This window comes from Marmota monax, unplaced genomic scaffold, assembly GCF_021218885.2.
Source record: "Marmota monax isolate L192 unplaced genomic scaffold, Marmota_monax_Labrador192_F-V1.1 WCK01_AAM20220418_F8-fsc00008, whole genome shotgun sequence".
Classification (NCBI taxonomy): domain Eukaryota; kingdom Metazoa; phylum Chordata; class Mammalia; order Rodentia; family Sciuridae; genus Marmota; species Marmota monax.
The window spans coordinates 26,290,160-26,576,142 of record NW_026694432.1 but is presented as its reverse complement, the minus strand read 5'-3'; the positions used below and the strand labels follow the sequence as shown (position 1 = coordinate 26,576,142).

General features: G+C 47.4%; 6 protein-coding genes and 1 pseudogene across 23 annotated transcripts in view; 3 read left to right on the top strand and 4 right to left on the bottom strand.

Moving 5' to 3' along the window:
• Positions 1-82,808: 82,808 nt before the first annotated feature.
• Ubr4 (ubiquitin protein ligase E3 component n-recognin 4) lies at positions 82,809-209,986 on the bottom strand. 11 transcript variants are annotated; one of them, XM_058571102.1, is made up of 108 exons: positions 209,796-209,986; positions 202,391-202,488; positions 201,120-201,223; positions 200,224-200,353; positions 199,978-200,117; positions 198,487-198,589; positions 198,214-198,355; positions 197,760-197,884; positions 194,861-194,985; positions 193,777-193,836; positions 193,495-193,685; positions 190,980-191,079; positions 190,700-190,837; positions 189,900-190,017; positions 188,830-189,017; positions 187,531-187,690; positions 187,330-187,415; positions 180,192-180,361; positions 178,626-178,908; positions 177,919-178,054; positions 176,826-176,905; positions 175,949-176,077; positions 174,993-175,175; positions 174,728-174,850; positions 174,411-174,640; positions 172,555-172,676; positions 171,513-171,610; positions 170,630-170,787; positions 169,534-169,743; positions 168,518-168,619; positions 167,970-168,070; positions 167,526-167,724; positions 166,979-167,167; positions 166,419-166,482; positions 165,265-165,456; positions 164,704-164,774; positions 164,309-164,456; positions 163,661-163,888; positions 162,645-162,815; positions 161,532-161,714; positions 160,566-160,724; positions 160,075-160,227; positions 159,422-159,649; positions 158,947-159,104; positions 157,810-157,981; positions 157,387-157,588; positions 156,005-156,168; positions 155,356-155,572; positions 154,337-154,553; positions 153,556-153,588; positions 152,360-152,423; positions 151,820-151,954; positions 150,574-150,748; positions 149,803-149,886; positions 149,573-149,713; positions 148,559-148,680; positions 147,858-147,969; positions 145,769-145,899; positions 145,475-145,652; positions 144,927-145,031; positions 143,236-143,373; positions 142,249-142,423; positions 134,900-134,996; positions 134,068-134,175; positions 133,501-133,617; positions 132,340-132,549; positions 130,924-131,073; positions 128,924-129,151; positions 128,217-128,295; positions 127,577-127,822; positions 126,765-126,933; positions 126,110-126,254; positions 125,286-125,371; positions 123,829-123,916; positions 123,375-123,568; positions 121,342-121,581; positions 120,752-120,890; positions 119,812-119,937; positions 119,585-119,713; positions 118,274-118,617; positions 116,630-116,720; positions 116,258-116,342; positions 115,958-116,085; positions 114,236-114,365; positions 113,963-114,120; positions 113,175-113,284; positions 112,569-112,710; positions 111,840-111,921; positions 111,413-111,586; positions 109,268-109,389; positions 107,911-108,108; positions 106,949-107,029; positions 104,607-104,694; positions 103,952-104,079; positions 102,952-103,059; positions 102,342-102,461; positions 101,461-101,651; positions 100,851-101,024; positions 100,286-100,385; positions 96,585-96,803; positions 95,722-95,835; positions 94,286-94,428; positions 93,549-93,704; positions 91,940-92,134; positions 89,127-89,351; positions 85,303-85,393; positions 84,532-84,694; positions 82,809-83,184 (listed from the first exon to the last, which is right to left on the bottom strand). In XM_058571102.1, the coding sequence occupies exons 1-108, from the start codon at positions 209,969-209,971 to the stop codon at positions 83,120-83,122; spliced, it is 15,693 nt and encodes a 5,230-aa protein (XP_058427085.1). In that variant the 5' UTR covers positions 209,972-209,986; the 3' UTR covers positions 82,809-83,119. The 11 variants fall into 11 exon arrangements, with proteins under 11 accessions (XP_058427085.1, XP_058427088.1, XP_058427087.1 ...); XM_058571105.1 differs by having other exon boundaries at positions 93,549-93,674; XM_058571104.1 differs by having other exon boundaries at positions 143,236-143,367.
• On the top strand, positions 137,326-138,491 carry LOC124075309 (activator of 90 kDa heat shock protein ATPase homolog 1-like; annotated as a pseudogene).
• An 8,048-nt stretch (positions 209,987-218,034) lies between the features above and the next one.
• On the bottom strand, positions 218,035-244,895 carry Emc1 (ER membrane protein complex subunit 1). Of its 3 annotated transcripts, none has more exons than XM_046469095.2 (23): positions 244,753-244,895; positions 242,232-242,356; positions 241,266-241,331; positions 240,990-241,083; positions 239,695-239,823; positions 238,393-238,519; positions 237,665-237,814; positions 237,172-237,339; positions 236,689-236,760; positions 236,266-236,328; positions 235,517-235,639; positions 234,721-234,817; positions 233,873-233,995; positions 232,111-232,310; positions 231,807-231,956; positions 230,838-230,999; positions 230,337-230,456; positions 227,330-227,467; positions 223,416-223,589; positions 222,375-222,585; positions 221,018-221,102; positions 219,846-219,975; positions 218,035-219,690 (listed from the first exon to the last, which is right to left on the bottom strand). In XM_046469095.2, exons 1-23 carry the CDS (start codon positions 244,845-244,847, stop codon positions 219,511-219,513), a joined length of 2,982 nt encoding a protein of 993 aa, XP_046325051.1. In that variant the 5' UTR covers positions 244,848-244,895; the 3' UTR covers positions 218,035-219,510. The 3 variants fall into 3 exon arrangements, with proteins under 3 accessions (XP_046325051.1, XP_046325052.1, XP_058427094.1); XM_046469096.2 differs by having other exon boundaries at positions 236,266-236,325; XM_058571111.1 differs by lacking the exon at positions 236,266-236,328.
• Positions 244,896-245,002: 107 nt separating this feature from the next.
• Mrto4 (MRT4 homolog, ribosome maturation factor) lies at positions 245,003-251,537 on the top strand. 2 transcript variants are annotated; one of them, XM_046469099.2, is made up of 8 exons: positions 245,003-245,157; positions 246,897-246,955; positions 248,137-248,240; positions 248,751-248,832; positions 249,100-249,167; positions 249,413-249,564; positions 249,880-249,956; positions 250,070-251,537. In XM_046469099.2, the coding sequence occupies exons 1-8, from the start codon at positions 245,130-245,132 to the stop codon at positions 250,217-250,219; spliced, it is 720 nt and encodes a 239-aa protein (XP_046325055.1). In that variant the 5' UTR covers positions 245,003-245,129; the 3' UTR covers positions 250,220-251,537. The 2 variants fall into 2 exon arrangements, with proteins under 2 accessions (XP_046325055.1, XP_046325056.1); XM_046469100.2 differs by lacking the exon at positions 245,003-245,157 and having other exon boundaries at positions 246,905-246,955; positions 248,115-248,240.
• Positions 251,538-252,044: 507 nt separating this feature from the next.
• Akr7a3 (aldo-keto reductase family 7 member A3) lies at positions 252,045-261,665 on the bottom strand. The gene is made up of 7 exons (XM_046469098.1): positions 261,362-261,665; positions 257,712-257,899; positions 257,439-257,543; positions 256,756-256,852; positions 256,420-256,519; positions 253,561-253,690; positions 252,045-252,450 (listed from the first exon to the last, which is right to left on the bottom strand). Exons 1-7 carry the CDS (start codon positions 261,573-261,575, stop codon positions 252,289-252,291), a joined length of 996 nt encoding a protein of 331 aa, XP_046325054.1. The 5' UTR covers positions 261,576-261,665; the 3' UTR covers positions 252,045-252,288.
• A 10,169-nt stretch (positions 261,666-271,834) lies between these two features.
• Positions 271,835-279,419, bottom strand: LOC124110033 (aflatoxin B1 aldehyde reductase member 2). 3 transcript variants are annotated; one of them, XM_046469086.1, is made up of 8 exons: positions 278,747-279,419; positions 276,405-276,592; positions 276,141-276,245; positions 274,403-274,499; positions 274,061-274,160; positions 273,367-273,496; positions 272,388-272,567; positions 271,835-272,274 (listed from the first exon to the last, which is right to left on the bottom strand). In XM_046469086.1, exons 1-7 carry the CDS (start codon positions 279,402-279,404, stop codon positions 272,406-272,408), a joined length of 1,440 nt encoding a protein of 479 aa, XP_046325042.1. In that variant the 5' UTR covers positions 279,405-279,419; the 3' UTR covers positions 271,835-272,274; positions 272,388-272,405. The 3 variants fall into 3 exon arrangements, with proteins under 3 accessions (XP_046325042.1, XP_046325043.1, XP_046325041.1); XM_046469087.1 differs by having other exon boundaries at positions 271,835-272,194; XM_046469085.1 differs by having other exon boundaries at positions 271,835-272,567.
• Positions 279,190-285,983, top strand: part of Slc66a1 (solute carrier family 66 member 1) — a 15,196-nt gene continuing 8,402 nt past the window's right edge. For all 3 annotated transcript variants that reach the window (XR_009224377.1, XM_058571100.1, XM_058571099.1), the window contains exons 1-3: positions 279,190-279,324; positions 279,708-279,816; positions 282,683-282,925. Coding sequence is in view for 2 of the 3 variants with exons in the window: in XM_058571100.1 (XP_058427083.1) it covers positions 282,762-282,925 (164 nt within the window). In the remaining variant the exon portion in view is untranslated. The remainder of the gene's footprint in view (positions 279,325-279,707; positions 279,817-282,682; positions 282,926-285,983) is intronic.

Genomic DNA, 285,983 nt, shown 5'->3' with positions numbered 1-285,983 from the left:
GGACCAGCATGTCAATTTCCCTGGGACCAAGGTTGTCTCCCTTGAAGCTGGACTTCTACTGCCAAAACCCAGAAGGTCCTGAGCAAACCAGAACGAGTTAGTTCCTTACTTCCAGTCCATATATATCTGGAGACTTCTGAGGCTACAAGTCCTGGCTCTCAATGTCAGCAATGCTCAATAAATGATAACTATTATCATCACAGTCTTCTCACCTTTTTTTTCTTCCCTAAGCAAACGAGGAAAGTCCATAACTGTGTAAAGAAGCAGGGGATAAAAGCACGTCCTCAGTCCCATGCCAAGTAGCCCTCTCTGGTGCCACAGAGAATGCATGGCTCCCCCCTCCTCCCCACCCCCAGGCTGCAGTTTCTAGAACATTCCTGTCAGGTTTCTTCATGAGAAATGAAAGCGAGCAGTAAAACATGATGGTACAGAGGAAGGGAGTGGCCACAAATCCTCACGATGCTGCAGGTGAACAAGCAAATTCTTAAGATGTCCCATCTCTCCTCCCCAGAAAAACAATAATGACAGCAGCAGCCAAAAAAAAAAAAAAAGTTCTTGGCACAAAAGGTGACTCTTGCTCATCCGGGCATCAGCCGCAGTTCACTGGCCTGTCCTCCCTGGCAGCCCCAGGCTTACAAGCGGCTTAAGCTGCCTCTTGGTTCGACAGTTTTCCTAGGTGAGTTGGCCTTCATCAGAAAGGGTGTGGATTTCACCCACATCAGGCGCCAGAGTGTCCCACTGGCCACCCTGACGGTGCTGACCAGGGTCAGCTGCCTTCAGGGAGAACTGTGCTTCCAGCACCTTCTCCAGGGCTCCCCAAGGCCAGCCTGGGTGGCTCCGGATATTCTACAGTAGTGTGATTAGAAGCAAGGGGTCCAGAGTTGGGCTCCATCAATTATTAACCGTGTGACCTTGGGCAAGCTATTCAACCTCTGTGCCTCTGTTTCCCCTTCTGTGAAATGGGATGCTCACGGTTCACAGGGTGGCTGTGAGCCTGAACAAGTCCACACACGTGAAGCGCTAGCTATCATGAGCCAAACGCCTTGAACCCCGAGTGTGCACCAGGCCCGGTTGGGGACAGGGCTTTGAGCTCCAAGTGACAGGCAATCAGAGGTTTGCAACCTGCGCACCCCCAGGGGGGCCGCAGGAGGGAGGGGCCCTGCTCTCTGGCCACTTCCCGGATTCCCATAGAACAGGTATCTGTTAAGCATGTCCTTTACCCCAGCCTTCTCCCTAAAACCTCATTTGTTCCAGAACTTCTTACAGACGGGGAAATGGCTCACAGGGGAGAAGGGTCCACGGTCCCGGCACAACTAAGCTTTGAACCCAGTGCTGACCTCCCAGTCAGTCCTTTCCTTTCAACTGTAGCCCCTTCCCTGACACCCAAAGGGGGACTGTGGAGTGAGCTGTCGAAGTGACTTCTGGCGGGTGGTGGAAACCTCAGTGTGAGTAGAAACCTCCAAATGAGTGGCAAGAGGCACAGAGAGCGCGAGGGACAGGGACATGGTCCAATGAGGCAGAGACAAGCTGAGGAATGTCACCTGCATTCTTGCCTCGGAGCCTCTCCGTGCTCTGACTCCTCCAGGACACGCCCCGCCCCGTGCTGGCTGGCTGGCTCTCACTGATCCGAGCATTTCTTCTGGGCTGTTTTGCTGTGGCTCCGGATAGAGGCACAGCCACGTTCAGTGGGTGCACAGCTCAGGGACCCCCCAAGGTTCTCAGCAGGTTGCTTCCCACACCCTGGGAGGCTCCCCCGGCTCCTTTCAGTTGCCACCTTCCAAAGGTGTGCAGGTTCTTCCCACCCTGGTCCCTTTCTATCCTGTAGTGTGGCCCTGGCTTCTGTCGCTCAGTGCTGTGTGGGTGAGTTCCACCAGGTAGCTGTGTGCAGGACGTATCTCCCTGTGTCGTGTCATGGCTCATGGTGTGGAACACAGCACGACTGATTTATTCCATTCTGCTGCCGGTGGACATTCGGGTGCTTGCCCAGTTCGGGACCGGGAGGGTGAACGTAAGCACCTGCTCCTCTCAGGCTGGGTTCTAGAGATGCTGTGTCAGCGGGGGCCAGCGGGTTGGGCATTACCAGATACCGCCCAGCAGTTTTCCAAGTGGGTGATCGGGTTGTGCACCAAGGTGTTGAAGTGTTCTGCTGTGTGTGGCCTAGCTGATCTTCAGCACTGAGCGTCCCTGGATTTTAGACGAGGAAAGCCACTTCCTCCTAGCTTTCCCCAGTACAGCCTTCCTCTCTCGGTGGCGGAGCCAGCACACCCAGCGCAGGCTGCCCTCCTCTTCCAAACTCTTCCCAGTGTACTCAGAAGTCCCACCTGGAGGACCGCGTCCTTCTCTTGGATGTGCCTAATTCATTTGAAGCCCGATGTTCAACAAGACGGCACTTTCCTGGGTGTGAGGTGCTGGGTCTCTCAGAGCCTCAGTTTCCCCATCTATAAACGACACCTCTGCCTCCTGGGGCTGTGGAGAGAGTTCGGTGACGTGCTACCTATGAAGTCCTTGGAAGGATGCCTGGTAGAGGGTCAGTACTAGATCAGGGTGGCTCTCTGAGGTCCCTCCAAAGCCCACAGCCCTCCCTCCTCAGGGGGGATGGCCTCCCCTGCCTCGTTTTTATCATTATCTGAAAGCTTTGGAAAGTGCCAGGTGGCCTCTCTGCCCAAGAGATGGACCCTTGACCTCAGGAACAAAATGAGCTGAGCCTCTTCCCTCTGGCGCAGGGCGGAGGCGCCTTCATCCTCACCTTGGCCCCGGATCGAGGGTGGCGGAGCACTTAGCTCACAGGGACCACCGCCCCACAGGACCACCTCATCCTCTCCTCACCCATCTGAAAGACCTCACTCTACAGGTGGAGGCACTGAGGCTGGGAGGGGAGGCCAGGGGCACCGAGGACCTGGAGATGAGAGGTGCAAGCCCTTGAGCAGGTCCTGGGTGGCTGTGGTGCCCCCGCCTGCCCCGGCTGGAGGAGGATGCTGAAGCTGAGCCCGGGACAGGGGTGGGTGGGTGGTTGCCAGGGTGGCCCCGGGAGTTCCAGAAACCACTGGGCGGGAGGGCCTCCCCTCCAGCTTCCGGTCTGCCAATGGTTTTCTTGGGTCAGGGAAAGCCTTCTGAAGAAAGCAGGGCAGGTCCTCCGGCCTCACGGTTCAATTGCTGCTGCAACCAAGGTCCCAGCAACAGGGACACCTCCCGGGAGGTGACTGCAAGAGAAGAGTGAGTCACAGGCGCTCTTCCTAGAGGACCGCCCCTTCCAGGATGGGGAGGGCAGGAATGTGCCTGAGCTCATCCAGGGCTCCCTAATTGTCCTCAGCGCGACTTGGAAGTTACTCACCACTCAGAGCCGCCTGGGTCATGTTTCATAACCACGGTGGACTCAGAGGCTTCTTGGTCTACACCTGCCCTGCACCTGGTCAGCCCAACTCGAAACAGATTACGGGAATCATTAATGTCCAGCGACAGGTGATTGACTAAATAAATCTTGGCGTAAGCTGAACTCCTCAGGGCAGGCCACAGGACAGAGCACGTCTGTGTTTATTGGCTTAGAAAGAGAAACTGCTTATGGCTGAAGCAAAGAGTATAGAACATCAATGGGGACTGGTGTCGCTGGGTGGCAGAGCACGTGTCCAGCATGCAGGGGGCCCTGGGTCCCACCCCAGCACCACGACCAAACCAAACAGAAAAGAACAGATTGACCCATTTTATAAAGTGTATTTTTTGCTGGGCGCGATGGTGCGCGCCTGTAATCCCAGTAACTCGGGAGGCTGAGGCAGGAGGATCGAAAGTTCAAGGCCAGCCTCAGCAACTTAGCAAGGCCCTAAGCCACTTAGTGAGACCCTGTTAAAATACTGAAAGGGCTGGGATGTAGCTCAGTGTCAACTACCTACCCTCGGGTTCAGTCCCTGGTACCAAAGGAAAAAAAAAAGAAAGTTGTTTGTCTTATAAATATGAGATTAGGTGTGCATATACATAGAAAAATCTAGAAGGATATCCCAAAGGCCAGCAGATGACTTTTACTTTTTGAAACCCCTTTATGTGTTTTCTGAATCAATAACAATAATGGAAAATGAGAACGCTATTTCTATTTCAAGAAAACACACACCACTGGCTATGAATGTGTCAAAGACACGGGATCGAGTGGGAGGTAGAGAGACGGCTTGTGGCCCTTGACTTCAAGAAGGTTCCAGACCCAGGCCCATAAATATCGAGGACAGTTTACACCTGGTAAGTGGACTGACAGAGGCACCAGGCAAGGTGTCAGGAGAGCACGGAACAGAGGTGGCTTTGGGGACAAGGGAGCACATGGGAGTTGAACACCCACCCTGGGCCCCAGGCTGAACACCTTCTCTCTTCTGAGGCTCATGACAGTCCTTGAGGAGCATGAAGGCCACCACAGTGCTCTGGAGGGAAGCCACTCACACCGCCACAACCTACCCAGGGCCATGACACAGCCACAGTGGACAGGGCACTGTGCTGTCTCTCCTGCCCCCACCATTCCCACCATCTGTGGGGAGTGTGGGGGACAAAGCAACTTTGTCCTCAAAGGTCATGTGACCTTGATTCACAGGCAGAATCTCAACAGCAGGAGAGTCCCCGGAAGGCAGTCTCCCCCTCCCCAGACCCCCCCGCCCCGTGATCCCCCTGTACATATCTACATCTCAGGTCAGTGTGAGGTGGAAATAGGAGCCGAGGGTATGGCAGGCAGATGTGGCAGAGGTCATCATGAGTGAAACCGTGCCAGCCCCCAGAGAGCGCTGGGGGACATAAAGCCACAGAGGGTCTGGGGGAGGGCTACCTGAGTTCGCATCCCTTCTCTGTCGCTTACCAGCTGAGTGACCTTGGACAAGCTGCTTGACCTCTCTGGGCTTCTGTTTCTTCCTCTGTAAGAGGAGGGTGATGATAAAAGCCCTGATCTCCTTCCTTTGCCTGGGGAGAATGAATAAGGGTTCAGATCGGCGCCCGGCGTGCATTGTTTTGTACTCAAAGATGTCGAAGTCGCCGGCGCCCACTCCTTGCTCCCCGGCCTGTGAAGGCCCCTTTGTGTGAACGCGTCCCTAGGAGGAGTCAGAGCAGCATCTGTCGGTTGACGTCTTGGTGAGAGGGAGCTGATGGCAATGGCTTCACAGGTGTCAATGGGGGTGGAGACTCGGGGTCAGAGGAGAGTGTTGAGAGGACAGGGGGCCTCTGACAGCGTCCAGCCGCAACAGCTCAAGATCAGGCAGAAAACGGGATTAATCAGAGCGCCTTTGCCGCGGGTCGCTGGGGTCGACCAGTACCAACAGGTCAGCAGTACCATGCCCAGGCGAAGGCTCATCTCATGGCAGTGCTGTGGGGACACGCTCATGTCACCATTTTACAGATGAGGAGACTGAGGCCCAGGCAGCCCAGGTGACTTGCAGACATCTCACAGCCCATCTGTGGTAGGACCAGGACCGCGACACGGCTGCACGGGCCCGAAGGCTCCTCTCCTCCAACCCTCGGTCCCCTGGGATGCCACTACTTGCCACAGTGGATGGAACGCACCCCCTTCACCCTGGCACCCAAAGCCGAATGGTCCCGCCTCCTGTGCCATGAAGGTGACATCGGATGGAACCCACGGGGGGGCCTTCTGGCCTCTGGGGAAACCCCTGGGGTGGTCTGAGGGCCAGAGTGAGTCTGGCCAGGAACCAGGAGCTCCCCCTCGGGGCTCCCCTCCTGGGGGTCCCCCTCCTCAGGGAAGGTCAAGGGCTCCTGCCCACGGGCAGGATGGGGACACGTGCTGGGGGGAGCCTCAGGGGAGGTGCAGCCTGTGCTCTGTGACCTGGTCACCTGCCAGGAGTCCAGACTCGCCTCCCTGTGCTCAGCCCTGCCCGGGGTCTTCCGAGGAAGCGGGCCCCACTGATGTGACCCCACTCCCGGCCTCAGCCTCCCCCCTGAAAACCAGGAAAGTTGGCCAGACAGACTCCAAGGGCCCTTCCAGTCCCCCAGAACCCAGGGGTTCTGCCAAACAGCGCTCTCCCTTCTTAAAAGGGAAGGAGAGAAAGACGTGGCCCCTGCTGTTAAGGAATTCACATGGGGAGGCTGGGGCTGTAAGAAGACAGCTCTGGGAGGGGGACCATGGGAGAGGCCACTTCCCACCCACTGGGACAGCTCTCATCAGAAAAAAAGGCAGACCACAAGAGTTGGTGAGGTCAGGGACAAACGGAACCCCTGAAACGGAATGTCAAATGGCACAGTCTCTGGGGAAAGCAGTTGGGCTGTTCCTCAGAAAGGTGAACAGAATCCTTGGCTGTTCTGCTCCCAGGCGTTTACCCAGGAATTGAAAATAGGGACATGGGCAGATACTTGCAGATACTGTGTTCACAGTAGTCAAGAGGCGGCAGCAGCCCAGGTGTCCATCGAAAGATGAATGGATGCTGCATAGTATTTAGCCCTGAAAAGGACGAAATTCTGACATGTGCTGCAACATGGATGTGCCCAGAGACAGGAGGCTTAGAGAACGAGCCAGACACAAGGATGATAGGTGCGAAGGATGAATAGGTGCATTTCCATTCCTCAAGGTGCCCGGGACAGGCTCATTCACAGAACAGAATGAGAACAGGCTAATCACAGCTGGGAGGCTGGGGACTGGGAGCTACTGTTTATTGGGTACAGAGTCTCAGGCTGGGATGATGAGAAAGTTCTGGAAACAGTGTGATGTTTGCACAATACTGTAGAAGTGCTGAATGCCCCAGGAGTGTTCACTTAAAAGGTAGTCAAAGCCGGGCTTGGTGGGGCCCTTCTGTAGTCCCAGCGGCTCGGGAGGCTGAGGCAGGAGGACTGGGAGTTCAAAGCCAGCCTCAGCAACTTAGCGAGGCCCTAAGCAACGCAACGAGACCCCGTTTCTAAATAAAATGCACAAAGGGCTGGGAAGTGGCTCAGTGGGTAAGCGCCTCTGGGTCCAATCCCTGGTACCAAACAAAAAACCAAAAGTTGAAATGGTGAATTTGATGTGGGCTCACTTCACCACGATGGCAAAGGTCTTAGTGTCATCTGAGAATCCTGGGTAGCCGAGTGGACGAGGTGCACAACCTCACAGTACGTTCCCTGGCAAAAGACACACGGCCCCCAAGCAGTGTCTTTGCGGAGAGGGAACCGGGTCGTGCTGAAGCCCACTCCCCTGAGGCCTGCCCTGCCCGACCCTGGGGCAGGCTCGGGTGTGGACAGCTTGCACGACTTTACCACCTGCCATCTGCTGGTCCCACTGTCCAGAGGGAGGGACCGGGCATGCCCACCCGTGATGCCCAGGACAGGTCCAGAGTCCTCCAGGAGGCGGAAGGTGTTGAGAGGTCGGAGTGGGTGTGCTGGGCTGGGAGGGCCACAGGCGCAGCATGCGCTGTCTGTCCCGTAAACCAAAGTCCTGGGAAATCTGAAAGTCAGGGCGAGGCCCATGGACTGCTGAAACCTAGGGCGGCTTCCTGGAAGAGGTGGCCTTGAACTGGGTCTAGACGGAGGTGGAGGTAGGATGCTTCTTGGGGATGCCGGCTTTTCAGCAACCCCTCCACTTGGGCTGGATGCAGCAAGGACTCATTTATGGAGCTTCTACCCAGCACTGAGCTCATGCAATCCTAACAGTGTCCCTGTGATGTGGCTGTGATTATGCTGAGGTTATAGTTAGAGAAACTGAGGCTCATAAGCCTGACTCCCTTGCCCAGGGCGGGGGCATGATGGTTGAAACCCAGGGCTTATCTGACTCCCAAACCTGTGCTGCTCCCTGAACATCCGAGCCAGGCCCACTCCTCACAAGACCCTGCCACTTCAAGACCCAGTACAGTCCAGTTTTCCACCTTACTTGCTGTGTTACCTCAGAAAATGTACTCACATTCTCTGATCCTGGGTTCTCTGTAAAGTGGAAGAACATAGGAGACCTTACTTGAAAGGATTTCTCTAGATTAAATGAGAAAGTTCATCTAAAGTGCTCCAAGCAGCTCCTGCATGTCACACACACCCAACAATCGATAGCCACCTGTTACTGTTATCATCATCATCATCATCATCATTATTGTTATTATTGTGACTACTATGGCTTCTACTAGTAGGACAAAGAGCCTTCAGAGGCAGGGCAGACCACACATCTATGAACACCCCCGGGGAGGGGTGGGGTCTGTGGCAAGTCAGAGTGTGCACGTCCCTGCTTAGAGACAGTCTGTGGTTTAATTAAAAATAAATGTTTGGTCTTGGTCCCCACTCCCTGGTTCTTGGCACAGAGCATCGACAGCCCTTGGAATCTACTCTCTTTTGCACACTAATGAGATAACTTATGGGGGTCCTTAGATAGCTTCAGAAAGGGGCTGGTTGACAGAAAGACCAGTCACAGTTACAGCTGGACCTCCTGGCCCCGTCCCCACTTCTGGGGGGAAGGACTGGACCATCACCAATGGTCGATGACCTGATCAGCCATGAGCACACAACTGATCCCCGGTGACCCCCCTAAGCATGGCGTTTAGAGAGCTTCCGGGCTGGTGAACGAACGGTGGGGGTGTCCTAAAGCTCTGCGCCCCACCCCCATACCTTGCCCATTTGGCCCTGTTCTGCCCTCCATGGTGGACCCATAAAGCAGGTGCAGTGTTTTCCTAAGATCTCTGAGTCATTCTGGTGAATTATTAAACCCAAGGAGGCGGTCATGGGAAACCCCAATTTATAGCCCATCAGTCAGGAACAGGGGGAACCTCGTGGCCATGGACTGGTCTGCAGGGAGGGCCACCTCTGGGGACCTTCCTGGGGGACTCTGGTAGCTGACGTCAGAACTGAATGGAATTGTGAAATGGTTGGTGTGGAATCGCAGACTGGGTGTGGAATTCTGACCCATAATTTGGCGTCCAAAGAATAGACAACCCCTGGTCACCCTGCAAGCTAAGAGCAGGACGGTGGGCTAGGACCCGAGGAGGCACAGGGAGCTTGGGGACCTGTCACATCCGCCCTGTTGGGGTCTGACCGTGGTCCCCTCTGTCGGCTGCGACAGCTAGCTGAGCCAGTTACCTACGTTACCTGAGGAGGGACTGTGCGCGTTTCTGTCTCTGCGAGGACTTCACAGTGTGCAATAAACCCCCAGAGCTGGCTCTGTTTGTTTATGTCCCAGTCAAATCAACCCACTTAGGATCGGATGTGGCCCCAGCCCACGAAGATGGAGGACACTGACACGTGCCACAGGGCAGCAGCGGGAGTGGGGGTGGCACGGCAGACGCCCAGCAGGTCAGAGCAGGACCCAGGGCCAGGCTCAGCCCCTCCCCGGGGTAAAGCACCATCACCCCGCTTTTCAGTTGAGGCCTCTGGGCCCAGATACCAGAAAGCAGCCTCCCCCTTGGGGCCTCACAGTCCCGACAGCCTGACTCGCCTCTCGATGCCCCGAGCAAGCCGGGCAGCTGGGGCACACACAGCTGTCCCTTTGCTCTTTTCCAAGGTCCCAGCGGCTCTGCGCATCCTTACTCACCTCTGGTTTTAATTGTTAATTTAGTGATGCTTTGAAGACGAGCTCCAGGTGACGTCTCCTCATTACGACGACGAGTCTTGTTAACGACCCTGATGAGGATCCCAGGAGGCTCTGCCAGGGCCGTCAGCTCGTCGATGGCAATCTCTGGGCGCTTGGCGAGCTGACTCGCGCCCACGGGTGGCCAGACACGGCGGGCTTCACGGCAGATCGCAGCTCTAGGTTAGAGACCCACCAGTGGGTTCTGGTGACACGGCGGATGCCAGATGGACACCGGGCCCCTGAGAAGGTCACGTCCACGCTGCTGAGCACCCGTGATCCGGGATGCAAGGAAAGAACCTTGCTCTTCTTTTCATCTGTCCTTGACGCCTGTCTGTCCCTTGACCATAGAGACAACAGCCCTGGCTCAGACCCTCCCTGGGCCTGCGGAGAAGTTGATCATACACTCACCCCCACACAGCTTGAGCCACACCCGCACAAAGGGTCTTCCCCGGCAAGAGGTCCATCTACAGAGAGTAACAGCCAACCCCGGCCCACGGGACAAGTCCGGCCTGCTGCCTGGTTTTGTGCTATTTTGGAATTCAGAATGATTTTTGCACTTCTAAATGACAAAGGGAAAAAAATCAAAAGAAGCATCACATTTTGTGATACAGGACAAATACATGAAATTTACATCTTCGTACCTGTAAATGAAATTTACTTGGCACATGTCATTGTCTTATCTGTCCTGCATTTGTGCTATCGGCAGAGTCGACTGGTCACAACAGAGACGGATGGCTGCAAGGCCTGCAATATTTATTATTTAACTCTCCATAGGAAGCCTTGGCCGACAGCGCCTCAGGAGGCTGAGGTAGGAGGATCGCGAGTTCAAAGCCAACCTCAGCAACTTAGCAAGACCCTGTCTCTTATAAATAAAATATAAAAACAGGTTGGGGATACACAGCACTCAGTAGTTGAGTGCCCCTGGGATCAATCCCTGGTACCAAAAATAAATAGATAGATAGATAGATAGGTAGGTAGATAGATAACAGAACTTGGCCAACTCCTGTAGGAGGTGCTGGCTGATGTGGGAAAGATATTGGTGACGGTACCAGAGTGAACGAATGAATCCCTCATTGAAACACTGGGAGATTGTTTTCATTGGTTTCCACCCAGTTTACAGAGGAGGAGGAAATGGAGGTTCAGAGAGGTTTAGTGATTTCCCCAAGGTCACATAGCTTGTCATCATCGAGCTAGGATTTGAACCCAGGTCAGGTTCTGAAGAGACAGGTTTGCACCAACTGAAAACAACATGGGTTTGCTCATCTTTCTTCCCAGGGCTCCTCTGCAAGCTGTCTGCAGATCCCAGGCTGACCCCATTCCTGAGAGCATGTTCGGAGGGTGGGTGGGACTGGACATGTGGCTCTTTGGAAACCAGAGGCTGGCAGACCCTCACCTCTCTACCTCTAGAGTTCTATGATTTCCAGAGAATTCCCAGAGGAAGGCGTCTGCAGTCCCCTGTACCCTCCCCAGCGTGAGGGCCCAGGTCACAGCTGGGGCCATCCTGCCAGGGCCTGGGAGTGCCCACTTGCTCCCCTGTCCTTCCTGCCTGCTGCCCCGTCCTGGGTGACCTCCTTCCCAGTGGCCTCTCTCCCAGCCCTCCATGCAGCGGCTTTCTCCTGACCTCAGGGCTTGGCTCTGCTTCCTGGCTGCTCTGTCCCCGTCCCTTCTCTACAGGACAGTGACTCCGTGACTAGCCTCCGGGTGACCCCCTGTTGGCCTGACCCAGCTCTCCTGCCAAAGTCAGGGGTTACGGTCTCAAGGGACATTGTCTCAGCACCTGACTGGTGTCCAGTGCTGGGGACACACAGGGACAGGACACGGTCTGTGCCTGATGAGCCCTGGGCCTGGAGGAGGAGGCAGAAGGGGGGGGCAGGGAACCGCTCGTGGCTCTGGGCTGCTGGGGTGTGGAGGGTGGAACTGGACCCCAGAGAGCCGGGGTCTCAGGCACTTTGAGAACTTGGAGCAGAGGAAATACAGGAGGATTTAATAAGCAGGGAAGGGCTGCTCAACTCCATGGTTTAGCAAGCTACAACCCGGCCGTCAGCCTCCCGGCCTCCACTGGGCCTCTGCGCTGCCAGGCAACCGCACTGCATTCCCCAGCCACTCCTGTCCCTGCCTCGGGGCCTGTTCACACCTTCCCTCTCCCACAGATTGGGACCCCTCCCTCCTCCTCCTCAGTTAATGACCTTCCTCCCTATTTACTGAGGAAGCAGAAGCAGCCAGAGGGGAGTGCACACCCTCCACTTCCTCCTCCCAACCTGGGTGATTCTGTACAGTGCTGTCCCCATCGCTGTGTGTGGACCCTCTGCTCCTACCCAAGGCAGGGCCACCCTCTGGGGACGGGACCCTTCCTGCTAGGGCAGGCGCTGCTCCATCAGCTGGCCCTGCCGGCAGCCGGTCTCACCGGCAGACAAATCTCTAACCTACCTTACGAGTTTTGTTTTTTTCTTTTTTTCTGACCCTACTTTCCCCTCCAGCTCCTGCTCAGTTTCTGATGACTTTCACAGTAGAATTTCACGAAAGAGTCGTGAATTTTTCTGAAGTCACATTCAATTTCAAGAATTCAATCAATCAATCAAACTGAACATGGAACAAGAAACTATAAAATGACCATGAAGATTTAAAATCAACTGAATAGAATGTCTACTAATGAAAAAATATATATATAAACTGAAATTTAAATATCAATGGCTAGAACCGCTGGTGGCACACACCTGTAGTCCCAGCAACTCGGGGAGGCTGAGGCAGGAGGATCGGGAGTTCAAAGCCAGCCTCAGCAACAGTGAGGCGCTAAGCAACTCAGTGAGACCCTGTCTCTAAATGAAATACAACATAGGGCTGGGGATGGGGCTCAGTGGTCGAGTGCCCCTGAGTTCAATCCCCTGTAACCCTCCCCCCTTACAAAAAAATTCAATGGCTAGATTAAAAAGCAGATTGTATAGGGATGAAAAGATAATCAGGAGAAAGCACGATAGATCTGGAGAAACTGTACAGAACGTGACACAGAGAGATAAAATTATAGACTGAAAAAAAGATTGCAGCCGTAGAAAACAGAGTGGGAAGTGTACCGTGTGCCTCGGTGGCTCTGTAAGGAAATTCAAGGAGGAAATGGGTGTGGTGGGCTGAGAATGCCCCCTCAAAAAAACAAAACAAAAAAACGCTCATGACTTAATTCCTGGAACCTGTGAGTGTTACCTTATATGGCAAAGGGAGGGACAGTCTCTGCAGATGCAATTAAGTCATGGCTCATAGGATGGGAGATTAGCGTGGATTATCTGGGTGGCTCTAAATGCAATCGTATGAATTCTTTAGCAGAGAAAGGAGACGGAGGAAGATTTGATAATGTGAAGAGGAGAAGTCTATGTGAAGATGGCAGAGACACATTTGAAAATGCTGCCACAGGTCAAGGAATGTGGTCAACCACCCAAGCTAAGAGCCAAGGCATGGACTCTCCCCTAGGGTCTTCAGAGGGAGCACAGCCTCCGGATACCTGGGTTTCAGCCCAATGATGCTGGTTGAGGACTTCTGGATGAAAGAATAAATTCTGTGCTTTAAGCTTTAAGTCTGTGGAAATTTATTACATAGCCACAGGAAGCCGATGGAGAAGAAGGGGAGCAATAATCAAAGAGATGATGACTAAGCACTTTTCAGAAGTGATGAAAGACATGAATTATCAGATTCAAGACGCACAGTAAATCACGAGCAAGCTGAACGCTTAAATCCACATCTCCAGATACGTACGTCCTGTGGGAGAGCGTGACCGAGGGCAAGTAGAGCAAATCAACAGATCACCAGCAAGGAAAGAAGGAGTGGTCGACACTGTAGCCAGAGGACAGTGGAACAATATTTTCAAAGGACAAAGGGAAAAGAACCATCTAGAATTGTGTACCCTGAAAAACTATCTTTAACCAACAGGGACAGAAGTCTCAAGTCAAAATTGAGTGGCTCACCACCAACAAACTTTCACCCATTATAAGATACACCTGAGGAGGAAGGAAATGATCCCAAATGTAACGTCTCCAAGGCAAGACAGAACAAAGGGAGGTAAAATGAACACTAACTACATAGAATATAATGTCCTCACAAATTAATTTATCATTCACTGCAGTTCCAAATAAAATCCCCAAGAGGTGTTCAAGTCACCTGACCATCTGTTCTATGTAAGGAAGAGCAAAGAGCCGACACATTCCCAAAGGAGCTAAGTGCGATCTAGAGTGAATCCATACACACCCAAGGAATCCATCCTACCCAAGGCGAGGCCACCCTCTGGGGACGGGACCCTTTGATGACAACAGAAAGTGTCATCAAAACTGGTTTTAAAGCATTAGCAATTTAGATAGTGTGGTCACGGCTCAGAGGCAGATACACAGGCAAGAGGACCAGCCTGGAGAGTCCAGGAGAGACTCAAGCATAAGTGGAAATATAATCTGCAGAGGATATAGTTTTGCAGAAGAATGTAGAAGATGAGCTACTCAATAAACAGCTGGTGCAGGCTTAGTGCTTATCCATATGGAAAAAAAACTGAAATTGGAGATACATGTATAATCAATGTCAGGTGTATTAAAAACCTAAATGTGCAAAGCAATATGTTTAGAAGAAAATACAGGAAACCACGCGTATGACCTCAGGAAAGGGAGGCATTTCTTTAAAAAGACACAAAAAGCACAAACCATAAAGGAAAATCTCCATAAACTCCACTGGGCTCAAAATAAGAACTTCTATTCACAAAGACACGCCAAAGATCAGAAAACGACACTTGGATGCATGTGATTTGGGTTCGGGAGAGCCGAAGGGCTCCTACAGAATCAATAAGAAAGAAGAAACTCTACAAAAAGGGGCTGGGAGCCGCCAAGTGTTCAGGGACCAGGAAAGAAGCGCTGCCAGTGAAGGTGGGGAAAATGCCCAGCTCATTAAGAACGAGGGCAGGACAAGGGCAGCGCTTCCCTCGTGTGTCAACTGACACCCACCAGGTCGGCACTCGCTGCAGCCTGATAACCCGCGAGCGCGAGCGGTTGGCGGGGCCGTGGAACAATGGGGCTCTCATGCGCTTCCTGGGGGAGCTGAAGTTCACGGAACCCCTTTGGGAAGCTCTGTCAACCCAGTTCAGATGCACCGACCTTCCCACCGGGCGTTTCTGTTCCCACGTCACCCCCCGGGAGACCCTTGCCCCCAGAGATGGAGTGAATATGGGTGGCAGTCCTCTCAGGTCTGTCCAGAGGAGAACGGGGTCGGTCACCTGTTGTTTATCCGTCCACTACGGGAAGCGGTGACAGAGCAAAGGAAGGAATGACAGCTCGGCTCAGCCTTGCAGGGAGCTCACCAGGCGGAGCAAAAGCAGTCAGCCTAGGAAGCCGGCAGGACAAAGTTCCAAAGCATCCAGAACTAGACGCAGACTGCCTCCATCGGGAGGGAACAGGGCAAAGGAGTAGACAGGGGAGCCAGGGGGCTCCTGCCTCTGGACGGGGGCAGGAGAAAAGCTTGAACTTGAACTCAGCGTTTAACGTGGATGAAATGTCCTAGTGTTAGAAGGGAAATGCTAGTCCTCCACACGGACCTGTAGTCTGGGACGCACGAGGATGGTGTGGACCACAGGTACCAAAGAGATTGGAGAGAGGAGACCTACGCAGAGGCTGTCACTCTCTGGGGTCTTTGGGCATTAAGTGAAATCCTGGGTGGAAAGGGCTTCGGACAGTGTCCTCCCTGGAGGCGTGTTGCCCTTATTGGGATGACATGGGCTTGGCAGGGGGTGATGGCAGTGGGTTTAGGGAGAAGGAATGGATTTTCAAGATCTTTGCAGCTTAGACTGATGGGGTGGGGATGAGAGGGTCCACCGTGATCTCATTCCATTGTGTTAATTAGTGCTCTTAGTATTCCCAGAAAACCAAGCAAGGACTCCAAGAGGAGGATCCATCAGAGGGAGCTGGTTTCTGATCCATGCTTGGGTTGGGTGTTACATGTACTGAACTGGAAAATGAGAGAGAGAGACAGTTACACAAAGTGCATGGAAATTATGGAGACTCCAGGGTCCTGGAGGGGCTGTCCCCAGATTTCCCCTGGCCACCACGTGCAGACTCCACAGGCCCTGAGTGGGGCAGCTGCAGCCCCAGGCAACTCCAGAGTGTGTGCTGGTCACACAGCCACGTTCTGTCATATGACTCTCCTTGCCTCCTAAAAATGCCTTGTCTTGGTGTGGGAGACACACACAGCCTCCTAAGGTGGAGCACTGGGGCAAAGTCTTTGGAGACTCACCCAGGGGCCTTGGCAGTCCCAGCCAAAGATCAAAGGTGACCTCAACACTGATTCTACAGCTTGTCTTGTCCTTGGAACCTCAAATCCAGTTCTGGAAGGCACTTCAGAAGGTCCCTGGCAGCCCTGCCTCTGAGACCAATGTGGACAGACTTTTATCTCTTCCTTCTCCCAAAGTCTCCCATGAGGGAGATGCCACGGATTCCCTTGGGAACATTTTCTCCACTGTGCAATCCCCGACTGGGTCCTGACACCCTGCATGTGGCCCAGCAGCCTCCCTGCCCATCTCAGATGACCAGGAGCCCAGGGTAAGGACCAGAATGAGGGCTGGCAAGGACCCTCCCCCTTGGAGCACTGAGGCTTCCATCTCCAAAGCAAATGCCAATGTCTGCCTCCATCACCTCCACCCCTGACATCCTCAACTGCCACCTGGACCTTGCAGTTGTCCATGAGTCCCCATGTCCCCTCTCTTCCCTCCATCCTTCAGACCATTCTCTACCTGACAGCCAGAGAACTATTTCCTGAACGTAACTCAGATCCCGTCCTCTCATGCTCCCCGAGCTTCCTGCTGGACTGGGAATTCCGACCCCTCCTGCTCTCCAGCTCCGTCTGCCTGGCTCGGCCCCTAGGACTCCGTCCAGGCCCCTGGGAACCAGAAGTTCCTCTGAAAAACCTTGAGGGAGAAGGGGTTTATGGGAACATGCTACTCTGTGGAGTCCACCGCCAGCCTCCCATCTGAGAGAGGCCAGGGTGCCGCAAACGTTTTCAAGTCGCTTCAGCCCCTCGTGGAGTCCTCATAGAAGTCTCCTGAATGAGCTAGGGGACAACTGTATGCACCGACAGGGCTGTGCAATAAGAAAAACCAGACACAAGCCAGGCGTCAGCCTCAGGAGATTTGAATCTATGCTGGTAAATTCAAGCAGCGTGGTACTGTGAGTAAGAAAACCCGCTTGGGAGCAAGAATGACACAGAGATGGTCACAAAAACCTGGAAACAAGCAGGTCACAGATTCGCATATTTAATATACTCGTGGTTTTATTTTTTAAGCATACAAGATTTGGAAATACACGCAGGAAAACCTTAGTAACGAATATCTTTACGGCTTAGTATTGTGGCTTTTTTTTCCCCCTCCTTCATTTTGAGCAGCTGCATTTTCAAAGAATTTACAATGAAAAGAAGTATGTAGGTATATCTGAGGAAAATACATGTGGAATGAAAGCGTGTACTAAGTGAAGAGCTCTAACTTTCCCGGGTGTGTGTATGGGCTGGGGGTCAAACCCAGGGCCTCACCCAGGCTCAACAAGCCAGCACGGGGCCACGCCCCCAGCCCTTTATCCTTTTTATTACACCCGTAACACACCAAGACAGACTCCCAGTGAAACAGTCAAACAGAACACACCAGGCCACCATCGTCCTTGACCACCACCTCCGCCGTCCTCCAAGTGCCTGACCCTCCCAGGGCTGACCACGCTATCCCCTGCAGCCCTTTTTTTGTTCCTCTTGCTGGGGTATATGTGTCCATTTAGGAGTAGGCAACAGTCTGTAGGGGATTCCTAATTTTTACAGAATTGGTATTGTGATGTACGTACTGTCCTGGTGGGTGACTGGCCTTTTCTCTTATCCACAGACCTAGGAAATCTTTTCCGGGTGTGAAGTGAGACCTCTCTCAATCATTTTAACTGCTTCTAGGACCCACGGTATGGAGGGATCACAGTTTGTCCAACTCATCCCCAGTGGATGGATATTTAGGTTGTTTGTTTTCAGGGTCTGATGCAGTAAAAATCCTGGCCCATGCCTGTATACCTCCAGTGCATACTCATTGCTCCATGGCAGAGTCTGAGAGGTACAGTCTATGGACATGCACATTTCAACTTTAAATAGATTAACCCCAAGTCCTCTCCCAAGATGAGATTTTCCTATTGATTTCACCACTAACAGTATTGAAGATAGCTGGTTCTCTAATTCCTTGCCAACTCATGACTTCATCAATCTTTTAAATTTGTGTGTGTGCATGCGTGTGTGATCAATAATAAGGAAGAAAATGGGCTTTTCAAAGCCCTCCTTCCTACCCCCTCCACTGTGTGATGCCCGACTGGGTCCTGACACCCTCCATGTGGCCCAGCAGCCTCCCTGCCCATCTCAGATGACCAGGAGCCCAGGGTAAGGATCAGCACCTGGGGATTGAGCCCCGTGAGGGCTGCCAAGGACCCTCCCCCTTGGAGCACTGAGACTTCCATCTCCAAAGCAAATGCCAATGTCTGCCTCCATCACCTCCACCCCTGACATCCTCAACTGCCACCTGGACCTTGCAGTTGTCCCTGAGTCCCCATGTCCCCTCTCGTCCCTCCATCCTTCAGACCATTCTCCACCCGACAGCCAGAGAACTATTCCCTGAACGTAACTTGGATCCCGTCCTCTCATGCTCAAGGTCCTCCCCGAGCTTCCTGCTGGACTGGGAATTCCGACCCCTCCTGCTCTCCAGCTCCATCTGCCTGGCTCGGCCCCTAGGACTCCGTCCAGGCCCCTGGGTCCCTTCCTATGGCACACAGATCCGCAGCTCCTCCTGCCTCAGGTCCTCGCCCACAGTATGGCCTCCGTCAGGGTCCCCGGCCCCTCCTTCCCTGCTGGTCCCTGCACAGTGTTCAGGGCTTGGCTTAAACACCGTGCAATCTAAAAGGAGCCTCCTCTTCTGTCTGATTTCCCATCCTTTGCCTTCACGGCACTTGCCAGAACCAAAACTTAGAAGCTAATCTGTGTGTTGCTTTGAGTTCCTCTTCCCACTGGAGTGGGCAATGACAACAGGGCTTTGTCATTGTCCTTCTTTGTATCTCCAGCACCCAGCACCATGCCCAGCACACCCTAGGTGCTCAGTAAGTACTGAAGAATGAATGGGTGAGTGAGTGAGTGAATGGGACATCTCCAAGAAGAGGGAGGAGAGACAGCCCGGGAACCAGGGACAATAGAGAGGGATGAGCAGGGGTGTCCAGGGAGCAAGGGAGTCCTTCACCATGGAGAGATGGGTCTGGGGAACCTCAGCCAGGAAGGAGTCCTGGGGCAGTGGTGACCTGGAGATTGCTGAGATGAGCATCCAAAGTCACCTTAGCTACTTGCTATTCTCTCTGTGACCCCAAGTCTCAGAAAAAGCCTGTGCTGCTCATGTGAGTGATACCACGAGGAGTTAATGTAAAATGGGGCTGCTCGGGGGTCCCGAGGGGAAGGGAGCAGGGAACAACAGCAGGACACAGAGGTGACCCAGAGGAGTCCCAGCACCCGAGAGCCCTGGTGACATGTGCTAGGTGGAGACACCAGGAGTCCCCTTGGCGGCTACTCACTGAAGGCAAGGGTGACCCCACCCGATAGGAGGAAACTGGTGATTCTATTTTTCTACCAGGTTTGCCATCTTCAGAAGAAATGAGTGTTAGGAAAAAACAATCAGAGAACTCACAAAGATGAAGTGGCTTATTTCTCTAAGGAGGAAGGGTGGGGGTGCATGGGGGGAGCCTGGGCTCTGGACTTGGATACATTTTGGGTCCTCCTGCACACCTTCGTGTCCTCATATGCAAAGTGGCCTTCAACCACCTTTCACATCCAGATGTTGAGAGAGAACAGGAGAAAATTCTGGAAAGCCCTGGGCACAAGTTGGCATGCTTATAGTCTCCTTACAGCAGGTGGAGAAGGGGGAAGACAGGCCGCACAAACAGTGGGGACCTGTGTGTCTGCACAAGGTGTGTTCAGTGGCAGCCCTTGGCTGAATACTCTCCCCTGCCACCATCTTGAAATTCTTAACATTTGAACAAAGGAGTCCATGTTTTCTTTCTACCAATTAAATTATATAGTTGGTCATGTATGTGTGTGTGTGTGTGTGTATGTGTGTGTGAGAAAGAGAGAAGGCTGTTGCTGCTCCAATGGGATGCTAACAAACGACAAGAGCCCCGCCAGTCCCCACCCCGCCTGCAATCCTGAACCAACCCTACACACCAACAAGCCGAGACTTCACCCAACAATAGCCCCTCTCAGCTCCAGACATCAACAACAAAACAACCCCTCCTAGCCTTTAGGCTGTTACCCAAACACCCTCACACCCACACGCCGAGGCCAGACACCGGCAGCACTAGGTGTGGGCTCCCACAGATTTTCCCAAGGTCCCGTCCAGCTCTTGGGAGGCTCAATTGCTAGGAGGCAGTGGTGGTGGTTTCCTACACTGGGCACGTGATCTGCTGGCTCAGTAGCACTCTGTGCAGGGCCCTCACCACCCTGTGCGTGCCCTAGGTGATGTGTGTACCTGGGCCAGAGGTGAGCCTCTTGAGGACAGGAGCTGGATTGCCTTCACCTCCATGTCCCCAAAGTGAGGTACCATGTCAAGAACACAGTAGATGCTCAATAAATGCTTGCTGAAGTCTTTTTATGCACTCCGTCCACAGATATTTGTGACCCATGGTACAGACTGCTCATTGAGAAGACTAATATTAAACCAAGTCATGATAAAAATCTTACAATCTGAGGAAGCATTTAAGCTCAGCAAGATTTGGACTCTCACCACGTCAGGCCAAGCCTCCAACAGGCCAGGATTCGTGGTGCTGGGAAGAGGAACAAGGACAAGGAGATACTCGGACTCTACCTCCAACACTGCTGCTTCTAGGGCTGGCGTCTCCCCCTGCTAAAAACAGGGCAGGGGGTACAGTGCAGGGGAATGGCCCTGATGGAGCCAAGGGACCTTCCTCCTGCCTGCTCAGCGACCCTGGGCAGCCACTCCCCTCTCTAGACCTCACTGCCAGGGGTGAGGTGAACATGTGGGGTCAGAGTTGTGCCATTAATGTGGAAGTGTCTCACTTCAAATGTGGCTATTGGGATGGAACCGAATTTGGAATCTTATTTGCTTTTAATTAATTTAAATTTAAAATCAGAGACACAGGCCAGTCATTGGAGTGTTGGAATTTGTTTTCGTGGTGCTGGGCTGGCACCTGGGCCTCACCCAGGCGAGGCAAGTGCCCTGCCACGGGGCTGCGTCCACAGCCTTCACACTGTGAGCCTATTGTTTTCCATTGTGAAGTTTATAAAACTGAACCTAGATCAAGAGTGCCTAGGAAAATCCAGCACTAGGACTGAAATGTGCTCTAGTAGGAAATACAGATTGTGAAGACTATGAAAAAGAATGGATACTTTCCATATCAGTACTTTTTATACTGGTTGCATATGGAGGTAACAATTTTCATCTAATGGGTTAAATAAGTTACATCATTACAATAAATTTCTCCTTTTTTTTTCCTAGTGTGAGAATTAAAAATTTAAAGTTACATATAAGCTCTCCTTCTATTTCCATTGGACAGCACTGGATTAGAAAACCTGTCTACGCACTTCCTTTTTTTAGATTCTGATATCGTCCAGCTCTGCAGGCACGTCATTCTGTAGGTCTGACTGCCTAACATCGGACCTCACCCACTTTTTTTGCCTCTGCACCTTGATTTTCCAGAGGAAAATTACCTTGGAGAGAACCTGCACCCTAGCTACAGGGACGCACCCAGGCCCGGCACGGGCCTGACCAATCAGAGCAGAGTATGCTCCTTTGACCACTACGATTGGTTCGGGCATGACACCTGACCACCAGGCACAACCAATGGGAAAGTTTGGAACTGAGTGGGGCTTTCTGCTGGGGTTAGGGAGTCGGATGAAGCCCTAGGCCTGCAGGTGACCGGGTGACCTTCTCCTCCCGGTCCAGAGCTGCTGCTGACCAGGAGCCAGCGCAGGGACAGGAGGACCAAGAGTGAGGAGGGTCCAAGTCTAGCATCTGAGCCAAGATCTCCCCCTAGACTTCTGTTACCTGTGGAGGAAGACGAAATCCATTTCCCTGAAGCCAGTTTGACCTGGAATCGTGTCCCCTGAATCCCGAATAACCCTTGGACCCTTGGTTACCCCCATAACCTCCGCTCAAGGTGCATGTTCCAAAACCTCCTGCTGGGCACCCTTAGGTTGGTCTAGCCGGCCGCCCCCTCCCTGGCCCTCTGCCCTGACGCCCACCCTGCGGGCCCCAGCCTCTCCCCACGCAGCCGCCCTGCTCTCACGGCCCGTCATTGGGCACAGCCGCGGTGACACAAGCCGGCCCCAGCATCTCCTCTTGGGCTTTTCCACAGGCTGCTCCCCTCCCCACCCCCAACTGGCCCCCACCCCATAGCCTTTGCAGACTGCCATCTTTCAAGCCTCAACTGTCCTTGTCCAGGCCTCCAAGGACCCCTATGTCGCCAGCTTGGGCAGTCACTCTGGTGCCCGTCTCTTGTGCCCAACTCCTTGATGGCATTCGACACAGTCGACCAGTCCTAACTTCTTGAGATCTTTCTCTTTCTCTTGGCTTCCATCCCCCTCCTCCTACCTCTGGCCATTCCTTCTGTTCTTGGGTCTATTCTTTCCTGTGTCCCTTCCACACATACTAACCAAGGGCCTACTATGTGCTGAGCCTTATCCTGCACAGAGAGTCAACAGAACAAAACAGCCGCCCTTGTGGAGGTACATTTGAGGGCAGATCTTGATGGATTCTTTAGGGCTGCTCAGCCTCTAACGTCGGCCTTTACTACGACTAATTCTGATTTAGGGCTTTAAATTCCATCCACCTATTGATGAGCCCCATTCAGGGCGCTGGCCCTGGCCCTGGCCCTGGCTCAGCCCCCTGAACTCCAGATTCCCCACTCCAGCTGCCTGCAACTATTTGGCTATCTACAGGCTATCGACGTCCTAGAAACAGAAATGCTAGCTCTCCTGCTCCCAGCCTAAACCTGTTTCTCCACCTGTCATTTTCCATCTCAGACGACGGCACCCAGTCCACCCAGTGGCTCAGGCCAAAAACCTGGAGTCATCCTGATTCCTATCTTTTCTTCTCACCCCACTTCCAATCATCAGCACATCTGTCAACTCTCTCTCTAAAATGTGCCCTGGAACTACTCACTTTTCCCTCCTACCCCCAGTCCAGGTCACCTGCCTGCCTCCCTGGGCCACTGGAATGACCTCTGACATGGCTTGGCCACTTACACCCCTGCCCATGGCCCCTGTCTATTTCTCATGCCATGGCCAGAGGGATCTCTTAAAAATGCAAATCAGTGTCGGTGTCTCCTGAAAACCCTCCAGTAAACAGCGTGGGAGAAGATAGCTGCACATTTGTAGAAGACAATGGATTAGTAACTCGAATATATAAACGACTCCCTCAAGTCAATTAGAGGAAGACGGCTTGTGGGAAAGGAGCAGGAGGTGTGAAGAGACAGCTCTCAAGAGAAAAAATCCCAAAAGCCAATAAATACGAAATTACATGTTCAGCCTCCCTAGTCATCAGGGAAACGCAAATTAAACCGAGTTACCATTTTATGCCCAAAACATTGTCAAAATTTTAAAAGGCTGACAAGATCAACGGTTGGCAAGGACATAAAGAAACAGGAACTTTCAGAGGCTGCCAGTGGGAACATCAGTGGGTGTAACGACTTCGGGGAACCAAGGGGCAGCTTCTCGGAACGTTGAAATCGTGCGTGTCCTGCCACCTCCCCGCCCCCCATCTCAAAGCAAGCTGTAATGTGAGAGAGCAGGATGCGTTCGCCTGTAATTTGTCCAGTACCTGGGTCCAAAAAATGCTGGCAACACAGGACATGGTGGAGAGTCAGTCATGCCCCTCCTGACCGCGGGGCTGGGTGGGCACTGAGGCTGCCCTCCGGGGGCATCCCACTGCGTATCCACAGCAGGGGAGAGAACAGAATCAAAATGCAAAGCATGGTTTCTGCTGAATGCGAGTCCCTTTTACCCCCTCATAAAATAGAAAAATCGTTAAGTCAGACACTGTGAGGGGAAAACCATCTATGTTCAAAGGAAATAGCCGGGCACAGTGGCACACGTGTGTAATCCCAGCAGCTTAGGAGGCTGAGGCAGGAGGATCATGAGTTCAAAGCCAGCTTCAGCAACTTAGCGAGGCTCTAAGCAGCTCAATGAGACCCTGTCTCTAAATAAAGTATGAAAAAGGGCTGGGGATGTGGCTCCGCGATTAAGTAAGTGCCCCTGGGTTCAATCTCCGGTACCAAAAACAAAGTAAATACAAAAACAAAATAAAACAAAAAAAGGAACTAATTTATACCTACATCTGTCAAACATTTTCACATGAAAAGAAGGAGGCGGTAGAAAAATGATGCACATGCTACTTTCATTGTGCAAACTTAATATTCTAACCTTAAAAAGGAAAATGGTTTCCATGACCATCTGGGTCAAATCACAACGTCTTGCCCTTGGCCACAGGGCTGGTGCGATCTGGCCCTTGCCCTTGACTCCATCTCTGTCGCAGACCCCTCACCACGCTCCAGCCTGGCTGGCCACCTGCCTTTCCATTAAGAATCTCTGCTTGGCTCAGTCTGATCTGCCCCAGAGCCTCCCCTGGCCTGCAGGTGTTCTTGGCTGGTTTATTTCTTTATCTTCTCCCCCTGGGCTGTGTATGGCCCGGGAAAGGAGGAAGCTTATCTTTCTGTTCAGTGGTCTGCCTCCCAAGGGATGGCATGAGTAGGTGCTCACTAAGTGTTTGTTGGATGAATAGGTGGACTTCCTCCAGGAAGTCTTCCGTGAACTCCTAGGCTAAGAAACATTCCCGGGCTCTGCATTCCTCCAGCCTCCCTGCTCAGCCTTCTCAGCCACATTCCTGCTGTGACTCAGGAACATTCACTCTGGGGTTCTGGAATGGACATCAGGGGCGTTCCTAAGCATCTTGAAATTCTATGCAAAACGTCACATGCACGCGCTCATTACATTTCTGGGCAAAGCTTCCCAGTCTTCACTAAAGGGGTCTGTGACACGGGCACAAAAGTGTTTTTATGCTGCTCTCTTTCAGGTGGGCTATAATTGGCCAGATCCTCCAGCCTGTGGGTGGCCTGGGGACTAGGAGGTGCCAAGTCCACCACCCTTCCCCCAGATCTAGTGCAGGCCTGGTGTGTAACAGGTGGCTCTCCATGAGACCTTGACTACGGGAATGAAGAGTGACGGAAGGAATGAATGCGTTCAGAGGCCGCGGACCGGACCCGCGTTCGCTCTCAGGAGCCTGAGACATCAGAAACTGGGGCAGACAGGAAGTAGGAGGCGGACCTCAGAGCAAGGATGCCTGGGAGCTACACTCCTGGGACTGGCAGGTGCTTGGACAGGGCTCTCCTCTTGCTCACCCTGAGACCAGCTCTGGGGACCCGCCAGAGTTTCCATTCCCGGCCCAGTGACTGCTGTGGCTACAGGGACAAGCTGCCACCCTCCTCCTTGGCTTCCTCCTTCTCCTCCATCTTGCCCCAGAGGGAAGGCTGCAGGTGTGGCCCCCTCCTGCCTCCGGAGGCTTTGGTAGCAAGGGTGTTGCAGCCGAGATCAGTGCCATCACCAAGTGGGGCAGCCCCATGGAAACCCCACAACAAGACACCAAAACAGAAACCAGGCCCTCTGGGAAACCCGAGGGGCAAGGAGGGTACCTTCTTCACCAGGGCCTTAGGAATCTAGAAATTCCGGTGGGGCCAACTGGGCCACGGGTGCGGGACACCAGGCCTCATTCCATATAAAGACATCCCAAGCTCCAGGATGAGTCCCTGTTTACCATGTGGCCAGCCTTTGTCCAAGGCCACAGCATCCTGTCACCCACTCCAAGGGAGGAGGGGATCTTCACTGAGAGAGCCATGGTCCCCAACCCTCCTTCTCACTCTCCAAATATACACATTTAGGTATTCACAAGTCCTAGATAGATTACACTACCATGCTCATTATACAATCTAGATTAACATACAAAGGAGACATTTTGAAAGGGGAAGGTTTTTAAGTATATATGCAAATAAGAGAAGCTATTCTTGCCCCGCCCCCCACAGGAGCACCACCTCCCAAAGTTCAGGAATGAAGCCCAAGCAGGCTGGGCCCTCAGTAGCACCAGGAATATCTTATACTATTGGCTTCCATTTATTGAAGCCTGCCAAGTGTCAGGCCTTGGGCCAAACAATTGCAGGTTTGGTTGTTGTTCTGTCTAGTTTAGCTTTTCTTTTTTTAGATAGGGTCTCTTTCGGTTGCCAGGCTGGCCTCCAGTTCCTGGGCTCAAGTGAGCCTCGGCCTCAGCCTCCCAAGTAGTTGGGACTATAGACACACACCTCTGCACCCAGCTGATGATCTACATTAAAAAAAAATTTTAATTCTCCTAGAATCTCAGTTCCATTTGACAAGGCAGGAAACTGAGGCAGGAAAGGCCCCATGACCTGCTCAAGGCCCCTCTGCCAACCAGAGGCAGAACTAAGATTCAAACACAGGTCACCTGCTACCTGTGACCTTAACCTCCAACATAATGCCACTACATATGGCACCTGTACTCCATCGCACAAGGCTATCCTGGATTGCTGTCACTTGTCACAGCAACCTTCGAAAGGGATCACCATTACTTTTCCCATTTGACAGATAAGCAGAGACTCAGAGACTAAATAATCTGCCAAGGCCACTCAGCAAGGAAGAGGTGATGGCAGAGACTCATGCCCGTGGACTCCAGCATGCTCCTAACCCAAGCCTGAGCTGTTTTTCCTGAGTCAGGTGCAGTAAATCCTTCACTCGGTTGAATTCCTAAGACAAAAACCAGCACCTAAAACAATGATTGGCAAATATTCTGAGCTTGGATGATGGATGGATGGATGGATGGATGGATGGGTGGATGGATGGATGGGTGGATGGACGAGCAAACTAACAGGTACAGAAATGAATGGATGGGTGAATTTTTCTGATTATATCTTTCCTCTCGGTGTCCCACCAGGCAAGACAGACCCTGGAGCCCATTAAACCTTCTCCCAGGTCTGGAGGAGCTCTGTGGGGCAGTGCCAGGTGCACTCTTGCCACAGGTGTGCCTGGAGGATCGGTTCCACCGGCCTCACCGTAAGAGCCAGCCTGCATCTGCACACCCTCTTCGCCTTCTTGAGGGCTTTTCTCCACAGCCATGCCAAGTAGTAATGACTGCTTGCCCATAGAAAGGTTGAAGCGCCATAGCAGAGAGGGGTAGTTTGTTGTCCAAGGTCACACAGGAAATAGCTGGCAGAGTGGTGGGTCTCACCTTCTGTCTCACGTTTCCTTCAGCCTATCCCTGTGAATTAGCACCCGACCTTAAGCAGTCACAGTGTCTAGATGGGATTGCTGGGGGCTTGCCCCAAATCCACAGGCCAACAGGTCAGGAAGAAGCATCCTAGCCCTTATTCCAATGGATCCCAGTCACCCGACCAGGCCCAGAGAACTTCGGGGAGCTGCATGGCATGTCCCAAATGGGGTCGGCCCAGGAACCAGGCAGAAGCCAGGGCATCAACCAAGGTTGGAAAAGCAGGAACAAGCCCAGAGAAATTGGCGCCAGGAGCTTGTGGGGCAGAATTGGCAGAGGCCTAGCCCTGACCTCCTGCTCACCCTCCTGGTGGGGCTCAGTATCAGTGGGAAGCCAGATGCCAGGTAGTGGGCCAGGAGGGCAGAACCTCCCTAGAATGGGCACAGGGCTGCTGCGGTACCCTAGCCCCCTGCTAGCCGGCCCAGCCTGGCCCACCCGCCAGACTACCAAGGCTCTCTCAGCTAGGCAGACAGTCTACCCCTCCAGGCCGGGGAGGCCAGCTGCCAGTCCCTGGCTCTCTGTCTCTCTGTGGCTCCTGTAAGTGACTCACTGGAAGGAACAGCCCAGGAGCAGGGCAGGAGGAGCAGGTCTGGTCCTCAGAGCAGAAGGAAGCCGGGGGCGTTTCCTGCTGTGGATGGGGATGGAGGCCGCGGGTGCTCCAGGGTCAGACACCACACAACAGGCCACAGCATCCCACAGGCCGTGCCAACAGAACCACAGAGTGTCAGGGGCATGGCACCGTGGACTATCTGAGTCACTGTGAGCCACAGAAAGCCAGTGTCCCAGAACCGTGGGTTATTTAAATCTTAGAATCACCCGTCCAAGGAAACGGGCTTCCAGGACCCCATCCCCAGGATCCTCACTACAGGGGGAAAGAGCCCTGGGCACCGTCCTGAGGCTTCGTTTTGCAGTTGGGGAAACTAAGTCAGGTGATCAAGGTCACAAAGGTCGGGCTAGTGCCCAGCCCTTGCCACCCCCCAACCTCACTCCACTTCTAGAGAAGAGCAGTGACCTGAGCTCCTGGGTCCTCATCCAGGGACCTGCCCCCCTGAAGGATCATCTGATGCCATCAGGGAAGCATGGACAAGTCCCTCCATTGTGTGGAGGTCTGAAGCTTTGCAAGCTCCAGTGTCAGGGTGACGTGTGTGGCAAGTCTGGGCAGGCCTGGATCCTTTAAGCCAAGTCCCCGTCCCCTGCCCAATACGGGAGAACCCTTGTGATCTCACCTGGAGCTGCCTAAGGTGACCGCACAGGGGAGAGCTGGGCCTCCTGGGCTATAGCCCGGGATACCATCACCTCATCAGGGTCACTTCAGGTCACTGCCAGGACCCACAAAGAAACCCAGCCTCATTTTCCAAGGGCCTATCACATGCTGGGCTCAGAGGGGTAGCTAAGAAGGGAGAGACCCTGTGCCCACCTCTAAGTCCCATAGGCATGTAATCATTTCAAGTCGAAGGACACGTGTATGAGAAAAGAGTAGCGTTTAAACTGAACCTTAAAGAGCATTTCTGTATATCAGTTCCTGATTCCTGCCCTTTCCTGTGTTGGATTAATCAGGGCTGGACTCACCTCCCCACACTAACCACCCAGAGAAATGAACAAAACATAAAACAACTGTTTCCAATCATTGCCAAAGAGGGGCGGCCAGGTGTGATCCCTAAAAGAAGATAAACAAGTGGGGAGCCCTGGGATGGCCAGACCATAGTTCAGGGACAGGCATCCCAAGTGAAATATTGTCATCTTGCTGAATTGAGGATTCGGAGCTTGGAGTTCAGGGCTGCAGCGAAAATTCTGGAAAGGAGGGATTTTCTGCCTGGCTGTGGCTGTGGCTGTGGGCTGGTCACACCTGCGCAGGACAGAACGACGGAAAGGCAAAGAACAACTGGAAAGATGCAAGCTCAACAACTTCTGGAACTCGCCCAGGACAGGAGATATTTGAGTTGCAACTGTTCAGAGTCAGAGTGTGAGAACGCGTTGAAAATCCAATCAATGGAGACTCGACAGAGGTCGTGCCTTAGCAGAAACAGAGCTACTCCTAGAGTGAGGGCGAGTCCAGGTTAGCCACAGCAGAGTCTGAAACCAGGTTCAAATAGACCAAGATGGTGTGCAAGCAACCTATAGCCCATTAGAACCAAGCCAGACATTCTTTAAAGGAAAACAAGAAAGTAGAGACTCAACAATGTCACATCCATGATGTCTAGCACCCCCACCCCTGAGAAATCACCACGTGTGCCCAAAGCAGGGAATTGTGACCCAGTGCAAGATGAATCTGTCAACAAAAGCAGACCCAGAAATAAGAAAGATGATGGGGGCTGGGGCTGGGGCTCAGCGGTAGAGCGCGTGCCTGGTACCTGTGAGGCCCTGGGTTGGATCCTCAGCACCACATACAGATGAATAAATAAAACAATGGTATTGAGTCCAACTACAACTAAAAAATATTTTAAAAAGAAAGAAAGAAAGATGATGGAACTAGCTTACAAAGATGTTTAAACAGTTATCATAATAATGCTGAAGTATTTAAAGGACAAGATCAGCATAGTGAAGAGAAAAATTTGAAATGGCATCAAATGGTTAACACATGTGTAACTGAACTTCAGGAAGGAGGGGGAGAGAGAGAGAGATGGGTGTGGGGGTGGGGAGGGGAACCAGAGAAAGAATCAGAAAATGTATTTGAACAGATAATGGCTAGAAGTGTTCTAACTCTGATAAGAGCCCACAGATCTGAGAATTCAACAAACCACAAGAGGATAAACATGGAAATCCCACATCAGGGGCTGGGCTGTGGCTCAGCGGTAGAGCGCTTGCCTAGCACGTGGGAGACCCTGGGTTGAATCCTCGGCACCACGTAAAACAATAAATAAATCAAATAAAGATATCGGGTCCAATTACAATTAAAATGTTTAAAAAAAAGGAAAATAAAATGCCACATCAAGGTATATAACATTTAAATTGCTAAAATCACTGACAACAACAAATTAAAAGAAAAAAGAAAAAAAGTCATGTCCCATAGAGATAACGATGATAAGAATCTAGAGACTTCTCATCCGAAACTATGCAGACCAGAAGACAATGGGACCTCTGGAATGTGCAGGAATATACCCAGCAACAAGAGCCATGCTATGAAAGAGAAATAAAAATCTCTCCAGACAAACAAAAGCTGAGGGAATTTGTCACCCGCAGACCTGCCCTATGAGAAACAGGGAGGGAAGTTCTTAAAGTGAAAGAAAAATGATACTGGGTGGAACTCAAAGTGTACACAAAGGACTAGCAGGTGACGGGGTGGGAACATGTGAGTTTATGTAAACGTTTGCCCTTTGTTTTTCCATTCTTTAAAATGATAACTATTTAAAACCAAACCAAGGACAGTGTATGGTGGCCTTTGTAAGGTATCCAGAAACCAAGTGCGTTACTGCAGGCACACACAGGGCACCTTGGGGAAAGGAGGCACAAGCTACGTGTTTTAAAGGTTTGGTAGAATCCAGTGGTGAAGCCGTCCTCTCCTGGGCTCTGCTGTACTGGGGAGGCTGATCCAATCTCATTGCTTGTCGGGAAACTGTTCCGATTTTCCGCGTCTTCATGGTAGGTTATGTGTGTCCAGCAATTTCTCCATTTCTTCCAGGTTCCCCAGTTTGTTGGTGTAGAGTCGTTCACAACAGTCAGCGTCTGTGCCCTCTGTGGTAGTGGCTTGGCCCTCTGTGGTGTGAACTAAGCTACGCTGGAGCTGCTCCTCAGGATTCCTCTCCTCCTATTTGGAGTTGGTACAGAGATGCTCTGCTCTTAGCTTTTTAGTTTTTTAAAAAAAATGTTCGCAGAGAGCTGGCGCAGGGAGGCCAGGTGCCGTGGCAGCTTCTGCCCACACAGTCACTTCACTGTCGGGTCACCTTGCTGTCACCAGGCGACAGCTGGGCCCCTGGCTCCTCTAGCTACTGCTGAATTGTCCTGTGGTTGCTGTGACCCAGGCCCAGGTGCGTGAAAGTCCCCAGCTTCTCCTCTAAGTCATTCCCATCACTGAAGGTGGGTGGGAGGAGATGAGGGATGACACCTGAGTTCTAGATTGTTCCTGCTCTCCCCGCTCCTGTCCCAACTTTAAATCCATCTCCCCCTCCCAGCTGCTTCCCTGACCTATCAGTACCAGCACCAGACACGAGAAAAGAGCCTTGAACAGAGAGTTTAGCCAACTCCACAGAATTATGTAAGGACAAACTCCTATAACAAAGCCCTCATTTCCTAGCACACTCAGTTGTTCTGTTTCTCTGACTGAGCCTTGACTAACAAACATGCAAAGAGGCATAAAGTGATGTGAACACTAAGTGGTGATTTAAAGGTTTATGTTATTAACCCTAAAGCAACTACTAATAAAACTTTAAGAGTCAAAATAAAATGGACTATTTCTTTCTTTTTTAAAAAATTTTTGCAGTTGTAGATAGATAGAATGCCTTTATTTTATTTGTTTATTTGTATGTGGTGCTGAGGATCGTACCAGTGCTCATGCAACCTAGGCAAGCGCTCTACCACTGAGCTACGGCCCCAGCCCCTGGACCAATTCTCTAATGAATCCAAAAGAAGTCAGTCGAAGGGAAGTTAAGGAACAAGGAGGTTATGGGACAAACAGAAAGCCAAGCAAATATCAAGATGGAAGGTTTAAAACTGTGCACATCAGCAATCACATTTAAGGTAAGTTATCTAACAGTCCCATTCAAAGGTCGAGACTGTCAGAGTGGATTTAAAACCAAGACCCAATTGCACGCTGTCTACAAGAAACCTACTTTAAACCTAAAGATCCGGATGGAAAACCAAAAATAGACACTAGGGAAACATCAATCACAAAACAAGTTGGAGTGTCTGTATTAATATCAGACACAGTGGACACCAGAACAAGGTCATTATGAGAGGTCCATGAGGACATTTATCAGTGAGCAAGGGATCAACCAAGCAAGAGGATGCAACACCCCTAGATGTGCTCACACCTCGCAGCAGAGCTTCAAAATACTTGAAGCAAAACGCGACACACCTAAAAGGAGAAAGGAGCAAATCCGTCATTAGATCTGGAAATTTCCACACTCGCGGAGCTGAGGGAACGGGTGAGCAGAAAGTCAGCGAGGATGGAGAGACTGGAGCGCTGTCACTCGTCTTGAACCTGCTGACGTTTACAGAACACCCCGCCCACCAACAGGGTGCACACTGTCTTTAAGGGCACAGGGGACATTCACCAAGACACACAGAGGCGAGGCCTTGAAACTGTACCTTTAAGAGGACTGAAATAGCCACGTGATTCAGGAGAAAAAGAAAAAGAAGGGGCACACAAGTTCCCATAGCTGAATGTCAAAAAAGAATCTTCTTTGTCCTGCGCACGCATCACATTTTTGATGGTGACAGGCCGCTGTGGGGCCTGGAAGCCTGACTCTTTACAGTCCAGGCCAAGATTCGGTCAGGAAGGACTCCGGGCCACAGGGAAGGTCCTGAAGGTCTGGGGACTCTTCAAAGGAGGCAGTGGCCATAAAAGTTTGAGTCGCCCTGTTCACAGCCAGTTCCCCAACTCCTGGGATGAATCCCACTGCTCCAACTACTCCTGGTGTCCCCGAGGCACGTCCCTGTGCCCAGCACCAGGCCAGCTGTGTTCCCGGCACTCCCACCCCCCCTGCTCAAAAGTGTGGATCCTCTAGAAAGATCCATCTGAGGTAATGCTGACCCGCCCCCCGCCCCGGGACTTGGGCCTCTTGGGTCAGTTGGTCAGCCAGACCTGAGGATCTTTCTCTCCAATCACTCGCTCAGATCTTTCTGTCCTTCCCACTGCCACCGCCAAGTCCACCCCCACCTCCTTGACTCCCGATGCCTCCCGCCCCTCTCTGCCTGGGCTGCTCACGAAGCCTCAACTTTGTTATGTTCCATGTCTTAAAAAATCAAATGATAATGAAGCCAGAATTAGACAGGCAGTCGGTGTAGACAGGTAAATGGAGTCAGGGCGGATCCAGGAGGCCAATCTTGAGTGAGTCTGGGAAGTTGGAGACTGTGCCCTGAGGGATCTTATCAAGAACCTGCCCCTGGTCCAACCTGTTCCAAGGTGACCTGTCACAGGAATCTCCCCTCCCCACAGGGAGCCCTAAGGTCGTTAAAGTGTCCTGTCCACTCCACCCTGCCCTTCCCCCTTCAGCCCACCTGTGTCCCACCTTTTGGCCACCCCACTGGGCATTCCGGGGCAGTCACTATGCAGGAAGGAGATAAGGCAGGAGAACAAAGGAATCCTAGGATATATAAAAAGGCAGAACCCCTCGCCTCTTGGGATACCAGGACACCAGCTATGGCCCCTTCTCCCTCGCGGGAGGAGTCTCTGTTACCCATTTTTAAATAAACCCTGCTTCATATGCCTGCCTCGGGTGCTTCTCTAATGTTATACTTCAACATGTGGGGAAGCAGGACTCGTCACCGAGAACCGGCGGTATCAAGAACACATATTTAATACAGGTAAGCAAACCCAAAACAAATTAATCAATAAGAAGTACCAAAAAAAAAATCCTTAATTGCCTATTGGCCCAATGTCACCCAGAGATAACCAAGCTTAACATTTTGGACAGAGAGCCTTTCTTCTTTTTTGTGTTGGGGATTGAACCCAGCAACAGCAACCACTGAGCCACATCCCCAGTCCTTCTTCAATTTTTTTATTTAGAGGCAGGGTCTCACTAAGTTGCTCAGGGCCTCTCTAAGTGGCTGAGGCTGGCCTAGAACTTGTGATCCTCCTGCCTCAGCCTCCTGAGCAACTGGGATCTTGGGTGTTGCCACAGCGCTGGCTGCTTCTTACCCCTTTTCTAAACATTCCTTTAGATCTTTTACCAACTGGGATTGTACACAAACTACTAGGGTGACCCAGTTCAACTAGGACGGTCCTGGGGTTTGCACTGAAGATCCTAAATCTCAGAAAACTACTGGTTCTGGACAAATTGGGAGAGCTGGTCACCCTGCGACTCCCTGCTTCTTAGATGAGCACCTTTTGATGTTGATAATGTTTTCTGTCTTCGTTTTAATCAAATGCAGGGAGGCCGGAGCGTATAGATGTCCAGGAGGCCTTTGAAGCACCCCAAGGCTTAAAGCATAGAGCTCTAAAGTGGGGGCACCAGAGTCCAATCCAGGGGATGCAGAAGAAGAGCCACTGGCTCGGGGTCTCTCTCTCTACCTAGTCTCCACCTCACAGTTCAGGTGCTCCAGTTTTTGAGTCTTGCCCGTGCGCGGAATATTTGTGTGGTGGTACATGTGTTTGATTTAGTGATGAGTGAGTCCCCATGTGACGACGTTTTCTTGTTTATTTCCAGCACGATCCTGCAAGTTGGAAACGCTGGGGCAGCTGCTGGCGCCTCACCCCCTCAGCAGGCCCAGAGGGTCCACCACTGTCCACACTTTGCTCCTCCCCCACCCCCACCTGCCCAGCCCCGCCAGCCATGCCAAGCCATGCCAGCCATCCCCGCCCCCATCCCCTGCACAAGCGCTAGCCGCTCCTGTCGTCCACCTCCTCACCTCCTAGCCAATGAGACCCAGGTCAAGTGCCACCTCTGCCAGGAAATCTTCCCGGTAGAGGGCCCCTCTCAGTCGGGGCTGGGTGCCCTTCTCGGGGTTTCCATAGCGTCCTGGGTTTACCTGCACCAAACATTGACCACATGACTTTATAATTGCCTGTTTAGCCCTCTGTGACCTCCCCAAGGTCAGGGACTGCCCTTCAGGTCGGAATCCCTGGTTCCTGCCCAGCCCGGTGCCTGCCCCGTAGCCACAGTCATCTCTTAGTGGCAACAGAATAAACAAACAATAACAAACACACACATAGCCCTTCCTCCGTGCCAGGCCCTCTCCCGAGCACTTTACCCACATTGGCTCGTTTAACATGAGGGACAGCCCCACCGGGCAGGGGTTTTTGGTGACTGCACTTTTGGCCTGGGAGTCTGAACTCTCCATAGCCACGCCTCTCGGTGAGAGAGTGAACAAATAAATGAATGAACAGGTGACGCAGGGAATGAAGACCCCGATGAGTGCACAGAGAAGCCGGGGAGCAAGAAACGAGCCCCAGCAGCCTGGCATCTGAGGCGCCCCGTCTGCTTCACAGGCATCAACCAATTGCTCCATCTTGGAGATGCCCTGGTCATTGTCCATCTGATGACATTCTTCACGTTTTTCTTGGTGCCTGGGAAGGTGCCAGAAGCTAAGTCTCTCCTCACTCCACACCCCTTTACCCACCAAGTCTTTCCGTCCCCAGCAATTCCTCCATCCCACCTTCCAGGGTAATGGGCATCAGACTGTAGGATCACGGAGTGTCAGAGCTGGGAGGTACGCTTACAGGTTGTGCTCTCCAACCTTCCATTTTGTAGATGGGAAAGCTGAAGCCCAGAAAGGCATAGCACCTTGTCCAAGGTCATACAGCAAATCAAGGGCAGAGTCAGGAATGGACCCACCCACCCTCTCCCTTTACTAACTGTGTCTATTCCCTGTGTGCCCCTGGTCTATCAAAGGGCATTTTGGGTAAAAGCACAATGGATGGTTTTAATAATTTCTCAATCATAGACACTACCCTAATCTGCTTTTGTGTTGATTTGTAAAGGTCCTGGGAATAGGGAGGTGAGAAATTCGAGGTCAAAACTCTGCAATTCCCTCCAGGCAGAAGAACAAGCAACCAAGACCATCCCGAGGTCTGGGCATGTGCCATGGGCTGGTGCTTCCTCCCATTACCCCCTGACACCTGGCCTGATGCTAACGAGCCTCGTTGCAGACATGAGCACACTGAGGCTCACGAAACCAGGGTGACAGCTCATCCCAATGTTCCTGGGACCATCCCAGCTTTCAGACCAAAGTCAGGAACGCCCTCCATCACAGGCAAACCACAGGGCCCTGGAAGGATTTGATCCCCAGAGCTGCCCCCCCCCACCCCCCTGCCACCCCCCCTCCCTGCCTCCGTGCCCCGCCCCTCTCTGGATAAGCAGGTACAACTGAGCCCGAGAAGCAGGGTGGCTGGGAGCTGCAGAAGGGTCCCCAGGGACAGCTCCAGAGCCAGGTTAGTCGGGGCCATTGCTGCAGAGCTGTCTGGGAGGTTGAAGGCCACCAGTGTCCCATCAAGGAGGACAAACAGGGCTTTGTTCTCTTCTCCCCTCTCTCCCAGGAGACGGTTGACTGCAGCAGCCCTGTTATCGGCCAGGTCTCTGGTTTCTTGCCAGGAGTGACAAGGAGTTTAAAGTCTGTGACTCTGACCAAACCAGTCTCCTTGGGACCCTTGCCCAGAGCCTGGTGGGGCAGGGGAGTGTGTTGACCTAGAGGCCCCTGGAGCCCAGACCTGAGGCCAGCGGGTCTCCCCTGCTGGGGGGGCTTTGTGGTAGCGGGGCACCCTGGGGCCAGACTCCCTACTGTGGCCTCAGTTAACCCTCCCCTGCCCAGAGCACTGGAGCCAGGGTCAGCACCTGCACACTACAGGGGAAGACTCTAAGACCCCGAGGGGGGACATCCCTGGTGAGGTCCACAGCATCCAGGTGACAGAGGGTGTCAAAGGCAGAGCCGTCACCCCCAACTCTCCCTACCACCCAAGCCTGGCACATTCCTCTGCAGGAGGTTGTGACTTGATGACACAGAGGTGGACATCTGTGTGGCTCCTGCTTCCCACACCACACCTGCCTGAACACCTCTTGCCCTCCTGCATCCAGCCCGCACCTCCTGCTCCTGGGCACCTGGCGTGAGGGCCCCGGTCAGCCAGCTTCCCCTGAGCCCAGGAGGGACAGGGACGCTGCCTTAGAACGGGGGCAGCTGTTCTTGGGCAACCACGGTTCTTACAGTGGTGTCCCCAGCACTAGGGCTCCAAGAGGACAGGGACCGACCGCCCATCCCCGGCACTGAGGTATCAGTTGACTGAAGAAGTAGATTATTTTGCCAGTAGAGAACCTTCAGCCCAATCATGTGGCCCAGGGGGACCTCTGTTCCACGCCTGCCCCTTGCCCATCTGTCACCTCACGATTCTCAGCGGGATCCCTGATCCACAGTTTAGTGTCACCAAGAGCCTGTTGGAAATGCAGAAACTGAGGTGCCACTGAGGCCCCAGCACTTAGCTGGAGCTTAGAAACTCAGATGTCATGATGCGCCATCCTGTCCTGCTACACACCCGAGATGCCGCAGGGGCTGCAGATGTGCTGGGTGCGGGGAGAGCGCCCTCCAGGCGGGACAGCCAGGGAAGGTATAGGAGGGTGCGGACCGGGAGCCCCCCACCCAAGAGTGTCTGGCATTAGCAGTGATATTCCACATGGTGGCAGGAGGAGGGAATGTCACCACTAAGAGCTGGGTATCTGAGACTTGCAAAGCCCTTGACCTACTTTATCCCAATTAATCTTCCCAACCGGCTTCTGAACCCGGGGTTGTGCTTTCTCACTTCACAGATGCAAACAGGAGGCACAAAGCCAGGCGTGGGGGCCGCACCTGTAGCCCAGCTCCTGGGGAATGGGGAGGGGACGGGGCTTGGGAGTTTGAGGCCAGTTTGGGCAACAGAGCAAGATAGCAAGAGCATAGGGAGAGAGAGAGGGAGAGGGGAGAGAGAGAGAGAGAGGGAGGAGGGGGGAGAGGGGGGGAGAAAGAGGGAAGGAAGGAGAAGAGATGGAGAGGGACCGGGATGGGGCGAGAGTGGAGGAGGGAGAGAAAGAAGAAAGGAGGGAGGAGAGGGGGAGGGGAGGAAGGAAATGGTGGGGGTGGGCTTGCCGAGTCCACAGCTAGGAGAGCACAGAAAGGAGTGGGGCCTGGCTCTCTGAGCCTGCCGCCTGCCGTGCCCCTGGCCCTGTCGCTGGACCTCAGCTGATGACAGACACCCTTGCACAGCAGAGCTCCCGGGCTCCTGGGCTGCTCCACAGACACCTGTCATCTCAACCACCTGAGAGCCGTGGCCTTGGGCCACACTTCCTCTCCCTCGGTGACCTTCAGTTTAACCATTACCAGTTCCAAGCTCTCCCTGGGTGATGTCACCCCCCAACCATTTCCCTCCCCGGCTGGGAATCCGGAGATGCTCAGCCCCTTCCTGCGTTCCTAAGACTCCCGGGCTGTCCTTGCAGACCCTGGGGACGGGATGTCTGTGGCAGGCCGAGGGGACAGGCAAAGGCATCTCACGGTGCTGATGGGTGCAGCCGAGCGGGTCAGAGCCTCCTCCTGGGCTGTCCCTGTCCCTTCCAGCTGTAAGACTTCTGCAGGTTGCCTCACCTCCCGAGCTCCGCTTCTCCCTCTCTGCACTGGGGGGGGAGGGGGGGAGGTGACAATCCCACGTCCCAGGGGCCGAGCAGCAGTTGGGGCCCGGTCTCTGCAGCTCTCACTGTCCCGAATCCAAACGCTCCTGGGGAGCCAGCCGGCACGAGGGGCAGCCTGCAGGTGTCCATCAGCGCATGTAGGGCACTCGTGGAGCAGGGGTCACTTGGAAGAGGAGGGAGAATGGGATGGGGCCATGGGTGCAGGGTGCTCCTTGAGGAGGTAGCCCCTGGAGGGCAGGCAGTGGGACCCCCACAGACGAAGCTCTCCCCCACTGGTTTTTTTCTTTGTTTTGGGTACCAGGAATTAAGCCGGGGCACTTAACTCTGAGCCACATGCCCAGTCCTTTCTTATATCTTATTTAGAGACAGGATCTCCCTGAGTTGCTTAGGGCCTCACTAAGTTGCCGAGGCTGGCTTTGAACTCACGATCCTCCTGCCTCGGCCTCCTGAGCCACTGGGATTACAGGCATGTGCCACCGTGCCTGGCCCTCTGCCCCACTTCTGCAGGGAGCCCACATCATGGCCAGGGTGGCAGGGAGTTTGGGGAAACAGCCTCTTGGCTTACTTCACATTCTCGCAAAGGATGAAGGATGCTGGCCACCACGGCCAGGCCCCTTCAGCGACTTTGTGACAGAAGGAAGAGGTCAGACAAGAGAAGGGCAGCACAGATGGAGAGGGGCTGGGCTCGTGAGCATGGGGACAGAGACACGCTGACCCCTGCCCTGTGACGGCTGGTGCCCAGCTAGTGGCCAGACCCACAGACACTCAGGTGGGCGCTGTCCAAGCGTCCGTGTTCTGCCCACGGCTGGTGATGGCTGGAGATGCCAGGGAAGGCCCCGCCAGCAGCTGCAGAGCCCAGCGTCCAGCCGGGGCTCACCCACTTCCCCTGTCCAGGACCTGGACCCAGGGTGAAAGGCAGGCCAGGGACCCCAGGGAGTCCTTATAAAGCGAGCCCTCCCGGAGAGCCGCCGCCTGCTTGCTCACTGCGCAGGAATTTTCTTTTCAAGTCTTTTAGGCAGAGCTTTCCACCGCGAGGAGGTGGAGTCATCGCTGGTGAGGGTTCTGCCTGTTGCTTCATTTCCTCCCAATTCTTTGCTTCTGTTTAACCTGCCGACCTCCAGGGAGCTGGCGGCCAGGTCACTGGTGGAGTCAGAGGCCTGGGTCAAACGGGCCCCACCCCTCCCTAGCCCAGGACCTTGACCCCTGCGTGTCCTATCACGCCTCAGCTTTTCTGTTTGCAAACTGAAGTCACTGCTTCCCAAAGGCCCTGCACTCTCACCCTGGTGACAAATGCAGGCCCTGCACTCTCACCCTGGTGACAAAGGCTGCAGGGAGCTCTGTGTGTGTGGAGGAGCAGGCTGGCTCGCGGGAATGGTAGCAGGGAAATGCACACACACATGTGCACATGTATGCACACGAGCTCATAACACACACTCATCCAACACACACACACACACACACACACGATTCCGACTTGTCGCCCCTGAAAAGTGCACATTCTAGAGCAGAAGACAGACATGAGTCCAGTGACCCCTGACTGGAGAGTAAATAGAGCCAGGAAAGGTGCTGGGCTATCAGGTGCCGTGCTCGCCTGTAATGAGGCCTTGGTCAGTCCTGGGTGGGCAGGAGCGGGACAGGGCACACGTCCCAAAGGAGCAAGGTCCACGTGGGAGAGGGTGAGATGACCAAGCGCTGCCCAGGCAGGGAAAAGCAGAAGGCAAAGCCAGTGCGGAACTGTGGCTTGTCCAGGCCAAGGCCAAGGTCCACCTGCCCAGAGCACAGGCCCAGGAGTGAAGGGGACATGGCCACAGGGGGCTGCGGGTGCAGGGAGGGGGTGAGCGCTGGGCTAGCAGCCCCCGGGCAGTTTCAGGCCCTGGGGTGCCAGGGCAGCCGCAGTGCCCCAGTGTGATCGAGGGCTTTGTAGGGAACTTTATGAGATGTCAGTGGATTAAACTTACTTTGGGTCTAGATGAGACGTGACCACATACCCAGTTCTGGTGTGGACAAAAGGGAGCAAGTCCCCCCAAACTGATAACTGAAAATATTCTATTAATTTTATTTTTTTTTTCTGTGTTCTGAAAAATGACCACGATTTGGTTTTAGTGATTTGAGAAACGTCAGCCACTGCACAGAGCAGCAGTTTCCTGCAGGAGGCCCGTCTGGGAGGCGCTAACTCAGCACTTGCCTTCCCAGACACGTCCAAAGGGCCACCAGGTGGTAGCTGGTGGGTCAGGGGGCGGGGCGGAGCAGTGGCAGCTCTGGAGAATAAATAACACGGAGACAGTTCCCATCCTTTCATCCCAGGAGCGGAGGAGACGTGGGTCCAGGATCCAGGCTATACTGGACTTATTAAGGATATGCAGAGGGTGGCCTCCCCCAGGAAGTCCTTGGCCACTGGTCATCTGCTGTCCTGACCCAGTGGTAAACGCAGAATGCAGAGGCATCTCACCTGCCTCGTTGGCCCAGTCGCCATTGGCACAGGGAGGCCACATTTTGATGGAAAACGCAAACAGAAAGAAAAAAGAAGGGAAGAGAGGGTGATTGGTGCTTGCAACAGGAGCCCCTGTTGCTAAGCTGTGCAGTTTCTCTGGGTAGGTCAGCTTCCAGGAATATTCAGAGTCAGCGCCTTCTCTACAGTCCCAGAGGGTTTAGGGGAGGGGGTTTGGACAACGCAGGTCTCTACAAAAACTTGGACTGCGAGGCCACGAGTGGAAATGTTTTCCTAGCCTCCAGCTAGTTCCTGCAGTGAGCGGAGCACCCAGAATCCTCCCTCTGGGCACAGAGGGAGGGAGAGAGGGAGGGAGGGAAGGAGAGAAGGGAAGTCGCAAAGCATCTCCGAGCACCTGCTCTGCGCCCAGCCCTGCGTTCACCAGAAAACAGCGTTCATCCAGGTGTCAGAGATACTAGATCATAACCAAAAAGATGATCAAAGGCTTCACCACCAAGGGCTCCAAATGCAGCGAAGCCATTGGCAGCGGGAGGAGGCTCTAGCCCACGACGCACAGTGGACCCTCGGGGACCGACACGGGGCAGGCATCTGGCCTCCTGAGACAGGGCCTGACTTCCAATCCCCAACTCTGCGGCCTTCTCTTTCAGGAAAGTTCCCTCTCTGCTTGAGCCTCAATTCTCTAGACGTGTGTGTGCAGAGCTCTGTGCATATTGATGAGATGGTGGCACCTCTCTCAGGGGGGAGATTCCCTGGGCTGGGGACAGCGGGGAAGGTTTCTCAGGTGTGGTTGGCATGAGTCTTTAGTAGCCAGGGCAGGAATGCCCAGGTGAAGGCGTGGGGCAGGGATATGCTGAGCACCCACATTTGGTGCTCTGTACACAGGCAGGCCTGGGTGGCCTCTGGTGACAGCGGTGAAGGGGGCCACTCCACGCTCCGTAACCATCTGCCTCCGTTGACTCAAACTTCCGCCAAGCCTGGGGTTAGAGAAAGGTTACAGGAAATGGAAGCCTCCACTTCACTGAAAACCCATGAAGAAATCGACTTGCCATCAGGGACGGGGTAGTGGAAGCTGAGACAAGGCTTTCCCGGAACTGCAGATCCTGGCCGAGGAGCAGAGGGAGATGGGAGCGAGGAGAGCGCTGTGTCCACAAAATGCAAAAAAAAAAAAAAAAAAAAAGCAAACACGGAGCCTGCTCTGGGGCCCGTTGTCCTTGGCTGTGCTTAGAATCACTGAAATCTACCGCAAGGCAGTCATCATCTGGAAGCTTCCCCAGAGCCCTTCCTGTCTAAGATGGGAAGACAGTTGACCCAGCTACGGGGAGACTCAAAGTTCACACCTTTTGACCCAACCCTCTCCCCATCATAGGCTTCTTTCCTAAAAACGTCATCTATGCCTTTGACAAAGAGCTCGCCAGGAGGACCTTCACGGAGAGCTGCGCACATCAGGGGGAATCAAAGCCCACAGCAGAACAGACAGAATCCATCAGAGATGCCCCTAATTCTTCTGGCTTGGGAGGCTTTCTAATCAAGACCTGGTGAAATCTTGGTGATTAAAAAAAAAACCAAAATTCAGCAAGAGTAAAAGTATCTGTCCTATGACTCTGAATCTGCAGCTCCCAACCACAGCTGTGCACAGAGCTTATTTTATCCCACACTGTGTTTTGTTCAGTTGCTTCCCCGTCTCTGCCCTGGACTGAAAGCTCTTAAAGGGCCACAACCATGAATTCGTCACCCCACTGAAAGAAAGCACATTAGTCCAATTTTTTTGTTTGTTACTATAACGAAATAACCTGAGGCTGGGAACTTACGAAGGAAAAGGGTTCCTTAGCTCACTGTTTTGGAAGTGAAAGTCCAAGATCTGGCAGTTCTACTAGTTTGGCTTCTGGTGACATCATGGCGGGAACAGGTGTGAGAGGGGCAGAATGCGTGGCAAAACAGGAAGGCGGAGAGGCGGGCTTTCACCTTTCCTAACAACCCCCTGACAAGAACCAATTCAGGGGCCCCAGGGGAGCTCCTGTGACCGTGACCCCCACAATGACCTAGGACTTCACACTAGGCAATGACAGCAGAAAGAACAGGAGATGAGCAGATGATTGGAGAATCTAAGCAACTAATTTAAAAATAATGACAGCAGCTCCCCTTCGTTGGTGGGCAGCAGGAGCCTCGTCCTGAGCCGAATCTTCACACCCCGTGGCTGAGCCCTTGCTCTATGATGCTGAGCCACGCCGGGGATCGAAGGCCATCGCCAAGGTGATCCCAGGGACACACAGCAGCAGCATCACCTGGGAACATGCTAGAGACACAGCTCCCTGGGAGCCTTCAGATGCAAGTCAGAGCCCCGGGGGGCGGGGGGGCGGCAGTCTCTGTGTCCCCAAGGTCCTCTGATTAGGGTGGGCTGCCACCAGGTGTCCTGAGGGCAGCTTTGGAGTTGAGTTCCATCCTCCCCCAGGCCACCAGAACAAGCCCACAGTGCCACAAGGTCCCCTTAGCTGACCTGCTCAGTGAGGGACAAACACTCAAGGAGGCAAGAAGGGAAGGGTGGTGACGTCCCAGGCTTCTGAGGAGACGGAACTGGGGTCGAACCTCAGTGAAGAGCCATCTTATCTTTTTTTGTTGTTGTCGTTGTGCTGGGGACGGAACCCAGGGCTTGTGCATGCGAGGCAAGCGCTCTACCAACTGGGCTGCATCCCCAGCCCGGGAAGAGCCATCAGGATAGGCTCAGAGCAGAGCCGCAGGTAGAGGGATCAGCACCGTCTGCAACGCAAAGTGGATCCAAAGTCCCATTTCCTTGGAAACTACAGAGCTCAGACAGACGTCGAAGGCTGTGTCCACAAAGCCCTTATCTGAGCCTCCACACGGGGCTGGAAATCAGGGCTGTTCCTCTGTCCAGGCAACTGGGATCCTCAGGGCAAGACGGGAGGTTCACTCCTGCACTCCTCCCTCCCAAGTCCCCACTGACAAGACTTCAAAGAAGCAGGCTCCTGGTCACCTATGACTTACTTGAGAGGATAGTTTCTCTGTGAACGAGAAAGCAGCTGTCCCTGAAAGGAGAAGTTGCTACGATGTCTTATGGCTGCAGCGTGACCGTGGGAGAACCACAGTGTCCTGGTGACTTTACAGGTGGCCATATGCATGCTGGTCAGTCCAGACTGACCAATGAAGGCCACACTGGTCCTTTCTCAGTCCAAGCTAATTTTCCCTTTTTCAGCTTGAAGGAGTCCAATGGGTTAATGTTTATAAAGTGCTTAGCACTGTGCCTGGCAAACAAAGCGTGATTTTATATAAAATATAAACTACATAAAATATATGGCACCTTGCCATATTAAAATAAATACAGATGTCAATTAATTAACCCCATGAGACTGTGGTTAGATAGATAAAAGGGGCAGAAAAATTTCCTTTTTTTCTTTCCCTCAAGCTAGGCTACAGAACTAGAGGTATCTCAGGCTTCCAATCACAGTCATCAAACGGTTAGGCTGAGAAAGACCCTGAGTTCCAATTTCAGGCATGTCCAGGCAAGGGAGAAGCGTTTGCTGAGTGATTTTTTTGTGCCGAGCTCTGAGCCACATTATTTACTCCACAGGTCAAGGACTATTATCCCACTGCTATGAAGAGCAGTTGAGGTAGTTGCCTAACTTTGCCTCGCTGACTACCAGCACAGCTAGTTCAAAACAGTGTACGTCATCTCAGAGCCAATGCGATCCTTATAAGAATCCCAACATTGGGCTAGGGCTGGGGCTCAGAGGTAGAGTGCTTGCCTAGCATGCAGGGGCACTGGGTTTGATTCTCAGCACCACATATAAATAAATAAAGGTATAAAGGTCTATCAACAACTAAACATATAAATATATATAATGTTCTGGCTGCACTTGTATTAAAAAAAAAAGAAATCTGAAGAACAGTATCAAGCATTCTAATTTATGTATAATTGTAGCCCTGCAAGGAGAGAAAAGAGGAGCAGAAAGAGTTTGAAGCGCAATGGCCAAATGTCACCAAATCTGGTGAAAAACATTGACTAACAGATCCGAGAAGGTCAACAACAAAGATAATCATTCTTAGATATATCACGGTAAAACTGCTGAAAGATAAAGGAGAAGTTCTAAAAGCAGCAACAGAAAACATGACACATTTTCTATAAAAGAATAAGGATACCATAAGCAGCCGAGTTCTCCCTAGAGCCAATGGAGGCAAGAAGACCCTGGAGCGACACGTCACAGTGCTGGGAGAAAAATCTTGTCAATAAAACTTGGTCCATTCAGTAAACCTGTCTTTCAAAACAAAGGGGAAGTAAAGACATTTATGGATACATAAAAACTAAGAAATCGATTATGGGCAGAACTATATTACAATGAAAACTTTAAAGAAAAATGAAAACTAATGGCAATCCAGACCCCTAGGTTGGAATCCATAAACATGTGATTTGTTTTGTTTTGTTTAATTAATTTCTTAAAAAGAGATGATGACCATTTAAAGCAAAAAATAATAATGCTCTATCATTGGGTTTATAATGTATGTAGATGTCACATATATAATTACAAGAGCACAAAGGAGGTGTGTGATAGAACTCTGTTGGCAAAAGTTAGTCATTAAGAAGTTGAAGCAATTGTGACAAAATTAAGATGCTGCATTGTCCAAAGAAGTTACTAAAACCCCACAAAATAGTAAAAAAGAGAATTTAAATGATACATTTAAGAAAATTTGCTTAACAAAAAAGAAGGCAGCATAACAGTGCATGTATGACTGTGTAGAAAAAAAATCTCATCACAAACAACCTAACGCACCAATAAAAAAAAGTGGGTAGAGGAAAAAGAAGTCAGAATAGGTGGAAGAGAGGTACAACAAAAGCAGAAAGTAGAACTCAAAGAGCAAAATTTCAGACCAATTTCAAACATGTCAACAACTACATTAAATGTGAATGAACTAAACCTCCCATCAAAATGCATGGACTTTAGACTGGATTGAAAGCAAGTTCCAATTATATTCTGCCTACAAGGAAGTAAAAGAATGGAAAAGGATATACCATGTAAATAAAAGCATGGTGAACTAGACTGGCCATATCAATAACAAAACAAAATTGACTTTAAGACCACTTCATAATGGAACACTTCATTATGATAAGGGGGTCAACACAGTACAGAGATATAGCAACTAAAAGTGTATATGCACATGACAATAATGTCCCCAAATGCATGAAGACTTAAAAATTCCTTCCTTAGTAATTGATAAAAAAAAGGGGGGTCCAAAAATCAAGGATACAGGATATTTGAACAATACTTGATATAATTGGTATTTATAAAAATCTACCTGATAAAAAGTAGAATATAATTCTTTCAAAGTGTACACGGCACCTTTACAGGTTAGGTCATTTCCTGGTCCAAAAAACAGGTCTCAACACATTTGAAAGAATTGAAAACATGCGGCATATATTCCTTAAACACAAAATAATTAAGTTTGAAATTAATACAAAAAGAAATAATGGAAATCCCCCATACATGTGGAAACTAAACAATATACTTCTAAAGAAATTATGGACAAAAGAAAACAAATCACAAAAGAATTTAGAAAAATATTTTAACCTAACAACTCATATTAAAATTTTCAGGATTTATTTATAGCAGTGCCTGGTGGGAAGTTCATATCTTTAAATGCTGGTACTATTTAAAAGAGAAAGAAGGAGGAGGAGGAGGAAGAGGAGGAGGAGGAGGAGGAGGAGGAGGAAGGAATAAAATCAAAGTGCCACTTAGGAGGGAAAATTAGGTCTGAATTAAGTCAAGAAAGGAAATAAGAACAGCAGAAACTAATAAATTAGGAAACAAATAATAAAGAACATCAATGAAATTTTAAATCTTTCTTGGTAAAGACAAATAAAATTGATAGGCCTTTAGTTAGATTGATTTTAAAGAAAGAATTCACAAGCCACCAATGTGAGGAATGAAATGGGGGCATCACTGCGGATCCTACAGACAGGAAAGGCATCATCAGGATGATTTCTGCTTCCAGGCAAAATGAAATAACAAGGATGAGATTTTACTCTCCTTCTTGAAACAACTGAGAATACAGACAGAACACAGTGAGCACCAGTTTGCAGACCTCAGATAACAGGCAACAAACATCCATGATCCCCAAGAGACAGAAGTGAGCCCGGCAATTACCCCAGCTCTCTGCCTTGAATGGTCGCCAGGCTGCAGCACAGGAGGGGAACCAGGTGGGCCCAGAAGATTCCTTGAGTTGAGGTGACAGTCGACAGTCCAGGGAGACCACTAGGGTTCAATCTGGAATGCCCCAAAGAACCTCGTGTTGACAGCTTGGTCCCCAGCTTGACATTGAGAGGTGGGGCTTAGTGAGAGGAAGTGAGGTCATTGGGGTGTGCCTTGGAAGGGGATTGTAGGACCATGTACCCTCCCTCTTCCTCTTTTCACTTCCCAGTCATGTGGTGAGAGGTTTTGCTTTACCATATTGCTGCCACCTTGATATGCTGTCCCACCACCAGGGGCCTAAAGGGAGCAGGTCCATCAGATCATGAACTGGAATCTCCAAAACTTTGAGCCAAAAATACCCCTTTTCTCTTTATAAATTGATTATTTCGGGTAATTGTTACAGTAACAGAACGCTGACATAGAGACTAAGTTGGCAAGAGTTGCAGGGCAGTGTACTGAAGAGAGAAATGACCAGGGAAAGAACCCCAGAATTCTGCAGAGAGTCCCTGTAAAAGGTACATCAGAGTATTGACTGGTACAGGAGGGTGGGAAAGCCACCTCAGACCACGGGTAGGGCCATCCTGATAGAGAAAAGGGAACAGTCGCCAGAGATCACACAAGCTAGAAACAGTGCCTAGTTCCATCCCCAGACTGGAAAAACTCAGAATTCACAAGTCACTGGGTGGTACTCAGAGGGGTCTTGGCAATCCTTCTGTTCTTTTCTTTTTTTAGTTGTAGTTGGACACCGTACTTTTATTTTATTTATTTATTTTTATGTGGTGCTGAGGATCGAACCCAGTGCCTCACACGTGCTAGGTGAACGCTCTACCACTGAGCCCCAGCCCCAGCCCCAGCCCCAATCCTTCTGTTCTTGTTCCATTTTACAAGCCGTAAAGTCAAGACCCAAGAGAACTGGACTTTTTTCCAGGTAGCTTAACTGTTTTGGGTGGAGGAGCTCAAGAATGCTTATAGGAGACTCTGATTTACTTTGCCTATGGTTGAGTGTATCCAACAAGAGTCACATGCCAGAAGCCCAAGAACATCCCCCGTGTAGCCATGCAGGGAGGTGGTGGAAATTTTGAGTTGTGGCCCAGAGGAAGGTGATGGGGTTGTTAAGTGGGACTCACGCTCTTCTCACAGGAGCTCATTCTTGCTCTCTTGGGAAGTCCCCCAAGAATAGATTGTCATAAAAGAGCAAAACTGGACCCTCCTCTGGATGTTTCTTTCTAGCTTGCTCATTCACGCACGTGACCCCTCTGCACGTGGTGACCCCTCTGCACGTGGCAGGTTCCCTTTCCACTTCTCACCATATTGTAACACATCCAGGTGACCCTCTCTAGGACGCCAGCACTATGATGTTCAGACCTTTCAGTCACTAGCATCGTGAGCCAAATAAACCCTTTTCATGAAAAAGTTCTCAACCTCAGGTATTTTGTTCCAGCAACACAAAATGGAGAAAGATGTAGGAATGCAAAAATATTTAGCATCCAACAAAGTAAAATTTATAAGTAAAAAATTACCAGACATGCAACATGCAGGAAAATACCATTCATAATGAGGAGAAAACTCAGTGAATTGAATGGACTTGGAATTGACATGAATGCTAGGCTTACAGATAATGGCATTTAAACATATGCTGGAGCTGGGGGTATTGCTCAGTGGTAGAGTGCTTGTCCATCATGTGTTAGGCCCTGGGTTTGATCTCCAGCACCACAAACATAAAAAAATTTAAATAAGACATATAACTGAATCACATGTGTTTAAAAACTAGAGGAGCTAGGCACGGTGGCCCACTCTGGTAATCCCAGTTTAATCCCAGTGGCTCGGGAGGCTGAGACAGAAGGATTGTGAGTTCAAAGCCAGCCTCAGCAATGGCGAGGCACTTAGCAACTCAGGGAGACCTGGTCTCTAAATAAAATATAAAATAGGGCTGGGGATGTGGCTCAGTGGTCTAATGTCCCTGAGTTCAAACCCCAGTACAAAAAAAAAAAAAAAAAACCTAGAAGAAAGATTAAAATGACTAAGTAGTGATTAAAAGAGAAAAAAAACCAGATCAAAATTTAAGAGATGAAAACTATAATGAAATGTATAAAGGGACACAAGAAAACTTTGTTGAGGATGGATCTGTTCATCATATGTAATGGTGGGTTCACAGGTGTGTGTGTGTGTGTAAGAGAGAGAAAAAAACTATAAAACTGTACCCTTTAAACATATGTAGTTCATTGTATGTTAATTGTATCTCAATAAAATCATTACAAAATAAATATAAATAAGAGAAGACAAAGGACAACCAAGAACTCGACAGACCTTTACACCCACAAACTTGAAAATGTGCAGGAAGTGGACAAATATCCCCAAAGATGAAAAATAGTAAAACTGACTCAATAAGACCTACATGATCTAAATACAATCACATAGAGTAAATAAATTAAGTTGGTGATTTTAAACTTTTCCACAAAGAAAAAGTCAGGCCCTGGTGGCCTTACGGGTGAATCCTACCCAATCTATGAGGAGGAAGCACTACAGATCCTACAGAAACCCAGAAAACACGGCAGGAAGAAGGGTTTCCCAGTTCATCTCATGAGGCTGGCACCATCCTGGTACCAAAGGCAAAGAAATCACAAGAGAGAAAACCACCATCAACACTCCTCACACACATGGAGACAAAACTCCTGGACAAATATTAGCAAATCAGACCCAGAGACCCGATCAGAGGATGATACCTCCTGGCCCAGCACCAGCAAGGCAGGAGTGACATCCAGCCACCCCCTTGCGCACTACTCCACGCTCTCAGGCAGCGGGGAAGCCACACAGTCCCCTCGGGAGAAAAGTCACTTGACAATATTCAGCACGGCTTCCCGAGAAAAACTCTCATCAAACCAGGAATTGGAGGGCTCATCCTCCACCTGGTCAAGAACCCCGTGAGAAAGTTCCCGCCGGCATGGCACCTAATGGGTGGACTAGGGGGTACTTCACCTGAAATCCCTGAGGAGGTGGGCCCTGCCCTGCCTTTCCACTCTGCATTGGTGCCACCACCCCCTATTAGAATGGCAGGATCAGAAAACAAAATAAGTGCCCACACCCGTGCTGGCCAGAGCGTCAAGATGGGGCCTGTCTCCTCACTGTGGCCACCAGAGAGGCCTCTCAGCCGGCTTTCTAGAAAGCACCTTGCATGACCATCCAGTAGTTCTAGTCCTAAATACACGTTAGGCACCCCTTATCTGAAATGCCCAGGTTTCCCTTTTTTTTAATTTCTAAATTTGTTTTAATTAGTTAGATATGACAGTAGAATGCATTTTCACACGTTGATATATCATACATAGATGGGGTATGACTTCTCGTTTTTCTGAGTGTACACATTGCAGAATCATATCGGTCATGCAGTCACATATATGCATACAGTAATAATATAATGTCTGTCTCGTTCATTCTACTGTCTTTCCTACCCCACATCCCCTCCCCCCTTCACCTAATCTAAGGTAACGCTGTTCTTCCCTAGTGTCCCCTGCCTTATTGTGAATTGGCATCCATGTATTAGAGAAAACATTCAGCCTGTTGTTTTGTGAGATTGGCTTATTTCACTTAGCGTGATATTCTCCAACTCCAACCATTTTTGTAAATAATATTTTCTTATAGATAGTGAAATATCTTGGGGATGGGACAAGTCTAGCCACAGGGCTCACCTGCCCTTCACACACACCTTATACATGTAATCTAAAGGCAATTTTATACACTATTTTTGGTGAGCTTATGTTTTGACTGTGACCTGTCACATGAGATCAGATGAGTGACATTTTCCCCTCACGACTTCCTGTCAGTGCTCCAAAAGTTCGAAATTTGGAGCTTCCTGGACTTGGGATTTGGGGATCGTAGCCACCCGAGTGAATTGAAAGTCTCTCCACGTGAAGATATGTACACAAACGATCAGAGCCTCCTTATTTATAGTATTTAAAAAGATGCAAGTCACCAGTACATGGTACCCCAGGGGCGACCCTCAAACACATCGAGCTCCGTGAAAGAAGCGCGACTCCACGGCGCACACACTGTCCCATCTCATTTATGTGGAATTCTAAAAAAAAAAGCAAAAGCACCATGAGAAACCATCAGATCCGTGCTGTCCTGGGACGGGAAGGAGACTCGGGGGCAGGCTGAGCTTTGCACCCCATACACCTTCCCTGAAACCCGCTGAACTGTGTGCGGAAACGGGTGACTTCCACGCTGCGTGACATATCTCAGGAGAACTGCAAAGACAGACGGGGGACCAGGAAGCCCACGCAGAGCAGGGAATGGCCGGCCGAGGCCGGATGCGCTGACCTATATTCACGTCTGGTTTGACATCAAGTGCTGCCAACTGCCACCCTTCTAGGCGAGGTTGGCCGGGAAGATGAGCTACCATGGAGACAGGGCCAGCCTGCTCCAACTGGGCAGAAAGGCATGTGACCCAGTCACTGCAAAGCAGAGTGTGGGACTCCACCGGAGTTCCAAGTCCTGTGGGCACAGCGAGAGGGGAGCCATCGGGCCCTTCCGGGAGGGGGCGGCTTCCTGGGAAACAAGGCACAGAGGGGACCAGCCTCACGGGAGCTGAGATCACGGGGACCCAGGGCCATCGGCTTCCTTCCCGGAAGTCTCCCTCCCCCTTTTCCTCCTACCCACCCAAATGCCAGGTGGCTGTCATTTCTTTTTTAATTAAAGTGAATCTAATTCCATCTTGCCTGGGGAGTTTCCCGATATCTTTTAGAATAATTAGAATCTCCCTGGGGTGTTGCAAAAATTGGGTTGGGCCTCTCTGATCTAAACTCTGCAGGTAGCTATGGCGACCACCTCTCGATGCTGATTTGATCTCAGTGGGATGGGGGGCAGGATAAGGGACGGGGCTCCAGGCAGAGGGGACTACCTGTGCAAAGGCCCAGCTGTGGGACCCGGAGAGTTCAAAGAACCGTCCAGAAGCCCCACTGACCAGATCCCAGTTAGCAACTACCTCAGGGGCCACGGAGGTGTGGGGTGTAAACTACTGTTTCCAAGGGCGGGGCAAAGCTGCAATGTTATGTCACTCAGCCAGTGCCCTAGTCAGCCAAGGGCGTTGCTCTATCCCAGCTTCATCAGGAGCCTCTGGAGGGCGAGCCTGGCTTCTCAAAGTTTCCTTATAGGAGGCACAAATGTTTATTGCAAACCTACTGTTTACTCTATGGGCAATGTATATACATTTTCTCTCTCTCTGTGTGTGTGTGTGTGTGTGTGTGTGTATTTCATCAGCCTCACTTTAGGATAAGGAAACAGGTCCAGAGAGGTGAAGCTACTTGCCCAAGATCACACAGTGGCAGAGCTAGGATTTACACCATGATCTGTTTTGCAAAAACCCCAGCTCAGAAATCTCTAGGAGGAGCTGGCCTGCTCATTCAGCTCATCTCCTAAGTCCCAGCACCCAGGAGGGGCACAGCCTGGTCAGCACCTCCCTGACAACCTGGTGTCTTGCCTCAGTTGTCCTGGGTGCTAGGAAAGTCAGATTATCTCAGGGATGACTAATGCCTGAGAGATGTACTGAAAGTTTGATCCAGTGATTAACAGGAAGGAAGGGGTGTCCCCCGGCCTCCCCACCCCAGCCCCACACAGTGGTTTCCCAATTCCCTGCACTGGTCCGGCCGAGTCTGGGGAGGGAGCTTGGGTCTGTGGGTGGCAACAGCCTCTCTGCCTCCAGCAGCCTGCCGTGCCCCATCCCATGCGTCCCTCAGGACACCCAGACCCCTGCGGGTTCCCAGCTCCTGGGCTGGCACGTGAGTCTTTGTTCCCCAGGTTCACCCCAAACCTCTGCCCCAAAATACCTTTCTGAGCCCCAACTCATCAAGCTCCAGATGTGCTGACCCCCGCCGACTGCCACCCCTGCTTTCCACGTGTTGACTTTGGACTCCAAGTCTTCACACAGGCCCCTTCTTGGTCACCAAACCAGCTCAGACAACCCTGGTTTGGGGGACTTCACGCGCTGTTCACTGGGGTCCAGCCTAGGGCGCCTGGCGTTTTGGGTCACCTTTATGAGGGCCTTTCCTGGCTCCCAGGTGACTGCAGGATCCCACAATAAGTCCTCTGGGTAACGCGCTTCTTTCACGGAGCTCGATGTGTTTGAGGGTCGCCCCTGGGGTACCATGTACTGGTGACTTGCATCTGGCAAGGCCAGAGCCCTGGCCCGCGACCCCTCCCCCTTGAGCAGGTGCCAGATAGCACTCAGGACAGAGAGTCGTGGTGATTTGTGTCTGGGTCTGGCTCCCATTGGATATGAGTCTCTGGCACATAGAGGTGTTCAGGGAGTTTGGAGGAGGAAGGAAGAAAGGAAGGAAGGTCAGTCTAGCACAGTGCCCAACCTGGACGTGTGGACTGGAATAGAGAAATGATCCCGATGCCTCTGTTTGCTGAGGGGGACTTGACAACCTTCCAGATGGGATGCATTTTGCCGTTTTGCCATCGTGGCAGTAATACAGGCCGAGGCTGAGTTTTCTGTAGACCAAGGGTTGGCCAATGTTTTCCCGTCAAGGGCCTAAATAATTTAGGCTTTGTGGATCACGCGCCTGCTGCAGCACATTCTTCTGTTGTTATTGGTTTTTACAACCCTTTAAAAACATGAAAGCCATTCTGAGCTCATGGGCCAAAGGCAAACAGGCCTTGGCCTGCAGATGTCCTGCAGGTCACATAGGGCGGTCCTGGGTGGACACTCTGAGAGGACACAAAGGAGAGGGCCAGCTGCAAGTCCCTCCTCCAGAGTTGGGGGAGTGCTCTCCAGCCCCTCTGGACAACCCAGGCCTCACTCTCCCTGCTGTCGGGCAACCTCGGAGCACGGACCCCGCTCCCGCCTGCTGAGCATGGATCTAGGACATCATCGTTACCGGGCAGCTGATGGCGGGAGCTTGGGGATTTCCTAGCCTCCCTCCTGAGGGTGGAAGAGTTACTTGCGCCCTGGCTCCATTTGTTCAGAGACCCTGGAGGTGGGGAGGGATGGAGCTTATCCATGGGAGCACCCTCAGGCCTGGCGTCTCTGCCTGCCTCTGACATGGGGCTCCCTTCCACTGTGCAAGGGGCCCGGATCCCGCTGGGCAAGCAGATGGGGGTGCTCAGCGCAGGCTCACCCTCCGGGTCAGAGCCCCGCTTTAGAAGCAGGCACATGTGGAGAGACGTGCCTCCGTGGCTGCTCCACCGAGCACCACAGCAGGGCAGGTGGGACACCCAGTGGGGGGCCAGGTGCACTTTGGGTCACAGGATGTCAGGGGGACACATTAGGTGAGCCAGCCTGTCAGAGACCCTTGTGGAGAGACCAGAAACAGGAAAAGGGCTTGGGAGCAAAGTAAGGAATCTCCCCTCTGCCCAGGAGCCCAGAGCTTGTCGAACCAACCTCTCCTCTCTGTCCCCTGCCTAAAAACTGAGCCCGGACCTGTCACTCTCCTCTTCTGGGTCCAGCCCTGGGGTAGCTTGCAGCCTCTGCCACCCAGCCCTACCGCCTCCTCCCACCCCTGCTCCCCTGAGCCTGTGTCTGGGCCTTTGCACATGCCGTTCCCTCTGATCGACGTGTTTCCAGGGCATCACCCCATCCTGACCCCGGGCAGCGGGGTGCTCCCTCCTGGGTACACCACACAGGTCAGGACAAAGTCCAGGATTTGGACACCTCTGTGCATCTACTCGCCCTGGCCCCATTGGGCTGGGTCATCCTCATCTTTGAACACCGATGCCCCCTCGGGAGCCCGGCCCAGAGTCAGCGTTCAGCCCACAGGGGTTGGGTTAAGGCAGGGTGACAGGTGGGCCTGAGGCCCCTCCGCCCACTGACCACCCGCCCGGGGTCCCAGCCCATGCGCCAGCGCAGGTGGAGCTGGGGTGCCAGTGGGAACCAGCAGGCCAGGCAAGAAGGTGCTCGCCTGAGAACCAAGCCAAAGGTGACCTCACCCTGAGTCAGCCTCCAAGCCCTAGGGGAGGGGGCGGGGCGGGCGGGGCGGTTTGAACAGGCAAGGTGCGTGCCTAGCGCCAGGAGCAGGCGTGAGTCAGGGAAGGGAGCCGCCTTGACCTTAAAAGGGAAGTTGCTCTCCTCACCTGTCGGCTGAGCGCATCGCTCCATCCCTCGTAAAAAGAAAAATGAAAAGCAATCGGAGGGAGGAGCCCAAACCCTGCAGCTGGCAGTGCTTCTTGGAGGTAATTAATGCTCATTCGGAAAGAATGATGACACCGTCCTGGACTGAGCCCGGGCACAGCCCCAGGTGTGCGCCAGGCGGGGGCCAGGACATGGCGCAGCCCTGCCCGTCACCAGGGGCCACCTGCAAGGGCTCCATGCCTCCCCCTGGGTCAGGGCTTCCACCAACAGCCCAGAACGCAGGGACACTGGAGGTGCCTCGTCCCGGCCTGCAGAGGGGCTGGGCGTCGTCGGGTGTCTGTGAAATGACCACCTTCGGGTCACAGCAGAGCCAAGAGCTGGCTGTGGCCATGGACCCAGGCTTCAGAGGAAGAGCCGGAAGCAAAGGACACACGACACAGCCATTCAGGGTCATCCTCTTGGACAAAGGGACAGGATCAGCCACCATTCCCAGGCAGCGACTGCTCCGAGGGCGCTAGTGGGGACAAGGAGGGCCGGCGGGGTCCACAGCAACATAGCTTGGCCATGAGGTGGTGGCTGGGCTCCCACCCAGCTGGGAGGCCCTCAGGGTCCATACCCTCCCAGGGTCACATTAGGGACCTTGGGTCCCCGGAGGCAGGGCCAAGGCCTGGCAGTCACCGGTGCTGGGAGTCCAAGCTGCCTCCTGCCAGAGGGTTCTGTGGGGACAGGAGGCTGCTCCAGGCAAGTTCACCTGCTCTAGGAGGGAGCTGGGCACAGAACCACCACGTCCACCACGTCCACCACGTCCCCACGCTGAGCCAAACTGACGGAGGCCTTTGAGCGGGGCTAGTGCTGCAGGGTGGACTGTGTCACCTCCAAGAAAGGCCCGTTGGAGTCCTGGCCCCCAAACCCTGAGCAATCTTATTTGGAAATCAAGTCTTTGCAGAGGTGACCAGGTTAAAACGAGGGCAGAGAGTAGACTAGGCCTGGGGACCCCTAGAAGGAAAAATGTGGACACAGGTGCCTTCGAGGCAGACGACGAGGAGGAGACACAGAGTGAAGAAGCCACGTGACAACGAAGGGCAGGGGCATCTGCAAGCCCAGGGATGCCAAAGAGCAGCACCCCCCGAGGCAGGGAGAGGCCCTGGGACCTGCCCTGGAGCCCTGCGGGGACACCCCCACCCACCCCTCCGCCAGGCCTCTGGTCCCGGCTCTGCAGGACTCCTCTGGGTCTTAAGCCATCCAGCTGTGGCTCTTTTTGCAGGAAGACAGCTTTGGCCAGTCCCTGGTACGGCCACGCTGCTGGCTGCGGGTCTGCGGGCAACCACGCCATCACGGGGCTCTGGGGCCTGTTTGGTCTAGCGCTCTGCATCGCCATCCCAAGGTTCCCCATCACGTTTGAACACGTGCCTCATTCTGCACGCCCCCTGGCCAGCCCCTGCCACAGGCCCAGACAGCTCCCCAGCCACCAGGGACAGCTCCGCTCTAGACTGTGACCTCGGAGGGGGCCGCCCCAGCCTGTGTGGGGTCCCGGAGCTCTGACTTCGCCTCCTGCCACCTTGGATCCTCAAAGACCTTCTGGGGATGGGACAGACTCCTGGGTGGCCTCAGTAACCCCAGATCCTCCCAAGTTGAGGCTGGATGAGAGACTGCAAAGCCCGTGACCATGTGGAGACGGGAGGTGGGGCCAGGCACCCCCGGGCCCCTCGGCCAACACCGTGTGCTGATGAAATGCCCCATCACCTGGCTGCCCGGAGTCCTAGGCAGCCGCCTTGTTGTGGAGGCTTGTGGCCGTCTCCCGGATGGCCATCTTGTCCCTCACGCCCAGTGGGCCATGAGCTGGCTCCTCGCCCTTGACCTGGTGGCCAGGAGGAGGGGGTGGAGACGGGAGAGGGGCCTGCTGCTGTCTCTCGGTCCAAAGGCAAGATTCAGATAGTCAATTAACTCCCTGCACAAAGCCAGGGCAAGACGGAGAGATAAAATAGAGCCGGGGTAATTGAGGACCACAGTAACCCCCAGACCTGGCTGCGGTTTCACAGCTGCGCAGCCTCTCACCCTGTTGGCTGGCGGAAGCACCCCTGCCCACACCCCCAGCTGGTCAGCAGGGAGGCCGCAGGTTGACCACTCTGCAGGGGTCAGCAGCCCGGCCACGGGCCCACCAGCCTGGACTGTAGCTCTTGCACACGATGGCCCCCATACCTTCCTTCCGCCCCTCTGCCCAGTCCACTCTCCCTGAGGTCCCTGGGGAGTCGCCGTTGTCCACTCAGCCCGCCTGCCCTCTGGCTCCATCCCTCAAGGCATTTCCCCTAGATTCTGTTAACCATCTTTCTTCCCAGCCAGCGGACCTGTCCCTTCAAGCCAGAGCCTTGTGATTGAGCGCTTGGCCTCCGAGGGAGTCTCGCACCAGACATGGTGCAGAGAAGGAAGCATGAAATATTTCTGGGAGGGGAACACTCTTGAGGAGACAAAAGAAGAAAGTGGAAAACAGGGAGGAGGCCAGGCAAGAGGAAGAGGGCGACGGTAATACCGGACGGTCACCTTAGAGCTAATGAGCACATGAGATGTTAGTCAAGGAAGGAATGGGTGGATAAAGTAGAAAACGATCTTGGGGCCCAGTGGAGACACAAGTCCAAACTCATTTTCGGTGGTGAAGAGGGATCTACAAGGGTGGAGGGAGGGGGTGACTTTTGCCCTCTTCCGGTCCCTGATCTCAGCAACTAGGAATGTGCTCAGCCCCCCTGGGGGCAGCAGTCAGTGACATTTATTGAGTAACCTCTGGTTGTTTGGGACATATTCCTGGCATGGACTCCATGCTGGCAACCCGGAGGGGAACAGGCAGCCGCGCCCGCAGCCCCAGCCCTGCAGAAGCACTCACCAATCAGGAAGAAGGCAGCTGCAGACCCCACCTGGAGAACTTCCAGTGAATCCCAAGGAGCTAAGGTTTGCTTCATTGTCAAGGCCAGGTCTGGGGACCTGGGAAAGAATAGGGACAGTGTGGCATGTCACCTCCACGCCCACTCCCAAGACCATCGCGGTTTTATTTGGGTGCATTTCCCCCGGGCTCACTCCTCTCCAGGTGTGATTTTTGGCAGAAGGAAGAGGAGAGGCAAGGGACCTCCAAGGAAGGGGCTGACCTGCCCCCTGTCCCCAGCCCCTCGCGCCTCCCGCTGAGCTGTGCGTCCTGGCTGGCGGAGTCGTCACCCTGCCCTGTGGGTCTTGGGCATCACCTGGTCTCTGGGCACATTTTTACTAGGCCGATGAGCAGTACACCTGCACGGGGGTGGCAGTCCTCTTGGGGACTCTGAGAAGCTGGGCAGGAGGCTTCACGGCTTCCAGGAAAAGCAAGCAGCGCGCGCCCCCTCCAGGACCTCCTCTGCACCCCCTTCTTCCACTCATCTGCTCACTAGGTCGGTCCAACAGTCAGTCAGCAAACCTTCAGGGGACCCAGGGGGAAATAAGACAGAGTGCAACCATGAGGGTGTTCTCGTTTTAAAGAGGTGACAAACAGCCAAAGGTGACAAAAAGCCAGAACTGGGCGTGCTGCCGACTCCCTAAGGAGCCCAGAGGGTTCCCAGGGAGCAGGGGCCCAGACTCCATGTTCCCGTCCACTCAGCTCTGGAAATGCTGGGGAGAAGATTCTCCAGAGGGCTCCCCAAGGGGGCCAAATGGCCAAGGACCCTGGCCCTCCTCATTAGGCCAGTCACTCACTGAGGATGGCGGTACAAAGACAGCTTGTAAACTGGAAAACGTTGGCGTGGGAGCAGAGGTGGCCGCCCAGACTGGAGGTCTCCAGCAGGCAAGGGCTGGGCCTCGCCATCTGCCGCTCCTTGAGCGACTCCTGAGTCAGGGCTCTGCCTCCTCCATCAGGGACGCAGGCTCCTGTTTGAACTCCGCAGGCCCAGAGGACCCTGCACCAGGGCTTCCTGCTGAACTCGCCCCGCTAAGCGCATGCAGATGGCCACTGCCTTCACGGCCCAGCTGGCTCACCTGGGCCCCTCTGCCCCGCCAGGAGAATCCTCGCTGTACTCTCACTTCTGAGGCCATATTTTTAAGCCTTTGTGAAACCCCCTTATTACCTGCTGGGTGCGGTGACTTTGAACTAACTTCGTACTAAAATGTAAATGACTTCACAAGATTTTTTTTAAAAACATGTTCCCAATTGACTAATAAAAATCATATGTGGGCTGGGGATGTGGCTCAAGTGGTAGCGCGCTCGCCTGGCATGCGTGCGGCCCGGGTTCAATCCTCAGCACCACATACAAACAAAGATGTTGTGTCCGCCAAGAACTAAAAAATAAATATTAAAAAATTCTCTCTCTCTCTCTCTCTCTCTCTCTCTTTAAAAAAAAATCATATGTACTGATGGTATGTAACGTGACGTTCTGACGCAGGTTCACATTGTGGAATGGGTCAGCCAAGCTCATGGCTCCCTGCGTTACACCTCATCCTTTTCCAGAAAACAATACATTGTTGTTCACTGTAGCCCCTACATTGTTCGGAAACAAGATCTTATCTTGGAGTTAGGAAAAAACCTAGCGCTCTAGTTCTCCACCTCCATGGTGCAGGGTCCGCCTGGGAGTTTGGGGAATCCCAGGGCCCGGCGGCTCTCCAGGGCAGTCAGAACCCAGGGGCGAGGTCCAAGCAGACAGATACACTGCTTTAATTTCCCAGGTGAACCTATGGTATAACCAGATGTCAGGACTCTTCTACACCCACCTCTTTCCCAGTGCAGGAATCCGCATCATGTATTCACTCACCATCCATAAAGCACCCACTCGGTGCCTGAACCAGGCTCAGAACCTGGTTTGCTAGCCTTTCCTTGAATACCGCCAGTGACGGGGGACTCGCTGCCCGACAGAGCAGATCTTTCCCCAGGAGCCAGCCGGTTCTCGGGTGGTGGGTGTGGAGGAGCAGAGAGGGGCTGGGGAAGGGAAACAGGCGGATCTGGCTGGGTCCTACTGTGTGCCAGCTATGGTGTGGGAAGCCGTTTCTTTGGCACTTTGTGCTCCCCTCCCCCACAGCGTTGCTGGTGAGGAACTGAGGTTCAGAGACTAGAGGGGCGCACGGAGCCCGCTTAGCCTGAGTATGGGGAGCGGATCTATACTTAAGCCTCACTGCAGTGGGTTGGGCAGTTGTGGGTTGGGGGACCCCAGGCCAGAGACCATGCCCAGGCAATGTGTCCAGGGGTTATTTCCAGGTGTCCAGAAAGACCTTCCCAGGTCTCCGCCAACCTCTTAACCCCACCTTCTGCGCTGATTCTCCCTCGAGTTCCCTTCTCTCTCGACAGAGCGACAGAGCGAGTCACCCCTCCGACAAGAGGCTCGAGTCCAAGGAATACATTTGTCCCCAGTACCTGGGGCCAAGTCACCCCTCCGACAAGAGGCTCTTACACGTGGAGCCACGTGGGCAGAGCCACGTGGGCAGAGCGGCGCTCACCCTCCCGGCCTATCTGTGGTGACACTGAGGTCCTGGTGGGTGGAGAACATCACCCTGCCATTCCCTAGAGGTGACAATCCCAGGCCAGAGGTGACAGTGCCACCCCACCTGTCCTCTGACACACCCCTGGGAGCCCAGGACCGTGCGCTCTCAGAACGAGCCCTGGAAGCCTGCCCCCGGCACCGGCTCCTGCCCTGGACCAGTGCTCCAAGCCGCAGGTCCCCAGGGGTGTGAAGTCCAGTTAGTGGGCCGCAGCCGCATTTTAAAAAATGACATCGAATGGGACAGAAAAGGGTAGAAAATTGCGCATAATGGAGAAGCGTGTTCCCTAAAGCTCTGGTCTCGGCCGGGCGCAGGTGAGACAGCTAGTCCGCCCTGGGAAACGCTTTTCCTTCTGGAGCTGGGAGCACGGTGCCCGTGGACACTGTCCCACTGATGCTCAAGAAAGTGGCTCCCTTTCTCACTGGGGGAGGAATGGCACCCAGAGGTGAAGGCTCAGGGAACCCCGACTCCATCACCCTGTTCATCACTGCCCACGATGCGTGGTAAGAGAGAAGGTCTAGCAGCCACCACCAGGCAGGGAGCAGCGGCTCCCTCTGCCAAGAGCTCATTCCTTCCAGAAGGTTCCTTGTTTGGACATAACCTCCACAGCCAGATGGTTCTAGAGAAAACCCTTAGGAGCCAGGGAAGGGGAAGAAGGACTGTGTGGCAGCATGACAGATGTGGGTCAGACCTCAGGAGGACTTCCATGAGAGCCTTGGAGGCTGGGATGAGTGAAGCCACTGGGATGATGGAGCCATAGACAGCAGAAGGGGCCTTTCCCTCCAGAACAGTTTGGCGGACGTCTCCCTCAAGCTGACTGGTGAGTTGGTCCCGGGGCCTCTCAGGAAGCTCAGGAGATTCCCTGAGGCGCGGTCTGGACGGAGGCTGTGGGAAGTTGGAAGCAAGGGGGAGCGGGCAACAGCAAGGGACAGAGCAGGGCCACCCGGCCACCAGGGCCTGCAGCCATTTCTGCAGCCCAGCCCCCTCTTGCCAGCCGCAGGGATGGCGCTCCCAGTGGGCGCGGGAGCGGGACTCGGGAGGCAGCTGGGCCAGTGAAACCCCTTAAAGCCAGATGCTCCCCGGCCTCGTTTTCCTCCTGCGTTAGATGAATGGTGGCCTAGATCAGCCTGTCCCCTAGAATAGGACGCAGCCACACGTGTCCTAGAGCCACGTAAAAAGTAAGAATAAACAGGCATGATTTACTTTAATAATATGTGGTTTAACCCTCAACCAAAATGTTATCAATTCAGCACGTTGTGGATGTAAGAGTCTTGGAGACCTCACCTTCTCTCCCTCTCTCTCCCTCTCTCTCTCTCTCTCCCTCTCTCTCTCTCTCTCCCTCTCTCTCTCTCTCTCTGGCGTATCTTACACTCACAGCTCACCATTTGGGCTGGTTGCGCGTCCACGGGAGCAGTCCTGCGAGGTCAGTGGCCACCTCGTTGCTGTAGACAGTCCCAGGCCTCCTTAGAGGGTCAGGCTCCCGTTAAACCCGGGCCCTGGCTAGTCCAGTTACATACAGAAAGCCATTCGGGTGGCACATGTGGGAGTTCCTTCAAGTGGCAATAAAATGCGTCATTGATTCTGGAATCCAACGCACCTGGCTTACTGAACTTTGCGCTCTGGGCCTCTTATTCGTCCTCTCTGGGTGTCCATTTTCCCATCTGGAAACTGGGAATGGTAATCACACGCTATGATGCCTACTCTATGCTCGCACGTGTTGTTCTAAGGTTTTTATGGATCTTAGCTCTTCCTTCAAGAGCCTATCAGTCAGTGTCTCAATACATGGGCAGCAGAGCTGAGAAGCACTGAGAGGTTAAGTACCTTGCCCAACATCACACAGCCAGTATGTGGCAGAGATGGGATTCACACCCAGGACTCTGGCTCCAAAGTCCTTGTGATGAGCTCCAGAGTCACACTGCTAACTTGAGGTGGCCTTGAGGATCAAGAGCAGGACTTCCCTGAAAGGGCACAGCCTCTGGCCCACAGCGGGCATCTGCTGTTGCTGCTGCCCTCAACAGAGGCAGGAGAGCATGTGGGAAGAGCCCCTGTGTGACCTCCAAACACCTGGGGCACACGGGTCACGACTGACCAGGAGACAGCCCCCCCTGTGCTTTCCTTGTGCCGCCCCCAGCCAGAGGTGGAGAGGGGAATTTGAGAAGGTGTGTCCCTCATAGCTCAGGGCGGAGGCCTCTGAAGGTGACTCAAGGCTGGGGCTGGTGGCTTTGGCGATGGTGGGTGAGATGCGAGAGGTGGCCCGGTGAGAAAGGCTTTCCCAGGGCAGGCCAGGAGCCAGGAGCGGGCACCTCATTTGGGTCCCACCGCAGAAGGGCAGGGACGAAACACCTGGAGGAGGGACTCAGAGGTCAAAGGACCAGGAGCCTGGAGGTGGCCCCTGTCCTGGCGGCAGAGATGCGTCCACTTGGGGGGGCATTGTCACTGTCACAGGGAACCGAAATCGGATTCAAACAGGCAAGGTGGGACTCAACTGTTCCAAAAGCCACCAGGAGGCCACACTTCCTCCAACCTCCGGGCGGGCTGGGCAGAGCTGGCCCCCTCAAGGCTGCCTGTCCCGACCCCACAGTGGCTCCTGGGCTACGAGTCACCCCATTACCTCCAGGCAGGAAAGAGGGGCGTCTCCATCCCAGCGCTCCCACCCAGTTCCCACTCTCCTCTGATTGGTCCTGCCTTGGTCACATGCCCACCCTGAGCCAATCACTGTGGCCGGGGGATGGTGAACTCCGATTGGTGAGTTCGGGCCTCCAGCCTCCCGCTGGGCAGCTGTACCTGAGACCCTCTAAGTTCCCTTTAGGGTAAATGGTGACGTCACCCAGCAGGGGGATGGGAGGCATGACAAGAGTTGGGGTCCCTCATGGCCATCATCACTCTGGCTACAGCGACTTCTCTCCCTATTGGTCCAGGTTCCAAGTCCCACGAGGGCAGGGGCGGTGTCGGTCCTGAATGCCCAGTCTACCCCAGCACCTGGCCAGGTCCCAGTCCCTTGATGGGTCTCTCCAGCAGCCACCTCCCCCAGCAAGTCTTCCCGGATTGCACTAGACAACCCTAGGCGTCTCCCCTGCTCCCGCCCCGCCAGCTGGCAGGTGTCTGGGAAGCCAGAGGAGGGGCAGGCACTCCGCCGGCTCCCACGCCCGAGCTTGCAGGGTAGTGAAGCGGGCAGCCATGGCCAGGCTGCTCCGAGGTCATGATCAAAACCAGGGCATTGTTCTCGGGGCTGCTAATTGCATGGCGAGCGCAGCCTGTTAACACAGCTCAGATGCTCTGCAGGCCCGGCCTGGAAGAGAGCCAGACACCGAGCCTGGGGCAAGACAGGTGTCCCCAAAGCCAAAGGTCCCAAAGGGGTGACAGCATCTGCCTCACCTGGAGACCCTGCCCCAGACCTGTAGGATCTGTGTCTGGGTGCCCAGGAACCTGCCTTCCTGACAACCCCCACCCCTGGGCCATTCTGGAGCCCGGCCCCACCTGGGCTTTCTAACCCCGTCCCACCCCAAAGCCAGGCCAAGCCCTCAGCCCTGCCGGGTTCCCCTTCAGAGTGTTTCAAGGTGCAGGAAGTGGCTCTGACTGACGGGAGAGGAGCTTGGGAGAGGAAGGCTCACCCGGCAGTGGGTCCAACCGTCCTCTGAGCTGAGGGACCCAGGTCCAGTTGCTGCACCCCTCTGTAGGGAGATTGACCCTGGGTGGGGCCCTGACAATGGGCTCACTCAAAGAAAGTCTCTTTGTGTTCTTTAAGAGCCCCCTCCCCAAATTCTAGAAGCTTCAACCCCCTGCCCCCATAATCGAGAATGACATGGAGCTCGCGGTTACTGGAGAATGAACCCATGGGGGTGAGGCTCTGGCTCGGGGCCGGGCAGCTCGACCAGAGCAGGCTCGGGAGGGTTCGGCCCTCTCTGCGCCTCTGTTTGTCCATCCATGAGAGGATGCGCAGCTGTAGCACCCCAAGGCGCTGCACCAGCTCAAAGGGCTGAGGGAGGGAGTGCCCGGCTCGGCCAGCAGGGAACCCTCCGCACGAGCCCCACCCGCTCTGCCTGGAGTCCACAGCTCTCATGGCAAAGACTTTGGTCTCAGCTGACACTGTGGACACCCTGTTCCCTGGGCATGCAGGGGAAGACGAGCTGCTTTACCAAGCCAGATTAAGAGGCAGGGCAGTGGACTTGGTCAGCCAGAGTCACTGTGACTATGGAGTGGACTTCCCCTGGGCAGCGGCTTCAGAGGAGGCACTGCTCTGAAGAAGGTGGTGCACACCCAGATCAGAGGACACTGGGAGATTAGGGGAAGGGGACACAGTGTCATTAACCCAACCTTCTCCTTTGCTTCCGGTGCTACAAGCAATCGTGAATGAAAACCAAGCCACAGGCCAGAACCTGGAAGATGGGGGTGACCAGAGTCGGTGACACACATGACCCATCCAGGAGGACTTCCTGGAGGAGGTTCCTTCTGAACATCCAGGGAAACGGCAGAGGTCAGCAGAAACAGAAGGCAAAGCCAGCAGCTGCAGGGAGCTGGCGAGTCACCAGGTGACATCAGATGAGCACAGGCTACGTCCAGACTTACCTGAGAGCTGCGCCCGGGTGCTCTCACTTCGGGAACTCTCTTCTTAATGCTCATTTTATGTCTTTATATTAAGAATGATTTTAAGTTCTGAAGAAATTGCAGACCTAATAAGACTTATGCCGGAGTCCCCCCCCCAACCATTGAAAAGTTACTGACCTAGGGCCCCATCGTCCCCCAATCTTCTAATATTTATTTTCTACAAACAAGGACATTTCATTTCACAGTTAAACCACCAAGTCACAGTTAGGGTTGAGAGTTTACTAGTTGATCGTTTCCACTCCATAGACCCCACACCAGCCTTGCCAACTGTCCCCAAAGTGTCCCTGTATTGGGGGACCCCCTGCAATGTCCTGAGGTGTGAGGTTGTCAGGCCATTTTCAGTCTGGGCCGGTAGCTCAGTGCTCCCTTCCACGGCTGTGGTGCCTGGGAAGGTTCCAGATCAGTTATTTGGTAGAATTTGGGTTTGGCTGCTGTTTGCTCATGGCCAGAGTCAGGATAAGTGTTTGTGGCAGGACCTTGTCTGGTGGCGCTACTGGGTGTTCTGCATTTGTGACATCAGTGGTGATGTTAAATTTTTAAATGTGGTCATTCATTAGGACGGTGGCTATCAGGTTTCTCCACTGAGAAGTTATTCTTTCTCCCTCTGTAATTAAATATTTTGTGAAGAAATACTTAGAGCCTGTGTGAATGTCCCAGGCCTCATCAAAATCTCAATTTATTCACCCACTTACCTCTGGAGCGGGGACTTGTGGTCTCTTATCCGACGGGTTTCAATCCACGACGGTCCCTGTTATGAGAATGCACAAATTGTCCTCAGATCTGGTCAGCAGTTGCCCCTCCAGGCGGCCCCATGGCATTTTGACATATCAGCATCATTCTTTTACCGTTTCCTGACTTGCCGGCACTGAGAGGTCTTGCGGGCTCCCTCATCTCTTCCCTGATCCCTGCTGGTCCCTGGAGGATGGGACCTCGAAGCCAACGGCTGGGGGGTGGGGCTGCTGCCAGAGCCTCTCAAGAGACAGGGGCAGGCTCAGGACGGGAAGGACATGCTCACGTGGGCCCTCTGTCTCCGCAGGTTCCACGTCCTCAGGGTCAACCACCTCAGATGGAAAATGTTTGGGGGAGAAACCCCGCACCCGTACTGAGCATGCGTGGACTCTTTTTCTGGTCACTCTTCTCTGCGCAACACAGTGTAATAACGACTTACGTCACATTTGTGTTGTATTAGCTGCTGGAAGTCATCTAGAGATACTTAAAACACATGGGAGGATGTGCTGGGTTCTAGGCAAATACCACTCTGTACTCACATTTCCATCTGTATCTATCTATGGCTCTCTCTTATGTCGCAGACCATGAACTCACTCATCCTGGTACCTCAAATTCCAATCCACATCATTCATTTTCTTTTCTTTTTTTGGTACCAGGGATTGAACCTAGGGGCATGTAAACTACTGAGTTGCTAAGGCTGGCCTTGAACTCGCGATCCTCCTGTCCCAGCCTCCCTGGCCACTGGGATGACAGGCCACCGCATCCATCATTTGCTTTCGTTTTCTCCCCTCCCATACGTGTAACTTCCGTGTCCCTGATATGAATTCTGGTCCCCCTTTATCCTCAACGTGTTTACCAAGTTGATGGAAGCCTCCCACCCACAGGGACACCCCCTGACATCCCATCCCCACTTGGGCTCTCCCCGCCAGGCCTCCCCTCCGCAGGTCACCCCCTTCCATTGCTGGGGCTCTGACCCTTCTCTGGGCCACTTTTGCTGCGGACACCCACGCTCCTCAACAGAGCTAGCAGGGGCTCAAGCCAGGATGCACTCCAGGCCCATGTGACCCAGACCCCAGGCTCTTCATCACTGTGTTTCCCACAAAAATCCAGAGAGAGGCTGTCTGGGCTGCTCCTGATTTCTCCCAACTATGGCATCCAAGGAATGCAGAGCGCTTCAGCCACAGGCTTGTTCCCCAGGGGGAAGGGGCTGCAGACCCAGCCCTCTGCTCCCACCGGCTTGCAGCTTAGCAGGGCCCTCAGGCCTCCGCAGGGTGAAGTTGGGGGTGAAGGATTGGGGGTGACTTCCCACCTGCGGCAGATAATAAAAAAATCTTCCTTTTAAGGAGCACTTTTCAGTTCACAAAGCCCTTGGTAAACCTGCTGAGTCTTCACAGTGGTGAGGTCAGGAAGCCTGTTTTATAGTCAGTGATCTGGAGTCTCAGGCGGTGGCCGGCAAGAGACTTGATTCAGAGACCTGAGCCAAGTCCATATGGGACAGCCAGGCGTCGGAGGTGGGAACCCGATTTAGGCTTGGCTGTCCAGGCCCGAGCCCCTGAGTGCCCCCTGCACCCCACTACTCTGCTTCTGTCTTCGGGGATGGCTTAGCTCAGAGGGGCTCGCCACAGCCCCACCCCCTCCCGAAGACCCTGGGTGTGCGCTCTGGACCCCACATGGTGGGACTGGGTATTTCCATCCCTGCCCTCAGGAGCTCACAGTCTGGGGCAGACATCACAGGGGAGTTGGGCACCCACACCCTCTCTTCCTGGAAGCCCAGTCCCCTCTCCCTTCCATTGGGACCAGTCACTGCAGGCCGAACCTGTGTGTTCTATGGGGTCATTTGCCTCATTGTCCCTAGTGAATCTCATCTACACCCAGGACAGGCATCCCCCCCTCAAACTGGTGTCCTCCCCCCATTCGAGTCTTGCAGGAGAAACCAGCCCCCACGAAGGACAGAACCCCAGTCAGCAGGCGCTGGTGGCAGGCGCCGCCTGGGGCTCAGGGCGGCTCCCCCAGCCCAGAACACAGGCGGGGCAGCCAGCTGGGCAGGCGCGGTCCTTAACCCGCACGTGTACAGGGACCGAGCCACCAGTGCTGCCTCGTGGCAGCCCCAGGGAAGCCATGCTCCTGCAGCGGGGCCCCTGCACCGGGCCCTGGGAGAGGCGCGGCCTGAGTCAGCCTGAGCTGAGCTCAGCACCAGCTCACCTGACCCTGCCCAGGCGCCACTCCCTGCAGTGGGAACAGCCTCGGTTCCCCCAAATTCCGCAGGCTGGGAGCCGAGTCTCCGTGCAGCCCAGGACGGACAGTGCCACCCTCAGCAGGCAGAGCCATTTCCGCCAGGCAGGACAGTGGGGGACTTCCCAGGCCTCTGCCCACCTGAAAACTTCAGGGGCCCTAACCCTCCCCAGGGTGGAGGACAAGGTCATGGTCGGCTAAGGGGCTGTCAGGGGTAGGACCTTGGCCTGAGAGTCCTCCGTGACCCTGGTGAAGACAGACCACACACGGAGAGTCTCTGCTGGGGCGAAGCACACGTTGGCTGGGGTGGCAAGGCCACCCAGAAGGGAAATGGTCTGTGGAAAGACCTGGGGTGTCAGCAGCTCTGCCCCCTCACAGAGCTGCTCATGACCCCCGCAGGCCTCGGCTTCCGATCTGGAGAACGAGACCGGCTCCAGCGGGGGCTTCTGTACGGCTCTCCAGGCAGCCTGAGGTTCCGCCCCAGCATCTTGGCCCATTTCGGGGAGGGGCAAGACCGTGTCCTCAGCTGGATCTTGGGCTTCTCTTCCGTATCAGGTGCGGGAATTGGGAAGGGCTGGAAAACCCGAGGAGCCCCGGAGCCCCACGGAGCTGCTGTCCAGGCCGCCCGCCTCGGCCTCGGCCTCTTTCGACAGGCAGGCTGGCCAGCCCACGGTGCGCGGGCAGGGACAGGCACAGGTCTCTGGATGGGCTGGGGGAGGAGGGTGGAGGGCGGCCTCAGTGTCCCTCAGGTGCTCACCCCTGAAAGGCTAAAGAGGATGCTAATTGTGAGGCTATTGGTAGAAATACCCCTGGGAGCAGGGTGCAGGGGTGCACGCCCGTCACCCCAGCCACTGGAGAGGCTGAGGCAGGAGGAGCACAAGTTCAAGGCCAGCCCGGGCAACCTAACGAGGCCCTGTAACCACAGTAAATAAATAAAAAGGGCTGGGTGGGCTGGGAGTGGAACTCAGTTGGTAGAGTGCTTCCCTCACATGCACAGGCCCTGGGTTCAATCCCCAGCACCGCACACACACACGCGCACACACGCACGCACGCACGCATGCACGCACAAAAGGGCTGGGTGGGTAGCTCAGTGGCAGAGCACTCCTGGGTTCAATTCCCAGCACTACAAGAAAAGAAGGAGAAGAAGAGAATGAGGGAAAAAAAGAAGAGGAGGAGGAGAAAGATAAAAAGAAATACCCCAAGGCCCCCACTCCGATGAAGGGGAGCAGGCAGGACAGGATGGAGTCTCTGCCCTGGGATCTCAGGGTACCTGGCATCTGACCCAAGACAATTACTGCTCAAAAAACTAAAAATAGAACTACCGCGTGATCCAGCAATCCCGCTTCTCGACTTGCACACAGAGGAGATGAAATCCACCCGCCAAAGAGACTCCTGCCGTCCACGTTCACGGAAGACCTTGTTCACAGCAGCCGAGGTGTGGGTCGACCCCGGTGTCCGTCAACGGGAAAGTGAAACGTGGTTCCTATACACACTAGGCAGGGTTGAGAAAAGAAAAAGATCCCGTCACTCCAGACGACACGATGACCCAGGCAGGCACTATGCTGGGTGAATTAAGCCAGGCACAGAGAGCCCAATGCCGCAGTGTGCCATTTACACTGGAAGCTAACAAAAAAGGAACTCATAGAGAAGAGCAGAGAACGTGGCCCCCAGGGGCAGTGGGCAGGGCAGCTGGACAAACATCAGCTCCACAGGAGGAATAAGGTCAAGAGATCTCTCACACGACACGGTGACCGTAGTTCATGCGTTGTGCACCTGAACATTGCTCAGAAAGTGGATTTTAAGAGTCCTCACTACACACAGAGGTCTGAGAGGTAGAGCATGCGTCAGGTACTTGATTTACCCCTTCCAGATGCACACGCACTCAAAGCATCCTGCCATGGACCATAACTAACCCGATCTTTATTTGTCAGTTTTGAGTGAGGTGTTTGCACCCCACCATGGGGGGCTGAGGCTGAGCTGTGCCTGCAGTGAGGGGGGCAGCCCACCATCAGCCCGAAGTAGATAAATACAGTAACTTTGAAGCACAACAACATCTTGTGTAAAAAGAGGACAGTGGGAGAGAGAACGAGGAGGACAACACGGACAGAAGCTCGGGAGGCCCTTGACCATGGCATGTGAGCTGAGATCTGAGGCCTGAAGAAGCTCTAGAAATCGGAGGAAAGGGCTTTCCAGGCAGAGGGAACTGCACAAGCAAAGGCCCTGGGGCAGAGAGAGGGCTTGGCTTGCTGCAGGGACAGAAGTGCAAGAGGAGCTGTTTCTACATGGCTTTGTCACATTTTGGGGGTCCTGCTCCCCCCCAGCTCCACCTGTTACTTGGGCACGTCACGTGAACACAGTGAACTGCTTCCTGTCTCCTGAACCTCAGCTGCCCGTGACTGTGGACTTTGGGTCCAGAGTCTCCAGATGAGGGGAATTCCTGCCTAACACAAAGAGACCCCAAGGCCACCCCTGGGCAGGCCAGAAAATCGCCAGGAGGCAAAGACCTCGGGCCCCTGGCTCATGGCTGTGCTGTCCCCACCCCCAGCCTGCCTTGGCTCAGGTGCCTAGACTCGTGTCAGACTACACCTGGGGCCACCCTGCCAGAGATGATGCCACAGCTCAGGACCTGGGACCAGCTGTGCAAGGTCATAGTGTCATAGTGGCAGGGCAGGGAGGGAGGCTGCCCCTGACCAAGGGAGGGAGGGCGGGATGTGTCGCATGCTGTGGCATGGACCCCAGCTCTCCCTGCCCTGCCCAGGCCTCTCTGGGGACCAAGGGGCTCGGGTGAGGTTTTCCAAGGTCAGGGTGAGGGGGGCTGACCTGGGAGAGGTGGGGGAAGGAAGGAGGGAAGAGGAGGCCCAGGAGGGCAGGGGTGGGTGGGAAGGAGGCGCAGGTTTCAGGAAGGTGGACAGCTGGGTTGGCAGGTGCTCTAGGTGGAGATGTCCCAGTGCAGAAGGAAGGCGGGGGGTGGGCAGAGGGAGGCACAGACGAGTCCCCACCTGGGAGGCTCCGCAGCCACCCAGCTCGTCCAGCCTCACACCCGTTTTGGGCAGGAGGGTGGCTAGGCGTAGGACAGCCTCCCCGTGGTCCCCAGGGTCTCAGGCCACATGCCTCTGCTCCGTGGCTGTGCTCTCTGCCTGGGGTGAATCTGGGGTTCCCTGTCATATCTCAGTCCCCACCAACCAAGCCACAGCTGGCCTCACACCTCCACCTGGCTACCCTGCCTAGAGTCCCTCCCTGGCCAGCCCCGCCACCCCGTTTGCCTACGTCCTGTCCAGTCCTGTTGGTCTTGGGACTCAGCCCTGGAAGCCTCCCTGCTACTCCTCTTCTCCCTGGCCCTGTCACATCACCTCTGTCAGGGCCTCGGGATTCCTCCTGTCCATCCCCTGACCAGAGCTGGCTCTGTCCCTTCAGGGAAGAACCGTGAGACACAGGCCCAGTTTCTGCCTGTGTCCCGTATCAGGCCAGCGAAGGAATGAAGGAGCGGGAAGCCAATTGGGGTCCCCTCCAGAGCCGAGGTCACGCTCGGAGCCCCTTGTATGGGCAGGCAAGTCTCACGGCATCACCGACACCCCCCAAGCTGCCAGACCCCACTTACAGAAGGCGCAGGTGGCGGTGTCCGCCCAGTGACACTTTGAGTCATTGCTACAGGGAAAAGGCGGGGGCGGTGATCTGGTAGAATAAAAAAGAGTCCAAAGACAACAAAATGCTATGTGCAAAGAAAAAAGACACCAGGCAATCTCAAAAGCACTGGCACCTGCCCTGCCAGCTCCAGTCTGGGCTTCAGTTTGCCCGTCTATGACATGGGGGACTAAAGCCCCACAAGGCCAGGGAAGAGCAGGCAGAGTGGGTGCAGAGATGGAAGGTTCCAGAAGGAGGGCTGGAGTCCAGGGTTCAGTGCAGGAGTGGGAGAGGAGCAGGTGGGCTTTCTAGTTGGAGACGGGGGAGGAGGGAGGGTGTGGGGAACACAGTTGAGTCTCGTGGGAGATGGGGGGCTCTGTGGAGCAGAACCTGCCAGGGAAGGGGCGTTTGGACCGGGCCTTGAAGGAGCCATGAGAAGGGGACCCTGATGGCTGAACAGGAAGGAGGCACATCAGAGTCTCAGCAGCAGTGGCCCAGGGCTTCACCCCAAAGCAGCAGTGTCTCCAGGCAGCTCTGGGGAGGACTTCCAGGGAGACTGAGCAGATCACTGTGGACTGGGGTTTGAAGGTCGTATCAGCAGGTTTGTCTCCATCACTTGGGGGTCTCATTCTGGGGGACTGAGGACAGGGTCTCCTGCTCTCTTGTCTAACAAGACCCAAACAGGCTCCTCTGGAAGACAGCTGACCCCAAGGTGGTCATGTTTTGTGTCACAGACATTTGTCAAAGACTTTGGCTCCATGGGTGGCCCAGAGCCGACCATCTGACTCAGGAGGAACGGGAATGCCATGTCCCCTAACACCACCAGGTGCCCTGGGCAATGGGCTCTGGGCTGAAGGACAGCCCCACTGGTCTCAGGTGCAGGCACGTGTCCATCCTGACAGCCCCTCCAGGACAAGCCCTGACTGCACATCCTGACTGCTGAGCTGTGCAGAACGGGTGACTCAGCCCCTCTGGGGGACACTAGGGCCAGATCATGGCTGGGGACCTTTGGTCCAGAACAGAGCAGGGGTGCGGGTGTAGAGCAGGGACTCCAGGCTTTCTGCAAGTTCTGGGATGAGTCCTTCAGAAAAGCAGCCCTTCAGGGGCTGGAGTTGAGGCTCAGCGGTAGAGCGCTCACCTAGCACGTGCGAGGCCCTGGGTTCAATCCTCAGCACCACATAAAAATAAATAAACAAAATAAAGGTACTGTGTACAACTAAAAAATTTAAAAAATTTTTAAAAAGTGTCCCTTCAGTAGATGAATGGATAAAGAAACTGTGGTACATATACACAATGGAATATTACTCAGCATTAAAAGAGAATAAAATTATATATGGCATTTGCAGGTGAATGGATGGAGTTGGAGAATATCTTGCTAAGCTAGGTAAGCCAGTCCCCCCAAACCAAAGGCCAAATGTTCTGGTAAGTGGATGCTGATCCATAATGGGGAAGGGGGAGGCATGGGAAAAAGGGAGGATCTTTGATTAGGCAAAGGGGAGGGAGCGTAGGGAGGTACACAGGGGCAGGAAAGATGGTGGGATGAGATGGACATCATTACCCTAGGAATATGTGCACATATGGTGTGACGCTACATCGGGTACAACCATAGAGATGTAAAGTTGTGCTGCAATTGTGTGGATGAATCAAAATGCATTCTGCTGTCATATGTACTTAATTAAAATAAACAAATTAATTTTAAAAGGGTGGGGGCAAAACTTCAGGCTCTGAAATCAGACAGACCTGGATTTATACTCCTGCCCTATTTTCCTGTCATGTGACTTCAGGGAAAACATCTTCTCTGAGCCTCAGTATACCCCTCTGCCTGATGGGAATAACATTGATAACCAGACTGAGGAGTTCTGCAAACATGAAGGGCCGTAGAGAGGAAGGGCTGAGTGAACACCTGCTGTCATTGCCACAGCTCTCGTCACCATGACCGTGGTCACTGTCACCATCAGAAAGGCCAGAAAGAGCTCCCTGGGGAAAGACACCCACAGACTGTCCTGATGGTTTCACTCAGAGCAGGGGTCAGGTGACCCGGGTCCACTCAGCCTTGTTAGGGGCAGGGGCGGGAGCCTCATCCATCTCTGAGTCCCAGGAATGGTGACCCATAGGTGCTTAGGTGTTGGGTGGGGTTAACCCAAAGCACCTACAGTGCTAACAGCACCAATGCGTGCCAGAACCCGCGGACGGTTCTCACGCCACCCCCACATCACGTGGGGGACAGGTCTGCATCACCATCCAGCTGCCCAGAAGGTCCTGGGGACAATGGGCCCTTGGAGAAGGAGGAAGGGGAAGCCCTGAGGGTTCCAGGAGCAGGAGTTCCCTGAGTCCGAGATGGAGAGCAGGGCTAGGGTCACGGTCCTGTCCTCTGCTGCCACGCCCCCTCCTGTCTCCCCCTCCCCAGCGGCACCTGCCCTGCAGCCCTGCCTGGCTCCCAGCACCCCAACACCTTCCCAGGACAGCATCTACCCCAGAGGCAAGACGTGCCCAGGGCTCTCCAAACTCCCTCCACCATGCCGCCCCCTAGGTTCTGCTTTCTCTACCCAGGAGCCCCGATTTCCACTGCCCCCCTCCAAGAAGCCTTGCCCTGGTGCTTGCACACCACCCTCCGACCACACGTGACCTCCCCCTCCTCAAAACCCCAGCTGCCCTTTCCTGCGCTGTCCTGCAGCCCCGCTCCTCAGGTTTTCCTCTTGCCATCTCAGGACACCTGGCCTGAGTCTGGGGACATGTGAGGGCTTCCAGGGAAATGGCCACAGCACCCCGTCCTCTTCCCATGTGCTCCGGTGGGGGCAGGAGCCACGGGGGACTTTCAGGGGAGCAACCTGGAGGCAGAGCACACAGACTGGTGAGACCTGGGCTGCGGGACAGGGACAGGCTGAGGGGCTCCTGCAGGTCCACCCTGCAGATCCCCACTTACGCTAATGTTCATGTGGTACCAGTGATGGGCAGGGCCCACATGTCCAGGCTCCATGCTAAGTGCTGAGCAGCCATAATCTCACCTAGTTTTCCTCTAGGTATTACCAGCCCTCCTTGATGGATGAGGAAACAGAAGTCCAGAGAGGCTAAGCAACTTGCCCAAAGTACACAGCATGGTGAATAGTAGAGGTGGTTGTCCTGACACCAAAACTTTCCTAAAAACTACCATCTCTTTCCTTCAAGGTCACTTCCTGGGGTAAGCCAGTGTCTGTTTGTGGTGGACAGTGTCCTTCTTTCTGGCCTGACTACCCAGCCCCTGAGCCCCTGTCCTGCCCCAGGGCCATCCCACCTGAGTCTGACGGAGGCCACACCCTCTTCTAAAGGCCTTCCCACCTCCCTTGAGCTGGAATGTGACCATGTGACCTGGGCTCAGTCAATCGCAGCACCTGCCCAGACTTTAAAGCCAGAGCTAGTGGGGGCATGGAAGCAGGCCTGGGGGGAACTAGTTAGGGGCAGGTGGCAGTGGCTGTGGGGCACAGCCATGCCCAGGGGGCTGGGGTTGTGGCTTGGTGGTGGAGCACTCGCCTGGCACATGGGAGGCACTGGGTTCTATCCTAGCACCACATAAAAATAAATAAAATGAAGGTATTGTGTTCATCTACAACTAAAGAAAAAAAATATATATTTTTATATATTTATTTGTTTAGTTTTAGGTGAACACAATATCTTTATTTTATATTCATGTGGCGCTGAGGATTAAACCTAGTGCTCCTGCATGCTAGGCGAGTGCGCTACCACTGAGCCACACCCAGCCCCATAAAGAAAATATTTTTTTAAAAAAAGAAGAAAAAGAAAAGGAAAGAAGAGAGGGAGGGGGGATGCTGGGTGGCCCCCGGGATGAGCAGGGCAGACACCCCCGCTGCCTGTTGCTGCCCACCAACTGCAACCTGCCCTCGCTCTTGCTCAGCAAGCCCAGGGCAGGCAGGTACCCGCCCCACGTCACCCAGCTAGGGGCCAGGTCACAGTCATCCTTGTCTCCTAACAGCGACAGACAGGGAGATGGGCACAGGTCTTGTTTGGCTCCTGAGAGGTGAGGGGACATGTGAGGGCTTCCAGGGAAATGGCCACAGCACCCCGTCTTCTTCCCATGTGCTCCGGTGGGGGCAGGAGCCACGGGGGACTTTCAGGGGAGCAACCTGGAGGCAGAGCACACAGACTGAAGACCCCAATTCCTTGCTGTGCCACTGGCTCGGCCGCTCTTGGTCCACCCTGCTGCCACCCCCATGTCAGCTCACTATTATTAGTTATCAACTCTCTTCACAGTGGGTGCGGCCATCTCCATTTTACAGGTGAGTAAACAGGTTCAGAGATAAATTCACTTGCCGGAGGCCAGCCAGCCAGCAGCAGAACTCACATTTGCACCCTGGTCTGTGTGACCTCCCACGCCGGACTCCTTCTCCCTTCCCGCGCTGACAGAGAAGGGGATAGATGGCCTGTGGAAGGGCTGCTGGAGCTGGCAGTGTCCCCAGGCCTGCATCTCTCTTCCATGACCCACCGGGATGAAAGGAGCCTGGCCAGGCTTTGTCTGAACCAGAGCTTGGCAAACTCGTGGAGTCAGAAAGGACTGGGGCTTCGAGGGCCCCGGTGCGCCCTCCTGGAGCGGGTCGGCCTCCCGGACAGCAGAGTCCTTGCCATCTGCCCCACAGTCCTGGCAAGTCAAGTGCCTAGGTTTTCAAGATAGTGTCTGACTGGGACAAGGACAAAGACAAGTAGCAAGAAATGTGGATGGTGGCCTTAGGTAGCCATGGACGGAAATCCCTGCTCTTTCAGCTTCTGACAGGGCAGCCTCCGTTCCTCACCTCTAGGATGGGGAAGAAAACAGTGCCACCCCACAGGGGTGACGGCTGAGTGCCCTAAACTCTCGCCATGGAACAAGGCCCACATCAGCTGTTGTTGGGACCTGGTCTGAGCAGCGCCTCGGTCAGCCCAGGCCCAGGCTGCAGGCCCGCCCAGGCCCGACGCCAGTGAACAACACCCATGAAGGTGTGCAAGTCCCTGCCCTCTTGGGCCTGTTTCCCCGTCTTTAAGTCAGACTAGACCAGATCCCTTCAGGCCCTTCCACCCTCCAGGAGTTCCTAGAATGGAAATGTCACACGCAGGTGGGCCATCGATGCTCAGTCTTCCGGGCTGGTGCTCCGGGCGCCACTGAGAACTGCCCATCGGGCTCGGGGCTGCCTCCCCTCCCCTGGCAGGAAGAAAGCCACGGAGCCCCTCCCGGAGGTGTCGGGTGGGTGGCAGGGCTACTTTCGGCAGCAATGTCCTCCCTGGTTCCTTTGGGCTCTGAGAAGCCTGTTCTCACCACGGCACAGCCCCACCCACTGGGGGACCAGCCAGAGTGCAGGGAGGGGGACTGGCTGGCTCCCAGCCTGGCCCCAGGAAAAGCTCCTCAGGGGCCTCTCTTCTCACATCAGGGGGACAATTCCTGGAACCCACACTCTTCCAGAGCGCTCATGGTCACACCAGTCCTGGGAGGTAGAGCCACTGTCCCAGGGGTGGAGCAGCCTGTCTGAAGTCACACAGCCAGGATAGAACCAGAACCCTGACCTTTCCACCTGATGGAAGCAGCCCTTTTAGCTGGACATGAACTTCAATGTCATCAACCCCCATGTGACCAGCCTGACACATGGCTGGGCTGCCCCTTCCTGGATGCCTCCCCACCGTGATGGGGGACTCAGCCCCTCCAGTAGCTCTTCCCACTGCACAGGTTCTGCCGCTGATTTTTTTTTTTTTAAGATGGAACCCAAGCCACTCCACACAGCCCTTCCTGGGCTGTCATTCATAAGCCTGATGACTTATTTCCACAGCCTCCATGAGACATTTCAGTTTACATATGAAGAAACTGAGGCCCAGAGAGCTGAAGGATTGGGTTCAAGGCCACCACACAGCCAGTCCTGAACCCAAACCTGACTCCAGACCCTGACCCTGATGACTTTGCCTCCCATTCCTGGCCACCAGGGCCACATGCAGAGCCAAGCAGCGGGACAAGGAACTGCAGGGTCAGGTGCTGGAAAGAGGATATGGGGCAGGGTTGGGGAGGACCTGGAGCTGGCCAGGGGTCTCAGCACAGTTCACGCAGGGGCAGCAGCTGCAGAATGCCACAGATGAGGGTGCTGGGACTGCGTCACCTGCTCACGACCCTTGGACAAGCCTCTGCACCAGCTTCTGACACCCCCAAACACACGCTCCAGGCCTGTCCACCTCAAGTCCCCCAGACACACTACTCTCTCCCCAGCTTCCAGGCAGGGTTCCTGTGGCTCTTTTGGCCCCTACAAAAGGGGTCTGTGCTGGGTCTCATCTCCCCCTCTGCAGGGGCTCCTCCAAGTGAGGAATCAGTGTGTCCAGCAAGCTCACGGGTTGGTCAGACTCAACAAAGAAAAGTACAGGACACCCAGTGACACTCAGAGAAACAATGGGTCATTTCTAAATATTAGTCTGACCCAAATATTGCACAGGACATACCCATACTAAGTTGTCCTGTGCAATACTGGAGAGATACTTAGGTTACTAAGTCGTCGACCTGAAGTTCACATTTATTTGGCCACTGGCTTTGCTCTGGCCGCCTGATCTGAGCACAGCCTGTGGATAAGGCACCCCCATCTTGAGCCCGGATCTCCTCATTTTAACAGAAATAGTAGCTGACTCCAGAGAGTTGTGGGCACAAGGGAGGTGATACCTGCTACTGACACGAGCAGGAGGTAAAGGGGTTTTCCTGAGGCAGAAACCAGAGGGAGGGACGTGCAAAGGGCAGTGGGCCTGGTACCCCTGGCCTGGGACACCTCTATGAGTCAGTTCCCCTGTGAGGTGACAGGAGCCCTTTGCCCACCAGAAGCAGGAGGGGTGCGAGGGCTGGGAGCCCCAGTCAAGATGCGCTCTGGAAAGAATCAGCCTACCCGCCGCCACTTCCAGGACGGGGAGAGGAGACAGAGTGGCATTGTTTGACTCTTTGTAGCCATACTCCACAGGGCTGTGACCCTGTCCCCACGGACAAGCAGATTCCTGCCACAGGAAGGGGCCAGGGCCAAGAGAGGCTGTGTGATTGGGGCTGGGCCACCTGCACTCCCAGCCCTAAGCCCCACCAAACAAAAGCCACCTTCTAATTGCCCTGTTTGCCCTGGCATTAGGGCCAACTGGGGCCCACGTATTGGCCCTGTCATCCCAGACCATAGCTGGTTCCCAGGACCTTGCAGCTCATCTACCCAGCCCCGAGCACAACTCCCAGCATGAGGCAGTTAGCCTTCGGCTGTGCCCCCCACCACCGCCTGCCTGCTGGGCACCTGGCCAGGTCCTGGCTCCCCAAGCTGCTGGGAGCTGGGACGATCTAAATGAATCCATGTGTAGGCAAGATAGGAAGCAGGACCAGATGAATGAAAAGGGCTCAGGCTGACTGGAAAGACAGGGGCTCTCTCATTTACAAGCTGTGCAGCCTTGGGCAAGTGAGCTTGCCTCTCTGAGCCTCAGGTTCCTAATCTGCAAAACAGAAAGAAAAGTAGTAACTGAGGGTTGGCAATCATGCCAGGCACTGTGCTCTGGCCAGAGACGGTACTCAATGAGTATTGTGGGGTCTCCAAATTTCTACTCCTTCCTTCCTCCTTTCCTTCCCTCCCTCCCTCCCTTCCTTTCTATACCAGGGATTGAACCCAGGGGCGGTTAACTACTGAGACACATGTCCAGCCTTTTTTAATTTTTATTTTAAGACAAGTTGCTGAGGCTGGCCTCTCAAACTGCCTCAACCTCCTTAGTCTCTGGGATTGTAGGTGTATACCAACACACCAATAGAGACCTTTGTAGCAACCCTTGTAGACTGAGCAGGATGGGGGAAATGGACTGACAAGGTCATCAGGCAAAGGAAGTGGAGAGATCTGAGGGGCAGAGGTCAAAAAGCCACAAGCGTGAGGCCCCTCCTACACTCCTGCCCACACCACCAACACTAACTGGCACTGCCCCTCGGGAGGCGACTGGGCTCTCCCACTGATCACTCCTGTGCTTGTCACCTGGGGCTAATTCTGGCACTGTCTGGCCCCTGGGATTCAGACCCAGTGAAGTGTGGATTTTGCTGCCACATGCCACCTGCAGATGGTGGCCACCAACAGTGTTTCATGTCCCCAATGTCTGGGCAACTCCTGCTTCCTGCTCCTCTTTGGCCCCATCCCAGGAGGGTGCTGAAGGGGACAGCATGACCCCTCACCCCCAAGAGGAAGCCCCACTGTTCCAGCAGCTGAAGTTCAGCTCAGCGCCTGGGCCAGAGATCTGCCCCGATCTAAGCCCGGGGTGGACAGAGGGGTGAGCAGGGGACGCTCTACTCCATAGGTGACTCTGCTCACTCCTGAACCCCGCACCACTCTTTCCTGTGGGTCACACCCTGCTGGGCGACACATGGCTGGGCTGCCTGTAGTGCCCCTGAGCCCTGCACAGGACCCCTGAGGCCTGGACATAGGCAAGCACAGATTGTGAGTCGTGGCCTGGGGAAGTCCCTTCCTCCTCTGTGTCCATTGTCCCCAGCCCTAGAGAGCGGGGGCCAGAGGGCTGAGCAGCAGGGAGACAGCCCTGCATCCGCATGTGCCTGGCCCAGCATCTCCAGGCCTGTCAGGAGGCCACAGGGGGCAAGCTGGCAGCACACGGAGATGGGGCCAGGCTCCAAGACTGGGCAAGAAGCAAGGACAGGTAGGGAAGGGAGAGTCCCCCTGGGGCAGGAAATGTGGTACAGCAGAGACAGAAAGGAAAGCAAACAAATACATCGCCAAGGCAACTGCACTGCCAGGCGAGGCGGCGAGTGCTCGCCTGTCGGGTCGGACGTCTTCCCTGCCACCCAGAGAAGCAACGCACAGTGCTTCCTAAGAGCCCTCTGCCACAGTCTCTGTGTGTTGTTGCTGCACACGCTGAGCACGGCAGCTCAGGCCAGGATGGCCAGCCTGGGCCAGGTTCTAGGCCTTTCTCCCAAACTCGCTCATGGCATCCTCATAGAGACTGGGAACTAGCCCAAGCCCAAGGCAGAGCTGCACCCCGCTGAGCCCCCTGCTGAGCCCTCTCTCACCACAACCACATGCCACCAGATGAAAGGAGCCCAAGACATGCGGCTGCTTTAGTTGGGCAATGCACACTTGCCACACAACCTCTGGCTGCAGGTCAGGTGGGAGCGCACCGGCTCCACTCCCAAAGGCAGCCTCAGCCCGTCACCAAGGTCCTCCAGCTCCAGCAGGACGTATGGCCAGTTCTCCTGACCAGGGGTCAGAGCTGACAGCCCTGGGCCAACTCGGTCCTTCCCTTCCTGGTGCCTGGGCCTGGGCAGGGGAAGCCCCAGCTCCCCAGGCACCAGGCAGAGGTCCCCATCCCTGCTCCTTCCCACATGGCTCTGTCTCTCCCTCTGCAAATGAGTGGGGACCAAATAACCTGGGCAGAGACAGGGCAGCCAAGAGGCCGAGGCTCTGTCCTGGCCCTGCCCTGAGGTAACCCTTGGCAGCCAGCTCTGGGAGCCCCATCTGGGGACTTCCCACGTCCCCGTTGCTGCTCCTCAGCTCTGCTTTCAGCCCCGGCTAAAAAGGTCTGCTGTGGCCTGGGACACCAGAACCAGCTCCAGGCAAACAAATGGCCCTGCCCTTAGGGGGGATCTTCGACAGGAGAAAGGGGTACCCTGTGGGGGTCTGTAACGAGGCTACTCCCAGTCTGTAGGCCAAGACCACCCAGGTGATCATCTCACAGAAGCAGAGCTCCACGAGGACAAGGCCTGACACGCTACTGGGCCCTTGGTGCCCACCTGGTACCAGGCAAACATGCCGGCTGTGGAATGCGTGGTCCTTGGAGTCCCACAGCCTACCACATCCTGACTCCCGCAGGCGAGGCACCTTTTCTGGGGTTGTTCCCTCATCTGCAGACTAGAAAACTGCCACCTAACTCAGGGCTCAAGAATGAAATGCAAAGAGCTTAGCACAGCCCCAGCTTCTCGGCAAACACGCCTGGGGTCGGGGGGACAGGTAGCAGGCCTAGTGAAAAGGGGGGACACCCAGCTTCCATGCAATCTCTAACAGAGTACCAGACTTGGGAAGCTAAGACATCAAGATGGCAAGGAACACCGGAGGCTAGACCAACGACCCTCCTCTAGTAACTGCTGCACACAGGCTTCAGGGGCTTCAACTGAGCTGCCACCAAGCACTGCCAGCTGGATTCAGCAAATTCCACAACGGGGCTGAGAAAGACAGCAACCTAGGAAGTGGCTGAGGACAGGAGAGGCGCTTGCTGGTGCTGCTCCCAGGGCCGTGGGACGTGGCTGGGGAGGCGCTGCTCTCCCTATACCAGCTTCCCCTCCCACTCGAGGCACTGCCAAGGCGCAGCCCTGGATCCATCACAGACTTGCGTGGCTACTGTGTCAGCAGTTTGCCTGGCATGGTGGCAGGGCCACTGGGAAGCTGTAACACTGGGCTGGGGCCAAGATTCTAAGGCCTTCGCAAGACAGACACCTTGTAGTGAGCTTTGGCGACTCTGGGGGCAGGCCAAGGAGCAGCTTTTGAAAGTTCTGGGTCAATGCCCAATGTCCCAAGGTGTGACAAACACAGCTGCCCAACAGCAAACCTGGCATCCAGCGGGTGGGTCCAACTCCCTGTCCACACTGCCCCCACCCCAGCCCCATAGGAAGCCACTCTTGATTTACTCCCCACCAGCTGTTATGGGATAGCAATTCCACACAGCCCCAGGCCTTTTGCTAAAAACTAGGAGAGGCTCTGAGGAGCCCCCATGAATGTGGGGACGTGGTCTCAGGTTCAGGATGCAGCTTCATAGGCACAAACCTGACCACTCTGGCTGCTGACCGTGGCACATGAAGTTAGTTCACTGGCCCTTCTTGTGACACTGAGGAAAATGGAAATAGCAGCTACTCTCGTCCTGATCCCAAGTCTTCCCTGGCCTCTCTTCCCATGACAACCCCAAAGTCACCAAAGGATGCCCAACAGGCAGCCAGCATGCTCCAAGGCCTGCTAAAGAAAAAACAGTGTCTGCTCCACTATGCCTGCCCCCTTTCAGCTGGGCACTAGAAAACTACCAGGGCCCCTGAATCTGGATTCCAGTGCTTAAGGCCAAAAATTAAGATCAAGGCCTTGGGGGCTGGGATGTGGCTCAAGCGGTAGCGCGCTTGCTTGGCATGCGTGCGGCCCGGGTTCGATCCTCAGCACCACATACAAAGATCAAGGCCTTGGGCTGGAGCTGGTCAGGCTTTGTTTTGTGGGGGGAATCATAGCCATTAAAGGCAGTGCCCCGACTTATTGGTTGAGAACAGACGGACTCCCTGTGGGGCTGACAAGAGGCCCAGAAGACTGTTCCGGTGCTCACGCCACTGAGGGCTGTGCTCAAGCACCTGGCAGCATCACCAGGTGGGTGCAAGCAGGAGTCCACACCTTAAGTCATTCGTTTATTTCTCAAGATGTGCACACTCAAGTATTAAGTTGGCCAGGACAACTCATGGCTCCTAGGTATGTACAGGTCCTTCAATGGCTTGGGTTACAGACAACTTCATAGCTAGTGCACCACACACACAAGATAAAACAGGAAGCCTAAAAACCCCAAGCCACTCCAAGAAAAATGAGGGAGGGGAGAAGGGTAATAATGCAGCATCCTGTGTGGGGAATCAATGCACGAGGAGGGGACAACAGAGGGGTGGAAGGCAAGCTAGCTTCAATCTCCGTCAACTGCAGCTTCTGTGGGGATGTTCAGGGAATGGAGTTCAACAGGTCCTTCAGGAAGCTCTCTGGATCAGTGATTTCTGAGAGAAGACCTGGAAAACACAGAGCAGAGGGTGGGTAGGAGCAGCGTGCACAGCCCCCAGCCCCAGCAGAGTTGGCGAGGTTGAGAGAGACTGAGAGGCGAGCAGGGCTGTGTGTGGCCACACAGACAGCATAAGCAGGCACTGGGCTGAACAAAGCCCTCCACCGAGGCCACTGCTAGGAACAGCCAATGCAGAGGCTCCACGCTCTTGGAAGAGCTGCTCAGTTGGCAGTGGGCTGGGAAGAAAGAGGAATTCATACTGCACATCATTCCATACCTTCAGCCGGTCTCATTTCCAGAGAATGAAAAGATAAATGTTAATAGAGGCATTCTCTTGATAATGAGATCTGGGGGAAATTTTTTTTCCCTGCATTTTTACACTTACACAATCCTCACAATGAGCATCGGAAACAGTGAAGCCGAGAACCAAGCTAGCAAAACAGAGCTAGGCATGTTATTACCTCTGCTTTGGCCCAGGGCAGCTTCCTATCAGGACACCTCTGACAGAAGGCTGTGAAGCAACAGCGCTGTGACACCAGAGGGCCCTGAACTTTATTCCTAGGTGGGCTTCCCAGGCTGGAGCCCAAGTCACCTCCCCCTGCTATTACCTGGTGCTGGATCATGAAATCCAAACATAATTTTAATGTGTTTGCAATTAGGATGACAAATTTATTACACAAAGAATTTGTGCACAGGAGGGTATAATGAACCTCGGCTTCGCTAGCTTTGGGAAAGGAGCTGTCTACCAGTGTTTCCCACGATATGTCTAATGTGCTGCCCTATTTAGACACTCAAGAGGTGCTTTTTGCTGTTGGATTTACCATCTATTTAAGAGTTAAGAGTGAAAAGCCAGCCGCAGCAAAAGCGAGGTGCTAGGCAACTCAGCAAGACCCCGTCTCTAAATAAAATACAAAATAGGACTGGGGAGGTGGCTCAGTGGTCGAGTGCCCCTGAGTTCAATCCCCAGTACCAAAAAAAAAAGCTGTGACATGAGAGGTCTCTGTCCCCAAAAGGCAGGAAGAAGACGGATTCACCCCCTTTCTCATGTTAATTCTCTGAATGTCACATTTCCTGGCTATGTTACTTGGCCCCTGATTTTGTCTTGGGAAACTCAGTCTCACTGTGTCTATAAAACTGGGGATAAGCAGAGTGGCTTTTTCACACGCGGCAGCCTAGAGGACTGAACTCAGACTCAATGAGGGGTGCAGAGCCTCGGAGTCAGACAGTGCTCAGTCTCAGTACACAACGGAGCTGCTGCCCGCTTGTCCGTGGCTTGGTGTTTACACGTTCTTCCCAGGCACTTTGGTGGGAGCTGGTTCACACCTGTGGCTCTTACAAGACAAGCCTTGACACTGACCGGCTACATCAAGGAACTCTGCAAAGGTCTCCACTGGCATGAACTCATCCTGGAAGGTCTTCAGGGCCTTGTCGGCAGCTTCGTAGATGGGCATGTCATTGTGACGGATGTACTCGGCCAGAGAGCAGGACCAGCCGCCCTCCGTGTTACTGGTAGGCACCTTCTACAAGAACCAACAGATAGGGCCAGATGACTCACTGAACGCTGCCTGGTCCTTGGCCTGGAGCTGGTCAGGCCATGTCAACCCCATGGAAAGAGCTCTCCCTGTACACAGAGCTTCCTGAAGGATGTGTTCTACCTCCAGGACCAAAAGAACCTCAGTCACTCCTCACAGAGCTCTCATAATGCACGTGCCACCGGAACCTAGGAGCACCACCACAGCCGCTCTCTTTCCTCCCCACACGTTTCACAGCTGCACGCCAAAGCTAAGGGAATCATCACCATGCTCTGATCGAGCTGTCTCACTCAGATGACAACAGAAGCCACCCTAAACACTTTGATTTTCTGAAGGCACAGCTCCCTAGAGAAGTGCACAAGGAGCAGGCAGCAAGCTTGAGGGACATGAGGAGTGACCCAGCTACATACAAATGGATAGCCCAGATGCGTGGGTCTGGCCTGAACCCTCCCCACAGCACCGGCTAGTTGCTTCTGAGAAGCAAAGTGCCTCCAACCAGTGAGGGGCAGCCTGTGGATGCTGAGGCCAGGTCAGAGCCAGGACCACAGACATCCTATACCCCTGCAGAAACCAGCTGGGGCCCCTGGATTCCTTACCTTGAACATGTTGTAAATGAGATCGACGAGGGCCCAAAAGAGAAGGGAGGAACGATAAACAGAATAGTCCTTCACTGCCTTATCTGTCAGCCTGGAAAAGAAAACCAAACCATTTCCATGAAGTTCCTAGAAGGCCACTTGCAAGGGCAGAGCAAAGCAAGCTTGGGGCCAAGGGCAGAGTTACTATGATATTTGCCTCACATGGCTTGGTCTATGTGCCTATCTTCTTGGAAAATGCAGCTGTGGGCAAGGAAATCTGAAGCCCTGGGCCAGAGGGTTATCCATTACAAAGACAGTCCATGAAATCCATTTGATTCTTAGCACTATCTTCCAAAGCACAGTAAAACCAATGGGGAGACCTAAGTCCAAAGGCAATCAAGCCTCCTGACTTAAGAAATATACACAGTTCCAATGCTTCCCGTGTTTAGCCCTACACTAGCTTTTGGACATGATGGTGCCTAATATATGAAGAGGAAACAAGGTTCTATTTCAATTTTTTTTGGGGGGTGGGTACCAGGGTCTGAACCCAGGGGTGCTTAACCACTAAGCCACATCCCCGGCCCTTTTTATTTTGAGACAGGGTCTCGCTAATTTGCCGGGGCTATATTTGAACTTGCAATCCTCCTGCCTTAGCCTCCTCAGCCACTGGGATTACAGGTCTGTACCACGATGCCCCGCCACCTCAATCTTTACTTTCCCACCAGAAGAAATTTTATAAACAGCCAGGAGATGCAAACTAGCCAAATGCCATCATTTGTCAAACACATGCTCTATTAAAAACAGCAAGCTGGTAGAAAAATTGGTGTTGAGCAACAGTACTGTCTAGGATGGAGCATGCAACCACCCCAACACCTCCTAAATACTGAGGTAATCCCAGGGCTAGCTTTCACCACACCCCTTTATTTCTAACCTGTATTGTCGCCACTTAGTCTAATGATTCAGTTCAGGATTAAAGACTAGTCAGTGCCTTGGAACACCAGGGGCTGCCTCTGACAAGGGCCTTGGCCTTCACAGTAGACAGTCTTGGCTTGAGGAATGATCACACCAGGTACAACCTGATGAAAAATAGGAAGACTGGACTCCTTTCAGTGAAGGAAGTGAAGTTTCAGAGTCAAGATTTGGTTTCTACCACCTAAGCTCTATGAGAGAGCTCATTTGCAAATAGCCATCACATCTGTAATAGGTAAGTAAAGGCCATGAACCCTGCCATGGAGTATTCTATACCCTGGAACACTTCTCATGATTAAAGGGACATGTATAGAACTGTTCAGTACAAAATACATGTATATGTAAGAATGATAATGAAATAAGCACAGGTGTTATTTCCTAGAAGCTAAAACCATGGGCCTCAAATGAAGGGAGCACCTAGCATGAGACAGGCCATTCACACCTGCATTCAGCAGATGCTCAATTCACAAATGTAAAGTAAATAATAAAATGAGAGATGAATGTTAAAATATGCTGCCTAACCCCCCTCTGCCCAAGATCTCCCAAAGTGCCCCACTTCCTCCTCTGCCTCCCAGCCCAGAGATGCTGCAGCATCAAGTAAAAATTACTGTCAGGTGGGCCCCTGGATGAGGGCAACTATCCACCCCTGAGTCCTGGCACCCGAGTCCTGGCAATAAGACAGTAGATAAGGCTGTGATGAAAGCCTGAGCAACTCCTAGCCTTAAATACCTGCAAGTTCCCAGCAGAGAAAGAACCACTTTTTTTCTGAATGAAAAATATGCAGAAGTCATTAGTTTGTCTTGAGCTACTTTTGCATATATCTGCTACTGCTCCTACCTCAAAAGGTACTGGACTGAAGCCGGGCGTGGTGGCACACGCCTGTAATCCCAGCGGCACAGGAGGCTGAGACAGGAGGATCGAAAGTTCAAAGCCAGCCTCAGCCTCAGCAAGACACTAAGCAACTCAGTGAGACCCTGTCTCTAAATAAAATACGAAATAGGGCTGGGATGTGGCTCAGTGGTTGAGTGCCCCAAATTCAATCCCTGGTACCCCCCCCCCCCCAAAAAAAGTAGTAGACTGAGGACAAAGTCTGCTGACAGTGACATTGCCCAATACCAGCATGACACTCTCTGACACATACTGCAGCATAAGGTCATTAAAGCAAGGACCACTTCCTTCCTGAAGTGCAGCTCCCTCTTCGGGAGATGTCCCCAGGATTAGAGGAGTGGGCCTGAAAGAAGAAAGGCCCACAGAACATAAGACAGGTGGAATAAATGCCCTTCAGCCATGACCTCTCCTTGGAGGGTGTCCCAGTACTGGGAAAGCCCTTAGCACCTCTGCGGGTCTGTTTCATAGGTGGCAGGTTCACAGCCCAGGCCATGGCCAGGCTTGGCTCTTTTCTGTGGCTGTCCTGCTTGGTAAGCAGGAATTCTTAGGTGACCCTGCCCAATTTAATTATTTAAGGCTAATTAGTAAAGGTGACTAAATTGCTACAGAGAAAATGGCAATGCGTAAATGTAGCTCACAGTGAATTTCCTAATTAAGCTTGGACCAAACTGACTTTTCTTTAACTGCCTGGGACAGTAGTGAATCCCAGTCTCCTCAGTGAAGGCAGAACAACTCTAGCAAGCTTGGACCCCACACCTGCCGAGAACCTGTGCCCAACTAACGGCCACTCTATGTGCCATGGGTGCAGGCTCAGCCTGGCTGATCAACAATGTCACAGTCACAGGATCTGACTTTAGATTTCAAGGAGCTGGTTGACTACCCATGCTCAAGCTCTTGGGAAACACAGGCCAGTGACACATGTGGAATAGGGACGGGGTCACATAGGAGACTAATGAGATTCTCTCCCTCCCTGTACCCAACAGGCTGGAGTTGGCCACACCATAGGACAGCTCCAGTCTGGTCTCTCTGGGGCACCATGTGCCTAGAGCTGAAAGCGGTGAAGGACCAAGTGTGCCCACTCAGGCCCCTGCTACTTCACTTGGTTTGTCGTCATCATGGGCCTGAAAGTCCCTCTGCTGCTCCCTTGTTGGCCCCTATGTGAGGAAATGATCCTCAGATCCTAAACTACAGGATCCAGAGAACTGAAGCAGAATCAAAGGGACATCTTGCAGAAATGAAGCAGGGTCACATTTCACTCAAGTGGCAGCAGCAAGCTATTGGACTACCCCACGCCTACTCCCCAGCACAGGCAGACTGCTCCCCGACATCAGCCTGAGTGGGGCCAGAGTTCACTCCACGTAGCCACCACTGCGGTCATCTCAAAGAGCTGGGGGTGGTTGTTTTTGTTCAGTTGTTTCTCCCAGGACACCCACCATCTGACCCAAACTGTAGCACAAGGTCATGAAAGTAAAGGATCACTTCCTTCCTGAAGTGCAGCTCCTCTTTAGGGGTGTCCCCACGATTAGGGGAGTGGGTCTGGAAGAAGAAAGGCCCACAGAACATGGGACAGATGGGATATCAACAGTAACCAAGAAGTGAGAAGCATGAGCTTTTAACTATTATAAAAGAAGAAAAAAAAGAAAGAAAGAAAGAGATTCCCTATCACAGTCACCCTGAAACTTCTTAGTTTATGGCAAAACTATCAAATCAAAAAAATTAGTCACCAGGCTTAGTCCCTGCTGATAATCTTAGTAGCGGTATCACCTGGTGCCTGGCTGCCTTCCTCCCTCAATTTTCTACTGAAGGTAAAACTGGCTTCACTTTTTCCATGGATGAACACAAAACCAGAGGGGACCAGGAAACTGCCAGCCATCAGCCTAGACTCGCAGTGTGAGGGAACCAGTGTTACCATCGACTGCTGAGTCAGCGAGCTCGCCTTTACCTAGCACTCATGGATTAGTCAGCAGCTTCCTGAAGCAGGTACTGACCTGGTGGCCCCCCCTGGAGCCACTGCCCGTGCCTGTGAGGTCACCAGCAGCCTCCGCAGGATCTCTACGCGTGTGGCTCTCCACTGCTCAGGGGGCAAGACGTGCAGGGCCAGAACTGTGAAGTAGTGGGGCCCATCCACATCAAAGGCACTCTCCACCCACTTCTCCTTGGGCTGCTCCAGGAAGCCTTGGAGGTTCTTCTCCTCTCGGGATGTTGCTCGGGTTCTGCAAGAAAAGGGGCATGGTAGGAGCAGGAAAGTGACATGGTGTCACACAGTGGGGTGCCAGCGTCTTTCAGAGCTGGTTGAACATGGGTAGAGCGGAGAGCCCCTTCCGCCATCAATGCTCCCAGGCCCTTGTTCATGGCCGATCCCTGCTTCCCACCCCCAACCCCTACTCAATCCAGGACCTCTCGCCTTTGAGCGCCCTGAGGCTGGCATGTTCACTGACTCTCCAATGTGGACGTACCTGACCACTTTGGAAGCCCAGAAAGTGAGGACACTTGCCCAATGTCACTAAGCCAGTGAGTGACAGCATCGAGTGTGGAAGGATCTAGACTCCCTGACTCGACCACAGCCCAAACTTACCCTTGCCCTCACAGGCTCTGAGGAGCACCTGGCTACTTTCCCAGGCTCTCTATTTGGTTTGTTTTTCAAGGCAGGTGCTCTTCCTCCTTCGTAAGCAGAGCAATTTCTCCTAGGCAAGCACTGCTGGTCGTGCGCACTCTTGCCTAAGCTATGTGGTGATCGCCACCATAGCAAACCTGAACACCAGGCCATTCTGAGTGCTTTATGTGGATTATCTTATTTAATCCTCACAAGAACCCTGTGAGGCAGGTACTACCACTGACCCAATTTTACAGAGAAGAAAACTACAGAACAGAGGTGTTAAGGACCTGGCCCAAAGTCATGAACTTTGGCTGAGAACCCTGGCAATCTGGCTCCAGAGCCTGTCCACTGTTAACTCTGCCTCATCCCCATAATGAAGTTTTGACCAGTGGTCATGGACCTGTCAATAAGAGATCACCCAGTCCTTCCTGATTACACTGCCTCATCACCTGGCCGCTGTTCTCATGCCTCAAATGCTTGATGCCCTATCCTGACTCAGTGAGTGTAGTGGGAGGGTGGGGAGTAAACAAACCATTGCTAGCAGCCACCCAAATCCCAGTTCCCAGATCTGCAGGTGGCACTGCCACAGTTGCTGGGCTATGGAGACAAGGGGTGGGGGGTGGGACAAGGATACCCTGCTTCCTTCTGTTCCCCACAGAATGGGTCTGGCTAGAAAGGACAGACAGACCTAACTGGCTCTTCCAGCCCCCGGAAGGCTTCTGGACATCCTAGGATCTGCACAAGCTCACCGTAGCTTGCAGGTGTCATGGTGCGACTAACTCGTCTTTGTACATGTCCACCAGAGGCACTCAGTGCTCTGTAACCAAGCTCACACTGATGTCAAATGGTTAGTGAGGGAAGGCAGAATGTGCTGGAAGAACAGAAGCCTCTGGGTCAGCCTCTGCTTGTCCAAAGTAACTGTCAAGAGCCAACTCCTCTCCAACTCAGGGTCTTGAGCAGGAGTTCTAAACATCTGGCATGCAGGACCATGGCAGTACCTAAGTAACCAGCTCTACCCAAGCAGGGTGTGTGTTTTCCTCACGAGTCGGCTTCTCCCCCTGGGGAATGGAGCAGTCCACTCCACCCCATGGCTGCCAAGACACGTCTCACAAAAACCTGCTGTCAGGGCCCCAAGAACACTGATAATGAGAGCTGTCAGGCCTGCGGCAGAGTCTGGACAGTGGGCATGTCTGTGCTGTCAGCGAGGCCAGGTGTCTCCTCTGATACCCAAGGAGTCTGGCAATGATGCAACGCACTCCGAGGAAGCCCTGCCCTGCCTCTGTAACAATGCAGCCTGCACTTTGGAGGTCAGCCTTTTATCTCAAGGACAGGAAAGGAAGGAGAGAACAACATTGTTGATGAGAGAAGGCCAAAAAGGACAAAAGCAGACTGTACTGCTGCCTCCTCAGCACGGCAGTGCCTCAGGTGGGTGGCATAGCTTCCCATAGGCTGCCAATTTTCTGCCCACCAGAGCTGTGGGGCTCTGCCAGGAACATGTCCTGTAAGTACGACGCCATTCACACCCAAGAGCTAAGGCATAATAAATCTCTTAATTTGCTTCTAAAACCTGGAGTGAAATGGGAGAATCTTCTCCACCTCCTGAGTGCTTCTTTTAAAAGACACTTCTAGGTGTCACCTAACTATGCCATATTGTGCACACAGATAAAAAAAACACATCTTCTTCCTGGCTGCCTTCCATCTCAGCTGACTTCCCAGATAATCTTCAACGGTCCCTTCCCCTCTCACTTGCCAGAGTTTTACTTGCTGGAAGAAAAACAGGAACAGCAAACCCAGTTTCCAGGCATGCAGTGGGGCCTCAGCTCCACTGCCCTGCCTCGATGGGAAGCCTCCACCTGCGACAGCTCGTCTGCCCTGACTAGTGCTGCGCTGAGCTCCAACCATGGCCCCCCAAGCAAGAGGGCAGAATGGCTTTGCCCATTTTGCTACCCTCCAGGCTGAAGGCCAGTCCGAGGATGCAGCCCATGGCTGCCCACAGTGGGACACAGGGCAGTGTTAGAAAGTCACCCACCCTGTTATTCTGGGAAGCTCCCAAAAGCTACAGATGAACCTCTCTACCTCAGTAGAGGCTGCCTAAGGTCAGACACTGACTCTGGAACTAAATAGAGAGGTGATGGAAAAGCCAGGGGATCTTGTGGGGCAGAGGGTCCATGGGGTAGGCCACCCACTGGGCTACAGGATACTGACGTGTTCAGGACGTAAAGCACAGTGTGAATGATGTACGGGATCAGGTGGATGTTACTCTCCCGGCCACCCCCGCCGGTGTCTGCGCTGAACGACTGCTCCATGGCAAAGCGCAGGAAGAGCAGCTTGATGTCGTGGATATTGAGCTGGTATGTAGGCTCCCGCTGGCCTGTACACTCCTGGAGGTAAGTGTTGTGCCTGGAGAGAAGCAGCACGAACATGCAAGCTGGAGTGAGTTCCTGGAGAAAGCCAGGTTGACAGAACCAGAGGGAGAGCTGGGGACAAGGGCAGGGCCAGCAGGAGACAAGACCACAGGGCATTTTCATTTCTGCTGTGACCAAGTGTGACATTCCCTAAGTGTGGACAGATGTCATAGCACATATTGTGGATACATGATATATTTTGGAGGAAACATGGAACTTACTCCATTCTGGCAAGATGATCTACCCACAGGAACTCTCTCTTCAACCTTCAAATTCATTTATTTAATTTTTTTAATAAGTCAATATATATTCCTGTCCTTCTGGGCCTTGTCTCTTATTATTGGGTGACTTTGAGTAAACTACTTAACCTCTCTGTACTGCCAGAAACAACATATGGCAAACCTATAAATATGATACCCTTTGTTACTTTCATCATTATTACTCTAAGAGCCTGGTTTATAGTAAATATCTTCTTGTTACTGAGCTTTAAAACAGGACTTGGTAAGGGGCCACTGTGCCATGAAGCCCCACTAAGACACGGATCTCAGAGAAGCTTAAGCTATTCCACTCTGGATTTTCAGATACAGGGAGGCCTTAAAAGGAGTCCAGTATCCTCCGTGCAACTAAGCTACTTTCTTTGTTATTATTATTGTTATTATTATTTCCTTTCCTTTTTTTATTGTTACTAGGGATTGACTGCAAGGCACTCTATCACTCAGCTACATTCCCAGCCATTTTTGAGACAGGGTCTCACTGAATTGCCTCAGCTGGCCTTGAATCTGTGATCCTCCTCCCAAGTAGCTGGGGTTACAAGCATACATCACAGGCCTGGTCACTTTTATTATTTAAACATCAGAGCCATATACAATTATAAGTGAATTCCAGAACATTCTGGCCTTAAGGACTAAGTCAGGAGTCTGAGTTTTATGTCATAAAATCAGCAGAAGGAGAATGACCAACCATAATTTTATTTTAAACAGTGTCTCAGAAACCAAAGGTTCTCCTTTTCCTCACCCTGTGGGTGGGGCTCAGCAGGCGAGGACTTCTGTCAATTCCTACTCCCAGTCCCCATTTGCCCTGCATAGCTCTCTAGTCAGCAAACAAAGAGCATCATGGATTCATGGATGCCCAACGAAGGGGATAGGAAATAGGGCTGGACTGACAGCTTATCTTCCCCATTTCCTGGAAATCCTCCTTTTTTGGAAGGGGAAGGGTATTGGGGATTGAACCCAGGGGCACTCCATCCCCAGCCCTTTTTAGATTTTTGAGACCAGGTCTCACTAAGTTGCTGAAGCTGGCCTTAAACTCATATTCCTCTTGTCTCAGCCTCCCATTGCTGATATCACAGGCATGCACCACTGTGCTTGGCAAATTCCATACTTTTACCATGGGAAATGCTTCATACTCACCTTGCCAAGCAAGTGGCAAAAGCCGATTCAGGGACATGGGGCCCCCAGACCGGGAGGAGCCCATTGCACTTAGTGTTGGCATTCTGCAGAGCAGCACTTTCCCACTCTTCCCGGCCTCGAGCCAACCTGGGTGGGGAGTAGAGCAGGGACAAATGACTACTGGAATTAAGCTGGCATCAGACACCTGGGCGGATGGGGGAAAGGGAGGCTTGCTGTTTAACAGTAAGTACATTAGGCCATGCTCTGACCTATAGGGAGAATGAACCATTTATAATCTCTGGACTTAAGGACCAAGTCTACAGACCTGAGTCTCATAGTAGAGAGAGGAGTGGAGTAACCCATCAAAATTTTAAACAGTTCCCCAGAAACTGAGGGTGCTCCTTTCTCTCACCCTGTGGTTGGGTGGGCCGTGGCAGGTCCAGACTTCTATAAACCATGGCAGAGGCTGGCTTCACTAACTTAGGTCAACAAACTACTTTTTACCAGCCTTGGGTCCCTACATCAAGAATGGCTTCTGGCCTATGGTTTAAGGTAGAACATGATTACTCCGCAGAGACTAAGGTGTAGATTTAGAACCTCGGGGTTGGCAGTCCCACTCCCTGCAACTCCAGGGCTTTAGGGAAGTGTGGCCCACTCCTCTGAAATAATGTAGGTCCAGAGCAGAAGCATACATGAGAGAAAAGGGAGGCTCTGGGAAGACCTGCTGAAGGAGCCACTCTGCAAAAGCCAGTGCCTACCTGACAGCAGCCAGGTGACAGTCGTAGTGCACAATGTTGAAGTGGGACACGGTGCTATAGCCCTGCTGTTTCCGGGGCTTGTTCTCCATCTCCTCCAAGGCTACCCGCTTAGTGAAGGTGTAAATGCCCAGGACCTTTGTGGGCTGCAAAGACAACAGATGATAAGAGAGGAGAGGTGAGGAGAAAACCCCACCTCAGGCTTAGGAAGGAGGTAGAACAGAGTGAGGAGAACTGAGTGTCCTCCTTCCCAGGCAATGCCCTAGGATTAGGCTGCTTTATGCAGGGAAGTACTCAGAAGAGCAGGTGCTCTGGTTGAAAATGGTTTATTCTCATCAAAAATCAAGCTGAGGTGTAATTCCTCAGAGCAGCATTGAGGGTGGTGGGATCTTTAAGAGGCAATCAGGTCAGGGATCCACCCTCACAAAGACCAGCAGTTCCCTGAGGGGTGTTGTGAGAGGGCCTGGTGCCTCTCTTGGACGCCCCGGCCCCCATATCCTTGCACTTTGCCCAAGAGATCTTACCAGAAACCGAGATTTCGGCACTATGCTCTTGGACTTCCAGAACTATAAGCTAAATGAATCTTTGTTCTTTACAGATTGATCTGGACATTTTGTTACATATAGTAGCAGAAATGTACCAAAACATTGGCACCTCAGCTGTGGGTTTGGCACCAAGCTAGGTACAGCCTAGGGAAAGGGGTATGAGAGTAGCCAACAGGAAGAGCTGAGCAGACAGGCAGAGGAGCAAGCCCATGCCATCCTTCTCTCCGGGCCTCATCCATTTGGAAATGCAGGATGTGCTGCTTTCTTGACAAGTCACCTGCTTTTCAGGAGTTGACAGGGAGTGCTGAGGAAGCTGCAGCACAGCAGGACCAACAGAGACACTTGCCCTTCCACACCCTGGGTGCTGAGAGTGGTTAGTTCATGCTGGGGAGGAAGGGGCCACCTTCTAGGCCTTCAGGGGAGAAATAGGTCACCTGCTGCTCTGCTCCTCAGGTTAATCTAGCTTGAATATGCCTGGAAAGTGGGGGCTCTGATCTTTTCCCCCATCATCCTGAATGAAAGCAGCACAGTGTGCTGTGAAGATCCCAGGTCTGGAGTCAGAGCAGCCCCAGCTGGAATTCTGGCTCCACCATGTGTCCTTTGTTTTCTTGACCATAAACTGGGGCTTTTTTACATTTGAGACAAGATTACCCAGTTTACACAGAGCTCTGAGCCTGAGGCCTCACATACAGAAGGAACCCAGTGGGTGCTATTTGTCATCAAGGATGGTGATGTTCAGTGTGCCTTCCTGCCTTTAAAAAAGGACAGCATACAGCCTTGACCCCAGGCTAAGAACAATAGGGTCTGCAGGAAAGGGACGCTGCCTGAAAATGAGGCCAGACCATGCCCTCAGAGCCCATGTCCCTGAGGCCAACTGTTGCCCAGCAGTGGTACCTGGAACTTGTATCCCTCTCTGCAGATGCAGCATGTGAGGCCGGGCTCCTCAATCAGCTCTTCCATCTGCTTCAGGAGCGCAGTCTTGGTCACCACCTGGCCTTTTTCGTTTGTCTGTAAGAGAACCCAGGTAGCATGTCAGAAGGGGATTCTCACATGCCCTTCCACCCTGATCTGGGGACGCTTAAACACTGTTAACATCAAGAGCAAAGTCCTTCAGACTCAGATTCTTTTGCTATTCTCCCCTCCCTACAGGAACCCTTGAGGCAGAGGAAAACTTCCAATGGGAACTCCAAGTGGTACTTCCATTTGCCACCAAAAAAAGCCCCCTTTCTTTGTTCCAGCAATGCCAGGTCTCAGCTGGGAAGAGCTGCTGCATTCTGACTGGCTCACCATTACAGTGTGATTGTTGAAACTGCTGACACTCAAGTTTGCAGGGACAAGGCTCTTCTAGGATTACTGCTTCCTCTAAGGTGGGATAGTGAAGCACAGAGCCCTTTGTGTCAAACAGATCCTGATCAAAACCCTGTCAACCAATTAGTTTTGTGCCTTGACCTACTGACTTCTCAATTTCTTCATGTGGAAAAATGAATATAATGCTATCAACTCATAGAATCACTTGAGGGTTTAAACAAAATCTTATAAGTAAGGTGTTCCAGCATTGTGCCTGGCACGCAGCACATCCTCAATACCCAATGGTATTTTTACTGTTTTTGTTAACTTTTGCTAAGTCAACCCTGAGCCCATCTATAAGCAGAACAGCAGTCACACCTCTGAGGTACCAGTATACTTAGTTCCTGCCTCCTCCTGTCCTGCCTTCACCTGCACCATTGTCAACCCAGGACTCGAGGAGGTGGCTTTACCGTCATGCCCAGGGTGCCCAGGGCCTTCTGCCTCATCGCCATGGCCATGCGCTTCTTCTCAGCCCGGGTCTCCCTGCGGGCTGCGTCAATCTTCTTGTTTACATCAGGGTGTTCCCGCAGCGCCTCCAGCAGGTTCTCTGCCAGAGTCCCAATGCCCTCGTCACTGGACACCTGCTCCAGTTTATGCAGGTTTGTGATGGAGTCGGTTCCAATCAGAACCTGCCAATAAGAGAGATAAGAGAGAGACCAGAGAGATACATGTATCCAACTCTTGAGACAAGCCTTCTTCCCAGGAGCATAAAGATCTGAAAAATCAACCAATACACACAATCTGTCACTTGCTCAACTGCAATGAGACCCTCTGATTCCTCACTGACACATGGAAGGAGGATGACTCTGCTACTGCCCTTCACTTGTTGCTACAATCTTTAGCTTCAGTGTTTCCAATTGTAAAACAGGGATAATGCCAGGGTGGAAGTGAAAATTAAAAATCAAATGGCCCATGTAAAAAAGCTATCACAATGAGAGTGAACAGGGCCAGCGGGGCCTCTTATCCTGACAAGAGAAGCAGCAGCCCGCCAGGCAGGGCAGGCACTGTGGTTCATGACACACTGCTCTTAGGTTCTTCATCCAGGAGCCCTCCGGGCCCTCTGAACCTAGGGCACAGCTTCCTCAACCCAGGGATACGAGAGGCACAACTAGTATATGTGTGAGCAGAGATAATAAAACACAAATAAAAAACAGATATCAACCCCCGTGCTTGAGAAGGTTGGAAGTCACAGTACCATGGCACTGGTCATCAGGCGCTGTGGAGGATGTCAGAACACCCAAGGCAGACGGTGCCTAGAAAAGGCCCCCAGGTGTGCTCATTGAGCATCACCACCACCCCATCACCAGTGAACTGATGGCAATGACTATATATCTGACAATAAGTTGAAAACAACAAAGCTAACTTGCAAAACTCAGCCCTCAACTCAGATCATTTGCTAGCTCATAAATCTACTCTCACTGCAGCTATGCTTTAAATCGCACCTCAGCAAAATTACGTTATCTCATGTCTTGTGCTTCTATAAGCTGAGCCCATATTTCAAATCCTATTGAACTTTTCCCACAGGTGCCCCAAACTTAACACCCTGGGTATCTACTGTGAGTGCACATGGATGTATATGTGTGTGAAGGAGTGTTTTAGGTGACAGGGAAACAAAAGACTCTGCTGTCAGTTCACATTTCAGCAAAGAGGATAGAACAAACATCTACAGTGTATGCTAAAGAATATTTCCCACACACTCTCAAACCTCCCGGGTCCACCACCTCCTTGCACCACACTGCCATTCACCTCGACACCCAATCCAGGGACTGAGCAGTGTTACTGATCCATCCGGCTTCTTCAATGTGCACAGTCTCTAAATCCATTATTCTACCTCCCAGGTCTCTGTTGAGTCTACTAACTAGTCCAAGCTGCCACTGCACTCCCCTTGATCATGACAGCAGCCTACTTCCAGTCTCACCTCCCTTCAGGGTCTTCTCTGTAATACGGCCAGGCACTGCCCACTAGAGAAAATGCACACTCCTCTCACTGGAGAATATTCTTGGACTCACTGTTAGCTCTTGCCATACCTCCTCTGCCCTACACAACTGCTTCCGTTTCTTATGATGCTTCAAGCTTTCTTTTGCCTCTGAGCCTTTCCAGGTATCACTCTCTCTTCCTAAAAATCCTCTTCCCTTTGTCCCCTTCCACACCACATCTATCTCACTGCATGGTCACTACTATTTTTCTGGTTCCATCTTCCATCAGGCACACTGAACATCTCGTTCAGCAACTTATTAGCTTAGTCCAGTACCAGACATGACAACTGCTCAATAAATCCTCTGAAAGAAAATTATGAATGCCAAGCATTTAACTAGATAAAGTTTTACTCTAAAGAAAAGAATTCAATTTAATAATGAAAGCAAGCCCAGGAAGCAGCTGATTGGAGACTATAGGGCTCAATCACAGCTGTTCCTTGACTTAGTCCTCTGCAAAATAGAGCTTCTTCATAGCAACGGAAAACAATGTATGGGAAGACCCTTACTGCAAAAAATCATCTCTACAAAAATAGCTAATTGTGACAATCTGTACTGAGTTGAACAAGAGTTTAGAACAATAAAGACTGGAGTAGAACACTTGGAAGAATCTTTAATAGAATTATCACATTTTTTGGAGCGAGTTATCAGAACAGAGCATCAAATAAGAAGTTGGAACCACATTCAATATAGAACCTTATAGACATTAAAAAAAATACAACCCTAAGGACTCTCAAAACTCAACATTAAAAAAAAAATTAAATAATCCACCTAAAAAATGGGCAAAAGACATAAAGTCATTTCACTGAAAAAGAGACACACATGAAGCACATGGAAAGGGGTACCTGTGCAGCAGCACAGCCACCAGGGAGACACAGCCAGCACAGCAGCAAGAGGTCACTGCACATCTGCAGGAGGCGGAAAATCAAAACACAGCCTCCAACTGCTAGTAATGATGCACAGAAACCAGACTACACACATGCTGCTGTAGGGATCTTTGATTTCTTGTAAACAAAACATGCAACTACTATTCAACTGAGTAACTGTACTCTTGGGTATTTTTCTTAGAAATTGAAAACTTAAATTTACCCAAAACCCTGCACCTGAATGTTCACAGCAGCTTCATAAGTAATAGTCCAAAACTGGAAACAACCAATTATCCTTTAGTGGGTGGACGATTAAACTGACTGGGCTATGTCTCTACCATAGAACACTGTGAAGCAATAAAAAGGAATACATGTATTGATACAGGCAACAGCCAGGTCAATCTCTAGAAAATCATGCTTAGTAAAAGAAGCCAATCCCAAAAGGTTACACACAGTATGATTCCATGCACATGACAACCCCTGAAATGACAAATTATAAAAATGAAACACAGATCAGCTCCAGTGTCTCCTGGCAGGGGCGTAGAGGGAAGTGGATGCAGCTACAAAAGGGCAACAAGAGGGACCCATGTGGTAATGAATTTGTCTTGTATCTTGACTATTAGGATTAACAGTGGCTGTGACACATGCTGTAGTTGTGCAAGATGCCTTCATTGGAAAAGATTGGGTACATACCATTTCCCTGTATTATTTAATGACTGCATATGAATCTATAGTTATATAAAATGAAGTTTGGAGGAAAAAAAAAAAAAAACCCCAGCCCTGGTTACCTGCTTTTGGGGGCCAGTTAGGATTTGTGAAGGGTTAACAGACACCTCAGCCCAGTGGGGAGAGATCAGGAACGGGCTGAGTAGAATGGATGGACCTCCCCTGGTAGAGTTTTCAGCTGCCTGAGGCACAGCAGAAAATGGTGGCAATGGTATTGTGAATGTCCCAGAAACTGTGGTCAGAAGTCATAACTGTTTTATAGTCTGGCCAAGTCATGACCCTCACAGTTCAAATGCTATACAGCTGATCCATGAGATAAGAAACATTACTTAAGACTAAGCAAAGGTGGAAATCACAAATATAATTACTTCCCTCTGCACAGAGAGAACTAGATGACTCCTAAAAGTCCCTTCTACTCTAGGAACTGAGTAGAATCACATCAGCGGTTCTTTGTTCAGTTGGTGATAGATATAAGAGAGTAAACGGCTCCCTCCTACCACACATCCTATCTACAGAACAAGGTCCACATGCACACTGGCCACTCACCTGGGTGGCAGGGTGCTGGATAGCCAGCCCTCGAAGAAGCCTCAAGATAAATGGCAAGGCTGGGCGAGATAAAAACTTTTTCCAAATGTCAGCATCCAAACTGCAAAACAGAAGAAATCGTATTAACAGGCCAGAGAAGCAAAGCACTTGGAAGTCAGTCGTTCATTCTGGCTTACTTACACTCCCAGGGCGTGCGTGTTCATTTTGAACTTGTGATCCTCTTGCCTCAGCTTTCTGAGTTACTAGGATTATAGACCTGCACTACTACACCTGGCTTTCCCACTACTGATTTAAACCAGACCCTCTAAGAATGTCACAAAGATTTGATAAGAACTACCCAGCTCAGCCTAGAAACTAGCGGAAGTGATGAGCCTGAATAGAAACAAAAAAGCTGCCATCTTTTCCTTAAGGACTCTGCAGTTGTTCAGTGGTCACCCTGATAGTTTCCAGAAGGGGAGGGAAGTCTCCCAGAAGAGCAATGGGCATGAAGCTCTGCACCAAGATGGTGACAGAGAAGACCAAGGACAGGGAGGGAAGCCCCAGTCCCTGGAGGAGGGCTTCTCACTTCTTGGCACTAGGGATGTGCTTCTTCATGTAGTCCAGAGCATTCTGGGTGATTCCCTTCTGGAGGATCAGATCTTTCAGCTGATGCCCATTGCTGTTGTTCTTGATGCCAGCTGCGATTTTGCAGAAGCAGTCCAAGAAGACTTTATCATCACCACTGTGGTCTTCATCGTACCTAGGAGCAGAGAGCAGAATATGAAGGTGTGAAGGTAAAACAAAAACCCCACCACGTCATTCTCTTGGTTAACAATCACCAATCACCTCTAGTCCAAACTCCATCATGATAAAAATCCTTGGACCTGACCATGCCACTCTCCCTCTTAGCTGCTATGTGTCAAAACTCACACCGTTTTTTTGTTTTTTTTTTTTTTGCATTTTCAAGCTTTTGTGTACACAGCTCCACCTTATCGTGCCCCTTTCCATCTCACAAACTACTTCACCCTGTCTGCTAGCCAGCTCTACTTTAACACAATATATTTCAATTGTTGCCTCCCCCACTAGACTGAGCTCCTTAAAAGCCAGAAGGGGGACATAAAAATCCAACAGAAATTCAGTGTTCCTTCCTTGGTCTCACAGAACTAGTTTAGGCTTTTGTGGGGACTCTCACATACTTATCAAAGTTGCAGTACGGTTTGAACCGCTCTACCAGGATCTGCATTTTCTCCACCTCTCCAAAGGAGAGATATGGGATGATGCGAAGCAGGCCCTGGAGAACACTAGGATTGGAGCGGACAAAGGTGCTGTTGATCTGGTCCAAGAGCATCACAAGTTGATCCTTGTCACCTGTGAGGAGGAGGTTGCCCTGCAAAAGAGAAGCGAGGGTGAAGTCAGGACTGTGTAGTCAACAGCTGACCCCATAAAGTCATCCATTCCCATCAGACACAGAAGAACTGGTTTTTAACACTTCCTGGGCAATTATAAACAGCAGGAGTTTCACTTGATAAATTACTTTCTAAGTTTCTGTGATGGTCTCTCAACAATCTCAGGTGGTCAAAATGAACTAGGACAATCTCCCCTCCTCCCAGAGAATCCAGAGGGCCGAACATCCATCTGGGCATATTTCTGGCCAAATCACTGGTACCAATAAGAATGGAGAGAGTTGTAGGTGGAGACAATGGAGAGAAACTGAACTGTGTTCTAGGCCTGAATCTACCAGTGATCAACTATAAGGCATCGAACAGCTCATTTCATTTCTCTGGGCTTAAGGTATTCTCAATTGACAAAGGTCCCTGACTATCAGCTAAGACATGCCCCGATTCCATCAAGGAGCACTGTTTTAGTGAAAGAACATCCTTAGCAGCTATGTTTCTTCTGAATTCAAAGATTTCAGGCTCTAAGATAATGATGTCCCCATAGTTAAATCTTGCCATTCCTGTGACTTGAGAGCGTCATTCTGGGTTCAATTTGGCTGGACACAGACATGCCTACTGCTGGTAATGAGACAGGGCAGGTTCCCAGTGTCTGTCAGGGAGGGAGTGGGCCCTATACTTACCTTATCCTCACTCAAGGGCTCAGCATTGGACTCATCTAGAATGATCTCCATGATGCTAAGCACCTGCTCGGCCACAGCTGCACCCCCACTGTCCTTGCTCTCCTGCTCAGCTACCAGGGCCTGTAGAAGAAGAGACCCAGACACTCTCAGGATACAACCATTGTTGATGACATCTGATGCCCTACATGGCCTTAATTCCCAGAAACTGTGTGAATACTCACAACGTGTCTGTTCTGAAAAGGAGACAAGCATGTGGGATTTTGACAACAATGAAAATGTGCGGGTCTCTTTCTTGGGTGCCCAGAGGAGAAGGGTACTACTTTTCTATTGGTGTGGCTTATGGACTATTTCAAGGACTGCCTTCCTCTCATCTGAATTCAGAAAAGGTTCAAGGAAGCTCTGGGGTGCCATAGCAAGAGCACAGGCAAAAGTTAGCAGGAGAAAGGGGGCACTGGAAGGACCCACATTTCTCTACCAGTCAGTCAGAGAGATGGAGGCCTTGAAGAGGCTGCAAGTCCATTTCACCTTGCCCAGAACTGAAGATGCCCCCCAGCCTCGACCTAGGGCTACTAATGCTCCCTCTTCATCATCTGAAGCCTCAACTTCTTACCAAGTTTAGAGTTCCCAGCATGACATTCAAAGTGTTCATTTCCAGCTTGACTAACTGTTGCCGATTGACTTTCACCTTCACACAGTAACTGAACAATTTCAGCAGCACCTGACAAGAGAAGCATATCAAAGCCCATGAGAGTGTCCACAAGGGTAAGATATGGGGACCAGCAGGAACGTATGTCTCAGAGGGTTATGTGTAATCAGTAGGTACTCCTTCTGAAATGCAGGGGGGCAGCAGGGGAAGTGAACACAAAGGAGACATGGTAAGGTGGCGGGGCTCTTAATAGGTTGGCATTTAAAACAGCAATGTTCTCCAGAGGCCACACCCAGAAGCTAGGCTTATTTCTATCATCCCTGAATGATGGCAGTGACACAGGTTCCTAATGGGATGAGTACTGATACTCTGTCTTGGGGAAATTCTGACACTAAGAGCCTGAACCAATGGTAAACAGAATGATGCCAAAGTTCCTAGAGACTATGGGAGCTCAAGCACCAGGCAGGTCATTTAAAACAGACATGATAATATTTAGCCCTGTATATTCTAGGGATAAAAATAGTAGTGAAATATTTGTGGTGCCTCTGGAATCCTGTAATTCTGACTAATAAAATAGCCAGAAAAACCTCCAAACAAGACCCTACAATGTGAGAAATTAGTTACATTACAAGATCCACTTAAAAAGCAATAAAAAAAAAAATTATTAATGATGATTGACATAGTGCAGTTACTTGGAGGAAAATAATGAGATTATTGGTTCCATAGATGACTAAAGAAGTACTAGAGGCTGCCATGACACTGGGTTTTGGGGGAGCAGGCCGGGAAAGAGGAGTAGGGGGTCAATGATTCAGAGTGTGCAGGGAACTATCAGGTTCTTCGCTGGTCCATGGTACCATGCTGCCCTCTAGGGTTAAGTGGCACAAATGGCCATAGCTTTGTGTTGCAGAGGCCTCTCCTTCCCAGTGCAGAAAGGCTGATCCCAGCCCTGCTGCCCACAACTTACTGTTAGAAGGTGGCGGCCCTGCTTGAAATCTTTGATCCCAGCCAATCTGTTAAGCATGCATTCTAGGCCCCCACACTGGGCCATTACACCAGCCATCTTGTACACTTCTTCTTCATCTTCTTCTTCATCTGGAAGAAAAGGAAAGCCACGAAGAATGGAGATAGATGAAGATGGGAATAAATCAGAATCCCCAGAATGCAACAGCCCTCTCCTGGGCTGAGAGCAGAAGGCCCTTTTCCCTATCTCCAATAAAGACAGCCACAAAAAAGGGTCAATATTGGATACTAGACTACACAACGTCATTCCAAAAAGAGCTTTTCTTAAGGTTCAAGTAAATTAAAATCACTTATTCAAACAGGAAACTACAACAATCACTATCACCAATGGGAGAACAAAACAAAACCAGAACAAAAATAAAACTGAACTCAAATTTATTGCTAACTGCATTTTCGCCCTAAAAGCTTGATCACTCTCAGTCTTCAGATGTGTTGAAATCAGGCCCTGATGTCTATATTTTCCTCCATAGAGAGGTAAATCCACAGCTCTGATGCAGAGTATAAAGAGTATTTGTTGAGAATACCCAAGTTCCTGGACAGGACCATGTGGTCTGAAACCCCAAGTCCATGTGCAGCACTGCAGGTGGAAGGGACGTTACCTGTGGTGGAGTCCAAGGACTCAATGAACTCCTCAGTAGCATCGCCCAGCAGCCCCCGCATTCGATAAACAATTCTCATGGGCTCTCCCTGAGCAGAGAAAGTTGGAGAAAAGCACTTATAATTAGCCCAGAAAAATGCAAAGGATCCAGCATCTGTTAGGCTTAACGCCCAGCAACATGAAGCACCTCTGCTTTTCTACAAGGCCTGAGCCCCGTCTCAAAACGCACTGCAATTCCTTAGGAGAAAGGAGGCGGCCCAGTGTCCACTGCAGGGTAAGCATCACATAGACTTTATGCGTAATCTCATTCACACCTTTTTATTAAGGGCTAAGTAGGTCCTATGCTAATGAAGCACTTTACATTATCCTTTTGTACCAGGCTCAACAGCTTGTTCAGTTATCCAGCCGTAAGCCCCATTCTAAATCTAAGCCTATGCCTTGCTCAGGAAAAACTCCAACTCCTGGGACTACTACCCAAAGAATCACGTCAAGCAAGTTCATTTACATCAAAGAACTTCAATGCAGGTCTCAGGCACCAAGGGAAAAATGAGAACCCATCAGTCTCTACCTGGGAGAGTGTGAAATCTCCATGTCATCACACAAGGAGAAGATTTGACCAGACTGCTCCACGATAACACCCACAGACTGACTAGAATGGTTGGGAATAAGCCCCCGTGGGAATCCATGTGGTGCCAGGCACTGGGCTGGGCTCCCCAGCACAGGTGCACTTGGTTTGGAGGTGAGAAGCAGGAGCTCAACAACATACTCTAGGACTGAGTGACAAGTGGGCACCACCCCAATGCCATCTGCCTGCTTCCAACTCTATGCACAGCTTCAAGACAAGAGCCCCTGTCAGAAAGGCCAGTTCTTTAAGGGCCTCCAGCTAGGGAAGCCCAGTGAGGACTCCTCAGAGAAAACCACCACAGAAAATAGAGCACAGGAAAGTAACTAAAGAGATGGGCTATTTATCAGGCAGACAGAGGGTAGAGAAGGGACAGGAAGTTGAAGACCCAGATAAAAAAAACTATCATGAACTCTGGAATTTTCCAGAACCCCTCAGTGAAGTAAGCACACCATCATGAAGAATGAATGATTTTCAACTTAAATATGACTTCATGGTTCAGAGGGGAGATGCTCACACGCATTCTTTGGTGTACCACCACCACTTACAAGAGTGCCCACGGGTACTTTATCTTTACTTTTTTTTTTTTTTAAACATGCATTGGAGATTAAGCCTGTATTGTTCTATTTGGATGCTAATAAGTCACTGGCAAGGTACAATGGCTGGGACAGTCTTCTGTCTGTCACTCTGTCAACAATGCTACATTTACCTAACTGGCAACAGAAACAGGGACCAGGATTCCTGGCATAGTGGGAGGACAGAAAGGAGAGGGGCAAAAATGTACAGTGTATCGCCAATTTATTTTCCTACAGAAATATTTGGGACTAAGTATTTTAAAAAGTTTGCTGTGCCAGGCATGATAGTGCATGCCTACAATCTCAGCTACTTGAAAGGAAGGCTGAGGCAGGAGGATGGCAAGTTCTAGGCCAGACTAGATAACTTAGTGACACCCTGTCTCAAAATAAAAGGGGCAGGGATGTGGCTCAGTGGTAGAGCACAAAACAAAGATGTTTGCTATGCTTCACTAGTACACTACTTTGCTGTAACTAAGTTAAACATTTGATGTTTACTGAAAAGCCCAGCAGAGACAAAAGAAGAAAAGGAATAGAAACAGAAAAATGAAGAAGGAAGGGACACAGAAAGAGAGGAAAGGAAGGAAAACAGAGAGAAAGAAACACAAAAGAGGGAAAGGGGAAGTAAAATGTCTGACTTTCCTAAGAGGACAAAAAGCATCAAGGTGACCAAAATGACCACAGTACTGTATTTCCTTCATTTCCCTTTCCCCTCCTTGAGAACAACTGCCTATCTGAGTTTCAGTTCCCCAAGGAATAAAACAGGAACAATGCTTCCTGACCCAGCTTTCATAGGGGGTGTGCCTGTGAAAGCTGAATTCTTAAGAGGATACAAAGTTCAAGATAGCCAGCATTCCCCATCACAGCATGGGCTCAGAAAAAACACCACCTGGCCTCAAATCTTTGGGATTCGAGACCTTGCAAGGCAGAAAATGCTCGTGCCTTCTTGAAGCTCTTTGATCCTCATTAGTCAGATGTTTCCAAAAGCAGACAAGGTAACTGGTTGATTCCCCATAAAAGAGAGAAAACAAAATGCCAAAGGGTTCTTCCGAGATGGGTAAGTGGTGACATGTGATGGCTCTTCCTGGTCCAAGTCTGTTGAGTCAGAGAAGGACACCCATACCTCCAAGCAAGACAATAAGCACATACCTCATTTGTGGTACACCAGACCTTTTTGTAAACCTCAGCCACAGGAAGGTCCAAACTAATGATCTTATTGTTCACTAGAAGCTGAAGGGAAAAGATGAGGCCGTTATTCCAAATTAATTGTAAGGCAAGTAAGTCTCAAGATCAAAGAACACTTCATGGCAGTGGTTCATAATCTATAATTTCCGTGTGTCATGGATCTTTCCATCAAACACCTGCTCAGGGACAAACACCCTAACCCAACCATGGACTCCAGTTTAGAAACCCTGCTGAGGACCTTCTATTTTGAGCCCACTTTAGTACCAGAAAAGGCAATTTTTCATTTTATTCAATGTGTCCTACACAATGTGTGTGGTTTTTTTTTTGGTACTGGGGATTGAACTCAGGAACACTTGGCCACTGAGCCACATCCCTAGCCCTATTTTGTATTTTTATTTAGAGACAGGGTCTCACTGAGTTGCTTAGAGCCTCGCTGTTGCTGAGGCTGGCTTGAATTTGCTATCCTCCCATTTCAGCTTCCCGAGCCACTGGGATTATAGGAATGTGTCACCATGCCTGGCCATGATGTACATTTAACACCACACGCCAGAGGTTGTCTTCCAGAAAGTATCAGACACAGGGCTACAAACTTAAATAGGCACTAAAATGCCAGGATTCTGGGAGCACCATTAACTTGGAATCTCTCAGAAATCTCTGCCAGAAGCAAACAATGATAATGAAACATATCACCACTATAACCAACATCCATTAACCACTTGCTTATTCCATGCCTTGGGCAGAGCCATTCATAGGTAATTAATGGTAAAACCCAGCGAGGCAGAGAGTGGGAATCATTAACCGTACTTTATAGATGAGGAGGCCGAAGTCAGCTCTCCTCCCAGGGCTAATCAGCTACTTAGAACAATCAGCTGGATTTGATCCCAGCCCACACTCCTAGTCTCCGGCAGACTATCTTCCCTGATTACCTCCATTCCACTGTCATCCTCCAGGAGAGCCACCAGGTCACAGTCCTGGCAAATCTTGTTCTTTATATCCCTCATAAGTGGCCCAATGCCTGGCTCATTGCTGCTATACGGGTTCCCAGGCATCCTGCCCTGTAAAAAGTCTTCTTGTTGGGGATCCTTCTCCAGAGTCACAAAGAACTCAGTGACTTCATTCTCCTCCTAGAGGAGACAGAGAAGGATGTATCAGAAGGGACAGAGGAAGGAGAGATTTATACCATGCTACCTTGTTCTATGGACCCTCCAAGGGAACACGCCAAATGCATCCAGCCTTTAAACATGAGAGACATAAAGGACAGAAAACTCAGAGGTCATTCTAAATGGCCACATACAATCCAAATAGCCTTAAATATCAAATATCTCCTCTGATACTCAGGTAGACGAGGAGAGGAAGCCTAACACTAAAGCAGAGAGGAAGTGACATGCTCATCTCATGCAAGGCTAGGCAAGACCAGTGACTGCGTCACTGATGACCCTGAAGTTGTGGAGAGGACCTCTCTATGTGACACAACACTATATGACACTGTAAACCCAGCCCCAATGCCCTCTTATTGCTGTCTGAGGAGGCTCATGTCTTCCTCAATAGCAGGAAGGGGGCTTGGGTTCACACTGGGCTTCCATGTAGCTCAAGCCAGAGAGAAAAGACACATGTGTTGCATGTCCACAGAATAAGGGGCTGTAGGGAGGGAGGGAAGGAAGGAAGGAAGGAAGGAAGGGAGGGAGGAAGGGAGGGAGGGAGGGAAGGAAGGGAGGGAGGGAGGGAGGGAAGGAAGGAAGGGAGGGAGGGAGGGAGGGAGGGAGGGAAGGGAGGGAGGGAGGAAGGAGGGAGGGAGGGAGGGAAGGAAGGGAGGGAGGGAGGGAGGGAGGGAGGGAGGGAGGGAAGGAAGGAAGGAAGGGAGGGAGGGAGGGAGGGAGGGAGGGAGGGAGGGAGGGAAGGAAGGGAGGAAGGAGGGAGGGAGGGAGGGAGGGAGGAAGGAGGGAGGGAGGGAGGGAGGGAAGGAGGAAGGATGCCTTTATACTCACTCAAAACTGCTTCTTCAAATAGCATGGTGGATTGATAAGCAATGGGATTTTTGGTAATTAAAAAATAAAGACTAATCTTGACCTAGAATCTAGGAAGTAAGACCAAGGAAGACCATTGCTTTGCTATCATTAAGAACATGAGGTTGCTTCTGCTCTTGTGTCAGGGGATCTTCCTACAATTTTGACTGAAGGTCCATAGGTGGCAACATTCCCCAAGACTCTCATGAATCCCCAAGAGGCTTCAGCACCATGGCTTGTGCTGACAGCTAAGGGCCACAGGGAGCACCACGCTGCTTACGGGATAAATGATGCTGCAGAGCCTCTCAAAGATGAAGACAGGAGTCCGGTAGTCATCCAGATTGTAGCGCTTGGCTGTCTCAATGCACACAGCCATAAAGGCCTTGGTTTCTGATTCTGTACCTGCCAAAATCAAAGTGGCCAAGTTAATTAGGAAAAAGCTTCACCCACATGAACTGAGACAAGGCTTTCTTTTTTTTTTTTTTTTTTTGAGACAAGGCTTTCAACAAAGTACCATCACTTACATCCTTTCTGCCTGCTAAGTCTTTAAGTATTCTACCTGACAACACCAATAGTTCAACTGGAAATCTGATGCTGACTTGTTTTAAACTCAGACACATTTGATTAGACATCCTGAATACCCAAATCAATATTGTGCCTCATGGCTGGTTCTGTATATGTGCTGCTTTTTCTGAGGGTAGGACCTCCTTATGGAGAGAACTATGCCTTACTCAACTTAGCAACCCCTTGCCAAAAACAGATCTCAGGACAAGGTCAAATAATAATCCTGACTGTATTCCAGTCAAATCAAAGGACAGTTCCAATTTTAAGCTTCTTTATAAAAGATTAGGTAGACTGACCTCATAAGCCAAACAGAACTTTAAGTCACATGATGGGGAGAAATATGGTGTTTAAATGGGTGGCACTGTAAGGTCACCAGCCAGCTTAGCATGGCATGATGAAAGTGGCATCAAAAGGACTTCCATTTTCGGGGCTGGGGTTGTGGCTCAGTGGTAGAGCGCTTGCCTAGCACATGTGAAGCTCTGGGTTCGATCCTCAGCACCACATAAAAATATATAATGATATTGTGTTCAACTACAACTAAAAAAAATATTTTCTTTTTAAAAAGGATTTCCATTTTGGATAATACAGCAAGAGAGGTTCCTTGACTTACTCCCTACTTCCCACTGCTAAAAGCAATTTTTAAAAGTTAAATGAATATGTATCAGTGAACTACTATACTAACAAGAAGAATCAAAAGCCAAAATCCTTGAGAAATCAGGAAACCAGGAAGATGAGCAAAATACCAAAGTGGTTTTGGCCTTGAGCTTTGATTTCCACAATCTACCCAGATTTGCAAGCTACATACAGAGCCCTGGACCTGCCGGCACAGGAGTGCAGCAGGAACCACCTCACAACCACCACCCACATAAATCTGTCGTCCCAAAAGAGCTATACTCTTGACATATGGGTCAACTGGAAATAACTTTCTCATTCTTGCATCATCAAAATAATAGACACTAAATTGTCTTTCCTTAAATTATGGCATTATTTGAGTAGGGGTGCAAATCTCCACTGAGAACTATAACCAACTATTGCCTGAAGGGGTTTGTGGCTCCAACTTTCTGCTACCCAAGACTGAACAACCTGAAACTGAGCGCTTCCTCTGAGGTAGCTCTGAAACGGCAGTGCCCTGGGATGCTTCACAGAAGCAATTATAAAACTCTTTCTGGAGAAATCCAGTTGGGATTGAATACTAAAGAATTTCCACAATAACCTGAGAACAAGGTCATAGTTAAAAAAAAAGAATCACAAAATACAACAAGTCTTAAGGTATCATACAAGAACCTGAATAATAAACAGCAGAATCAGATCCATAAAAATTTCAAATTTTAGAATTATCAGACACAAATGTGTTTAACATGCTTAAAGGCTATTAAAAGGGATGGGAGACATGAATAAAAAACAAAAGACAAAATTTAGAACTAAAAGAACTCAATGATAGATTAAACAGACTACACATAGCAAAGAAAAAATGACTAAACTGAAGAAATTATCCAAACCACAAACACACGACGAGATGAGCACCATGGAAGAGGGTGGGAAGGCAGTGCCACAGGAAGAGGGAGAACAGAGCAGAGCTGACCAAAGAGACATGGCTGAGACTTTTCTAGACTGGTTAAAAACACCAGTCTAAGAACTCCTGCCCTTTTCCTGCTTTACAGCACAACATATTAAGTCCAAATTGACAGAGCCGAGCTCTAAGAACCAGTGCTCTTAAGAGAGAGGTTTCTCTCCTTGAATACAGGGAGATGTTTGCCACTCGTTCTCTAGCTCTGTAGCGCTTGGGGACATCAGAATCATGCACTTTGCCAGTCTAGGAGGGGTGTGTGAGCCTGGGCTCCAGCCTCCCAGGAAGTGCTACCTGTGGTCATGTCCTCCAGCATCTCTAGCAGCATATCCTGTGTCTCGTCGATCAGCTTGGTCCTCTGCACCACCAGTTTCCGCAGGCACAGGTATCCATTCAGCACAGTACCCACCAAGCGACTTTTAAAGTGCCTTTTAATGGATTCCACCTCAACAAAGGAGGAGAGAAGGCCTGTGGGGAGAGGAAAATATTGCTGCAAGAGCTCTTGATGAGAATATAGGCAAGGAAGGCCTGTGTCACTGGTCACTAGTGAATGGGAGCTCACAAGTGCAAAGCCATCAATGAGGAGAAAAATGCAGAGCTTAAAACCGCACCATGGTCAACACAAGAGGGAAGAGAGTTGACTCAACACCCAGAAACTAAGTGTCAGTCCTTAAAACATACCCAGGATGCCCTAACAGAAGGGCCAGGTGGCTCTCTCTACCTGTGAGACTTTTGAGGGCATAGCCTTGCTGCAGATCAGTGCTCAGGGTGGCTTCCTCCAGAGCCAGCAAGCGGGCTATTTCCTAAACAGGATGACAAGCACAGTGTGACAGCACTGCCAATGATCCCAGTCCCCTCCACTGCCACCCCAAGGAGCTTGTAACACCAACCAAGGCACATAGGAGTTGCATCTCCTTCTTCTAAGTCTTGGGGCTCCTTTCCAAGAAGCCAAGGGCAGCTGCAGTGCTGTTAGGGCACTGCTTAAACCTGGAAGCAGCCTCAATGGCCAACAGACCATTGATACAAATACCAACAACCATGAAACAAATAATGCTAAGTCATGAAAATAATATTTTCAACAAATATTTTTCCTCAACAAAAAAGAACTCTGAGGCTGGGTGCGGTGGCACACGCCTGTAATCCCAACAGCTCAGGAGGCTGAGACAGGAGGATCGCAAGTTCAAAGCCAGCCTCAGCAATGGCGAGGCACTTAGCAACTTAGTTAAGACCCTGTCTCTGAATAAAATACAAAATAGGGCTGGGGATGTGGCTTGGTAGTTGAGTCCCCCTGAGTTCAATCCCCAGTACCAAAACACACCACTGTTTCAAATACCATCTTTATCCCCTATTGCAATTAAATGATTTAAAAGAGGGGAAAAAAAAAAAAAAGAAAAAGAAAGAACTGATGGAATTAGGGAAACGAGGGCTCCGCTGCAAGGGGGCAGAATACCTTGGTGATGAGGTTGCCCACATAGGGCAGGACTCCCCGAGCTGCCAGGTAGACTTTCCAGTGAGCTGAAGTGATGAGCTTTTGGTAGAGAGCGAGGTACTCAGCAGCACACTCCCCAGCTATGCTTAGCTCGTCCAGGTAACTGACATCAAGAGACAGGACATCGCTAGAGAAGTGCTCTGAGAGACCCAATACTCCCTCTTACACATCTTCTGCTTTGCCTCTCTTCCTCCTCCTTCTAAAGGTGGAAGAGGACATCTGAGCAACCTGGAAAGACTTCAGAGCACCTCAGGGGGTGAATGCATTCATATTTTTGGTGTTTAATGCTACAAAGATTGCATACAATAATGCATGCTAACCATTTATGTGCTCATAAGATCTTAATAAATTCTAGCTACTACTGCTGCTGCCATTACTACTACTACTACTACTAGTAGTAGTAGTACTAAAATGCAGCTTTTTACTCTGTGTTTTTTCTGTGATAGGCAAGGAGAGGGTTATACACACACATGCTTCCAAGCCCTCATCAGTGGATTCCCTTGGGAACAGGGAAACCATTCTAGATGAAATCTAGCCACCCTCTGCATCCCACCCTGAAATATATACCTAGTGAGAAGGTCGAGGACCTGCTGCTTGCGGCTGGGGATGGTGGCTAGAGCTTCCACAATGGTACAAGCTGCCTGCCGGGCAGCCTGTGTCGCCGGAGTAAAGAGGACCTGCAGGACATGAGAAAAGACCAGCTCAGAAGACGCCCTGTTTTAACATGCCCCAGCAGGGCAATCCAACCCATCCAGAAGTCCTCTGGGAAGCTCTCTAAGAAAGGGCTAAAAATTCAAGTCACCAGCTAACACAGGACCCATTGCTGCAGACTGAGAAAGATGCTGTTAAAAAGCCCCTTCTTTGTGGAAGTCTCTCTACCAAATAATTTGGAGAATATACCTAAGATGACTAAAAGAGAAAAGGTGAAGCCAGCATTTCTCTTAGCAAAACTTTGGTCATTCTTTTTGGGCATACCTGCAATTCAATTTAAACAAAGTATTTATTTTATTAATCAATGAAAAGCATATAATGACTTCAATCCTTTAAAACCTTAGCTAGGAAGAAAGGGGAAGGAAGGAAAGCAGACACAGAAAGGACAGAGGAAAGGAGCACAGTGCTGACATTTAGTCCTTTAAGCACAGAGGGGGAAACAGCACAACGAGTCTGACAAGAAAGGCAGATGAACAGTTCTGTTTTGGCCAGTCCCCCATGCTGGTGGTTCTAATTAAGAGGCTCTACCATTTGAAAGGAAACAAGAACAGCAAAGGAAAAGCAGGACAGACATGATGAGGAGAAAACACACACTGCTGAGACCAGGGCATGGAGGGCAAGGGACCCAGGAGGTGACCACTCACCTGTCGAAGCCAGTTGTTATGCCCTAGTTTGAGATCCAAGGGAGTGGTCCTCTTCCCACGGCGGCTCAGGAACTGTTTCCACCTCCACACATACTTCTCGGTCAAATAGAGATGGCGGAGCTCTGACTTGCTGGGGGATTTCCCATTGCCATCTGTCCCTGAAAGACCAAGGATTGCAGAGATAGGTGAGTATGAAGAAGTGATCGAAAAAGGGTGCCATCAGGACCAAGGCAGGAGGAAGGGGCTCTGCACATCTTGGACAGACAGTCACACCTCTGATGGGAAGACACTTCTTCCAGGCTTCATAGGATGCTTTGGGATCTCTCTTGAGCCACAGCTGAGCCTGGGCATGGATCTCGTTGCAGTATGGCTTCACTGTGGTGAGGGCCTCGACAGGGACATCCTGGAGAAAGCAAGCAGACAGAGGCGAGAGAGTTCAAGACCCTAGCTCCAATGAAATGACAGTGACCCCTAAGGAGTGACGGGCGACATACACTCTACACTGAGCTTAAGATCACTGGCTTCCACAGTGCAGAAGGTATAGCTGCCTTCCTATGGAGAGTCCTACAACCACATATACTGATCTCCATCCCAAGGCTAATCTGCAGTTTCCAGAAGCACAGACCTTCCAGGGTTCATTGCACATTTTACAGGATGTGGAAAGCCATCACTAACCAGAAAACAGCTTTGTCTACACAGATGCCCTGAAAGTCTTGGGAACGTCTAGGGAGCTGTGAAGCAAAAACCCGAACAAAAGGCAAACATCAACACTGTGCTTTGGTACTTAGGAAGTAAGTTATTCTGTGAAAATCTCCTTTTGCCTCACATGGTGGAAAAAAATGACAGTTATACTGGGGGTGAGGTTCCTCTTTCCAATCAAGGACTAATTGTATTAGCTGGGAATCAGCTCTGGGGAAATAATTTTTCATTAAAGGGAAGAAATGATGGTGCCCCAGCCCTGTATTTGCCGAGGACAGGTGGGTTAGACCAGGACAAGGGAAACACAGGAAATTGTGTGATGCCTTGCCACAACCCCTAGTGCACAGCATCACAAAGCAATCTTTTGCCATGAAGATAACCCACCACTACCACCACTCCCACTTGCTAAAGCCATGGTCCATCTGATGCAGCAGGAATCTAAAGGGCCTAAGGACCAACCCAGGGCGGGTTGGAGGCACACAGCCTCAGGCATGCCCAAGAGAAAGAATTAAGGCCTACATATTCTACAAGCTGTATAAGCAGGTCAACCTGTGGCTCAGCTATTGTTATTTTAGGATAAAAACTTAGCTTAAAGGGCTGGGGTTGTGGCTCAGAGGTAGAGCGCTCACTTGCCCATCACGTGTGAGGCACTGAGTTTGATCCTTAGCACCACATAAAAATAAAAATATTGTGTCTACCTATAACAAAAAAAATGTTTTTTTTAAAAAAAGCTTAGCTTAATTCATTCATTGAATGATTCGCTGAGCAGCTATTATATGCTAGATACCACATTAAGTACTAGAAATAAAAAATTATAGTAAGACAGTCCTTACTATAATTACTATAACTCAGATTCAAGGAACTCATTAAATCATTTATTTTATACAAACTTAAAGGTGGAGACTATTTTACAGATGGAAAACTGAGGATCATAAGTAACTTCCCCAAGGTCACAATGCTAGTAAAAAGAAGAGGTGGGATTGGAACCAAACCAATTTGGGGGCCTGGGATTCCCTCACTGCACCATGACACACGTGCACTCACAAAGGGCGGGAAAGAACACAATGCCTTCTGGGAGCTGCAAGTCTTCTGATGTGACTTCAGAAAGACATAGTCCTTCCAAGTACTGTATCCTATATGTAGGTATTTTAATGATTACTTTAAACTTCCTTTTCAAAAACCCCAACCCATCTCTGCTGAATTGAGAGGCAGCTTGGTGCCCATCCAGGTTAGGTGAGTTCAAGTAAGCAGAGGCCTCAGGCAGGGCGCAGTGCTAAGAGCCCCCCAGCCTAGTACCTTGTTCTTCTTGCTGGTTGGAGCAGGTGGTTTAATCAGCTTCTGCAAGATCCGCAGGCACATGAGGGTAATGTTCTCAACTACCACAGGAGTCTTAATGTTCACAGCCATGAGGAAAAGACTGAGTGCTAAAGATGGTCAGGAAAGATAGAGTCACAATCACAAGACACATGCCACCTGCCCCAGCAGAGGTTGCCCAAGCGTCCTCTCTCCTTCACCTCTCCTCTGTGGCCAAGACTGCACCTTGGAGTCCCTTTCCATTCCTGGAAAAGCCTTGACCCAGATGTTTCCCAAACTCACCACAGCGTAACCGGAGCTCCCAACAGCTGTCCTCCTTTGAGATGGAATCTGTTAGCAGCAGCATCTCATACTGAAGGCTACTTGCCTAGAAGGCAAGTAGGAAGAGAGATGAGTCAAGAAGGCTCTAAAGGGCAGTCCAAGCTCTGATCAGGGAGCCTAACTAATGTCTGGCTGTGGGAAGCTCCATCAGAGTAAAAACAGCACTGGAGACCCTTGTGCTATGGAGTGTGACTGGGAAGTCATTCTGGGATGTGAGCTCTCCAAGAGGGCCCTCCTTCCCTCCTTAGTCTCTACCAATGGAGCTGGAGGAGGAAAAGCCAGAACATAAAGGAATACAAGGGAAGAGTCAGAGAGGACAGCTGGCCTGCTCACCAGATCCGGATTGGCCCAGTGGCCCTTCAGGGCTGTGGAGACTTTGCCAATGATCAGGTCATTCATTTGCTGGGTGGCTTCTGGGTTGTCTCTGGGGAGGAAAAGCAATGGAGTTCTGTTATTCATCACTAGTTATGGCCCCCCGTCCACCTGAAGAGGTCCAGAGAAGATGAATGGCTAGGGCTCTATGCCCAAAATTTTCCACTTCCTTCCCAGGGCGAGACTATAGCTTTAGCCTTATAAAACCCTGCTCTGTAATAAAAAGGGACGTGTCACATTCACCTTCCCTGGGAACAGATGCTGGGTGAGGAAGAACACCAATGTCTGGGGACCACATACCAATCTGCAGGGCCCCCAGGAGCTGTCTAGTGTGTCAAGTCTCCCAAATCTAGAGTCCACTCTCCTCTGTGTGGGACACCAGACTTTCCTCTTCTTCTCCAACTGCCTCAAGTCATTTCCTACATAGCACCCACACTTCCTATCTACGTCCCTTGTAATATCTCCGTTACTACTAACATCAAGAAAAAAAAAAACTATACCATGCCACTCTCTTGCTTCCAAACACATTTTGAATAAAACCCTAAGTCCGTCGATGCCTCCTAAACTGTGGGGCCTGCTCCTTTGCAATCTCTGGCCCTCCTTCCCTCTTGAGTGCACCCTTCTCTCCCCAGCCACGCAGGCTTCTCTGTCACTGCCCATACTCCCCATACAAGCCTGCATTTCAGCCTCTGCATCAGCGGCTTCCTCACCCTGCCTCAGGAGTCCCCAACTACCCTACCCACTACAGCAAGTCCTCCTACACCTGGGCTCACCATCCCTGCTTTACTTTTCTTCACAGTCTTTACTTTCTGACATTATATTGTATCACTGTTTGTTGATTATAGCTTTCTCCGTTTAGATGTAGGCCACATGAGAGTAAGTACTTTATTTACCACTCTATCCCTAAAGCCTGGCATTCAACAGATACTCAATAAATATCTGTTAAATGAGTGAATAAATAACATAGAAGATAACATTTACTAAGCACCCAGTATGTTCCAGAACTTATGCCACACAGTGAACATAAGAACACCCAGTATGTTCCAGAACTTATGCCACACAGTGGGTCTCAGTACTAAGTGCTCCACAACATGAGTTCTTACTCACTTGACTACTGCATCTCTCCTCCACAAGCCTGTAAGGTACTCACCCACTACTACTGATAGTGCTTTTCACAGGCTCAGAGAAATTAAGAAAATTCCTCAAGGCATGTGGCACAAAGTACCATATCCAGCGCCTCATTCTTTCTGTTCCAAAGCCTAAGCTTAAGCCCCTCCTCTCCACTGTCTTCTTGCGTGTGAGTTTCTTAGTCCAAGAAAACCACAACTTTCTCACCCTCCCTTACCAACACCCAGAGAGTTTCCTCAGGACACATCACTGGAACCAACAAAGTATAAGCCAAATAAACAGTCTGCAAGGAAGCCTGGGTTTCAATGCTCTCTCTCTTTGCTCACCAACACCTGGATGTTTTCGCACATTTCCTCTGTGATAAAGTAACCCATGTGGCAGGCAGCAGTACAATTCTCTGCACCCTTTAGAGCCCCCAGAAGCACCCCAGTGATAGTAGGAATTAACAGGCCCAATAATCACGAAGCAGGGTCTAACCGAGTTAGGAGGCACATGAGCTGGCGGACTTCCTCCCGCATGGCTGCAGCCCCTCGGCGAAGATTATAATCAAAGAGTTCCCGGATAAGGCCTTGGGAGACGAGGATGTGCCTCAGGGCTGGATTGGTGGCCAGGGCCCGGAGCAGTGTGATACAATGTTCTGTGACAGCTGAGGCACAGCCGTAGCACTTGGTGGAGGAAGTGTGGCCACAGCCTAGGACAGACAAGGCGCGGTACTGGCTGGCAGTGAATGTGGGCTGCACAGAGGTCCTTGATGATTTGGTGGCTGCTTCCCTTTGCTGCAGGTCATATTCCAACAACTCTTTGCGTGAAGCAAAGACTTTCTAAGAATGAAAAGACATCAAAGAAAGAAATTGGCAACTAAATAAGGAGAAAGAGGAAGTAAATTGGAAAATTAGTTTTGCTTTGGACAAAACTTAATGTGCATGATATAATTGAAGTTTCTCAACAACCATACACCATACCCGTTATATACTTTAACCCTATTTTACAGAGGGGGAAACAAACTTACAAAGGGTGGCTTGACCAAAGCAAGGGGCAGAGTCAGAAATCAGACTCTGATCACAGGCTCTCACTTTAACTCCCAGGAAACTGTCATTTAAAGAAAGGGTTGCAAATGTAGCAAAGACAGCACACCAGCAATTTGAGGAGTAGGCAAAAATGGGTGATCTCTTCGTATAAGACTTCATTGCCTATGGCCAGTTTCCCTCTCTCAAGGACTAGTCTAGTAAATTAACAGACACATGGTCACTCTGGTCAACTGCAGCTGATGTGCCCTGACCCTCACTGTAGCCTAAATCTGGCACATCAGAAGAAGAGGGAACAGAATCCTGGCACCTATCTTTTTTTTTAAGTCAGTAACCCCTCTATCGAACAAAGAAATCAGTTGGGCACGTTGGCACATGCCTGTAATGCCAGCAACTTGAGGAGTCAGGATCTGAAGTTTAAGGCTAGTCTCAGCAACTCAGAGAGACCCTGTCTTAAAATAAAAAATAAAATGGGTTGGGGATGTGGCTCAGTGGTAAAGTTCCTCTGGATTCAATCTCCAGTACCAAAACCAAAAAACAAAGAAAAGGTAATGGCCAAGAAAACAGATAATAAACTCAGCTCTCTGACGAATGCCAGGATCTACCAGGTGAGAGGTGGTGTTTGATGTGGTCGCTCTGCTTACTTTAGCAGCTGCAAGGGCAGCACCAAGAGCTTAACTGCTGGATGACAGCAACAGACTACTCTGAAGATAGTATCAATGACACTTGGACAAGACATTTGAAAGTTATCCCCATTCCCTACCTGGATGATTTTGGAGAGTTCATCAAAAGAATTCTTACAGTCTCCACAGTATTCCTGAGCCAGTTGTAGGATATAACGATTAACGCTGGCTGAAGTGGAGCTGATGCCCCCTGCTGTCCCCGAGTCTTCCTGCAATCACAAGAGGGTGACTGTAAGACTTGTACATAGGGGCACTCTTCAGATCACGACCCAAAGACCTCTCTAAATGCTCTCCAGTTTGAGATTACCTGTGGCTTTTCTGGAGCTGCCTCGTTCACTTTGCAGAGTAGGTTCTCCAGCTGTGGCCGATGGCCCATCAGCTGATGATACACTCGATCAGCTTTGTCCAGAAGAGTGTTGATATTGGAAACAGCCTACTCAGAAAGTGACAGGAACTACGTGAATATTCAAAACACTCAACAACATGATGACTTTCCCTGAGTAATTCCAATTGCCAACCATTTACTAAAACATTTTCCATAAATCAGATGCAATGTTTTAGACATTATTTTTCACAATAATCCTAGAAGCTGGTATATTTTTCTTAATGGTAGACAACAAAAAACAATGCCGAGGACTGGAGTTGTGGCTCAATGGCAGAGCACTTGTCTTACACGTGTGAGACACTGGGTTGGTTCCTCAGCATCACATAGAGAGAGAGAGATTGATTGATAGATAAATAAATAAAGGTGTTGTGTCTACCTACAACTTAAAAAAAAAAAAAAACAATGCCGAGAAGTAATTCAGACCAGGTCACACAAGAATTAAAAGCACAGCTAGAATGGAGCCTTGAGTCCCTGGCTCCAAGCTAAAGGCTCTGCTGTTATCCTAGCAGGTCCCCCCTTTTCACTGCCCTTAACTACCCACAATGCTCAGGGAAAGCTGGCAGCCTTGGTGTGAAACAACCTATGCAACAAATGCAGGGTGTATTCTCTGCTTTCTTTCTGCCTGTCTAAATTTGGGCTCTAGTTTCAAGACCAACCAACACCTCTCTGAACTCCTAAGCAAACTATGAGATGGAGGCAACTTATGCCATTATTCGCTCCCACCTGAAAGCTGGTCCCTAAGCCCATTATTTACTGGGTTGAGGAAAACACGGGCTAAAGGAAAAGCACATTGCACAGTACCAGCTCTGCCCAAGTTCAAATCAAAGCCACTGCCCTTAGTCTAAGCCATGTGTGGCCTTACCTTCTTCCGGTCTTCTTCATTCTCAATGGGATCCACTGCACAGCAAGGTTTAGCATAGAGCATGAAGTCAAAGCGAGCATATTTACAGAAGCCACAGGCGTTGCAGAGGAAGGGATCCTTTTCATCATAGTTGATGGATCTGAAGAACCAAAGTATTTGAGTCAGTTTGAGATTACCTGTGGCTTTTCTGGAGCTGCCTCGTTCACTTTGCAGGGTGGCAGAGTTTGCATAGGTGCCTGAGGAGATGGACCATGCCACATCTATACTCTGGAAACAATTACAGGAATTACCCAAGAAACAATAACAATAGGTGAGGATGATGTACCCATCCAGGTAACAAAAATGGGCAGAACTAGAAGTAAACTCAATTCCCTTCCTGGGTCCCCACCCCTGCCATTGGATAGGCAACACACACAGACACACACCCCACTCTTCCACCTCCTTTCATTCTACTCCCAATCCATGCACCCACTGTACATACTCATAATCCTCTAAATATGGAAGGCACCAACCCTGAAGTTGATTATAACTAAAACAGATAATTACAAGGAAGGTGCTTGGCCCTGGCCTGGGGACAGTCACTGACTTACCTGCATTTGTGACACTGGTACACATTCTCTCCACAGTTGCCACAGACCCCTGGGTTGGCAGGGACAGAGGCACTACAGCGTGGGCACTGCAGGGTCTCTGTGGAGGCCTGATAGTTTTCGTAGAAGTCCGCAAACTCAATCATTAGGTTGGAGGCCACAATGGGCAAGGGCAGGTCAATCTTCACCTCTGTCTGCCCAGGGGTCAGCTGAACTTTCTTGGCTTTGTGCCAGCGAGCCGGCCTAGAAGAGACAGTGTCAGACAAAAAGAGGGCCTGAGAGTCATTTAACCCTCTATGGTGACAGTCTGGATGAGACAAAGAGAAAGACTACTCTCTATATTTTTCTAAGGCAGTTAAGTGATAGCTCTAAAATAATTGCCAGTTAATTTAAAAATTTTTTCCACTATGTTTTCTCTATAAAAAAGGACAGATAGGGACTGGGGTTGTGGCTTAGGGGTAGAGTGCTTGCCTAGCACATCCAAGACCCTGGGTTCAATCCTCAGCACCACATAATAATAAATAAAAGTATTATGTCTATCTACAACCAAAAAAATACATATTTTTTTAAATGGACAGATCATATAAATACTTTAAACTGTCACATACAACTTGAGATTCCAAGAAAATAATGAAAGACATTACTCCAAAGACATTACTCCAAAGTATGCCACACAAATGTCTCAAATAATTCCAAGGGGCACAATGGTGACTGCCACCAAGTTCCCATCACAATGACTACCTTGGAAGGATAAAGCTAGGCTACTTGAGAGCAGAGGCATATACCAGGATCTGGTTAGGGTCAAAATCAAGTGGTAAACCAAGTCATAAAGAGAACAGGCTTGTAGTAGTTTAGGGATGACTACAATAATATGATTAGAGTTACACTTTACTGAGTACTTACCACGTTAGGCAATGTTCCCAGCACTTTATATATATTAAGTCATTTAACCCTTAAAGACCTTGAAAGTGAGAACTTGTGTTCATTTTATAGTTGTGCAAATCAAAGTTTAAGTCAGTCCTCCGAAGTCACACAGCTGGGAACCAAAGCACATAATCTACCAGTAGCTGTGCTGACTCAATACAACAGAAAACCAAATCCACAGTCTCTGCAGGTGCTACCAAAATGGGCAGCAGCTGGTTTCAGGTTTCCAATGTTAACACTGCTTCTCAAAGGAAGAACAGAAAACATCCTTCACACAGAGCTCCTGGCCATGTGTTGACGGGGTGCACTCACATTATTCTGCCTTTTGGAATAATAGTTAACAATTCCATTCTCCAGCACCACAAGTCTTTTCTTTCTTGTACCAGGAATCCAACCCAGAGACCGTTCCAGCACCCTCACCACCCCCTTTTTTCATTTTGAAACAGTGTCTTGCTAAGTTGCTGAAGTTGCCCTTGAAAGCATCACAAGTCTTAATATGCAAATAGCAGCTACCTATGTTCTCTAATAGCAAGGAGTGAGACTTCAACAGACAGAACTCTTTCTTTGTGACAGTAGACATAATAACAGCCTCAGTCCTCTTTGGACCCACATGATACATGCTCTGATCCAGATGCTGGGGCCCAGGGGTTACAAAGATTCAGAGTGGGGAGACATGGAGGATAGGCACTATGCAGAAACGAGAAGAATACACTCTAGAGAAGATTCTTGAGAAACACTTCATGCTCTATGTGGAAAAGTATAGCTATCTTAATCTAAGAAGTGGCAATGTAGATGGTTTCCCATAAGACTAGAATCACTCTAGTTGAAATGGATGTGAGATGCTGGGGGCCCTTTTGACTTGCCTCTGGAGGCAGGCTGCTGAGGAACTTTCACAGGCCTCTAGGTTGTCACTGAATTGATTTAACAATAATCTATCAATATCTTCAAGAACTAATATTTTACTTTTGTCCCTCAGTCACCAGTGACTCAGCCATAAAGCCATAATGGCCCCTAGGGATGTGCTACTTTGTGCCCTTCCAGGAACCAAAGCCAACAACTGGTATTAAGCCTTACAAACCTGCTACCCCACCCCAAGCCTGCAAATCCCATACTTGTTTTTCAACTCCACGATGGCCTGCACAGTTCGGTTGTTATAATACAGGTTGATGGTCCGCACCATCTTGGTCCTCTTCAGGTCCCCAATTTTCACTGTCACTTTGCTAATGGTGTGACTGCCGATGAGCTTCACAACCTGCTGAGTGGTGGTATACCGCGTGTCCACTTTAATAGAAGAAAGCTTGATATACTAGATACAAGGGTACACAAAAACAAAGAATTAGTTCAAGGGCTAACAAGCTCCTCCTGCTTTCAACATTCATCAGCATAATCCATTCTTCACCCATGGATGAAGCTGCTACTCAGAGTAACAAATGTGGCAGGCAAGAATCTATACTGTGGGTAAACAGACACTAGAGAAGGAACATCTACACAATAACAACCAATCTCTGGAACCAGGAAACCCACCCCACTGCCACCCAGGAATAGCATGCTAACAATGTTACTTACACAAAATGGCACTTCTGGATTGTTACACACCAGGCAGGGATCACTCTCCAGGTAGTAGCCATCGAACTCCACCAAGCCAGACAAGGTGCTAAGGAAGAAACCATTTCCGCATAAGGAAAGTTCATTTTAGGAAACACTAAGCTTCACAACTGAGCTTCACAAAGAAGCACAACAAAGCCACTATCAGCCATCCCAGAGTGAGAAAATAAGGAAAGTGAGAAAATCCCAGCAGGGTTTAGAAGCTATAGGAAAAAAATTCAACCAATTGACCTTAGACACTTTCTGTTTCTCAGTTGACATTCAGTGGAATCTCAAAATGCACTAAAACTTGCCTCAAAGAAAAGACATAATTAAATTTACCTAAATAAATAAACAAAAGAATTAAGTCATTGAATTCTATGTTTCAAATAGGTAGGGCTGGGATTGTGGCTCAGTGGTAAAGCACCTGCCTAGCACGTGTAGGGCACTGGGTTCGATCCTCAGCACCACATTAAAAAAATAAAGTTATATATATTTTTTAAAAGACTGAAAGAATCAAACTATTTAATAAATTAAATTAAATAAAATAGGAAAATTTTGTGGTAAATAAATTATACCTCAAAAAAGTTGTTTAAAGAAAAAAGTTAGCTGGGTACAGTGGCACATGCCTGCAATCCCAGCAGTTTAGGAGGCTGAGACAGGAGAATCACGAGTTCAAAGCCAGCTTCAGCAACTTCGAGGCACTAAGCAATTCAGTGAGACCCTGTCTCTAAATAAAAAACAAAATAGGGCTAGGGATGTGGCTCAGTGGTTGAGTACCCCTGAGTTCAATCCCCAGTACCAAAAAAAAAAAAAAGAAGAAGAAGAAGGAAAAAAGTCACTTTGAAGCCAGGGAAATAATAATCCATCAATTTAAGCAATGTCCTTTTTAAAAAGTCTTCTTAAAATGTAAAAAGGAAACATTTTCTGTAAATTTATTTTATTTTGCTGGATGTGGGGTGGTACACACCTAGAATCCCAGTAACTTGGGAGACTAAGGCAGGAGGATCTCAAGTTCAAGGCCAGCCACAGCAATTAGTGAGACCTTGACTCAAAATAAAAAATAAAAAGGGGTGAGGGTATAGCTCGGTGATAAAGTGCACCTGGGTTCAATCCCCAGGACTAAAGAGATTAAATTCTCTTAATCTTATTTAGATTAAGCCCTTGAAACCAGAGACCTTCTGATATTACTCCTTACCACCATGTGAATTCAGAGATTATACTCTGAGTGTCTTACAGGGCCAAAGGCCTGAGCACATGGGAGAGTATCAGACTTTATCAACTAGGTGGGTTTGCTGTTCCACATAAAAAAGTAAATAAAGTTATATAAACCCCTGAGGAGTTTCTCAATTCATATGTAAGAGTCTATCAACAGGCACATAGCTATTCAAAATGTAACTATGCTTCAAACAGGCAGGAAACAAAACAAAAAAGCTCACTTGTAAATGTTGGAGTTAGGGTGGTTTGTAAGAATATGGTTTTGAGTCCGCAGGATCTCCACAGCCTTCTGTGAATATTCCTTCAACTGAAACGGGATCCAGTGGAGAAACACAGTTAAAAGTAAAGTCTTACGGAAAATAATTTTTTTTTTTTTTTTTTTTGGCTTTCTGGCCAAAGACGACCCTCCAAGTACCAGACTTCAGTCTCCATTCACAATCATACAAAGTTGGCCCTAATTCCCAACTGTTTAATTTCCTAACACTTCCTTTAGATGTTCCAAAGACTAAGTGATAGACGTTACAGAAAAGATAATTTTTATTCTTCTTTTTAAAAAAAAATTTTGAGTTGTCAATGGATCTTTATTTTTATTTATTTATATGCCGTTCTGAGAATTGAACCCAGTGCCTCATACATGCTAGGCAAGCGCTCTACCACTGAGCCACAACCGCAGCCCAGATAATTTTTATTCTTTTGGAAAGTCATGAAATGGTTATCAAATTGTAGAAACATTTTTAGGCACAAAAATGAGCTACCTGCACTGGGAGGCCATTCTCTTTCCCAAGCAACAGCACAGGGTTGCATTTCTTTCCTTACTTGACTGACTTCTTTTGGCAGAGTCAAATTCAGATTGTACTTATGTGCTAGTGCATATTATCTACATGATATACAAACTTATTTAGCACATTTAATTAAAAATACATAACTAAATATCTTCAAAAGAGATTTCACATATGAACCCCTCCTCCAATCTAGTTGGTCATAATTTTCTTAAGAGAAAAAAGAAAAATGGCAAATTAGCATCTCTGACCATATTGACTATTACCTTCTTCTCTGTCTGTGGGGTTTTCAAGGAGAAATAACCCAGTAGATCCACAAACTGGGCAGCCTTACGACCATAAGCTGGGAGTTCTGGCCAGATGGACCACATCAGATCTAGAAGGAGCTCCTGCTGAGATTTGCTGGAATTTCTGTAAATAAATGATAGCTCCTGTTATCAGGTGGCACAAAATGTTGAGGCACCTTTATTTATCACCAAGGTCCATGTATTATTTCTGTAGACATATCTACTTTCTAAAAACTATGGGTTAAGTTGGAATGGATCGGTGGCTCTTTTGACAATCAATCCTAACAAAGGTAGCACTGTCACTCAATCTTCAGTAGGCGGTCTATTCTCATCCAACCTTACTCCAAAGCCGGAAACTGAGCTTTGTTTAGCCAACAGAGTCAAGCCTGGTTGTTTTAAAAACTCTTAAACAGGTTTATGAGCAGAAAACAGTCTCTTACCTATAAAATTAGCTTAACAGCTAGAAAGCGATAGCTCAAAGAAGAAATCTTTAATGCTCAAGAGGATTCAGGCTGGTGTCAATACTGACGATTGTGACAATGAATACATGACAAAAAGCCAAGGTAGAACTACTTCATATGCACCCTGGTTCCACACTCATGCCCATTTGCCAAACCACATCTACTGGCCCTACCTGTAGATGTGAAGTGTCAGGCAGTGGGCCTGCCAGCGCACTGAGGAAGAATTAGACTCCAACAGAAAGCAACGCAGAAACTGGATCAGGGTTTCCTTATCGGCAAATTTGTTCAGCTGGTTCACCAGAGCCGTGCACAGCTGGTCCTCCTGACTGCCTGAGCTCTCACCTAGAAGATCAGGGCAGGACTGAGGACTAAAGAAGACAGGAAGAAGTCACCCAGGGGCCTAGGCCTGCACTATCAGAAGGAGAAGAGGGAATTCTTCCTATTTCTAAAAGTTTCAATTAGATGATTATAATTTGCAAAACAATTTTTAGTTTACTGGGGGACAGAAGGGATGGCCTGAATTGAGACACAAAATAATACAATGTAAACCACCTCCTTTGCTACCAATTGCTGATAACCTGTGTCAGGTCTCCAAGGATCAAGAAAAGCAGCAAGGCTTAAGGGAAGGGTCAGCCAAAAGAGCTGACCTCCACAGAGAATCCACAGAGAATTAAGCAGGATTTCACTTAACTCTGACAATCACGTAACAGGGTAGGTATTGTTACTTATTATTTCACAGGAGGGGGGGAAAAAAAAAGCTTGGCCTACTAAAAATGTTCAATGCACTTTGACCTTTCCCATTAATCACTTGGTATAGGAAGGCTTACCTTCACCATAACTGAAAATGAGATAAAAAACAGATTAGCTAGAGAGCATTTCAGAAAACCAGAATGAAGGACTTTTCAGAATTTCAGAACAAAGTACATGGTCCAAAAGGGAATTAAACACTTCACCCCAATAACCAAGATCAGAAGTTGACTCCTACCATCTTTCTCTTTCTCTTTTTCTTCTTTCTTGCTCTTTTTAGTGGAAGACTTGGACTGTGTCGTGGCTTGTCCAGAACTGGAGGCCACGGGGGCCGAGGAAGAAGCGGTACTAGAAGACCCCGTGGAGGCTGCTAGGGCAGCGAGCACTTTGCTGCCACAGAGAGCACAGGAGAGCAACTGCAGTAGCACCGGGGATACCCCCTCATCCACCAGGAAACTCACTTGGAGGAGGAAGTACAGGACAGCTGTAAGCAGAGGGGTGGTGGTCAGACACACAAGAATGGGAATACTGTGCCACACAGCCATAGCTACCCTACTCCAACCAGCTTTCTTGTCTGAGAAGACAACTGGACCCAGCCTCCACTCCTTTGAACACAGGTTTCTCCAAACTTCTCTACTCCTCTTTAGCTTCACTAACACAATCTCAGATACTCCTACTCTGTGCTCCCACAGCACCCCAAATCTTGACAATCAGTCCTTATCACTCTTAAGTTTTTACTTTCTTTTTTGCTAGGCAGTTTTGTCTCTATATCTTCTTACAGCTCCAGCATCCAGTTCAGTGCTTATTAGCACAAAGCGGCCTCAATAGACAGTTCTTGAAGGAATGAACTATCAACCACAAAAAGCAGCTTTGCTTACAGTCGTCTTTGATGCAGAATTTCTGCCAATTGATGGTTCGCTGGGCGGCAATTTCAGCACAGGCTTTCAGATGCTCCATCTGAAACGGAAACCAATCACAGGTAATGAGCAGCTCCACCAACAGCCCAAATAAGCCACACCTGCTGTCTTTAGTGACTGTTACCTAGCTTGAGACTGCAAAGTGACAATGGTCTTTTGTGTAGGGTTGCTAGTGAACCTGGGAGCAGAGCCCACAACAACTGCAGTAGTAGGAGTCTCCCTCTGTTCTGTTTCCCACCACATGGAGCGGGGCTTTGTTTTCAGGGAACCTTCAGGCTACTCATAAGGCAAAAGCAAGGTAGGCCACACTCTGAGAAACTATAATCCAGTTCACCATTTTTCTTGCTACAAACACAAAACACTAGATGAGCAAGCTAGGAGTTATTAAGATTGAAGCTATTCTTCAAAAGCAAAAGGTTCCATTTAGTCCCCTAAGTCCAAACAGTTTCTCTTCAGGCAGTAATACATCATATACCTTAACCCTCCATCACTTTACAGACCCTGAAGCCAACTACACAAGATTCAGCATGCATTCAGGTGTTACAATCTACGTGGAGCAACTCTAGCCAGGCTTAAACTCTAAATGTTTAAAAGCCCTGTACTGATCTATCCAATTACCTACTAGTCTCGTCACACACCCTTACCCTACAATTTCCCAGCCCTCGTACCAGACTGATGAGCGTGTCATACTGCAAGGCGGAGCCTGAGCTGGCTGTAACCACACTTGCCCGGAGGAATATCCCCTGCTCCTCTAGCAGCTTCTTGATCCCACGCACATGGGAGTCTAGAGTGTGCAAATCCCGGAGTTGGCGGTATTTCTCTTTTGATCCACAGATGAAGAGCAGAAGTTTGCGGACTTGGCGGCGCACAAATGGAGTCTGCTGGATCATTAGATACTTGAGGGGATAAACATGACAGGGTCAGTATCTCTGGGACTGTATCTATACAATCTTGACTCTAAAACCCTGAATATTAATGAACTGCAATTTAAAAATGGTAAGCAATCCAGCCAAGGCACAGCTGTCCAATCCACAACCCAATCCACAGGGACTGGTTCCAGGACCCCCCCACCCCCACCCCAATACCCAAGCCTACACATAGATGCTCAAGTAAAATGATATAGTATTTTTATAGAACCTATACACATCCTCCATGTATTTTAAGTAATTGTTACTTATTACATCCAATACAATGTAAATGTTTTATTTCTGCCAATTGATGGTTATATTGAATATGAAAAGATGTTATATTGTATTATTTATAATGACAAGAAAAAAATCCATAAATGTTCAGTACAGACACAATTTTTTTAAATGGACATTTTTGATGGGGCACAGTGGCACATGCCTATAATCTCAGTGCCTCAGGAGGCTGAGGCAGGAAGACTCAGAGTTCAAAGCCAGCCTCAGCAACTTAGGAAGGTCCTAAGCAACTTAGCAAGCTCTGTCTCAAAATAAAAAATAAAAGGGGCAGGGGATGGGACTCTGTGGTTAAGCACCCCTGGGTTTAATACCTGGTATCAAAAAAAACAAAACAAAACAAAATAAACATGTATTTTTGGTCCAGCTGGTTAAATGTATAGATATGTGGATAAACCAAGGGCCAACTGTATTTCCTTTCAGCCATGTCAGCCTCTGATGAACTTAAGCATCCCTTCAAGGGACCAGGAGAAAGAAAAGCACAGAAAGAAATGATTTAAAAGGAAAAAAAAGAATCACAATATTAATTTTTCTCTTCCTTCCTCAAGTACTTGAGATATTTTGCAAGGAAGCTGGCAGTTTCACGCTGCCCATAAATACCTAGAAGGAAAAAAGCATTCTGAATCACTTTTCCAGGTAAAAGAGCTAGGAAAGAGGCTGAGGTGGTGCAGCTACACAACTCAAAATGGGCGTCTGAGATTCTTCTTCCCAGAGTTGATATCAGGTTTGCCATCTGGTTAAGCTTCCGTCTCTGTAGTTCAACCCCACCCACCTTACTCCACTGTGGTGCCCAGGTCTGAATCACATCACCTGTGCTGCCCCTTTGCCAGTCAGCTCCCTCCAAGGTTCTACCAATGGGAAGCACTGGAGGGAAAGGTGGCAAGGGGCTAACTCCTCTGCAGTCCTACCGACAGCCTCACACAGGATGGCTGTCAGCTCTAAACAGCAGCTTCTTTGAGTGCTCCCTGAATCTTCACGCCACATCCCCTCAGAGCTCAGAGGGTACCAGCAGCAGTACCCAGTCCTCAAAGAGCTGCTGCTCAGATCTATGGGCTTCTCTTCTTCATTCCAGGGCTGCTGGTAGCTATCTGTATTACCATAGTGTCCCATTTATGTCTTTTTTGGTTCTCACATAGGCATTTAACCAAGACCCTACACTGAAATCTCTAAAGATAACTAGAGTGCTTCTTGTTTCTCTGACAGAGCCTGAATGAGTGAAGCTACTCATCACTGTCCATGAGGGAAGTTAAACATATACAATCAAAAACTAGTGCTGATGGCTTGCTGGGATACGCAGCTTCCACAGTCTGGCTAAATGGCAGGTTCCAGAGGGGCCAGATCATGACCTAAATGAATGGGAAGCTCCACTAGAAAAACACTGGTTGAGGGTTAGGAAGAAAACAGGCCAACAAGGTGACAGCGGGAGTGTCTGCTTCTAGACTGGCACACTGCTCGGGACCTTCACTCACCTCCGAAAGAAAGTAGAACCACGAGTGATCAAAGACAGGAGGTGGGATTCGAGAATTGGTGTCAGCAATCTTTTTGATTTGGTACGGAAGCCTTAGTACCATCTCTGTGAGAAGTTGAGTATAGGCCTCAAACACGTCAGCAGCATGGCCCTAGGAGAACATGAACATGAGAACCAGTGCTTGCCACTTTTCCACAGCCACGATCAGGAAAGGGCTAGGATTGCTCTCTAGGCATTCTACATGCTGGTTGGTAAAGGGCACTTTTCAAAGCTACAACCATTATTGATAGACAAGTTAGTTCACAAACTCAGAAAGCCCTGGGACAACTTTAATACAAAGTTACAGTGGCGACACCTCAAAGCTCTTCGATGGCCTGGCATTTCGTTCTGTGGATTGAGACACTGCATCAAGTGTACTCAGCTTACACAAAAGTTAGAGCTGGATTGGCAAAATTTTGAAAAAACAAAAAAGAACAGTTAAAGATTTTCTCTCTCTCTACAAGAGATGTATCACATTCCCTAGAACCAAAACTTTCTATTATAACATCAAATACTTCAATAAACCAAGCAGGCCAGAATCACTCAGTCAAGCTTCCTGGGTTCGTATCACACAAACACGCAGAGGTACTGAGAGATTTGAGGATGACAGGAATAATAGCTATCTTACAAACTGTGCAGTCCCAAAGGAAGGATCTTACAGAAGTCTGAGAGTATAATATGTCCCATATTCAATCCCCAGTTTCTTACTGGCTCTACACTACGCACTGGAGATAAAACCTGATAGCAGAAAAGTTTTCCAAGGATCCAATGCTTAAGGTGGGTGCTGGAGTAGGACTAGGAATTCACTAAATGGAAGAAGAAATGATCACAGGAAAAGAATTTCAGAAGGCACAACATGCACAAAATCAACATGCCACATTTAGGGAAACACAAAACCTGGCAGGGCTGCCTGCAGGGTGTCCTGTAGGTGATAAAGCTAGAGAATTAAGGAGGTGGCTAGATCCACAATGGACTTTTTGACCTAGGTTAGAACACCCGGTGGGAACTCTTCTTGGACTCTTCCATCAGAAAGCCCATGGTAACTAGCATGTTCAAGAGCTTCTTATGACAGGACAGCAGAGGGCCATCTGACATATACCAGGACATGACCCACCAGGTTGGCACTACCCTGTACACATTTCATCTTTCTCTAAGGAGCTTCATATGGAATGAGATGACTGATTTCATTTAGTTCCTCTGATTCCTATAGGCAGGAATCAGAATGCCAGGAGTGAGGAAGCAGTCATTTACTAAATTCTGCTGAGATTAAACAGCACCAGGGAACCTGGTTCCCTCTTGCAGCAGCTCATTCTAAACTCACTGAGAGTACAAAGCAGAGTGCTTAGGAGGAGAGCTGGGAGTGCTCCTTGGACCTCACCTTCACATACTGGCGGAGAAAGAACGGGCTCATATCTGGTGGGGAAGAAGTCGTATGTGGTTTCAGCAACTGGCTAGTAGCCACGGGCTCCTCATCATTCTGTTGGCTCTTCCAATACTCCAGTAGTGACTTGAGCACATGCAGGCAATAGTCCACAGCCCCTGAGCTCAGCAGGGCTGCTGCTGTGGCACTGGAGATGAGGGAAGATGACTGGAAGGGAGAAAATACACATAGAGAAAGCAAGAATGTCTTGTAAAAACTGTATAAACCAACTGAGTGCTAAGGGGTAGGAAACGCACTCTCCGCAGTCTTAAAATCAGCTGCTAAGGAAGTGAGCTCATTAGTCTCTTGCAGTAAAAGTGTCCCAACTAGCTCAAAGATTTCCCCCAACTCTTTGGAACAACCACACATAAGAGAAAATGAATACAGGTGCTCAGCCTATCCTCTCTACACACGTGCCAGAGGCCAGGGAGGTGAGGACTAGAATAACCAATCCTCCTGGAGTAAGAGGAAACAACCTCCTGGTTTTTTTTTCCTTGGGCAACAAGGAAAGAGAGAACTTTCCATACAAGTTCTTATCACAGCAACCTCACCCTCCCAGTAGGGGTGCTTCCATAGAGCCAGTTTCCAAAGAAGACGGGGGTGAGTGATCACATGCATAAAAAAGTAGGAGAAAAGCTACTGTAAATAAGACCATTAGGAGAGCCTTGCAAATCCCAGCAAACCCCACAGCCCGTAAGCTCATTAAGATTGGATGCAGTTCAGCCTCAATTTCTACCTTCTCCGCTTTGTGCTAATCTCCTTTCACCACACACACTTCGCTTTCTTTCTGCTTTATTACCATACCTTATAGCAACAGACACTAGGGGAATCCTCTTAGCCACTCTGTGCCTTGCAGAACAGGCCCTTGCTTTTCAATAATAGAACTTCCAAACCCTTTAACCCCTCCATTGGAGGAATTGTTGGCAAACACCAGAGCTTGGAAGGGATTCTGAAAAAGGTGGAGGTTCTGTTCTTGAAGAGGTAATAACTTAGACTCTTACTCCCCTCAGGTAACAATAACCTTATTCTAAAGGAGGAGTATCACTTCTGCCCTCAGCATGCACCAACTGGACAATCCTCTTACCTTTCTCCAAATTCATAAGCTAAAAGCAAAAATACCTCACATATAGATGACTTGGATCCGGATTTGGTGCGAGACATGAAGACACTAAGGAGTCGCATCACTACCAGGTGGACTTCATTCAGGGGACTGCGCTCATTCTTCTTGGAGACATCCTGCAGGGAGAAGCAGAAGCCCAGAAGCCTGCACTTACTTACAGCTTGAGGTAGCCCTCTGAATAAAAGTCCCTTATCCCATCAGCCCTAGTCTTTCTTGGGTGGAATCACAGAAAAACCAAGCTCCAGGGTCCCAGAGGGATCAAAAGCCTGCTACACTCAGAAAGCTACAGTAAGATGCAAATACCTAATTAGATGTTTTCATCTCAATGAGCTACAAAAGGTTCATGAGGGTGGGAACTTTGTCTGGTTCATCATTTGTGCTCAATATACTAAAGTATGCCTGGGCTAGTATAAGCCCTGAACCCACAGAGTCAATCAATAGAATGGGAGCTGTCAGTGAATGGTCACCCTCAGAAGCCAAGTGAAGCTCCTCCAGAGGAATGAGAACCAGAGGAAGGATCTTAGACAATTTCTGCTTCTTACTTGGTATGCTGCTCCAATTTTTACCTTTTTATCCATGCCTAGTTCAGCAATAAGCTGAGAGAGTAGGTTGTCCAGGGCACCCTTGTCTTTCTCATCTTCTCCATCCAGATCTGTAGTGAGCATTAGAATGACCTAGAAAGCAAAGAGAAAGAAAACATGAAAGCCAATTTCCTAAGGAACAGTTACTCTAAATATAGGCATCTCTAAAGAAATCCTAATCCTACTTCCTGTTGACCATAACTGTAATGCACTGAAGCGTTTCCACATTCCAAGTTTTCTAAAGTTTAAGTGTCCAGAGTCGTTAAGAGTCATATTTTTGGGGCTGGGGCTCAGTGGTAGAGCACTTGCCTGGCGCATGTAAGGCACTGGGTTCAATCCTCAGCACCACATAAAAATAAATAAATAAAATAAAGGTATTGTGTCCATCTACAACTAAATATATATATATATATATTAAAGGTTTTGAAAATGTGAACAAATTAATTGACTAACCTATATTATATCCATCCAAAGATGATTAAAATAAGGCAGTGTGCTAAGAATTGTAGAACAATTTGCCTCCAAAGAAGACAGCTAGTAGAAAAATAGCAACCAGACCACATTTTAATACTTAGAGACAACACAGACTAAGAGTCTCAAGAGTAAGCCTCTGCTCCTGGCTCAGTCCAAAACTAGAGTGATGACCTTGGGCATTTTAAAACAATTCTCTAACCCTTAGCCTTCTCATCTAAAAATGAAGGGCTGTGGCTTGTTCTCCATCCTCTGTCACCTGTGGCTTTTGGTCCTCTGGAAGACATGTTCTCTGTTTAGGACATTTCCACTGTAATGTAGTAGACCCAGGAGAAGCAAGGGATACCTGCATGTACGGGATGGCCCGGACACCTCCAACATTCCGTAGCTGGGGCAAGGTCTGCAATAATCTCTCCAACAGCATTAGACGTACCATGTGCAGCCTAAAAGAAAAAGAGAAATACAAGAAACATAAGTTAGCACACAATAGAACCAGCTGAGGATAGTTCTTTCCTCCTGCCACCAAACAAAAGGAGGAGCATTAAAAAGATGTTAAGAAATAGGAGCTGGTGGGCTGGGGATGTGGCTCAAGCGGTAGCGCCCTCGCCTGGCATGTGTGCGGCCCGGGTTCGATCCTCAGCACCACATACAAACAAAGATGTTGTGTCCGCCGAAAACTAAAAAATAAATATTAAAAAAAAAAAAGAAATAGGAGCTGGGGTGTGGCTTAGCGGTAGAGCAATAGCCTAGCGCGTGCAAGGCCCTTGGTTTGATCCACAGCACCACATAAAAATAAATAAATAAAACAAGGGTATTGTGTCCAACTACAACTAAAAAATATTTAAAAAAAGAAAGAAAGAAAAAAAAAAAGAAATGTTAAGAAATACACAGCAACATAGAAGCAGAAATCTCACTCTGTTAAAAGGGAGCAAAACTATTCTAATCTACAACTGATGGTTAAAATATATTTCCCAAACTATCAGGTTCTAGCCATTCTTAGAACCAAACCTCTGGTGGTACAGTGGCACATTTCTGCAATTCCAGCTACTTGGGGGGTTGAGGCAGAAGGACTGTAAGTTTGAGGACAGTCTGAGCAATTTAGTGAGACCCTATCTCAAAATAAAATTTTAAAAGTTTTAAAAGCTACTGATGTAACTCAGTGGTAGAGTGCTTGCCTATCATTTGCAAGGGAAGGCCATGGATTCAATTCCCAGTACCAAAACAGCAACAATGAAACAAACAAACAAACAACAAAAAGAACTAAACCTTTAATTATAGGTTTCATGGTTTCCTAACACATGCCTTTAACCTGCCTCCAGGCATTATTTTCTGGAATCTGATGTACAGGCCTGTTGCACCATAACCTGACCTTTTCTTTTTCATGTTTCCTAAGTCCTTAGGAAGGTCAATAACTGCTTTGTTCTCTCTCACATCTTCTTCCATCATTTTCCTCATGTAAAATTCAATGTCAAAACCACTCTCTTACAGACCCAGGAATTTTCTGACGTATTTAGTTGGCTTCTACCTACTAGCCTTCTTCATCTATAGATACACAGTTGGCCTTATGTACCAAGTGCCCACCTAGCTAATATTCTGACTCAAGAAAACCAATATGAAAATTTATCATTTAAGGTCCCGCTGACAAGATTGGCAGCCTCACCTAACACATGATCACAGACAGATTAAAAGTATGGTTGCACCCACTTGAATCAAAGTGTGAAATATGATACATCAAGAACTGTGTAATGTTTTGAACAACCAACAATAAAAATTAAAAAAAAAAAAACAGAAAAAAAAAAGTATGGTTGCTGAATAAATGGATTCATTTTCGTAATTAGTAAACTGTCCCTTCATTTCACCTCAAGGACTATTTGTAAGAAATGTGCATGATTTTCTCATGCATTACATATCCTAACAGGTATCCAGAATATTTTCAAAATCATAAATTCTTGAATGAAAGCATTGGATCTTACCTGAACCATAAACAGTTGTTATTCTAAAAAGAACTCAAAGGAATGAGTTAACTGTTCTTCAGAGTACAGTAATATACAACATTCCACACGGGCACCCATGAACAACTTGGGAAGCTATAAGCTGTGTGGGGACTACAGATGAGTAAGAACTGCTCAGAGATGGACAAGGTACCAGTGAGGAAACGTAAGACAACAGCAGGAGTTTAATAGTTTCATAGATAAAACAGATTTGGGGATGGAATCATGTCTTCAGATTTGGAAAAGATACATGTGAACACACAGGTACAAAGAAAAAAGACAAAATGAGTGGAGTCAGATCTCAACCAAGATCATACCATATTACTGACTTTCCAAACAGATGCTATTCTTGAAACTTAACAAGAAAATTAAAACTTGTGCCCCCAAATTGTAATTTTCTTTTCCTTGGTGACCTAAAGTAAAAATTAGTTTTATTCTTTTAAAAAATTCAGTGACCATTTAATTAACTTACTTATGGAAAAAAAAAGAAAGGGAATTGAAAAACACTATAGACTCCCACCACCAATATGGCTAGGTTACCTAAACTGACTCTCCTAAAACCAACTGAAAAATACTAAAAAGATATTATAACATTTTAAAAAAATGATTAAGTCTTGGAAAGTTAAGGTGGGAGGGGGTGGGATGGAGAGAAAAGCAAGCCAGGAGGTGCTATGACCGCTTCTAGTAGTTTCCAGGTGCTGCCAGGTGGCTAGGACCAAGAGGTCCTGAGGCTGTGGATGTGGCCGCTTGGGAGTTGGTGGGGGATGTGGTAGGAAAGCCTATGGCCAAGTGGGGTGAGGGCAATCCATGATGGACAGACCCCAGCAACATCAACAACTAGCATTTGACAGAGAGGGATGCTTCTAATTGGTCCACAGAAAAGCTGAAAACACTGTTCCTGGCAGCAAGAATGCAAAACAAGGAAGGCAAGTGTGAGGTGACAGAAGTGAGTAAGCCTGATGGACAGGCACCCATTAACAATCGAAAAGGCAAACTTATCTTCTTTTATGAGTGAAGCATCAAATTAAACTGAACAGGTACCTCCAAGTCAGGAGTTTGGTACAAAGGACATGTGAGGATCTCAAATATGTCTGACGAAAATAGAGTGGATGAAGAGATTAGTGTAAGCCTTAACAAAGATGAGCCTGACACAAATTTCGTGGCCTTAATGAAGGAAGAACAGGTGAAACTTCTAAGAGAAGCAATGGGAATTTACATCAGCACCCTCAAAAAAAAACAGAGTTCACCCAGGGCATGATCTTGCAGACAGTGAATGGAGAGTGAGTAGACCCAACAGGGGAGCCAGCACTGAAAACTGAGGCACACAAGACTAACTCTGCTCCTCAAACAAACCCAAGCCAAACCTGGTGGTGTCAAAATCCCCCATTTATAAAAGCAACCTTAGAGAGACCTTCTCCGACATCCCCAGAGGAACTCTATAGAGAGTTAACCACCCAAGGCTGGTTCAGGCCTTTTCCCATGATCCCACAATGTCAGAAGCAGACAAAGGTGAGAAGTTTCACATGGAGATGGCAGTGTCTCTGGGGAATTTTCTGATCCAGTTCCTGAAAAACATACTGCGATGAAGGGAGGTTTAACTCTTGGCCAAAGGGGCACTTTGCTACCATCATGTTGACCTTCATTGACAAGAGTGGAGAGACTGAGCTGTGCATGGAAGGCCGAGGCATCCTTGACCCTGAGGAGGAGAGGACACAGCAGGGCTGGCAGCGGTACTACTCTGAAGGCATTGAACAGACCTCTGGCTATGGAGCACATTGTTTTAGGGCCAGCAGCAGGGGGGCTCCAGCCTGCTGGATACTTCAATCCAGCCCTCTCCTGACTGGGGCTCTTGACTCACAGGATTACACCATCCCAACTGCTAACTTGGGGTCGGGGGTCCTTCCTCTCCACATACACCTTAGTATGTGTATGTTTTCTGCTTGGTGAGGTCACAGAGTAATTTCCCTTTTAAGTGTAGATACACTAAATAAACATAATTTCAAAAACAAAACAAAATAAATGATATCTCAAAAAATTTAAAAGGACTAAAATCATCTAGTATGTTCTCCAACCACACAAAAAAATTAAACTATAAATCAATAACATATAATTAGAAAATTCCCCAAAATATTTAGAAATTTAGTAAATACTTCTTAATATCCCCTGGGCCAAGGACTAAACTACAATAAAATCCAGAAAACAGATTAAACTGAACAGCAATTAAAACATAACACCAAAATATGTGGACTACAGACAAAGCAAGGTTAAGAGGGAATTTTAGAATAAAATATACAGTTTCAAACATGTACTTTGAAAAATTTAAAATTAATAGTTTAAGTTTCCATCTGATGGAGCTAAAAAAAAAAAAAGAATAGAAAATTAAGCAAAAAAGTCACTAAGTAGAAGAAGGAAATAAGAGAGGAATAAATACAACGAAGACAAACAGAAAAAAAAAACAGTTCCTTATAAGTTGATAACCACTAGCTAGATGACTGTTATAAAAAAAAGAAAAGATACTATAAACCCTAAAGACATCATCATCATAAGGATGATAAAAAATAATTACAAACAACTATATGCCAATAAAATTGGCAACTTAAATAAAATGAACAAATTCCTTATAAAACATAACATGCTAAAATTGATACATGAAGAAATAGAAATAATTCTCTATCACTTAAAAAATGAATCTATAATTTAAAATCTTTCCTTAAAACAAGTCTATATCTACATGACTTCATTGGTAAATTTTCCAAGAACTTATAGAAAAATAAATATAGCAATCTTATTACACAAACCCTTCCAAAGAAATGAGAAATGGGGAACATGTCCTAACTTATTTTAAAGGAAAATCGCTGTGCTAGACAAAACATTAGCAAATCAAAAATCCCAAAATATAAAGGATAACATCAGAATCTAGTTAAACCAAACCATACGGTTGGTTTAAGAGAAAAATTGATGTAATTTACAACCATTAACAGAATAAAGGAGGAAAAGTGATATAATCAACTCAATAAATACAATAAAAGTTACTAGAAAGTTTCAAAACATCACTAGAGAAAACTGTCTCCTAATAAACTAGGAATGAAATTTCCTTGATTGTATAAGGAATATCTGTTAAAACAAACCCTCGTTGGGTGCAGGCACACACCTGTAATCCCAGGGGCTCAGGAGACTGAGACAGGAGGATCACGAGTTTAAAGCCAGTCTCAGCAATGGCGAGGAGCTAAGTAACTCAGTGAGAACCTGTCTCTAAATAAAATACAAAAAATAGGGCTGGGGATGTGGCTCTAACACTACTTATGAAATCTTTGCTAAGCCTGAGTTATGAAAATATTTTGTCTCCTAAAACATAATGGTGTTACCTTTTAAATTTACATCTACAGTTCAATTGGTTTGGGGCATAATGTAAGATTAATTTTATTCTGTATGAATTTCCATCTAACCCCCAGTTTTACTGGAAACACCATCCCTCCCCTAATGTCACCTTTGGCATAGATCATATGACCATGTATGTATGGAATCTACATCTGAACTCCAGCCTGTTCTATCGACCTACTTGTTATCCTTACACCAATCACACTGCCTTAATTATCATAGCTTTATAATAAACTATCATTGTTATATTTTCTGATTTTATGGATTTTCTTCAATATTGTCTTGACTAAAATTAGTCCTTTACTTCCAAACAAAAGTCAGTATCAACTTGTCAATTTAACACATACATAACACCAATTGGGATGTGTGACAGGGATTACATGGATCTGAATCTATCTGAAGACAAATGTCATCTTTACAATGAGACTTTCAATCCATAATCATGGTATAGTAAGTATTCCAATTATTTAGGTCTTCATTAATTTGTCATTAGATTTTGCAGTTTTCAGTAATTAAATCTTATCTGTCAAACTTATTCCTACATGTTATTATTTAATGATACTCGAATAAATCTTAACAAATTATACACACAAGGAATAAAAATGAAAAGTGATTATTAAGAGACATGGAAAGAGACTATGATAACTTAACATCTATTTAAATGGATTCCCAAAAAGAAAAATAAAAAGCGAGGCAGAAACAACATCTGATGAGATTAATACATGAGGATTTTCCAAAACTAATAAGATACTAACCCATACATTCAAGATTCCCAGACAACTAAGGAAACAAAGAAAACCATCTTATGTAGTTCAGTGCTATGTAGAGCACTTGCCTACTGTGCAAAAGGCTCTGGGTTCGAGTCCCAGCAGAAAAAAAAAAATTCCAGCAATCTCAGAGACCCCATATTTTCTGAACACAATAGAATTAACCTAAAAATCACATTAATTTTTTTAAAAAATCAGTAGAAAACCCTTTGAAGAAGTTTTTAAACCCTCCATTAAAATATCACAGTTAACAGTGTCTGAGACCATCTTCATTCAAAGAGATGTTATAAGTGGCTGACGTTGAAGCAGAAGGGTACAGGAACACAGGAGGTGTTCACAGATGTTCTATTCTGTCTCTAATGCCTGTGTCAGTGATTGTTTTCTTCCTGATAGAAATCATTCAGTTTAAAATGCGGATTCATTGTTTTGGCACTAATGTGATAACTGTTGGTCTCAACAAATTCAACAAACATTATATCACAAGTATTATTCTTTTGTGGAGGGGAGAGGATACTGGAGATTAAACCCAGAGACATTTTACTACTGAGCTACATCCCCAGGCCCTTTTACTTTTTGAGTCAGGGTCTCACTAAGTTGCTGAGGGGTCTTGCTAAATTGCTAAAGCTGGCCTTGAAGTTGCAATCCTTCTGTTCAGCTTCTTAAGTAGCTGGGATTACAGGTGTGTGCCACTGTGACCAACTATCCCAAGTGTTATTCTTAAATTTTTCTTCCTCCTCTTCTATTTCTCTAGTTACTCTTTGGTTAAATACCAAATCAGTACCAAACACCATCACGTTTTCTTAAGGGGGATGGATTAGAAACTCACAGATTATCTTGTTTCAAAATATTCTACCATTGGTATTTAGAAATACCAATGCTCTTATTTCTCCTTTACCTTGTTTACAAGCTGAATAGAAACTATTTCTGATATAATCTACCTATTAACTTATTGATGAGCCTCAAACAGTGCCTTTTACAAAAAAGGATGCAACATAATGAGTTCATCAGTATTAATGAAACAAAATTTTAATAAGAAAAATTCATGGTTTTATGACAATAATTTTAGACTTATAGGATTTAGGGAGCTTTCAGAAAAAGAGTATTTTCTATTCTCTCTGAAATTGATCTATAGAACTCTAATCGGACAACAGATCTAAGCTGCATATGGGGGCATACAACTGTAATCAAGCTACCTGAGAGGCTAAGGCATGAGAATTAAAAGTTTGAGGCCAGTTTGTGACAACTTATGAAGACCCTGTCTCTAAACAAAAAATAAGGAGTAGAGATGCTGCTCATTATTAGAGCACATTCCTAGAATGCAAAAACCCTGGTGCAATCCCCAGTACTGGGGGGAGAAAAAAAGAAGGAAGGAAGAGAGAGAGGAAGAGAAGGAGGAGGAAGAGGAGAAGATGATAGCTCTGGAGCACTTCCTAAGATCTTAATCTGTTTCATGAGTTTATTGTCTTTATATTTCATAAGAAATACACTATTGTCACCATTCCACCTCTGTTTCTGAAATACTCTGATAAAGCTTAAGATGGTGAATGGTCAGTCCTGACCTGTTGCTAGTGTGGACGTCTCCTTCGGCTTCCCCTTCTCCTTCTCCCTCTGAGCCATCTCCTTCCTGGTGCCCAGTGGTGGTGCTGATAGCACCAGTGCTTGAACTGACACTTCCTGGTCCAGCTGGATGTCCCTCAGCTGTGGCATCACCATAGGCACTGCTCCGGCCAGATACTAGAGGAAAATGGTTAAAAAAAAAAAAAAATTGACTCCAAAGCAGAACGGAATACAATACACTCTGAAGTTAGCAAAGGCTAGGCAATAATTGGTAGCTTTAGATATCATTTTTTTCTATATGAAGCTGAATGAGGACTGAATTCATGATCCTGATCCCACAGCACCATACTAAATCACACTCTCTAGCCACTCAACCTCCTATCGAACCGAAGCTCTACCCACAAGAATGATCTTCATCTCAACAAATTTATCAAATAATTCAGAGAAAACAAACCTGATATGTAAATCTAGAAATTATCAGAGCTACTCTTAATCTCCTCCATAAAAATTTGTCGTCAATTGTTAACTACAGACTCATTTTCAAACAAAAATGGCTTTATCATGCTCCCTGATGCCAGAGTCCCCCATTTATTAGCTAGTGTACTGTGGGGTTGGCTTGCTACATCAATACATCTGATCATTAATAGGATTGCCCAAAAATATGCCCCCCCCCCCCAGTAATAAAGAGCAAAAACTATAGGCTAATGGGTTTCAAGGTCACAGTTATTTTAATCAAGATGTAGAACTGTGCATGTCACTGCTTTTCTTCCACTAATAAAAACTTACAGATGCCTGTAAAATAATTCAATGTTTACTTCACTGAGTGTCAGCAAACTCAACACTTGAAACCTCAGCACTGAGGGTAAATGAACTCCACAAGACTTTCAATGAGTCCCTACAACTTCTCTCTGCTGAAAGCAATTCCAGGCAGGGATTCCTATTTGTCCCCACCCTCTGCCCAGCGAGATCAGGACCCCCAGGCACATTACCACTGTGCTCGCCAGCCACTGAGTCCACTGCACTGCCCCCGCTCTCCGAGCCCACACTACCACCATGGTCAGCAGGAGAGGTCCGCAGGGTAGAACCGTCAGTCGCTGCTGTGCTGCCCTCGTCATCTGAGGCTGGAGCTGAGAGAGTAACAAGAGCTGTTACAAGTAAAAACCCCTCTTCGGGGTGAAAGTATCAAACTACATAGTGCAGAGGACACGATGCAGTTTATGTATCCTATAGTCAGAGAAAAAAGGGAAAGATTTGCTTTGCTAGTTGACCACTAACAGGAACAAACACTGTACATGGTGCATTGCAAACAGTACTGAGACAGAAGTAAAAACCCAGTTCACTGGGCATTTCCTTCGCTCTTACACTACAGCGCAGAGATTCAACAAGAATCAGTGATGTGGACACTGAGTCTTCTAGCTAAATGCTTCATGGTCACCATTGTCTAGGTGTTACTGACACCTGCTGAGAGATCTCAAACTAGCCATTGCCATTCAAAGCATAAAACTCTGGATTTTAATGAGATTTGTTTTGCAATCAGTCAATTTATGCTTAGGAAATCACTTATCATGAGCTTTTGAATTGACTGTGTTTTTTTAAAATCAAGTGGTCCCAAGGGGGGCTCACTGGGAAATTTCACACGTCCTAATCATCCTCATCAGATGCTAATAATGAAGCAAGGAAATTCCCCAGAGACAGCCACAGCATCCAGGATCAGGGCTGAGCTGAGACAGGAGGAAAATGCTGGATGAGATATACTGGGGGGGGGGGAAGCCACGACAGCCACAGAGCAGATACAGTATGCACACAACCAGACAATACAATACGACAGCAACCTCAGAGCCTGCAATGATAGCAACAGAAGAGACCTCAGAAAAGCAACAAGCCATGGCAGCAGATGGGGACAGCCAGTTTCTCTTTTTCTTATCTATCCAGGGTCAAACGCCCAGAATAAAACATTAAAAAAAAAAAGAAAGAAAGAAAGAAAAGAAATAGAAACAAATACAGAGATTCATCAGTCTGGAAAAGTATCAACCCTTCTGTTACTTGAGGGTTGATTCTCCAGTGGGTTTCTCAGGTATGACATCCTCCTTTGTTTGGTTCAACACTCTATTCAAAAATATTTATTTTTTCTTATCACATTAGGAAAGTGAGTGAAATTCAAGTCAAAATGAGTTCTGAAGATTTCCTGTGGATCTTGGTTATCCACAAAAACCCTACCTCTCCTGCTCATAGGTGCCTAATGGTCAGCCACATAGCCCCACAATTCTGAAGCACAACCCAGCTACTTGCAGCTTTAATTTTCTTTGCAAATGAAGAGTAAACACTTAAACAGTAAAAACTTTACAGTATCTTTTAAATTTTTTAACATGTTAAAACTCTTAACAAAGAATACTAAACAATATAACTCAAGCCCTAGTCTAATCAGCCTACCAGCTGCTCTCTGGACCTCTCCTCAAGAATCAGCTCAAGCCAGGCAGCATGCAAAGTGTGAGGAAGCAGAGCCATGAGCACCACTGCCAAGTTCAGCACTATGCCTTCCACACCCATATTCCTAAAGCCAGGCAGAAGCAGGAAGTCCAGAATGGCCTGTCAAAGCAGCTGCCCATTACACTCTCACAGCACTAAGACAAGGCCAAGGGTCCTGGGGCCCTGCGCCGTGCTCCTTGCTGTGGACAGTTACCTGATGCTGTGGTGTCAGAGAGGGTTCCTGCGTCCAGAGAGGAAGAGCTGGGTGCCTGGCCGGACAGTCCTAGGCTCTGAAGGCCCAGGGCACTGCTGCTGCTGCCTGGGAAACAAGTGGAGAGTGAGCACGACATCCCCTCCAGACCCCGTCCACAGCTGCTTTGGCCACCTGCTGCCCTCAGTAGTCTCTACAAGCCAGCACATGACCCTCTCTGGCCTACATCCACTGCTGTCCACTCCCCAAATTCAGTTACAGAGGTGGTGGAATGCTTCCTTCAGCTCAGGCAGAACAGAGGCTGGAGGAATCTAGGAGATTCAGGAGTAAATAATCCAGAAGACCAAACCAGCAGACAATGAGATTGGCTCCCAGCCCGAAATTCTCACCACAATCCCTCTCACTCTCCACCTGTATCCCTTAACAGCTCTCACCCAGATCAACCTCTCCCCAAAAGTGGGGACAAGCTAAGTCAGCTGGATATCAGTAACTGCCAAATCCTCTTTGCTGTGCAAGGCAAAGGCCACTCTATTCCTGGCATTGCCTTCTACCTTGCTGGTCCTGCTGCAGGCTCAGGGCAATTGCTAGTTCAACCATGGTCTCATCATCTGCGTCAGGCGGGATGTCCAGCATGGGAGGGAAGCCCTCTGCGCCTGCCAGCAGGGCCTCCAGGGGAGAGGGGTTGCCATTGTTGACATTCTCAGCTGTCTCCAAGACCATCGACTCAGACTGCAGAGAGAAAACTCTGTCAGGGTCCCTTAACAAACAGCAAATTTTGGAGTCTATTAAACTAGAGCTAGAGGGGAGCTGAAGCTCCCTTTCCCCTCTCCTGCTGCCAGACTCACCACCATCTCAAAATCTCCGTGATCCACCTCACTCTGCTCCTGGCTTTCCTGACGGATGTGCCCACCATCTGGGATTCCTGATGACTGCATTTTTTCATCTGCATCATCATCGTCATCATCATCCTTGTCTCCTGAGTCAAAGAAACCCCCAATCACCTGAAGGTGCTTGCTTTTTCCTCCTTAACATGTGGTGGTATAAGTTGCACAGCAAAAAGCCAGCACATGGCACCCTGTGCTTCCAGGGTAAAACTCCAGGGTGCCATGCCCAGAGACCTTTTTGTTTTGTTTCTTGGACCTAGCAGAATCTAGGAAGACGGAGTTAAGCACAGATAGCTTGTCCCCAAGGAATAGGACTGAAAAAGGATTTGAAAAGGATTTCCCTAAAGCAAAGAAATCTAAGGCCTGACAAACTCCCACCAATTCTCAGGAAGCCTTCGACAAGATATGAAAAATAATACAATTGAGATGTGTATCTGTCATGGAAGCTTAGAGCTTATTCATTACTTATCTCCAAAACAACTAGGCTAGTAAGACTTTCACACTACATAATCATGAGAAGAATTAGAATTAAAATGTAAAACTATCAAATGGGAACTAAGGACACCATAATAGGTCCTATGTAAGCCCACTTCCGTGGGAAGGTGGGAAGGCCGTCTAGAAAAGAAACAGTCCAGGTGAGACTCTGATGGTCAGAAGAGGAGACTCTACTCAATGGATTTGGCGGGGGGAGACTGAACCCAGGGGCACTTAACCACTGAGCCACATCCCCTATCCCTATTTATTTTTTGAGACAGTGTCTCACTAAGTTGCTTAGGGCCTTGCTAAATTGCCGAGGCTGGCCTTGAACTTCTAATCCTCCTGCCTCAGTCTTCCAAATCCCTGGGATTACAGGCCACCATGCACAGCCAGGTTTGACTGATTATTAAAACAGGGAAATATGTCCTTAATTAGAAAAACAAACTGTTGTGCTGGGGATATAGCTCAGTTGGTAGAGCGCTTGCCTTGCATGCACAAGGCCCTGAGTTCAATCCCCAGCACCAAAAAAAAAAAAAAAAAGAAAAGAAACTTGAAGAAACACAAACTGTTGGCAGTGTAGGTTCTTGCTAGAGAAAAGACTGCAAAGCACTACCTAACTCATCAAAACCTTAGATAAGATACATGTTACTCAGGGAAGAATGTCTGAAAGTTATAAAGTTGTATACACTCCTCTAGACCCAGGCTGTCCCATACAGTAGGCAACAGCCACGGGTGGCTACTGAGCTCTGGCTAGTCCATCTGGAGATGTGCCACTAGCATAAAATCCATGCTGGACATGAAAGATACTGCCAGAAAACAAAGCATTTCACTAGTGGTTTTTTATATTGGCTACATGTTGAAATAATATTTTTGATACACTGGATCAAATAAATCTTTAGTACATTAATTATCCTTATTTCTTTATACTCCTTATGTGGCTGCTGGAAAATTTAAAAATATATGTAACTTTCATTTGAAACTTACTTTCAAATCAAATCAAGTAACCAAAGAGTTATATACTATAATGCTATTAGACAGTCTATAGAATTGCTCTTACTAAAATGTAAAATGGTGAACTCTTGACCACGGCCAAGTGTATTATGAGGGAAATCTGTCAAACTTATTATCAGTATGGCCACTGAGGATTCTGTCCCTTAGGCAAAACAAAATGGAGCCTTAATGAAGAGCTTTGGTGCCAGGGGAAATTAAGTTCATTTTGTGTTTGGTCACCATGATCTTTTCAAATGTTCTTATGCTGGGACTCCGGAGAAGCTCCAGCCAAGTATAAGGTATTCACTAATGACCATGTGGGACCCTGTCATGAAGAGTCCTATATCCTTTGCTTGGTTTTCATTGTTACCTTTATTTTTACATAGTCTTGACTTTCATTATTATTATTCTACTTAACTATACGCATTTTTATATGTCACCTTAAAATTCTTCATGAAAAAGTAGGGTAAGAAATAAAAAAAACCAAAGGCTCTTGGTCAACATAAGCAGCACTTCCAAGACTGCACCTCTTTTCCCCCACACCCCAACCCAGACAGAAGCCCAAACCCACACCTCACATTACCCATTGGAGTGTTGCTTCGAGGGGAAGAGGGCAAAGTCACATGTCTCCGTTTGTTCCTGGGCCTTAGGACTCGAATTAGAGCTTGTTTACAGGAGAAGCTCACAGCAGGATCCTGAAGTTTAAAAGGAAACTGTCATGCTTATTCACAAAAGCAGCTGCGACACTTTCTCAGTGCCTCACTCACATGCGTTGTAAAGACCTATCTCACAGGCACCCAGCTGACCCAAATTCAGCAGGATAAGCTGACTGGCACTTCCAACCTGGCATACAGAAGACCCATTCACTGCCTTCCTGTCTCTCAGTTCCTGTGACAGTCTGGCAGGCCATTTGCCCCTGAAGTCACTTTTGACTCCTTACATATAGACACTGGCTTTTCTTCAGATGTTCAAGCCCTTAGTGCTCCTCTTAGCTCTGTGCTATAAACAGTACCTCTAACATGTAGCTTCTGAGACATCTTAATGTGCTACATTCATTCATGTGCTTGTTTAAGTAATACTTAGCACTATATAGCAAATACCAGACTAGTCCTTAAGGATTCAGCACTGAACAAGAAAGACTAAGCCCACTCATTCCTTTTCCTAACCTTACTCTTCAATGCTATAAGATCTTAAAGCTATTATTGATATTTTAAACTATGAATTCCTTTAAGCCTATTAAAAATTTTTTTCCAGATATTCTTAGGCATGTGGAATGGTACGTACAGGACATAATAGCATCTGCATGTAGATCTTGGACGCAGTGTTGATACAATCCAGCTCACAAGTACAGTAGCCATGGATAATGTCTACCAGTGCATTGACAGTAGCTTCAATATGAGTAAGGCCTACAGGGAAGAAAAATATCATCTGAAAACTTGGTGGAAAAGCCTCTAGATACTTGGGAGCTTAAGATAAAGTACAAATTCTTATTCCCACATAAAGGTCAAGCTAACAAAAGACAACAAGCACAACACAGCAGAACAAACCCACAAAACACACACACAGAATGTGGACTGTCAGCAGCATTTGTGATTTGTCTTATTAATAGTCTTCTAATCTCCCAAACTGTCCTCAAAAGCCTTTCCAGATATCCTGCATGATAGAAGTGAGCAGTTGTCCACTCTGCAGCTATCAAAAGACAAGGTAGGGAAATGTGAAGAGGTAGGCAGATGCTAAATGCCCCCTACAATCCCCAAACCTCAGGCAATGATAGAACATGACCTTGACAAGCCTGCTGGTCTAGCGTCCAAGTAATCTCCAAACAGATGAATACCAGGTTGTTCTACTATTCTCTGTTGCTTCCTCTTCCGCCTAAGCTTTCAGTAGCATGAGAAGTTAAGATACCTGACACAGTAGCAGCTTGTAAATAAAATAATTCAAGACTGATACTTAATTTTTAACTTTCAAATAAACATTGAACAAGTTTTAAAAAATGTTCTTAAAAACAATAATAAATACCATAGAAGATACATACACCACACACACACACACGAGTATCTCTTTACATGAAACGTGCAACCCCACATGAAGAGATACAGCACAAGAAAACCCTACTCTCTGTCACAAAGCTAGTTCCTGTATCAGGAATAATACACTGATCTCATAGACTTCTAGTTCCCAATTATTAATTCTGGAAGAAGTGAATGATGAAGGCTAAGGGTCATAGCTATTCAAAGACAGAATTTATATCAACTTCATTATGTATCAAGTTTTCAAGTGTCCCTTTTAATATGATACCTGGCAGGCAAGCAGGTGCCAAGAAGGCATTCTTGGGTTTGGACGCATGGAGTTTCCAGAAGTGGTTCACAAGCTGGGTGATGAAACTACAGCAATCTCCTTCCACCTGCTTCTGCAGTTCCTTCCCCTCATCCACTCCTTCTACGCAGGACAAAGAAGATTATTAACGATGGCAAATCAAAGATGGAATTTAATTTGTTTTAAGGTTAACTCAGGTCAAGGAAGCTTGCCTGCGGAGGGAGTTTCAAGTGGGGCCCCAATCAATATGCCAACTATCCCTAGATTCCAGCAGGCACATCTAGGAAAAAAACAGTCTGGGAAAGGAATATCACAGAAAACATTGAATGTTAGAATTAAGTAGAAAGGGGAGCATTCAGGATCTTTACAGCAGATTAAAAGATGTTCAACTTCTAAAATCTAGGGGAACATCTGAGAATGTTTCTAGGATTGTAGTGTTAGGAGGGAGGACAAGCAGGACAATGACAGCATATGGGGACGTATAAATAATAAAAAAATGTAAAGGCATCAATTAATTCTATTTGAAAATGGCAAAACAGGTTTGGTACCCAGTCAATGTAAGAAGAGATGAAGAAACAGAATGCAGCACTGAGAAAGGCCACTGAATATATTAATAAAGTACTGGCAAAAGGACAATATGAAAGTACAAGATACAACCCATAACTTCAATATGAGCAGGACCGACCAAGTTTAGCTTTACCCTAAAGACGGTAACAATGTTAACTCCAGAGACAAATTATACCTGATGTTCAGAACACTAAATAAACTCAAGTATAATCAAATAAAACTCAAGATGAGCACTGGAAAGGGCACTCAGTTAAAAATGGGACAATCCTAACATCCACAAGATATAGAACAGGCAGCAAAATCCTTATCACAGAGCCTGAGGTTAGTTGAAAGGCCAGTGAGAATAGAAAGAGGAGGAGAGAGGGTAGAGAGGTGTAAGCAGATTTCAGGACCACAGCCACGTAGGCCAAGTTCACCTGTTTCCATCTGGGGCAGCTTTGACTCCGTGAAGTGGACAAGGTTATTAGGTCGCATGATGGCTATGGAACGAGCTGTGATCACCAGCCTCTGGAACACCTCAGGGTCCAGATCCTTGCCTTCTCTGCTGGATGCATTGAGACACTGCACAGCTTTGCTCAATAAGGCCTGATCCTATACAACACAGCATCACAGAGAATCAACCATAAGCAAAGGCTGAACACTAAAAACAAAAAATAGAGAGGAGTGGCAATCATCAGGATTGCTACCTCCTCTCAGGAGAACAGATCAATTCCCACCAACCCACCCAGAACAAACCTTCAAAGCAGCCCAATATGTTGGACTTAAAACACATAAAACATTAAAGTCTTTTTTTTTTTTTCTTTTTTGGAACTGGGGGTCGAACTTAGGACTTTGCGAATGCAAGGCAGACGCTTTGCCACTGAGCTATATCCCAGCACTAAACATTAAAGTCTTTAACAAGTCAAAAGTCATGCAATCAGTATCAAAGCATGATAGGAAAATTAGAGTCCACTCAAGTCTCCGGTTCTGCAGCAGCCCAGATCTCCCTCTAGCAGAAGAGCAGTTTCTCAGCAAGTTCCTAGTGCCTAAGGGTGATGTTTCCAAACGGCCTTTCCTTGGGGAGGGTCACAAGTTAAACTCACATTTCTCAATTTTATGGGCAGGAGACATGAAAGCTAACCAAGGCTCCTGGACTAGTGGCTTCTAAACTGTCATCTCGTCCAAATAAGGAAACTGGCCCAACTCACCTCCTTTAGCATCTACTGATTTTTATGGGGGAGGCCCTTCAGATGCTCCCCAACCATTAATCAGTCAACACTGCTCCAGGGAACAAGATGCCTTTCACATTATCCTACAGCCAGGGGTGGGGTGAAAACACTGGCAGCTCTATCCACTGAGTGACTCCCCTCCCCTCACTGTTCTGGGGAGAAGCTGCCACCCTTAGTGTCTTTCTCTTTCTTAAGCCTTGCTGATCCTACTAGAGGAATAAAAAAAACAACACAAACCAGTGGCCCACTGGTCACTGGCCCTCAGCTTTGAGTGGTGTTCATGAATTTCCCAGAAGAAAACTCTAGACTCAGGTCTAATCTCACTGCTATCAAGCCTTTCCACAGCTTACACAGCTGTGCCCTCACTTCACATACACAAAACCAACTTACTCAGTTCCTTGTCGGGGCCACAACTTCCAATTCTACAGAAGCCTCCCTGAAAGGGAACGATTACCTTGTGGCTGTGATAGGCCGAGCGGCTGGTATGGAGGCTGGCCAGAAGGCTCTTGGACTGTTGCTGGACACTGGCAGGTGCTGGCAGGGACAGCAGCAAAGTGGCCAGCTCCTGAGCTGCATTCTTGTTTCTCTCCTGATGTGAAAGACAGCAGTTATCACTAACCCCACAATGCACTGCAGAATGAACCCTCCCTCTGCCCTCCCATCCTGCCTTTGAGGCCACCAGAGTGAGGTCATATGTCATAGATTTAAAAGACCAAAAAAAGAAAACCAGTTTCAGAAATCATAATTCTCATATAACACAGGTGAAGGACTAGGATCCAAGCTCACAACCACATATCCTACTCTCTGACATGGCTCACTACGGGGTACCAAAAGCAGGATGTGAGGCCCAAAGCTGAAGACTTCTCTGGATCTTCTTTGCAAATCAAGATTAGGCTATAAGTGTTGTTTAACTGTGAGGCCTTGGGCCTCAGACAACTCCAATGACTTCCTGCCTCTTCAGAAAGCTCCCAAGTGCTTTGAAGAAGTAACTTGCCTTCTCGATGATTGGGCCAACAGCAAAGCAGCTTTCCAGGGCTTCTAAAGAACTCACAACCAGCCTGGGGAGACAGAAAACCTGGCTTGAGTACAACAACCGTTCTCTCCGCCTCGTGCTTTAGCCTAGGCAAACTATGGTCTTGAGGACCTTGGGGACAGCTAATGAATGCCAAATACAAAATCAAAGCACAATAAGACCTGCCACAGGCACCATGCATATCGTTGCCTGTGTTACAGGCCAGAAGAAACCCAGCTCCTGCTCGGAGATCAACCTGAGGCCATGTTCATAATCCGTAACTCAAAGACAGGGTTTTTCTTGCTCAAAGAGGATAAATATGCTTCCTTCTGCTGCCTGTGGCGAGGATCACTGAGATGGGCTTAGCAGTCTTGATGCAATGGGACCCAAAGCTCAGGTGCCCAGAGATCAGTGGGCAAGGGAGACACAAAGGGAAAGGTTAAAGCCATCTTCCTACATTAGGAAGGTTAGATTTTTCTTACACTTCCAAGAAAATGCACAAGAGCATTTCCTGAGTCCCAAGGTACGGCAGAGTAAACAAGCTATTTTTAGGTGCATGCCACTCGCCAATATTCAAAGGGCAGTGCAAAGCATCTCTCAAAAACTGACAATTCTCCCTTAGGGAAGGAACAGGAAGCCCAACTATTAAAGGTACCAAGTAACATGTTCCCAGGGCTTACTCCTTTGAATTTAACATAGCACAGTGAAAAGACCAACATCCTGACAGCTGAAGCTCTGGACAGAGAAGGATAAGTATTGAGAGGGTAGCTGGGGAGAAAAGGCATGAGGGTAAAGGAAGGCAATGAAGTATTAGGGAAGAGGACCTGAGGTATAGAACAAATGTGGCTGGAACGAGCCCTCTATGGCTCGTGAGCTGACAGGGCTTTCTTCTTGCCCCTCCACTCCCACCCTTTCTCATCTACTGCAGAGGAGTAGAGAGGACTGGGGTAAGGGAGAGAGCTAAAAGAGTCTGACATGGCCAACACCAAGGTGCACTCACGATCCTGGGTATGCTCCATTTTTACATATGGAGAGCGCTGCAGCCATGCAATGATCAGAACAGAAAGAAGCAGGAGGACTCTTCACGGAAGCAGAATCAATGCAAAGCCACACTATCACACACACTGCTCTCTGACACACACTCACTCGTGCAGAGAAAAGAAAGAGGGCATACTAACCGGTCCAGCTTGGTTAGGGACTCAGTTTCAGAACTTGGGGGAGAGGCAAAGAAAAAAAAGGAAAAAAATGTGAAGCTCAGAGAATCCTGGAAACACATCCTAAGCAAACCATATATGAATAGGGTTGGGGAAAAGAAAGAGAAAGAAGGAGGTGGTTGCTGGTGGGAGGCACTGACTTCAAGCAGGGCTATTCTTACAGCCTACAATGTAAGAACTCACAATCTTACATCGTGAATTATTTCATCTACCATGGCAAACCAGCAGCTCCCCAGCACACAGAAGCCAAGCGCGATGCTTGAGAATGCCACCATAGGGAGACCTAAGGAGACTCTGCTACAGGGCACAGCAGCAGCCTCTCTTGCTGGCAATGTCATTACCAAAGTAAATAGCTAGTGCCCAGGAAGATGAGAAGATGATGCAACCGGCATGGAAGGGAAGATGTTTCCCTAGCATCTTAGCAAGTCTGGATCCTATTCTAGAAAATGGACTTAAGTACCTTCCAGTCTGTGGCCTCTGGCTGCTCCAAAATGTACTAAGAATTAAGAGAAAGGATAAAACATCTGCCTTAGCAGAGACTGTGGCATCAGATGACTCTGCACCCAATTTTCAGGCTTCAGCTGCACAGTAAGGAGACATTGAATGTGGGGGGTGGTATGTGAAAACTAGAAAATCACAGGCTAGACTTGGGACAGGTGCAGAGGCAGACTCTCAAGACACAGTGAGGTTCTGCAGCAAGTGGAAAATGGTGAGAACTGAAGCCAACCCCCGCCAATACTGGTACCTCTCCAAGACAGTGCCACTGGTCGTGGTAGGGGCGGCTGAGTCGCTGTCGCCAGTGCCATTGCTCTGGTTCAGGTTGGAAGGGCAGATGTTGCTGACAGAAGCAGAAGGGAACTCTTCCGGGGGTTCATCAGGCCAGCCAAACTGTTCCTTCGTCTTGCCGTAAACTTTTACAGCATCTATCATGGTGACACCTGCTGGATCCACCGAGGCACCGACTGCAATGAGCAAGAGAAGCCTATGGAAGCGCATCCTCTTAAGAGCCATGAGCACCTCTTCAAAAGCAAAGGCCAGACCAGGCTGGGCAAAGGCACAAATCACATCAATTTTTATAAACATAGAGGAATTTTATCTCCTGAGACACTAATACATGAAGAAACAGTTCCATGGAACAAAAGTCATTAAGTTTCCAAAGCGTCCCCAAACATCAACATAAGGACCCTCTTGTGCTGTCCCATCCCCAGCAGTCTCCAAACACTTCACTGTTCAAAATACAGGTCATCACCACTCACATTAAAAACAACAACTATTTCTAGGACAAAGGGCATCAGATGGGTGGCCAGTAAATGACAGAAAAGATGCCAGTCTTAAGAAAAGCTTAGAGATTTGTACCTGGAACTTTTTTAAGTCTTCGATGGCACAAGAAGGCCTTGCTAAACACCTCACAGAGACATGTGACTTGAGGCCTCATTTGGAGAAGGCCCTGCAATCCCACACGCCAGTCCTGCCTCCCCTCTGCCTGGACATAGGCGCAGCCCCGTTAGTGAGGTTAAGTCACCCCACAGAAATCAACATGTAGCTGAGTTTACCCTATCTTTATCCCTCCTATTTTCAAGTATGCTCTTTCCCTGGCACCTGCCTTTTGTTTACATCTCAAGTAAAGATTTCTAACAGCAGAGACCACAGAGAAATCAGTAAAGCTGGGAGAGCCCAGAACACTGATGGACCACAGACTGGTGGCCTCTAATCCAGCACTCATAATGAAAGGGTAGAAGTCTGCACCCAGGGTTGGCGACTCACTAAAGAGGTTTAGCTTCTTATCAGCTTGCAGGGCTTCTTCTCTGGTGAAGGGGAAATCAAACCAGCGTGAGCGACTCAGATTAAGCTGCATAGTTCTGCCGAAGATCTCAATGTACGATGGGGCCCGTTCGATGGCCTGAGTCCCGATCTGGATGCGCATGCCTGTCATCACCATGGTGCTGTTGTTGTTACTAATCTCGATAGTGAAGCCACCAGGCTGGAGGGAGAAAAGACTGGAATCAGAAAACTAAGAGAAGTTCTTAAATTCTGTGCTCTGATATAGTCTTAATGTGTACACCCAGATAAGATCTTTATTCTTTTAACTCCCCAGTGATGACTGTCTTGCTTCCAAGGATGCAAAAACAGGCAGGGAAAGGACTTTTTTTCATGTCTGACTTCCTTCTCCCCAGCATTTAACAACACTCTGCTGCCTTCTTGCACAATAACCCCAAATGGTGGAAACCTAGCCTTACAGGATCGGGAGTCCTTCTGCGTGTGAGTGAAAGTGTTCATTCATCCAGGGATCATTTAGCCACAAATGAGGGTCAGTGATTATGAGCACAAATTTCTAAAAGGAAAATGTTCTTGAACCATACTGTTGACCAGTCCTTCTATCCAAGGCTTAAACCCAGTCCAACAAAGTCCTCACCTTGGTGTTGGCCACATACATGCCAGTGGAGTTCAGCCGGTGCTTTATTTGTTGTGCATTATAGACTTGTAGGAGATCATTACCACCAAATTCCACATCTGTCAGCTGCTGGTTGTGTTCAAAGAAGTCAATGGGGAAAGTCACCTGGCTAGACGTGCGGGTTGCTGTGGAGAACAGTACCAGATTGCCAGAGAGCACTGGTATGGGTGGTCTCTGGCCACCTCCACTCCCACTGCACAGCTAAGGACTCTTCCCAGACTGAGGTCACAAGCTCCCTCTAATCTTTCTAAGCAAACTCACAGGATTTGCATCAGCATGATGCCTATGTGATACCTACCAGCTCTCTAGTAGTTACTATCCCTAACCACTTGACCTAGCAATGCCAAGAAATCTCATACTAGTAATGCATGGATAATCCCAGTGTTTTGGGCAGCTGACACAGGTGGATCACAAGTTCAAAGGCAGCCTCAGCCATTAAGTGAGGCCCTAAGCAACTTAGTGAGACCCTTTCTCAAAATAAATTATAAAAAGGGCTAGGGATATGGCTCAGTAGTTAAACACCCCTGGATTTAATTCCTGGTATCCAAAAAAAAAAAGAAGTCTCGTACTGATGTGGGTATATGGCAAGCAAGAATTAGTTTCAAACTATTTCTGTACAGGAGGATGTGCTACACCATTATCTCAAACAGACTCTAGAACAATGTAATATGATGATAGCTGCAATGCTCCCTGCTCAGCCAGGTTCTCTCACTCCTAAACTCAAGGTTTCTCTCCCTTGAAGAGTCCTCTTTCCGTCAGCAAAATCATCAGTTCAGAGACTATGATAGGTTTTCTTCACTCTCAGTGGTAAATTAAACAAATGAGGTCATCTATTATTCAATCAGTTCAATCCTACGAGCAAGTAATTTTTCCAAACCCAGAAAGAAAACCCCTCAAGCAAGGGCACCAAAGTGATGCATACATCATTCTTTATGGGGCACCAAAGAACTGCTGACTTGCAGCAGATAGACAGCCAACACGTGCTTGTCATCTGGAATCCTTCCTTTCAGGAAACTGTCTAAAATTTATCTCTTTTTTCGGACAAATGTTCAAGCAGGATAGTCACCGTTTCTTCTCAAATCTTTTTTTTTTTTTCAGAGAATACTCTTTGTTTTTTTTTTTTTTTTAAATACTTATTTATTTATTTATTTATTTTTAGTTTTCGGCAGGCACAACATCTTTGTTTGTATGTGGTGCTGAGGATCGAACCCGGGCCGCACGCATGCCAGGCGAGCGCGCTACCACTTGAGCCACATCCCCAGCCCTCTTCTCAAATCTTTATGGTGGTCTACTCTGTCACTGCCTGTAAGACTGTGTACCCATTCCCCACGAAGGGGCCTTACTGATGGTAGCTGTTTTGCGCTTTCGAACAGGCTTCATGATGCTGATAACACTGCTGGGCTGTAGGGACGGCTGGAGCCAGTAGGAGGTATTCTCCACATTGGCCATGTAAATGCGAAGGCTGCCGTCCTCACACAGCAAGATCATGGTTGTGCGCTGCTGCTCATTGCAGGCTGTGTGCCTAATGGCAACCATGTCTTGGATCTGAGTGGAAGAGACAAAGGAAGGTCAGTTCCTACACCTAGAGCTTAGAACCCACAGAGAGAAAGATCCAGAAAGGCTACTGGTTCCATAGTCAGGTAGGGTTGCAGAAGGGTAGCAAAGAAAAGGCTTCTAGGGGAAATGGATTGAAAAACCTTTTTAAAGGCCTCCGTTGAAAAGAGACAGAAAAGTTTCATAAATAAATGGGCCATTCGGGCACTGACCTTTGCTTTAGCAGGAAGAGTCTTAATCTCCTGGATGAGGAAAGTGTCTGGTTTCACCATAACTACCAGTGGCACACCTGTAGTTTGCTGGACGCAACACACCAAGCCAGGGTGATTCATCACCTCGGACCACTGGCAAAGGGCAGGAGAAGTCTTACTGCCACCATTGGAACTGCAAACAATAAAACTCCCAAAGTTAGGGTATCAATCACCATTTAATAGTTCTCTTGACCTAAAGCCACCCTCCAACTAGCTGACTCCAGAATAATACCCTTGACCAAGGATTCAGATCATCTATGGGTCAGTTTTGTTCCAAACCCTGGGAAACACTCATACATTCTAATGTAGACTCCCAGGAAGGGTCCTCATTTAAAATCTAAACTGCTAAGCTATCATGATCTGAAGGAACAAGTGACACTAAGTGCCCAGAGGCTTTCAACTCATAGGGCCATGGAGCTGCCTAAGGCTGATGACCAGCATCCTATAAGAATCTCTAAGCATGTCAAGTTATGTCTGAATTCATGTCCATTTTATTTCATCCCAAACCAGGTAATTCCCAAAAGAGAGGCCTGAGAGACTGCCATAATGGCTCTTGAGTAACAGATAAGTACTAAAAGAGATACTAAATCTCTTGTTCCTTCTCCCTAAATAAGACCCACTACCACACACATACCTCTCATCTGGAAATTGAATGAAAGCCTCTGCCTCCCCTAGTTCCAGCCATGCCTCCAATACTGATAACATGTTCTATTTCCTGATATATTAAGTTTCCCACAAGAAGGAAATGTAAAGGACATAATGGCAGGATGAGTACCTTATGTCCCCTAATCAAAATTTGGTAATTATTACAATCACATGTGCTGAATTGACTATAGAGCTTTCTCCTTTCTGCATAACAGGAACCCCGCCCCCCTACCACTGCCAACTACTTCTTAAAGCTTAGGGGGGGTCTCCATGGTGGAGGATGAACCTGCCAACCTTGAATGCCACTAGATTTTAAGGATATCTAGCAAGAAAGGAGGATTGCTGGAGAAAAATAAGTTTCTTACACCTCTTCAGATGGAGACCAATACTTGGGAGAGGAGTGAATAGCCCCTGTTGAATCAGGGTATTGGAAGGTGGACATTCAATTCCTACCTTTTGATGTTGATGGGGAAGAGCTGCAATACCTCCAGAGTTGTCCTACTGATGGTGGCAGCAAACGATTTGCCCTGACAATAACTGAAGAACAGCATCTGCAACACGTGGGAGTAGTACACAGAAACACCTCCACCTGCCACCTGGCTGTTACTGTCCTAGCGGGGCAAGATACACATGTGCATCAACTTGTTGTCCTGGCTACCAGCCTCCAGGGTATGCTGGCTATGAGTTGTAAATCATGCTCAGGTACTCTCACACTCCAAGCATGAGATTCCCATGGGGAAACTTCAAAAATGTTCTCAGAATAAAGGATTCAAGTTGAATCAGTTTAGTCATGAAGTACAAGAGCTTCTGCTATTAGGTTAAAAAGTTGGAAGCACAAACTAAAAAAAAGAAAGAAAATGGAACAAAAACAGGAGTTACTAAACTAAGTAAACCTGGAACAAAAGGAAATGGCAACACCTGCACTAACCTTCAAGTCCTCATGATTGACTTCCAAGACGTTAGTGACATAGAAAGGTCCCTGCTGGGCACTGCTGGCCTCCTCCATAAGCTGAGTATAGATGTACCCAGCTGAAGACATTATGACAATGATGTTCTTTCCCTCCTCATTGAACAAAAAGGTAACATCTCTTATCTTTGAGCTTGGCAAGAGAAAGTAGAAGGTTGGACTCAAGGCATCAACAGACAGGTCGTAAATCTGTAAAATGGAAGGAAATCCTAAATAGAGGGTAATATAATTCAGTCCCATCCTCCAAAGATTCTGGAGAATTCTAACAGCTGCAGTTGATAATGGGCATTCACTCTCCATTCAGCAAATTCCTTCTAAGTGTTAGGCACTAGGCATACAAATATGAATGAAATATCTTCTACTCTTCCTCAAAAAATGAGTGGGAAAGAAACACACAAATTCTGTAACAATGTCAGAAAAGTGGATACTTGGTATAGTGAGGACAGAAATAATCAATTACACACAGAAAGTACCTACTCAGAAACATTAACAAAAAGAAAAAAACGTTGTGTTTTTTATTTTTGATTTCCGGGGGAAGAAGCTAGCATATAATGGAGATCAGATATTCTAGATTTGTAAGCCAGGACAACATCGTCATAGAGCTGTAACTGTACCTTTACAAAGTCTGCAGTGACGATTGCTAACTCAGTCTGTGAGCCAGGCAACCACACGGCTTTGATGATGAAGTTTCCTGTCGCCAACTGGGGATGCAATACCAAGTGATCCGAGACAGAGCCTGAACTACTGAAGGTGAGCACATGGCAGTCCTAAACACAGTTTAAAGATAAAGTGGTTAAAAGGTGATTTGACAAGTAGACAAATTCATCTGAGTTTTCATGCTTCCTCTTCTTCCCTGCCATTCCCTGGCTTAAGACAGTATTTATACTGTCTAGTAACGTATTCAAGTTTGCAGAACACACACAGACTGTTCAAACACAGGGAAATCTGGAAGACCTGGAAAAAATCCAAAGGAAGATTTCTTCTGCATTCCAATAGCATTTAAGCTTCCATTCAACAATGAGTAAGAAAAACTGGTGCTCAGAACAGGACAGAACATGACTAGGGCACACAGTTAAGATAACCAAACTGGGATCAGGATTCTTACCTTCAGCCCACAAACTGCAAGATAGTCCTCCTTGCAGGGATTTCCAGTGAGGCTCAACACAGTAAATGGAACTGGGGCAGAAGCCAAGCGGGTCAGCGTCAATTTCCTTTTGCTGGAATCTGCTTGCTTTAGGAGTGCAGAGAGCTGCAGAACAGTGATCTGCAAAGGAAACATTATCAATTCATTCCCAACCCTATTCTTCTCAGAGAACACAGGGCACATGACAAAAATTCCTCCAGTAGACATGTTAATCCACAGGCTTTTTTTTTTTTTTTAATGGAAAAGTCTCTTAGGAAATTTCTAGACAAATATTAGCCTCTATTTGTTCTGGCAAAAAAAAAAAAAAAAAAAAAACCACACAAAATGACTTCGATCCCCACTTCCTAAAAGGGCATTGAGTAGTAATAAAACCAACTTTTCCTTGTAGAATCATTTCACAAAATAGTTCCCTATGTCATTCTGTCCTTTCCTAGTTTTCTTTGAAACTGTTTTTGAAATATTTTGTAGCTCTTTTAAGGATCATAGTTGTGATGAGAGAGGATAGAATCCAGAAAAGCATAAGTTATTAAGCACTCTTCCAACTTCTACTAGTTCCATAAAACACAAATTTCCCTGTCCTTAGAAAGCCAGGAAGACAGAGAAAGACTGAAAAAGAACACTCGGTCTTCCTATGAAGGCTTTAATCTCTCAGCTTGTACCCTTATGGAGTGACCTGCTAGTCCCTGCAAATTTCCTAAGAGCATAAGATGTCGAAGATGCTTTGAGTGGGAATTTACAAATAGGAACAGTCTTTGTCCTACTTATATCTGCTCTAATCAAACAACTCAAGGTTCAAGTAGAAAAGTTCAATGAAATCTGTCCCTAACACACTTCTAGAACCCAGTGTGACCATGGTCACCTCTTTATTCTGCTTGGGGTTTAAAACAAGCATGACCTAAATAAGTGGGAAGGAATCCAAAGACTCACCTTGCCCTTCTCATGACTGACAGCCAAATGCTGGCGACGCCCATGGGGGGAAGAGAGCACACACATAGCCACCCGCCTGAGCACATGAGCGCTGATCAGCTGCCGTATGGTCTGGCCCTGGTCTCCACTATAATTCATCCGAACATTCTCAAAGGCACCTTCCTGAGAGCCTAAGGTGGGAACCTGGCAGAGGAAAGCAGAGAAAGCAGGCAGTAATAAGCAACTAAGGTCCAGTGGATTCATACAGCACTTACATGCCATGCACTGCACAGTTCAGTCATTCAAAAGCAATGGGTTCCAACCTCCCACTCAGGCACATCTGGGTAAATCTGTCAGGCATTTGTCAGCCCAATAAGAACAGTGCAGTCAAGTTTTTCCTAAACTTAATCAATACAACGTACTGGTCTCTTATAAACTGATTTTTAATAAAATACCAGAATATATGCGCACGTGAGTGCTTCCAAATGTATACTACTCCCTTAGTAATAGCCACCTTGATAGATCCACTCAAGGGTCTCACTCATATTTGTTTGTTCCTCTTTAGAAATTGCCTTAACTTCACTTCCTACTCACTACTGCTACTAAAACGACCAGAAAGACCACACTGAAAAGTCATATTCAGTGCTGAGCAGCTGGTTTTAAAGTGAATAATGACTTATATCTGATAACCATATAACCATACCTATCCTATGAGGAATTAAATGTAAATTGTCTAAAGGGCTGTAATCAAAAGAGGACAAGAGAAATCCTGAGGAAGGATACACAATAAGGAGGTTTTCTATTTCATATAAATAACAAATTTCTATTATAACTGCCCCAAAGTGGAGTTCCCACATCTTGGGGGTTCACATACTCATGAACTACGAAGAGGACTTGGATCAGCCAGGCTGACTTAAATGCCCCGATTCTCTTCTTTTGAGGCATGCCTCACATGTTGATTATGACATTGTTTATAGTACAATTGGGGGGAGAGGGTCATATCTTAGACACTAAGTCCTGAATGGTCTGGGGTTGACTTGTAAGTGCCTTCCTCAGAGGATCTAGCACACTCAGGTATTCCAACCAACTTGCTGGTTCCTATAACCACCAAATTTCATGCCCTGACACACTCACCATTAGCTGGTCTGTCATCTCAACCACCTTGTCCACTGTGTGCAGCTCACTGAGGGCTTTCTGTGCCCGGCTACTACTTCCCACAGCAGAAGCCTGCTGAAAGTTGGTCTGAATGGCATCCATAAGGAAGTTGAGCATGTCTAACACGAGAGGCGCGAAGGAGAAATTGGCCTGAGAAAAATCGAAATACAAAAGTGAAAGAGAGCGAGAGAGAGAGAGAATGAGAATGGGTCATACTCATAATATTCTTGCCAGTAACTGCCTTCAGAATCCAGTTTCCTCACTTCCAGTTGGATATCCTAACCAAATCATCATCTCCTTCTCTCCATAATCCTGGATTTGATTCCAGTTAATATGCTACCATGCTACTAATTCTAGAGGAATATTTCCAAACTAGGTGCCCAAAAGAGAAACCCTAATGATCCAAGGCACCCAGCAGATATAATAAGCTAACTTCTCTCCTATATATATAGGGTAGGAAAATTGAGAAAATAATCAAATCATTTTCTGATTCTGGACTCCAAATGAGAAACCCAGGCCAAGAAGGGTGCTCTACTGCTGGGCGCGGTGGGGCACGCCTATAATCCCAGCAGCTCAGGAGGCTGAGACAGGAGGACAAGTTCAAAACCAGCCTCAGCAATGGTGAGGCGCTAAGGAACTCAGTGAGATTCTTTCTCCAAATAAAATACAAAATTGGCTGGGAATGTGGCTCAGTGGTTGAGTGCCGAGTTCAATCCCCAGTACCCGTCCCCACCAAAACAAGGAAGAAAGAATGCTCTAGAGTATTACAAAACTAAAAGTTATTCTCACACCAACCCCTGCACTACTAATGCTCCTCAATCATAAATCCTTCTCTAGAGACTGATCACACATACTATTTATATTGCACTGTGAAAATTAAGAGAGAAAAAAAGAAAACAAGCTGCAAGGGAAGCCCCAGGCATTACTGACTTTCACACTAACTTGCCAGGCTCTGAACTCTTTCTACTGTACCAGGGACCATCTGGAAGTCCCACCTGGTTCTGTAGCTCCTCCCGGCAGCCCTCTACTGTACGGCATAGGCTGCTCTTCTTGGGCTTCTCTTCGTCAGTGATTTTTCCATCACTGATGGTGACCTTGGCCTTGTCAGCTGGTGAAGTGCTGGCATGGCGCACCAGACTCTCTGAAACCCTGGGTTCACTCTGAAATGCCGACTCCTTCATGGTGGAGCTCATGCCACTGCTAGGAGTTCGCTTCACCAGTGCCTAGGGACAGAAAACATCAAGGTCCCTCAGCTCTTGCCAGAACACAGATGAAATATTTCCTAAGATCTTGGAGCCAAAAGAGAAATTACCTAAGCATGTATAATTATTCAAAATACTAAAATTCATGGTATTTACCTAATATCTAACTTTGCTGCCCACATGTAGCGTCAAGCTTTGATTATAACATCTGCAACTGTGGAGTTCTTAGGAAAAAACTGACTGCAAGATCTCTAAAGAGACTGTGAGTTCTAATATTCCAAGTGAAGTGCCACAACTGTACAGATCAGGAACAGAACATGAATATGTTCATAAACCCAGGTACCATGGAGGTGATGTGAAAATTTTCCAGTTTGGATTAAGTATTCTAGTGTCACTAATAAGTCACCCTTTATGGTTCAGAGAAGGTTGTAAATCTCTTACCAAGCAGCTGCCATCTTCCTTGGCTCCACAGTCACAGAAGAAGGATCCATATTTGGCATAGGAAATCTCGTGATCCTTATGGCACACCTTAGCACATACTGTGCACACACCAACCCCATCCACCATTTTACAGGTGTGACAGTGGTACCTACAAAAAATAAGAACCAGCAAGCAAGCTCAGAAGCATCAAACATCGGAGCCTAGGGTTGGGGTTGTTAGAGCGTTTGTCTCACACGCTTGAGACCCTGGGTTCAATCCTCAGTACACATAAAAATAAACAAACAAAAATAAAGATATTGTGTCCATCTATAATTAAAAAAATTTTTTTAAATTTTTATTAAAAAAAAAAAAAATCAAAGCCTAGCAAATCCTCATCTAAAATGAAGAGCACTTACCAATGCTGGTTCATGAATTCTTTCTGTGTGATAGTAAAAGTGCAGAGTTTATTGCAGAGAGAATCTTCATCCTTAAAGACAATAAGTAATTTTAATCAGAAATCTATTCCTCCATATAGATACTCAGAAAACCACATGAGCTTCCATACTCAATGAACAACAGAAACCTATCCAAATTGAAACAGCCTACTGGCTGGAAATCTGCAGCAACCTCAAGTACAACCTCAGGATACTGTGGTTAAGAGAAAAATCAATGCACTCCCATCCCCATGAAGGACTCATCCCTGAAGTTCTACTTTGGATACAAAGTAAAGAAGCAAGACAAGTGATTCTGAACAAAAGAAAGGCATCTGCTTATTGAAATCCCTGAGAGATTAATTCCCCATAGCTTGCTCCTGCAGGCTTAGAAAAGCCAAACCAGGCATGAAGCATGGGAATTGGAAGAAAGGAATAGGGTTGGAAAGGTTATGAAGGGGCTGGGGAAAGTGCCAAAGGCTTATTAGCACACTAGCCCTGACCTTAAAAGGCTAACTTAAAGGGTACTAAGTACTCAGTACTTACTGAATCCTCAGCCTGGGAATCTTCCTCTTCCACTGCCAATTCCTCCACCCAGTCTGAGTCCACCTCGATGGCTCGCTCTTCACCATCCACTGAGAGGTGACTTGGCCCTTGACCATTACTCTGGCTCAGGGCATTCGTGACATCAGCCAAGTAAGACATAATATGGCACGTGCACTCCAAGACTACCACATGCTACAAGAGAAGACCACAACCTCACAGAAACTTGGTTCTCCAGCTTAATTATTATGTAAACCACATTTTCACAATAAGGATCAGAGGAATGGTATACAGGCAGGGAAGAAAACTAAGATCATTTTAATTATCTATTTCCCCAGCTCTTTCCACTATCTACACATAGCTAGTCAGTAAGTTGTAGTGAATTAGTGTACATTCATTTGTTCTTAAGCACAAAAATAACTCTTCATGAAGTCTTATAAAGCAGAATTGAAACTGGGAGAATGAAGTAAAATTGGAGACAAATCATTCAAGACAAGACCAGATTATAAATCCAAAGAGGCTTTCATTGGCCTTTCGCTTACCATCTGCTTTTTTTTTTTAACCATTGTGAAAGTCATTTTAATTAATTGAACTAATACTAATGCAGAAGGGAAGCAATCGCTTTAGAGATAAAGAGAAAAAGTTTCCAACAAACAACTGCAGGTAATTAGTTCATATTTCCCTAAAAATACCAACAGACTATCAACAAAGACTCAGATGTCTAAGCTCTTTCCTCTGCACTGTGACATTTCAGTGCAAAAAGGATAACGATGAGGAAGAATGGAGGGAGAGATGAATGCTGCTGTGGTATCAGAGACCAATTATCTGTCCCTGGCCACCACATCAGATTCATGAGTTAGGTGGTAGAAAAAAGTGCTTGAATGCAAAATTTCTCTCAGTCTCAATCTGAGAGAAAGCACTGTGTTTTCAGATGTATTCTGGTGGATCTTTACCAGGACATTTCCTTCCTATCACTTCTTGCCACCTGGAAGAGGACTGAGGGCACACAGTCAGGAATGACATACTGCTAGGTCCTGAGATCATCAGCCTCATCCTCTGCAGGCTAACCCAAGCCACAGAAAGGAGAGGTTTCCACTCAATCACAAAGACAAGATCATCTCCCCCAACTCCCTGTTCCTACTTCTCATGTTTCTTACCTTTCCATGCATTACACTGGCATTCAGTTTCTCAACCACATTCTTCTGTGACAGGTATTTCTTGCTGTCCCAAAGTGGGGGAGGGAGAGGAGAGGAGAGGGAAACATTAAGTTATCTAAGTCATCAAATGAAGGAAAAAATCTTTATGAGCCTTGAATCAATTTGTGGACACTATAAAGCAAAAATATCCTCAGAAAAATATAAGAAATATAGCTATATATCTTGGAGGGCTCTGTTCTTAGGGCTACCATTGACATTTGGCATATTTTCCCAAGACTTCTTAAGAATAATAAGCAGGATTTTATTTTCTCTACTAAGAAAATAAAGAAGCAAGGCACAGTGGCACATGCTGTAATACCAGCAACTTGGGAGAATTCAAAATTCAAAGTCAGGCTTGGCAATAGTGAGACCCTATCTCATAAAAAAATGAAAGGGCTGAGATGTAGCTCAGTGGTAAAGGACCCCTGGATTCAATCCTGAGAAGAGGAGAAGTGAGGGGTGGGAGGGGGGAGAGTAGGGGAGGAAGGGAAGGACAGGGTCCTCTAATTTCAACATCTTACCATCTGCCCAGCCAGTCCACAGCAGCATTATGAAGCTGAAGGTGACCAGCACCTTGACCTGCACTGGCCAGAGTGGCCATTACAACCATGAGTTCAGGGAAGCCAGTGCCATCACCATTGGCCAGCATCTCTGTTGCCATGGGGGTCAGGGTGCCCAGAAGCACAGCACATACACCTTCTCCAACTTGGCTGGTAGAAAAGAAAGAGCAAATTGGTGAATTACCAACAGGAACCTGACTCTGTGTATTTCAAATTTGTAAGAGCAATTAGAAGAAGTTTTGATTAAATATTAAATATGTGGCTCTACACACCAATCTCAGCTTTGGACTGGGGCTACTATAGCACAAAACATTCACTGAGGTTGCAAATGATGGACCAAGTCATTCCAGAGGTTTTTTTCCAAAGGAAAGATCAAAAAGCTAGACTAGAATCCTGAAGTCCATAGAGGGGCAAATACAGAACCACTGAAAATGCTAAGACTAATGCCAGCAAATGCTCTCCACAGATTTCTGGGATTATTAGGGACACAACACACACGTGTGTCTACCTGTTTTCTCGAACAATGTATGTGGTCAGTAACTGTAATAGCTGCCGGTTCTCCTGAATTACATCCAGCTGATCGGAATCTTTTGGGGGCGATGTAGTCATACGAGTGAGCCAGGCCTGCAGGCGCACAGGCTCCACACAAGCCAGCTGTGCCAGTGAGCCACAGAGATGTAGAAGGCTGGGGTTAGGGCTCTTCTCAGCTAGGAACAGACCGAGAGGTTACAGTCCATAAGGAAGGGCTGGGAAAAGGCAAGAAGGCGACAAACAGAGAGCCAGAAAAGGGGAAAGGCTCCAAGTAGTTTCTACTTCCTTCCCAACTTTCTCTGAGGGATTCTCTCCACTTGTTAGCATTTTCATGCGGCAGTTAAACTCAGGCAGAAGATAGGCAAAGTATTAGCTGGACATCAAAGTTCCCATAAGAAGATTACTAAAAGCTGTCACTCACTCAGCTGGAAGAGTTTGGTGAAGAATTTCAAGACTCGGTTACAGAATTTAGCAGAAAGGTTCTCATTGGCTGTTGCCATCATGATCTGCACAAGTTCTCCACTGGGAGGCAGGAGGGGGAAAAATGGAAGAATCATGTTAAGCCTCATATGAAAGGAATCCATCTCTATTTTTTCACAATCTCATCTCCTCTAGGGAAGATGGTCACTCGTCAGTCAGCAACACAAGGTGTTCATGAAATCCAGTCCCTGTTTGATAACCCCGAGGAGTAAGCAATTAACCCTCAAGAGAGACGCACAAGCAGGCCTTATGTATTGCCTGAGAACACCTAAATGAACTGTTCCTTGCTCTCAGGAGACATTCAAAAATGTTCACACTAGGGCTGGGGATGTGGCTCAAGCGGTAGCGTGCTCGCCTGGCATGCATGCGGCCCGGGTTCGATCCTCAGCACCACATACAAACAAAGATGTTGTGTCCGCCGAAAACTAAAATAAATAAATATTAAAAAAAAAAAAAATGTTCACACTAAATAAGTAAAACACATCTCACCTGTCAGAGAAAAACTCCTCCATAGCTTTCCGGGCCTGGCTGCTTTCCAGCTGCTTTTCCAAATACTGGAGACATTCCTCCAAGATGGATTCATCCAATCCACTGAGGATTAAAAGGAATAATTAACTGTCAGTAATAAGATCTGTTTCAATGTCTTCCTCATACTGACTCTGAAAATCTAAGCTGTTTACAACTCGACCTTGAGGGAAATTTCCAGTTGAATTTTGTCAAAATTTAGCAGAAAGTCTGGCACTCAGCAGGTAGTCAATAAATGTTTAATGAATGAATAACAACACCTCAATTTTATTTTACTAGCCCTTTTCTTGGGAAATTAAATAAGAAAGGCACCTGAAGCCTAGAGTACTAATCCAGATTTGGCCAATAATTTTTTGGGGAGGAGACATTTCAGATGAGTCATTTCTACATAGCTAAACTGTCTCAAATTCCTTATTTAAAAAGAAAGAAGGAAAGAGAGGAGCAAAAAAAGGAGTTGCTTATGAAAACCTAGACTCAAAGACACAGGATATCCCAACACTTAGACCCTTGTATTATACGCAATTCTCGAAGTAGTAAGCACAACATGACTTTATTTATAGCGTTTACCTACATCAACACAGCATAAAATACCAATGTCAAACAATGAGCAGGACCTCCAATTCCACAGACCACCCATTTCAAAATGGTGACCAAAATACTAAAAACTAATTTTTTACGGTGTTCCCCTGTATATCTATCTCATCACACCCAGTCCAGTAATTTGTTCAATTGTCTCCGAATCAGAACATTAAACCTTCAATTTTCTGAACATTTATTCCTAAGAATTGAATCACAAAAGAATACTCCAAATAATTCTTCACACATTTCCACAAGAATGCAAAATGCACACAAGCACAGAATTTCTAGTTGAAAAGCACAGTAGTAACAAGCTCTCAGCTAATGACACAAAAACAACAGTAGTGGTACATCTCCAGGAACAGCAGTCTCGGGAACCTGACTGCTTCCTCCATTAGGCTCACCTGTTAGGATCTGCATGATTAGCCAGAATATTGTAACAACCAGTGATTAGCTTCTCATAAACACGAGCCAGGAACTCATCAGACTCTGCAGGGCCCAAGATGCGTTCCAGAGAGTTGCTACTGATCTCAGCAACACTCTCAGTGCTTGACTCCAAAAGAAGGGGTAGCAAGGTCCTAATGACCTGTGGTGGATTCATCTCATCTGACCACCTTCAGCAAAGAAAATGGAACTATGTTAAGTGAATATACAACTACTCCAAAACTCTGCAAGGCAGGATAATTCAATTATTTATTGGGGCTTTTATTCCAGTCTTCTCCTTGATAAGTTTTCTACATACATATTATCATGCAATTTCATAATTTAATATTATTTCAGAAGAAAAATCATTTTCATATGAAAAATACACTTAAGCATCAAATTAATAAGATACATGTTTATAATATTCAAAAAGTAACTAAACCTTATAAAGTAATCCAAACTAGAAGGTTTTCTGGATGAACTCTCAGAAATCTGACTACTCGGTCTGGGGTTGTGGCTCAGAGGTAGAACGCTCGCCTACCATGCGTGAGGCACTGGGTTCTATCCTCAGCACTACATAAAAATAAGATTAAGATAAAGATACTGTGTCCACCTATAACTAAAAAATAAATATTAATTTGGAAATATGACTACTCATACAGCATTGAAGTATAGGACCTTACCTGTGACCTATGTACAGGAAGACAAACTGTGCCTTCCCTACTCCTTAGGAAGGCAAAGTCTAACTCCTGCAATGACACTGGAGAAACATTAGTAATAGTCCCTATCATGTGAACATTTAAACCCAAAGCACCTCCAAATCACAATACAGTTTTTTGCCTCTTCTGAAACATACTGCACGGAAAGAAAGGCAGTCCTCTGCTGCCCTTCAGATCTGAGTTTTTAAAAACCATTCTAAGATTAAGTGCTTACCCTCTACTCTAAAACAGCAAATTCTCTTGGATCAGGAAGGATATAAGAAAACCACTGTTGTATAGTTATAGAGACTCTCACTATCCTTAAGCTACAGCAAAGCACAGATGTACAAAGCAATAAAGTCTAGGTACTGGTACTCACACAATCAGATCTCCAGTCAACCTGACGAGTGAGAGGAGAGTATGCTTCAGAGACGCTGCCAGGGGCAGGCTTTGGCCACAGAGTGTTCCCAAGTGAGCAGCCTGCACAGCGCTGATGTAACTCTCAGAAGGGATGGTGTCATTGGCAAAAGCATTGCGCTAAAAGAAAGCAAATCAGATGTGAATAGACAGATCATCTACCTTGGATAAAATTATCTAGTGTGGAAAAAAAGACATAAATTAAGGCTCCACTGAGGTTTATAAACTGTGGCCTCTACCCAGTATACACTGTTATTCATCCTAGGAAGAAAGACAGAGGGGTTGGAGGGCAGTTCACAAATTCTATTAAGTACAAAGTTAACAAATGAAACTAACACCCAAAACCAATTCCAAATGAGTGGAATATACAATATACTACATTTAGCAGTAAACTACTATCTGCCTGTAATAACTGAGATGGAGGTGGATTTTGCAATGCATCTGATCTCCATTACACAGATTATAATTATACTTGTACCACAGCTCTGGGTGATATAAACAGAGGTCACAATTACAAAGCAGGGATAATAAGATTATAACACTTCACATTTCCAAAGAACTTCAATGGCAGAATAATCTACTAACAGAGGTTGTGTGAGCATACACAAAGATCAAGTAAACTAAGAGAAAACTCAACAGCATCTAAAAGCTTAGAAAATCTAAGTTACTACATAAAATCATGGCAAAAGGAGAAAGTTCCTGACACATAACCTAAAGTGAAAGGAAACCGTTGACACAGCAAATAAGTTGCAGCATAGATCTCTTTGCCGGTAAGCGTGAAGAGTAAGAACAGAACACAGAACAGCCTGTGTTCAGCATCTACCCCTAGAACACCCATGACTCACCCAAGAGCCAATGTTAGGAAACTCATTGGTGTTGATATTATTCCAGGACTCACACACAGCCTGCACCGAAGATGGCAAATTCTGAACCAAAGTTGGACCTGGAGGCAACGGAAAAGACAAAAAATCATCACAAGAAAAAAAGGAATGACACACAGCATTTTAAAAGCCAAGTTCAAATGCAGAAACATTATAGCTCAGACTATCAAAATAATTACTGGGACAGCTGAGATAGATATTCTAATAGCAGTACTATGTCTAAGAACCAGCTAATTGCTTACTAGCTAAGAATCTCAATTGTAAGGTTTTCATTTTCCATTGTTATCTACTTTCTAACCTTGCAAGTAAAGACAACTGAAAACAAAGGGAGGGGGATTCATTTTAGCAAATCAGGCTAAAATCACCATTAAACATCTGCTTCCCCCTTCTATAAGCAAGGAATCTCTTTTCTCCTAAAAACAAATCTGGAGGCCAGAGATCATAAATGCACATTAAGAACAGCATTCTATGAAGAACATTCAATGATACTGAGACTCTGAATAATAAGAGTATTTAAAGCTTGACATTAAGAAAAACACAAATTGGCCATAAATTTTAAAGGGTAATTTCTGCACCTAATTCCAATGCTGCTCAAGTCCTTTGACTTTCCACTCTAATAAACTTCTTCTAGATCATTCCTAACACAGGAAAGACATTATTTCAAGCATGAAATAACAGGATGGCTAGTTTTCCTATTCTCTGTAAGTGAAAAGAACACAAGATCTCTGATAAAGGTAAAACAGCCTTCTACTTCAGAACAAACTGATCTTGGTTTAGATCCAAGTTAGCTGCACCATTTGCAAGATGTAGGATTTGGGGCAAATAAACTGCTTTCTCTAAGTCCCAGTTTTCCTATTGAGTAAAAAGGAGATAATAATACTTTACTTCCTGTGGTTACTGTGAAGTTCAAAACAGACAATCCTTTGTAAATGTTTTGACTCACAGTAAGGCAAATGCTTGTAAATGCCAGTAGACAGGTAGAGAGAGAAGCGGCACATTCACTCACCCAGAGTGTTCGCCTTGCACCTACTAGAACCAATAGCCAAAACAGCAGCGAAGCCTTGCAGCTTCTCCTTGGAAGGTTTTTCAGTGGTTCCCTCTTCATTAAAGTTCTGTAGCAAATAGGCTCTGAAGAAAAAAGGAAAGTGAATAGGAGAAGCTGTAGGAATCTAATCCCATCATCATGGTCAGGAGAAACTAACCCCAGAGAAGTTGCATAGTCTGTATCTCAGTTTCCTAACCTACTAAATATAGTTGACAATGCCAGCCCCCTCATAGAAACCCCAATGGGTAATTGTTTCTCCAAGAATAGCCAGTCCTCCAAAATACTCCCAAAACAGGATTCTATGACAAATAAATTTGGGAAACCTTGAATATTCTATCTAGCCTCCTTTCTCAACCTTGGAAGATAAGCAATGTATATATAAAAGGCTCTAAGTAGTATCATATTTTAAAAATCAAAATAAAAACCTATTTAATTTACCCAACATTCCCAAACTTACTTGCACAGGAATATGTATTAAAAACTCTTATTTTCAAAAGCATTGGCCGAGTAGGCCAGATTAGAGCCTAGAATATCCACAGGGCCGTAACTGGGTCTGCTCTGGTTACCACTATACCCTAAATACCAAGAACACTCCATGGCACAGAGTAGGAATTCACATTTGTTATTTACATTTACACCTCTATTTGTTTAAAAAAAAAAAAAGCCTCAAGCAAATACCTTCTCTCTGCTGCAAGATATGCACACAAAAATACAAGATTAGTCTTATAGTTTATAATTAGTCTTTATGGTTAGTCTTACAAGTTTTATAATGAACCCCGTCCCTGTACAAAACTCACAGATCAAGTGCTCACCCGTGAGACACTACAAGGGATCAAATAAATAAATGAGCTGAATAGGGCCACCATCAAAGTAGGCCCTGCTGCAGGGAGAAGCCCCTCCTGTGCTCCAGTCTATTACTGTCATGACTGGAGTCCAGTTTTGCCAGTTCTTCAAATTTAAGAAAAAAAAAAAATCTCAATTTTTAAATAATCTTCCAAATTTTATGTTAAAAATAAATTTTAAGTTTGGTTGTTTGTTATTGTTTATTTGGTTTTTTTGTGAGGTACTTTTTGGTACTGGGGATTTAACCCAGGGGTTTGAGCAACACCCTTATTAAGACAAGGTCTTGCTTGGCTGCTTAGGGGTTCTCTTAAGTTGCTGAGGCTAGTCTCAAAATGTTTGATTTCTTCATCAGCTTCCCAAGTCACTGGGATTTCTGTCATGTGCCACCATGCCCAGCAATGTTAAGGTTGTAAAACATCATTTGCAGAACAAAATCTATAGGACATCCAATTTTCAATATAAGCTGTAGAATGGACAAAATTTCAAGATATCCTCTAACTCACTAAGAAAAGATGAGCTGAGCACGTGGCTCAAGCTGTAGCACGCTCGCCTGGCATGCGTGCAGCCCAGGTTCGATCCTCAGCACCACATACAAACAAAGGTGTTGTGTCCGCCAATAACTAAAAAATAAATATTTTTTAAAAATACTTAAAAAAAAAGAAAAGATGTTTTTCCTCTCTACATACCATGAAATTTGAAGAGCATTTAAAGGAACTCAGTTAATAATAGGAATGATGGAGCTTTTAAAATTTATATTTCTTTGAATCCCACAAATATAATTCTAAAAAACATTTTAAAAAATTAAAATAAATCAAATTTCCTCCCAGCTATTATGTGAAAAATTCCTCAATAGGCACCCATTCTTATTAGAGAAGAAAACATTATACCAAGCATGGGGCGATTAAGGGGAGTCCCCGGGGGAGCTGCACAGAGTAAGCAGTACTAGCACATCTCAGGTGGGCAATTCGTCACACCTAGTGAACGATGCATAGGTGTCAATGAGTTGGAGCGTGGCTGGAAGGAGGTTCTTGGTGATCTCGGATGACTTATGAGGATCAGTCTCTGCAGCCATCTTAGAAAAATGTTCATCCAAAGAGACCTGGACCTTCGAGATAGCAGCATCAAGGGTGTAGATGGACTGCAGACTAGGAATTTCATGGAGCTGCAAGATGGTGGTACAGTCGATGCTACAGAATGATGAAATCTTTAAAAACACCCAGGATATTAATTAGGTGTGGCCAAAGGCTGTGGTAGAAGCTAAGTTGTCATTATGGTCCCAACACTACCATACCTGTCGAGCAAAGTATTCCTCTACAATTTCAACATCATATTTCACTGAGCTACACTTGGTGGATGCCAATTCTACAAGAGAGCCAGCATGTTCAGCTTTCATTCCTTGTTTAATAAGATGATCCTGTTTGGATGTCAAGAAAAAAAGCATTTTAAGATCAATTTGAATAGTCCAAAGCTTCATCAAATTTAAAAGCCCCCATACACATAGAGCAAGGTAACTCTGAATAGCCCTTGGCAGCAAGCTTTGTGTTCCACTGTGGTACCTTTATCCAGTTCACATAGGAGCTGATCCGGAGGCGGGAAGACCATCGCAGAGTATGTAAGATGTCACATTCACTCATCTCAGGTGAGTTCATGGCCAGCTGGTTCATGTACGTCTTTGATGGTGGCAAAATACCTAAGATCCTCCACAGTATCAAGAAGTAATACTGAAGGGCACAGGCCTCCTGGAGAAAGCAAATGGAGCAGTTATTGTATGTTATCTCTATTTTCTATTTTCTTTTTATTTCTGTTACATTTTTTTAGTTACAGTCATATAAACGGTAGGAAACGTTCTTACATATTCATACTATATAATAATAATTTGGCCTATATAATAATAATATTTGGCCAATATCATGCCCCTGCATAGTCTGTATTTTCAACAGGGATTTGGCCCTAGAGTCTGCTCTCCAGATCTTTCTAGAAAGCACACCAAAATGATAAAGCAGAAAATGGCAAAATGAACATACAATTTGTTCCACATTCTGCATACCTTATAGGCCATAAAGGTTGCTCGCTGACAACTCTGGAACCCCCCAAATTCACCAATTAACCAAAAAAGAATAGGACATTGTCGGGACAGGTCCATAATCAGTCAGCCCTTTGTGTGGCCTAGAATTGCTGCTATGGCTCCTAGAAGTACAGACATATGTTCATAGGACCATGAAAAAGGCTCAAGTGTGAGGTTTTCAACATTACACCAGTAGTCATAAGCAACACAGATCTAGGGTGGCCACTAGTCCTTAGTCACATTTCTTTCAATGCTGAGAGAATAGGAAAAAAATGATAAAACTGTCTCTACAGTGAAGAGAACTACTCAAATGACATAAACACTGAAGTACTGATCAATTTTGTAAATAGATATCTGATAAACTGATTAGATCCCAGAAGGAAATTTCTGGTAGAAATGATCAATTATTAAACACAGCCCAAACTCCCCAGGCCTCCATGGTCTTACCAGGGCTGTTACGTTTTTGTTTTCCTTCCTCCTGACTGTATCGATCTGGGATCCAGCTGCAAGTAGCGATGTCAATGCAGTGTAAAGCTCATCAAACTTGACAAGCTTGGAGAAAAGAACTTCACATGCCTGTGATCAACAAAGAAACATAATCATTTCATTTTATTTTTTTGAAACTTGTTTTCCTCTACCCTTGTACTATTACCTAACCTCATAATTGACAATATATCCCATCGAATTATACTTATTGGTTTCTTCCTGTAGCAGATTCCAGATTCTGGGACCTCACTCAGTTTGTGGACCACTGTGAGCATACAACTGCAAGCTTCAGAATGAGAAAGAAGTGAACTATTTTTGTCCATTAAAATATCTGTCTAGGGGCTGGGGTTGTGGCTCAGTGGTAGAGTACTCGCCTAGCACACATGAGGCACTAGGTTCAAACACACCACATAAAAATGAAATAAAGATATTGTGTCCACTTACAACTAAAAAATAAATATAAAAAAATATAGGGGCTGGGGCTCAGTGGTAGAGCACTCGCCTAGCACATGCGAGGCCCTGGGTTCGATCTTCAGCACCACACATAAGTAAATGTATTATGTGCAACTACAATTAAAAATGCAATTAAAAAGACAATTTGCCTACAGAAAGACATTTGCCTACAGAAGTTGGTGTCAAAAGTAACGACCTTTTAGCTAAGGTGTAGCCCAGCAAATAAATCCCAAAGTAATGTTTTTCCTTTTAATAGAAGTTAAAATCCTACCAAAGACCAAATTTCCTCATTACAAAAAGTAAGTCATTCCCCTTCTCCCTGAAATACTGATTTGGTGGAGACCATCAGGCCCATATATAAAATGGGGTTTAAAATTCCTAGTACCACAGCATCAAGTCGGTTCAAATCATCCTCTGAGGCTTCTGGGGACAGGACACAGTAGAATCTGGGTTGTGGGATGGTATCTGTAAAACAATGTGCTTATTAAATGAACAGTTTCATTCTCAACTCAGTCTACCAGACATAAAACATAAAAATCTTAAAATTACATTAGAACAAGGTTTCTCACACCTGAACTGTTAATATTTGGAACCAGATAATCCTTGGCTTTGTGAGACTGCCCAAAGAATCGCAGGAGCTTTAAGAGCATCACTGGCCTCTGCCTATGATGCCAGAAGCACCCCCACCAAGTGTGACAACCAAAAAACATGAAAACATTAGCAAATATCCCATGCAGCAGGATATCTGAACTCCTCAACTCACTGCTTTAGGAGTCAACTCAGGCACTCTGAAATCCAGTTTATAACATAACTCTATCATTAGATTGAATGCAATAAACATATAAGCTGTTTCCTCAATAGCAAAGGGGCTAACCAGGAAGTTCACACTATGGCTTCATGAAAGTTAACATTTAATGATCCTCCAGATCAGAGCAAACACTAAAAATGAACCCAGGGGCCCCACGCTCAACAGCAGAGCATTTGCGGAGCATGTGCAAGGACCTATGTTCAATCACCAGCTCTGCAAAAAAAAAAAAAAAAAAAAAGAAACCCAGAGATACCTCATCAAAAGAATAAGACAATTGCTATATGAGAAAAACACTGGAGAGAATATTACATCCACATGACTTTCAGAATAGTAATATCACCAAGACCAAAAGGGAATTTAACTTGTGGGTGAGAACCATATCCCTACAAGGAAAATTAAATTTAATTCCTGAGAGTGACAAGAAATCATGCATTTTACCCTATAGCCAGACACCAGCATTCCTAATTCCTACATTTCAATGAAAAAAATAAAAATTAATGAGGGTTGTGGGAGTCAATTTCTAAAACTGTCTTAAACCCATAGGTTATTTGCCATCCATAGGGAGCAGATTAAAGCAACTGGCAAAAGATCCTCCAGCCATCTCCAAACTTCAAGTTCAATCCTGCTAAGAAGAATCAACAAGCCAGTTTCTTACGAGAACGTTTCTGACCTGATGAGAAATGCTTAGACCAGTTTTCTTCCACTTCTTTGAACCCATGATAGAGAGGAGTGGTCACCCGGCGGCTACCGCTGTCCTGAGATCCATTTGCCCACCCAAAAGGTGGACTCAACAAATTGTGCTGTACCTTTTAAAATAAAAATACTCAATTTGAAGATACACAGTCACCAGGCATGATAACAGATCAGTATAAGAAACCAAAATTCACAAGCCAAAATAAAATTTTAATCTTCTGTGACTTCTTTTAGAAAGGAATTTTTTATGGAACATAAGGGGAATAGTGCTCAATAAAACATTTCAAGAACTGCTAGACATAATAACACTAACTCAGCCTCCCACCCTCAGACTGAATCCTTACAAGGAACTTTACAAATCCATAAAATTTACTGCTTGACCATTCTTCAACCACCAACAATGCTCAGATATTTCACAGGTAAAGCAGAGTAATTCAAGAATAACATATGTTACCATAAACCTAATTTTAACAAATATCAAGTAATCTATACTTGCCACTTCATAAAGTACAACTGCACATATGAAAGTTCCAGGAGTTTTTTTTTTAATCCTACCTATAAATTTACATCAAACACCTAAAACCTAAAGTGAGCAGAGCAGGTCATTTTGGATTTGGATCATAGCTGCAAAGAAGAATCAAGTTCTCAGTAACAGTAAAGCAGACACAATGTATTGGTCTGTACCTGCTCAAACAGATACATGGGGGCTTTGGAGTACTGATGAAGCAGATAATCGAAGATCAAAAGGAGGCGAGCCAGGACAAGAGGCACAGAGCACATCTGAGCCTCCAGGCTGAGGCTTAGCTCCTGAATGATCTGTACAAGCAGGGTCAGTATGGCTCGCCGGCCTTTCTCAGAGAGGTGGTGAAAAATGAGGAGAAGCAGCTGCAGGTGCTCTATGTTCAGATCTTCTGTCTCACTGGGTACCACCCCCTGTAGGGCATTCTGCTTCATCGTAGACAAAAACCTACCACAAAGAAAGGAGAACATGTCTACTGGGAAAACAAAGCAACTCCCAAATTTACAACATCTAGCGTTGCAAGAGTTAAACTTCTTAAACACAGCCACTAAGATAACAAAAAGAAGCAGCAAAAGGGCTACATGGTAAAAGCAAAAATTAAATTTTTTCTACAAATCCATTAACATAGCTCCCAAATATTTACAAGATCCTTTTGATTCTCTTAACTGTGGCCACAGTAGCATTAATGTCCACTTTGCCATTTGTGACAAAGGAAAGAACAGTAAACTCCCCAAGAGGTGTTGTTGGTGTTGCTGTTTACCTAAAAAACCCAGGGAAGTAGAACTAGTCCAAATACTTTCTTTTCCTATATTTTGATGGTCTCAGTCTCTTTCTTTCTCTCTCCCCACACTGTGTGTGTGTGTGTGTGTGTGTGTATGTTAAAAACTAAACCAAGGACACCTACTACTGACTTACACTCCCATTCTGATTCTATAATTTAAGTCTGATTTTGATAGTTTGGAGGCTATAATCTTTGCATGATAATAGTTCAAAATAAATCAGACACAAAATATAAAAAAGAAATTATAATATTTGAGAATGAGTCAGGAAAGCTTTTATGCAAAAAAAAAAAAAAAATGAACATAGCACATAGCCAACTGTTTCCATTGCCTTTGGCTATTAGGAAAGAGATTTGTGTTTTAATAAGGCCACCCTTCCCTCACTTGCACCCCCCGACTGCCAGCTCCCGGCCTTTTTGCAAGATTCCACCAGGAAAAATATAGTGGGCCTCTGGCATTCAAGGAGGTTTATGATTTCTCAAATCCAACATTAGAGCTATTTGATCCTAGAATGAGGAATAGAAAACCAAAGCCTTTTAGGAAAACAAACTGCTTTGAAGACTTCTAACCATGTAAACAAAAATGGCAAATACAGGTCCATCTAAGAAGGATTTAAATGATTAATCTGAGCTTCCCCCAAGGAAACAAATTCTTTAAAATTTATCCAAAAAAGACTGCAAGTCACTCTAAGTGGTTTCATGTTGAGAGCAAAATAACCAAGAGTTAGCTTCCTAGCTCCCTCTCTCTCAAAAAACCAGGTCAGGATAAAATTGGTTATGTTCAAGATTCAGGCCCCTTGTTTTTTTTAACAGCACACCTTCTCATGATTCGCCCATCATTCCTCCACCCTTCATACTCTAAACACACCATCACAGTAGCATCTCAAAGATTAACTACAAAGAACTCAAACAAATAAAGACAGTAAATAATCTTCTCATGGAGTTATCTTACCTATCCCAAACTTTAAGGCATTCAGGGACATCAGGGTCACCTTGTGTGCTAGCTTTATGTTGCCAGATGAGCAGGAGACGTGAAAGCACAGAGAGGCCTTGAGGGTGAATGTACAAGGGCCAAGGTCCCTCAGAAAAAGGAGCAACTCCCAGCTGCTGCAACAGTATGTTCTGATATGAAAGACACACATAACACCATTAGGGAAAAGGCGTGGGACAGGCTAAAAAGTTACTCATGCTCTTCAATGCTACTTTTTCCCCCATTTTATTCACACTGAACAGAGTAATGAAAAAGGGATCAAGAAATTCAAACTTAAGAGGTGATCTGGAGAAAAACCATCTGGTCTATGGCCATACCACCCTGAACACACTCCCAATTTGATCTCAGAAGAAAAATCATCTAGTTCAACAAGAAAAAAACTTAAGTGAAAAATTACTAATCTATCCCAATAACATCCATAGTTCAATTACTGTCTGAAACGGGATCCTAAAAGAGGAGAAATGCTTTGAGAATTTCCAAAGGAAAACTACTTGAACTGTAGTAGCTGATCATCTCTTTCATAACCAGTTACATAAGACAAAAAAAAGCACCCAAATAACTCAAGTTGTGGGGAGATGCAATAATTTGTAAATCCAACTACTCCTAGTAACAGTATTAGCAGAGAAATTCTGCCTTTAAGATACCAAGGGATTCAGAACTAATTGAGAGCATCCTTTGCCTCCAGTTGTAATAGAACTTCTAATTGAGCCTCATTTTTAGGTCAGTTATCTAAACTGCAACTTATTTTTTTCCAACACAAACACACACAATGAGAGTAAACAGATTGCCAATGGGAAAAAAGGGGGTGGGGGGAAGATGCACTTTTTTTTTGGTACCAGGAATGGAACTCAGGGCGCTTAACCACTGAGCCACATCCCCAGCCCTTTTTTTTTAAATACTGAGACAGGGTTTTACTAAGTTACTTAGGACCTCACTTAGTTGCTGAGGCTGGCCTTGTACTTGTGATCCTCCTGCCTCAGCCTCTGTGAGCCGCTGGAATTACAGGCATGCGCATGCGTCTCTGCTCCTGACTCTGCATATTTTTTAAGTGAGGGCTTTTGTTTTCATCTTTCTGTCTGTTTTTTTAGGCCTCAGAGCCATAAGAAATGAGGAAATGAGTAAACACGCAAGGGGAGGCCCACTCGCATGTAATCCTAGCCACTCAGAGAAGGACTGCAAGTTCGAGGCCAGCCCAGGCAAACTTGGTGAGAACAGCTAAGGAAGTAGCTCAGTGGTACTAGGTTCAATCCCCAGAACTGCAAACAAACAAAAAAGAAAGGAACAAACTTTCCAAAGGAGCCTGGTTTTTAAAGACCTCTCCAACGCTTAATGCATTTTCTAATAAGTAAAACTGCTGTGGTGTGTGTGGCAGCAAAATCCTGACTCCACTCTCAAGATCCTTCCCCAACATCCCCTAGGAGGGAGCCTCGGCTCTACTGCTCTCCTCCACGCATCTCATGGTTTCTCATCATGTCAATAGCTGCCCCTGTGTGGATAATTCCCAAAGCCATACAATCAACCTGAATTTTCTAACTAACTTCAGACGCATGTTTCCAATGATTTTCTAGATCTTTATATCACTGGCAGCCCCCAACTTCATATTTAAAATGAAATGCACTGTGTGCATGTACAAACATATAATAACGAGTCCTACCATTATGTACAACTATAGCGCACCAATTAAAAATATGGAAAAAAATAACAACAAAAAATGAAATGCACTGTCTCTCCTACCCCAAACCAACTCTCCTTGCTGGCTTCATTATTGTTGCATCACAGTCTTACCTGAGTTCTAAACGCAGGTAATATCTAAGACTCCTTCCTCTTTCCATCCTTCACCTCATTTATTTAAGTAATTCCTCATGATCTCTGCAATGGGTATATTCACACCATTTCTCCTTCCATCCTCACCATCCCATAGAATTCAAAATACCTTTATTTCCTCATGCCTATAACAAGCAGGTGTTCAATGTATATGAATGGACCTAGAAACTGCCATATTATTATTAAATACCAATAATAAAATCATAAAGATAGCAGCTCACATTTAGCTGGTACTATAATGTATCAAACAGTACATTTTTGCCCCCATTTTTTTTTTTTTTTGGTACCAGGAGTTGAACATTGAACCTGGGGCACTTAACCACTGAGTCAAATCCCCATCCACAGCTTTTTTTTTTTTTTTTTTTTTAATTTTAAGACAGGGTCTCACTAAGTTGTTTAGGGCCTCACAAAGTTGCTGAGGCAGACCTTGAACTCAGGATTCTCCTGCCTCAGCCTCTGGAGCTGCTGAGATTATAGGTATACACCACACCCAGCCTATTTTTGCCGCTTTTGTATGATAAAATTTACCACTTTAACCTTTTTTCATGTATAGCTCTGGCATTAAATATATATGCATTATTATGCAACCTACATCTCTAGATCTATCCATCTCTAGATCAAATTTTCAACTTCAACTGGATCTCTGCCCCACTAGACACTCATTTCCCATCAGCCCCTGGTACCCGCCCTTCCACTTCCTGCCCCTAGAAACCAGACTGCTGTGAGTGGAACCACATATTTGGCCCTTTTCTAACTGCTTCGTTTCACTTAGCATAATGTCTTCAAGGTTCTTCCACACTACAGCATGTGCCCGTATCTCCTTCCTTTTTAAGGCTGAAAAATATTCACTGTAACAACTTTTATCCGTTAAATTTTGATGGCCACTGGTTGCTTCCCTCTTTGGGCTATGGTGAATGATACTGTTTTGAACATGAGGTATATTTGAACATTCATTTCTTTGGGGGTAAGTGGAACAACTGGGTCATATGGTAATTTTTTTTTTTTTTCAGTACTGGGGGGAACCTAGTGAGTGATAGGCAAGCACTCTAGTACTGAGTAACATGCACAGTCCATTTGGTAATTCTATCTGTAATTTTTTGTGGAATTGCCATTCCATTTTCCACAACAACTACATCATTTTACATCCCTATTGGCAATGTACAGGATTCCACTTTTTCCACAGCCTTACCAACACTTATTTTCTGGGTTTGTTTGTTTTGTTTTTTAAAGTAGCCAACCTGCTGGGTGTGAAGTGCTACTTGTGTTGTTTTAAGCCAGGCATTTTTCCCCCACAAGTACTAGGGACTGAACCCAGAGGCACTCTACCACTGAGCTACATCCCGACCCTGCCAGGCACTGTTTTAAACACTTATCACTAAAGCTCTGGGCCTCCATTTTCCCCAATATTCATTCTACTACCACACTAATCTTACAAAAACATACTCCAGTGGCTCTCCACTATTTCACCTCCTTTAGGGAATTCAAGACTCCTTAAAATTTGGCCTAATCTATTTTGTATCCTTTCTTACCAAAATGAACCACATTACATCATGAAGTTTCTGAGCCCTGCTAGCACCCTTCCATTTCCTGTGGGGCATTATAACAGCATCCATTCTGCTACTTCAGCTGCTCTGAAGTACTGCCTTCCCACTCCCACAGAACCCCTCACCAAGGCCCTCTTCATTCAACACTCACTCCACTTCCTCCACCTTGACATTCTACAGACTGTATTAAATTGTTGATCTGTGCACCTACCACATTGTATTCCTAGACAACAGGGTTTGTTTGGCCTTTGATTATCTCACAGCACTTAGCAAGGTACTTTGTTCCTTGAGGGTGCTAATAAATACTTATTAAAGAAAGAGTAAACTCAGTGAGACCCTGTCTCTAAATAAAATACAAAATAGGTCTGTGGATGTAGCTCAGTGGTTGTGTGCCTCTGATTTCAATCCCCAGTACCACACCCAAAAAAAAGAAAAAAAGAGTCTAGGGCTGGGTGCAGTGGCACACACTGCTTATCCCAGAGGCTTAGGAGGCTGAGGCTGGAGGATTGCAAGTTTAAGGCCGGCGTCAGCAATTTAATGAGGCCCTTATCAACTTAGTGAGACCCTGTCTCAAAATAAAAAATAAACCAGGTGCGGTGGCGCACGCCTGTAATCCTAGCAGCTCAGAAGGCTGAGGCAGGAGGATCATAAATTCAAAGCCAGCTTCAGCAACTTAGCAAGGCACTCAGCAAGGGCTGGTGATATGGCTTAGTGGTTAAGCACCCCTGTGTTCAATCCTCACTACCAAAAAAATTAAAACATAAAAAATAAAAGGGCTGAGGATGTAGCTTAGTACTGAAGTACACTGGGTTAAATCCCTAGTACCAACATAAAAAGAAGAAGAATCTAGGAAGACAGCCTTCCAACAAAGGACATCCTACAATCTAGCAATCCCAAAGAGTACTCTGGCTAGCTTACCAGACTGCTTGATTAGAAAAATGTACAATAAGAACAAGTAAATGCCAAGTAAATGTTCTCCCACAAACTTTCAGCAGAAAGTCTACCTTCAAAGATATTCAAACACCACTAGTTTTAATTTCTTTTCTAATTAGTGAGTAACTTAACTGGTCTTTCGCAGTCAGAATCAGACTCCTTTAATGTCCTGACAGCCAAAGACCAAGTTTAAGACTTAACTTCTTTACATTTACTCTCACAGATTGGGTACATTTTCAGTTTCCTTGAAGGATGCTGTGTGTATTGTCTTGCCACGGAAGTCAGGCACCTGAGTAAAGATGTGTTTCACATTACTCTAAAGAAATAACACCCAGGGGTGGGAGTTGTAGCTCAACAATAGAGTGCTTGCCTTGTATTGTGAGTCACTATATTCGATTCCAGCACCACATAAAAATAAGCAAATAAAATAAAGGTCCACCAACAACTAAAAAAAAATACTTAAAAAAAGAAAAAGAAAGAAAGAATATCTAAGTAGGAAAGGAATTCAACAGCAGATAGATTAAACCAATTATCCTTCACTTTCTTCCATCACAGAAAAGAAGCCTGGGGGAAGAACCTGAAGTCCCATGTTTGGAGATGGAATGAAAAGGGAGATTTGACGATTTCCTTTGCCATAATGTAAGTAGTTGGGGCAACCAGACTGCATGTCCACACAAGGCCTGTAGTTATTTTTAAAATGACAAGAGGATAATGTTATTACAGGAATCTTAAGAACTCCTCTAGAGAAAAATATTTCTTCCCTATTCTTTGGGCAAGTTTAGGCAGGCAAAGATTACATCTGTGAACTTTGAAACTTCCCTAAATAAACCTGATCTAGGAAAGGAGCTACTAACTTTGGAAGTGCACCTGTATGTCTAGGAGGACACTGTGGGCTGTATGCTAACTGAAGTATTTCCTTTGTCTTAGGTCAACAACCTCTCAACTCAATTTGTTTCCTGCCAACATAAATTTTTCATTTAGGGGATGGGGCTGTAGCTCAGCAGCAGAGCATTTGCCTAGCATGTGTGATCACTGGGTTCGATGTTGTCAGCACCACATAAAAAATAAACAAATAGGGCTGGGGTTGTGGCTCAGCGGTAGAGCACTCGCCTCGAACATTCGAAGCTCTGGGTTCGATCCTCAGCACCACATAAATAAATAAAATAAAGATGTTGTGTTCAACTACAGCTTAAAATAAATAAATATTAAAAATAAATAAAAAAACAAATATAATAAAGGCATTCTGTCCATCTACAACCACTAAAAAATTATTTTTAATAATAAATAATAAATTTTCATTTAAAGTAAGTATAAGTAACCCTCCCCACCTGTGCTACAGGTGCAACCACGCAAACACTTTACCACTAGACCATTGAGCCATGCCCACAGCCCACATAACCACATTTTTAAATAACAAAATATATTAAGAAATGGCTCAAAATAAAGCTTCCTGGATATTGTCCCTTTCAGAACAAATGACAGGTTCTTAAATTTTATCTTGATTCTGAGAATCTCCTACAATAATCCTAAGAGTAACATTTTTCAAAATACACTCAGGACACATAATTGGAGACCGACCTAATTAAATTCTACTGAGAGAGGCGGGTATAGGTTAACTAAGAATCTGCATTATTTTTGTATTTTAAGGCACTAGAGATTGAACCCTAGGTCTTGTCTTGCACATGCTAAGGCAAGCACTCCACTACTGAGCTGCACACCCAGCCCTGGATCTGCATTTTCAATAAGCGTATCCAGGAATCCTTATAGACTCTGACTATACTAAGAAAATTATCATCAAAATGTTAGGGAAAAAATGTGAAACCACATGATTTCATATATCACTGATGGTAGTAAAAACAGTTGCAGCTACTTTAGAGAACTTGTCTTGGGTCTTGTGTGCTGATGGTCATACCTTGTATAACCTGGCAATTGTGCTCCTAATTATATTCCCGAAAGAATCACTGTCCCTATATATAATAGGGGATCTTTATATAAGAAAAATTGTAGCAACAGCAAGAGTAGCAATAAAACCCGGACATAATTCAAATGAACTTTAGTGGAAGAGGATAGGAGAGGAAAAAGCTGGTACAGTCACAAACAATAGAAAATCATACAGCAGTTCAAACAAAAACTATAGAAATATACAACAATACAGGTGAATCCTGGCAATGCAATACTATATAATATTGAGAAAAGATTGCATAGAGCATGCCGTCACTTGCTATAAAGTTAAAAACAATTTTTTTTTAATTTAAGGAATATAGACATATATGGATTTAGGAAAATGAGAAACTTGAGATTTAAGATTCAAAACATCAGCAACCTCAGTGGAGACAGAACTATAAGATTAAAACTTCACAGTAATGATTTTGCAAATAAGTGTATTTGAGAATATCTACCTCCTATATTTGACTGATCTTTTAAAATGCATTTTAATTTGTATTTATCCCATTACTAATTATAATATTTTTTCCCTGTTTCTTGGTCATTTATATTTCTTTTTTTATAAATGGCCTTCTTGTATATTTTGTCTGCTTTTCTATAGGCATAATCATTAGGGGTTTGTTTTTATTGTTTTCACTTTTCTTTAAGCTTACTCATTTGGAGGGAAAGGATACATTTTCTTTTTCTGGAAATGGTCCTATATAAGGCACAGGAAACATAATAGAATAATCTCCCAGTGCTCTTTCCAGCAGGGTAATTCAAGGACAAAACATTCTTTAACAATGGGAACAACTGTATCCCATAGGAGCCGGTGTAAAGAACGCCTGGCCTCACAAGCCACAGTGCACACAAACCTGCAGGTTGGGAGACTGAAGGTCAGAAGTCACCAGAGAGTGGTTGAAGTGATAGAGAGCAGCAGCAAACTCTTCATCTGATGAACCTTAAGAAAGATGGGAAGCCAGTTACTCAAGCAGCTATGTGATGTATCACAAACACCCTGCCAACAGCCAAACTCCACAATAAAACTCCGCCCAGCATAGAATCTGCCTACTAACCCTTCAGTCCATCTTTGTCCACCTCCTTGATGATACTAGCCAGAGTGGCCATATGGTGTTCTGAAAGAGACACACTCAAATAGTTTCGGATGAAATTGTTCCGAGAGTTCAACATGGAAGAGGTAATGAAGTTCAAAATGTTGGAAGCCAGACCTAAGAACTAAAAGGAACACAAAACCATTCATTATCAGGATCATAAGCCCTGAGTTCTTACAAACCCTGAATATAAAAAGGAAATATGCCCATAGGTCTCATGCAATAAACACAATGAACTAAAGAATCAGATTTTAAACTACTTCCTAAGTTTATTTATAAGACTCTTTCCTATGTAATTCCACCAACTACATAAAATAGTATGCTAATGTAATACAACAGACTTCAGAATATATTCTATAAAGATACAGGATTTCCAACTACTAACGCATTTCCTTTTTTTCTTGAAGGGCCTTTGTCCAGCTCTAGAAATTATTGATAGAGTGAATTCTGAAACCCATACTAATGATTATTACACATATGTAAAATTTCTGACTCTTTACTTCTCTATTAAAATTAATTTCAATTACTGAATAAATATTTATGTTCATAACCTTAAATAGTGTGTAAACTGTATGAAACTAAGAACTGTATCTAAGTCACTGACAAATTATCAGAACAGGGCTGACATATAGTAGATAATCAAGAAATACTGGCTAAACCAATATTTACAAAGTACATATGTCAGACCTATGCTAAAGGTTTTTCAAATATTTTCCCCCAACATACTTAGAGGCAGGTACAATCATTCCCATATAAGGAGACAAAAAAAATGTTTTTTTTTTTTTTTGGTACCAGGGATTGAACCCAGAGGTACTTAAACACTGAGCCATATCCCTAGACCGTTTTTTTATATTTTATTTAGAGACAGGGTCTCATTGAATTGCTTAGGGCCACATTAAGTTGCTGAGGCTGGCTTTGAACTCACGATCCTCCTGCCTCAGCCTCCAAAGCCACTGGGATTACAGGTAACAAAATGTTTTAAAGCTTGAAGTAGTTCAGATTCTTGCCTGGAGTCACTGAGTGGTAGAAGGATTCAAACCCAGTTCTGTCTATTCTACAGGCTGTGCTAATAACTATCCATCAGAGAAACAATACCAGAAGTACAAATTATTTAATGAAACATAATTAATACACATAAATTCTAAGCAAAACTATATTTAAATGCTAGTCATCTAACCTATGTTTTTTTAGTTCAAATGATCTGATTATCACAGTCATTCCACTCAAATCCCCTCCCACTAAACCTCAAAAATCCACTCTTACCAACTCAGGATCTTTGCGACTAGCCAAAATATTGCCCTTCTCACCAGGGGCCTGCTTACTGGGGCTTTTAACTCTAGGAGAGCTCTCCAGTGGAGGGGGTGGGGGAGGGGGTGGAGGTGCCACTTTTTCTTTACTGGGGGAGATGGTCTCCTCAAACCACTGGCCCAAAATAGGTTCACTGTCATCATCTGAATAGAGAAAGAGAAAGCAACAAAAAAACGTTTTTCTTCTAAATCAAAAATCACAAGGATATCCTGATCATAGAAGTGGCTACAAAGTACATAAATTTGTCAAAACTTCTCTAAAGGTATACATAAAATGAGAGTATTTTATAGTATGTAAGTTATATCTCAATAACATTAAATTTTTTAAAAGGAGCCCAACAAGGAGAAATAATTTTGATTTTTTTAAAAAAATATTTTTTAGTTGTGATGGACCTTTATTTTTTATTTATTTATATGTGGTGCTGAGAATCAAAGCCAGTGCCTCACACATGCTAGGCAAGCACTCTTCCACTGAGCTACATACAACTCCAGTCCCAATTTTGCTTTATTTTACTGATAACAAGTCAAATATTTTACAAGTGGAAATTTATATTTGTCTTTTCAAATGTAAACCCTAAGATAAGAATCACACCTCTCTCGATATCTCCCACTGCTCTCATAGACTTAGCGGTGGAGAGCAAGGCAGAAGGGACTATCAGGCCTGTTGTACATCAGACTCTCCAGTTCCTCCCCTGAATTGCCCCACTAGAAACCTATGAACAACAGCCAAACCAAGTACCTCAGATGTGACATTTAGAGTTGCACTAAGAAAGCTATAAGCAGAGGTCACACAACAGGGGTCAACACAGATTTTGGCGGAAAAGGCACAATGTGAGCTTAGCTGAAAGTAGCATTCCTCATTCATTCTTCAATGCTCAACTTGCTCTTATTAAATATCATATCATCTTTGATAGCACATAAAAGCAAGGTTCAAAACAGGTAAGTGAAAACAAAATGGTAATCAAGGAACTATGTAATCTGCTGCACTCTGTAACTAAACTGGGAGAGAAAAGGAGAGGCCTGTACCTTGGCTGCTGTCCTCCTCTGTGCTACTGAAGTCATCCTCATAGTAGGTGTTGGAGTCGGTGGAGGCGCTGGCATCACTGCTCATGGAACCCTTCCTCTGCCGCTGCAGGACACATGCCTAGAACGACGAGATTTCCGTAATTGGCAATTACAAAAACAGGGCCATTCTACTTAATCTTATTCACCACATGAAGCGTTTTCTCCATATGTCATTTTTTTTTTAATCCAAGAGTATTAGACTTTCTGGTCTGTTCCTGCTCTGAGGATCATGCCCAGTAATGTTAGGGAATACGTGGTCTCCACTCTCACATGGCTTAGTTGACTGATGAATAGATGTTCTAAGAAGGAAAAGATGTAGGGAACAGCTTGTATTTGGCAAATAGGTATTTCTGTAGCTACAGCGCCCATGCAAATGGTGGAACCTCAAGGGACAGTTGGTGGCAATAACAGATATGGTCTAATTAAATTACATAAAGTTAAATTGAAGTTAGGCATAGCACACGCCTGTAATCTCAGTGACCTGGGAGGTTGAGGAGGAAAGATCACAAGTTCAAGACTAGCCTCAGCCTCTTGGCAAGACTCTGTCTCAAAATAAGAAATATAAAAACAGGGCAGCTAAGTGGTAAAGAGCCTCTGGGTTCAATCTGTGGTACCAAAAAAAAAAAAAAAAAATCCTCTCCTTTTCAAAACTATTACCACAAATTTGGGTTTTTATAGATGATAGTGTAGAGTGAATCTTATTCATTTTGAGAAGGGTATATGAGTTCTTTCAAAATAGCAATGGTTCGATTTCCACTCACCTTTCTGTAAGAAGTTGAGAGCAATGTCAAGAGCAGGTTCGTCAGTGGGACAGAGTCAATGAGCCTCTGAATCCTTTGTATGGAAGAGCTCTGGGCCATAATGTTCAAGACAGCAGGGGGACCATCTGTATCCCAACCCTGAAAATATCAATATCAAAGGGAAATTAATGATATGACTTAGCCAGAAAAAAATAATAACCTGTGTTAATAGATCAAGCTAGCTGACCCCAAAGTGGATCTAGCACTTGATATGCTGATTCCAAGAGAATAACCTCCTCACCTTATAAAGAGCCTCCACTTGCAGGTCTTGAAATAGAGATGTTAACAGCTTGATGGCATGGTTTGCCAATATCACTGAGAGTACTCCAAATCCCTGATGCCTACACAAAGAAAAATCAAAACACAACCTTTACATAATTAACAATCAATTACAGTCTCTAAAATGGTATATCTTGTCATTCTGGGATCTTAGATCCCTTGGAGGCTCTATGGACCTCCCCCACACTCCAAAAAATTGTACATACACAAAAAAAATGGCATTTAAACAGAAACACAGTCTCTTGAAGCCCATCCATGGACTGCAAAAGGATCTGCAGGCATGATGGCAAGAATTCCTGGACTAGAAGAAACTCAAATCCATAGATTTTTTGGAATTTAAACTCCCAATTCAAAGCCATGATGTTCATATAAAAATACCAACATTTAAGTGTTAACTGGACTTTTAAAGAATCCTTCTTTTTTGGAAGAAAAAGATTAAAATTACCAACTTATGTAAAATATCTGGGAACAAACCAAAGAGAATAAAAAGTTTTATATAACATTTGAATAAAACCTTCTATATGCCCAAAATGTTCACATGACAAAGGGTTTACTTATCAAATATACAACAATCCATGTAAATTAATAAGAAAAAAAGAGAAAACCAAAGAGGAAAACTGAAGCAAAGGACATAAGGCAGTATACAAAAGAAACCCAAATGACCAATAAATCAGTGAAAAGAAAGAAAACCACACTAGTAATCAAAGATATAAACATTTTTTTTTCTTTTCCCTTCAGATCTCGGCTCCCTAATTTTTTTTTTTTTTTTTTTTGGCAAAATATTTTAAAATTTAAAATATTTGTGTCCTTTATCATCACAATTGAACTTCAAAGAATTTACTCCAAGGAGACAAACAAGTTCCCAAAAACTTACATTTCAGGGGCTGGGGATATAGCTCAGTTGGTAGAATGCTTGCCTTGCATGCACAAGGCCCTGGGTTCAATCCCAGCACCACCAAAAAAGATTTACATTTCAGGAGGTTTACCAAGAAGCATGATTTATTCCTGGGCATGGTGGCTCATGACTGTAATCCCAGCAACTCAGGAAACTGAGGCAGATGAATCACAAACTCAATGCCAGCCTTGGCAATTTAGGAAGATACTGTCTCAAAGAAAAAGGACTGTGGGTATAGCTCAATGGTAAGAGAGCCCTTGGGTTCAATGCCTAATACTTAAAAAAGGGGGGGAAAAATTATCAGAACAATAAATCTGGCACAATCTAAGTATAAATCACTAAGGAAATTAGTCAATTACCAATTTGATATAATTACTTAGTAAAATACTGCCCATCATTAACAAATCACATAGAATAATAACTAGCTTCCTGCAGTTCTCCTTCCTTCTATGCTCTTGAAGTCTCATCTTCACACAGCAGCTAGGTCCTCAGATCACCAATAAATCAGGTCACATCTCTCCTGATGAAACCCCTCAGACAGCACTTGTCCCTATATTATTTGGCCACTGGCAATCTCTGTGACGTAATTTTCTACCACTTTCTTAAGTTAATTTCTCCAATCTAGTCACAATGACCTTGTGATTCTCAAAATTGCCAATCACACCTCTGCCTGGAAACTGAACAACTGAACTGAACTGAACCCTGTCACTTCATATATGGTCTCCATGTACCATCTTCAGAGTCCTTTCCAGTTCCATCTCAATTAAAAGAACAGTCATTCATTAATCCCTACTCTGGCTTCTTTCCCTCCACAACACTTACATATGACACTTTACAAGGTGCTTAATGGTATATTTGTTCACTGTTTCTCCAGTTAGAAAACAAATGTCATAAAGGTAAAGGCACTGCTTGTTTAAGTGCTATATCCTCCAAACTCTGTATAATAGAGCTGAGTACATGGTAGGCACTAAAAGAATACATCAAATCCAGAAATGCCTGCGCTTAAAAACTAAATTTTGAACAGCACATGAGTCATATCTCCTCCTTTCATGAAAGGGTGGCAACAGTGACAAATGTTCCAGGAAGCACTCCACCATGAGCGGACGACATCCTCACCCCACAGGTTAAACAGGTGATTGAACACTCACTCTAAGTCAAGAGAGCCATTTTACAACACAAGCACTTCTTTTTTTCTGTTGAACTTGAAAATAATTCTAAAATACACATTACAGATATTTTTCCATCTGACAGATAAGAAAACAGGGTCAAAGAAAACCAGTGACTTATCCAAAATCACACAGCTATAATGCAGAGCTAGTGGACCACGAGCTTTATCTTTATTGTTAAATTCAAACCATGTAGGAAGTTGCATCTTTCTGTTGGAAAGGTTAGGAGAGGCTGCGAGTGCACCTCAGTGGTAGAGCATGTGATTGGTATGTGCAAGGCTCTGGGCTCAATTCCAACACACACACACACACACACACACACACACACTCTAATTCAGAGAGGAGAGAAGTTAGAGCAGCCCCTCAACCAGTGAGATAGCATAACAGGAGTGGCAGTCACAGGAACAGACACATACCCTTTGCCAGGCCCCAGTTTGGGAGAGCCTACTCCTTCTTTTGTACGAGAAAGAATGTCTCTGACTCGGAGGGCAGCCAGCGGGTCTTTCTCTTTCCCCTTATCAGCCAATGCAGTAGGACTGAGGTTCAGTATAAGGAAAAGGCTGTTCAACAAACACCATGCGCCCAGCAACTGGAAGTTCTGGTAGTGCTGTTAAAGAAGGCACAAAACATGAACATGGAGAAGAATTCATACCTTATAGACTATAAGATAGGAACCCAGTAGAGACATGCTTTCTTACCTCACCACCAGCCCGGCGGGAATTGCTTATCGCTTGCCCAATCATGTCATAGATTTCAAGCTGTTCAGTATCAAACACACACAAAAAAAAATATCTCAGCAAGGTGACATATTTCATTATAGATACCAAATCTTAACCTTAATTAATTTAACTTGAAGAGTTAAATATCCACAGGCTATTTTTCAATTAAATTATCCCACCATACATTGCTTGATTTTCACATGGAGCTGAAGCCCAATTTACATTTAGTTTTTTGTCTTTTTTTTTATTTTTGGCGGGAGCAGGCAGATACCAGATTGAACTCAGGGCACTGAGCCACATCCCCAGCCCTATTTTGTATTTTATTTAGAGATAGGGTCTCTCTGAGTTGCTTAGCGCCTCACCATTGCTGAGGCTGGCTTTGAACTCACCATCCTCCTGCCTCAGCCTCTTCAGCCGCTGAGATTACAGGCGTGTGCCACCACACCTAGCCTTACATTTAGTTTATCTTTTTTTTTTTTTTTTTTTTTACATTTCTTTCTCAGGGGTATTTCCTCCATCCAATCTAAAGTAGCACACCAAGCCTGCATCAGATGGCTTTCGATCACCATTCATTCCTTGTATGCAATTATCACTATCTGAAAGCATCTCATTTATTGTGTGCCTCTACTAACTCAGGAGGCTGAGGCAGAAAGATCGTATGTTTGAGGCTGGCCTCATCAATGTAGACCCTGTCTCAAGATAAAAAATAAAAACAACTGGGGATGTAGCTCAGTGGCAGAGCATCCTTGAGTTCAATCCTCAGTACCAGAAAAGAAAAAAGAAAAGAAAGTATATGAACACCTAATAGGCCCACAAATGATTTGCTGAATGAATGAATAATCTTTCATAAAGCCCACTACTACCACAAAGTTGCATGTTTCCTAAAGAGCCAACAAAGGGACACATCTTTGCAAACCAATATGCCAAGGAAATCAGCCTTAGACCTACTACACAAGGAAAGGAATATAGAGAATATCCTAACCCTTGTCCCTGTTGAGGAAAAGGAACTGGCATGCCCCTCATCTGAATGATCAGGATTCCCTATACCCAAAGCTTGGCTTACACATTTCTGGACAATTGTAGCTGCATCACTTTCATAGTCGTCTTCTTTGGAGCTTGTGGACCCTGTCCGTACTTGCTGGGCACTACCCACATGAAGGATGGCCATACAGGTTGCCACACTCACACCTGAAAAAGAACAAGCAGAGATTCCAAAACTGAAAGATAAAACGTATCTCAATTCCATGAATGAGTATTGAAAATAAACTCCATGGGCGGGGGTCATGGTTTAGATGTAGAGTGCTCGCCTACCATGTGTGAGGCACTGGGTTCGATCCTCAGCACCACATAAAAATAAAAATAAAGATATTGCATTTGTCTAAACTAAAAAATTAATATAAAAAAAAAGAAACTCCATAAGGGCAAGACCATAATAAACATAGTCACACCATATAATCCAACGATCACACTCCTATTTACCCAAATAAACAGAAAACTTGCACCCCGCCAACACACACACAAAAAAAAACCCTGCACATTGCAGCTGTACTCATAACTGCCTACAAATGGAAGCAAACAAGATGTCCATCAATGCGGGAATGATAAACAAACTGTGCTGCATCCATACAATAGAACACAAGTCAACAACAAAAAAAGATGAGCTATTAAACCAGAAAAGACATGAAGGAACCTTAAATGCATTTTACCAAGTAAAAGAAGCCAGTATGAAAAGGCTACATACTGTATGATTTTGACTACATGCCACTCTGAGAAAGGACATACAACAGAAATGATAAAAAGGTCAATGGCTACCAAGGATTGGAAAAGAGGGTAAGAGTTAAATAGGTGAAGCACAAGGGATATTCTGAACAGTGAAACTACTCTGTATGATATGATAATGATGGATACATTAACATTATAAATTTGTCAAAAGCCATAGAACTACACAACACAAACAGGGAACCCTACAGGACTAAAGACTTTACTTACACTGTGTCAAACTGATTCATTAATGATGACAAATCTATCATACTTATTTCAGATGTTAACAGGGGAAACTATGCAAGGGGAAAGGAGGTATATGAGAACTCCATATAATCTATTCAAGTTTTCCGTTAACTAAAAGTACTTTAAACAAAATCTGACTTTTCTTCCTTACACCTGTTTTTATTTTTGAGACAGGATCTTGCTATATTGCGCAGACTAGCCTTAAATTCCTGAACTCAAGTGATCCTCCTACCCTCAGTCTCCCAAATAGCTATGACTACAAACAACTATTAATTAACACACCCAGCTAAAATCTGGGTAACTTTTTTAATGAAAAAAAAAATTTAATTTAAGATTTGGAGCTTGGGGCTCAGTGTTAGACCGATTGGCTAGCATATGTGAGACCCTGGGTTCAATCCTCAGCACCACATAAAAATAAATAAAATACAAGGTATTGTGTTCATCTATAAATAAAAATATATAAATTAAAAAAATTTAAGATTATGAACAAAAAAAACCTTGAGCTTTACATGGTATTTCTCAAAAGCATCCAAGCTAAATCTCTCTCCTTAAATCAATCCCAAAGGATCAATTTTCAATAATAAACTAAATCTGAGATATATAATCCAACCATGAATTTTTAAGAAACTTGTCACTGCTGGACGCAGTGGCTCACTGCCGATAATCCCAATGACTCAGGAGACTAAGACAGGAGAATTACAAGTTAGAAGTTTGAGACCCCATCTCAAAAAATAAAAAGGACTGGGCCCTATATACACATATGATTACACTACTGGTGTGACTCTACACCGTGTTCAGCCAGGGGGGAAAAAAGGACTGGGGATGTGGCTCAGTGGTAAAGTGCCTCTGGGGTTCAATTTCTAATACCAAAAAAAAAAAGAAAGCTTTAATCCTTGTCAATTTTAGTTACGTATTGACTAAATGTATTGAGATCCATGTGATAATCAAGAAATTCACTGAAAATCTAAATTAATAAACCTCAAATTAAATATAAGATCAAATCTCACACGCCTCTTTAGCTTTCTATTCTTAAGGCTACTTCTTTAGCTCAGGCCCTAAATGTGTCTTGCCTAAATGAACTGCAAATTCCTCCTAATCCATCTTCCTGCCTCCAATACTTCCCCAGACCAAAATATCCAGTACTCCACTGTCTAAATGTTCTTCCTATAAAATATAACTCATAGGCTCACACACTCCAGAACCTGTTGTCTACTATCTATAGGATATGGTCCAAATGACTTAGTCTGCGTTTTTACATGAACCTCCTTTTGGTCCATCTATACAACCCCCACCAGTACCCACAAAATCCACAGACTTACACACATGCATGCAATGCAATATGTTCTCCCAAATTCCAGAATTCTTTCGGTCCTGTTTTGCCTCTGCCTAGGCGTAGCCAAGGTGAAATCCTATCTGTCTTCTTTTTTAAATTTTTTTTTTGTTTTTTTAGTTATCAATGGATGCTGGCAGCATCCAAGACACCATGGTCAACAGGAAGAAGGGATTTTATGGAAACATAAATAACATTCTTCACATTTATCAACATAAACAGATACCTTCTGTCCCAGTCTCCTTCAAACCTGGTCCGACAGCAAGATTCAATCTCCCTTGAGATTTATATTCTATAAATCTCAGGTATAGAATCCTTATAGGCAAGGATGATATATTATTCATCTTGATATCTCCAAAGTCCTTGTCATTTTGTTCTTCATGCAGTAGATACTTAATATCTACACATACTATGAAATCGAATGTGCATATAACACAATGCCAGCAGTTAAACAGGGTCCTTTACAAAGATTCCTACTGAAACTTTATTTCACCTACATGTGACTAAATTAGAGATTCTCTAGGAGAAGAAATAAGTTAAGGGGGACAAGTACTCAGGATTCTCACGGTTTCCTGAAAGTATATCTGTGTTTAAGAAAATAAGACCAAACATCATAACTTCTCACCTGCATATAGACAACTTAGGCTGAGGACTGTCACTTCTTGTAGACGACAAGGATTAAGAGGTTCCAACACAGGTAGAGAAAGAGCATCCAATGCCATAGTTACATCAATCACCAGTGAATGAAAACTGGAACATAACAGAGAAAAATCAAAGAAGATCAAAGGAATCTCCTGGAACTGCTTGCTTCTATAATTTGGTTTAAAAAAAAAAAAAAATAGCATGCCATAAAAATGAAACAGGTAGCTCTTTTGTTGGGGGGTGGGGGGTGTACCAGGGATTGAACACAGGGGCACTCAGCCTGAGCACCTTACCATTGCTGAGGTTGGCTTTGAACTCATAATCTTCCTGCCTCAGCCTCCCAAGCCTCTGGGATTACAGGCGTGTGCCACAGCACCCGGCTAGAAGTATACCTCTTTTGATTAGAATGTAAAGCACAGCTTGGAGGAGCACCTTACCCATTACGAACAGCTGTGGCATCTGCAACCGTTGCAGGCATGATAAAGAAGGAATTGGCTGATACTGCATCCTGGAACCGATTGATGTAGCGTAGGAAATACGGCAGGTTCAAACACACACGCAGTAGCTTCTCTGAGCCACCTGCATTATGAAAATGCACAACCTCACAAACAAGACTCTGTTTGATGTCTGTTTTCTCCACATGGAAGAAGCATGCTTAACGAGTTTTTGTAAGCACAGAAATCATTTTCCAACAGCAGCAAACGTCTTACCAAGCTCTTGAAGACTAGCCACATTCTGAGCTATAAACACATTCTTGGTTTTGATTGCAGAGGCTTGATCTGTGGATGACTGTTCATCAGTTTCTCCTTCCACCTGAAAAACAACACAGGTCTATCAAAACACTACCACCTGTTCACCTCAATCTGCCCAGCTGTACAAAATGAAAACTGAACAGCAATTCTAGGGATACTCAGACTCTCTTATGATGAGGGTGGGAAATTCCTCACTAATATTGGAAAAAACAGAGATACTTTCCCAAGAGGAGGGGGAAATATCTATTCTATAGCTAACACAGAGTGATGCCTTTTTTTTTTTTTTTTTTTTGGGGGGGGGGGGTACTGGGGATTGAGCCCAGAGAAAATTTGTCACTGGTTACACTGCTAGCCCTTTTTATTTTACTTTTTTAAATTTTGAAACAGAATTTCACCAAATTCTTTAAAGCCTTGCCAAGTTGCTTAGGCTGGCCTTGAACTTACAATCCTCTTGCCTCAGCCTCCCAAATTGCTAGGATTACATGTGTGCACCAACATGCCCAGCTAGAGTGATGCTTTTTACAGAAAATTGTACATGGTCCTTCCCCTGCCCTGGGGACTAAACCCAGGGGCACTTTATCACATTCCTGGTTCTTTTTTTTTTTTTTTGAGACAGGATCTTGCTGAGTATCTCACTAAGTTACTGAGCCTGGCCTCAAACTAGCAATCCTCCCACCTCAGCATCCCAAGTCACTAGGATTATGGGCATGAACCACTATACCCAGCTTCTATATGGTCTTTATGCATTGAAAAATGCCTAGAAGGGCTTGGGATGTGGTTCAAGTGGTAGCACGCTCACCTGGCATGTGTGAGGCACTGGGTTCGATCCTCAGCACCACATAAAAAATAAATAAAATAAAGATATTGTGTCCACCTAAAACTAAAAAATAAATATTAAAAAAAAAAAAGAAAGAAAAATGCCTAGAAGAATGATCATCAAAATAGTAATAACTGGGGCTGGGGTTGTGGCTCAGCAGTAGAGCGCTCGGCTAGCACGTGCAAAGCACTGGGTTCAATCCTCAGCATCACATAAAAATAAAGGCATTGTGTCCAACTACAATTTCAAAAATATTTAAAAAAAAATAATAACAACTGCAGACAGAATCAATTGGCATGAATTTTACTTTCATTGTTTTGTATTCTTTTATTTCTACCGTAGGCATGTGCGGTCATGCAACGGCTTAACAGAGGGAATACATTCTAAAAAATGTATCATTGGACAACTGTGTCATTGTATAAAATCTCAGAGTATACTTAAACTAAGATGGCTATGAGGTCACTAGACGATATAACTTCTCAGGACTATATGGTCCATCCTTGACCAAAATGTTATATGTGGTATGTGACTATCACCTTATATCACAAATACAAAATACATAGTTATTTTTGTTCCAGTATCACCACCTTACCAAATCCCAGAGATGAGGATATTTGGCTGAAGGAACTCACCAGAGCCTGTGGACTGATAGGCGGTGAAGCTACAGTTCTAGGGTTAAAAACTGAGGTCAGCTGGTTCAAAAAATTCATCTGTACCTCCTTCTGCCTCAGCTCAGGGCTTACTGGCGAGGCCAGCTCTTTCTGATCTTCCACTGTAATACAGCAAGAACAAAAAAAGGAGGGTCAGCAGAGTGCCACCAAAAGGCAAAGCTGGCCAAGGAGGTGGCCGTGAACCAGGTCTGGAGAAGGAACACGCACCATCTGAAAGTGTCTTCACTGTTTGTGGCAGCTTGGCAGATTTCATCATTGCTGTAAATGTGATAATTTCAGTTCTATCTAGTCGGCTACAACCAGTGCACAGGCCCTTGATTAGGAGAATCAAGTGTTTCTGAAAAGAAAACAAATTCAAATATGTCTTTCAGGAGATTCTACTCTTTTTGGGAATTCCAACTGGCACAGGGCCAAATTTACGTTCACATAAAGAACTGCAATTTGGGGGGAAGGAAAAAAAAAAAGCAGAGATGCAAAGCTGATGGTCCTCAGACACTACCTTGCCTGCAGATTTGTCTTATTCTCACAGTAATTATTTTTTCCCAATTTGAAGTTATGGTTAAGTTTTTTAAAATGGAAGGTTTCACATACAAATCCAGAATTCTTACAGCTCTCAACAATTCACAAGATATAACCACTTGGAGCCCCCATTTCTACATGGCAATAATCAGACAGAGCCAAATAACAGTTGGTTCCTTTCATTGGCACCTCCAACCTTGTCAACCAGCACATTTCACTCATGTTCTATTACCTGCCTGGCCCCTATAAATATATAAACTTGCAATCCTTGAAAAAGATTCCACAGTCCTATCCACCAAAGGTTGACAAACTACAGCCCCAATTCAGCCCACTTCCTGTTTTTTTTTAAATAAAGTTTAACGGAATGCAGCCATATTCGTTCATTTACATATTGTCTATGGCTGTGTTCACAGTACAAGGGCACAGCTGACTAGCTGCAATAATTACCATAGAGTCCACAAATTATTTATTATTCAATTACAGAGTTTTAGCAACCTCTGCTCTATGCCATCCATTTTCCATCAAACCCACTAATCACAATCCTACTTCAAAATAAGGGCCAGAAAGAGACGCATCACTCTCACCTGGGACACAGCACAAGCCTCATCTGGATTTTCAAGACGCAGGAGAGAAAACTCAATTAGGACTTTACAGGCTGCTGCCACCGACTGAAGTTGATTCCGGGGAACTGAGAAAGTAATAAACCTTACTTAATCTGACTGCTCAGCCTCACAGTCAATAAGCCAAACAAAACAAATATTGAGCTCTGTATGTTCAACATTCCCAATATCATTCCATGAAAATAATTATTCATAACCAACAAGCCAAGGAGTGAAGGCATTTTGGCATTGATAACCATCAACTGCTTATAGATCCATTCATCTTACACTCAATGGAAATTAAAATAATGATAATGAAATATGTTACACTAAGTGCCAAGTACTTCAAATGATATTAGCTTATTTAATCCTTAGACAAAACCTATAAGGCAGGTATTATTTTCCCCTCCCATTTCTAATAAACTAGCAAACTAACATACAGAGAGGTTAAGTGGCTTGCCCATCACATTCAAATTAAGAATTCTGCCTCTTGAGTTTATGCTCCTGACCATGAGAGTAACCGCCTCTCTTTTCCCACAAGTTCTAAATGACTTTTTTACACAGTTTCTTCAAGCTAAAGTAGTTTTTCCAGCAGCAGTCAGTCCTATATACAATAAACAGCACTGGACACAGATTATTCAATGGCTCTACGATTCCTTTTAGTTTATTTGCTTAGCCAATTATTCAAGTAATAAATAACTAGAATTCTTCAGAACTATTCAATTTAGTATAAAAATAAACTAAAAATGCAAAAGTTCAGAAATAACATAAAATAGGGCTTGGTCCCTCTGAGGGTAGGAAATTTCAGAAAATGAGGAACTGAAGATGAACTCTTTTCATAAACCAGAGAACACAAGAGGAGAATTCACATTCTCACCAAAACCAACAAGAAACAAAGTCTAACCTGTGCATACAGGCTAGTAGTTAATTTATGGGGGTACCAATATCCCCCTAAAAATTCACACACCAGGAATTAAATGTGTGAAATCAGTAAAATACTTCTGATTGAGAAAGAAAGGAAGATCAACTTAATGGTTACAAAGCGGATGCTGAAGCATAGTAGCTTTTAAAGGCCACTCCGCTGGCTTAGGTAAGGGAGCCTGGCACAGCTGACAATAGTCTCCACTCCTCAGCAGACAGCTTAGGAGTACTAAAACACAGACCTCATTAACAACTTGTTGGGATGATCTGACAAGAGGATAAACAATCCCCCTATTCACAAGCTCTCGAGGGAGTGACAAGAGTGGAATACTTACTGAGGCTGCAAACTGTTGTAATATAGTGTGTGGAAAGCGCAACAAAAGAGGAGTAGAAGGGCTCGTACTGCTTCTCGTGGTGCAGGATTTCTGACTCACTGTAAAGAAAACAAATGCAGCCGACATTTACTGAGTGCCTACTATGTGCCATACATCCCTTTATAGGAATTACTTCATTTAATCCTTTTCAGCAGCTCTACATGGTAGGTAGTATTCTCCATATTCAAGATTTGGAGCTGAGGATGTGGCTCAGTGGTAGAGCACTTGCCTGAGGCCCTGGGTTTAACATCATTAAAAAAAAAAAAAAATCGGGAAGGTGAAGCTTATTAGAATTAAGTATCTTGTTCAAGGTATCAGGCTTAGTAAGAAGCAGAGAATAATAAACAGAAAACATTTTCTAACTCATTTAGAACTAAAGATACACAAGTAAAAATATAACAGGATGCCAGTCTATCCTATATTATTGATTGGCAAAGACCAAAAGCTAATAACATCATTGATGACCAACAAAAGTGGGCAGACCAGAACACTCAAGATACTGTTAGCAGAGCTGGGAATGGTGGTACACACCTGTAATCCCAGCAACTCGTTATGTTCAAAGCCAGCCTCAGCAACTTAGTGAGGTCCTAGGCAATGTGGCAAGACCCTGCCTCAAAATAAAAAGTAAAAAGGGGTAGGCATGTCACTCAATGGTCAAGCACCCCTGAGTTCAACCCCAGCACCAAACCAATAAATAAATAAATAAATAAATAAAAAGATAGTGGAAGAATAGATTAAAGTAACTCATCTTGAAGACCACTAGCAGCCCAGAATTCAGTAACTTGAAAAGAATCAATTCAAGGTTAAGGAAAAAGTTACAAAAATAAATATATAAACATACAAATAAATTTATATTTATATATTTTTTAATTAAGTTAAATCCTCTGATCTGGGCTGAGGTTGTGGCTCAGTGGTAGAGCACTTGCCCAGCATCTGTGAGGCACTGTGTTCAATCATCAGCCCCACGCACACTAAAAATAAGTAAATATATAAATACATAAAATAAAGGTCCATCTACAACCAAGACTCTAAAAAAAAAAAAAAAAAATCCTGAGTAAAAATTCAAAATTCACTACCAGAATATGAGAACATTTTCCCTACTCCACACGCCCCACCACCACCCAAGGGAGCTAAAGTTAGATCACAACAGATTTGGTGATTTTCGAACCACATTCCTCATCATTAGCTGAGGAAAGGCCCTATTCTGTGAGAATCTGAAGCCCAACTAGTTCTAAAAGCTAGATACAATGAAGTTGTTTTCTCTATGAAGTCAGATGTTACTCTAGAGAATAAGAAACACAGAACAAAGAGTAAAATGTATCTTATTTATGGAAAGAGCAGAGCTATATGGTCAATAATTTCCTTAGTAAATTCATCCCCAGCAAGAAGTATTAGCCTAGGAAGGGAAACATAAACAGCTAGGATTCTATTCACTGCCAGCAAGAGTATTCGCTTGCAAAATGAACGTAGAAGCCAAAAACACAAGTCAATGTTTGGAAGGCGCTGATGTGAGTGATGAATCACCTCAAGCAACACTGAAGAGTCTGGCATTACAAGGACTTTGTTATTTGGAGATTTATCAAGGATTAAGTGGGTATTTATCAAAGATTAGTCCTTTATTTTAGAACAGCTACTTCATCAAGAGAAAAAATATGGAACACCTATGATATACAAGGATCTTCCTGTCCACCAAGGATCATTTTTCCCTACTTGTTATGATAATTATAACAGAAGAAACAAGCAGATGAAATGGAACATGCTTTGTAACCTCAACAATTTCAGAGGCTGAGGCAGGAGAACTGTAAATTCAAAGCCAGTCTCAGCAATTTAACAAGACTCTGTCTCAAAATAAAAAGTAAAGTGTTGGGGTTATAACTTTGAGCATCCCTGGGTTCAATTCCAACACCCCATTCCCCCAAAAGGAGTTTGAAATACCAGGTGTGGTGGTCCACATCTATAATCCCACATACACGGGAGGCAGAAAGATTGCAAGTTGAAAGTCAACCTGTGAAACTCAGTGAGACCCTGTATCAAAATAAAATTTTTAAAAATAGCTAGGCATGTAAGTTCACAGGAAGAATGCTCCTGGGTTCAATCCCTCACACCACCAAAAAACACAAAACAAAAACAAAGTTTACTAAGCAGCACTCAAAATTCCTGTTGACCAGCTCATTTATAACTCATATACTCAGCAGAAAACTACTAGATCCCCTTGCTTCTCCCTTATGTACTTAGTTTTTCCTTCACTTCCATTTCCTTTCTTATTCACTGTCCTAAGGTATTCCTGCTCCATAATTTGATGTGCTTTACTGAGTCATTTACCTCCACTGCTTTATTTTAAAAACTCAGAGCTGCTTACCCCCACATTTTTCAGCTGAACAGGTTTACCAAATCCAGGGGGAAGACTGCCCACCCAAAGGATGGAACTCATTCTGTGCTTTCACTCCCATTCTGGTAATGAAATGCATTCTAAATAACATAGCAATAAACTCATTTAGGTGCCTGGCAATGTCGGACATTATTTTTGTTTCATTTCGGGGGAGGACTGAACCTAGGGACTTGTGGATCCCGTTGAGACTTAACAAACTTCTTCCCCTAGAAATATACAACAGTCTTATTTCAATAAGGAAACAGAAGAACAATGGCAGAGGAAATATGGAGCCCTCTTGACCTCCACTTATAATCTGTTTAGGGTAACTAAGGATTAGTTTTTAAAAGACTTGAAGGACAGTAGAAAAGCACTGTGCGTGGCACTGTCACTTTTTTGAGAAAAGGTCTCACTATATTGCCCAGCCTGGGCTTGAACTTGTGATCCTCTAGACTATCCCCAGAGTAGCAAGTGGCAGGGGTTTCAGGCACATGTCATCATGGCTTCATTGTCAGATCTCTTGATTTTTAAAGAAAGTGTTGGAGTCATGAGTCACCTAATAAAAATGTGCTGCCACACTTCCCTACCCCACCCTCATTCCCCAATAAACTGACAGACACCAAAACACCAAATGTAGGGCAAGAGGTTAAGTGGGAAAGGGAAGAATGAATAAACTGAAGGCAAATACAACCCAAAGGAAGAAAAACAAGGAGACTTAAAGGTGAGTATGCCTTTATTCGGGATGGTGAAGGTATCTTCCTGAAACACCTGCCTCTTCTAACACATTCTAACAAGAGCACCACTGAGGCTGAAACACTGCTGACGGACATGGAATCTGAGGCTTTTCTATTACGTGATAAATAAATGAAGTGCAGAGCACAAAGGGAAACAGCAGCTAAGCAGCCAGGTCAGAGAAATCCAATTTGATGTGTAAGTGAAAAAAGAATTGACTAGAGTCTAGAAATATCCACCTCTTTTTAGGATGAGATGGAAATCTAAGGAGGAGGCATAATAAACGACTACAGATTCACCTCACTTCTCCCTCTTTAATAACATATTGAATATCTGTTTCAAAAACTAAACTCCACAAGCCCCTTACCCCTTATCAGATACCTGAACTTCTAATATAGAAATTCATTACATACTGTCTCATAATCTAAGTGCTTTCTTTCAGATACTTTCCTCACACACTGACAGACCTATGGTTAATGTCTTACAAGACATAGAATCATTAGACACCAGAAATATTCTCACAATGAGACACTATCTTTCGACAGTGGGCTTTTTGATCCCTGTAGGTCAATCATCACAGCTTACAAATGCAAAAGCACATTTGTGCATTACAGCATCACATTCTCCCTTTCGAGATTTTTAAGAAATGACTGTGCAGTATCTAATGACAATGTTGTAACAGCTTCCCCTTCCCAAGTAGATGTCTTTGCCCTAAATTTTTTCAAATATCTGGGAGGCAGAAATTGTCAGAGGCTTATCAGTAAAGAGGCCAGGTCAGCTCAAGGAAAAGGTTTATTTTGATTAGGGTTTGGTGTGTTTTGTTTTTCTTTTCCAGTTTGTTTTTAATCTGTAAAGACTCAGACTGTCTAATGGCAATTATGCTCACCAACATATCTTGCACAGAGTTAAGGATTTCTCTATACCTTAACACAGAAAACTACATTCTACATTCAGCACTTATATTAATTAATCCCATGTATAGTATGTGGTCCATTGAACAAGTTTTAGCCACTTCTGATCTGAAGAGGTAATGTTGTTTAAATGATTTTTAAGTCTTTACTACTAAAGGCATACTAGCTATAGACAATGGAAATAAAAGTTATTCCCCTACTAGGTATGCTGGCACAAACCTGTAATCCCAGTGGCTTGGGAGGCTGAGGATCACAAGTTTAAGGTCAGCCTCAGCAAATTAGCAAGGCCCTAAGCAACTTAGTGAGACACCCATCTCAAAAAGCAAAAAAGTGTTGGGGATGTAACTCAATGGTGAAGCAACCTTGGGTTAAATCTCCAGTACCAAAAAAAAAAAAAAAGAGAGAGAGAGAGAGAGAGAAGAAAATGAACCCCGGTCAACAGCTCAGTTATCTCTTTCTTTAAAAACCTAATGATTCCTTTTACTTCACAATTTATTCATGCTAATATTAATCCTTCATTTCACAACTTGGTTATGAAGTCAAACAAACTTGTCAAAAAGTATCTATTTCAACTATAAAAGCATGAAAGAAAAGCTAGGAAGTAGAATGGTAGAGTACTGAGGAATCTCTCAGATTAAGTACCATCATACCCAACAACCAGAGGAGAAGAATTCAATAGATGAGCAGGCTGCCAGACAGGAAGTAAAAGTTGATATGATGGAACCAGAACATCAAAAAGAGAAGCAGAGAACAGAAAATTACAACAGAAAAATAGAAGGTCCCAGGAGATAGGGAAGAAAAACAGGGCAAGCATAACAATAGAAATAAGGGAACTGCAGAAGTTAGGAGTGGCAATCACACAAGCAAAGTACAGCTTGGGCATCTTAGCCTATGATTAACCAGAAGACAAAACTCACCTCAGTATCTGTCAGTGTTTGGTCTGATACTATACACTCTGTGGCTATAACTCACTATGCAAGAAATAATTCCACAATTTGAGAACTTTTCTTCATTTTTTGGAAAGGCAAATAAAGAAAACTTCTCAAACTGATGGCTTGGTATAAAATTTGTGTGTTCTAAGGCAAAAATCAGCACAGTGTGGCTGGCAGATCAAGTCCAACTAGTTGCCTATCTTTGTACAGCTCACATCTAAGAATGGTTTTTAAACTGAATATTCTGTGACATGTAAACATCACATGAAATTCAAATTTTAGTGTCCATACCTAAGATTCTGAACAAAGCTGCACCCCATTCATTTATATACAGTATTGCCCATAGCTGCAATGGAAGAGTTGAGCAGTCCAGAGACCACAGGACCTGCTATTATGTGGCTCTTCCCAAAGTTTACCAACACTAAGCTCTACACCAAACTAACATTTTATGTTTAATTGGTATACACCATAAAGAACTTGTAAGTCAGATATTTCTTCCGTAAATTTTTCTTATGATCATACTTCTCTTATAGGACATGAAGAGGAAAAAATAACAGGCGTTCAAAATTAACTGAGGCCAGTGCAGTGGCACACACCTGTAATCCCAGTGGCATGGGAGGCTGAGGCAGAAGGATCACGAGTTCAAAGCCAGCCTCAGCAACAGTGAGCGAGGTGCTAACCAATTCAGTGAGACCCTGTCTCTAAATAAAAAATACAAAATAGGGCTGGAGGTGTGGCTCAGTGTCAAGTGCCCCCGAATTCAATCCCCATACCACCACCCCAAAAATTTAAATGAGGTACAAAAACAAAAATGGGGCCTTCAAAGATCTTGCCTTCCAATAAAACTGTTACTTAACCTATCAGTTTGGACTTCTTTTCTAAACCAAAAAGAAGTCCCACTAATAACTACAACCACAAACAACTACTCATTATCTCAGCTAATACAGGATGTGTGGGAGGGGTCATTAAAGCCTATACTAGCAAAATTCAAACCTATTTTGATGAATTTGGTTTTGGCTCCTTCAACAGGTTGGAGGAGTTTTTTAACTAATACAGTTTAAAAGGCTTGACCCCAGAAGAGAAGAATGTACAGGAGGTGTCAACAATTTATTTTATAACCTTCTTGGTTCAGATCCACAAAAACATAAAAGAAAATGTTGTAAAAAGGGTGGAACATTGTTAACAGCTAGTAACATTATGAGTATGATTCTGGAAAAAAATACCACTAATCCAAATGTTTAAGACAGTTTTTTTAAAAAGCTACATAATTTGAGAGCGCTATCTTTGATACTCGTTTACATCTTTAGAACATTCACAGCTTACTAATTAGAAAGGAAAATCCACTTAACTCTGAAGTTATCAAACCCAACAATTACTTTATTATAATTTTTAAAATTCTGCATCCAAAACATCACAAGCCTAAGAACAATAAGCACCATAAGAAGCTCAAGTGTCAAACCATGAGCCTTCCTTAATTAATCAATAGCAATTTCTAACATCCTCGATAACATTTAGATATACCCTTGTTGGTAAGAAGCTAAAATGACCCAGTTAGCAACTGCAGGGAGTTGCCAAAGCAAGGTTTGGCTAGGAAAATGAAAGTGAGACTGGCCTTAAAAGTGTTAAGTCTACTATTAAACTAATGAAAGACCGCTCTAAGTACAGTATGTCAGGAGACACTCTGAGATCACCGCCTTCCTATGAACATGACTCTTGCAGTCTAAGAATTTCTGCAAAACAAAAAAAAAACCATGAAACAGTAAGGCGATAAACAGTCTCATGTAAGAGTCTGAAGATATTTTATTGCAAGAGATGGGAGAGGAAGTACTCACTCACTCCTCCGGGAAAATGATCTCTCAGACTGCGATGTTCCTAATCAAACACCCGTTACAGCAGAAATGTGCAAGAAATGCAAAGTAAAAAGAAAGTCATCGGTGGAAACTAGTGGCTTCAGTCACAGAAATAACACGTGCCTCTGGTGATTAGAGCACCACAGGGAGACCGTTATAAAATTATGTGGTAGATCTCCAATTTAAACCCGGGCTACGCTCCGGCCCAGGCTAGAAGGATGAGTGCAGGCGAGAAATGCAAACTCATCCCAGCCTTGACCTTAGCACGGGGGCATCCTCAGGACGTTTCACTTGGGGCGCGATACATCTCAAAGTCACTTCAACGAGTGCGACCACGCCCTCCCGCGAGGCCGCCTTAAAAGTTTTGCTCTGGAGGGGAAATTGAGGCACAGGTGGCTTCCCTAGGCGGCGGAGGGAAGCGGAGGCAAGCCCTGCCCTCCAGGGCCGGGGCGCCCGAGGCCGCGGCTGGGGCGGGAGTCCCCAAGAGCAGGAGGTGGCCCGGGAAGCGGGTCCAGACGCTCCGCTCCCCTCCCCTCCCCCCTGCGCCGCCCCGCCGGGGCCGCCGCCCGGTACCTCTCGATGACTGAGGCCACCAGCTGCGGCAACTCCTTCATCTCGAAGGCGGAGTAGGACGCGGACAGCAGGGGCCGCACCGCTACCTCCCAGCCCGGGGTCGTGTCCGCCCCCGTTGCCGGGGCCCCGGGCGCCGGCGCCGCTGCCGCCGCCTCTTTGCCGCCGCTCGTCGCCATCTTCCGTCGTACTACTGCGGCTCCCTCCGGGGGCTTGCCACCGGCCCAGCGCCGCCTCCCGGGAGGGGGCGGAAGTGACGCAATCCGTCGCGTCAGACTACGCGCCGCAGTCGCCGGCCAAAAAACGCGACGCGCGGGGCGGCCTCTCCCGTCTCACTTGAGGAACGAAGCGCGGCTGGGGGCTCGGCTGGTCAGAGGTGCTGCGCCTGCGCAGAACCTAGCTCCGGACGAGGGCCGCGAGCACTGACCTCTGCGCCTGCGCGCCGGAGATGCTGCTGCAGGTGGGCGCGATGTGGCTCCCGGAAGCCCAGCGAAGGTGAGCTCCGGGCTTGGGCTCATGGAACGTGCCAGGTGGCAGAGCAGACTGCGCATCGGCGAAGGTACTAGCCCCAGCCCTGGAATGCCAAGGAAGAGAAGAGCTGGCCGAAGCCTCATCACTCTCACCCGCGCCCCCTGCCTAGAGTCCCCACAGCGGTCATATATTAGAACTTAGTAGTGTGCAAACTTTCTCCATCTCACAACACCCTTGCAGTTATTTTAGTCACTAATCCTTATTCTCTTCACTCTCAAATTGTTTGGATTTCCGTCTGTAATAATCCTACCAGCTTGTTTTTGCATCGCACTTTCCAGTGTTTCTGCCTAATAAATTTGGAGAAGGCGTTCTAGATAAAGATCTTCCTTTATAAATACCACATTTATTTCATTATTGGAGGCTGTTCTAGTGTTGCCCCAAAGGCTTGGAATGGCATCGACAGCTAACTTTAGATGACAAATTAGGCTGAAACCGACCAAAGAAAGAAACGGACCAAAACACTTCTGATTTTTATATATCTGACCCAGAAAACAGAAACTAATGACTAGTAAGAAAATTTTATGAATTAACTAAAGGATTTAAAATCCCAAGCAAAGACCTTCTCACCCCAACTGGCTGGACATGGAACTGAAATAAATTTTAAAATTTATAAAATGTATGATACAGTCATGTCACAGGAGATGCAACGCAAACTTTGCTAAATGGTATGGTCTAAAGATCAGTGTGGAAGCCGGTAGCGATGGCGCAAACCTGTAATCCCAGCAGCTCGGGAGGCTGAGGCAGAAGAATCGCGAGTTCAAAGCCAGCCTCAGAAAAAGCGAGGCACGAGGGACTTGGATTGTGGCTCTGCGGTAGAGCGCTCACCTAGCACGCGAGGCCCTGGGTTCGATCCTCAGCAGCACATAAAATTAAATAAATATAATATAAACTGCTGAAATTATGATCCAAAATAAATCTTTAAGCAACTCAGTGACACCCTGTCTCTAAATAAAATACAAAATGGGGATTGGGGATGTTGCTCAGTGGCCAAGTGCTTCTGAGTTCATTCCCCCATTCCAAAAAAAGAAAAAAAAAAAAATCAATGTGGAAATACTAATGAAGACACCTGCAGTGAATAAAAAAATTATCTGTGGGCGAGTGCATTGACTTACATTCATTCTCCCTCAAGTCGTTCCTCTCTTTCCTTCCTTCCTCCTATACTGGAAATTGAACCTGGGTGCTCTCCCAAATTTTCTGGGACTCTCCCAGGCATGGTGGCGCTGGCCTGTAAACACTCCCAGCTTGGGAGGCTGAGGCAAAGCCAGCCTCAGCAACTTAGTGAGGTCCTGAGCAACTTGGCCAGATTCTGTCCCAAAATAAAATATAAAAAGGGCTGGGGTGTGACTGAGTGGTTAAGTCCCCCTCGGTTCAATCCCCAGCACAAGGAGGAAAAAATTACTGAGACTGGACTCAAACTTGGGATTCTTTTGCCTCAGCCTCAGTCATCACTGCAACTACAGGTATGCACCCTCTGCCAGCTCAATTAAAATCATAATAAAAAGAGCTGAGGGTGTAGCTCAGAGGCAGACCACTACTGGTTCAATTCCCCAGTACCACAGTGGGGGGAGGATTATCTTGACACAAGTTGGAATTACATGGATATACACACATGGCATGTTCACTGAGTCGTACAATTATAATTTGTACACTTTAGTGGTTGTAAATTGTACATCAAACTATTTCAAAACAAACAACCAGAGGTGGATTTACCTTACAGCTGGAGCCTCAAAAGCAAGAGATTGGCATTTTTATTAAAAAAAAAAATCCTGTCTGATACAGAGTTGCCTAAAATAAATTCTAATAGATACAGTGTTTTAGAAACAATGGAAAAAAAAAAAACTCATAGCTTTTAGCTCCTGGGGACCAGCCACAGAGGTCAATCTAAGCTTTTACAAAGTTACAAGAAAAAGTAATTGTGCCTGTTTTGTGGAAACTCCCACTCTATTTTGAGTACTGAAAGATACAAATGGGGAGCAACTTCTTTTTGGTCAGTCACAACAGATTTTTCCCTCAACTACCAAGAATATAAATATTTAGATTAGAAACAATTCAATTTAGCAATATGACACAATTATTTGTTATCTACAAGTACTTATTATTGTCCCCAATAACACTATGAACTGAAAACAAAGATGTGTCTTACAACCGTTTTGCTTTAAGAAAGAAAGAAATTTGGTAATTCTACTGCGACTAAAATAGGAGGAAGCAAGTCTTACAGAAAACCAAGGAAGGAAAGAAGAGCAACACTGAATTATTAAAATCAGTATGACTTGGTGAACATCCAAATTTGTAGTGCTGTTCATTAGTAGCCAATGTGAATCAATAAGAGCTTAACTTACAAATTGCTATAAAATGAAGTTTAGATGTTTCAACTCAGCTTGAATAATTTACAAAAAATCAAAAGTAGAAGAGTTTTGTGAAATCTTATTTTTAATTTCCAATTCTATTACATCTCTTAGGATTTACAGTCTCAAGAATGTTTTGACCCATCAGATTGAGAGAGAGACAGGAGGGGAAAGGATAAAGCAAGTGTAAAACGTTAGCCTTTGGGGGTGGGATTGGATATCATAAAAATATAGGGAGGAGTCTGGGGCTGTAGCTCAGCGGCAAAGCACTTACCTACCATTGTGAGGCACTGGTTGGATCCTCACCACCATATTAAAAAATAAATTAATATTGTGTGTCCCTCTACAACTAAAAATATATTTTTTAAAAAGAAGGGGGTGGGAGTGCTGGGGTTGTAGCTTAGTCATAGAGTGCTCACCTAGCACATGTGAGGCATTGGGATCGATCCTCAGCACCACATAAAAATAAAATAAAGGTATTGTGTTCACCTACAATCCCCAGTACCACCAAAAAAAGCATATCTTAAAAAAAAAAAAAAAAAAAAAAAAAGATATAGGGAGGATCAGTGGAGTAAAAGGAGATCAAGAGGGAAGGAGGACCTGGTACAATGGTGCACGCCTGTAAGCCCAGCGGCTGGGGAGGCTGAGGCAGGAGAATTGCAAGTTCAAAGCCAGCCTCAGCAACTTAGCAAGGTCCTAAGCAACTCAGTGAGACCTTATCTCTAAATAAAATACCAAAAAATGACTGGGGATGTGGCTCAGTGGTTAAGTGCCCCTGGGTTTAATCCCCATACCAAAACAAAAAACAAAGTAGTGATGCATTTAAAAAAAGAAAATGTTTCAGGAATCTGGGTGGAAGGTCTCTGGGACTTCTTTATACTATTCTTGCAACTATTCTATATAAAATTGTGTGAGGAAAAGTTTGTAATATTTTGCTTTATAATTAGGAAAGCATGATTAGAGTATAACGACAGAGTGCCTACTATGTAATAGACACCTAACAGAAGGAAAGTAGCATCCATATAGGGACAGTGGTTCTTTAGCACTGTTGGAAGTTGGGGCACAGAAGTGCTGTCCTGATCAGTCCTCATCAGTGAAATTAGTAATCTTGTCTCCTTTGCAGATATATACCTACAGTAAAAACCATGAGTTGGATATAATATCACACTTCCTCTTCTTATCCCATAATGACCAAGCAAACATTTACAATGGCATTTTAGCTTACCAGCTTTTTTACAGGAGGGGGAAAAAAAAAAAAAAGGATATTAACTTTTTTTTTTTTTTTACAGAATATGATTTTTTTTAGAGAGAGAGAGAGAGAATTTTTTAATATTTATTTTTTAGTTTTCGGCAGACACAACATCTTTGTTTGTATGTGGTGCTGAGGATCGAATCCGGGCCGCATGCATGCCAGGCAAGCGCGCTACGGCTTGAGCCACATCCCCAGCCCAAACTTATTTTTTTTAATTAAAGCATTATAGTTCTACATAGTAGTAGTTCACTTTGACAAAATCATACCTACAGGGAATTTAGTGTATGTGAGTGTGTGTGTATCAAATAGATTTTTTTTTTCCAGGATCCCTGCAGATAACAAAATCTAGATACTCAAGACCCTAATATAAAATGGCATAGTATTTGCATATAACCTATGTACATTCTCCCATATACATCATCTCTAGATTATTTATAATGCTTAATGCAATATAAATGCCGTGTAATTTTTATACTGTATTATTTAAGGAGTAATCACACACACATATACACACACACACACACACACACACATACCCCAAAAAAAGTATACATGTTCAGGATAAATGTAGGGTTTTTGGTTGTTTTTTCAAATGTTTTAAGTTCAATGTTGGTTGAATCTGAGGGTACAGAACCCACTGATATGGAAGGCCAATTATATGGGCTTCCCATTAGTGAACTGACATTCTGGTTTATCAGTTTTGGTTTTTTGTTTTGTTTTGTTTTCTGGTACTGAGAATTGGACCCAGGGGTGCTTAACCACTGAGCTACAGAGCTACATCCCCAGCCCTCTGTATTTTTTTGAGACACATTCACACTAAGTTGCTTAGGGGCTGAGACTGGCCTCAAACTTGCAATCCTCATGCCTCAGGCTCCCAATTCACTGGGATCACTGGCCCTACCACCATGCCTGGCTGGTGTCAGTCTACCAGTCCAACTCTGACTTCATCACAGCATATGGGATACATAATGTCATCACAGCCATGATGTGAACCACCAGGTATGATGGAGTTTAGGAGTGAGTGTGCCTTTCAAATTAATTTCCACTTAATAATTTGTTTTCTTGACATTCATTCTTTTCTTTTGGAGCTGCTGGGGATCAAACGCAGGGCCCTGTGCATGCAAGGGATGCCCTCTCCCACAGAGCCATACTCCAGCCCTTCATTCTTGCTAAGGGATAGAAGAGCAGGGTACTTCAGCATAATTCTGGCTGTTTTGTACAGTTAGTTTCCTGAGTGGCCTTAGCCTCTATTCTGGAAAAAAAAAAAAAAAAAAAAATCATACTTTCTTGGTACCAAGGGTCAGAAATTTATATCAGCACTTAGGCTGGTGGCAAACAGCCTTCTTGGCTGGAGGTAACTCTCAACCAGCATCACACCCCTAACTCCTAAAAAGTGTGGGAGGGGTGAGTGTGTACACATCCTTTATGCTAAAATTCTTACTGGAAAGATGGCCCAAATAATATAATAATATAATAATGATTTGCTGGGATTACATTCCTGAAAAAATGTTTAATTGATCCAATAAAAATCTCTAACGGAGGGCTGGGGATGTGGCTCAAGTGTTAGCGTACTCACCTGGCATTCGCGGGGCGCTGGGCTTGATCCTCAGCACCACATAAAAATAAAATAAAGATGTTGTGTCCACCGAAAACTAAAAAAAAAATAAATATTTTAAAAAAAAAAATCTCTAATGGAGCCATGCACAGTGGCGCAAGTCTGTAATCCCAGCAGATCAGGAGGCTGAGGCAGGAGGACCAAGAGTTCAAAGCCAGCCTCAGCAAAAGCAAGGTGCTAAGCAACTCAGTGAGACCCTGTCTCTAAATAAAATACAAAATAGGGATGTGGCTCATTGGTCGAGAGCCCCTGAGTTCAGTCCCTGGTACCAAAGACAAAAATCTCTTTAAGAATTTCAACCTTGTAGGCTGGGGATGTGGCTCAAGCGGTAGCGCCCTCACCTGGCATACGTGCGGCCCGGGTTCAATCCTCAGCACCACATACAAACAAAGATGTTGTGTCTGCCCATAACTAAAAAATATTAAAATTCTCAAAAAATAAAAAATAAATAAAAGAATTTCAACCTTGTAACCATTAAAAGTGGCATGGAAGATTCATACTATGGATGACAGGAGCTCTCTATGGTGTACCAAGTGATAAATTCAAGTTGCAGATCAATTGGGTAGCCAAAAGAGAGACATATCAAATTGCTCAGTGGTGACCTGTGAAACAGGGGTTGAGGGGAGATTTTGGTTTTTATATTTGAGGTACTGGGGATAGAACTCAGGGCTTCTCACATACTAGCCAAGCACTCTACCATTGAGCCATAGCCAGAGCTCAAAACTTTTTTAAAAGGATGGGGGGAGTGGACTGAGGAGGTAGCTCAGTTGTAGAGTGCTTGAGTGACATACATGAGTCCTGGATTCAATCCCCAGTACCACAAAGAGAGAGAGAGAGAAGCTGACAGGGATTTATGGATTTAAGGACTGCCTTCAAGAAGTTTCACATTTGCTCAGTACAGACAAGAAGGTGGACAGGCCCAGAATTCCACTCCACTGAAAAAAGGAGAAATGAGTTAACTCACAATTTAGAATTGTGGACTCTGGTAGCTAAATAAATACTGGACAATGCAAACAAAAATTATTTGGATTTCAGAAAAGTTGAACCCTATAACTCATGTGGTAGTTAAGTTACAAGGTCAGTTGTCTATTAGTACCACCTCTAGGTTATGGCAATAAAATCTTAACATAAAGGGATGGGTACATACAAAAACTAATCTCAATTAAAACAAACAAACAAAAATTCTTCCTAACCCTAAATCTTCTATTGCAATTGGAATTCTGTTTCTAATTCTTGCACATTCCTCAATAATCAATTCCCATCCTAAGTCCAAGGCTAAGGAGAAATCAACAAAAGCCACAAACCATTTTACATGATTCCCAACAGGGATTTAGATCACTAAGTACTCAGAACTTCTTAGCTGTAAAATTTATGCCAAAATGTCTAGTAGGATGACCAAATTTAAAAATTGGCCCAGAAAATACTAAGGAATCACCCATTTTAAGTTAAACGTCATAGGGGGCCCCAAACTAACCTAATCAGTAAGACCAGGGAAGAGAAAGCCCAAGGGATGTGCACAGAAAGAGGACAAGCAAATGGATCAGAGAATAGGGAGGAAACAGGGTCCCAAGCTGTGCGGAGGATGGAGTAGCTGGTCAGACAAATGCAACTTCAAGGTGACTGAAGGCTGCACCTGAGGCGAGAGACTTGGGTGTGACTGTGGCATTAGCTATTTTAAGCACCTGCTCCAAGGTAAGTTTGAGTAGTAGATGGTAATGATTAGAGCCAAAATAAGGGAATCTTATAAATTGCAGGTAACTTCCCTCCATTAGCTTGTTCTTTGAGATTTGGAAACGTAGGTAAATGAAACTAGAATCTTATGGATTATGTGGGCTGAGGAAGCAGAAAAGGCAGCAAGACAATAGCTGATGATGTCACTTATGTATCTTTATATAAATACAGACAGCCGGTGTTCCAGCCAGGTATCTCAAAACAAAGGCAATTTTTTTTTTTCCCTAACTTGTATTTACTCCTTTCTCCCAGGTTACTTTAAGTATTTATTCAAGTACTGGAGATTGAACCCAGGGGCATTTTACCACTGAGCTATATCCCCAAACCTATTTATTGTCTTATTTTGCAGTGGGGGCTCACTAAATTGCCCATGCTAGCTTCGAACTTGTGATTCTCTTGCCTGGGCCTCCTGAGTTGCTGGGATTACAGGCACGTGCCACTGCACCCAGTCCAGGTTACTTTAAACAAAACACGCTGAGTCAGGCTGAATAGACATATTTTCCTGGCAATACATAATCATGCCTTCACTAATATCTATTTGACAACCTTATTACTAAAGTGCGATGATTATCATTTTTCTTCCTTCTCCATGATAACCTCCCTTCAGAATAAGACCACAGAAAGAGGAAAAATTGTTTTTAAATAACCTAAACCAACTCAATTGTCATGTTTTCTTACTAAATACACTCACTCCACTTCTGTACTGCTTTTCTCCACTCTAATGCAAAAGTAATCTCATAGTGGTCATCTTAAGATACAGGACTCAGGTCAGTCATTCATCACTTTATTCTGAAGATTGAGTGTACCTCTCCCTCTCACCAAAGGGCTAGAGATGACCTACGCTATCATGGTAAAGAGAAGCCCCATCCTTCCCCAAGTCCATGAAGCCCTCGGATGGCCTTTTGTCTGAAGCAGTCACAGCAGCCCAGCTCAGCAATGTAGCACCTGCACAGTGCTTCTCTTGTTGAAAGCTTCAAAGATTAGGCTGGGGGCCCGGGATATGGCTCAGTGGTAGATCCTTGCCGGGCATGCCTGAGGTCTTAGGTCAGATCCCCAGCACCACAAAAAAAAAGTCAGATCAGTAAGATTTAAAACCTCATCTTAAGAGGAAATATAACACACATTTTAATTTGTATTTAAAACTAGCTGAGGATTTAGCTTAGTGGTAGAGTGTGTGTTTAGTATGCACAAGGCCCTGGAATCAATCCCCAGCACCAAAATAAAACAAAAAAGCCCTAAACTAAAAATAAATAATAGGACAACTTTCTTGAACTAAGCCATAAGATGACTAGGCCAGCCCATGGGTAAAGTGAGAGTATGAGATACCAAGAAACAGGCAGACTCTTTCCATTCACTTGAAATCTGTTCAAGGTTCAGATAATTCAGTAGTTTTTAAAAGGCCTCAGCCGGGCTGGGGATGCAGCTCAGTAGTAGAGCACTTGCCTAGCATGTGTGAGGCCCTGGGTTCTGTCCCCAGCACCACCAAAAACAATTCAAAAAAAAAGAAGCTTCAGCTCTGACATATCTCAGGAGAAAAGCACAGGTAATACCCAAACAACCAAGATGTAATTATGCACTTGGCCTTGATGGACTGAAGCAAAGCCTGGGTGGCCCAACCTAATAAATGAAGCATGAAACAAGAGGCTTAGTTAAAATTAGTTCTGACACCATGTACAAATCCCACAACGCACCTTACTTCAGAGGGAAGTCTTAAGAAGCTGATCAGCCCTCAACCCTCAGCTAAGGAAGAGCCCACCCTACCCTTCAAGGTCAAGCAGTAAATGCACCTATAACGTGGAGCTGGCAAGAAAAGCTCCCTCTGATTTTGATGCAAGAGGCAAGGGAAAAGTCAGAAGGATTTCTAGATAAGACTGGGAAATAAAGGCAAACTGAAATCAAATTAAACAGGTCTCACAAAAGAAGACGATCATTTGGAGGTCTTGTGAAGAAACAGAACTTCCATGAGTGGACAAAGAAAGAGAACTGAGCAGCAGCTGTGAACTTGACCAGGAACCCCTCAGGTGCTCTGTGACCCTCAGCTGAGTTGCAGAGTGTGGTCTGCACCCGTGGGACTGTGCATCGTGTATCCCAAAAGCAGTTATGCATGAAAGTTCATCTTCTTTCCTCCAACTTTTGAGAACAGAAGCAGACACACCTGCCACTGACCCACCAGGCCACCGCTGCCACTCCCTAGCTGACCCACGTCCTCAAGGCTCTCCAATACCAGCACAATGTCTTCAGGCTTTACCGCCAGGCTCGATTCAGGAGTTTCACCTGTGCCAGTCTCTTAGTGATCATGGTGGCAAAAACAAGGCCAAAGAGGACACTGCTGATTAACACATAGTCATAGTCATCCTTCAGGACATCAAACTGTTTGGATGGGTAGACTCGAGTTTGGTAAATGTCCAAACCATAGGCCACAACCTAGGAGGCAGAGGGAATGAGAATTAGGAAGAATGGCAGCTGGAGAGCCACCACAACCTCAAGTTCGGGGACAGAAGGGAATGCTATCCTCAGCTGTTTCCCAAGAGTGGTACGATGAACAGATGCCTTACAGGGTGTCTGTGGGCTCCACTCACCAAACAAGTGGACTCCAGGCCTGAAGGAGCTGTGTAGATGCCTCGCATCCGGGAGACCGTCTGGTTGTAGTTGATGAACCGCTCTGCATGTATCTGTACGTCTGGAGAATACGGGATTAGGTTCTCCTCTCTGCAAAACAACAGAAAGGACAGGCACTCTGAAGCTGCTGTACAGGGACCCCTTGGCTGCCTCTCCTTGGTCCTGGGACGTTTCCAGGCCACATATCTAACTTCAAATCTCCTGTGAGGCCTACTTGGATTAAATGGTTAAAATCTTAGTGGCTGAATGTTAGGAAGGCAGTCTGGAGGGTAATGCTGACATCTGGATTCCTACTTTGCTCTAAACCTGAAAAGCAGTAATATATATACAGTTGACGGGGATTTCACACAGAGGAGAAAAGTCAGGGCCATTTTCAAACCAATACACTGAGCCACGAGGCCAGCCCCTGCTCTCCACTCCAGTGCCTCTGTCCCGCTCCTCCTGGCCTTCATCCCCGGTGCTAGCCACCTTTCTCATGCAGTGCTCCAAACCACACTCTCCTGCCCCTCAAGGACAAATCTGCTATCTTTCCAATGTCCACAATGGCACATGCCCCTAACTGAACAGAAGTCAGGATGGAGGTGGGAATGTACACAGAGATGGTGTCTGCTGACAGTGAATGACCTATCAGCTGTCCCCAGGCCTGGCCCCATGACTTCCACGACTCGCCAGTGTCTCCACACTCAATGATCTAGCCACACAGGCCTATCCTCCCGAACTAAGCAGACATGACTGTAGGACCTCAGCCCACCTGTTCCCTCTTCCTAGAAAGTTCTACATCATCCACAACACAGGATCGTCCACCTCCTTTAGGGCTTTACTCAAGTCATTCTCCTTTTCAGAGGGGTTTTCCCAGGCCACCTGATCGCAAATCCCACCTGGACACATCCCCTTTGTAGCCCACTCTGTATTATTTTTCCTCCTCAGCATTACAAGTGCCGGATACTGCACTTAATTTACTTGTTATTTATTTATTTATTTTCCTCCAGAAGGTAGGTTCCTCTTTGTCAGACTTATTCAAGTCCCCAGTCCCTAGGTTGACAAGATGGCACAGGGCAGGCTAAGAATCAAAGTTCATTGGTGAGGTGAAGTACCTATGGCCAGAGCCTTTAGCACAGCCACAGGGCCTCACCTGCTTTGTTCCGTTGGGATCTCAGGACGCCGGGGATCCAGCAGGGCCTTGGGGAGGGAAAGAATTGCTCCAGAAGGGAGCCCAACTGCAAAGGAAGAAGGGAATGTTCACTTACCTAAAACACAGGGAGGGTCAGTTACAAAAATAGTTACAGAAATTTCAAATAAAGAGTTTAAATCAAGCAAAAGATTGGTCAAGGAGTCTCCTTTAAATCGTCAAAAATGGTAATCCAATAATATACATGGGTCTGAGTGAAGGTTCCCACTTTTGAAGATACTGGTTTCTTCCCATACCATCATCCTACGACACTAGAAGATGAAGTTCTAAATCAAGTTATGGGTAACGGTGAAAGAGAAGAGTGTGGAAGGAAGGCAACTTGGACTTCATCATCCCTCTGCCTCCCCCCAGTAGTCTCCTTCTCGTTAAGCAAACCAGGCCGTGTCTGGCAGTGTGGCCGGCCAGGGAGGGCGGCAGGCCAGCAGCATGAGTTTGTGTTAGCGTCAGTGATGCTGATGTAAGCTCTTACGCTGCCAAGAGGGCTGCCTTCCTCGGATCTGACAGTCCAGACCGTAGCCAGTGGCTGTCTAAGCTGAGAGCCCCAAATGTAGGCCTAGGAGACCACTGAACAATCACTGAGTCCTGAACTTGGACTATACAAGACGAAATCTTGCCCACGTCTAAACAAGTCAACTCAGGCTATGTTAAGAATAATATCAGGGGGCTGATATTGTGGCTCAGTGGTAGAGCACTTGCCCAGCATGGTGAGGCACTGCATTTGATTCTCAGCACTGTATATGAATAAATAAAATAAAGGTCCACTGACAATTAAAAAAAAAAAAAAGAATATCAGGCCACATGATGTACAAAAATGGGATCCTAATGTCATGTAACCTAGTAAGAACAACAAAAAAAGAATGATATCAGGACCATGGACAGTAGTGCACATCTGTAATCACAACTACTTGGGAGGCTGAGGCAGGAGGATCACCAGTTCAAGGCTGGCTTTGAACTTTTGAGACCTTGTCTCAAAAAAAAAAAAAAAAAAAAAAGGTTGGGGGTAGAGCACCCCCAAGTTCAATCCCCAGTACCACAAAAAAAAAAAAAAAGAAAGAAAAAAGAATACCATCAGGGGTTGCTTTTCTAGCTGGGTGAAAACACCAAAGAAGGTAAGTGGCTCATCAGAAATGAGGACTAAGAAGAAGTGGTCATCTTTATAGGGCAAGGCTAAACTTTCCCCCTGAAATGGAGCCCTCTTAGCCAACCTTCCCTTACAGGTGGTCAGACAGGACAGCCCTTGTCCTTCAGTGTAGCTGCCTCAGGGAATCCGGCCATCCCAGAGCCAGCCCACAACACTCACTGAGCAGGTGTCGGCTGGTGATGCCCCGCTCAGTGATGGTGGCTTCCATGGCACTGATGGAGGAGGGGAAGATGTAGGATTGCTGGAGGACCTGGGGCAGCTGGGGACGGTCCAGGGAGCTGAAGGCGGTGGCATTGTACTGCTCGGTACCCTCGTAGAGCTCCAGTGCAGTAAGCTCGTTGCGCCGCGCCTTGGTGTTCCAGTACTGGTACTGCAGGGAGAGGGAAACTACTCTGAAAGGCACCTTTCAACTCAGCTATAAACCCAGGGAGGAAAAGAAGCGCCTAGCACACCAGCTTACTTCCTGGCTCCTAAGTTTACTAATTTTCAGGCCAATTTAACTAGGCTATTCACAATTTGCCACATGACAAAGAAATTCTCAATATTCTTAGAAGCTATATTAACAGCTAACTAGAAGCCTTTGAGTGCTTACCAGGTCCTAGGAATTGCTATTAGCAAGACAAGGTGACTGTTATCATCCCTATTCCACCAGTGATGTAATGCAGAAAGCTCACGCATTAACTCACAGTCACACAGTCAGGAATAGGAAGAAATGTATGAAATATGATATGTCAAGAGCTATGTAATGTTTTGAACAACTAATAAAAAAAATAAATAAACTGAAAAAAAAAAAAAGGAATAGGAAGAGCCAAGATCACACATAGGCAGTGTGGTTCCTGAGCCTCTGCCCCTAACCAGGACCTATGCTGCCATCCAGAGACCTTTGGATCCTATGAAAACAGAGAGCAGCAACTGGGTTTCTGGAAAGGATTTAAGATGCAGGAGACCACTGGGCACAGTGGCGCACACCTGTAATCCCCACGGCTCGGGAGGCTGAGACAGGTGGATGGCAAGTTCAAAGCCAGCCTCAGCAACAGTGAAGCACTAAGCAACTCATTGAGACCCTGTCTCTAAATAAAATATGAAATAGGGCTGGGGATGGGGCTCAGTGGCCAAATGCCCCTGAGTTCAGTCCCCAGTACTTGAAAAAAAAATGTAAGAGACCTCCTGAGCTACCTTATGTCCCTGGTCCCTTCTTACCACCACCCAATTCTCTGAATGCACAATATGGACAGGGCCCTTGGCTTTCTTCTGCACAGATGAGTGGATGATACGCCCAGTGACACCATCAATGAGGAAGATGCCAATGAAGGTGCGTTCATGGTGGACATCCATGCTCTCGGTCACCACGGCCAGCAGGTTGGGATTCAGGCTCTGGGGAGAGACAGAAAAGCTCCTTCAGAACAATGACATGTCATGTGCTTGGCCCCACAGTGAGCCCAGGGCCACTGTGAGGCTGACCTGTGATTCACTGGCCTGGCAGAGGAACCAGTGTTTCTAGTCATAAGAGCTTCTCATACCTGTGCTTAGTTTATGTCCACCGGGATTAGGGGTCATGCCAAGTGCCTTGACTCCCCCTTAATTCCCTCAACAACCCTGTGAAGTGGCTTATACCACCCATAGTCCACCAATGAGGAAGTCAGGGCAGTGAGGTGACTTGTTAAGTCTCAGAGCTGGCACTAACATGGCCTTTGGAGACCCCAGGTCTGGAACCTCAGGATACCACTCTAGCACTGTCACTTCTCTCCACTAGGACTGTTCTCCCCAAGGTCACCAGTAGCCTTTCTGCCCCTAACTCCAGTGGGTAAGTGCTGGTTCTCATATTACCTGACCAATAGAACCATCTGGGAGAGTGAGCACGCCCTCCTCACCCAGGACACCTCCCCCTGGTCTCCTTCTGCCTCACTGGCCTCCCCTTCCCAGCCTCTGGAGGAGTCCTCCGCATTTCCCCAGGACCTTCATGATGGAAATACCCACAGCACTCAGGCCTTGGATGCTCCCCTCTAAGCTCACCTCCTCAGCCAACCTCAGGCTTTACCACTATTTACAGGTGCTGGCAATGTCCAAATTAAGTATCCAAGCCAGACCCCAGCTCCCAAAACTCCAGGTATTACCATCAGCCATTGACCTCTCCTTAGATCTCACCTGAAACTTCACAAGCCCCAGGCTGACTCTTTGGCTGTACCTGGCTCTGCCTGGGGCCTCCACCTCAGTCAACAGCACTCCATGTTTTGATGTCTCAGAACCAAACTGTCCAAGTCATCTCTCTCTCTCTCTCTCTCTCTCTCTCTCACACACACACACACACACACACACACACACACACACACACACACCCTACCTATCAACATTTCCTATTGACTCTACTTTCAAAAAGTATCCAGAATAAGTTTCCTCTTCACCACGTCCTCCAACCCAGTTCTGCTGCCACCCTCTTCCCTGGATGACGACAACAGCCCACTGGTCCTGCTTTCCTCCTGGGCCCTCTACAGTCCAGTCTGGGCTGCATGGGCCTGTTGAATCTCAGCCTAGGTCACTTCTCTGCTCAAAGCTTCCCAGGGGTTCTTCCTCTCACTCCAAATGAAGCCCGAGTGGCAGCCTGTGATGGGTCCCACTGACTTCAGCAGTCTAGGGCCCTCACTCGCTCTGTGCGGGGCACACAGCCTGCTGCCGTTCTCAAGCACACCAGGCATGCTCTGGTCCCTGTCTGGAAGGCTCTTCCCCAGGTGGCCACCATGACTCATTTCCTCCCTCTGAGTCTCTGCTTCTTTGCCACCTTCACAGGGAGGACTTCCTTACCACCTGTTTTAAACCCGAGCCTGCCAACACACTGTATGATTTACCTATTTATTGTTTTCACTATTAACTTCTCTCAACTACAATGACAGCCTCATAAACTCCGGAAGTTTTGTTCTTTGATTCACTGCTGAATTCCACTATCTAAAAACAACACACAGCATCCAGCCAGCACTCAAAAATAGTCACTGCTAAGCCTCTGTGGACCTCCTTCCAAAACCCATGGCCACAGTGCAACTATAGGAAAAACATCGGACACTCCAAAATTGAGAGGCATTCTACAAGACACCTGACTAGTACTCATCAAAACTATTCAATGGGCTCGGATTGTGGCTCAGTGGTCAAGTGCCCCTGAGTTCAATCCCTGGCTCCCCTGCCACTCCAAACTCCAAATATATATTAAAAAAAGGGCTCAGGACTGGGGTTGTAGCTCAGTGATAGAGTACTTGCCTAACATGTGTGAGGCACTGGGTTCAATTCTCAGCACCACATGTAAACAAATAAAATAAAGGTCCATCAACAACTAAAAAAATAAAAATAAAATAAAAAAATAAAACTATCGAGATCAGGAGCCTGGTGTAGTGGCATATACCTGTCATCTCAGCAATTTGGGAGACTAAGGCAGAAGAATCACTGGTTTGAGGCAAGCCTCAACAACTTAGCAAAACCCTGTCTCAAAATTAGAAATAAAATAAAGGGCTCAGTGGTAGAGCACCTCTGGATTATGACTATGAAGTCACAAAGTCCTACTGGTAGCTACTATTCTTTTCAGCACATGAAAGTACAAGTGGTCTAGTTGATTTTAACTTATACACTTATGGATCAAAGTTTATTTTTAAAATTTTATCTATGTATATATACACACACACTAATATGATTTATTTTTTTTTTTTAATGATCCTGAGGATGGAACCCAGTGTCTTGTACATGCCAGGCAAGCATTCCACCAGCCCAAAATGTACTTTAGAATTTGTAACATTTTGGGCATTCCAAATGAACTAAAACTGACTGCTGTCACATAGAAGACATTCATCAATAAAGAATTCAAGTTAAGGACAGATGCGGTGGTGCATGCCTGTAATCCCAGCCGCTCAAGAGGCTGAGGCAGGAAGATCAGGAGTTCAAAGCCAGTCTCAGCAACTTAGGGAGGCCCTAAGCAACTTAGTGATACCCTGTCTCAAAATAAAAAATGAAAAGGGCTGGGGGTCCTGTAGATATAGCTCATGGTAGAGTGCTTGCCACACATGCACAAGGCCCTGGGTTCAATTCGCAGCACCACCAAAAAAAAAAAAAAAAAAAAGAAGGGCTTGGGTTGTGGCTCAGTGGTAGAGTGCTCACCTAGCATGGGTGAGGCACTTGGTTCGATCCTTAGCACCACATAAGAATAAATAAGTAAAAATAAAAGCATTGTGTCTACCTACAACCAAAAACGTATTTTAAAAAAAGAAAAAGAGGAAAAAAAGGGCTGGGGATGTGGCTCAGTGATTAAGCACCCCTGGGTTCAATTCCCAGTATTCAAAACAAGGAATCAAATAAATAGGATTAATAATAATGTGACCCCATGGCAGGCATTGTTCCAAGCATGTTACCTTTAACCTTCAAGACAGTCCTCAGATGTCAGTGCTACTAACCCCATGATACTCGTGACAGTGGAAGAGTAGGTAAACTAAGTAAATGACCCCTGATGAAGAGCAAGTCTGTGGCTGGGCAAATCTGGACCTGACAGTCCCACTGGAGGCTTGCATTCTGCTGTGTGCTTCATGCTCAGGTAAGCAGCGTCTTGGGGAGGTTCCACAGTCTTGTTACACTATTCTACTGCACCCTCCTCCAACTTAGTCTCTGGCTCCATCAAAAGAGGTATGAAAGGTCATTACTACCAGGATTACCTTCTCACACAAGACAGTCTTGCAGCCCACCAGTCACCCTGTCTCCCTGACTAAGGGTTAGCCCCAGAAGGCTTTTATCAGTGCTACTACTAATGATAAAAGCTAACATCTATCAGGTAGTTACTATACACCAGGCACTGGGTTCAGCATACTATCTCATATGATCATCACCACAATGCTAGGAAGAAGGTATATCACACCCAGGTTGGGGTGTAGCTCAGTGGTAGAGAGCTTGCCAAACACAGGGGAAGCCCTGGGTTCCATCCCTAGCACCCAAGGGAAAAAATGACACCCATTTCACAAATAATAAATATAGGCTCAAAGGAATTAAAAGCAAAAGTAGGTCACCTATCTATTAGTCCTAGTGCCAGAACTGAAGCCCTTATTTCCCTCATTCTAAAGGCCTCACTCTGCCAGGCTGCTGTAACATACCTTGTAGAGCACACTGCGGTCCCCCATCACCCGGCCCTGGGAATGGACATGCTCGCTGCTGCGTTTCCCCTTCACCTTGACAATCCGCTGTACTTCTGGGGGAATGGTCAGCTCCCAACTCAGTTCAGTGGTGAGATCCTAGGGCAGGAGAAAAAGTGCTTGTGTTAAGAAGGGGACACACAGACCTCAGACAGCTATAGCTGGTCCATCTTGCAGTTCAGTGTCTGAATATTCTGGGTTAAAAGAAACAAGATCAGAACTCCTTGAAAAATAGCAATAAAGACCTAGCTTATGAAGAAGTTTGGAACCCTTGGTTTGATTAAGAGAAATACTAAAATACCAGGCACAGCAGCCCACGCCTGTAATCCTAGAGGCTCAGGAGGCTGAAGCAGGAGGATCACAAATTTGAGGCAGACTATAAAACTTTCTATTTATCTCAAAATAGAAAATAAAAAAGGCTGGGGATGTAGCTCACTGGTAAAGTGCCCCTGGGTTCAATTCCCAGTATTGAAAACAAAGAAAGAAAAATACTAAAGCCAGTAAAGAAAAGAATACCCAACAGTATTCCATAAACAGTAATGTTTATCCAAGGAGGATGTCTCCAAGGAAAGTTTAGCATTTACTAATAAAGTATGAGATCCATGCACACCAGGGCAGCAGTGAATTAGTCAGCTAGCCAGGACCTCAAAACCTTTCCTGTATGGTTCCACAGTCGTAGGAAACCAACATGCATTCACCAATCAGTATGTTATTAGACATCCACACCACAGAATTACACGGAGCCCTTGGGGACAGAGGGCCCGGGACTGGCAAGGGACAGGAGCCTTCCCAAGTGCTAGTGCTCTTTCGATTCCTGATGTGACTACCATACACACCAGTGGATTCCTTTCATGCAGGTTCATTGAGCCTCATGATTTCATACTTTTTTCAATGTTTCACTTAAATCAAAATGGAATTCTGAACAAAAGATTAAGGCAGAAAACACATCAGATGAAAAAAGCAAATAAATACAGGCCAATTTCCTTTCAGTAAGAAAACTTTCATGAGACACAGGTGTGTATCCACACAGCTGTGGACACAGCCTCATAAATGCACGTGCACCAGGGAAGAGGAGCGAGTGCCGTGGGACAACAGCAGGGAGCGGGTGGCAGGGCTCTCACGCCCTGCTGTGCGCCTCGGTAGCAATGCAATTTCTCGTGATGAGAATGAATTCGTGTATTCCTTAAGTGTTTTAATAAACCTTTTTATTAATACCAAATAAGGTGTCTTTGCCATAGCCTCCTTTGAGGACTCACTAAAACATTCACATGAGGGGACAGGCAGTGAACACGCTTGGAGGTCAGATGGAAAGGCAGCCCTGGCTTAGGCCCATGGGAAGATTCGCCTCCTCCATCTTCCCTTGATGACTGTTGACTCGGATGAAGTCCCCGGGGCTCCACTGACTCACAACAGCCACGTCCTCTTTGCTCCCCTGTCTACAAAGAACATCTCCTGCAAGGTCCCTTTTATGAACTTAGAAAGATAATTTCCTTTTTCCCCTGAGGGTAAAGCATGTGTTTTCTGGGCAGGCCACTCCTCTGCTATTTATGATAAAGTTGAGCTGCCACACATACGTCAGGAAAGGGCATCACACTGTCAAAACCTCCAATGGAACTGTTTCAGTGTCAGCCACTGATTTACATGACTTACATGTAAGAATCCCTGGATCCTCACAGCAACCTCATGCAGGTGCCTTTACCATCTTATTTTATAGACAAGAAAACATTGGAGATATATGCCCCAGTTCACAAAGTTAATGTGACAGAGCTAAGCCAGGCAAATCGGCAATGCCTGTAATCCCAGTCATTCAGGCTAAGGCAGGATTGCAAGTTCAAGGCCAGCCTCAGCAATTTAACAAGACTCTGTCTCAAAATAATATAAAATAATTTGGGGGAGTGGCTCAGTGGTAGAGTGTTTCTGGGTTCAATCCCCAGTTCTGCAAAAATAAATAAACAAATAAAAGCCCTTCCAGGACAGGAGAGGAGGTCTCTCTGCTGAATACACACCACCAAGTACCCCTCTATGCAGTCCTGCTAACTAGGCCAAAGCCATCGCTTGTGAACCTCAGAGCCGGTGTGTATTGCTGTACGGAAGAGCTCAGCTCAAGTGCGTCAGGATCAAAGCAAACCAACCCTATTTCTAGAAATAAAATTTAAAGCACATGCTTTATCAAGAGCTGTCCAATAATATCTCCTTCATATAAATATACAACTTATTACTCAACCCCTATTCCCATGTCCCACCCTCCTTTCCCTCTAAGAATAGGGGAAAACATCCTTTCCCTGGGCTATAGGGAAAGAAATGTGGAGTGAAAAGTTCATGAGGGCCAGGCATGGTGGGGCACACCTGCAATCCCAGTGGCTCAGGAGGCTGAGGCAGAGGATCCCTAGTTCAAAGCCAGCCTCAGCAACTTAGAGAGACCCAAAGACCCTGTCTTGAAATAAAAAATAAAAAGAAATGGAGATGTAGTTCAGTGAAGGACCTCTGGATTCAATCCCTAGTACCAAAAAAAAAAAAAAAAAGGGCCATGAGGGAGCCGTACACAATGGCCCACGCCTATAATCCTAGCAAATCGGGAGGCTGAAGCAGGAGGATCACAAGGTCAAAGCCAGCCTCAGAAAAAGCGAGGTTCTAAGCAACTCAGTGAGCCCCTATCTCCAAATAAAATACAAAACAGTGCTGGAGATGTGGCTCAGGGGGTGAGTGCCTCTAAGTTCAATCCCAATACCTAAAAAAAAAAGGCCATGAGGACAGAGGCTTAGTCCACCATGCACTGCTCTGTCCACAGTACCCAGACCACATCCTCCACACAGAACCTGCCAACCAACATGAGCAACTGATCGATTTTCAATCAGATACCAGGGTTGTGCTGATCTAAATGTACAAAAAAATGAATAGCAACTCAGCTAAATAACTTGGCAACACCCACATCCTCCCACAAAGAGTCCTGCCAGAGCACTCTTCCTACCTTTCGAAGCCGGTATCCACTCAGCCGTCCCTGCTCTGCATCCACCAAATAGAAGAAGATGGAAGGGGCAAGCTCATGTAGCTGTCTCAAGACATTCCGTGTGGCTGGGAAAGCTGTGACCTTGAAAACCCCAGATAGCCCATAAAAAACGTTAAAGAAAAATTCAGGAATTGCTCAGCCCTATTTCCCAATACTCATTACTGCTTCCCCATAAGAGACAGCCTCAAAAATAAAAGAGCAAATCCTAAAGGAATAGGAATCAACTCTGTTTAGGGATTAAGCTTAATTCTACTGAGTACCTGTGTATTCACAAGTGCAGAAACAGCAGTCACAAAAAAGCCAGGCACACATAGCAGTCATGTCTCTGAGGGACGGTCTGAGGGCAAGCATATGCCGACTGCAGACAGCATCTGCCTGTGTGCCACCTGTGTCTGACCACCCCATGCCACACCCTACTCCACCTGCCATTCCCCAGGAATGCATCCCCCAGGAATGTAGTACCTTGTACTCATCATCTATCAACAGCAGCACCTTGGCATAGTCTTGATCCATGACCGGGAGAAGCAAGGACTGCAAGATGGGCCGCTTCAGCACGGGGGGAGCCACCTGACTCCACTTCCCAAAAATGGGATTAAAGACATACAGAGAACTCATTCCTGTTTCCTAAAATGGACAGAGCAAACTGTCAAAAAAATTGCAAATCCAAAGGGTAAATCAGTATAGCTGAGACTTTGGCTCAACTGTGAGAAAGTCCCTATTCTTTTGCCCTCTTTGTGGAAATACATTCTTGGCTGAAGGTGAATAGTCCCAGAGCTAATGTCAAAGGAAAAAAGTCAAACTGCCTTTGGCTCCAAACATAACCAAGAACTGGACACACTGAAGAACAAATAAGAGCCAGCGGCTCAGGAGACTGAGGCAGAAGGACTGCGAGTTCAAACCCAGCTTTAGCAACTTAGTAAGGTCCTAAGCAAATTAACAAGACTTTGACTCAAAATAAAATATAAGAAGGGCTGGGGATGTGGTTCAGTGGTTAAGCACCCCTGGGTTCAGTCCCAGATACAAAAAAAAAAGAACAAATAAGAAGGTCAAGTAAATACCAATTCAGCAACCCCACAACGGCCATTCCAGAAGTGTCCACATTCCCTCTCTCTTACTATCAGAGATTCCCCAAATCCATTCTAATTTTGGCAGAGAGATATAAATAGCTTTGTGTTCCACTCTTCCTTATAGAAAACAGTCACTCAGTCACCAACAGTAGCCTATGACTAGAAAAGAAGAAAGCTGACTAAAGCTAGATCCATTTTCTAGTCAATTCCTCCTGCCAGGCAAGAAACTGGAAGAAACAACCCCTAACCCCTGAATGTTCCTCTTGGGCACTTAGAGAATTCCAAAAGCCTGGGAGAAAATTAAATTTCAAAACACCAAAAGAGCCATACCCACTCTGCCTCAAGTCACACAAGACAGCCTCACCTTGTCCTTCACCAGGAGGGTGCACTGGGGCGGGTGGGGGAAGTGAGCAGTCGTTCTCTGGACCATCAGTTTAAAGGAGGAGTCTGGCTTGACATTGGGTAGATACTGTTTCCACAGGATGGTGCCAGAGCTGCTCTCAATGCCAAAAAGCTGCAAGGTAAACAAATACTCGACTCACTACAGAGAAGCCAAAGAACCGATTCCGTCCTTGCAAACTGGAACCAGTGCTATCCTCTAGCAAGGCTTTTTGACTCCCACCCCCTGAACTTCAGAAGATTTGGTACCCGGAGCTTACAGCCCTCACCTTGCCTGAGGCTGTCACCATCACCATCATCTTCTGCAAGTTGAACTCATCTCTGGCCAAGGTGTCGATGTTGATCTCGTTCTTAATCTGACTTCGGGGCTTCCGAGCATCGTAGAACATTTTCCAGAGGTGTGAAGTCCACGCCTGCAGCAGGATGAGCTGAGACGAGAGGCGTTTCAGGAACATCCCCAGCAAGCCATCTGGCATCAGGAAAAGGGTAAAGCACTCCCCATCAGACAGGGGGTCTGGCAAGGTGTCTGGACCCACTCTCCAAGGAGGGACCCTGCTCTCTCCTGCAGAGCATCCAGGTCACTCTTGCTCCAGGCCAAAGCCCAAATGGCAGTTTGCTCTGACACCAATAGTCTCCCACTTAGCCACACTCAAGCTTCACAAACCCACTTTTCCAGCTCCTTTAACCACGTCTGCCTGGAACTGTGACTAGAGGACTGAGGCCAGGTTCACCATGCAGGATGCAGCCATGCTGTGAATGTCTAGCACAGTCCCACACCAAGGGTGGTGGGGAAGGCTTCTGGGTGCCACACAGAGCCAGAGAGTATGGGGTGGGGGTGAAGGGGCACGAGTATGTTCACGTGTGTATCATGGACAGGCGCTGTCACCTCCCATTGCCTCATTCCTATTCTGTCAACTGCTCAACATCTCCTGACAGCATACCTGCGACCCATCCCAAGGCCCTCCTTCCCTCTATCCCTAACTTCATCATGAGGCTGCATTCTTCAAATCTTCATCATCAGAGACTGGAGACTTGGTGGCAGCTACCAGGTGACACAGTAAACAGCAGTGTCTCTGGGGCCTGCTGGCCTGGATTAAAATCCCAAATCTACTCCTTACTCCTGTGTGACCTTTGGGCCTTGAGTTCCTCATCTGTAAAATAGTCTGCATCCTGGAGGGCTGTTATAGAGATCAGATCACCGAACACAGTTACAGGACTTAGCATGGTGGCTGGCACGTAAGTGCTCACTACAAAATAGAATCTTTGTTGATCTATTTTCCATTCACCTCAGCTCAAAGAAGAGAAGTGAGAGGCAGAGAGAACAAGTCACAAGTAGAGCAGTTCACACGCACAGCATACACCTCATTGATGCAAGTTAGGAAAAACAATTAATCAAAAGCTAGCCGTGTGGGCAGGCAGCAAGCAGCAAGGCGGCAGGAGGTGGGCTTTACCTTGAATTGCTGGATCCAGGAAGCAGAAATAAACAGTAAAGTCAAATTAATTCTCCACTTAAGAAAATTTGCAATGCCTAGCAGGGGACCTGGCCCAGAGCAGACCCTAACAACCACTTCCACGAAAGGGAGAGGAAGGAGGCAAAACTGAATCAGAGTGGGGTGGATCAATCTTATCTGGGCAGTAGGGACTATGGCTGGCTTCAAAGGACATGGAGCTATTTCCATAATAAACAGATTAATCCAGTCCTGTCTCTCCAAGTGTGGATAGTGCCTAACAACTGTGCCTGACAACCTTTAGATATTCAGGGGATGAGAGCTATTGCTTTACTGAGTTTTTTTTTGGCCCCAGAATCTTTCCTGGGGGATTCACAGTTCACCCATACACTGGAAAGGGTGGCTGCACAAACCACAGGGCCACCAATGCACTGGAAATGAAGCTCATTCACAACAGACTGGCCATCTGGCTGAACCAGGACGCCAGGGTGCCATGAGGCAGCATCTCCTCGGGTTCAACTAGCAAACTCAGTCCAGAGCAGCCCCCTCCAGCACCTCTGCTGTCCCATCCCTGGGTTCATACCTGCCTTCTTGCCAAATTCTCCTTCCAGCTCAGCCTGCGCCCCAGTCAGGGGGAGGTCCACCATTTCCAGGCACACCACTTCTGCCAGGGACTCTTCCCGGGTCCACAACACCACCTTCCCTGCTATGGGAAACCAGTTTGCAAAAGCTCAGCTTGCCTCCCTGACCTGTGGCAAAGCCGGGCACGCTGGTACATGCTTGTAATCCCAGCAAGTCAGAAGGCTGAGGCAGGAGGATCACAAGTTCAGTGACAGCCTCAGCAATTTAGTGAGAACTTGTCTCAAAAAAAAAAAAACAGTAAAAAAGGGCTGGGGGCTGGGGTTGTAGCTCAGTGATAGAGTGCTTGCCCATGTGTGAGGCACACTGGCTTTGATTCTCAGCACCACATACAAATAAGTGAATAAAATAAAGGTCCATGAACAACTTGAATATACATGTGTGCATACACACATATACATATATGTAAGCATACATGTAAGTACACATATATGTATATGTACAGATATACACGTATATATATGTACACATATACATATATAACTGGGCTGGGGATGGAGCTCAGTAGTAAAGCACTCCTGGGTTCAATCCCCCATACCAAAATAAAATAAAATAAAATAAAAAAAGGAATCAGAAATAGCAGAGTAAGGAGCTGAAATCAGCAAGTCAAATGCGGAACGTTCTATACGCCACCCTACAATGCTAAGGAATTACTCAAAAGTAGGTGACATATGGTTCTGGAGAAAATATTCAAGCTATACTCCACTTGAACCTTTCCCAGACCTGTTCCCATTCCCCCAAAACCAGTCTGGGCAGGCTGAAACAAAACCAGGTTGAAAGAGGTGCACTCACCCAGCTGCTGCAGAAAAAGGAGCAGGTGATCCTGCGTCTGTACCAAGGCCCGGTAGCCAACTGAGTCGTCCTTCTTCAAGAACACCTGGATGTACAGCTAGAAACCAAGATCATAAGAATCCCAGGATTCAAGTATTAGGCACATCAGGTCCAGGTCACAGCAACATCTACAACTACCATCCACACACCAACAAGGTAACACACGTTCTCTGGAGTCAATACAATGGTCCCTCAGCTCTCTCAGACCAGTCCATGAAGGAACCCAAGCACCTGACGATATCACATCACCCATCCATGCCCCATAAAGCCAGCAGGAGGCCAGGACTAGAATTCCCATCGTAAGATGAAGAAGCCACAGCTGAGAGGAACTCAGTTCCCTGAAGGAACATTGGGATCACAAACGCAGGCTGTGCAGCTCAGCAGCCCCAGCTACACCCACAGCCACACGTCTTCCCAGCTCTGCAACTCTGGATACGGTACCAATTGCCACCAGGCCACAGTTACATTGGTAAAACCAGGTCAGTAACTAGCACTTCAGAGGACTATAAGAAGGCCACATCAATTAGTGCATCAGCAAAAAGCTCATCACAGGGCCTGGGGCACAGTGACAACCAGGCATAAACAATATCTGCCTTGGCTGTTATCTGTGACCAGTCAGAGGCTCAGGAAAGAGCTAGAACCCATGTCCAGAGCCCTAACCCAGGACCCATGGCTGTGACCTAGCTCTGAGGACAGGAAGCCCCATGCTGAGACACCTGCAGGACTTCAACATCTTCAGGCCAAGGCCCTGGCTCACCCGTTCTGGCCGAGTATCATTCTGTTCCAGGCTAAATGAAATTGCAGTGTCCAGCAGTCGCCGACCTGTCTCTACTAAGTAGAGGTTAATGGTGTAGGTCTGGTTGAAGCAAGCCAGCGAGTCCTAGGAGTGCAAACAGCACACATCAACTAGAGGAATCTGCCAGTGGTCAGTCCCCCAAAAGATGTCCAATACCAGGGGCAAATACCCTAGAGAAGGGACCAGGCCAGAAAGGGAAATAGGTGCAAAGGAAAATAAAAAAACAGAGAAAGCCAAATACTGAGGCAGAAATGAGGCATCTGGGTAAATAAATGAAATTACAACTACACTTGTTTTAGAAGGAAACCAGTAAGTAGAGTGTGGCAGAGGCGTCCCAAAAAGAGGCGAGACTGCCCAAGGACAGAAAGCAGGGAAGAGCTCACAGGAAGCCACAGCTACAACCCGTGCCTTCAGCCAGGGCCACGCTTCTGTCGCACAGCAACTGCACAGGGTACACTCAGCTCTACCAGCTGGACCCCAAAAGAAACAGGGGAACTGAGGCCTAGAGAAGGACGTAGTTAGCAACAGACTCTATGGATTCTACCTCTTCATCTCACCGTGAAAAAGGGTCAAGAGCAACACCATTTAATTGACAGTAGTTAGAAACCCAGGGGAACTCAGGGAGACCAGCTAGCCTCAGCTGCTCCCCACTTGCCCGAGTGGCCTCCTGGGACTCCAGGTCTGGCATGCTGCCAGAAGCCACACCCTACCTGTGCACTAGACTTCTCCGAAAAGCTCCCCATTGACCCATCTTCAGAATTGCTAGGTTTCTGCTAGAAGAAAGAGAAGGACAGAAGAAAATTCAGATAAAGGGTCCCTTCCAATCCCCAAACAAAGCTTTTATTTCTGTTTTCTTGTCTCTTAGAGAAGGCAAATCTCACTTCTCATCCTGCCCACAAAGCCTATGTGGTTTCTAACTCCCAGGTGAAAGTGGGGATGTCCTATTAAGGCCTCCTTCCTGGGGAGAAAGGGGGTATGCAGAAAGCTCCAGATATGAGGCAAATTCATCTTTCAGCAGCCTCATGTATTCAACCTGACCAGGAGAACGCACCCAGATTACTGGCTCAGGGCTCCCAGCAGAGAAGAGTCAGGACCCTCCCCCCACACATCTGGCTAAGATTCTCAGTACTCACCACTTCGTTTCGACAGGTCATGACTGCAGCCACGGTCTTCTCCCCAGTGGTGCCAAAGCTCACCAGGGCAGTCTGTGGGGAAAGGAAGGGTCAGTTCCCAAATGGGAGCTATGCCAGCCAGCAGCCTTCTGGAGGGTCACCTGTCTTGGAGTTCAAAGTGCTCCCAGCTTTGAAAATGATGGCCAGGGCATCTGTGAGCAGAAGCAGGCCTCAGCCACATCTAACAAGCCAGGCACAAGTCCCCCTAAGCCCCATGTTGTTCTTGTATCCATAAGAGGCTCTGAATGACTGTGGACTCCAAGGAAGGTGACAGTTTTATTCTAAAGACCCTCCAAGAAGAAAAAGTATCCTATTCCTACTGTAAGGCTACCTCCAATCTCGGTCCAGAAGCCAATGTCTCCAGGTTCGAGGGCACTATCTCCTAGCATCGATAGCCCAGTCATTCACTCCTGAATCCTAGCCACCCACACTGCCAGTGGTTACCTGGGGGAAGTTCTTGAGCAGACTCAGAGCCCCGTGGTGGTAGTGCAGCAGAGCATAGTGATTTGGGGACAACTGTAGGAAGAACTGGGCCCGAGAAGGATCCACTGGGGTGGGCTGTGTTGGCAGGACCCGGGGTTGGAATCCACTTCCAAATTCTAAGTCAAGAGACTAAGGGAGGAAAGAACAAGGAGGACGAGGACATGAAGCCAACCAGTGACTGGCCCATCAAGCTGGTGTCCTCTGCCCCACTTTGCTAGGGGATGTAACTAAGCCAGGCAGGTGGCTCCAGAAGCTCCCATTCAGCTTCCTCAAAGGGGAAAGTGGCCCATTTCCCCTGACACCAGCTCTGCCAGAGGCTTGAACTTCTCCTCAGGCTACCACAACCCAAAAAAGAAGCAGCAACACCACCAGAAGAAAGGCCCCCATAGAACTGTGCCCATCCACACCCCGCAGGCAAAGCCGAGGACCAGGGAAAGCAGCTGCAGCCCGTCACCTGCAGTGGGATCTGCCGCAGTTCCCACTCTGTCTCCAGGGCCAAAGTGTGGAGGGATCGTGAGCCTGGGTCAGGGCACACCAGCACAGCCTCATCCACCAGGCCACAGGCTCCAGTAAGACAGTGCAGCCATGGAGTCGAAACCCTGACCTGCAGAGGGACAACATAACAGGACACTCACGAGGGATCTTCACATTTCTCTCAGCTCATCAGCAGCATCACTGCTAAAATCCCATGGAGGGTCCTAAGCTCAAAGGCTTAGATTGTGGTTGGTTCCACAGGGGTTTTCCTGTCCCCAACCCAACCCCAATGTGCCTCCCAAGAACCTCCAAAGACAAAAAAAAAAAAAAAAAAAAAAATCAGGAGTTTCTTTCTGGTCACTGGAAAATACACCAGATAACTATAAATGCCTAACACTTCGGACAGGTATTTCCCTACTGTCTGTCAAATGTGGCTTCCTATTGTTATTTTACAGAATTATCTTAGAAGACACCTACATGCAGTGACTAGATCTGTGTAATTTTTAGCCACCCCAGAAGAGAACCACAAGAAAAAACATACTTTAAATACACACAGATGAAGACAAGACAGCAGCAAGTGACCAGAATTAGGGACTAAATGACTTTTGCATCTGTCCAGCCAACTTCCCTGGTCCCCAGTGCAAAGAAGGGTTTTCTTGACTCCCCTCCCCATTCACAAGGCTCCTCAAGTGCCATGCCCTCCCATACCTGCTGAACAATCTCTCCATCTTCCACGTTAAACTTGACAATGTTCACGTGGCTAAAGGGAACGATGCCGAGGGCCCACACCACCCCAGAGCCGTAGGAATACACCATCTGGTAGTGGATGCTGTCACTAAGAGGCAAGAGAGAGCAGGGGGAACAGCTTTATCCCTCAGACAGGAACATCTTTAAGGATCTTCCAAAACTTGGATGCTAATCCTTATACAGATGTCACAAACTGGAAATTCCCAGATAGGTTTGTTTATCTCACACAGTTTAGAGTTTTACTTCTGGGTTTGTTTTGTTTGTAGTGCTGAGATTGAGATCAAACCCAGGACCTCGTGTGTACTAGGAAAGCACTCTACCAAAAGATCCCTAGTCCTTTTTTTTTTTTTTTCATTGATTTTAGGGGTTTGTTTGGCAGTATTGGGGACTGAACTCTGGGGCACTCTATACTACTGACCCACACTCCCAGCCCTTTTTATTTTCATTTTGGTACAGCAGCTCAGTAAATTGTCCAGGCTGGCCTTGAACCTGCAATCCTTCTGCCTTAACCTTAAAAGTATATGATTTCAAGTGTATTTCACCACACCTAAATAACTTGATTTTGTTTTTAATTTCTTGTAAACATTCCTAACTGAGATTATACGTAAAAATAATATTTCCAGCTTTTCTTAGGTCAGAGATGTGGTGACACTGGACCTAAGTATATGTCTACCTATGTACCCCCAGAACACCAATCAGCTGAGTAAGGCTGACCCCTGGAGGTAAGCTAGGTACAATGCAGTTCCCAGCAGTCCTCATGGGGCCAATGTGACTTATAGATATTACACATTTGGTCCCACAGGAATTTGACTTTTGATCCCATCCGTATCTGAAAACTGCCACACGGGGTCTAAACAGAACCTTTCCTTCTCCTCCCCGCTCTTGTTCCTTCTCAGCTTCAAGTGTCCTCCACCAGACCCCTGGAAACAACTGTTCTTGATTATTCTAGCTCTTACTATGAATGAAAGGCTCAATTTAACTGGAACTAGAAATGGAAAGGCCCAGAGCACCACGCCCAGGAGCAAGCAATACCCAACCCACGGCTCCCTTGCTTGGTGGCTCAGGGGTTTTCTCCTCCCTGCAAAGACACTCCAGGCGTAGCCACAGCTTCTGCCTTCAGACCCACATCCAGGGAGCACAACCCACCACACATGACACCAATGTTCAGGGGGCCTGGCAAACGCTGGAAGCCCCTTAAGGAGAAGGAGGGGCTTATAAGGGAAAGGAAATAGGTAGCCACCATCTGGAAGGAGACAGCCTTACCTTTCTGGGAGTTGTTCTACCCACTTCAGATGCCCACTGGAGAGGTGATGGAGGGCAAGAGTCGTCCTCTTCAGGACTGCAACATACCTCACAGAGTCCTGCAGGCCCACCAGCCCAAGTGCCTGGAAACTGAGTACAAGTAGAGAGTGAGCCTCAGGCCAGAGCAGACAGTCCCACCACTGTCCCTGTGGCTTGGTAGGTAAGAAAATAGGCTTTGAATTCAAACATACTTGGATCTTAATCCTGTCTCTGCCAGCTTGTTAGCTGCCTCGAAAGTCTACACACTGCTTCCCTGAACCCCCCAAATTCCCTAAGGGCTGTTCCTTTCTTTCCCTGGAACTTCATAGCAAACAGATCACAACCCTCTACCATGCACCCATGAGACAGTGCTATCATTATCGGGCTACCTGCCTGTCTGACTGTAAACTTGATGGAAGAAGTTATTTCACATATATGCCCATTGCCTGGGGCCACTAAGAATTTACCAGGTGAATTACCATCCTAAGACATATAAGCTAATGTAAATGACTTTATAACTTAACCTTGGCAAAGATGGCTCAAGCTGTTTTCTAAACATGAAACTAAAACACAAAGTTTTATATTATGTTCTCATACCTAGTACATGGCAAAGTTCATGCATCATGACTAGGAAAAGAATTCAAGCATAAGAATAAGCACTGGGGGCTGGGGATGTAGCTCAAGTGGTAGCGCGCTTGCCTGGCATGCGTGCAGCCCAGGTTCAATCCTCAGCATCACATACAAACAAAGATGTTGTGTCTGCCAAAAACTGAAAAATAAATATCAAAAATTCTCTCTCTCTCTCTCACCTCTCTCTTAAAAAAAAAAAGAATAAGCACTGTGCCTTGCACAGAGCTCTGCATCTAATAGGTGCTCAGTAAATGCTGGCTGAGTAAACATGTGCCACACAGAACATCAAGAACAGATGTTTGATAACCAGGCACAGTGACATATACCTATAACCCCAGTAGCTCAGGAGGCTGAGGCAGGAGGATCCCAAGTTCAAAGCCAGCCTCAGCAACTTAGGCCATAAGCAACTTAGAGAGACGCTGTTTCAAAAAATAAAAAGGGCTGGGGATTTGGCTCAGTGGTTAAGTGTCCCTGGGTTCCTGAGTTCAATCCCTAGTACCAAAAAGAAAAAAAAGGCATTTGGTGATCTTTGCCTTTTCATTTATCCTTGGGGAAAAAAACAAAAGGCCTGAGGTTGCTGCCCATGCAGATCTGTGCTCCACAGAGACTTTCATTCAGCCAAAATGAAATACGGCCTCCTCCCTTACCTGCCACTGTCCAAGGTTATCTCCCAGTTCAGGCCCCCAATGTTAGTCTCCCAGGAACGCATGATGCGGCCTCCATTGGACACAGTGATTGCATCTGGAAAAGAAAAGACCAAGGTGAAATTATTTCCCAAACTTGCTGTCACCTCCTAGGGTCCATATAAACAGATGATAAACAGGAGCACCCTCCTCTTTTCCTTGTCAGACCCCATACAAAGGAAGGAACCAAGGAATGGGAAGGGGTTGCCCCCACAGAAAGCCCCGCAGGCCTCTGCTCACCCTGTCCATGGAGCAGCATAGCGTCCACAGCCCCCTCTGCCGTGCCCTTGTCCACGTGGCGCCACACTGAGAGACACAAAAGTCAGGTCTTACTATGAACATTACCATGACCCAAAAAGAGGACTGAAGAGGTCTTTGTTTGCATAAAAGCCTCCAATTTTATTTAGAAGGAGGAAAAAAATTCAACTAACTGCCCATGATGCAGTCCTGCTCGCTGCGTAGGAGGGGTAGAGAGGAGGCACAAATATGCCCATCTGAAGTGTCTGCTTATCCAGTCCCCACTGCCACCCCCATCAAACACGTAAATGAGATGGGTGTGGTGATGCACACCTGTAATGCCAGCTACACAAGAGACTGAAGCAGGAGGATTGCCAGTTGGAGGTCAGCCTGGGCAACCTGGCAAGACCCAGTCTCAAAATAATTTTTTTTAAAAAAGGGCTGAGGATATAACTCAGTTTAGAGTACTTGCCTAGCAATTGCAAAGCCAAAAGTACTATAAAGAAAAAAAAAAAAAATATATATATATATATATATATATACACATATACATAAAAGCATACACACAAAATAAATAATGATAAGTTTAACAAAAATATTACAAGAAAACAGTGATTATAAATTCTATTTCATGATTTTAGTGCCTAAACACAATCCACCCAGCAGATGTGATTTGAAGGTAGGAGTTACTGCAAAATAGTATAAAGTGCTTTCTGCAGCAGTGTCTTATTTAAGGATACTCAAGACTGAGACAATAAACTGCAAAGGCCAGTGCTAGGAATATGTGAAATAGTCAAAGGTGAGAAGAAGTCTGAAAAAATTATCACAATCCACCAAGAAAGGCACCTTTTGGCCGTCATGTCCCTGAATTGGGGACTAGTCAGGCAGGCACAGCAAGCCACGGCCACTTGGATTCACAGCTATCAGCCTTGCCACCCTGAAGCCAGTCATTCTGCACAGCTCACTCACAGATTTCCCCAGTTCGGGAATTTAGAGCTGCAATCACATTCTTCTCCGTGGCCACAACCAACTTCTTGGATCCAGGGGAAAATTCCAAGGAGGCAAACTTGAGCTTCCCAACATACTGCTGTCTCCTGAGAAAAAGAGTGCAGGGGAACATAAGGGGCAAAATCACTGCACAAAATGCTTTGCAAAAAGACAACTCACTGGGTTATCATCATCACACCTACCTTAAGACAGATAAGAAGTGGTTGTTAATGAAAAGAGCTCACTAAAGGCAAGATATCCATGCAATGCAGTCAGAAGCAAAGGGAACGAGGGTATGTACCTCTGAACAGCTGAGAAATACTAAGTCTTCCAGCTTAGGTGATACTTTAAAAAGCCCCTGTCCCAAATCCCACTAGAACAAAGCTAAAGTCTTTTCTGTATTCACTGATAGTCTGACTAGGCACTCACTTAAAAATGGAAGAACCCAGGCCCTGCCTTCGATGAGCATACAATCCAACTCTTTTCACTAGCTATGGAGAAAAAAGCATTTCCAACCCAGCTCCACAAACTGGGTGAGGCCTTCGTCCTCCGTGGCCCTTTGTAAGCCCACACATACTCAGTATCCACCTGATCAGCACTCACTCACTCACTCACTGGGCTACGTCCACCACTCAGCACTCTTACCTGCACAAAAAGGGAACAAAACTAGTTTCACAAAACTGTATTCCTGTCGCATACAGGAGCGCTTGCCCCTTCCTATCAAAAAAAGTCTGCCATCCCTAGCACACTAAGTACACATGACATTTACACTACATTTCTCTTTATCATGATGTTGTTTGGTCTAGGTTTTGTTTTGTTTTTGTTATTTTGTTTTTTTTGTGGGACTGGGGGCTAAATCCACAGGCACTCAACCACTAAGCTACAACCCATCCCTTTTTCATTTTTTATTTTGATAGAGTATTACACAGGCTGGCCTTGAACTTGTAATCCTCCACCTCAGCCTCCCAAGTACCTAGTCCAGTTTTTTTGTTTTGTATTTTTTTTAAAGAAACTAAACTAGTAGTAGAGAGATGGGTTTATATTTGGCAGTTTCTACCTGCATTTGCACATATTTTATTCTCACTGTATCCACTGAAAAACCCTACAAAATATGTTAAAAAAAAAAAAGTAGTAGTACCCCCATTTTACAGGTGAGAAACCCAAAGTCCAGAGAGGTCAATTAATTACTGTTAGAACTAGGACCCAAAATGAAGACTTTCTAACAATAAATCACATTATCTCTTGAAAACTGTTGTTTTGGCCAGTGCAGTGGTACATAGCTGTGGTTCCAGCTACTCAGGAGGCTAAGGCAGGAGGATCACTTGAGGCCAGGAGTTTGAGACCAGCCTAGGCAATACAGCAAAACCCAATCTCTAAATTGGGGGACAGGGGGTAGTGATAGAGTGCTTGCCTAGTATGTGTTAAGACCTGAGTTGATCCCCAGCCCTGCAAAAAGGATGGGGAAAGTGGTGCTGGGGGTGTAACTCAATGCATGTGCACAGCCCTGTGTTCAAGTCCCAGCAATGCAAAGATGGGTGGTGGTGTAACACCACTCATATGGAAAATATGAAAAAAGCATAAAGGTATAAAAACAAACCTATAATACCAATGATATGGACTGAATATATGAATCTATCTGAGACAAAAACAGTTCACAGAAGAGGAGGTATCTGAGTTGGGCCCTGATGGAGTGTAAACAGTAATAATGGGTAACATTTATTGATTGCACTCGATGAATCAGACTTTGTGCTAAGTACTTTAAAGAGATTATTTCATTCATCCTCTGAACTTCTATAGGACGGATGGACAGTTAGTCAGCTCGTTTTACAGATAAGTAAGGCACAGAGAGGCACAGAGAGGTTCAGTCACTTTCCCAAGATTACAAATTCTTAGGGGGCTAAATGGACATTTAAATAGAAGAAAGCCATCTACAGGGCCTTAAGGAATGGGTAAGTGAATAAGTTCATGGCATTTCCTGGCTGATGATTTTGGGGTGGCCATACTCTGAGCCCAGGGCTGCCCTGGGATGAAAAAGGGGGAAAGAGGCCTCAGTTTAAGACTTACAAGACATAAAGCCCTGTTTACGTGCCTACGAGACAACAGCCAATTAGAGAAAGAATGAAAGTCCACCGAGGCCTGGTAACCTCTGACACCCGGGAGACCAGCAACCTGACAGTCATAGAAATGAAACCTGAAGAGGGAGAAGGAATCAATGATCCCTGACCAGAACCCCAAAGCCTGCCTGTATGGTGGCGCCGACACCGTGGGCATGCAACCTGTACAGTACAAGGACCAGCTTAGAAGAGGCGCCCGACGCTTGGCTTAATGCTACTCGGTCGATGTCTACAAATTCTTGGTTTCTGATTTAAGAAATCACATATTTTCATTTTGCACAGGATGCCGCAAGTCATGTAGCCGACTGCTTCAACGGTAACCTCCCGGTAAGAGACAGGTGCTGGGAAAACAGCCATCTACTTCGCGAACAGGACGCACACGTACGCACCAATCAAACTTGCCCACTTGGTCTTCATACACTGCGGCCGCAGGGATAAGCAGCGCAGCCCAGAGCCAGCACCGGGAAGCCAGCGTCGCCGCCATGACAGGAGCTCAGGCGCCGCGGGTCCGGCATGCACCGCGCCGCAGGCTCCGCCCCCGCGGACCATAGAGTTGGGGTAGCACGCGGAGCCCTGGAGTGTGCTCGGGACTTGGAGGCCTCCGGGACTTCCGGGAAGTCGCTCTGCAAGCGCCGGAGGAAGAGGCGAGTCGCAGAGCCGATTGGGTCAGGCACACGCGAGGGCCGCCCCCGAGGGCCGTCTCAGAGGTCCGCGCGCCGCGTCCTGTCGGCCCACATCGCCGAGTGCCGCACGTGGCTTCAACGAGATGCCCAAATCCAAGCGTGACAAGAAAGGTGGGCGAAGGGGGCATCGGGATCTTGGGGGGGCTCTGGCGGGCGAGGACACGGAGAGGGACGCTGGAGCATCCGCGGGTGGAGGATTGGGGCGGCGGAGTCACGGGAGGGAGCTGGAGCCTGGACGGGTCCAGGGATCGGAGACTTTGCATGGCCTCGAGGGCTCTCGCAGCTCTCCTGGGCGGAAAGGCAGATCCCAAACACCTGGGCTGTGCCCGATGTCGATTTTGGCCCACGTTTTCCCCCTCAGCCCCTTCCCGTGTCCCTTCGTTCTCTGGGCTCCTGCCACCCCGGTTTCCTTTCCCTTCTTTCAGCACAGGCTTTTTGCCACGTCTGGCGCTTTGCAGTCTCTTCTTGGTATACTTGTGCTTCTTTTTTCATGGGGCTGGTCCCTTCTTGGTTGTCAGTTTACGGGCACCTTCTGAGAGCGTTCCCGACCACCTTTACTATGCTGCCGTGAGCCTCGCGGCGGACCTCTGGCACATTCAAACAAATGTATAGGGGCCTGGCACTGTAGGTGTGGGAAAATACAGCAGTTACAGGAAGGGCCTAGTCGGGAAATAAATATATCCCCCACCCCCCAATTGAGTGTTTGTCAGGTGGTGATGAGTAAGAGTAGGGTAAAGAGAAGGCAGAGGTGACATTATTTTGTATAATGCCCTCAGGAAAGTGATGAGGTGACAAATGAGCAGAAGTCTGAGGAAAGGAAGCAAGCAACCAGTGGAGATATCTGGGAGAAGTTTATTCCAAGTGAAGGGAGCAAGAAGTGCAAAGGGCTTAAAGTGGGTGCATGGTTGACGTGTTGTGGGACAATAGGCCAGTGTGGCTGGAGCAGAGTGGGCAAAATGGAGTTGGGGAAGGGCTTCATAGACCTTTGTAAGGAATTGGCTTTCACACGCAGGTGAAATGGGTGGACATCCTGGAGCTTGAGGGGAGGAATAGCATGGTTTAACTTGGCTTTTAAAGGCTCACTCTAGTTGCCTTGTTGAGAATAGCACTGGAAGATGGGGTTGGAGGGCAAGGATGAAAGCCGCAAGGCCGGCAGTAATGCTGCATTGGACCAAAGTCGCAGCAGTGAAAGTGTTCGGATGTTGCCAGTTGTATTTCGTTTGCCCTCCTTTGCTGCACTTGCCAGTGACTGGTATTGAGTGCCTTTTACTATGTGCGCCTTTTAAGGACTGTGAGTACCAGGCAGGATGAATAGAGGGGACCAGGCCGCTTGTCAGGAGCACTCAAGGCTTTGCAGATGGTGCTTTGGTGTTTGTGGAATAATTTGATTCTGTGGGTTGATCCCTGGTCAGATCTGGCCAAACCCAAATTCTCCTGGACTGGGAGCAAATTGAGCCCCAGTTATTTATACAGTGGAGGTACTTGTCCCTTCCTCAAAAGGCATTGCTACATTCTAAAGTGCATGTATGCAATAGGAGATATACAGTCCCCAGATTTAGCATTCTGAGGCCAACCATTGATGGCCTCTGTGCACCATGGCCAAGAGCAGAAAGGAATCTACCTCAACCAGCAGGTGAGGGGCACTCCAACAGCAAGACAAGCCTGGCCCCCTACTGCTGTGGTTAGTTTGTATAACTTACAGGAGATGTGCCTAGGAATCACCAGGCCCAAGAACACTAGAGAGTGGTCACTCCACAGAGCCTGGGAATGGCCTTGCATGCTAGAAAATAAGTCTTCAAGACATCCAGACTCATCTCTCACCATTCTTTTTTCTTCTTTGTATTTATTAGTTTCCTTAACCAAAACCACCAAGAAAGGGTTGGAACTGAAACAGAACTTGATAGAAGAGGTAAGAAGTCGTTCTTTTTCTTCTTTTAGTGCTTGTGTTTGGATTATAAAGGTAGGGATAGGACTGTTTGCTAGGGGAGCTTACTGGAGGGAGGTTTTGTTTTTGTTTTTTAAGGAAAACAAAACTGATGATTGAGCCCTTTTTCCTTTAGCAGCAGTAATACCAATAAAAATTCCCGTCATGGGGATCTCCAGCTTTGCTTGAGCTCCTCCTTTGTGCCTAGCACTGTGCTGACTGTCTCAGCATAAATCTTTCCCTCCTAGCATTCCTGTAACATAGATACTAAATTATGTTATTGCTGATTTGTTGTTGGGGTAACTGAAGCTTCACCAGGTTTGTTTGCCTACCCAAAGTCAGACTACCTAGTTACCAGGTCCAGGTGACTGCACCCACCTATCTGCACTACTTCTGACCTGCCAGTCCTGGGCTACAATAGGTCAAGAGCACTCAGTCACCTGCTAAACAGAGATTTCATTCCTTAAGAATGGAACTCTATGTCTGGCAAGGTGGCTCACATCTGTAATCCCAGCACCTTGGGAGACTGAAGTTTGAGGATCAGGAGTTCAAAGCCAGCCCCAGTAAAACCAAGGTGCTAAGCAACTCAGTGAGACTTTGTCTCTAAATAAAATACCCAATAGGACTGGGATGTGACTCAGTGATCAAGTGCCTCTGAGTTCAATCCCTGGTACCAAAAGAAATGTGGAATGCTTTGCTGGGCATGGTAGCACACACCTGTAATCCCAGCAGCTTAGGAGGCTGAGGCAGGAGGATTGTGAGTTCAAAGCCAGCCTCAGCAATTTAGTGAAGCCATAAGAAACTTAGCAAGCCTCTATCTCAAAATAAAATATAAAAAGGGCTGGAGATGTGACTCAGTGGTTGGTAGTACCCCTGGTTCAATCCCCAGTACCAGAGAGAGAGAGAGAGAGAGAGAATGGAATTCCACCTCCTGATGGCTTTGGCTTGCAACATAGGTAAAGCAGTATAAATAAGCTGCCTCCCCGAAAAGTAACAAGGCTTAAATAAAATATAAAAAGGGGCTGGGGGTGTGGCTCAGTGGTTAAGCCCCCCAGGGTTCAATCCAAAAAAAAAAAAGGCTAGAGCAGGTTCTCTCCCATCTGAGGCTACAGTTGCCCTACCCATGCTGCCCCTTGAACTCCAGAGCCTCATGAATTGTCCCACAGCTTCGGAAATGTGTGGACACATACAAGTACCTCTTCATTTTCTCTGTGGCCAACATGAGGAACAGCAAGCTGAAGGACATCAGGAATGCCTGGAAACACAGCCGGTGAGTGGGCAGAGAGAAGAGGACTCCTTGGAGTGGCAAAGGTGCCACGCTGCTCAAGAACCAGCTATAAGGGGCTGGGGTGGTGGCCCAGTGATAGAGCACCTGCCTAGTATGTATGATGCACTGGGTTAGATTCTCAGCACCACATAAAAATAAATAAAGGTCCATCAACAATTTTTAAAAAAATTAAAAAAAAAAATACAGCTGTGGGGTTGGTCGTGCTGTACCAGCGCTGGTGGAGACTGCTAGATGTGCCTCTGCCCATATCCAGATGAGGAGGGATCGTTCCGTGGCGCTCAGGGTGGGCCTGTGGAAGGATGTCGCCAGTGTTGGTTCCTGTGGTAGGAAGACAATGAAGGAACCCTGGGCTGGCAGAGCATGATGGGCCGTGTGGAGACCTAGGCGCCTCTAGCCATGCCTCCTGGCGTACTTGGGCCTGGGCTCCTGTGAATTAGAGGATTTAATGGAGAGGCAGGGCCTTCCTTCACAGCCCCCTCTTTTTCTTGGTAGGATGTTCTTTGGCAAAAACAAGGTGATGATGGTGGCCTTGGGCCGAAGCCCGTCTGATGAATACAAAGACAACCTGCACCAGGTAAATCACTGGCCCTCACAGGGAGGGGCTGAGGCTAAGCTGCCTTCTCTCCAGCCGCTCCCACGTGCCACACCCACCTCCTCCAGCCATGTGGCCAGCCCATCGACACACCTGCATGTCTTACAGCTTTGGGTTCTCCCTTCACCTTGAGATGTGAGGAGGGGTGTGGGTGTGTGTCTGTGTGTGTGTGTCTTCAACATTGTCAGGTGTCCCCTGGGGGACAAGACCACCCCCAGTAGAGAATCAGGGCTCACTTTTGGTTTGCAGGTCAGCAAGAAGTTGAGGGGTGAAGTTGGTCTTCTTTTTACCAACCGCACAAAGGAGGAGGTGAATGAGTAAGTGCTGGTGAGGAACAGAGGGAGGGAAGGTAGGAGGATCCCAAGGGCATCAAGTCGGAGCTGGCTTCTGGAAGCCTCTTACTGAGACCAGGGGCCTGTGACCAGAGGCATCTTTGTTCTCTCCAGCATGGTGACCAGCCTGGCTACAGGGCCCCAGCACACTAGCTGGGAGGACCTGACCTCAGCTGGCTGGTGGCCCAGTCTGGAACCTCCCCCGACCTCTTACTCCTCTTTTCCCCAAGGTGGTTCACAAAATACACAGAAATGGACTTTGCCCGAGCTGGCAACAAAGCAACTTTCACCGTGAGCCTGGATCCAGGGCCCCTGGAGCAGTTCCCCCACTCCATGGAGCCACAGCTGAGGCAGCTGGGCCTGCCCACTGCCCTCAAGAGAGGTACGGACAGTCCCTAGAGCTGAGAGCCACGGCCCAGAGCCCAGGAGCACGCGCACACAGGCTCTCCCCTTCCTGGCTGGGCAAGCCTCTGTTTTCTCATGTGAAAATGGAGTCGAGTGCCCCCCTCCTAGTTGGAGTGGACAGTGAGTTAAAACCAGAGTACAGCACTTAAGGAGCTTTGAGGCGGCAGCCACTGTCCCACTGAGTATGAGCCATGGGGACGATGAGCTCTCACCACATGCTTAGCTCCTGCTGCAGTGGCAGAAGGTGTCATGCAGGCCTTTGTGCAGGAGTAACGTGGCTACCCTCCTGCAGGCGTGGTGACCCTGCTGTCTGACTACGAGGTGTGCAAGGAGGGTGATGTGCTGACCCCGGAGCAGGCCCGCGTCCTGGTGAGTCTGGGACACAAGGGCTCTGGTAGGAGGGATGCCACCTGTCACCCGCTGCAAGTGTTCCCGTGTGCCTAGAGTCATACTCTTCTCCTCACTCTTACTTCCCTTTGCAGAAGCTTTTTGGGTATGAGATGGCTGAATTCAAGGTGACCATCAAATACATGTGGGATGCACAGTCTGGAAGATTCCAGCAGATGGGAGATGACTTGCCAGAAAGCGCATCTGAATCCTCAGAGGAATCAGAGGATAACGAAGATGACTGACTCGGGGACTCAGGACCGAAGGCCTTCTAGCACGTTCTGCGTCTCCATCACACCATGCAGAATTGCTACTGCCCCTCTGGAGGAAGCAGTTATTTATTTTTGCTGTTGACGAAGCCAAGTGTGGGTGCTGGGAACTGACTGTTCCATAAAGAATAAAACTTGGTCTATGGGGTGCCACCCTGTAGATAGCAGGAGACTTTTCTTAGAAAAAAGGCCTTTGGGTTTGTGCTCTGTTTGGGTTCAGTACCACCCAGTCTGGTGACCTAGATGGCCAGTACAGCTTTGGCTCCTATGGGGCCACAGTGGCAGTGCAGCTTTGCGGTTCTGTGGACAGCCAAGAGCAATCCCTAGAACTAGGCTTTGTCCTCCTTTCCAGCCTTGATGCCCTTTTGGAATAGACTTGCTGAAGAAAACCAGGCCCCTGGTGGCCCTTTGCAGCCCTGCTTACACGCTCCCTAAACCAGGGCCTGCTGGTGGCTGCCAAGAAGCCAGGGCTCTAGGATGAGAGTGAAGCCTCTGCTGGGGGTGAGAGCGAGCGTGGCGTCTCACAGCACTCTGGAGGTTCTGCTCTGGGTGGCTACCATGGTGGGTCTTTGTCCATATCGCTTCATATACAGGTATTCAGTGAAAGCATCGGATGAGAGAGCTTCTGTTTCAGGCAACATCTATTCTTTGGTTTATGTCTACTCTTCATGGCGTCTAATTCCCTTTAATCTTCCTCTGCCTTTACCTGGCCATAAAGGTATTCTGTGGGGCCTGAGTGTGTGGGTCAGTGGTAAGTGCTTGTCTAGCACAGCATGCTTGAGGTCTTGGAATCAGTTCCCAGCATCACCAAGAAATAAATTCTCTGACCTACCTGTTGGAATAGTAGGTCTTAAGACCCCCATTCCAGAGGGATCCTGCCCCATACCCTCAAGGGAGGAAAGCTGCACCAAGAGGCCAAGACAAAGCTGAACAGACAGCCGTGCTGGGATTCCCCACCCAGTCTGTTGGTAAGCATGCCAGTGCAAGGAAGCCTCCGTAGAAACACACAGGGGGCTTGATGTGGTACCCCATTGATTCCAGCTTCTCAGGAGTCTAAAGCAGGACAGGTAGATTTGAAACCATCCTGGGCGCTTAGTGAGACCCTATTTGAAAAATCGTTAATAAAGGGCTGGGGATGTAGTTCAGTGTGGAGTGTTTGCCCAGCATAGGATCAGTACCAGTACCACCAAAAACCCAGGTGCAGTGTCCACACACCTGTAATACCAGCTCACAAAGGCTGAGGCAGAAGAATTGTAATATCTTTCTTAATAAAACTGTAAACAAAGAACTATAAGCAGTGAGTTCTGTGAGTTGCTTAAGCAGATTAACCCTGAGGAACCCTGGTTGTAGCCAGTGGGTCAGAAGCACAGGTAAAGCAACATGGAATTTGCAATGTCATCTGAAGCGTTGGGGGGCAGTCTTGGCGACTGCACCCCTAATCTGTGAGACTGTGGGATCTGATACTGTCTCCAAGAAGGTAGTTTGGGGATCAGGTTGGATAGAGCACCCCACTGGTGTCCACTGCTGCTGAATGGTCTGTTCCTTTGCTGGGTGAAAACCTCCCTGTTGATAGGGCACGAGGGGGAGGAAGGCCACTGCTTTTCCTATCAGCGTCATGCATGGCCCTCTACCCATCAGGCACATAAGAGTGAGGCCACTCACAGACCCGCTGTTGAAAGGGCAAGCTAGATTCAAGAGGTGGGGGCTGGGAGACTCTGCTGCTTGAAGACTTCAACCCATACTCCTCCTCCCCCAGAACAGCAGAAAGCAGCCTTTGGCAGCAGAGGAAATATTCACCAGGTTCACCTCAGGCCTGGGCTTCAGCCAGGCCAAGTGCCAACTTTATTCAACAGGAGATGCTGGGGCCGAGCTCAGGTGGCCCCGCATTGTGAAGGCATCTGGGAGTATTGTAAGAAAACAGAAGAAAAATGATCTGCGAACTGTGGTGAGGAGGGAGAGAAGGGCCAAATCAACTGAAGGCTAAAACTGGCCAGGGTAGCAAAAAGAGGACAGGCAGTGCTCTGCACCCGAAGTCGGGTTCAGGCCTAGCGGAAGTATTTGGGACACTCGTGAGCAACCAGGTGCCAGGCTTGATCAAAGGCATCTACAACAGCTGGCTCCAGGGGCCCTTCTTCAGCTGCAGCCAAGTTCTGCTCCAGCTGCTCCAGGCTGGTCATGCCCAGGATGACGGCGTCCCCATGGGCGCCCTATAAGGGGAGAAGGCCAGACTTCAGCATGCTTCTCTGTCCAGTGGCTCCAATCATATGTCCCTCCCTGCCCTGCCCCTGCCAAGATCTTGGATCCATTATTTAAGTCTTTTATTATTCTGGCAAGAATTTCTGTTGCCCCCAAATAGTCACAGCCATGTGGCTCATAGAGCCACCCCTCCATGTCTCATCAGTAGAGAGCCTCAGCAGCGGGGTAGGGCTGGTCACTTTCCATTTCCAACTGCCTTTACTTTGGAGGGTGGCTGTAGCAATTACATATTTCACAAAGTACTTTGCTCCAGGTCTGGTTCTTTTTTTTTAATATTTATTTTTTAGTTTTAGGTGGACAGAATATCTTTATTTTCACGTGGTGCTGAGAATAGAACCCAGTGCCTCACGCATGATAGGCGAGCGCGCTACCACTTGCGCCATATCCCCAGCCCCAGGTCTGGGGCTTAACAGATGCTCGCTAAAGGGGAGCCATTTCCCTAGAATGCCCACCCTGGAGAAACCAGTCAGGAAGACTGGGGCAGCAGGGGGAGAGGGAGATCCCCAGCCACAGGTGTAGAGCTGGGGTCTGTCCAGGATGGGCAGGCAGAGAGGCAATAATTGCTAATGGTTAAAACAATGGAACTGGGTATGGTAGCCTGTAATCCCACCACTGGGGAGGCCAAGTCAGGGAGAGCCCCAGCCTCAGCAACTTAACAAGACCTGTCTCAAAAAGTTAAAAAAAAGGGGGGGGGGGGGGCTCAGGATATAGCTCAGTAGTAGAGAACCCTGGGTTCAATCCCCAGGACCAAGAAAAAAACCACAAAACTAAAAACATAAATGCAGATTTCAGAGTCAAATCCTTACTTACTCCCTACCACATGAAGCTGTGGGAACTGAGGCAAATGAAATAGCATCTCTGAGCCAATATGGTAAGCTGGCACTTCAGTAACTGCTCTAGAACAACAGAAAGGCCACCCAAAAGAACTGAGCCATTTCAGAGGAAGAAAAAGAGTAATCACAGAAATAGCTGAATAATTGTATAGCCCCCTCCCCTCTTCCCTATCTCACCCCCACCCCTAATATAAAAGCAGAAGCTGTGCCCCAGGGACAGCTGGTTACCTGCAACTTCGAGTGGTGGTACATCCACCTCAGGGCGGCCGAGGTCATGCTGGGGGCGCTGGTGCCATAGGTGGCCTGCAGGGCCTTCTCCATCAGGGCAATGGCCTTGAAGTGGTCCTCCTTCCAGAAGCTGAGCAGGTGGGGAGGATGGAACAAGGGTCAGTACCTTGGGGTCATTCCAGGGTGGCCCAGTCCTAGACACACTGAGACCAGCATCCTCAAGTAGAAGTGTTAAATTTTGAACTTCAGAATGCTTGCAGATTTCCAGGTGCCCTGTTTTGAGTCCGGGGATGCACTGGGCAAGAATCCTGGCATTTAACATGCCCAGCAGGCGGTAACAATGCAGCTCCCAAATCAGGATGCTCACGTACCTATAGCACCACATCTGTGTGCCCTGGGTCACAGGAAGGACCCATGACAAGTTCTGGGCCCAGGTCCAGCTTCTGTGGCCTTGGCTAAGCCACCTCCCTTCCCTGCCCTCAATTATCTGCTCAGTGAAGGAAACACTCCCTGCCTGTCCCATATAGTGACTACAAGAGGTGACAAACTGATCATGCCTTGTGGACAGGAGAGGGTGCACCAGAGAAGACCATCAGGCCCTGATTCTCCAGAGCTGAGGCCTGCTCCCTGGCACAAGCAAGCAAAAAGGAACTTGAGAAGCACAGACCAGGGCCATGGTTCCTAAACACATCAGGAAGGACCTGAAACCCGGGGGGGTGGGGGTGTGCAGATAAGCCTTTAAATCAGCAAAGTACCCAAAGTGAGCACAAATATCAGATGCTCTGCCTCTTCGTCCCTGGCCATTTCACGAAACTAGCACTGGGGTCCCCTGCACACTGCTTGACTTGCTCTACCTTCCCCTCCCTTGGGGGAAAAAGAAAAGCAAATATCTAGAATTAACTTTGTGATCTGAGGTATACACTTTGTTGCCATTCTTTAATTCATTAAATTGACACGTCCCCTTGGACTGCTGGAGAACTATTTCTCAATTTGCAGAAGTCAAGCCTCCAAGGTTAATTTCTGTGTACAGTATGATCTATTTGCAGGTGGTGAGGGAGATGAAGAAGGGCATAGGAGGCTGGGGGTGTGGCTCAGTGGTAGAGCGCTGCCTAGCATGGGTGAGGTACTGGCTTTGATTCTCATAAATAAATAAAATAATAGATCCATTGACAACTAAAAAATTAAAAATAAAAAAGAAGGGCACAGGAAGTCGGGGCAAGATGATAAGTGAGGAGGTCGCAGGCAGGACCAGAATAAAGGGGCAAGAAGAGGGTCTTCTGATGAGGTCAACTTCTTGCGTGGACAGAGGGGGCACTGATCAATGAGAGCGAGGAGCATGTAGATGGGGAAAGAGATAAGGAAAGGAGGAAATTCCAGAGACCATAAAAAGCACAGGTCAAAACTCCCCCACCAGACTCCCAGCTCTGGGGCCCCTTCTCTCTGGAGAAGTCTATCTCTGTCACTTTTACAATAAACCTATTTCAGGGCTGGGGTTGGGGCTTAGTGGTAGAGCACTTGCCTAGCACACGAGAGGCACTGGGTTCAATCCCTGGCACCACATAAAAAATAAATAAAATAAAGATTAAAACAACAACAAAAAAAAAAACCAATAAACCTATTTCTTTGCTTCCTTTCTGTGTGTCCTGTTCTTCAATTCTTTTCTGAACAGAGACAAAGAACCCAGAACTCCTAGATGGTACCAGTGGCACATGCCTATAATTTCAGTGAGTCAGAAGGATTGAGACCAGCCTTAGCAATTTAAAGAGACTCCCAGCAGCCAGGCGTGGTGCACACCTATAATCCCAGCAGTTCGGGAGGCTGAGACAGGAGAATCATGAGTTCAAAGTCAGCCTCAGCAACGGTAAGGCGCTAAGCAACTCTAAGACCCTATCTCAAAAATGAAAAAGGGCTGGGGATGTGGCTCAGTGGTCGAGTGCCCCCGAGTTCAATCCCTGGTACCAAAAATAAATAAATAAAGACTCTCAGTAACTTAGTGACACCCTGTCTCAAAAAGTAAAAGTGTGGGAAGCGGTGCCTAGTGTTGTGGCTCAGCGATAGATAAGCACAACCTAGACAGGCACAACCTAGACAGGCACAACCTAGATAGGCACAACCTAGCACGAGTGAGGCCATAGGTTCATCCTCAGCCCCACATAAAAATCAATAAAGATATTGTGTCCAACTACAATTTAAAAAATTAATATTTTTTAAAAAATAAAATGGGGACTGGGTATAGATATAGCTCAGTTGGTAGAGTCCTTGTCTCGCATGCACAAGGCCCTGGGTTCAATCCCCAGCACCACTATATATATAAAAGCCAAATATATAAAAGGGGTTGGAGGCATAGCTCAATGGTTAAGTACTGTGGGTTCAATCTTTCGTGCAAATGAATAAATGAATGAAATAAAATATTTTTTTTTTTAAAGAAAAGGAAGGGAAAAAGTGGCTGGCCCCAACAGCTGTCCAACCAACTGACTTGAGGCACTGATGACAGTGTCACTGCCAAGAGTTTACAAGACTCAGCGTGCCCCAGGGGACAGGGCCAGCACCGAGTCCCAATTTCCCCCAAGTCCATCCACAGTTGTCCCCTGCTGTGGACCCTGGAGGAGCTCTTCCCAGGGAAGAGACAACAGTGCAGACTGGAAGAAAGCAGGGATGCACATCCCAGCCCCAGGTCCCTTCCCAGAGGCCATGAGGACAGCAAAGGGGGAGAAGGGGCACCGTAAAGCCCCTGGGAACCCAGAGACCTAGTTCTGAGCAGCAGGGGAAGAGGCTGCCCCGGGAAAGCAGTCTCAGGGATCACTGTCTCAAACTAAGGGAACCCACCCACATCCCATCCTGACCGTCCACCCAGCTCACCGATTCCTGTAGATCTCAGCCCAGATATTCCCGAAGAAGCGGCCCAGCGGCTGTTTCCCGTCCTTGTCCTCGTACTTGTACTTGCCGGTCAGCAGGCCCCCTGCAGAAGCATGCATCACACTCCAGCCCAGGCCACTCCCAGGGCTGACACCCCTCACAGATATGGACTGAAGAGCAGGAGGGACCCAAGAGGGACGAGGGGTGCAGCCCAGCGTCTGTCAAAGCCCCCTCTACTTCCCAGGGCCTGGGCTGGGCATCTACCTGGGCAGGAATAGGCACAGACAGGGCAGGAATGCCCACCACCGCCCAGAGGGCCTGTCCCATACCAGCCCATACCAGCCAAAGGGTTGAAGGCATAGAATCTCAGTCCAAATTGCCTGAGGCAGGGGAAGAGCTCCGTTTCCACCTGCCGGGTGGTGGCGTTGTACATGCCCTGCAGGGAGAAGGGGCAGTTGGAGAGTATGGGTGTGTCAAGGGAAGGGACATCAGATATAACCCACAAAACCCTCAGCTCAGACCTTAATGGTCCTAAGACCCTGCCAATCAGGACCTGTGCTGACAAACAGCAGTGGAGAGGGCTTATTCCCGTGGAAAATTAACTCTGATGACGTCCTCTTACTACTCCGTAAGTTCCGTCACAAGCACTGGGCACCAAGTGGTGCACAAACACTTACTGTCTGAGGGGGAGGAGGACAAAGCCTGAGATGTCAGGCTCCTGGGACTGTGAGGAGGGGCTCCCAGAGGAAGAGCCACTTAACTGAGACCTGAGCACCTCTCCCAGGGAGCGGGGCATGGAAGGAAGGGATCAAGGTGCGCACTGAAGCACGAAGCAAGCTCGTGCCCAGGGCAGGCTGGGGAGCTCGGCCTGAGGGCACCTGGGAGCCTCCCACAGGCTCTGAGCAGGGGTGTGGCTGATAGGTAGAGGGCACAGGGGCCAGTCAGAGGGGCAGGGAAACCTGGGAGCAGCAGAGCCCTGGAGCCCGGGGCCTCTGCAGCCCTGGCACACCAGGGAGCCTCACCTGGTACACGGTCGGCAGGATCCAGCCGTTGCTCTTGCACAGGGTACAGATCTCAGCCACCTCCCAGGCGGCATAGTTGGACAGGCCAAGCTCCAGGAACTTGCCCTGTGGGGGCGAGAACACAGTCAGAACCAGGAGACCAGGAAGGGGGCACTGGGGTGGCGGGTGTGTCCCCCTCTCTGCTCTGGGTGCCCAGGTGCCTCCATTCTCCTGGTAGTGCCAAGATGAGGAGCAGAGCAGAGGTGACCGCCCAGAGTTTGGGGCCACCCTCACCTCCTGGTGCAGCTGGTGGCAGGCACGCAGCGTCTCCTCCACGGGGGTATCATGGTCCGGCATGTGCAGGTAGAAGAGGTCCACTCGGGGACACTGCAGCCGCTTCAGTGATGTCTCCAGCTGGGTCCTTAGACTGTCAGGCTTCAGTGTCATCCCACCCAATGGAATGGCCTTAGTGGCAATTTTCACTATTTGAGGAGAGAAATGGAAGCTCAAGCCAGTTTACCAAACATCAGGATAACGATTAAGAGACAGATCTGGGTTCATATCCCAGCTCTGCCATTATCTTTGTGGCCTTGACTAAGTTTCTTAATCTCTCTGAGTCTCAATCCTCTCAACTGTAAAATGGGAGTGAAAAAGATGTTTGTTTTTTCCTCCGGAATGGAGGATTGATCTCAGGGGCACTTGGTCCCTGAGCCACTTCCCCAGCCCTATTTTGTATTTTATTTAGAGACAGGCTCTCACTGAGTTGCTTAGCACCTCACTGTTGCTGAGGCTGGCTTTGAACTCGGGATCCTCCTGCCTCAGCTTCCCGAGCCTCCGGTGTTACAGGCGTGTGCCGCGCATCCAGCAAAAGATGATATCTTATAGGGAAATCCTGACGATTGATCAGACTTAGCCAAAGTCTGAGCTGCTGATGGCCTCACTATGGTGATCATATATAAGGCACAGGGGTTGCAAAGGAAGGGGCTCCCTGCCCTCAAGGACTGAGTCTAAGGGGCCACTCAGGAGAAAGGAAGACAGGAATATTCACAAGGTACTAGAGAAGCCTGGAGCAGAGGCGTGCAGCTACCTAGGCACCCAGGAAGGCTTTCTCCAGAACCATAATTTGAATCTCCAAGGGTAAGTCAGAGGCCACCAGTTGAGGAAAAGTGGGAGGGTCACTCCAGAGCATGGAGACACAGGCAAGAGTCCAGGGCAAGGACGTCCTGTGTGGGAGCCATGCTTGCTAGTTACAGCTCAGGGCACCAGTCTCCGGTTGCATACATGGGGCAATAGAAGGGGCCACAGACCAGACACCAACCAGCCCTAACTGCATCCAGGGACTTTAGGGGACTGACACCTTTGAGTGGGGAACTCCATGGTCAAAGTCATAGTTTTGAAAGATGACCCTGAATGCAGTATGGATGAAACACAGGTGTGGGGACAGGGAGAAGAGTGGGAGGGCACAACTGGAACTCGGGGCTCCCAAGAGAGAAAGGGCAAGTATCAGCTGGAGACTGCTCCCGAGAACACAGGCCAGCAAGGGGCCTCCAGGTGAGTTCACGCTTTTCTCCCTGCCCCTGTGAGAAGCCGAGTTAGTTGGACAGATGGGTGAGAGGAGAGTCCTCTTCTTGCTTTCCGTGTTTGGAAAGTCACTTGGGCAGGTCAGAGGGCAGTCCCCAGTGCCCTTGAGACCCAGGAGAGAACAAGTTCGAAGAAGTATGCATTTGGAACTTTAGCATCCCACCACATTTTCCCTCCTTCATGTCAACTTAACTTTAGATCTGAGATCTGGGACTTTGGCCTAGCAAACCCTGGGAAGTAGGTATTGGGAAAGAAAAAGGAAAAAAAAATCAGAAATAAAAGATCAGAGTTCTCACTGAGAGACAGCCAGGGGTTCTAGAAAGAGGGCGGCATTGAAATACTCATATCTCCTTTTGTTCCAGATCTATCATGCTGTGTGATAGACCTCGCCTGATTTTCTCTTAAAATTGGATCCATCTCGCCACAAAGCCATGCAAAGCTAATTTCGGCTTTACTATAAATTACTGCAAATTCTGAATTAGTTTGGAATGCTTGCCCGTGCCTTGAATTCACCCATGCCTGTCTCTCTGACCAGATAGCAGCTCTCTCTGAAACTTTAGTGACGCCTCACAAATCTTGGCCTTCCCTGGCCAGATAACGACCCTCTCTGAGGCTCTAATGACCTTCATAAATTCTGATGTCGGGGCCAGCAAAAATGTAAACTAGCCTTTGTGTTATCCTTGTCAGAGTTCTGTTATCTGTAACCCCCCTTTGTGTAACTTTCTGGGCTATAAAGCTGGGCTGCAGGAAAGCTTCGGGGCTGTCTTGTTCCTGGGTTTTGGGTGGGAGAGGCAGCCCGGCTGGTCGAAATAATAAGCTTGCTTTAATTTCATTTTAATTGGAGTCAGTGGTCTTTTCTTGCATCTTGGTCTAACACTGTGAAGCAAAGAGCAAGGCTCCATTGGAGGGGGACAGAGGAAAGAGCCAGAGTGGAAGGAAGCTAAGGGCGATATTAAGAAGAAAGCAACCATGAGATTTCACATTGTGACATTGCGTGCATTATCAAATAAGGAACAACACATTCCATCATTAGGTACAGCGATAATGCACCAATGTAAAAAAATGTGGAGGGGAAATAAAAGAAGAAAGCAAATCACCTGGTTGGGTGGCACACACTGATAGTCCCAGCACTTCAAAAACTAAAGGAGGATCATGGGAGCCCAGGAGTTTGAGATCCGTTTTGGTGAAGTAGGAAGACCTCATCTCAAAACAAACACCAAGAAAAAGAAAGCAACAGCCAACTTGTCTAAGCCTCACTGTTCGCAAGCACTTGAAATGGCATCAGAGCTGCCCCATACACACCTCTTCCCCTGACACTTCATAGGTTCCTCCAGCCCCCTCAGCACCACCAGATCTCATTACCTTTGCACACCCATGCCCACTGCCTGGAAGCTCTTTCCCCTCTTACTCCCTCCCTGGCAAAACTCTTTCCTTTCTCTAAGGTCAACATTCCCCTGTGGGAGATTTCTTCCAGGGCTCCTTCCTGGGAGGTGCCCCTTCAGGGTTGCCCAGCCACCTTTAAGACCTGAGCCTCCTAGAGTGAGCCAGTGTCCATTTCTCTCTTCTTTTTCTTTTCTTTTTTTTTTTTTTAAATATTTATTTATTTATTTTTTAGTTTTCAGCGGACACAACATCTTTGTATGTGGTGCTGAGGATCGAACCCGGGCCGCACGCATGCCAGGCGAGCACACTACCGCTTGAGCCACATCCCCAGCCCCTCTCTCTTCTTTTTCAAGGGATTAGTTGCACCACCCTCTTAGGGACTCCCAGGGCTGCCACCTGCTGAAGCAGGAGGCACTGGCAACCCAATAGCCACCTGCAGCCAGCTACTAGGAGCTACCTCTAGGGCCCAGAGAAAGGCTGACCTGAGCAAATAAGGAAGTCCTCTGCCAGGTCCAAAGTCAGATCTGGGCAGCGTTCCAGAATGCCAGGGATAAGGACAGGTTTTTTCCTGGTACTAAGGATTGTACCCAGGGTTGATTACCACTGAGTTATAAGTCCTTCTTAATTTTTGAGACAGGTTCTTGCTAAATTGCTGAGGCTGGCCTTGAGAGGGACGAGATGGGTGGGGCTGCATAGTACCAGATTTCAATGTTCTCCAGCCGGAAAGAACTGGTCCAGTGGATCCAGGCTAGACCAAGGCTGGGGCAACGCTGTGGGAAGGGTCCTGGGCCACCTTCCCAGAAGGGAAACAGGAAGAAAGGAGTAAGGGAAACGCTAGTTGTTAGAGGCTAGAAGTGCCTGAGGAGCCTGGGGTTCTCAGAGTTGTGGGACAGGCTCGGGAGGTCGGTGCCTAGAGGACGAAGCTAGCTGGGAAGGGAGAGCTCTGCGCAGTGCAGGGCGAGGTCAGGGGTGACTGTTACCTCTGCAGTCGCTGCCGCCCAGCCCGAGCCCCAAGCCGCCTAGGATGCTCTCGGACTGGCCGTCACCGTACACGAAGGCAGTGTCTATCTCCGTGTGCCCGCGCTCCAGGAAGACGCGCACAGTCTCAGCGCTGGTGGGCACGTCCATGCGGCGCCCCATCTCCATGGCGCCTAGCACCGTGGCGGGCCGGGCCTGCGACAGCGGTCGGGACATGACGGCGGTAGCGGAAGGAAAGTCAGACTGAAGGTCGTGGAGCCAGGGCTACACCAGCATCCCCACGCACCCACACCTGGACGCTGCTTTAAGAAGCTGGCAGGGTCCCGCCCACTAGGGGCGGGGCCGGCGGGCGAGGGGCGGGAGTGTGTGGCTGCCACTGGCACCACGGTTGTGGTGGGGCTGGGACCGGCTTCAATCCCGTTGCGCAACCTGGGGCATGGCTGTGGCTGCCAGCGCGTGACCCGGTCTACCACTGAACCACATCCGCAGCCCTTTTTTTTTTTTTTTTTTTTTGCTACAGGATCTCCCTAAATTACTCAGGTTGCCCTCAAACTTGAGATTCTCCTACATCAGCCTCCCAAGCCCCTGGGATTACAAGCACCGACCACCACGCACGGCAAGATATTCTTGATTCTTTATATGACCAGTTTTTTGTTTTGTTTTTTTCATTGAAACCTAAAATTTTGGGCTATTAAGAGCTTGGTGTGTGTGTGTGTGGTATTGGGGATTGAATCCAGGGTGCTCTACCACTGAGCAACATCCCCAGCCCTTTTTGTTTTATTCTGAGACAGGGTCTCACTAGTTGCAGAGGCCAGCCTCAAACTCAATCCTCCTTCCTTGGCCTCCTGAGTAGTTGGAAATATAGGCACGGGTCACTGTGCCCAGCTTGCTATGAGACTCTTGATTTTATTTAAACCTTCTGTTTTAGTGGGTTTCTTCTGGTACTTCTAAGGGCTTTCTTATTGCCAGGGGAGGGTAGAGATGCAGTCTCCCCACCAGGCCTCCAGTGATCAGGAGTGGCAGATCTCCTTATTGCTCCCCATGTGGCCTCTACTGACCCCACTGGGAGGTGAGGAGCCTCTTTAGCATAGAAGTGAATGTCCTGACACTGCACTAGGCCTCCTCTGACACTGCTCTGGTTGGGGGTGGGAGGGGAGTCTTCATTATTGCCAACTGGGGGTGGGGGGTCCAGGCTCCTGGAGGGGTCTCCATGGACAGACACTGCTGGGTGGGGCTGGGAGGCCTGTGCTGTCTGGGAGGGAAGAACGTGCAAGCTCCTGCCCAGCTTCTCTAACCACCCTGAGAGGTTGGGGTGTTTCCTGACAGCCTGGAAGGGTGGGGGTCTGGGCTCCCCATCCAAAATTTGCAGACCTGGGTGGTGATAAGGTCCCAGTTTCTGTTCTCTGGTGTTTGACTGGAGTAAAGCAGTCATTTCCTCCAGCTTTTCCATCTTGCTGCCCTACCCCTTTTCTCTTGATTTGATGAGAACGAGACTTTAATGGCACCTGTTGGCATTTCCAGGTTGCTGGCTTCTTCAGCTTTAAATCTGAGATCTATGAGTGGCAAAAAGAAAAACCCAAGAAATTCACCTGTCATTCCTTAGATTCCGACGTTACAGGAAGCCAATGCAGGGAAACTGCATGGGTCCCAGCTGGCGGGATTTGGCTGTCCATCTGTGTAAGAAATAAGTAAAGGAAAGCTGGTGTGGTCATGCACACCTGTAATCCCAGAGGCTTGGGAGGCTGAGGCAGGAGGATCACAAGTTCAAAGCCAGCCTCAGCAACTTAGAGAGGCCCTAAGCAACTCAGTGAGACCCTGTCTCTAAATAAAATACAAAAGAGGGCTGGGGATGTGACTCAATGGTTAAGTGCCCCTGGGTTCAATCACCAGTACCAAAAATGAATAAAATTAAACAGCCAGCCTTGATGGCATGCACCTGTAATCCCAGCTATTGAGGAGGCGGGGGTGGCAGGATCTGGAACTAAGGAGTTAAAAGCCAGCCTGAGCAACATGGTGAGAATTTGCATTAAAAAAAAAGTTAAAAATATACCTTGAATGTGATAGCAGCCATACTCCTAGATATGTAGTAAAGAGCAATAAAAGCATATTCAAAAAAAGATTTATATACAAACGTTCATACCAGTTCATTCACAATGTTCCAACCAAAATCACCTTTCGAATGGATAAACTGTGGTCTAGTCTTATAATGGAATACGATAAAGTCAGCAATAAAATGGAGTGAGCCACTGATACACACATTGTCACTGATGCATCTCAGAAATATTTGCTACGAAAAACAGACACAAAAACCTATGTTACATGATTCCATTTTTGTAAAATTCTAGAAAAGTCACATTTATTAGCATACAAAAGGCCCTGGGTTCAGCAGTCGTTGCCAAGAGTCAAATTTGGGGGAGATAATTGACTACAAAGAAGAATAAGGAGCAGGGTGTGGTGGTGCACACCTGGAATCCCAGCAGCTCCGGAGGCTGAGACAGGAGGACCCTGGGTTCAAAGCCAGCCTCAGCAACAGTGAGGTACTAAGCAACTCAGTGAGACCCTGTCTCTAAATACAATACAAAATGGGGCTGGGGATGTGGCTGAGTGCCCCTGAGTTCCATCTCTGGTACCAAAAAAAAAAAAAAAAAAAGTATAAGGGACCAACATTTAAAACTGGTGATTTTTATTTTATGTAAATTATATCTCAATATACCTATTTTAGTCAGCTTTTTCACTGCTGCGACTAAAGGACCCAACCAGAGCAACTTTAAAGAAGGAAAGGTTTATTTGCAGGCTCACAGTTTCAGAGGTCTCGATCCATAGACAGCAGACCCCATTCCTTGGGCTGAAGGTGAGGCTGGACATCATGGCAGAGGGCGTGGCAGAGGGAAGCAGCTCACATCAGGATCAGGAAGCAGGGGAAGATCCCACTCTCCAGATACAAATATATACACCAAAGCCACACCCTAATTCCCACCTCCCCCCAGCCACACCCCACCACTTCAGTTACCACTAGTTAATCCCTCCCTCTCAGGGGATTAATTCACTGATTGGGTTTAGACCCCCCCAAGCCAGTCATTTCTCCTCTGAACTGTCTTGCATTCTCTCACACAGGAGGTTTTGGGGGACACCTCACATCCAAACCACAAAACTGGATTGCTAAAGATTCAAACTATCTCCAAATGCAAGTTAAAACCACAAGGAGGTGCAGTTACACCCCCGAGAGAAGAGGTAAAATTAATACCAACCAGTTGACGGTGGCTGACGGCTGCGGTGTTCTGGCTGCTGACGTGGGCTTTCCTATCAGGGAGCAAATCTCAGAGACATGGCAAATCCAGTGATTTGAGGGAAGCGGTGGTAGAGACAGTCTCTGTCCCTCAAGTGTGGGCAGCTACTTATCATGAACATGGCCTTGGAAGCCACATGCTGGGTCCTCGATGGTATCCTCTCCTGTCGGGTCCCATTTTTGGACACAACCCAGTTTATGTGGGTTTGATTGAAAAAATACCATTAATGAATGCTAAATCAGAGAGGTAGGACCTCCTCTTATATTACACAATTCCTCTCCTGGGATCTAGAAATAAATGAGCTCAAGGAAAAGGCACTGTTAAGCTACAGAAGGTTTAAGTTCAAAGCTCAGGAGAGAGCAAATGACCACAGTAATGAAACGCCAGTCTCTAGCTAGTTATGTGTTTATTACGAACACCTGTAAGTTTTTTTTTTAATCTTTATTTATTTTTATGTGGTGCTGAGGATCGAAGCCAGTACCTCACATGTGCCAGGCAAGCGCTCTACCACTGAGCCACCACCCCAGTCCCAACCTGTAAGTTTTTGGAAGGAAGGAAGGAAGGGAGGAAGGATGGAAGGAAAGTCAGAAATAAAGAAAAAAGAAAAGAAAGATTACTTGAGAAATATTGCTTGGATTTGGGGGAGTACTAGGGATTAAACCCAGGGGCATTTAACCACTGAGCCGCATCCCCAGTCCTTTAGAGACAGGGTCTTGTTGAGTTGCTTAGGTCTCGTTAAATTGTTGAGTCTGGCTTTGAATTTGTGAGCCTCCTGCCTCAGCCTCCCAAACTGCTGGGATTACAGATGTGCGCCTCCCTCGATCGACCCCCCATTTATGTTCCACATAGTCTTGGATGTGTGCAGTGAGAACTTTTCTTCCAGGGGAGCCATTATCAGAATGTGTGCTACTCAGTTACTTTCTTTTTCTTTTTTTTTTTAAGAGAGAGAAAGAGAGAGACAGAGAGAATTTTAATATTTATTTATTTTTAGTTTTCGGCAGACACAACATCTTTGTATGTGGTGCAGAGGATCGAACCCGGGCCGCACGCATGCCAGGCGAGCGCGCTACCACTTGAGCCACATCCCCAGCCCCCACTTTCTTTTCATTTGGCAGGGATGGAGGGTCTTGCTAAGTTTCCCAGGCTGGTTTCAAAGTTGTGATCCCCCTGCCTCAGCTTCTTGATTTGCTGTTATTACAGGTGGACGCCATGGCACCCACCTTTAGTTCTATTTTTTTTTTTTTTTGCATGCGCGGTAAGCACTCTACCAACTGAGCCCTAGTTCCATTTTAATAATAAAGTGTTTGGACATCTGTCGTGACAGATATTTTTGTACTAGTGTTTGTCTAACCTGTTAATAAAATAATCCAGAAGCATATTGAAAACTCTGTTAAAGGAAGAGAATGTGTTTTGCATATCTCGACAGGTGAAAGCATTTGGAGGTTTTTTTCCCCCCACCTTTTGCCTGATTAAATATTGAAAAGCCCATTCATTAGCAAGTCCAAGTTCACATGCCAACTGCCAGTAACTGCAATAATTCTGTCACGAATGTTCAATGCTGATGGAGCAAAATTGGCCCCTTTGACTTAAGCTTCGGTAGTCCAGAGTGACTTGCCAACCGATTCCATCTTTTTTCATCTACAGAAAATGCTATTAAAATGGAGAAATAGAATTGTGTTATTTCTTGAATGAAGAGAGTATTTTTCCCCTCTGCTACCTGTGGTTCTATGGTAATTTCCTGACTTGCAGGCTTCGGGCATCAGCAGTTCCTCCTAAATGTGCTCTACCCAATGCATGCAACCAACTCTGGAGATTGTGAGCGCTTCTAATCAGCATGTCAGAGAATCTGCACCTTGCTCAAAAAACTATAAATATACATCTCAATTATGCAGTCTAGTCAGGGCAGGGCCTTTGTACTCAACACAAAATACTCAAATGCTCTCATATTATTTTAGTTTCAGGGCTTGGGGATTCTTTATTCATATTATTGTGGGGGGGCAGGTACCAGGGATTATACTCAGAGGCACTCAACCACTGAGCCACATCCCCAGCCCTTTTTAATATTTTATTTAGACACAGAGTCTCACTGAATTGCTTAGCACCTCACTTTTGCTAAGGCTGGCTTTGAACTCCTGATCCTCCTGCCTCAGCCTCCTGAGCTGCTGGGATTCCAGGTGTGCACCACCGCGCCTGGCTATTCATATTCTTTAACTCATAGCAACATAACTTTACATGAAGACAATCTCTGGGGAGAATTCTACCAACAACAACCTCATCATAAACCAAAACTTATTTCTCAGGTTTTTTTGCATTTCCTCTCTCAAGGCAGGGTGTGTATCTGCACAGAAGAACAACTATTCTAACAGGATCAGCCAAAGACAGAGTCCAAGTCACTTTCAAAGGGCCAGATGCCTAGTTAATTGAATATTAAGCCCTGGATTTCCATTTCTCGAGAAAGTTGATAATAAATACATGACTTAATCACAATGTCAATATTTGTCTTCTGTCATGAAGTATAATGATGTCACTGGCCACATGAAAAGCAGAAGACAGCTGGGCACAGTGGCACATGCCTTCAATCCCAAATACTTGGGAAATTGAGGCAGATGGATCACAAGTTCAAGGCTAGCCTGGGCAACTTAGCAAGACCCTGTTTCAAAATAAAAATTAAGGGGTTGGCAATTTAGTTCAGTGGCAGAGTGCTTGCCTAGCATGTGCAAGACCCTGAGTTCGGTCCTAGGCCTTGAAAAAAAATAATAAAAAATAAAAATTAAAAGGGTAATGTGGCTTAGTGGTAAAGCACTACTAGGTACAACCTTCAATACACCCCCTGCCCCCATATACATGCAAAGAAAAGCAGAAAACAGTTGAAGAGGCATAAGTGTCTTGATATAATTGCTGTGTGTGTGTGTGTGTGTGTGTGTGTGTGTGTGTTGCTGGGGATCAATCCAGGGTCTGGTGCATGTTAGGCAGGTGCTCTACCACTGAGTGACACTCCCAGATACGTAATTGCTAATTTTTGAAGATTGCATCTGAAGAATGAGATTTCGCTTTTACAATGCAGAAGGTTCATTTTCTTTTTTTTCCTTGTTCTTCTTTTTTTCTGCTACTGGGATTGGACCCAGAGGTTCTTGACCACCAAACTGAACCCCCACTCCTTTTTATCTTTGTTTTTGAGACAGGGTCTCGATAAATTGCCAAAGCCTGCCTTGAACTTTCCACCCTTCTGCCTCAGCCTCCCGAGTCACTGTAGAGCTTTTGAAGCTCATTTTTTCAAAATGAGGCATTGCCACTTCTGTGAATGTCATATTAAATTTAGTTCAACGTTGAAGATAGAAATTTGGGTTTGCCGTGGACAAATTCGAATTCTGGTGGGACATGGTGTCAAGATGAAAAGAGCCTCATTAAACTAAAACTCTATGGAGCAGAAGTGTCCATGCTCATAAGCAATTATGGAGCCTCCCTCATACCCTCATACCTTCCAATTGCTTCTGGAATGTATTCAGAATGCAAATACTGGAGATGTGAACTCTCACAATCATTAGCAACAAGTAGGCCAGAATTGAAAGCAAACAAGTAGGTCAGCCCTCTCTGCAGCCTCCAGCATCAGTGGTTTCCCTTCTCATTGACTCCTGCCATGATCCAATGTGAACTTCCCCTCGGAAACTCATATTGCAATTGGATTGCATTGTCATGGTGCTAGAAGGTGGGACCTGCAGGAGGAATTTGGGTCACTAATGCTGGCCTTGTAGGACTGGGTCATTGCTCTTGGGAATTAGTGAATTCTCTCTTTGGCAGGACTGGAGAGTGGGTCCCCGCGCTCCCTTTTACTTTCCCTGGTGAGTTGAAGCAGCAGGAGGCCCTCACCAGGACCTGGGCAGATGCCAGGGCCATATTCTTGAGCTTCTCAATCTCTAGAACTGCAGACCAATAGGAAAACCTCTTGCCCGGTGAGAAGGCACACGGCTGTAATCCCATCAACAGGGGAGGATGAGGCGGGAGGATTGCATTTTCAAGGCCAGCTTTAGCAATTTAGCAAAGCCCTAAAATCTTAGCAAGACCCTGTCTCAAAACAAAAAAATAAAAAGGACTGGGAATGTGGCTCAGTGGTAAAGCGCCCCAGGGTTCCATCCTTGGTTCCAAAAATACAAAACAAAGACCTCTACCAATCCCGGAGTCTCAAGTGCTCTACCCCGGAAATAGAAAATGGCCTAAGACCCAGGCTGGAGCTGGGGCTCAGGGGCAGAGCGCTGGCCGAGCACGTGGGAGGCACTAGGTTCGATCCTTAGCACATGTACAAATAAAATAAAGGCATTCTGACCATCTACATCTACAGAGAGAAAAAAGAAACCAATTCCAATATAAAACCTCTGCTGCTTCATTCAATGTTTTATACTCTATGGACCAGTTTTTCTTATTTTGATTATATGTAGTTGCTACATTTCAGATCAAACACAGCTTCTTTTCCCTTTTTACTTATTTATTTTGCAGTGCAAGGGATGGAACCCAGGCTTTGTACACGCTGGCCAAGCTCTCTACCACTAGAGCCACATCCCCCAACTTGTTTCTTTGTCTTTTTTTTTTTTTTGGTACCAGGCATTGAACCCAGAGGTGCTTAGCCACTGAGCCACATCCACAGCCCTTTTTATTTATTATTTAGAGACAGGGGCTTGCTGAGTTGCTCAGGGCCTCACTAAGTTGCTGAGGCTGGCTTCGAACTTGTGATCCTCCTGCCTCAGCCTCAGAACTGCTGGGATTACAGGCGTGTGCCACCATGCCTGGCTCCATGTTTAATTTTTTGAGCAACTGCCAGACTGTTTTCCAAATGGCTGCTCCCTTTTACCTTCCCACCAGCAATGTATGAAAGTTCCACTCTCTCCAACCTTGACCAACAGCTGTTACTCTCTCCTTCCTTCTTCCTTGTTACTTTCTTTCTTTCTAACTCTAGGCATCCTAGAGAGTGTGAAGTGTTGTGATTTGCTTTTTCCTAATTATCGTCATGTTGGGCAGTTTTTCATGTGCTCATTGGCCATTTGCATATCTTCTCTGGAGAATGGTCCATTTGGATTCTTTTTTTTTAATTTTTAATACTTAGTTTTCAGTTTTTGGCAGACACAACATCTTTGTTTGTATGCGGTGCTGAGGATCGAACCCGGGCTGCACGCATGCCAGGCGAGCGCGCTACCGCTTGAGACACATCCCCAGTCCCATCTCCATTTGGATTCTTTGTCCATTGTTTAATTGGTTTGTCTGTCTTTTATTAGGTTGTAAGAGTCCATACAGAATATGTAAAATGTCCTGGATACAAGTTCCTTGGAAGATGTGTGATTTAAAAAATACTTTCCTCCATTCTGTGGATTGTCTTCTCACCTTCCCATTGGTCTCTCGAAACTCAAAACTTTTTCTTGTTGATGGTGTCCAAATTATCTGTTTTTCTTGTTGCATGTACTTTGGTGTCATATCTCACCAAAGTCATGAAGATTTACTCCTAGATTCTCTTCCTAGGGTTTTAGGGCTGACATTAAGGTGTTTTACCCACTTTGAGTTAAATTTTTCATATGGTGTGAGGAAGGGATCCAACTTCATTCTTCCACATGAAGAAGAATAAAGACATTTAGTAGTTCCAGCACCATTTGTTAAAGGTGATTCTTTTCCCCATTGATCCTCTTTAAAAATCTTCATATAAGATTATTGTATTGTCATGTGTAACTAATAAAAAAATCATCATATAAGGTACATGTCAGGGTTTATTTCTCACCTTCTGATTCTCTGGTGGTATTGATCTGTGTTTCAATCATTATGCTAGTTCCCCACTGTCTTTAATACTGTAGCTTGTAGTAACCTTTCCAGGAAACACTGATTTTTCTAACTTTGTTCTTTTTCAAGATTGTTTTGGCTGTTCTGGGTCCTTGAATTTCTGTGAATTTTAGGATCAGACCAATTTCTGTTTATCCCATCCCCCCCAAAAGCCAGCTGCAATTCTGATAGGGAGTGCATTATCCTTTAGATCAATTGGGAAAGAACATATTAATGCAATTGGGGGGGGGGTTGTTGTGCAATGACAATGGATACACCAGCCCACTGGGGACCATCTGCTTTGGTACAGATGAGGACAAAGGAGAGTGACTTCTTCCTATAAATGACAAAGCTGAACTGGTTGCAGTGACACATACCTGTAATCCCCAGCAACTCAGGAGGGGAGAATCTCAAGTTCCAGGCCAGCATCCACAACTTAGGGAGACTGACCCTGTCTCAAAATAAATTAAAAAATAAAAAGGCTAGGGGTTTAGCTCCTCAGTGGATCGCACCCCTGGGATCCATTCCCAGTACTGCAAGATGATGATTTCGTCATTGTCATCTGCAGGGTGTCTCCCTCTAGACAGCACATGGGATTTCCCAGTTGAGCCCCTCTCATCATTCCCAGAGGGGGCTCTCACTGCTGACTGACAGCCGCCACTTGTCCCACAACCTGTGCTCCCAACCCTCCCACAGCTACAGGGATTTGCCACATGGAAATAGATAAACAGCAACCACCAGACCTGGGATTTTCTTCTCAGGCCTTTGTTGCCTCCTGTTTGGATGAGACATCTGTCAAGGGAATGGGGACCCTGGCTGCAGGTAGGAGTCATGACAAAATGCCTGAGAAAAACAACTTAAAAGGAGGAAAGGTTTATTTTGGGTTCATGATTTCAAGGTTTCTGTTCCTGTTACTCTGGGCCTGCAGCTAGGCTGAACGTCGGGACAAGAGCAATGGTGGAGCAAGGCTGCCAGCCACATGGAGGCCAGAGGAGAAAGAGAAAGGGGCCTCGTTCCCAGTACACCCTTCAAGGGTTCATGCCCAGTGTCCTACCTTCTTTAACTAGGGCCCACTTCCTAGTTTCCAACAGTGGGGACCAAGCCTTCAACACATGAGCCTTTGGGGCACATTCCAGATCCAAACTATAATACCGCTGTGTCCCCACCTCCACCAGGAGGCTCAAAGTGAAGGCCAAACATCCCAAGGATGACCTGGCAAGAGGCTTCACTAAGACAAGAGCAAAGCCATTGCTGACACTGAGAGCGTGTGCCCCTGCAGCCCAACTGCTCCTGAGGACTGGGTGGGAGGGTTGCGCGAGCCCAGGAGTTTGAGGCCCCTGTGGGCGAAACAGCAGGACCTCATTTCAGAAACAAAGAGAGAGGTCCACAGCATCCTGAGACACTTCTTTATTCTTCTTAGTGTTGACACTAATGGTAGCATTTGCCCAGACTGTCGTTTCTATTGAGTGAGTTGATTCTGAATGAGCGGAAACTACTTCCGGGGTGCATGGCCCGTTTTCTATCACCAGTAAAAGACTGGGCGATCAGGCTGGAGATCAGGCGAGGAGACCCTTACAAGGGCAGCATGTTCCTGAGACCTTCCCACTTCCTTTGCTCTCTGGAGACCCCAGCTCATGGTGCCAGCCCCTTTTGCAGGTCCCCAGGCAGGTGGGAAACTCCTCTTGATGAGCAGCAGAAGATGAGCCTGTGGTTCTGCCCAGGTCCGAGCTGCAGCCAAGCCGAGTGCCTGCTCTGTTCAGACAGGAAATGCTGGTGTGGGCCTCGGCTCCAGCACCCTCTCATCACAGAGGCGGCAGGGAGAAGGCAGGAATCTAGAAAAATACTGCATGATCAAAACAACCAGGAAAGACCGTGCTAAGTCAGCTTAAGGCAAAGACTGGCCAGAGTGAGAGAACAAGAGAGGAGATAGAAAAGTCTTTGGTACCCTGAGCCATGTCAGGGCCTAGCGGAAGTAGTTGGGACACTCATGAGCAACCAGGTGCCAGGCTTGATCAAAAGCGTCCACAACAGCTGGTTCCAAGGGCCCTTCTTCAGCTGCAGCCAAGTTCTGCTCCAGCTGCTCCAGGCTAGACATGCCCAGGATGACCGCGTCCCCCTGGGTGCCCTGAAAGGGAGAAGGCCAGACTTTAGCAGGCTTCTACTGTCTAGTGGCTCCAGTCGCATGTCCCTCCCTGCCCCACCCCTGCCAAGATGTGGGATCTTTATTCTTTTTTTTGTTTTGTTTTGTGGTGCTGGGGACTGAACCCAGGGCCTTGTGCATGCAAGGCAAGCTCTCCACCCACTGAGCTCTACCCTCAGCCCAATCTTTATTCATATCCTCTACATCCAGAAGGAACTGAAGGTGCCTTCAACAGTCACACCTAGGAAACTCTATACCTTCTTTTCTCTTCTCTTCATCCCCTGCTCATCTAGAGACCTAAGTAAGTTCTGCTACCCAACAGCTGGGCAAACAGCTTCATTATTAACCTCTCTGAGAGTCACTCTTGTTCTCCATTTTCAATGTGGTTATGAGAAAGAAAAAATCACATAGCACACTTAGGCCCTGTTTACTGAGCATGAGGGACATGGATGTCACATGATGAGCAACTCCTAAGGCCAAAGCTGGAGGGATTTTTCACAAGGCAGACTGGGAGCTCCCACCAGAGGAGCGAGACCCAGGGGTTGCAGAGGTAAAGCTGTGTTTCGATGTCTACCCCTTTAACACCTGTGCAAGCTAGAGTTTCCTTCTCAATAAAACTGGGATGCTTCCTAATAAGTGATAATTCAATCCACGTTTGCAACACTCTCCTTAGGAAGGAGGAGAGCTTTCAGAGGAAAAGACAAAACACACTCTAGAAATCACCCAAAGATAATTTTGGGTCCCGTAAAAGGGCAGAAGCTGTGCCTCAGGGAAAGCTAGTCACCTGCAGCTGCGAGTGGTGGTACATCCACCTCAGGGCGGCCGAGGTCATGCTGGGGGCGCTGGTGCCATAGGTGGCCTGCAGGGCCTTCTCCACCAGGGCAATGGCCTTGAAGTGGTCCTCCTTCCAGAAGCTGAGCAGGTGGGGAGGTGACACAGGGGTCAGAACCTTGAGGGTCATGCTGGGAGTCACAGTCAAAAAGCCCACCAGGGTGGCTGCCCCTCAAGGCCTGAAGCAGTGAAGGCCCAAGTCCTCCCTGACAGTGGCTTCCTACTCCGCCCAGGCTGCTGGCTGCCTCATCAGACATCAATGACATCTTTATTCTTGAGAGCACGTACACCTGCCTTTCTTTTCCCCAGTGAAGCACACAGCTAGTGCAAGGGCAAGATCCAGCCCCAGGCCTCCTGGGCCTTCATCTGGGTACTTTCTTCCTTCTCAGCAGCTGCTCCTCAGGGAAGATCTCTGACGTGACAACCACATGGCCCTGGGGTCCTCACAGAGGATGACTGACCACATGGCCCTGGGATCCTCATAGAGGCCACAAGAAAATAAAAAGCCTGGCAGAGGGTTTGGTCATTCTTAGAGGGATTAAGAGATTAAGTACAAGGAAAGTCTTGACCCAGGAAACATCTGGAACTTCATTTCAGACCAAAGGGACCTTCCACCCTACCGGTCCTGATGCAGACAGGTGGCTCACCGATTCCTGTAGGTCTCAGCCCAGCTGTTCCCGAAGAAGCGGCCCAGCGGCTGTTTCCCGTCCTTGTCCTGGTACTTGTACTTGCCGGTCAGCAGGCCCCCTGCGGAAGCATGCATCACACCCCAGCCCAGGCCGCTCCCAGGGCTGACACCCCTCACAGATATGGACTGAGGAGCAGGAGGGACCCAGGAGGGACGAGGGGTGAAGCCCAGCATCTGTCAAAGCCCCCTCTACTTCCCAGGGCCTGGGCTGGGCATCTACCTGGGCAGGAATAGGCAGAGACAGGGCCAGGAATGCCCACCCCCTCCCCCCCAGAGGGCCCTGTCCCAGGGCAGCCCATACCAGCCAAAGGGTTGTAGGCATAGAATCGCAGTCCAAAGTGCTTGAGGCAGGGGAAGAGCTCTGTTTCCACCTGCCGCGTGGTGGCGTTGTACATGCCCTGCAGGGAGAAGGGGCAGTTGGAGAAGGTGGGTGTATCAAGGAAAGGAACCCAGCCTTCCTTTTATTAAAAACATTTTTAAAAAATTTTTGAGCTGTTTTATGTTTGTTTGTTTTAAGAGACAGGGTCTTGCTATGTGGCTCAGGCAGCCTTGAGCTCCTGGGCTCAAGTGCTCCTACTGTCTGAGCCCACAGAGTAGTTGGGAGCATAGTGTGTGCCACCGTCTTGTTCTTGTATGACTCTAAGTCCACACCAGCCCAGTCTTTCCTGCCCCTAGGCCTTCTTTCCCTCTTTCCTTCCTTCCTCTTCCTCCCTCTCTCTCCCTCCCTCCCTCTCTCTCTCTTTCTCTCTCCCCCCGCCCCCCTAATACTGAAGATTGAACCCAAGGCCTCATACTAGGAAAGTACTCTACCACTGAGCTATATCCCCAGCCCTTTTTATTTTATTTGAGATGGGGTCTCACTAAGTTGCCCAGGCTGGCCTCAAACTTGGGATCCTCCTGCCTCAGCCTCCAGAGTAGCCAGGATTACAAGTGTGAACCAGAACACCCAGCATTCAGCAATTATTTCTAAACACTAGTATCGGTATGAAGTGAAGAGAAGTGTTGGGCCCAGGGAAGAGAAACTGTCCTTCATTTATCATTCAATAAATATCTATTGGTCCCATTCTATGGGCTGAATACTGGATTTACAACTACTGACAAGCCTGGCAAAATCTCTGCCTCTAAGAGATATTATAATCAAATTTTTAAAAAACAGACAAAAGGCTGGGGGGTAGCTCCGTGGTAGAGCATTTGCCTAGCATGTATAATGAATGTGCTTTATCCCCAATACAACTAAAAATAAGAAAATCTGAGGCTAGTGGCACACACTATAATCTCAGTGACTTAGGAGGCTGAGGCAGGAGGATGGCAAGTTCAAGGCCAGCTTTAGCAATTTAGTGAGACCCTATCTCAAAAAAGTATATAAATAAAAAGGGCTGGGAATGTGGCTCATTAAGCCCCTGGGTTAGATACCCAGTACTAAAAATAAAAAAATTAAAATAAAAAGGACTGGTGGGGCTGGGGTTGTGGCTCAGCGATAGAGTGCTTGCCTAGCATGCGCGAGGCCCTGGGTTCCACTCAGTACCACGTAAAAATAAAGGTATTGTGTCCAACTACAAGTAAAAAAACAAACAAACAAAAAACAGATGTTTAAAAAAATAAAAATAAAAAGGGCTAGGGATGTAGCTCAATGGTAAAGTGTCCTGAGCTCAGTCCCCAGAATCTCTCCCTCCAAAAGACAAAGAGAATTACAAGATCACAGTGGGTACATATGAGGTTTGACGACTGGAGGCTCCTGGGACTGTGAGGAGGGGCTCCCAGAGGAAGAGCCACTTAACTGAGACCTGAGCACCTCTCCCAGGGAGCGGGGCATGGAAGGAAGGGATCAAGGTGCGCACTGAAGCACGAAGCAAGCTCGTGCCCAGGGCAGGCTGGGGAGCTCGGCCTGAGGGCACCTGGGAGCCTCCCACAGGCTCTGAGCAGGGGTGTGGCTGATAGGTAGAGGGCACAGGGGCCAGTCAGAGGGGCAGGGAAACCTGGGAGCAGCAGAGCCCTGGAGCCCGGGGCCTCTGCAGCCCTGGCACACCAGGGAGCCTCACCTGGTACACGGTCGGCAGGATCCAGCCGTTGCTCTTGCACAGGGTACAGATCTCAGCCACCTCCCAGGCGGCATAGTTGGACAGGCCAAGCTCCAGGAACTTGCCCTGTGGGGGCGAGAACACAGTCAGAACCAGGAGACCAGGAAGGGGGCACTGGGGTGGCGGGTGTGTCCCCAGCTCTGCTCTGGGTGCCCGATTTTTCTGGTAGTGCCAAGATGAGGAGCAGAGCAGAGGTGACCGCCCAGAGTTTGGGGCCACCCTCACCTCCTGGTGCAGCTGGTGGCAGGCACGCAGCGTCTCCTCCACGGGGGTGCCGTGGTCAGGTGCATGCAAGTAGAAGAGGTCCACTCGGGGACACTGCAGCCGCTTCAGTGATGTCTCCAGCTGGGACCGGAGACTGTCAGGCTTCAGTGACTTTCCATCCCAAGGGTTGGCTTTCGTGGCAATTTTCACTTGGAGAAGAATGTAATGGTTAAGAGACTTACTAGAGCCACTTAGTGGACATATAACTGGCTAAATTACTTAAGTTCCCTGAGTCTCAATTCCCTAATCTGTAAAATGGGGTGACAATAATGTACCTGTCTCCACATGGATGTCATGAGTAGTAATTAATGTCTAAGGTCTCAATATTCACCTTTGTTCCAATCACCATCATTAGTCACCAAACTGCTGGTTTTGCCAGGCCTTGTGCTAGAGACTTAGGGGCAGCAATGAACTAAGCACACTGATCTCTGCCCTGTGGAAGTCACAGTCTAGAGGGTGTCACTACGGTATGGTTAGGTGCAGTAGGAGAAATGTGCATAGTGCCACAGGAACCCAAAGAGAGGCACGAGGCCAATCCTGGAATCCAGGGGAGGCTTTCTCCAGGGATGATCTCAAGTGGAGTGCCCAAGAGTGAGTCTTAGCCAACAAAGGACAAGCCTGGGGACATAAAGTCCCAGAGGTAAGAAAACACAGCTGTGAGGCAGCACAGGTCCAATTCCGAGTTATAAGCCTGTCAATTCCAGGGCAGGGGACATGAGACAAGAGATGGGGACACAGACTCCACCTCAAATACCATCCCCCTGAATCTGGACTTGATCATTCCCATGTTTTCTTGGGTGTGAACCATTCAGCTAGTTCCCTCTGCAGGATGGAGAAGGAACTCTGGAGAGCAGGCCTGGAAGCAGGAGACCAGTAAATAGGCCATCGCAGTATTTAAGAGATGGTGGCACCTGAATGTGAGCCCCTGGCATGGACCAATCTGAAAGAGAGAGGGAGACTGAACAGCAGGCAGAATCCCTCTCCCTTCCAGACTCTTAGACCTGCCACAGCCACCGTGCACTGCAGAGGCAATACCCCCATGAGAACGACCGTGTTCTGCCATCCAAGCAACTTGGCATGAGCTAACTTAACCCTGTTCCTCCCCCTGTAAAGCATCCCAGCTATCTAGACTGAAGAGTGGAGAGATTCTGCATTTTTCATACTTGGCAAAGTCAACTCACCAGGTTGACCCTGATCATTCTGGATATGGGAGAAAAGTCCACAGTTTCTTCACCCATAGCCCCCCACCCCCTCAGGCATTCTTGTGTGAACTTTGCCTCAAGTCTGGTCTGAGGACTTTGGTCCAGTGAATCCCGGGCCTCAAAGAAGGAAGCAGGGAAGGACTGGAGAAGAAAAAACAATCCAGAAACAAAATCTGCATTATCAGTGAGAGGGAGCCAATGAACGAGAAAGCGTGGCCTGAGACACATTCCCATCTGTCTCTCTAGATCCACCAAGTTGTGAAGACAAGGAGGGCCCACAGAGACCACTCCTCAGGAATGGGAAGGAGGAGCCTCAGGATGGTAAAGAGGAGGCCAGGCACTTTCCTGGGCACTTCCAGTGGCACTGAGCTAATGAGGGGCAGTCCCCACTCACAGCATCCCTGTCAAGCCACATGTGGCCATCCTTCCACATACCATGAACTTTGCATTCCCAAGCTGTCTTCTGCCCGGCTCTGCCCTGTGCCTCGGATGCCCTTTCTCTTATTCTCCTTCAAGGAAAGTGCTAATGACCCTTTAATGCCCAGATCATGTTCTCTGAGCCCTCCCTACTGCCTCCCCTAAAGTGCTCTCTTCTGCACCCCATGGTGCAATGGTTGCTTCATTTGCCCCACTGGACTCAGAGCCCTCAGTGGCTTGGTCACCTTCCCTCCCACAAAGGCATGACAAAGCCTGACACAGAGCAGACACAGAAGCCTTATTCTCACCCCCAGACCTCACCACCCTTACTTCTTCAACTGGGCCCTTGGCATTCCTACAGTTCTCCGTGAGCTCCAGAGGCACTGCTAGATGCAAAGGACAAAGTCTAGGGACTGGTCAAAGACCAGAAAGAGAAAAGGGTGCTCGTGGCGTGCATGGATACAGGATAGGGGCCACCGAGATTGCAGCTACCAGAGAAGAGGAAAGGAAGTAAAGCACTATTCAGTTGTCTGAAGCTAGATGGCCTGAGGAGCCTGGAGTTCACAGAGCCGGGCCAGGCAGGGAGGGGCTTGGGGCATCGATGACCACCGCGGCCACTGCACCGCTAGGGGAGGAGGGATTGAGCTCTGCACCCGGCGGGGTAAGGTCCGGCGCGACTGTTACCTCGACAATCGCCGCCGCCCAGCCCGAGCCCCAGGCCACCCAGGATGTTCTCAGACTGGCCGTCGCAGTACATGAAGGCCGTGTCCAGTTCGGTGTGGCCGCGCTCCAAGAAGGCGCGCACTGCCGTGGCACTGGCGGGCGCGTCCATGCGGCGACCCATCTCCATGGTGCCCAGCACCGTGGCAGGTCGGGCCCGGGCGCCCGAGGCAGCCCGAGGAGACGGCGGTGGCTGGGACATGATGACAGTGAGAGCGCCCGACCGATCCAAACCACTCGCAGTGCGGACCGCAGCGCGGCCCACGGCTCGGGACGCTATGAGCAGCATGGGACTGCGCTTGCGCACTGGCGGGCCCCGCCTACAACGTGGGAGGAGCGTTGGGGTAAGGGAGCGAGGCCAGGGCGCGCGGTGCTTTCCGGCGCACACACGCCGCGCCGAGACGCCTCCAGGGACCGTCTGCCAAGTGCGCGGCGTAAGAGGCGGAGCCTCGCGGCTCTCGGGACCTGGCGACGGCGCTCTGTCAGCTGACCCAGGCTGGGACCAAACCCAGAAGCCTGGTCCCGCGGCGGATCTCGACCTGGTGAGGTGGCTGGGGGCTGACAGCGGACCCCAAGGCTGGGGGTCGGGACTCTTGGTGCTTTCTGCACGTCTTTCCAGCATCTCACTCCAGCCTCTGCACGGTCTCGGGCTTCTGTCCCCTCCTGTGGCACGAGATCCTGGGGCGAGACACCGGGCCGGCACTGGGTAGCCCTCAGGGCCCCGGTCGCCCCCACCTCGGGGGCGATCACCACGGCTTCTTGGGCTGGCCTGGCCAGTGTTTGGGGTCTGAGTCCTCTTTCACTGCTGGTCGCGGTCGACGGGCCCCCTGGCTTTCGATGGCTTTGTTTTCCCCCGGGCGGGCCGGGCGAGGGGGGCTCGCGGCGCTGGCCCCAGCGGCCGCCCTGTCATTATCCTTCTAAACAGGCGGCCCGCGCCAGGCTGAGTCACCAGGAGGGAGTTGTGGCCGCCGCTCCGGAGGCTTGGAGTGGGTGGAATCCTCAAGCCAGGACGCTCCACGCCACATTCTGCCCAGGTATGCAGGGAGGGGAGCCCAGATGGGCCCCTCCCACGCCATACTTAGAGCAAGGGTCCACGTGTGTGCTGCGGGAGTGTGGATTTAGATATGTGAGGACTGGCCAGGGTCTTGTCCATTCAGCTTACTGAAGGCTACTCTGTGCCTGGGACCCGGGTGGGTTGGAGTGGGGTGGGAGTGGGATAGCAAGAGCAGACAAATAGCCATCCCTGGAGGTTACTATTCGAGTGTGTGCCTTGTGCTGAGCACCCTTCTAACGGCTGGCTCTGGGTTATCTCATCCAGCTCTGGCAGGCAGCAGGCAGGTTAGCTCTTGCCCTCCATCCCAGGCCCTCTGAGATCACAACATTGCCCTTCTTTCCTTTTGTTTTCTCTTTTCTCTTTTTTCTCTCTTTCTCCTCCTTTATGATTCTCTTTTCCTGCCTCCTGTTTCCTTTCTCTCCCTGTCAACATTTACTGTGCACCTGGTGTCACAGGCTGTGAGAATAGGAAGTACACAACCAGGTTAAGGGAAGAGCGCGTGTAAACAGCAGTGGTTGGCTGAGGTCTGTGGGTAAGCCTTCTTCGTGTGTGGCCTATGGCAGGGAAGGAGGCAGCAGGTCCTGTCTGGCTACCTCTTGCTAGGCCTCTTGGATAGGGCAGTTCAGAACTGGCTCATAGTATGTCTTTGCCAGGCCTTCAAGGGTGATAAGGGCCTTATTAGGGAAAGAGAAAGCATGTGAAGATGTCTAACCCTGAAATGACTCTTTGAGGACTTGGAGCAGGAGATAAAGTTAAGAGGGCAGTTCTGGTGTCTTGGGGCCTTGCCCTCAAGGACTTTAGCTTGATCCGGTAAACCAAGGTGGACACTTGCTCTGCTTTGGTGGGAAGTCATCTCTCTGTCTTCCCTTGGGATCCAGGAGAAGGTTTGGGTGGGGCTAGAGATGCTCTCTCCAGCCCAGCCTTTCTCAAAGTGCATCGTGTGCACCGGGATTCTTTAAGAAGCTGAGCAGAGGGTCCTGCGGGAACCCAGAATCCCTGTCCACCCTATTTCTGTCTTAATCTGGTGAAAGGAGGGAGTGAGCAAGAGGCCCCAGGGTGGTCAAGATACTGGACTCTCTTGTTTACATCAGACATTAGCCTGTGTTGGATCAGACATGGACCGAGAGGGTCATGTGCATTTCGTCACCCCAGCCACCCCAAGGATGGAGTGTCATTAGCCCTGTTTTATAGATGGGCTCAGACAGATTAACTCACTTGCCCAAGTCCACTCATCCTCATCTGTAAAATGGGTCAGTGTTCCCTGAAGGTTACTATCTGAGTGTGTGCCTTCTAATGACCATGTGCTGACACGTGATGCACTGCAGGGGCATGCTTAGAATCCACGGGGGAGGACGAGGGAGGCAGTCCAGGTGAGGGGCTGGCTGGGGAGCAAAAGGACTGGATTTTAAATGCCTGTGGCATCCAGTTCTTACCTGGACCGAGTGTTAACCATGGTGGCCTTGTGGGTGCCAGTGACAGACATCAGGTATATGCTTCCATTAAGGGTAGCCACCGAGATCCAGGAGGAGGCTTTCTGCCACCCTGAGCCTGGCCCTGGAGATACTGCAATGAGCAGGGCAGACAGTGACCTGGGACGCCCTTGCCCTCAGAGCCAGGGCTTCTGAGCACAGCTAGTCGCATTTGGACTGAGAACCTCAGCTTCCTAAGAAAAGGAGCTGACTCGCTTCCTTTTCCTCCCTGACGCTGCCCCATCCCTGCGACCTCAGCATTTCCCTGCATCCAGCCAGGGCATTGCTTTGTGAGGAGCCCGGGGCCCCCCCGCACAAGTGGGAACTGAGGTGGCTGGAGCACACCCCCAGCCTGGGTGAGGAAACTCCCTCTTGGCACAGCGAGAAAAGGGGAAGCCAGGTTTCTCCTCTGCCAGAAGCCAGCAGCACTAGCTGGGACAAGAAGCATCTGAGGCAGTGGGGTGTGGCAGGTCTCCGTCCTGGGCTTGGCTCCGTTGCTTCCTATCTGGGTGGCCTGGCAGATCACAGCCCTCTGCTAGTTTGACCTCAATCAGTGGTCCCTGATGAGCACAGAAAATACTGGACAGGTGCCTAGCACAGAGTCCGGCAGTTAGGATGGTGGTGACTGTCATGGATGAAGGTGGCCCTGGCCAGACCCTGCTTCCTCTCCCCTGTAGGTTATCACTCAGGCATGATGGCTCTACTCTGTCCTGGGAGGGACCTTCTCTACTGGCCCCTATGCCAGCCATGTTCTGGCTTGGGAGGTGGCCGTCGATTCCCATGGGCCACAACAGGAGCTCCTAGGGGGGACTCCTGTGTGTGGATCCAAGCCATCTGACCAATGCATAGGCAGCTGTCCTTCCAATGAGATCATGAACTTAACAGGCCTGGCCTCACAGACCCTCCCAGAATAATTTACAGCAAAAACAGAATCAACCTAAATGTTTATGGGTTATAACAAAAGATCACCCTGGGGACCCAATTCTACATGCTGTTTGTCTGAACGCACTTAAGCAGCACAGCAGCCATTCAAGGCAGGCCCTGTCGCTACCCCACTGCTTAGGAGAGGGCCAAGGCCTGAGAGGCCAAGACTGGCCCACGGTGGAAGTGCTGCCTAGTGAGATGCTGGGAGGTGAATGCACCTGTCCCGACCACAGCCCCTGCACTCCCCCAGTGCATGTTTGAGGTTGTCAGAGCTTGATTTGATCTGTGTCCCCAGAGGCCATTGCATCCTGTGGGGGAGAACTGTGTCTTCCTCCTCTTCTGGCTCAGGGGCTTGGTCAGGGGCAGATGACTGGGCCCAGGCAACGTAGGTCGGGATGACCATGGACAGGAGCTGGACCTTCCACCGCTGAGGCCTCCTCTCTCTCCCTGTAGGACCAACCCTCGCCTGCTCTGCACGCCAGCGCCTTCTCCCACGCAGCCCTCGCAGGCGGGGGCCCCTCTCCCTGCAGCCATGGTCCGGAGGAAACTGGGCCCTGGCAACTTCTCCAGCTGCCCCAATGGATCCAGCCAGTGGATATGGGATGTGTTCGGCGAATGTGCCCAGGACGCCTGGGACGAGGCCAGCGTGGGCCTGGGCTTGATCTCCATTTTCTGCTTTGCAGCATCCACCTTCCCGTGAGTAGTCCCTGGTGGCAGAGTCGGGTGGGGACAGTGGCTGTGCTGGCCTCCAGGCCAGGTGTACCCCCTTCTCTTCCTCCAGCTGCATTCACTGACTTCCAGCCAGCTCTGGAGGGGCTGCCTGGAGTCCCCCAGTAGGTCCAGCCTCATGCTGGGCAATGCCATAGAGACGTAAGAACATTTGCAGCAGTTTATTGAGTGCCTGCTGTGTACCTGGCTCGGTTCCAAGGGCTGGACATGCTTTTACCTCATCTAGTCCTCTTAACAACCCTGTGACAGAGATAGTTACTTTCCCTATTTGACAGATGAGGGAACTGAAACCCAGGGGGGTAAAGGAACTGGCCCTGGGTTGCACAGCTGTGAAGGTGGGGAGCGGGCGGCCTGGAGGCAGCAAGCGGGCTCTCGACCTCGGAGCTTGGACAGTCTGGGGGTGGAGACGGAGCTGTGGTGTGAGCACTGCTGATTTGGGGGTCCAAGGACACTGTGCCTGACAGCACAGGGGTCAGGAGCGTCCACACTCAGCTCCATCACATCGCTGCTGTGAGTCTGGTGTCTTCTCGTCTCTGAAATGGGAACAGGTTGCCACCCTTGGGTTGCTGCGAGGGTGACGTAGGGGAGTGAAAGGTACACTTGGGCCTTCACAGCAGAGGAGAAGGCGCCTCCCCAGGCTGCAGGGGCAGGAGGGGGTTGCAGTCAGAAAGGGCCTGGAGGTCGGCCCTAAGCCAGGAGCTGTCGGATCGGTGAGAACTCGAGTGTGAGGGAGAGTGCGTCAGGGGACAGCAGGTGGAGGAGACAAGGGACAGTGTCACAGCGCTTGGCTGGACAGTGTGGGGAGATCAAGGAGGTCAGCAAAGGAGGTGCCACCCGAGGCTTGCCCTCCAGTGTTAAGAAATGAGCTCATGGTAGAGCGTGTGCCTGGCTCTCGGAGGCCCTGGGTTCCACCCCCAGAAAACAACCACCACCAAAAGGACGCTGCTGTTAATTGTGAGGCCCAAGATCATGGTTTGATCAGGGGCTTCCCGTGGTTTTAGTAGCTTCGTTAAGAGCATTCGCATGTGGTACAGCTGACCCACTTCAACGTATAAGTCAACGATTTAGTGGATCCAGAGTTGGGTAACGGCTGCCACGATTCATCTTAGAACATTTCCTCACCCGAAAAGAAACGCACCCGTCAACAGTCACTTCTCCTTTCCCCAACCCTCTGTCCTGGCGGCCACCCATCTCCTTTCTCTGTCTCTGTAGATTAGCCTGATCTGGACATTTCTTGTTTTTTTGAACAGAATTTTAATTTTTATTTATGAATTGTTTTCTATCGTACATAGTTTTACATGAGGACACTGTTGGCCATCAGAATAAACATCAAGCGATGTTAAACAAACAAACACACAAACAAAAAATCTCTTTAGGATCCTCAGTAATTTTTAGGATATGAAGGGATTCATAGAGAAAGGATTTTGAGAACTGCAGCTTAAATTCATCCCCTTGACTTTGACATTCTAAGTAGATCTACAGTGCAATTCATCAGACACGAAATACTGTCATGTCTGCACTCTGTTGAGCAGCTGGGAATTTATACATAACTGAGAGGAAACAGGAAGCACAGAAGGTTGTCCAGGTGACGAGCTCACGAGACAACTGGGAGGCAGAGTCTTGGTTAGGTGAGTGTTGGATAAGTAGGTGGTTAAAATTGGTGGCGTTTCTAAAAGAGTCAACTCGGAATTTTCATATGAACGGCCTTAAAGAACCCCGAGGATAGCTGGGGATGGAGAAAACGAGGCCGTGGGAGACTGCCTGCCCGACACCCGCACGCCACAGTGCTGGATACGCCTGCTCAGTGCCATCGGGGGAGGGACTGTGGCCAGTTTGCCAGGAAGCCCAGGGCACCGAGAACAGGATGGCACGTTTTGTCTAAAATGTGCAAGTGCACACACACAGAGCCACCCACCCACACAATAAAAAACGCTCAGATCTCTATCAAGTACATCAGGCCACTTCCCAGAAGCTCCTGGGGGAAAATTGGGTTTCATAGGTGACCTGTATTTCAGTATTTGATGAAAAATGCAATGTCTGTCTCTTTCCTCTTTTGGCATTCTTGTCACTACAGCGAGAGGAGCCGTGTTTTAAGTGTTTATCAAACTTTCTAGGCCTCTCCTTAAACCCCATGGGGATATAAACCTGGATAATAACTCAATAAGATAAGCATTTTTCAAGGAAATTGTGCTATGGGGAGGGTTGGATAATGAAACCCATGAAACACATGTACATTTTAATATCTAATATTTGCATAAATCTTTTTATTTAATGAAACTAGATAGCAGCATCTTCATTATATGCCCTGAATTTTGTCCCTTGATTTTGTTGTTTTTTCAGAAAAAAAAAATGAGCCCCTTAATTTATGAAGCTTGGGAATATTTTTAGATTCAGGCACCTCATGCTTCATGTAATTAACGAATTGCTTCTAATCCAGAAATTTCTAATGGCAGCTCTGTTCCCCTGCGTACTAGGCCAGTAAAATTTTATTGCCTTTGTCAAGTTTTATGTAAGTATCTTATACAAATACTTGTGTTAAGCATATAAATATCATTCACATAATAATATTTAACAATGTATCTGATCCACGTCATTTGCAAAGCTTGCCACTTTTCTGTGTCCCTTCACTCAGAACCTCATTTTGTTTAGTTTGATACCTTAAAATGATGGTGCTAATATGGCTGTGTTTTTTTATCTTGCTCTTCTGGGGTACACAAACACAAAAATTATCTTATTTCAACAGAAGACCCTGCTAGTAACAAGAAAGCATGAAAACCTTCAAAGAACTCTTTTAAGGATGGAAATTATCCCATAAATTCCTGCGGGCTTAAGGACCCTTCATGATGTCTTTTTTTTTTTTTTTTAAACATCCTTATGAGAATGAATTTTAATGTTTATTTTTTAGTTATCGGCGGACACAACATCTTTGTTTGTATGTGGTGCTGAGGATCAAACCCGGGCCGCACGCATGCCAGGCGAGCGCGCTACCGCTTGAGCCACATCCCCATCCCTCATGATGTCTTTT

Coding starts and splice junctions, on each gene's coding strand:
- Ubr4 (XM_058571102.1), bottom strand. CDS start 209,971: ATGGCGACGAGCGGCGGCAAAGAGGCGGCGGCAGCGGCGCCGGCGCCC. Junction 145,032..145,474: donor CCTGCAGCAGGACCAGCAAG/GTAGAAGGCAAT, acceptor CTTGTTTCCCAG/GCAGCAGCAGCAGTGCCCTG. Junction 113,285..113,962: donor ATAACAACTGGCTTCGACAG/GTGAGTGGTCAC, acceptor CATGTCCTGCAG/GTCCTCTTTACTCCGGCGAC.
- Emc1 (XM_046469095.2), bottom strand. CDS start 244,847: ATGGCGGCGACGCTGGCTTCCCGGTGCTGGCTCTGGGCTGCGCTGCTT. Junction 242,357..244,752: donor CAAGTGGGCAAGTTTGATTG/GTGCGTACGTGT, acceptor TCTTTTTCTCAG/GAGACAGCAGTATGTTGGGA. Junction 239,824..240,989: donor ATAACCTTGGACAGTGGCAG/GTAAGGGAGGAG, acceptor ACTTGTACTCAG/TTTCCAGGCACTTGGGCTGG.
- Mrto4 (XM_046469099.2), top strand. CDS start 245,130: ATGCCCAAATCCAAGCGTGACAAGAAAG. Junction 246,956..248,136: donor AACAGAACTTGATAGAAGAG/GTAAGAAGTCGT, acceptor ATTGTCCCACAG/CTTCGGAAATGTGTGGACAC. Junction 249,168..249,412: donor ACAAAGGAGGAGGTGAATGA/GTAAGTGCTGGT, acceptor CTTTTCCCCAAG/GTGGTTCACAAAATACACAG.
- Akr7a3 (XM_046469098.1), bottom strand. CDS start 261,575: ATGTCCCGACCGCTGTCGCAGGCCCGGCCCGCCACGGTGCTAGGCGCC. Junction 257,544..257,711: donor GCCACCAGCTGCACCAGGAG/GTGAGGGTGGCC, acceptor TCGCCCCCACAG/GGCAAGTTCCTGGAGCTTGG. Junction 256,853..257,438: donor TCCTGCCGACCGTGTACCAG/GTGAGGCTCCCT, acceptor TTCTCCCTGCAG/GGCATGTACAACGCCACCAC.
- LOC124110033 (XM_046469085.1), bottom strand. CDS start 279,404: ATGCTGGAAAGACGTGCAGAAAGCACCAAGAGTCCCGACCCCCAGCCT. Junction 276,246..276,404: donor GCCACCAGCTGCACCAGGAG/GTGAGGGTGGCC, acceptor TCGCCCCCACAG/GGCAAGTTCCTGGAGCTTGG. Junction 274,500..276,140: donor TCCTGCCGACCGTGTACCAG/GTGAGGCTCCCT, acceptor TTCTCCCTGCAG/GGCATGTACAACGCCACCAC.